Source organism: Cupressus sempervirens, chromosome 9 (assembly GCF_028749045.1).
Source record: "Cupressus sempervirens isolate cs-2001-9-10 chromosome 9, ASM2874904v1, whole genome shotgun sequence".
NCBI classification, from domain to species: domain Eukaryota; kingdom Viridiplantae; phylum Streptophyta; class Pinopsida; order Cupressales; family Cupressaceae; genus Cupressus; species Cupressus sempervirens.
In genome coordinates, this window is record NC_143126.1 from 584,603,799 (window position 1) to 584,892,156 (window position 288,358).

General features: G+C 35.1%; 1 protein-coding gene across 1 annotated transcript; it reads right to left on the minus strand.

Moving 5' to 3' along the window:
* Window positions 1–72,876: 72,876 nt before the first annotated feature.
* On the minus strand, window positions 72,877–203,000 carry LOC149540031 (DExH-box ATP-dependent RNA helicase DExH1-like). The gene is given in 17 exon segments (XM_089801217.1): window positions 72,877–73,088; window positions 73,091–73,238; window positions 73,380–73,748; window positions 73,873–74,062; window positions 74,331–74,523; window positions 74,627–74,900; window positions 74,987–75,146; window positions 83,605–83,819; window positions 91,463–91,555; window positions 122,392–122,547; window positions 122,689–122,892; window positions 163,318–163,593; window positions 168,652–168,747; window positions 168,853–169,074; window positions 169,162–169,267; window positions 169,601–169,746; window positions 202,505–203,000. Coding segments are annotated over 17 exon segments (3,228 nt in total). The 5' UTR covers window positions 202,850–203,000; the 3' UTR covers window positions 72,877–73,053.
* Between the last annotated feature and the right edge of the window lie 85,358 nt (window positions 203,001–288,358).

Genomic DNA, 288,358 nt, shown 5'->3' on the forward strand with positions numbered 1-288,358 from the left:
TCATGTGGATCATGTCCTTCTGTAAGGCACAGACCTTCTTGCTGCTGCCTTCATCGTCACTACTATCTTCTCCGGCAGGCTCGTCATCATCAGAATTAGATGAGCTAGTCTTCTTCTTCTTTGTCTTCTGCTCACTTTTGAGGTCCAATGCTCTGCTATAAGCTTCCACGTATGACGATGGAGGCACAGTTTTCATTTTCTTTTGCAACTTTGAGCGTAGGCCTTCCACGAACCATCTTTTCTGAAGTCCATCTGCTAGCTTACTTTCCATTTTATTTATCGAATCTTTTAATTTCTTGACGTAGACGCGAACAGTTTCATTCTTCCCTTGCTTGGTATTGAAGATTTCTGCAACAATTTTCTTATCATCACGCAACAGTTCAAATTCGGCCAGAAACTCCTTTTTGATGTTATTCCAACTGTCTAGCTTCTGTGGATCTATACTAGTAAATTAGTTAATTGCCATGTCTTTTAGGGTGGTCGAAAATTGCCTCATCCAGTCATTTTCATCAGTTATCCCATTTGCCTTCCAGATTGTTTCACATGTTTTACAATGTCAGATGAGATTGGCCGTACCATCGCCATTGAACTTCGGTAGTTTTTATTTTGGTCTTGCCATCACGATTGGTTTCTATAAACAGGCGTTGCTCGGTCCTGCAACACTGGCGGTGTTCACTCCCACACTGGCCATCTGTACTCTCGCACCGATAGACTATTCTCCCACACCTGCGAACTGCACTTCCATACCGGTAGACTGCACTCCCACACCGGCGGGCTGCTCTCCCACACTAATGGACTGCACTCCAACACTGGTAGTCTGTACTTCAACACCGATGATCTGCTCTTTCACACCGGTGGTCTCAACAGCTGTGAACCTTGGTGAACAAAAAAGATCTTCTGAAGTTGTCTCCCGCAGAAGTGTATTTCAGACGAAGAGGTCACTCCATGCGCGTGCTCCCTCGGCACTCCGAGCCGTGCGAGTCGATGCTCTTCCATCTGAATTCTGTTCCCTCGACAAACACAAATTCAAAAATTCCTCTTGTGCTTCTTCCACCAACTCCACCCACTGTCGAGTCTCCTCTAACAATTCTTCCGCGCTCTTGTTTCTGTCGGCAATCTTCTAGAATCTCCTTCAGCACTCTACATGTTGTGCCAAAATTAAATGTTCTTGTGCAGTACAGATTCTATCTTTTCGCTTGGCCTTATTTCAATCCTTGTTAAGTTTATTTGGCATTAATCTTCATTTCTCCCACCTTCCAGGTTCATAAGGCAATGCCGCCAAATGTTTACCGTACGGGTAAAATAAAGCAATGCATACAAACAATGGAAATACAAACAACAAACTCCTATTATTCACATATGTTAGAATATTACATTATGCTTGATAAGATAAGATCAATAATGATTTACAATGATTCGAGACGGGATATAAATACTATTTTCCGAACCTTCCCAAAGGAGTCCATCGGCCACAAACATTATGTCCGCTACAAACTATTTACTTGCCGGCTACAGAATACAAAAACACAGACGACAATCAGTTCGTCGGCTACAGAAACACCGACAACAATCAGTCCGTCAGCTACAGAAACACTGACAACAATCCATTCGGCTGACATCCATCAATATACATAGTGAGCCTTTTACTTTGATCATTTCCTTTACATTGTATATGATTTAGTTAGAATGCATACCTAAGCATATTTTTTTAATATTCCACAATCTGCATCTAATTGTTGTAATTGTAACAAGGTCCTACATACTTCATCAATTCAACAACTTTATTATAACTAACATTTATGTCATTTATGGAAAATAGGCCCAAACCATGTAATGAAGATAGAGCTATGCAATATATCCTTTCATTAACAAAAAAATCAGTATTGACTGGAGGCAGTTCCTTGGGTATCCATTCTTTCTGAAGATGTTTGTACCTTAAGGGAACCTTCCTATCCCCTTTGCTCTCATTATCAGAAGAACATGATCCCCCCTCAACAAGAAAAAATTTCATTCATTTATGAAATTTTCTTCTAATCTTTTGACCTCTAGTTGACTTCCCTATTTTAGACCTACTAGATGTTTCTCTTTTGTCTTCTATTCCCATATTTTGGATAGATCAAAAAAATACCTATTTGGTGATATTTGCAATCCATAAAATGAGAGACATACTAGGACTAAAGTTGATGTTGATGGTAAAGAATATATGCAAATAAAAATTTATATCTATAGGATCTATTGACTTATACCTGTCGATCCATGTGACTATGCAAGATCTTGGTCAAAGGCGTTGAATAGCCTACATATGTAAATCATTAATCTTAAGTTAGCCAAAAATTTGGTCTAATTAAAGTGTATATCTACAAAAATATTGAACATATTGTACTTAATGTTTATATTTGCACATATGGTTTTGAAATAATTTTTTTGTCACCTCGCTCAAATTCACCCATATTATAATCAATAAAAAGTTGTCCACTTACAATGCTCTATACACTACAAATTACGTAGAAGACAAAAATTACATGATGCACCTCTACTTTATGTGTGGTAGCTATGAAATATCATTGTATATCCTTTATGACAGTAGAGTTCAACACATAATAAATTAATTTTAAAAACATACACGTCAATTTTTTTTATAAATAAATCATGACCCCATCATACTTACATTGATCATATGTCAACAAACATTTCATTGATCATCATCTTCATCCATTTCATAGTCATCATCACCAACATCATACTTGTCACGTTGATCATTTTCACTCCCACCATCTTCATCACCATCATCATCATGACCATCATCGCCTTAATAATCATTGTCTTCATCAACATGATGATGATGATGATCATCATCGCCATCATCGTCAGCATCACTAGAATCATCATTTTCTTCTTCATCATTGTGCAATACTCATTCATCGTTATCATTTACTTCATCGTCTGATTTTTCAGTATTTTCTTCTTCCATCACATTATACTTTACCGGCCTTCCTCTTAGATCATGTTTAACAAAAAATGACCAACCCAATTTATGTGAAATACCAAAGTAAAACACTTTCTCACATTGGCTTGGAAGAACATAGGACTTATATACAAATGGCTCAAATGGCCCTGTATTAATCATTATAAATTCACTATCACATTCAATAAAAGTCTTATCAAGTGACAAAAAATAGAACCAATTTCAATGAATTAAAGTCACATTCATGTATATCATCCAAAATTTTATTGTAACAATTTTTAAATTTTTGATGATGTATGTCATTTCTAGATGAAATATTGGTGACCTCGAAAACTGCACTTATCCCAGAATCACAAGTTTTTTAAATTTTGTCTAACTTTTTAATGCAAAATTTACGACCATAATAGTACATAACTTTGTGGTGTTTGACCTGCAATTATTCAAAAATGTCAAGATTATTTACATCAATCTATAAATTGATATTAAATTTATGAGTTATGATTAGTAATCTTCTACATACATTTCTATCTCTTAAGTCATATGCTAAATCAAGTACCATTGCTGTAACATTGAGATCTCCATTAAAATGAGATTCTTTAACTAATGATACAATGCCATCCCATGTTAATGAGCGACCATTTTCTTGAGACTATTGGATTCCTACCATCATCAAAATTTGCAATATACAAATTTAATGCATCCCACTCACGACCAACTATAAATAAAACAACTAGACTAGTTAGAAATAATATATATTGATAATGTATAAGAATTAATTAATTATAATTACATCTTATAATTACCTCTCACTTTTCTCAATCTACCTTTTTCCATCAAGTACTCCCCTTCAAATCTATTAATGGAGTTTGGGATTCCAAACGTGATCTATATGGATCTTTGATGCAAACTTAGGAACATATTTACTAACACACACTATTGTTTGGTATACCATATATCCCTCTACCATAAAACCCTCAGAATGTGTTTTTTGTTGAACCAAACCCTTCATAAATTTCAAGTACCTCTCAACCATTCATATTGACCTAGTTTGTATAGGTCCACACAATTAAATCTTCTCAACTTGATGTATGAGGTAGTGCTCTTGAACACTGAAAAAAGTTGAAGGTAGACACTTTTGTATTTCACACATAAGCTGCAGAATTATTTTTTTATATTTTATATATATTTTTAATCGATTTCTATAGATGATAACCATCTAAAATAGATTCAACACACAAGAATATATAAACAAAATTTTAGATAAAAATATACAATAGATTAAATAAAAAGTAAAGCAAGTCATAAATATAATATATGTATAACAAATATAAGAAATAACACTTCTAACCTCATGTATTTTCTAAGATCATATATAACTTGTTTAATACTATTGTCAAACTAGTGTGGGAGGAATAGAAGTAGGACGTACTACAATCATTCAAAAATGATCTTTTCAATATATTATGAAATAATACACTAAGTAGTACATACAATTTTACAAATATATTTTAAATAGAGAACATGACTTACCTTGATGAAGGTATGTCAATCATGTGTTTTCAACTCTTGCAGAAAATAACCTTTCTTTGATATAAGACTGCTTATATTTGCAGCAAATCTTATGATTTTTTTTTTTCAATGACTTTTTTTAATGCATCACTTTGTTCCTTCATTAATAACCAAGGAAGGGCACTCACATTTATGCACTCTCCATTGCTATTTGATTCAATGAAATCTTTTAATGTATGATTGGATTCATGAATGTCATTACAAATTTTGATTTTTTTTCCTCTATCATGCCTTCCATCCAATATTTTTCATAGTGTCTTAGTTATATTCTTTCCAACATGCATAGCATCAAACAAATGCATGATTGTGAGATCCTTGTAGTACGATAACCTACTAAGTTGAGTAGGATAACTTTTTGTTTCTCTAGAAAGTTGGTCATTGATGCTTTGAGAACCTTCACAAGCATCATTTACATCATTATTAAATAAAAGACAATATCAAAATATAAATTTCAAACTTCACGCCACAAACTAGATATTACCTCAACAATTTAGTCGATCATATTCAAACTTCTCTAGATGAGGTGTCATTCTTTGTGGCCTTGATGTTGTCTTTTCCTTCCCATTAAATATATATTTTTCATTAATTCAATACTTATGATTAATGTGAAAAAAATTCCTAAATTCATTGAACACCTGCTTTCCCAAACTTCTTGAATGATGAGATTTCATCTTCAGACCAAAAATTAGACATGTGAATTTTTTCTTTGTCTAAAGACCTAAAAGATTATGTATAATTGGATCATATATAATTATCATGCACAAATTAAGCATACAATAATAATGTGTAAGAATTATAAAGACAAAAAATATGTGACCTTAACTATATAACATACAACAAAAATGAGTTAGCTCAAGGGCATCATGTATTGTCCATACAAGTATTGTATAAAATTGAAATTATTTTTGTCCCATTAGTTTAGAGATGTCATACATAGTAACTCTATTCCATAACTTCAACAACTTGTCAATAAGAGGCTTAATATACACGTTCATATCTTTAACTTGGTACTTACCTAGTAATTGAATTAAAAAAAATATTACATAATTATTATGACCATTTCATGCACTATTTATAAATTAATTTAGATAACTATTAAATGAAAAAATACCTGGTACAATCATTGACAATATTATGTTCTCCCTCTTTATGGACATCCAAGGAGGAAAATCATTGTTAATAAAAAAAGTAGGACAAACTGAGTAAATAGATCTCATATCTCCAAATGGATTGAGACCGTCCACTGCCAATGAAAGCTTGAGATTACGAGGTTCTTCTTTAAAATGTGGCTACGTTTTTTCTATCTCTTTAAATGTAGAACAATTTACATGCATTTACATAATGTCATTTTGACTTCTATTGCGTATATGGTAGTTCATAAATTATGCCAAGCTAGTGTACCTGAATAATCGTTCAAGACATGGAATAATGAGAATGTACTGAAGAACTTTGTGAGACACTTTTTTTGTTATTTGATCTGACCAATATCTACTAATATGACAATCAGCGCATTCTATTGCAAATTAATATTGTTTATTATATAAAATGTGATCATTGAGACATGCATGTATTGTTTGATACTTCATTCCAATTTGATTCATAATAGTGGATAATTCTCCATATGAACAAGGTAGAATGTTTGATTGATGCAGGAGCATCCTGGGTGTATGGACAATCTTACATCACTCAAAAATATTTTATTTTCAGCCTTTTCTATTTTAATAAGGACTAGTAGACAAGGTGGTTACTATTTATGGTGGAAATTTTTATAGAAAAATCTTTAGACTCACCATTGGAGGCCTTAGAGTGCTTGGATGAGGTCCGAAAACTTGATGGAAGGGTGCTAATGCCATTCCAAGTTTGTAGATCAGGAGCTGACATTTCTGAAAAGTGGTTATAAAAGCCAATCAGAGCGACAGTTCGTGAGTTATGACCTTTAGAAGTTGGGCTACCAAATTTTTTAAAATAATTTATCAAAGATGTATTTGGCCAGTTCCATGTGTATTATTAGGGTCTGTCAGCCGTAGGTATTAAGTTTGAGCATCTAGGACCTTCCCAGGCAGTATAAAAACTACCTATTTAAAACAGGCCCTAACATTGTCTAAGATAGCTCTGGGTAATAGTTCGTAGTACTGTCTTGTAGATTACTGTAATGAAAGAACCCATTTGTGTTAGCATATTGTAATTGAGAATTCTGTTTGTGGTGATAATAAAAAGTTCATATTTTATTCTCACATTTTTTGTTGTTTCTTAGTTTTTGTTATGAGTTTATGGTATTAAGGGGAGCCCCCTACATCATTGATGGTAGTAATAAAAACTCACCTATCAACCTACAACAACAAATATGAATTGTTAATATAATAAATAGTAATGGTATGCTAATATTGAAGATGAAAAAAATGACATACCTTAGCATATGTGACATTGCTATATTAGATAAATTATTCATAACCTTCAAGTTCACCAATGACACTATAGCAAAGAGAAGAGTTGTTTGGAAGCCTTGGTATAGGGGCTCGTGTGCCTTCTCAAGTATAGGTATATCAAGTCCATCTTCATTGTCATTATTAGATGTGCTAGTACTATTATCATGAGCATCTTCATTAGCCACACTAATACCATCTTCTTCAATCATGTCCTCTAGTACATTATCATCTTCTTCTATGAGAGTTTTATCTTCCACTTAGATATTCACACATCCATGTTCCTCTAGTTGAAAATCCATATTCACCAATTGAGGAAACTCATGGCCCCTTCGACGTGAACATGTTTTTTACAATGACTTTGGGATGTTGTGATTAGCATTCTTCAATTCTTTAAGCCCTTACACTTTTTCCAAGGACAATTACATTTACAACTTTTCTTCAAAATTGAGACCACAATCTAGCAATTGTCTCGTTATTTTTTTTTGGGTTCATATTGTCAGGCGTGATCTTTCTTCACAAAAAAATATATCTACAAAATTATTGGACATGTTGTACTTGATATTTATATCTGCACATATGGTTTTGAAAGATTTTTTTTTTATTCATGTGTATATCTACAAAAATATTAGACATGTTTTACTTAATGTTTATATCTGCAAATATGGTTTTGAAAGAAAAAATTGGTCTAATTAATGTGTATAACTACAAAAATATTGGACATGTACTTAATGTTTATATTTGTGCATATGGTTTTGAAAGAAAAATCTAATCACTGTTGACACAAAAGTTTGCACCCTTTCTTGAGGTATGACCCTTAAGTGATCTTGTGTAATATGGAAACAACCTCTAAGTGTTGGACTTGTGCTCTGAGGTTGAATCTCCGGAGAAGGTCGGATTCCTTACTATCAGGATGCACCTAAACTACAACTGGGAAGGAAAAGGGACAAGGAGAACTAAAGAAAATGCAGAAAGGGAAAGGCAGTGATGCACCAAGATAGATAAATGGTTACAACTATGCCTATGACTACACAATACGTCAATCAAAGCACCAGAATACACAAATCTGAACTCTTTTATACCTTCAAAGAAACCACATGCAAGTTTAGAACTGGTTGAAGTATTGAAAGGAAAGGAATTTCACTATGCAACAATTGCTAACAGACTTAACACGATATATGAATCAAGAAAATAAAAAGGAAACATCCACTACAAGGAAAATACATGCACAAATTAACGAATGACAAGAATAGGTAAGAACAAGGTTTTTCATTAAAAGAAAGCAAAAAATGTAGAGCATAATGCCACTGGAAAATACAAACAGAGAAGAACTCAAAAAAAGTATTTACAAATTAGCTTTATAGAGTTTATGCATAACTCATATCTAACTTGAAGTTCAAACCCCACAAGATGGAGTCAAGTTGTAGAGAGCAACAATAAATGAATATCAGAATTAAATCTGATCATGAAATACAATCTATTTTAATGAAGTGACAGGAAGGACAAAACAAATGCATCCAGCCGTAAGAAATCAAATCCCATGAGATTTGATCATTACAGTCATTAATGAGGCATGGAGATGCATAGATGCCATGCAAACAAGGTCCAAGAATATCGCTCAACATTAAAGAATAGTCCTTGTAATGTGTCATGGCCATAATAAATAAATTCACACCATTTTCAAAAAAATGCAGGATAAAATAACATGCAATGTTAACCTGCCATGAAAATTACAGAGCTGACTTGCATGGAATAAATATGATTTACTTAGAAAATGTGTGAACCGTTGATGTAGATCTTCATTTGAATGCGGACGGCCAAGATTCTTCAAAAATCTCTTCAACAGATGAATAAAACATGACTGTAGATCTAAGATTTTCCTTTTATAACCACAAATGGCTGAGATGCACTAAAAAATATCCAAAGATGCTCCAAAATCTGACACCCATCATATCTTCACAAGAGGCCCAAACAATGATGCAAAAATATGACCACTATCTGATTAAAAACAACCCAACACAAGAAGGATCCACCACGTGGCATGAAACTATTAGTCAACAAATTTCTCAAATGTTCGATTGAAGAGGTAGCAACGATTTTATGATTTTGCAGAAGTAAGAAAAGTCATTCCTCGAAATAGCAAAAATGGTTAGCATGAAATATTAACTATGGCAGAAAATGTGTGTTAAACCGCAACTCAACAAATGAAGGAAAATGAGCCAACTCAATCAAAGAATAGACTGAACTAACCTGGTCAATAAAGGAGTTGAGCCAACTTAGCTCATGAAAAGATCGAGTTAACACAAGACATTAACCCAACCAAAAAGTGTGTTAAGCCACATCAAAGAAAACAACCCATTGAAGTCTCTCAAATTGGTTATGGATGATGGGCTGAATGGGGGGGGGGGGAAATGGCCAACATTCTTGGCAACTCAAAGGGGATGCTTTTCTGCTAAGCATAGATCAGTGGCCTTAAGCAATCAATTGGACATAAAGTCACCAAAAGAAATGACGCATTATCCCACCTGCAACTTCACAAAATCTACAACCAACAAAAAATAAAACATCTCTGGGGATCTCCATAAAGCTCTAGAAAAGGAAGCAAATGAGCTCGTGCACTTCTTGGAAAGTTGAAAACACCTACTTTAATATGTACAAATATTTACAACAATAAATAAATAAAAAGCTATTGACTGGCTTGTTCAAGTAGCTGCCCCTCCTCACAAGTTGGTTTCTTCTCCCATGCACATGGACAACTGAAAATGGAAACAAGCATAACAAACATGTTGCTGCATGGAAAACCTCTTTCCCAATGTTGAAGATGATGAAGCTCACTAGCACTGGGACATTGTCAACTTGAGAAAAAATTCTTTCTCTTCCTTGTGGTCTTCTCCCTCACACTCTGGAATGAGCATTACTAGTGGCAACATGCATTGCTACAAAACTAGATGCCTTATGAGGCATCCTCTTAATGGGTTTGGGTCTAAGCAATCATCCTTGACCATGTTGTGCTCTGCAACACTTGTATTCTCATGGCTGATAGGGATTGGCTCTAATAGTATGGTTGTCAATGTGCGTGCTTCCACTTGCTGCAAAAGAGGGGGGGATTGTTCTACATGAAGTGAGAAAATTTATGCCTTGAGGGCTCATGTGCTTCAGCCGCTTGCAACTAGGCAAGGTTGAGCTTTGTCTCCTCCTGGTATGGAGTAAACCTTTTGTCAAGGTCCTCCTAAAATTGGGCCACCCTCACCTTATACTCCAGAGAGTACAAGTAGGCCATACACAAACCTTTAGTCTCATAATATTGAGGATTGAAAAAGCTATCTTCATGAAGGGGGTCCACAAAGAAATGTTTAAACAAAGAACCTCATAGAAAGTGAGAAACACAAAAAAAAATCAAAGGATCTTCACACAAACCAACACTTGATCTATTGAAACCAGTAGATGCATAAAGCCACCATGGTGTTGGATTGAATGCCTCTAAAGGCTGACGACACTAAGAATAACACCCAAATTCTTAGTGAATGGATTTTGAAATGGCTTCCAATGGACTTGCATAGTTGAAAATGATTGTCCCACTGGGCATGCCAAAAATTGTTGACACAAAAGTCTGCACCCTTTCTTGAGGTATGACCCTCAATCAACCTTGTGTAACATGGAAACAACCTCCAAGTGTGAGACTTACACTCTGAGGCTAAATATCTAGAGAAAGTAAGCTTCCTTATTATTAGGATGTACCTAAACTACATCTGGGAAGGAAAAGGGAGAAGGAGAACTAAAGAAAATGTAGAAAGGGAAAGAGGGTGATGCACCAAGATAGATATATGGTTACAACTCTTCCTATGACTACACTACACATCAATGAAAACACCAAAATACACAAATCTTAACTCTTTTCAACCTTCAAAGAAACCACATGTAGGTTTAAAACTGGTTGCAATACTGAAAGAAAAGGAATTTCACTATACAACAACTACTAACAAACTTAATACAACATATGAATCAAGAAAATAGAAAGGAAGCATTCATTACAAGGAAAATACATGCACATATTAATGAATGGAAAGAATAGGTAAGAACAAGGTTTTTTCATTAAAGAAGACAAAAAATGCAGAGCATAATGGTACTGCAAAATACAAACAGAGAAGAACCCAAAAAAGTATTTACAACTTGCTTTTATAGAGTTCAGGCATAACTTAGATGTAACTTGAATTTCAAACCCCACAAGATGGAGTCAAGTTGTAGAGAGCAGTAATAAATGAATATCAAAACTAAATATGATCACAAAATACAATCTGCTATAATGAAGTGACAGGAAGGGAAAAACAAATGCACCTAGCCACAAGAAATAAAATCTTAGGAGATTTGAGCATTACAATCATTAATGAGGCATGGAGGTGCATAGATGTTGTGCAAACAAGGCCCAAGAATATTGTTCAACATTAAATAATAGTCCTTGTAACATGTCATGGCCACAACAAATAAATTCACACCATTGTCAAAAAAACGCGGGATGGGATAACACACAATGTTAACCCACTGCGAAAATTACAGAGTTAACTTGCATGGAATAAATCTGATTTTCCTAGAAAAGGTGCGAACCATTGATGTAGATCTTCATTTGAATATGAACGACCAAGATGCTGCAAAAATCTCCTCAATGGATGAATAAAACATGATCGCAGATCCAAGATCTCCCTTTTGTAACCATAGACAACTGAGATGCACTCAAAAAATCCAAAGATGCTCCACAATCTAACGACGATCGTATCTTCACAAGAAGCCCAAGCAATGATATGAAAATACAACCAATGCCTGATTAAAAGCAACCCAATGCAAGAAAGATCCGCCACATGGCATGAAACTGTTGGTTGACACATTTCTCGAATGTGTGGTTGAAGAGGCAATAGCGATTTCACGATTTCGCAGAAGTAATAAAAGTCACTCCCTAAAATAGTGAAAGTAGTTAACACAAAATGTTAACCTTGGCAGAAAATGTGTGTTTTTTGTAACTTGGCAAATGAAGGAAAATGAGCCAACTCGGTCAATAAAGGAATCAAGCCAACTCAGCTCATGAAGAGACTGAGTTAATACGAGATGTTAACCCAACCAAAAAGTGTGTTAACCCACATCAAAGAAACAACCCATTGAAGATCTCTCAGATTGGTTATTGATGATGGGCTAAATGGGGGGCAAAAATGGCCAACAGTCACCTTGCTCAAATTCACACATATTATAATCAATGAAAATTTCTCCACTTACATAAAATCTCATTATTTGTGGTTAAACATTTATTGTTAAGGAAATTGGCAAGGAAGCAAGGAAAAAAGTTAGAAGAAGCCAAAGATTTCATTACAAGTATGACCTCCCAAAATCCAATCATTGAAACAAAAGGAAAGAATTTGTAGAAATGCAAGATGGAGAAGCAAAAGAGTTGGACAAGGTTCCAATAAACTCAAAGTTGTTAAATCTTCCAAAAAATTAGAATTCTTATATGTTTGATGTACAAAAAGCCTAAGTGGGGTAGTGGTGTAGGGGTCCAAGGTCCTAAACAAGATGGTCAAACATCAAATTTTGGATATATTAGGTGATTAATAAGTGTCAAAGTTGACACATCGCAATAAGCCAATCTCAAGCGTTCTAGGAAAATTTCTTGCATGTTGTAATAAGGCCTATGGACAAGTTGTAGGTCAATCAACACTATGAGTTGACCAAAAATCTTCAATTTTATGTTTTTTAGAGTTCTTGCATGATTTATCAAATTTTTATAGGCATTTGAAGTAATTTGTTTGGAAATATTGAAGAGTTGCAAAAATTGTCAAAAAGTTGTCATGCAACTTTTATGTGCAAATGTGGAAGGTCAATAGTCATAGTTGTGTTTTGATCGAACAAGTAGAGGTGAATATGTAAGGTTAAGAGGATTGACCTATAAATTGAATTTTCTTCAACCTAGGAAGGTTGTTGGTGTTGTGATGTATGGAATTTGAATCAATAAAACAAATTTTTGGTGGGAAAATAAGTGCAGACGTCAAGTGTTATTTTGACAAGCAATTAGAGGAATGAAGTTGCAGAAGAAGTTCATGATGACAAGAAGATGGTGATGGGCCAATGCAAGACCATAAATAGTATGGAATTGGAGTCTCTTAATTTAGAGGCAATGAGTTATCTATATATAATGAACACAATTGAAGTGCAAAAAAATGAAGTGAAAGTACTAAGGTTAAAGTTGTTGAATTGGATGAAGTTGTCATTTTTGGCAATTGGCATGTTGAACAATCAAAGTAAGGTATTTATATCACCAAGGAAAGGTAAAATTTGTGTAAAGATGACAAACATTGATTCACGTGGAGCAACTTTGAGTAGACATGGTCAAATTCCTCCAATCATGTTGACTTGATAAGTTTTAATTTTCTTCATTAGTTTTTTGTAGAGAGTGATGATATATCACGACCTATTCCTGAACAATTTTTATACTTGCATCTCCAACTTGTATGTGTTGTTGTTTATAGTTGACAAACTGATGATAATGTAGCCTATGGCTATAACTTCCATATCCAATTCATAATCCATCATAAAGCACCTTTTCCCTAATCTAGTTGTGTCATCCCCTATTTGATTTGTTAACACAAAGACATAAATTGTGGGAGATGAATTGTAGGAAAAAATAACTTATTTACTATTATTTTACTCTTGTTCATATACACGTCAAATATCTAATCACTACTACATACTACCCAACCAAAAATGATACAGGGACTTGAAGACTACTTTTCAAAGGCAAGTGAAATAGGGGGTAGTTGACTTCTAGAATATGTTGCTCTATCTTAAACTTATTAAGAATCTTAAATTAAATATTTCATTTTCAAAACAAGGAAAAGAATTAAGAACTTGAAATACAGTGACTATAGGCTGATGAAGAAGTGATCAACAAATAAGTCTAGAGTTAGTGCACCCCTACCTTGTCCAACTTCCTCTAAACTTTCTACATACAATGGGAAGCCATACCTGCAAGTAACAAGACCATAGATTGAATAAGCATGGCACTATTTAGCATAGCTATAAATAGAAAGTTAAGCATATCATTGAGGAAACTGAAATAATTATGAAGTGATCATTTTTTTAAGTTGGACAAAAGAACTAATGGTATAAGAACTTTTTATGTAGAATACACAAAATAAAATACAACAATAGACTATAGTGGATTCAAAATTATTATAAACAAGATTCATTAGGAATTTAAGTAAGAAAAATAACTTAGGTTTTCGTTCTTCTAATTCTTTAATGAGAATAGATTCATTTATTAAAAACACCATGAGAATATATAGCCATGACTAACTTATCTATATCCATGAATAGCTTAATTTGTATTACGTAAATCCTAAACCTAAACCATGAAAAAATTAAAATAGACACTCGTATCAAACAATGACTCTCAAAAAGTGAGCCATAAGCACTCTCCAATTATTGAAAAAATATTATTATGTACTATGAATGGTAACTACTAATCCATTTTGTCTTGTATGGGAATAATTAAACCATGTCTCAATTAAAGTATTGCTTCTTGCATTCAATGTAAATAGGAAGAATAGCTATAACATAGTTTCTTAATGCATTAGAAAATACCCAACAGTTTCTTGATATCTTCCTACAAACATAAGGTTACATATATTAGCCATTATTCCTATAAGATGTATCATTAAAAAAAAAAAAAACTAGATTGAAAAGATTGTAAGTGCAATTTTCATAGAACAAATTGACAAAATAACAAAATATTATTTTCAAGTACCACAATCTTCAATAGAGATGTCGTGGGTGCATATCTATCAACTACATTTCCATCATTGTCAACCAAAAACTTAGTGAAGTTCAATTTTATGCTATCACCAAAAAATCCACCTTTGATTGATTTCAAGAACTTGTAAATAGGGGTTACATTACTACCATTTATCTCAACCTACATTATCAAAATGCAATACAAACACAAAAGATAAAATGTAATAACTTTGTTTACTAGTTAAATGAAACTTGAAAAAAAAATCAATTATTTTACAATAACATTGCCCCTAAAATATCTAGTAAAGATATTTATTAAACAATCAAAATATAGCTAATATGCTAACCTTGCCAAAAATTGGAAACTCTTCTATAAAGCGAGTAATGCCACCTCTATAATCTCCTCGTTATCACCTAGTTCCTATCCACCAAACTGGTTGCAAGGGAAGACTAGGATCACTTATCATTTTTAAGCTTTATTTTTTGTTGTCATAATCCTTAGCAATATTGCATTTATCTATATTTCTTGAACAAATCTCTTAGTTATACAAGAGTAAGCATATCTTAGTGTATTTAAACCATTAGATGGAGTCAACTAAAGATTATATTATATTCAACATGCAAAGGAAGAAGTTAAATAGAAATTGGATAGTAAAGAAGATAAAAATGTTGAGGAACTTGTTATGGTAGAGGATCAAGTAGATGGAAAAGGAATGGTCACTGAGGTAGACCAAATAACAAAGCCAAGGGGAGAACAAATATCTAAAATAGAGGAAAGTGATGATGAATAGGAAACACAAGGATAGTTAGAACATTATGAGGCAGTAAATTCCCTGTAGCATGAAGGAAACATGGAGCATACAGTTAGCACTATGATTTTAAATGTTGATGACAATAGTAAAGGGAAAGGCCATTTGAAGATTGGATCAGTGAAAGAGGTAGAGAAGACCTCATTCTACGTGGAGAACAAGGACATGGCCCTTAGAGAGGCTATTTTTATTATTATTGGTAAGCAATATTGGAATTAGATAGAATGCAATTAGAGGAACAAAGTTGCAGAAGAGGTTCATGATGACAAGAAGATGGCGATGAGTCAATGCAAGACCATAGATAGTATAGAATTGGAGTCTCTTAATATAGAGGCAATGAGTTATTTGTTGGATAACTATACTTCTAGGCTCCCTTGTGAAATAAGCTTGTGAAATCTAGAACCTGGTGTAATTAGCTCATTACATCAAAGCTCCAAAAGAGGGGAGCTATTCAAAATTAATCCCCAAATCACTGCCTAATACCAGACCTACATAATGTAATATACATGTTGATTACATTATGATTTACAAAAGAGCCCAATGATCATATGAAGACAAGTGTTAATCCAGTCATTATCTAATGAAAAAATAAACACTAGAGTACTAAGCCAAAAATAGGCATAAAAGCCACCCTCATTGATTTTGATCTAGAATTCAAATTGTAACCATAACACTAACAAAACTCATCCGATGTAAACACAAACTAGATCCCTAATCTGAGTACAATATCTCCAAAAAATAAGTGAGATCCATAAAATTAAAACATGTGAGATCACAGAGAAACCATGATTTACTATCAATCCCTTTGAAGCTAGCACTTACCAAGGTAGGCACATTTAGAAAATGGCATAGCTAGAAGACACAAGATTGCAAGAAAGAATTCTTTCTTACAAGTATAATTTCCTCTGCAATATGATATTTTATAATAAAAAGAATTTTTTTATTAAATCTCAATTTATTTTCACTAATCTAATGAGACATCATTACTAGAAGATACCATGGATAGTGATTAAGTATATTTGCAGTCAATATGATAAGAGTACATTTGCTTATGGCTCTTAATAAGAAAATCTTATTAAGTGTAAGTTTGTTTTTGCTAGTATAATGAGACATCACTACTAGAAGATATCATGGACAATAATTAAGTATATCTTCCCTTAGTATGATAAGAGTATATTTTCTTATGGCTTTTAATAACAAGTGCTAACAAAATCTTATTCTTGAAAAGTCATTCTATTTTTTCAGGGCATCAACAAGGCACAACTTGGACTCTTTCAATATAAGAAACAAACCATTTTCTTATCTTCTTAAAACTATGGTTCCAATTAAAATGACTTAGACTATTTTCTTAGAAGATCAATCATATCATTGAATATATTTTTAATCTATGCTTTGAATTATATCTAATATTCGTCATCAGAATGAGGAAATAATGAGTATAGAATTATGGATATGAACCTCACTATTTAGTAATCATTATTTTCTCATTTTAATGATAATTCACTGGGAATTAGTTTATATATACATATACATATATATATATATTTATATATATATATATATATATATATATATATATATATGTATATGTATATGTATATGTATATGTATATGTATATGTATATGTATATGTATATGTATATGTATATGTATATGTATATGTATATGTATATGTATATATATATATATATATATATATATATATATATATATATATATATATATATATATATATATATATATATATATATATATATAAACTTGTATTGAAATTCAACATCTTTTCTAAAAAAAGTTTGAATCAAATTTTACTTTTTCCAATATAATGTTAGCATTTTTGCCACAAACATTTCTATAATCAGAACAAAGAAAGTATTGTGCAAGAGAATATTGTGACACTGGAAACTAGTAGAAACAATATTTGGAAATTCGACAAACAAAAGAAAGTGAAAGAAATACCTCCACCTGCACGCTTGATGATGAATTCCAATTCTTTGATAGTTGACTTTTCTTTGATCCTCACCACAAGGTAGATAAATGAAGTATTTTTACTTGTTATCTTCACAAAAATTTCATTAGGCATGTGTGCAAAATAGAATAGCATTAAATTTATCTATAAATGTTAATAGATTTTTTATGTGCTTATGAAATTGAATGATTTCAAATGAACTCGCTAAAAATCAAATATTTTTACTTGTTATCTTCACAAATATTTCATTAAGCATGTGTGCAAAATAGAATAGCGTTAAAATTTTCTATAAATGTTAACAGATTTTTTGTGTGCTTATGAAATTGAATGATTTCAAATGAACCCACCAAAAATTAAATTTTGTTGAATGTGAAGACTTTGAACTACATAAATCTTTTGAATGATCCCTTCACATTCAAAGTGGGAGCTTTAAGAAAAATGAGTAGGTGATGATTTTTTCAGATAGTAATTTGACAAAAGGTAGAGAAATTAGAAGAATCCTAAATGTAGTTGGATTGAAAGCCATAAAATGGTCCATGCTTTTCTTGTAGGAGATGGATCACCTTGACACCCATAGACACAAGATATCAATTGAAAGATGGAGAATTGGCTTGGGAGATGGAGGTAGTTAGGTATTTCTAGATTCAATTGATACATTGCATCTAAATTCATCTCCAATTATGTGCTGAGAGAAACTGTTCTTAGATATGTGACCTAGGTATTAGAGGTTACTAATGATGCTAAATGGACCAAACTAAAAGATTATCTTGCACTCTCATAATTACATAATTGGTGGGAAAATTAGTATTGCATGTTCCTCATTGTTGGGTGATTATGTTGTTGTTATGGGAAATCAACAATCACTTCTCAAAATAAATCGCCTTGGCATAATATGAGAGTTCTATTTCAAAACAAGCTTATATAGAGACTTGGGCAAGAAGGTATTAATGAAGGATCTCAATTTCCAGCTTATTGCAGTATGGGTAGTATCATATAAATGACCCATAAATTTATAGCATTCAGACAAAGTCCAACACATACATGTATAACCAGTATAACAATATGAAGAATTTTTACAATGATTTAATTGGGGTAGTAGGAGATTATAATTTTTAGAACAATTTGAAAGCCGAGAATGATGATGCCAAAACCTTACCAAACATAGAAACATAACCAATAGATTGTGATTTATTTGTGGATGGATAGAGACCACATTTAACATTGATGAAAAATATTAAATTGACAACAATAGACACACATTTATAAGTTATATCAATGATACCAATTCTTACAGAGTTTTTCTTCCGCTAAACAACTCTTTTGTTGGGCAATCAATTGGGTGCTCCCAGACTAATGATAACATTTCTAACCATCCATGAAAATATGAGAAAATTTCACTCCCTCCCCTTTTCTTAACTGTTTAGACTTTGAATTATAGTATCACACCCTATTGTGTTTGGGGTATAATTGACTATGTTTTATATTCACTCTATTTTATAACATTTCTAAGTAATTATAGTTCTGAAATACTCTATTGTATTTACAGATGTTAGCATTTTGTACTCAAACCTAGGATGACACTTGTACTACAAGATTCATTCCAATAGATATTGTAGTTAGATTAGAACCTCTAAATATTAGTCTATTTTAAGTAGTTGGAAAGAAATTGTTATTCTAGGCATTGTCTTTAAAGATGAGTGAAAGAGAAGTCATGAATGAAGCTGAACTACAGATGCACATGACTTCATTTTATACATAAATTTGAGAAACTCAACCTCATTTTGATTGATAAACAAATAATCTATTTAGAAGTCACTAATCCCACTTCAAACCATAAAAAAAAGATTTACTTACATGATGGAAGAAACAAAACGATAAATGAATGCAATCATTTCTCTTTTTAGATTTTCCATTAGCAATAAAATTTATAAGTGCCAATAAACTTCCAATTTAGCATCTTCACTCAAACCTAAAGTTATAGCTAGTCTATATAATCAACTGCCAGATGCACAATGGTTAATTCCTCATCTCTCAACATTGTATAAAGAAATTCTAAAATAGTATTTCACTTATATCTTCTATGATAGTTTTTCTATAAGATCAATTCTTATAAATACACTAATCAATCATGCACTCTCAATGAAATCAAGACTCTAACTTCACATCACATATAGACTAATTTTTGTTAAATTGAAGTTATAAGTGCCATAAAACTCCTACGTATAAAAGATAATCATTGGTCACTCCTAAACAATCCAATCTTCCCATTTAAGACTAAATAGAACTATATGTTACCCCGTCAATTGTACTCAGTAAGAATCCTATTTCCAGCTTCAACATCATTCACATTCACAACTGTAAATAATGTTGTAGCATTCCTTTTTAAACCTCTATAAATACATACTCTAGATGTCACCATAGTAAATTTTTCAATAAATTATTTATAATAAGACTCCTAATGATTCTAGGTAAAATAAAGAAGAAACAAATGACCAAAATGCTTGTCTCTATGAATAGTAATGATCCATTTCATTTGATCACGTTCTATCTAGATAAAGAAGAACGACTTTATGTCCATCCTCTAAATAGGACATACAAAGAAAAAGAATATTTTCTATTATTACGGGTACATAGTTTGTAGAAGCATATACACTTATGCTAGCATCTACTCTTGATAGTTTTGTTTACATGATCTATGACAATAAATTGTTAACCTGTCATGAGATACTACAAGGCTCAATAATTTCAACATAAGTCTGATCAAGGCAAGAAGTTATACCAAAAATGAACACTCAATACCAATACCTAAATTTTTCTTGCATTTTCATGTTTAGCTCAATTTCTTACTAACACTAGGGTTTCTTAGTTGTTGACTGCAATGCTCAGTTATAGGATAAAGATTGAGTTTTCTCTAAAATCTTTGACATACAATTTATCTTTACAACTAGTTATGCTATAACAAGACTCAATGGAAGTAAACAGATTAGAAAAGAGAAAGCACATGGATCAATGCTTCCAGATCAGTTGTTGAAACAAACACATAATTTCTTCTATAAATGCCAACTACAAGACCTCCCTAGTCGGGCCTATCATTCAGTATGAGATCCCTTCAAAACCTCACCTCCAATAGCTCCCACGATGTGCGAAAAAATAACAAATAAACACCTTTTTTTGCCAAATATCAAGTTGGGGCTTTGTATGGCCAACAAGAAAATCAAATCACTATGAAGTAGCTCCCAAGAAAATCAAATAGCCATCAAATACCTCTCACACACATACAAAATGCTGCCAAAAAAAGAGTCATGAAATAAGAAATAATGAATCATGATTTTATTTTTTGATTATGAACCTAAGTCGGTTGAGATTTTGACCAACTCAGGCATAAAAACCAAAAAAAAAGTGATTGAACAACTCTCTACTCAAGTTGGTTGAAAATTTAGGTCAAAGTTTGACGTATAATGTACTAGTAAGAGGATAAGAATGAAAGTTAATACTTTGAATGAAAGTTCCAAATAGAAGAGGATGAGAATGAAAATTAATCCATCAACCTTACCTTGATGTCATTGAAAAGATCTTGGTCACGCCTGAAGCCTCCTGCACACACTTTGCCGCATGAAAAAATGAAGTTTCACTTCTTCTTTTTTGTTTATATCCTCGAAAATGTCAAAATTTTGATGATAAACTTAACTGTCATCAAAATTTCGATGATAAACTTAAATGTTGTCAAAATTTTGACAATAAGGGGATCATTTTTAAAAAAAAATAATTTGACAAGAAAAATTGGCCTACTGTAAAAAAATTACTGCCATCAAAAATTTAGGTTGAAATCGACCCCCAAATGTACTAGTGTATGTTAGTTTGAGCTTCACTTTGTTTGAAGAATAGTTTAATATTCTCTACTTAACAAGACCAACCACGTGAAGCTAGAAGTTCATCTGGCCTCACCCCCCCCTAAACATCAATCTAAATTCCCCATTAACATCTTCTTGATCTCAAATTGGTTTTGACAATCGAGTGTCAACACACCTAAGACACTTACTTAGTTTATGCCGAACTAGTAATGCATGCTGAGTATAATATGTAAATACAAGACTGTGCCGAGTCACTCAAGTGTCGAGAAGATAGACCATGCCGAGTGATTCAAGTGCTGAGTCAAAAACAAGATTACAATATGTATTGAGCATAAGGAATTTCAAGTGTCGAGTAACATAGATTGGACATACTTGTTTGTGACTGCACAAACAATAATGTAAACCGTTTTCAAGCTAACTTTAAGGTTAGATTTTGATTTACAGAATCCCTATATATTTGCATGCAACCAATCAAAAAATAGGAAGGATTAAGCATCAAAAATGATGAATCTCAGCCATAGATTCATACCTAACCCTAAGCCACCAAAGTCTTTATAAGGAAGACGAAGCCACAACAATTATGAGGAATTGAGAAAGTGAAAGAGATTATGTTACATGAGGTAACAAGGGGTGAATTATTAAATTTGTTCACAGAGCATTCAAGGTGACTTAGTAGTGAGAGTGAATTGCAGAATCAGTTGGAGGAGAAAAAAGAATAGAAGGATACATCAAATTGTTATATCAGATTAAAGAGGATCAAGAAGGACAATGTACGAATTTGATCTTTAATTAGGCAACCAAAGTCAATCACAAGATCTATGCTGAAACATCCTAACAGATCATTTTAGTTAAATCTCCTAGGCGGAGTAGTCCCAACAGGCTGTTGTAAATCCTTTAATAGGGTGACATTCCAAGTGGATGCTCTAAAATCCTTTAGCCAGGCACACTTCTAAAAGGGTGTTGAAATCCTCTAACAAGGTGGGACTTAACAATCCTTGTAAGCTTTTAACAGGTAAAGCCTTTCACAAGGAAGATCATGTTTCATGGTCAAACCATTGTAACCTTGATTGGCTACACTTTATTGCTATAGTAGTGAAGATTTGTGAGTGTCATCCCCACCCCAGTTTTACCTTCTCATTCAAAGGGTTTCTGGGTAATCATATCTAGTGTTAAGTGTGTGTGTGTTTGATTATATGCTACATGATTTAGATGTATGTGCTTTACATGTTATTTTTAGTTCATATATTACATGCATCTAATGAATGGTGAAAGTTTTAATAGCTGAAGTTTGAACTTTTGATTCCCCCCCCGCCCCCCCCATAAGTATATGTTTCTCATTTTTAATTCCAACAATTGGTATTAGAGTTAACTTCTCAAAAGAATAAGGTTTGCAGCTTAGAGGAAAGATCTTGAAATAGAAATCTACAAATTGGGAAAGACTATTGAGAACTAGAAAATTGAAATACATCTCATGCTACATCAACTGAATGAAACCAGAGATGCTTTAAAGAGTTCCTTGAAGAGAAGGAAGGATATTTCTATAGCAGAAAATGACACACAATATAAAGAGATTGACACCACAAAGTAATTTGTAGATGGTAACTCCAGCGAATTTGATGCAACAATTGCAGATCTAATGGAGAAGAATAGAGGACAAGTTGAATTAATCAAAAATCTCAAGGACATGATTGAAGAAGACAAAAGAATGCTGAAAAATAGATTGGAAGAGAAGTCAATAGAGCTATCTAGGATCTCAAACATGCAATTGGATACCTTAAGCCAAATGATGAATACTCATCATGAGTTAAATGTCAAGGACATTGAGATAACTACATTGAAGTTGTAGAATGAACAATTGCAGAATGACTTGAAAAGAGAAAAAGAATTTGCTGAAAGTTTCAACAAGCCAAATGAAGCCATCAAGTACTTTGAGCAATTACTGAAATCCCCTAGACCCAACAGAGATACATCAGGATTTGGCTACACAAGCACTGAAGAAGGAGAATCATCCAAAGCTATTGAGGAAAGGAACAACAAAGGTGAGAATTCCAAACCTACTTGTCATCATTGTGGAAAGAAAGGACATAACTCTAATGTGTGTAGAAGCAAGAATAAAAATCAGAATGCTAAGCCTAAAAACATGGTCCACTATCATAAGTGCAATAAACAAGGTCATCAGACACATGAATTTAGAACTAGAACCATGCATGCACCAAAATTTGAAGGATATTGCTACAACTGGCAGAGGTATGGACATAGAGCCTTTAAATGCAGATCCAAGTCCACATGGTCATCAAGCAAGCCAACAAAAGTAAGAAGCTATGGAAATTCTTATGACTCAGATTACAATACAAGATATAGTTGTCACTACTATTAGGAATATGGACATGTACCTAAAAATTGCATTAGGACTCACTTTAGTGGTAATTACAAGAGGTGGTTGAGTCAAACTACATGTTTCAGTTGTTTGAAGACTAGTCACATCAGTAAACATTGTCCAACTAGGTCCAAGGTACCAAGTTGTGAATTTGATAAAGGCAAAGACAAGGCAGATGTTGAACAGATCAAGAATGAGATGAATAAGACATGGAAAAATAAAGATGGTTGTAGTACATCAAATGGAGAAGGGATCATTTCACCCAATGGGTCAAGTGGTCACACTTCATTAAACTAAGAAAACAAGAGGTATGTGGGACTGATACTTAAGGTGTTGCATTTTACATTAGTTCCAAAAGAAGTAAGTACTAAAAGGAATAGATTAGCATGAATAAAGATGCAAGAAGTAGAAAATTCAGGTAAAATCTTCAAGTTTTCATGTTGTTGCCGAGCATGAAAAGTTATCTGTGTATGCCAAGAGAAATACTAGTTAGTGTTGAGTTGTCATGCTAGCTAGTTGATGTCGAGTTTGCAGTAGCTGCTAAGTGATGGTCATGTCAGTAGATGCTGAATGAAATAGAAATTATGTTGATGTTGAGTTTATAGTTGTACAAGCATTAAGCATTAAATGCAAAGTTTTGAAGGGTATAAGGTTGATTTTCACTCATTTTTCATCATTACAAATTCAAATGAGAGCAAGCAGAGTAAGAAGGCGATTCAAAAATCAAGTTTGAAGCATTTGCATAGATTCCAGCAATGATCCAACATTAGTTCATCAAATTTCCAAGGTATTCTTCATAAGACGAGTCATGCATTTTGAAATTTGTGTAAACCCTAGCTTGTCAAATGGTATCCAGTTCAAGGAATGTAGAGGGTCAAGAATTTTTAAATGTTCAATTAGTTAGCAATGAAGTGAAGCAACTAGATTTTAGAGCAATTCCAGATGTTGCATACAAACAAGACCCATCAGGCACACTTTCCATGATTCCCCCGAAAGTCATAATGGTCCAAGACGTCAAAAAATGCTATAACTACAAGATAGGAGGAATATGAGACATGGAAATAAGACAAGCCTATGAAAAATTGTGTGAAAATGACATTTTGAAAGAAGAAATTAAGATTGTTGAAAGGAAGGGTTTGACCCATGCCCTAGATTTCCCTACGATATTCAAAATAGAATGGATCAAGATAGTGTTGAGAAAAATACATGATGGATGCTTATGGGTGGAAGATGGTCCCATCAAAATTTTAAAGAGAATAGTTCATAGGGTAACTGGTTTTCATACCCTAGATCAACCAAAGACTCTACGAAGTGATTCAAAGGAGGCTATTGAGAAAAATGCATGAACCAAATGGAACAAATGTAGAATGACTATTGACACCATAACAAATCCTCTATTGGACTTTTCCATAAGGGTAATTTCTCATAAGTTTTATCAATCTAGCAGATTAAACAGTGTACCTTGCATTGCAGTAGATGTGGGCTATAAAATTGTAAAGAAGGATCATACCTATGATCTAGTTGAACTACAATTGCAACAAATAATGGAGAACTTAGGTGCCATTAGAAAAACCAAGAGTGCATAGTGTAAGTTTGGAGCAATCCTAATTTGCATATTTTTCTATGTTCAAAACACATTCCCATATTTTGGCAAGGTGAGTTGGAAGACAAATAGATCAATTGCAATTCAAGTCAATGAGTAGATTGAGTAAATGAGGGATAACTTTGAGACTATCATGACTACCTATATTGAAGACTTCAAGAAGTCTATGAAATAGAGTATGAGAATACTTGTTTCTTTGGTTGAGTAGTATTATAATGACATATGCTTTCTTGTTGATATTGACTATACATATGTATAGGCTGTCATACCTAGGGTAAGATGGCTAAAACCCTTAAGCTATGAGATTAATTTTGATGAAGCCTCAGCTACCATTACTGCCATTCTTGCTAAAGAAGTTGATAAATCAACTAATTTTTTTGGAAACTATGATGTTATGAAGTCCAAAGTTGAGATGGAGTTGAAGACAACCTCCGCATTGAAGAAGAAAGACAAATTGGTGAAGAAATTAAAGGCCAACTTTGGTGAAGGAATAGGTGAAGAAGAAGAAGAGGATGAAGAGGATGAAGAGGAACAAGCTCAAGAACCTCTTACATTAACCCAAGAATTGGGAGAACATAAGGATAAAGAAGAGGTAGAAGATGCTGAGGAAGCAGAGGAAGCACCAGTATAAGAAGAACCTAAGAAGAGAAAGGCCAAAGCGTAGCCTATGGTAAAGACAAAGGCTAAGAAGATTTCTACGCCAAGCCCAACAAAGCTAATAACACCAACAACTAGGGTAAGCACACGGGCCACCACACAAAAGACCATAGAGAAAGCCAAAGAAAAGGCCAAGGCTACATAACAAGGAGGTTTGGAATAAAAGAAACAAAGAAGGAAATGCATTGCACAACTAGAAACTGATGATGAGAGAACAAAATTAGAGGATACAAGCCAATTTAGAGTGGTAAGTCATCCACCAAAATCTAATCTTGAGAATATATGTGAGAATGTTAGAAATAATGCAGATTTTTCTGGTTTGAAAAGTATTAATTTTGAAAAGCTTGTTAGAGAAGAGAAGAATTTGATTGAAGAATCAATATATGAAATGATGTCAAAATTCAAGAACACCCTACTTGAATTAGATAATACCATGCAAAGGAATTATGTACTATTGTTGAAAATAAATGGCATTATTGTTTAAACCTGGAAAAATAAATTAAAGAATCCACATTAGCCCAGGTAATGCCAGAATTGACAAAAGGATAGATTATCAAGGCCAACAAGAAATATGGTGGTAGGTTTGCACCAAAATATAGGGCATTCAACATTCTTCAGGAAAATATTGAAGATGTTGTCAAGAAATTCACTCAAATGTGGAAATTGATTTATGGTTTGAAAACTGTCAAACAAAGAGAAGAAGATCCCTTTGAGGGAAGAAATAATGGTGATGATAATATTGATAAGGAGGATGACAAGGAGGAAGATAAAGAAAAGGATAATACTAAGGAGGAAGCACAAAAGAAAGATGAAGACATGGCTACAACTGAAGGGCAGTAGGAAAAATAGAGTGTGCAAACACACAAATGCCAACTATGAGCCCTCCTCATGACACTAGTATACCTGTAGAAACCATAATTGTTAAGGATGTTCCTGATAGTTTAGCTTAGAACATCAATCCTTTAATTGCAGTAGATCTAAAGAAGATTCTTGACCAATCCACACTACAAGCAAGATAATCTGAAAATCCAATATTGGTCAATGTAGATGAGCTTCAGAAGGCAGTAGCTAACATAACAACGGATAAGGTGAATACGCAAGAACCACGTTCTCCATCCCTTTAGCTACTAGTGCTCAACCCTTAATTCAAACATCAATAGACACATCCACAAAGATTGACAGAAATGTCAAAGAAGACACAGTTGAGCAGGGGTGGATTGCCAAAGAAGAGGAAAAGGACACAACAACAGAACAAACAAGACAAATAAACACATCTGTACTTGCAACGCAACCACAAGATGCAAGTCAAATCATTGTGATTGACTAGAACAAATCTAAAGAAAGCAAGGATACACCAAAGGAAAAGGAGCAAGAAGCTATTCAAGCATTGGTAACATTACCAACCTCAGGCACTCCTACAAAAATCCTTTAGAAGCTGAGCACAGAGGTAGTAAAACTATAGATTTCAACACCAGGCTTAAGCTCTACAAAAATTGACAAGGTAACTCACTATGGTGATGCAATTTTAGATGAAGAAATAGTGATACCTCAATTTGATTATGCAACAATTACACTAGAACAAATAAACATGTTGCAACAAGCTTTAGAAAAGAAGAAGTACCAAGAAGTGCTTAGACAAGAATTTAGGAAAAACAAAGCATTACAAGACATCAAGGAAATCTTCTTAGATGCATTCAACATGCCTACACCTAAAGAATCAAGGCCTTTATTGGAACAATTGTCATAAATTGTTGAAAAAGTCAATAATGAAGATATTGACACAAGCGTAAAACTTCTCGAGTGGTCAGAGAAGAAATTTTAGAGTAAAGTAAACAAGAAAATATCTGGTAAGATTGCAGTTACTCAAGTTGCACTAACCACAAAGGTTGAAGATGTGAAGAAGGTACTAGATAATATTTTCTCATTGTACACTAAATTGTGTGACCCAATACTCTTCACTCAAGAAATAAGACATAGAATTCTGAGTCTGGAGAGAAATCTCAATGTATCAGGTATGCAACTACCTCAAAACCCATCTTAGAGTGAGAAGCATTTTCACACATTGCTTCAATCATAGAGTCAACTAGCTGTGTTAATAATATAAGATGCTAATATAAGAGCCAAGTTGACACAAATTCAAGCCTCCCTCACCCCACATATGGAAATACTCCATAAAGATCTAGGATATGCATAAAATTTGTTAAAGAAATATCCTCATCTTTCTACATCAGATGGACTAGTTCACCTAGCAACCGAGCTGGCAATCCATCTCAAGTCACTAAATGTTGCATGTGACAACTGGGATGCAACTCTAAAGATAATTATGGAAGTCCACGAATCCTTTTTGGACAAATATACTCTAAGTAAGCATATAGACCCTTTAACATAAGTGTCAAAGAGGGGGAGATAAAGGAATAAAAAGGGGAGAGAAAGAAAAGAGTAAGGGGGAAATAAACGAAAGGGGGAAAGTAAGAGAGTAGGAAAAGGAAATAAGAAAAGAAAAGGAGCAGATAAAGAAGTAAGAAGAGAATAATGAAAGGGAGAGCTAAATTAGTTTTTGACCCTAGTGATATACATTTTGAGGAATACAATGCAAAAACAAAAATAGGGTAGAACAGATATAAGCTAAAGACAGTGCATCAATTGTAAATGCATTGAAGACGAAGAGTATCAACAAGAGACAAATCTACTCAGAGTGGAGAATAGATTTTTGGATATAGAATAGACACATTAACTCAGGGAGAGTTATAAATTTCAAGATATATAGGTTATTACAAAATCTTGAAATTTTGAAGTTTTGTATATAAGCTGAGTTGTGAATATGATTATACTCAAGAATATTAGATTGATTATGTATAGTTAAGTGTTTTTGACACTCATGTCAAAGGGGGAGATTGTTGATCTCAAATTGGTTTTAACAATTGAGTGTCAACACACTTAAGACATTTACTTAGTTTATGTTGAACTAGTAATGCATGTAGAGTATAATATGTAAATACAAGACTATGCCGAGTCACTCATGTGCCGAGTAGATAGACCATGCCGAGTGATTCAAGTGCTGAGTTAGAAATAAAATTACAGTATGTGTCGAGCATTAGTAACTTCAAGTGCTGAGTAACACAGATTGGACATACTTGTTTGTGATTGCACAAACAACAATGTAAACTGTTTTCAAATCGACTTAAGGTTAGATTTTGATTTACAAAATACCTATGTATTTGCATGCAGCCAATCAAAAAATAGGAAGGATTAAGCAGCAAAAAGGATGAATCTCAGCCATAGATTCATACCTAACCCTAAGCCACCCAAGTCTTTATAAGGAAGACGAAGCCCCAACAATTATGAGGAATCAAGAAAGTGAAAGAGATTATGCTACAAGAGGTAACAAGGGGTCAATGATCAAATTTGTTCACAGAGCATTTAAGGTGACTTAGCAGTGAGAGTGAATTGTAGAATCAGTTGGATGAGAACAAAGAACAAAAGGATGCAACAAATTGTTATATCAGATCAAAGAGGATCAAGAAGGACACTGTATGAATTTGATTTTTAATTAGGAAACCAGAGCTAATCACAAGATCTATGCTGAAATATCCTAACATATGATTTTAGTTAAATCTCCTATGCAAAGTAGTCCTAATAAGTTGTAAATCCTTTAACAAAGTGACATTCCAAGTGAATTCTCTGAAGTCCTTTAGCCAGACACACTTCTAACAGGGTGTTGAAATCCTCTAACAAGATGAGACTTAATAGTCCTTGTAAGCCTTTAACAAGGCATGCCTCTCATAGGGCATATCATGTGTGAGGCCTCGCCCCGACCCTTCGTAGCCTTAGTTGTTACTTTATCTTTTTGTTACTCATGACTCGAGATGTCGAGACATTATCTGATACTTATAACATATTATATTATTTCATGTTATGTGATGTTACTTTCAGATATATTGATGTTTTTCATTTAATGTTTTATGTATATGTATGTTGATAAAATCGGTAAATGTGCGATTGATACCTTGATTTAAGAGTTTTTTTTTTTTTATGGTTAAGAATTAAGTAGGATGAAAGAAATCTTGATTGATGTATGGTTCAATTTATGTGAATTTCTGATACGTATACATGTGATTTTTGGGACTACTGATGTGTCCAATGAGTGTGCAGATATTTTAGTCGAGAAAACCGACGGAGGAACATAACTGATCTCTATGTGCTAATTTTTGGAAACCTTGTTGTTCGTAATTCAACTACTGTTTTGTGAGATATATGTATGTATCTTCTTTGTTTAGTGAATGTTAATGTTTTAATTATGTTCTTTTAGTGTCGCTTGACACTCGTAAATTGTTTATGTGCTTCAATGTGCTGTTTAGGGTTAGTTGTTTAAACTTTGGACCTAGGTTGGTTTAGTTGGTGTCAGTTTGCTTTTGGGTTCTTAATCAAGGTTAGTCTTCCCTTAATCTGGATTAGTGCTTAATCTGCATTTTAGAGTTGTTAGTTTGATCCTAATTATTTCCTAGCTTTTGTTTGGCTCTAAACCTATTCCTAAGGCTTTAAATCATGAAATAATTATACCCAAAGGGTATGGGTATGGGTTAGGGGTCTTTTCCAACCCCTAAGCACCTTTTATTGACTTTTGAGATCACTCAAAAAGTCTCTTTTTGCCTTTGTGCGAAAATTGACCATGGTTATCTTGAGTTACCTCACCTCATCTCCACTTAGGGTTTAACCATAGTCTAGGTTGAGTTAGGAGTTTCTAGAATTGCAAGTGGGTGGGGGTAGTTATTGAGCCCTTGGGTGGTTGAGTTGGAGGCTTATTTAGAGGCCCTTCTTGGACTAGTAGAGGGGGTTACCCAATCTCTACATTTAGAGAGGAGTTTTGAAGATTGAAGGAAGGAAGTGGAAACTCTACTCAAATTTGTTCATTTCCATTACCTCTTTGTGCGGGTAGGAATTCTCATCTCCCTTGTTCAAATTTCATTCTTGTTTCATGCTTGCTACCTTGTTGTTGTTTCAATGTTTGTATGTTTTGTGGGTATGTTGGGAAGCTTTGAAAACCATGTTATTTTTGGATGATTTCTTTTCATGTTCATGTTTGCAATTTTTGAGATTTTTTCCTGCATGGGTGTTTTGGTATTACTCACCCTTGGAGAGGGCAGAAGTGACCAATTTTGGGAAAGGTCTATTTAGTCGGACTCCAATCAGTGTAGACTCTCTTCTCAGGATGAGAAGAGGGAGAAAGGGTAAGGTGTTATGGGCCCCTACCTGTCAGCACAAACCTTGTATGATTATGGTATGTTGAAATGGAAGAACGGAAGTTCTTGGTATATAGCCCTGATTGGGCATCTGTTGGTGTTGTGCTTGACTTCTCCTGGTTGGAAGAATCCACCTTTCCCTAGTGTTGATTCATTGTGAATCTTATAGTGGAAACCTTGTATGAATATGCATGATTGTTTTGTTTCTTGGTCATGCTTGTTATCACCTATTCAAATTTTGTTTCCTCCATGGTTCGTAGAAATGTGTTGCAGAATTGGATATGGAACCCTTGTTGAGGGTCATGAAGGAAATTTCATTTAAGTGTTGTAATTTAGAATTTAAATCCTATGTAATTTGTATCTCAAAACTATGTTGTAATGGCAACGAAGCCAGGTTTTCTTCCTGATTCTTTCTCGGTTGAGCCCTTGAATCAGGTTGTTAATAAAATAAGTGATTGAGTAATCTTTGGTTCTCTTGAAGTTTTCATATTTTATTTCGTCACTTGAATGTATATTAAAGATGAGATGAATCGAGGATGTTCAATTATGCAAGATTCAATTTGTAAATGTACGGTATCTCCTTTGAGTTTGATATGATTTAGTTCATGGTTGTTTGTGTTGAAAGTAAATTTGCAAGAACATGTAGGAAAGAATTATGTCAAGATATCCAAACTTAAATTTGAAACACGATAGAGGAAAGAACTTGGTGTGTTTTGATACTCCCATCAAAATGAATAGAGCATTATCATTTTGATCTCTTTATTTTCTCAATTGCCCTAAGATTAGTTAGTCACTATGTTATTCAAATTTTCCTCCATCAGTTACAATAGATAGTTAAATGAATATGTAGATGATTATTCCATGTAATGTGGGTATCATTGAAATGCATAGCATTTAGGGATCATAGAAATTATTAACCAGAAATTCATAAGAGATTTACGTAGATTTTGATGATCTTGCAATAGTTGATTTTGTTGAGCATGATACATAATAAGGTGATAAGTTAATATCATTATGAATTAAAACCACCAATCCTATAAAACTCCATAGTAAGACTTAAACCTACAAGTAAGTTTCAAATGCATGAAAAATAATAATAAGACTTGTAGTAGCACATATATCATTCTGGAAATTGTATGGAAAAAAAAAAAGTGAGTTCATACTATTATAGTCTAATATAATAATAGACCCTCAATGTTTTAAAAAAACAATACTTTATAAATATCTAAATATCCTAGCTTCTAAAATCTTTTCTTACCATATTAACTTTATGACATTAATGTCTTCCCTCACCTTGGTGGATGTCACTTTGGTAGGAGGTTTTTAAAATGTGTTAAAACTTGCAAAGTTAAACTTTACTGCCACTTGGTGACGTCACCGTACCTCCACCCTGTCTTGGTTTGCGCTAGCCTGTCTTGTCTTGGCTAGATTGCTTTTGCTTTGGTTTGATTTAACCCTTTGTTTCATTGCCTTTTATTTGGTTACCTTTCCTTTATTTTGGTTGGTCTGCGCATGACATAACCCTTGGTTTGCGCTCAGAGTTGATTGTATAGAGCGCTATCCCAAGGACAACACTTGGGAAGCGCTTGCCCAAGTGGGTCATGGGAGTAGGGTTAGGGGGGATGTAGAGTAGGGGTGTAGGGGATTAAGTGTATGTTAGTAAATTTAATTAGTTTTAAGATTAAGTTAGTTTAGTTTTCATTTGTATATTGTGTTAGTTTTTTTTTAAAAGTAATGTTAAAAGTAAGTTGGCATTAAATATTATAGTAGTGTTAATAAATTTGCATATTAGTTGTAGTTTTAATTAAAATTGTTTAGGTATGGTTGTTTTAGAATATAGATCTTAAATTTAGATAGTTTAGGTTTTTTAGATTTGTTTTAATTATTTAATTTTTTTTAGGAAGCTTTAAATTTCATAATTAGTTAGAATTTTATTTAGTTGTTAGTGGATTAAATTTAAAATTAGTAAGTTTATGATAGTTGATTTTTATGTTAAAATAGTCGGAATGTTTAAGTTAATAAATTTTAGATATATTTATATTCAGTTTTAATTTTAGTTAATTGTTTTCTTAGAGTGACTTTCCTATATCGATTAATTTGTAACTTGATAATTGTCTAAGAGTTTTGTAATTGATGTTGGTTATATACCTCCAATGAATCTAAACTCAATACATTACATTGTCATTTAAATAATTGTTTCTTATTGTTGAAAGTTAATGTAGAGAATCTGTACTAAAACTTTTATCTATCATTTCAAACTTAGAGCATGTTTAATTATTAATTATTACTCAAAAAAATAAAAATAAAAATTTAGAGTGTGTTTTTGCCCTCATAGTTTGGGCATGACATCATGTTTCATGGTCAAACCATTGTAACCTTGATTGGCTACACTTTATTGTTGTATTAGTGAAGATTTGTGGGTGTCATCGCCACTCCAATTTTACCTTCTCATTTAGAGGGTTTATGGGTAATCATATCTAGTGTTAAGTGCATGTATTTGATTATATATTACATGATTTAGATGTATGTGCTTTACATGTTATTTTCAATTCATATATTACATGCATCTAATGAATGGTGAAAGTTTTAATAGCTAAAGTTTAAACTTCTGATTCACCCCCCCTCAGAAGTATATGTTTCCCATTTGTAATTCCAACACATCTAAGTACATAATTCATTTATTCATTCATCCATTTATAAACTATAACATTTAATCAATACAATCACATAAAATTCATTAATATGATATAAAATTCACTAATACTAAACACTAATCAATAATTCATTAGCGCATAACAATATTCATTAACATGACATAAAATTTAATATTAATATACAACATTCATAGATAATTACTTAAAACAATGTTCTTTCATTATCCAACAAAGTTTATCAAACAAGGTTTATCAAAGAGCATTTAAAAAATCATTTTTTTTTTGTTTTTCTTAGATTTCTTAAGGAAAGGCTGATAAGAGCATCAATATCTTCCTCATTCTCCTCCTCTTGTGGATGTAATGTCAAATTATAATGATCCCTCTTGTGAGGAGCACGAGGCTTCTGCAATTTGTATTCCTTTAGGAAGTTGGTAATTGATGCCTTGATGACCTTCACAAGCATTAATTACATCATTACTAAATAAAAGAAAATATCAAAATATTAATTTCAAACAAAAATCATCAGATGGAATGACATTATCTCGACAAATTAGTCTATTATATTCCAAATTCCATAGATGAGGTGTCATTCTTCATGGCCTTGATGTTGTCTCTTCTTTCCCATAAAAAATGTGTTTTTCAGTAATTCAATATTTATGATTATTGTGGAGAAAGTGACTAAACTCATTGAACACTTGCTTTCATAAACTTCTTGAATGATGAGATTTCATCTTCAGACCACAAATTGGACATACAATTTTTTTTTTGTCTAAAGACCTAAAAGATTGTGTACAATTATTATGTGCAACTTAAACATACAACAATAATGTGCAAGCACTATAACATACCAAAATATGTGACCTTAACAATAAAACATACTTCAAAAATGAGTTAGCCCAAGGGCATCATGTAGCGTCCATACAAGCATTGCATGGAATTGAAATTGTCTTTGTCCTATTGGTCTAGAGATGTTATACATAGTGACCTCATTCCATAACTTCAACAAATCGTCAATAAGGAACTCAATATACACGTTTATATCTTTAACTTGGTACTTACCTAGTTGAATGAATAGAAACGTTGCATAATTATTATGACCATTTTCATGCACTGTTTATAAATTAATTTAGATACCTATTAAATGAAAAAAATACTTGGTACAATTATTGACAACATTATGTGCTCCCTCTTTATGGACATCCAAGGAGGAATGTTATTGTTAATAACAAAAATAAACCACACTGAGTAAAATAGATCTCATGTCTGCAAATGGATTAACACCAACTATTGCCAATGAAAGCTTCAAATTATGACTTTCTTTTTTAAATATTGTTCATATATCTTCCATGTCCTTAAATGCAAAACCATTCATAGGCAATCACATAATGTCATTTTGACTTCTATTGTGTGCATGATAATCCATAAATTGTGCCAAGCTAGTGCACCTAAAAAATCATTCAAAACGTGGAATAATGAGAATGTACCAAAGAATCTAATGAGGCACATTTTATTATTATTTGATCTACCAATATCTACAAATATGAAAATTAGGGCATTTTGTTGCAAATTCATATTGTTTATGATATAAAATGTGATCATTGGGACGTACATGTATTGTCTGATATTTCATTCCAATTTGATTCATAATAGTAGATAATTCTTGGTACGAACGAGACAAAATGTTTGATGCTGGTAACAAAAACTAACCTATTAATCTACAACAACAAATATGATTTATTAATATAATGAATAATAATGGTATGCTAACATTGAAGATGACAAAAATGACATACCTTAGCATATGTGACATTGTTACATTGGATAAACCATTCATAAACCTCAGGTACACCAATGACACTATAGCGGAGAAAAGAGTTGTTTGAGAGCCTTGGTATAGGGGCTTGTATGCCTTCTCAAGTATAGGTATATCAAGACCATCTTCATCATCATCATTATTAGACACGCTAGTACCATCATCGCAATCATCTTGATCAGCTACACCAATACCATCTTCTTCAATCATATCTTTTGGCACATTATCAACTATGCCAATATTCACACTTCCATGCTCCTCTAGTTGGAAATTCACATTGACCAATCGACAAAAATCTTGCCCCACTTCAACGTGACTATTGCCTACAATGAATCTAGGCCGTTGCGATTAGAATTCTTTGATTCTTCAACTTTTCTTTGTTGCTGCATGAAATGGGAAAATTTGTAAAGTTGGTTGATTGCAAAGTTACTTTCACCATTTGCATATCCAACCTCAAGCTTAGATTTAAGTGTTGATAGTAAAGGGTTGTTCAATTGATTAATTTGTAGAATAGTTCTTGTGGTCATGCATTTTGTAGAAGCTCTTGAGAACTTAACAATGGCTGATCCAAGTGTTAGCATTAGATTCAAGGTTGGAAATTTTTCTGAAGAATTTGTGTAGCTTCTATCAAAAACTTCTAATAGTATCTCTAGAAATGATCACACATGGAAGGGCACATGCCACCAGTATAGATATTTTTTTAGTGGTACTTCATTGTTTATGTATTTCTTGGATAATGGAGTGAGGGAAGTACCAATGTGTAACCCTTAGCAGCTAAACTTGGAGAAATTGATTATGATTAATTCATTCATGGATGTGGACCTAGTTAGAAACCTAATAAAGTATTACTGTCCTCTAGCCAAAGTGATAAGGAAAAGGGACAAGAACCCGGTGAAGATTGATAGAGTGAGTTTCATGGAAGATTTTGGAATAAGAAGTGCACCCTATATTGATATCAATTTGGAGGATGAAATAAGGAAATATAACCTCCACAAGACTATGCTAAAGAGAAATTCTATACCTAGGTACATGCCTAGACTTGGTAGAAGGATAGCCCTAATTACAAATGATGTCAAACCACAATTTGAGTTGGACACTTTCCACAATCATATGAGATACATTGTATATGGACTAGATAAAGTCCTTGGAATGGATTGTGATAAGAGTGTGACTTAAGATTTTCTAACGATGGAAACGAATATTCAACAAGATTCCACTAAGGTAGACTTCATGCATTATTCTATCCTTATGCATCTATTTTTTTTAAAGTTCTGATATCATATATGATGAGTTGATTTTAATGAAAGTAAATATGGGTATACCTATTCTAGTTAAACAATGGACGAATATTTGGGGGAATGGTACTCGTGTGTCTTCTTTCCTTAATTTTAATAATTGGATAGTTATTCCTCTGCAATAGCTTAGTGAAGTGCTATATGAAGGGAAAAAATGTACAAAATCAATTGTAAATATTTTAATTGCACGCATGTTGTTTGCAAATTTGCTTTTATCAAAGTCTGGAGAAAATTTAACTATATGTTGGATGTGATTCAGATTTTGATATACTTGTTTTGACATTTGGAGATATTGATGTCTTATCATTTTGTATGCTCATTTCACAAGGAATAAGTTAAATCCTACCTAAAACTTTTTTAACAATTGATTCTTTTGAGTGTCAAATTTTTGGTATTGAAGGTTTTTTGTCCTTTGATGTAGTGTTAACAGATGCAAATGCATGTTAGCAGAGATTACTAGCAAAGCAGTTCTTGTTGTTGCAGATTTGGAAAGAAAAGATGTTAACTTGGATTTGATTAAAGTTGAAGGAAAAGTCGATGGAAGGCTGGAGGATACAGAGCTAGTTGAAGGCATTGTTATTGACAAAGATACGAGTCATCCACAAATGACTAAAAAATTGAAGATGCAAAGACCTATAAATGGTTGGCGATGTTGTTGCTTCTGCAAGTTTTCTTAGATATATATTATATACTAGTACTAGGGAAGAAAGTGTTCTTGCAAGGCTGAAGAGAATAATCAAACCATTGCATATAGAGAATAATCCATGAGTCTAGTGAGTATTTCAATTAATTAAGAAGAATGTTGAGGGAAGCTCAAGTACCTCCACCATATGATACCATTGTCGATTTGACTGATCGAGCACTATACAAAATGGAACTCCACAACTCTCCAGCCAATGTTTAGCTTAAATGATCTAGATTTGGATTAACAAATGGCACTCCACACAATGTATTACGCCCAATGATCTAGATTTGGGTTAACAAATGGCACTCCACATAGATCTCCAACCACTATTCAAACTCATGCATGCATTTGCTGGGTTAACAAATGTTCATGTCCAATATAATTGACCTAAATGCATGAAATCACCAGTCGATCCAATTTGTTTACAAGCCTATACTGTTGTGTTAAACCCTTTCTCTTGCTTGTGCGTAGCCACTAGAATGAGATGAAATGAGAATCAATTTTCTTTTTTGTTTTGTTTATATCTCGTGTTGGTCCAAATCTCAACATTAAACTTTACAAAGGTCAAAATTTTGACCTTTTTAGGACATATACAAAGAAAAAAATCATAAGCCAAAACGGCCTTTGGTTGAAAATGCAACAACATCATGCTTAACAATGCTAACATTAGAAGATTTCTTAGCACAAACAAATCATGCCTCCTCTAGCAAAGGATAAACACTAGGCCCAAATTTACCATCTACAATAGATAGGCCAACAAGAGCATAACCCCTATCCTACAAAGAAGAATTAAAAAATACTTTGACCAGCACAAAGCTAGAATTTAAAGCATTAGTTTTTTCCAGTAGTCCAAGTGGGAATAATACCATCATAAGAGACACCTATGGACTTTCTAGCATTAGAAGTACTAGAAGAAATACTTGTAGACTCAAGAGGAACAAAACCATTGTGAGAGACATCCACATAACCAAAATGTACACAAATTGGGAAAAGTTTTTCTTTAAAACAATGTATTCTTTAGAAGAGGCACCCCTCCACCAATAGATGTTTTTTGTCATAAACCTCTCTAATCCACATTGGGCCTCCAAATGACTCATTTTAAATCACTTCCTACATCTAAAGGAGACCCCTTCATAGTCCAAATTTTGAATCCAAAATCCTTTAGAATACTCTAACTTAATCAATGTTGATGACCCCTAACATATGTCCATGTCCACTAGGATATCTGCGTAAGTAGAATGCATAATATCAGAAGACTCATCATTCACCATCAAGAATTCACCAAGAGAATTTCCCACAACTTCCAATAGGGAATCAACTGAAAGATGAAGAGGAAGATAGGGAAGAACTCACCCAAATTAGAAACTTGGAAAGTGATTCAAAAGAATCAGAAAAATAGAGGTGTCACAACTTCACTATCAATGGAAAATGATTGTCCAATCGAAAGACGTAGAATTAATTTTATATCCTCAACATTTACAAACTTAGCAATAAAAAAGCCCTTGGCCATAGGGAATATGTGAGTAGTACTAGATAAAATAGGTTCCTACAAAGAGGATATCCACTTGTGCAAATTAGGAAGAGTTGGCCAGAAACCATTGAAAAGACATCACAAGTTCAGAAAAACCAGAGGAGGAAACCCCAACATCTTTCACCACATCCTCCTCTAAAGTGATTTAGATAGGGTTTTAAATTGGGAAAGGTCATTTCACTTTCAAATTTGAGCCACCGCCATTCTTAGTACCACCAGAAAGAGGAGTCAAAGACTCGATTAAGATCTTTCAAGTAGACTACATAAGACCAATTAGATAGAGACACCTCAATAGCTTGCAAGGACCCGACAAATAATAATGCACCAGCAGACAAAGCCCTCATTGAAGCCTAACTGGTAGACGATGAAACTCTCGTAGATGACATAACCTCAACCAAAGCTCTATCATACAGAAACCCTCCATCCACAGACAACAAAACCTTTGCTAGAGATGCAACCGATGACAGAACCTAATTTGTAGGTGACAAAACCCCAACCAAAGGTAGCAAAGCCCCAATAGATGACAAAGATCCAATGGACAAAAAAAAACCTAGATGGAGATCCAGTAGACGATGAAACCCCATTAATAGAGGGAAAAACCCCAGTCAAAGTCTACGATGTCCAAGTAGACAATGAAGCTCCAATGGATGGAAGCACTCTAGTTGAAGCTCTAGTACATGACAAAGCACCAATAACCATCACAACCCATTGCCAACCAATAAATTCTATGAAATGGATTAATCTACTAGTTGTATACTTATTGTCAATATTTATTTATCTAAAATTGTTGAGCTAAAAAGTAGTAATTAATCATGTTCTTTTGTTAATTTATCTACTTTTTGTGTGTGCATTGTGTGCAATATCAATATATATATATATATATATATATATATATATATATATATATATATATAGAGAGAGAGAGAGAGAGAGAGAGAGAGAGAGAGAGATGCATGCACCATTTCAGAAAAGAAATATTGACTTTGTCCATTTTAGGAATACTTCTTGATAACCGATAGCTCTTCCTTTGTGATAACTACTACATAGAATCCTCAACCATGTTTCTCTATCATTGAAGTACGTGTGTACTTATTTAGGCATTTTAATTGGATTTGTTAGATTGTTGCATTGGTGTAAACTAAATCAATCACTTCTACTTTTAAATATAAAAAAATATTTACTAAAATGAAAAGTAAGTTACAATTTATGTTGGCTTAATACAACAACACATCATCAAGTAAATCAATCACTTCTACTTTTTAAATAAAAAATGTTTACTAAAATGAAAAGTAATCTATAATTTATGTTGGCTTAATAGGAAAACATATCATCAATAAGTAATTTATAATTTATGTTGGCTTAATAGGAAAACATATCATCAATCATTTTGAAAAAAAGAACCATGGTAGTGTCAATAACTATTTTTTATTAAATTCAACAACCTAACAAGGGCAACGACCCCTACATAATCACAACCTGAAGATGTGAAAGAGAACAACTTTTTACAAGTATAGGCTATTAACGACTTACTAACAACATACTAATATTAAAGGTTCTAGAAAAAGAAAAATATAAAATATAACTAGTCCACTAGCGTAAAGGCTAGTGTCCCTCTAAAGTGGGAGGGCAACTTCCACACTCCTTGTGGGGAAGATTATGATTTTGAAGAAAAATGCTTCCCATGCAACCAAAAAAAATCCAGGTCATGTCCTGAAGATTGCCACCACAAGATGATGAAGCTAATGAAACTCCATTTTGATAATTGTAGCACAAGGGCCAAAGTATTGAGAAACTTGTACATTAGTAGTTGGAGATACGAGCAGAGTAGAAGCAACAAGTGGAGAAGGGTCCACATGGCGAGAGGGGATCACACTAATAGTAGTAGGAGTGGTATTCACATGATTTGCAACATGAGCATCACCCAAATTTGTAGCAAGAACATAATCTAGATTTGCAGTGGAAGCATCACCCATATTTACAATAGGAGTTTCATCCTTATCATCAAATTGTGACTCATTGTTAGAGAAATAATTAAAAGATGTGACAATCAAATGCTCTTCATCCAAATTATTCCACCAAGTCACCACACCTTTATGCGTCAAGAGAGAATAATCAATTGCTAATTAACTAGCAAGGAAACATCGATGACATCAAAATGGATATCATCATATAATCCACTGCTTGAGTCCATGACATATCCCTTGCCATGAGAACCACCTCACCATGGAAATGTGTGGGTATATCAATGTCCTTGAAAATACATACAAAGCTACATATACCCATAAAAATTGCAGTCTATGTTTATGAAGTGATGAATCAAGGGTTCGGCCAAGAGAGAGTGATTCTCTTAAACCCATAACTTTCTTAGCAGCAAATCTCATTCTTCAAAAGAAGTAAAAAGAGAAACAAAAAACCCCTTAATGTAGGGAAAAAGATCAATGTTACTAGGAATCAAGGATCTCTATGAATCTGTCACCCAATGATGAACATTTGGAAGAGAAGACTAAAAACCAACAAATCTGAAAACCAAATGACAATATTGATAGAAATTTAAAATTTTCACCACATCTAGACTACATACTACCACAGGGGATGTCTTGACACACGGAATAGGTCAATACTTCTCCTTTGGAGATGCAAATTTGGTAGCAAGAGAAAAATGTCTTCCACTACTAGTAGTAATCCCAGAACTAGGTCTCTGAGGAGGGTTCCCAACAAATGCCATTCTAATAGAATCCCTCCCATAAAAAAGTCAATAACACCCCCCGGCTAAAGGGGTAAATCACCCACATCACCCAACCCAAGAAGTCTTCAGGCAATGAGAGAAAAATCAATATTTGTAAAATGGGAGTGGCTATAGATATACCAACCTTAAGCGTAGCACCAAATTCCACCACATCAACCTCTACTGTAGGAATAAAGAAGTAGGAGATTCCAAGGAAGAGGAAGTCATTAGTGTAGGAATAAAGGGCCTTAATTTAGCTTTAGGAACCTCATCCACATAGACACAAATCATTTTCAATTTGTTCAAAAATTTAAATATTTTAGGGACTCTAGTTGTAAAATTTACAAGAAAGAAGCCCAACTATTTCACCAAGGGTCAATATCAACAAGTCTCCATTGAGAACCAAAACATAGAGCAACCCTGTGAAGACTTGAACTTTGATTGTAGAAACCACAACAAGAAGCACCACTATTTAACCAAAGGGAGAAGTGTTCAAAATAATTGAACCTTGGTTGTAAGCTCTACAAGCAAGAAACTCTACTATTTCACCAAAAGTCAAGGCATTCCATTAAGAATTGTGGTAAAGAGAATCCATGTTGGGAATTGAACCTTGGTTTTGGAGACTGTAGGAAAGAAGCCCTTCCATTTCACCAAAGGGTCAAGCCCTAATTTTTTTTTGAACTTTGGTTGTAAGCTCTATAAACAAGAAGCCCTACTATTTCACCAATGATCAAAGTCAACAACTCTCCATTGAGAATGAACCTTGGTTGCAAGAAGTATAGGAAAGAATCCCCACCATTTCCCAAAGGGTCGAGATCCAAAAAAAATTGAACCTTGATTGTAATCTATATAGGTAAAGAAGCCTCACTATTTTACCAAGGTTCAAAGTTAGCAACTCCCCATTGAGTGCCATGATAGAGTGACCATGTGGGGACGTCAACCTTGGTTGTAGGCACTACATCCATGAAACCTTACCATTTCACCAAAAGGTCAAACTCTTTTAATAAATGTTAGAAAAGGAGGGTCACCCCTTTTTAAAAGAAGCCAAATTAAATGTTGGGAGGAGACTAGGAGGGCAACTCAGTCACCCATTGTGGAAAAGAGTGTGAGATGTTTGAAGAACAATTTTTATCATGCAGTAATGAAGGGTGCTCCCCTTAATACAAACATATAACAAAAATAGATAAACACCAACAATTTGCAAGAATAGAGAATGGGTTTCTTATTATCTCCAAAAGCATGAAATTACATATTTTAGAAATACAATATGCAAAGCCACATGAGCGATTTCCTCACAATATTCTGTAAGTCAAAGCCAAAAAACCCACCCAGCACTGCCCTAAACAACCGTATAGGCCTTCCTTATATAGGCAATTTTCCACTGTCCAAGAAGATTGAACATTTTAGCTTAGCCCTTGACACCAAAAAACCCTAAGTTTACTTAATTTTTTATATTTATTACATATAGTCAGTTAAAAAATAAATTAAAATATAATTTCAGATAGCCCAACTTCTGGAGGCCTTAACTTCTTAACCACAAACCCGGTTGGCTATTATAACCACTTTTTGTAAACCAAATCCATAGTGCCTGATTGTGCAAGCATTTGTCAGTCAATGTGTTGGTCTGACTTTTTCTGCAGTAAAAAATTTTTCAGTTAAACCATAGAAAGGTCAGGTGATCTATGTCTAAATGAAGTATAAGGTTTTGGATAAACCATCTGTGAGAAATATCCGCCTTGTAAGCCTTACATTCATCTCTATTTATGAAAGGTCGGGCGCGAAAATTTTCAAAATTCAAAAGAAGCGAATATGCTTCCGTATTCCTTTTCCTCTCTCCCGGGTTACCTTTCTTACTGTTTGTCCCAACCGTCAGATCTGATTAGATCTACCGCTGGCGTTATCTCGCTATTGAAAGTTGCATGCTCATTAAGTATAGCGAGATAGCGAGTGCCGAGTTTTTTTAAAGCGGTGGGACCATGAAGTGAACGTGCGGTGATCGAAGATTTGCTATTTAATTGCTTTATTGTGCAGGTACACTTAGCAATTCGCCGTAAAAAGGGGGAAAAGGACCCACTAGAATATCTGACATCAGAGCCGGAATGTTGATATTTTTCCGGAAGTACCGCCACCTCGCTATCGGAAAATTCAGGCACTTCACCGTTAGCGAAGTAGTGAGGCCACGTGAAAATCTTAAAATGATGACATTGCATCTTGCTTGTGTCATAATTACACCAGGTGGCATGACCTGTCGTAAATACTGTTGTCAGAATCAGTTTTAATTAAACAGAAGTCATTACCGGGTACCCCCTTGTTTTTTCCGGCACGGAATCCTTTAAAGTGCCGAAGCTCGCTACCTCGCTATCGGAAAATTGAGGTTCTTCACCGTTAGCGAGTTAGTGAGGGCCCGTAAAGTGGTAAAAGATCGGCAAGATCTATGATGACGTGTAATGACAGGTGACTGATAAAATTTGACATGTGCTAGCTGTGCAGAGATCCGATTCTCATTAATGCTTACTTGACTAAATGTACAAGAAATCTGGAACGTCAGTTTGAAGTGAATCAATGGAGCTCGCTATCTCGTTATGAAGAGTTGCAAGGAAGATAATTATAGCGACATAGCGAGATGGGCCCACCGCCTTCTTTCTTAAAGAAGCCCTGTAGCGTATCTTTTGATCATTTCTTGATCCGATCAACGGTTGTCCCCGCCTCGTTATGGAAAGGTGCTTGTTCTTTATGCATAACGAAGTAGCGACATGCTGACACGTGTTCTCCGTCATCAGTGGGTTTAAAGGTAAGCGCCATCAAAAGAAAGAATTATGTACATGGCAAGCTCTCATTGGGTAATATGACTGACATGGCGAGTGTAACTCCTAGTTGTTCTCTTTGTACCGCATGATCGTAGGATCTTTGAAGAACAACGACGCAGTTTTAAATTAAAAATGTAGTGCCACTCTCTGTATTAATTAGACAAGAAAGCTTCGTCCGTGAGAAAAAACAGAGTATAATACAGAGAGATTGCATCAGTTTCATTTCACGCGAGAAAAGATTTGAAGCCATTCCTGTGCAGAAGCTATTACTGAAAGAAAAGCGTGCCAAGGTTGATAAGAAATTGTCAAGTTATCTGTTCGCTGAAATTTTGCAGGAATTCAAAGGAAAATTGAGACAGAATTCAAGTAAGTAAAACTGCCATCATCTTTGTGAGCTTTTAAGTTTTAAAGAGGATAGCTCAAGATGCCTCCTAAGAAGGGATTTACAGGAGCAGTAAACTACCTGGATAGAAATGTGCATGATGATCTACTTGAGTTACTCCCTGAGTCCACTGTAGAAACGGTGCAAGTTAAGAGGTTGACCTCACTCAATCCTAGGCTTAGGGTAGCTGATGGATTGTATGATAAGGGTAATTGGGTCCGGGATGCTCAAACTGCTCAGACTGGTTTGAGTTTATTCAAGAAATGGTTTGCAGAGAGAAAGTTATATGCCCCTCATGCCAACATTTGGAATTTTGATCTTGGGAAGCTTGTTGTTCCCAGCGTGTTCATGGATTTTGACCTGCTTGAAGCCATAGCAAAAAAATATGACCAAGCCACTAAGGTAGTGAGGAGAATAGATGGTGAGGCTTTAGTTACCATCAGTCCCGAGGAGATTAGGAAGGTATTCAGTCTGGGACCCCTCACCATGTATCATGTGCCCATTAATCTGACAGATTTAGAAAAGGAATATATATCCAAGAGGGATGTAGTTAGACAGGGTGCACTGAAAGCCCACATAGGCCGAATTGGAGGCCTCCCAACCATAACATCATCTTCTAAAGAGCCCTTCAAGAAATCATGTTTTAATGCCAGGGCAGTGGAGATATATAGGACCCTGTGCAGAGTCTTCGGAGAGGGTGAAGAAGATTTTATTCCTGTGAGCTTCATGTATATGATCACCCAAATCTCTTCTTTTGGTGTGGAAATAATTTTTGATTTTGCATCTTACTTGGCAAATGAGATCCATCATGGATTGGTGGGGATTGCACAGGGCAAGGTGGAAAAGGTTTGGGGTCAGTATTCCTTACTGATGCATATGTTTCTTTTTAAAGGGGCCACTTATTTTGGTAAAGAAATGGTTTTAAATAGAGAACAAGAAGGGGAAGCACTACCAGTCCAATTATGGAGTGCAGACATGACCTGGGAAGCAGAAAATGCTAGCTTCGTCAGATTTGATAGGCACTTTGCCTCCAAACTAAGGTGCCTCTTATTGAGTGACAATCCCAGAATCCCTAAGGCATTAATGCACCTTATCAGGCCTACGGACAAAACCCACAATCTGAAGGTTTCACATAATTGGGGAGATATTATCCCATATTCAGTCTCAACGGTCATCAGGGTCTATGGTTTCAAAGGAACACCCCATGTGTTACCCTATCAGGTACCCTTGAAGGTAGGGATAGCTGAATTTTTGTGGTAGTTAGGAGGAGTGGAGGAGGCCTTTTTGCACAAAAGGGGGACAGGATCAATTTTTCCTACTTGTACTATAGCCCACCAATTTGTGATAACTAAAGAAGGGTGGGCCTTTCTCCATAAATTTTTGGATCAATACAAAATGGCAGTGTCTCACTCTCGTTTTTGTGATGCAGAAGGTTTCTTTAACTCTGCCCTTAGATTGAGAATCAAGCTGCGTCCAGTCCAGCATGAATTCTATTTTCCAGAAGATGTAATAAGAAATGAATATTCTCTCCATGAGCAAGAAATAAAGAAAGAAAAATGGAGAGTCTATTCAAAAGTTTTGGAATTCATTAATTGTTTTGATAAAAATTTCAGTCCTCTTAGTAATGCTGCAAACAATGCAGACAAAGTACATAAACTCATGAGCAATTTCTCTGAGATAATGGAGGTAATGAATGAGAAGAAACAGCATTTTATTAATTCTTTTCCAGATAAAGCCAGAGAAATTATGAGAAAGTTGGGTTTCACTGCCAACATTGGAGTAGGTCCACTGGTGGTACGGAAGAAAATAGGGTATACTATTGTCCGACAGCAGGTGCCCATTGTGCATAAAGAAAAACAGATTGTTGGATCTTCCAGCACTGTCCTAGAAGAAAGACCCCCTGAACCTTCCCCCAAAAGAAGAAGAATAATAAGGGAGGAAGAATCCCCTGATGAAAGTGGCTCACCTTCTCAAACCCCAATGAGAGTGGAGGAAGAACAACTCACCAGTGAGAAATTTGAACAAATGGGGTCACAAGGAGAAATTTTTGTTACACAAGCAGAGATTGATGAAGGCAACCCTCAGGAAACCCCTGTACCAAGTTTTGAATTAACTACAGCAGATTTCAGAGGAAGGGAATTGGACCCTGTTTTGGAACAAGCCAGTCAGCATTTTTTGTCTGATAACAATTTTGTAAGATCTAGAGCTTTCCATCAGTTTTCGTGGAGAGTAAACATGCACATTTTTGAGCAAAGGTGCAATAATATGAGAACAGAACATCCAGAAATGGATGAGACCTCCATTCAAAATACAATAAAGGAACAAATGGTTCAAGAGTTCCAAAATATAACCCCTGATGAGGGAAGACAGATGGTAAAAAATGCTAATGTTTTATTATTGCCCAATTGGGACATTGCTGACGCATTAGTTTTTAATTATGTTTCAAATAATTTAGGACTCCAGGATCCGAATAAAGAGGAATTCTTGGGTACAGCATTCAGCAATGATCAAGCTGCCCTTGTTATGTGGTCCCTGAGAAGAGGATCCAGAGTTACTTCATCACAGCCTGATGACTCAGGATTGACAGGGAGTATCATTGTAAGAAGAGTTGCGGACACTTCAAATGTACAGGCAGCCCACATGAATGTGGATTATTCTAAATTTGCACTGGCTACTGCGGAAAGAGAAGAGAGGGAAATGATGGATATGCATAATAAATATGAAGTAGTGGTGGAAGCATATAATCAAGAGGTGAAGAGGAGAATTGAGTTAGAAAACAGGATATCTCAACTGGAAAAGGTACTTGGAAAGAGAAAAGTGGGAGAATCCAGTACATTGAGAATTGCATATCCCCCACAGTCATCTGTGGGCTTAACCCCTATTATTGAGATACCTGACACCCCTGAAAGACCCCAATTCTATACTGCAGAGGAATTTGAAGCAGAAAAAACCAAATTACATGAGTGGCAGATAGAATTTAGAAATCAGCAGGAAGAAAAATGGAAGCAGGGTGTGACATACTTGAGGGATAAAATACAATGGTTGGATTTTTATGACCAGCTGACCAGGATTGTAACCCTCATAGATGAGTTAAATAAAGGAAAGAATGGACTAGACTCCCTTGCACAGAAGTGGAGACAGAGGAATAATGATGTCACGATTGTTTGTATCTCTGCAGTTCAAATGCCTTACCATCAGGTTGAAAGAATTTTTGATTTATTAAATCAATTAGATAATTTTGAAAATAAAAGAGATTCTTTACAGAGGAAATTGACACTCTGTTTTTCAAGATATCTTGCCAAGAAATTCACCCTATTTCCTTGTGCCTTAGAATCTGTTGATACAGTAAAGGAAAAGGACAAATGGAAAAAGGAAATGGATGAATTATTTGATAACAGAATAACAAACATCATCAGTGAAACTGGCTATTGGTTTTGGGCAAAGACAAATGAAGAGCTGGTAAAAATACAACTGTATTATGCTGATATAAGAAAAGAATTCGATGAATTAGAAGAAAATGCCAATTCTTTAATAAAGATACAAAGAGAAACCCTAAGTTTTGATTGGCCAGATGATGATACTTTCAACAGATGGAAAGATCAGTTTAGTGAACAGATGTCAGGAGAAGATGACGAGGAAGATGTAAGAGTAATTGTTACTCTTGTAGTCAGCAATGATGACATAGAAAATCCCCAGGTTAAAGTGATTTTACATGTAACAGAAGATGATACATCACTTGCAGACCTTATGGGTATGTACTCTGAAGATGAAGAATGATTGCGAGAGCAGATCATAACAACCAAGAAGCATAACAGAAGGGGACCCGCCAAGAAATGCTGTTGTAATCAACCGTTCTGTTATTCTTGTTTTTTGTTTTTCAAAAGAAGGACACCTGTCATCTACTGTAGCCTGAAGCTTGTTGCATCTCACATTATTTAAGTGAGATCCCAAGGCTAAAGAAGGGTCCGAATTTGGTTTTCACTAAGTGTTGTGCTTAGTTCCTTTTTGGTCCAAACATTTTTGGAAAGAAATTTATAGTATGCTTTTTCTGTCAAAATCTCTGAGAGATGGATGAATGTAAAAAGGACTGTGCTTCTTCTCTGAAGGTTTTTCTGGGTTTTTTGTAAAGGATATATCATTTTCAAAGGAAATGAATACAAGTTATGAACTGTCCCCATATCTGTTCTTCTCTAAATTTTGTCTCCTTTTTAATACTGAGTTACCTTGATGTTGTGTGAGTAAAAGCTTATGCAATTGATTGCATTTTAGTAAGACTGTACATCCATTTGTTATTGCTGTTAATTCAATGAATTAAGTAAAGGCTTTGATAAATGTGATGAGGTTGCTTGGGTGTTGATAAGGATTCTTGAATGATGAATTCTGGTAAGAATTGCTGATGAAAATTCGTTGCAAGGCAACAAATTAGATCTAAGAATTTACTTGACTCTGAATTCCCAATGGATTAGGCACTGATCAAGAGTATTTCAGCCAAAAGAGAAGTATATTATAACTAGCTTTTTCAAAATACATCATAAAATCAATTTTCATTTATCTTTCCTGTAAGATTTTCAAAGTTGGCCAGCACTTGCCTGCCTAGATTGTTTTAGCTTCATTTAGCCATTGTTGTTGGAAACATCTGCAGAGCTATAGAAGTTTTCTTGGCCATATCTGTTCAAGGGATGTGTTTATCAGTTATTTACTTATATGTTTAAGGATTTAGAGATGAGAATCAAAATGAAACTAAGGATAATTCTCATACAATTATTCCATCTTTGAACCATCCCCGGGTGCACCCGCCCTGGTTTTACAGAGCCAAAAGAGTAGAAAACCGTCTAAGGTTTTATTGAAGTTGGGTCCTAATACTTTGCATATGCAAGTGATAATGAGAATTGGCTATTCTTTAGGTTGTGTATGTACTGATATCTAGGTACTAAGCCTTTTGTCGCCTAGTAGTTTTAGTACTGTTAACATCAAAATAAAACACCAACACAATGTTTCATTTCATTTCAAAGCCTCTAAGGCCTTCAAAATTGAGCTCAAACTTTTTATACCAAAAATCCTCAAAACTTCACCAATACATATGATATGGAAATGAAACTCAATTGGCATGTTGATATATCTCAAATGAATCTCCACACATGAAATCAAAATATTCTAGGCTTGTATGACCAACTTACTAAAAATAGTAAGTTTCCACAAATAACTTTGCATTGAAACAACCCTTATTGAAAAGACGTAAACATAGTTTTTTTGGGGTGATGCAAGATTGCCTTTACACCCAAGATGATCTTGCATTATAATGCATATATACATATAGATATGCATATATACATACATGTGTACACACACATGTATATGTGCATATATACATGTGTGTGCACACATGCATACACACATATATGTGTATGTATACATATATATCCGGATTATATATGCATGCACATATATGTGTGTATATATGTCCAACACATACTCTGCAACTGCGTACAAACTTCACATCTTGTTGCAACTGGCCAATAATATTTCTCACTAACTAGAACAATGGTTTTATCTTGACCAAAATGTCCAGCCAACCCCTCACTATGCTTCTCCATGATGAGATTCTCCCTCAAAACTACTTGGAATGCACAACTTATTTCCTCTGGAGAGCATCAATTTAAACTACAATTGGAACAATTGTTATGTTGCCATTGATGTCAAACTTTATTGGTAAGACAGTTGCTATTTGAGTAGAGTTTCATATCACGATGATTGATGAAGAGGATTTGAGAAGAAGACATAACAAAAGGACCTGGAGGAAAGGTTGAGTTATGAGGAACTACAATGTGTACTTGATCAGTTGGATTTTGACAAGATAATATGATTTTTTAGTCATAACACAAGTAAAGAAGATAGTTGTATTGAATCCTAGAACAAGTGATTAATAGAAGACTAAATGCATAGGATTGAATGAGCAAAAGACTAGAAGATTAAGGAACTAGAGGTTTATGCCAAGTGATGCTAGAGTTAACTCGGTGATAGTATAAGCCAAGAAAAATATAGTATCAACCAAGCATTGGTATTGACTGAGTATTATAAAGTATGTGGAATAGAACAATTAGTATTGACCGAGTAGTTCAATGATGACTGAGTGTCAGAACCCTCTATTGGCTAAGTGACAACATTTTTTAGTTTGTGAGGAAATCTTGATTTCCATCTAGCACAATTGAATTCTTGGAGTATGGAAAGCATGTTGAAGATAAGGCTGGATGACCTGGAGCATTTAATTCAAGGGAAACTATGTTTAAGTGTTTTATGCATGGGTTCAAAGAGAAGTTTGGAGAAGTTTCTAGAAGAGAAAGAAGGTGACAAAATGATGGAAGGATTTGATGAATTTAACCAAACCCTAAGATCTATGGTGATGTTTAAGTGAAAAAAGATCATAATTTCCTAATTAAGGAGGCACAAGGGCTAACCTACTAAGGTTGGAGTAGTTGTTGTTTTTTTTGATTGGCGAATTTGAGCTAAAGGTTGAACAATGAAGTGTTGAGGTGAAGAGTGGTTGCTTAAAGGATTGCCAAGCGAATAGGTGATGGAGATGTTAATGGAGGCCAGACAATGAGTCAATTGTTAAACCAAACTGTGATCTGTATTTATAAAGTGGGTTGTATTCATTAGATCAACTTGTTACTTTCTAACCTTTGCATTAGTTTGAAATCCTTTAATCAAGGTTGACCTAATACTATGTTGTAAATCCTTTAGTCAAGGTGACACTCTAATGGAATGTTCTAAAGCTCTCTAACAAGGCCACTCCTAACAAGGTGATTGAATCCTTTAACAAGGTCACATTTAACAATGTGTTTTGGTCTATGCCTCAAGGTTTACTTCCTTGAGGTCACATGTTTGACTCCCCTTCGTAGTGGAGAATGGCTATAGGCCATTTTTCCTTACAGGACTTTCATGCCAAGTACCTGCTCCGCTAGCTTGGGGTATAGGGCTGGACTTTTCTCCCAAAGTTTAGCTGCCACTTGTAGGTGAGTTGGTATGTGCCTCGAGGTTTACTTCCTTGAGGTCACAGGTTCGACTCCCCTTCCTAGTGGAGAATGGCTATAGGTCAATTTCCCTTACAGGACTTTTGTGCCAAGTACCTACTCCGCTACCCTGGGGTATAAGACTGGACTTTTCCCCCAAAGTTTTAGCCCCCACTTGTAGGTGAGTTGGTCTATGCCTTGAGGTTTACTTCCTTGAGGTCACAGGTTCGACTCCTCTTCATAGTGGAGAATGGCTATAGGTCAGTTTCCCTTACGAAATTTTTGTGCCAATACCTATTATGCTGGCCTGGGGTATAGGAATGGACTTTTCCCCCAAAGTTTAGCTGCCACTTGTAGGTGAGTTAGTCTCTGCCTCGAGGTTTACTTCTTTGAGGTCATAGGTTTGACTTCCCTTCATAGTGGAGAATGGCTATAGATCAATTTCCCTTACGAGACTTTCGTGCCAAGTACCTGCTCCGTTGGCCTGGGGTATAGGACTGGACTTTTCCCCCAAAGTTTTATAGTTTTAAACTCCCATGATCCCTCTCATGTCTGCTCCCACAAATGCTCCCAATTTGTCTACTTTATCTTCCGCTGACACTGACGCTCTTACAGGATGTGATAGCTAGTCTTTTGTCGCCCTTTCTCAAGTGGCCAATGGGGCAAGTTTTTGTGGGTAAAAGTATAAACTTGTGTCACCCTTTTGTAAAGAAAAAGGCTAACAAAAGTATAACTGTTCACTTTCAATGACAGAAAATTGGTATTATTATTTTGAATTTGAAAATGAAGTAAACTAATGAAATGCGTAGAAATGGATGAAGTTTAGGATTATAATTTTTAATAATTATTTGGAATAAGAATTGATATATTTTCCTAATTTTTATAGAAAAATAATTTAGCTGCTGAAAAATGTTAAAAATAAGGGGTCTAGTTCCCACCAAACAACTAGATGTAAATAAACTTATTTCCCTTTGATCTCAGAGTATGTTATAGATAACATGTATAGCTAGAACAATTTTTTAAAAAAATCAACTTTAGACCTATATTTTCTCTTTTATAATGATTCAATTTTCAACTCATCGGAAATCAATAATTTTCATCTTCCACCACATTTTTTAAAAACAAATCTATTCTAACCAAGAGAAAAATTATACATTCTAAAAGAGGATTCTCTCCTCTAGAATGTCATATAATTTTTTTAAAAATTTGATATGATTTAACATTTTTTTCTTTCTCAAAATTGGCATCTTTTCGAGTGTTAAAATATGTGCTTGTAGAATTTTTTAATTATAATAGACTATATCTGATTAAAAAACTATAAACTCTATATGAGAATATTCTTGACTCTGAGCTCTATGAAATGGTGCTTATATGTTATTAAAAAAAATCATAAAAAATAGTAAGAGTTATTGAAATGTTACTTTTCTGAAATAATTGTATTTCTTTAATAATTGGATACAAATTAGTATAAAATATGCATTTAATAGACATTTCCAATTGCAAAAGTGTTAGGCCATATATAACTTAGCTAGAATGAATTTATCTAGATCATATGTTTGGACAAAATTGATTTTTTGATAGAAATACTCAAATTCAATCGTTCTGATAAGTCAGCTTGAAAGGTGACACAACTTTGTACTTTTACCCTTGTCGTTTGCCCTTGGTGAGGGAGGACCCCTCTACTGCCGTTCAAGTTGGGGCTTCTCTAATGGTTCCTTCTCTTCGTTCTCCTAGTTTTGTGGGTAGATCAACCATTTCTTATGTTGATGTGGCTACCTATGAGGCTAGTCTTGGCGGTCAGGATGTGCATCTAGGGCCTCGTGCTGCTGTGCCTATTGTTGTAAGTAACTCGATCATGATCAATCTAAAACTGATATTCTTGATAAGATTTCCACCTATGTAGAGAACTACTCCTCTATAGCTACTATTTTTTGTTTTAGGGATTTTTGGTCATTTTTGTCAGACCTACATGCATGGATTTCCAAATATTGGGAGCCTATCATGTCAGATTTAATCTAGATTTTCCCTATAGCAAGGGGTTTTTTCATTCTGAAATTTGCTACCAGTGAAGATAGAAATATCATCCTTCATCGCGGTTTCTCTTGGGAGGAGAGATTACCCTTGATGGCCAAGCTTTGGTATGTGAATTTTGATCCATCGACTGAATCCTTTAATAAGATTCCTTTGTGGGTAAGGTTTCCTAATCTTCCCCTTCAGTTATGGTTGGATTTTGTCCTAGAGGTTGTGGGGGAGGCCCTAAGGGATTTTTTGTTTAGTTGATATTGTGTCTTCCAATGTGTTTCAGACGACATATGCTCACATTCTTGTGGAGATAGACATCTCTAAGGGGATCCCAGAAATGATTAAGTTGGCCTGTCCTAACGACTCTTGGATTCAACTTCTTGATTATGAGGGTATTCCCTTAAGATGCAGGAAATGTCATAAAACTGGCCACCTCGTTGCACATTGCTCCTTTGGAAAGGTTAGATCAAAGAAGTCACCTTCTTGATGGATGGGGGTTTCAGATGATCACTACATGGTTTAGAAAGCTCCCTTTGTTGGGGATGGGTTGGTTGATTCTTCTCAAGATTCTTTGGTGACAGATTCTATTGTTGTTCCTGATGATTTAAATGTTCCCCTTATGGTGGTGACCAATACAGATGTCCCTCCTTTAGATGTTGTAATTGCAGATTCGATTATTGCCCCTCTTGCAGATCTGTCTCAGGAGGGAGTTGTTGCCCCTCTTTCATGTAGTCGTGGTATCTCTTCTCTTGTTGAGAGGGTTTTGGGGGTTATTTGTGGTGTGGATGACTCTACTTGGTAGAAGGTTGCTGGGAAGGTGGAGGATGGATGGACAACAGTAAAAGGAAAAAAGGTCAAGCCCTCCAATCCATCATTTGATGTCTTTACATTCTCAAAAGATGGGACCAAAATGTAAATCTTGAGGCTTGGTTTTCTGAACTTGCTGCTCGCTTGGTCTTTTTGAGGTTGTCCCTTTTTGTTTTGGTTCTCCTAGTCTTTTAGCATTTGTCTTGTAGTTTGACATGGTTCTGGACTAAATGTCTTCTTTTACAACCATGGGGTTTCATAATCCCATTCAAAACCTACTTAGGTGGTAGTAGAGCATTGTCTTATCTATGAGGCCACCTCGATCACCTTGTTTTGGTGGGCAACTTGTTTCACCTTAGGTATTTTGTATTTATGTTTGGGCTTCATTGAAAATTATTTGATTTGTAAAGGGTTTCAAGAACCCTTCAAAACCTAAATTTTTTAATAAAAAAAATGGGTTTTGTAACCTTTCACAGGGTTGGCTCCTAACAGAGCTCACTTTAGAATAGTGAAAAAATGGTGGCATATCACTGGTAGTTTTTCCCAAATTGGATTTTCATGTTAAATCTCGGTGTTATACTTCTGTGGGTGTTATTTGAGATGTTTTATTGTTAATATTTTACATTCTGCAAGTTTGTTACTATTAGGATAGTGGACTGCGAGTTTATGTTGATTATTTGCTATAGAGATTGAGCTACTAAATGGTTAGATTTGAAGTACTTGAACTAAACCTTTGGACAAGATATTGGAGTTTAGATCTAGGTGGGTTAAAACTCTCCATAGGGTAAACAATGCCAAGAAAAAATATACAATTCATTATTTCAATAGTCAAGATTCTTGTAAATATGTAGAATGGTTTGTGATAGCATATGTTTCAAGATCCCAAAATTGTAGAGGCAGTGGAGAAATTTTTGTCATGTTTGAGTAATTCTCTAGGCCTATTATCTCTATGTAGCAAATTGAAATTCATACTTGAGAAACAAAAAATGCATTGTACCAATTGAGCATTGTATGGAAGAGTTGTGAAAGGTTGGAGAAGTATGGGACATTGATAAAGCCCTCACATTGACTTAATGCCCATTTTGAACCTGATTGAATGCCAAAATTCTAAGTTGTTATGAACCCACTAGCTAACTATGCCTAATTCTCACAAGAATAGACAAGATTTGTTCCAGTTGTCCAAATGGGTCCAAATATGGCCTTATATCTTCTAGTTCAATTTTTGTAAATGTTATGTCCAAAAAGGTTGATTTGCTACATGTTTTAAGCCTAATTTAAAAAGGGCAATAAAAATTTGACATTTTTCGTATAAATAAACTACCTCATTTTCAATTATGTTTAGTAAGAGACAAATGTGTATCTAAATTTTTTTTTTCAGTTTGTGTGTATTCTATATTGAAATGTATGCCCTAACATACCCTTTTAGAGGGCTACAAGGAAAGAGGGCTAGTTATGAGCAATCTACCATTGAATCATGCCAAATTTAAATTGTGAGTGCTTCATTTATTTGGTTGAAGGATACGAAGCCCCTTGTTTGCATCATAAAGCTAATTTGGTGGATCTTGTAAGAGTTTGGTATAGCTCTGATACCATGTAAAAATTTGCCTAAAGCAATAACTCAACGCTAAGATCAAGAAGCTCAGTAGATAGCACAAGAGAGACAAATACTGATCAAATGAGAATCTCAATAATGATCAAAATGATAATAGATATCAGGTATTTTGATGAATACATTATAGAAGTGCCTTGTATATAAAGGAAACTGATATAAGTATAACAACTAAGCACATGTTCACCAAGAGTGGATTATCCTCCATTGTGCATGAATGTACATGCAACAATGAGAGGATAAGAATGCAAAGGTGTATTTCATAAAGAGATGTAGTAGACAACATGTGCTCAATTGGAGTGCAAACTACTATGTTGTCAACATAAAAATTCATATGAATCTACAAACTCCTAGGTGTCTACATGACAACTAATATGCTAATGCATTAATCTAAGTAAACTTAAGTAAGGTGTAATTAGTAAATACTTAATTACACCAACACCACCCACCCTTAAGTGCAACTTAGGGGAATGTACTTAAGCTCACAAAAGCTAGATGATAATGCAAGATGGGTCTCGACTACTGGGCCATGTTAGGTACCCATGTACAAACTACAAGTGCAAATGATATACAATGCAATCTCTCATAAAGCAGAGAAAGAGGGAAAACCACATGGGAAAAACCCTCCCCCAAAAAGAGAGAAGAAAAATAAAGTAAGATGCATGCATGGATGGAGTGATCAAGACCCCCCTATTATGACATACATCATGCATATACAATAGAGAATCCCTCCATAAGAAGGAAATAAGGAGAAATGAAATTCCCCCCATAGTGAATGATCTCCTCCAAGAATGATGAGTGCTTGAAGACAAAAGAGAATCAAATGCCTACAAACAACATTTCTCCCTTTAGGAAGAAGATACACCAAATACAAATACAAGAAGGCTTCCCATTGTGGATAGGAAGATGGAAGGGGAATCCATATGAAGTATGTTGTCTCTGAAGTCTGAAGATACAATGTCCTTGAATACTGAAGATGTCACGAACCAATCAAGATCAAGTCTAATAGAAGAAGGTGATAGACAAGGAACCAATGGTAAATGCTCCGTATAGGAATGTGGATCAAACTCCAAAGACCAAGATGCCTCCTCAAAAGAATAAGTAGGAAGAGAAACAAAGAAGCCCCCCCTTAATGTAGAATCTATACCCATGAAATATGCTCCTGGATATGAAAATTGAATGATATTTCTCCCTAGAGGAAGAAATGGTGGCATGGGTGTACAAAAGAATCCTACCCAATCAATAGGAAGAACTCTCAAAATGTAATTTGTCTCAAGAAACTACATAGGAATCTGCAATACATGAGTATGATCAACCATGCAATCTAACATCTCAAGTGAATTTTGAGATTTATGTAAAGTAATGTCCAAAGACTCAAATGTCTTCTCTAAAGTGAAAGGGACCTCCTGCAAATGTTGTAAGGAAGTATCCTCAATCATGTCAAACTCGAAAGAAAGATCAAATGGAGAATCATTAGGGTTAGAGTGTTCCCTCGCAACAATTGAAGAAGGGTCATTCTCAATAAAAAGAAGATGTATATCATCAATAGTGTCTCACATATCCTCAATGTAGGACTCCACAAACAAACCTACAATGTCTGTCAAGAAGTCATCCCAAGGAACTGAGTCTGGAAGACAATGAATATCTTGCTACACTAAATCATGTGAATCCACAACTATGTGAATACAAGCATCATCGATAACAATAGTAGATGCAATGTCAATAAGAGAATTAGTAGCTACAACTGGAGGTAAAAGATCTTTTGGGAATGGAGGAACATGTGGATCTCCATACATCTCCCAAAGATATATCCAAATATCATAAAGATCAGTTGACTTCATGTCATCAAGTGAATCCATAACCTCCATATCCATATGTAGAAAGAGTGCATGACAAATTATTGTAATAGTGTCACCATTGTATGAAAGTCCTTTCACATATGACAATGCATTATTTTCACTAAGATAAGTGAGAACTAATTCACTCCCTTGCTTATAGTTTTGTGTTGTCAAGGTAATTAAATCTTCCTCATCCATGATGTACTAGTCAATGCAACCCCCCAAAATAGATGCTTTGGCACTTGATATTTAATGCAAGTACAATAGCCACTTGCCAATTTTGGGGCAAAGTGGAACTCTAATTTTTTATATTTACAACCAAAAATATGAAGCTATATATAACTCAACAAGATAAGACACAAGACCTCTCAAAGATCTAATTAATTAGAAGTGCCAAAATAGGTAAAAAATGATCAAATGTTGAAAGTACTATGTCCACTCAAAATTACTCCAAATTGATACCAAATCTGGAAAGTAGACAAAAATTATGTACTTAAAAAAAAAAATAGCACCTGAATATGTGTCTATATGAGCCCAAATGAAGCCTCTTAAGTTGTAAAAATTGGGATTCTCTATTTGCAGAAAACTTCAGGAACAAAGATCACAAACAACCTGCACCAATGTGTAGATCACAAAATTCTACCCCAAAACAAAAAAAAAAATTGCTTGAAAAAAAGAGTCTATATGAGGGAGATATCGCTATTTGAAAATCACATCTGTAATTATTTTTCCTGGATTGTTGCCGTCACACCTCCAAAAATTAAATGACTCTAGATTTCACCTTAGATGTCTAATTTTGATGAAACAAAAGTCGATTTGAGAGTTGTTTGACCTTCTGAATGTGATACCAATATCTGATTTGATCTAGCAAACTTCAATCTTGACCTGCAAAAAAATCTCTCCATTGGCTATGCAATGAAACTCCTATGACTCTAATACCATGTAAGAATTTGGTACAGCTCTAATACCATTTAAGAATTTGCCTAAGACAATAATTCAATGCCAAGATCAAGAAGCTCAGTAGATAGCACAAGAGAGACAAATAGTGATCAAATGAGAATCTCAATAATGATCAAAATGATAATGGATATCAGATAATCGGATATCAAATATTTTGATGAATACATTATATAAGTGCCTTGTATATAAAGGCAACTGATATGACTAGGAGTCAACAAAGAGGTAAGCATAACAACTAAGCACATGTCCACCAAGAGTGGATTATCCTCCATTGTGCATGAATGTACGTGCAACAATGAGAGGATTAGAATGCAAAGGTGTATCTTATAAAAAGATGTAGTAGACAACATGTGCTCAATTGGAGTGCAAACTACTGTGTTGTCAACATGACAACTCATATGAATCTACAAACTCCTAGGTGTCTACATGATAACTAATATGCTAATGTATTAACCTAAGTAAACTTAAGTAAAGTGTAATTAGTAAATACTTTATTACACCAAAAAATCCCATAGACATGGCCATTGTTAAAATACAACCATTAGCTCCTATTGATTGGAATTCACCATAATTTGATTATTTGCAAATGTAAATGGTTAAAATTTTGAAGAGGATACATATCAAGGTGGTGAAAAAGATGGTTGAAGACTCGAAAGTATTCCTTAGAAGTTAAAGAAAAATTATGAACAGGGTAACCCTAGTTCTATGAGCACTAATAATGTCTCCATCTCTACCACTACTCCAAGTAGGAATGGAAGCCACGAGGAACCACTAAGGAAGAATAAGATCTCTAAGAAGAATTGTAAAGAAGGTTAAAACATAAATGTTGAAACAAGAGAGAGGGCAAAAGAGATGATAGGAATAAAGAAAATGAGGGAGATAAAGATAAGGGGAAAAGGATAGATGGAGAATGAGAGCAAATAGGGGGCAACAACATACTCTAATCTAAATGAAAATTAAAATTGAGATGAGTCTAATTCACTCTTTCCTTCTAATTTTCAAAGCATAAAGAAGACTTCACTTGTGAAGAGAATTGTGTTGTTTACTCTCAACTCCCTAAAAAATGCAATGCAAACACTCTCTTCCTCCTCGTGACTAGAAGCATCACTATAAAAGAAAAATAAATTAGACTATTAACATTTCACTAGATTATGCAACAAATCAATTATTAGTCTTCCTCTATCCCTAAAGCCAAAAGGCTTAAAACTATATCTAGAATTGTAGAGGATGAAAACTCTAATCACATTTTTTTCAAAAATTGCTCATCTTACTAGGCAAAAAAAATGCATTTCAAGCCACAACCTTAGGTTTTAACATGACCCATATAGACATGGGTCATCTTAGTAGGGCCACAAACCTACACAATTCAAGGTCAAAACTAAAAAATTGATGGATAAATAGATTTTTTCACCACAAACGCTTCTTCATAAATGACCTTGTTTGCCCTGTGGGTAGTGACAATTGTTCCAATAGTTGTGGATAGATTGTAATCTGATAATTGTCTAATTACAATATTCCTCTATGTTCGAGAAGGGGCAACTCCCTCATATAATGGATGTATTTGTATTTTCATGTGCTTTTAACTTAAAGTGCATAAAGGAGAAAACATAAAACTAAATGACATTAACTTCATAAACCTCGACGAAAGACATACAAATACAAAATGAGATCTCACAATGGATAAACAATTACAAAGGGGATTTATTAGCAAGTATTTCATCCATGCAATGACAATGAACAAAGAATCGTGTGTTTGAATATATGAAGATAAGTTTACTTCATCACATTCAAACTAAGATACCAGAGCTTGATTGTCCATCATCACAACAACTACATAGATATCAATGTCTTACACATGTACAAAGGTTACCAACTTAATATACAAGAGGTGACTAACAATGATTGGTGAACACATTTAAGACATATGACTGGATGCATTCTTCATTATTTCCTTAAAAATATACAAGTTGAAGAACACTTAGTGCATAATGTAAACTTGAAAGTTCTCTTAAAATTGCTATAGCATTTCTCCTTCATCCAAGTCCCCTCTTTTCCATTAATAGATCTTCTATTTATAGGCTTTATTGCATAACTAACTCCTTTATGAGTTAATAACTTTCTTTTATATATTTTGAAAAAGTTAATTAACCTCACAATTTTATGAAAAAATAAATTTTTTAATTAACCTTGACAAAATTAACCAAAATATAATTTGCAAGTTGAACATTTTGAGAACACAACTACCTCACAACTTATCTTTTATAAACATGTTCTCCAATTATAGTGAATAATCATTCCTACCTTTTCTCAACTCTTCGTCTTCTTGAGTGAACTAATTTATTTTCAATATCATGCTATGATATGATAAAATATGAATAGTTTGAAATTGTGTCGGAGTCTCCTAGTGGTCCTTGCTCTGTAACTAAAACAAGACCATTACTAGGAAGATATCGTAGAATTTTCAAAAACATATTAAACTCTCCATTTTGTACATCCACATCCAACATTAAGTGAGAATCAAAGATTAGAACAAGAACAAAAACCCACCCTTGAAATGATAAGAGCAACAGGTGTCTTTGACAATAATTTACCATGCTATTTGTATTTCCAATGCATCCTACGTGCATGTCCATGATTTGAGACCATAATGCCTAACAAAAAAAGAAAAAGAAAAAATTGTCTTCTAGCTATATCCAACTGTAATTGTATCCCCACACGAGCATTGATGGCTTCTATTGTGTCTCAACTTTGCTCAATCTTTCCATATTGACACACCATTAATATTTCTGCAATCTTTATAAAATAAATTAGTTTAAGTATATGTACATGTTTCTTGTAGGCATATATATCATAGTTAAATATCTGTGGGTTGCATCTTGTCAAAAATTTCCTAGGTCTTCTCAACTTCATCTTGTACATATCCTTGCAGAAATATGATGGTCCATATCACAATCATAATACATTTGTGTGTTGTGATGGGAAACATATACCATTTGTGGGAACTCAATCATTGTGACCTTTTCATTGTTGTGTATTGTTATATTAAACTCGTCGGAATCACAGTGAATGAGTCCATGCCCAACCATAGATAGCATAGTTACACTGCCCTAGGGGACGAGGGGACGATGGAACAGGGGACAAGTTTTAGGATAGGGGGACAAAGGGGCCTTAATTTGGGGATGGCAAGGGGGTGGCGGGGGAACGATGGCAGGGGACAAGAGGGGGTATATGTGTGTGTGTGTGGGTGGTACTTAAAATGCTAGTTATGAAAATATGTATTGCAATATAAGATATAAAGATGTAAAAGAGTAAATACTTGTGCATTGAATTGGAACATCAAATGTTAAATATAAATAGTCGAATCTACAAATAGTCAACATCAAGATGTCCTCCATCCTCAATGGAGGTGGTGGAATCTGGTGGCACCGCTGGGGATGGGGGGACGAAGTCCCCAAGTCCTTGGTGCATTGAAGTCTCTGGGACGTGGGGCAAAAAGGGGGGGGTGGGGGGATGCATCCCCGTGTTACTATGGTAGATAGTCAACCTATGATGACTCCTCTTTAGAGGCATTTTGACATACAATTCGCATGCATAGTCTATGGTTCCACATTTAGTACTCACATATCTATTTCTTTTCTTTGTTGATCCAACAAAGTATCCAACGTGCATAAATTTTATGCTCACCCTTTAAATTGTTCCATTGGTTTGTACTAGTAGGTTATGTTTACTAGTTTTTGAAACCCTTTCAACAACAATGTTGGAAAATAACGCATTAATAACTTAAATGAAGAAAACTTGCCAAATATAGTGTCCATCAAACCATGTGATTTTTAGCCACTGTATAATAGGTGGATTACCTCATTTTTCTCTTACCTTTATATTTATATAGACTCATATAATGATTTGAAAGCTCTCATTTTGGTGCACACAGTCTGAGTACGAGCCTAATGTTCAGCTTCATTTATTTAGCATCATCATTAATATCTAGTAGATGTTTTTCTTGAATCTCAATGTTGGAACCCCATATTCATCCGTTCATCTTTTCAACGACTTTTCTCATGATCTCTAGATTAGAAAAGGTCCTCTCAACACTGCCAACCATACCGAACTTAACAAAATTTGTGCCAACTACGTAAATGGTACCTTTACACGACCGATTGTGTTTTCTTGACAATTTATGAGGTCCTTTCCACAAATACATTTTGCGCATAGTCCATAATTATCTCTTTTCATCCCTTGACATGACATATCTTTTTGGCATGCTATCAAATACTTCGCATTCCTAAATGTGTGTAAAAAAATTCAAATACTACCATGTACTCGACACTTCAGGTCGTAGGTGCGACTGTAAGTTTCTATCCAATGCAACTCCCCATTATTCAATCAAAGCGACCTACATATCCATGACTCCATGTTTTGGCATGGGCTTGATTAAAAACGGTGGAAGAATTTGCTTTACATATGTTGATGGGATTTAATTTAAGTTTTCATTTCATGCTTTGAGCTGACTTACTCTTTACGATTTTTTTTATTTTCCATATTTGGCTTGATTATATGCACCTTCGATGGGACCATTCCATGCATTTTGGAAATACTTGAAATCTTTTTAATCAGTGCATTGTGATGCAGAGCCACACCTTGGAAAACGCAGGAGGAATCAGTCACTCAACTGAGTTGCTTCAAGGGGCATCTACAACCTTCAGGATCACACACTAAAATCATATTCAATAAACAAAACTTCTAAAAATAAAATCCACCAAAATATCTTCTTGCTGCCTTCGGATAGACCCGCACTCAGACATGAATAACTTTCGAACTAGAAAAGATTTACTCAATCCAACCGTTGAGATTTAGCGTAACTAGGTTTCAAACAACATATAAATTTTTTAGAGAAATCCAACGGTTCAAACCTGAGATATTGACCACGCATCAGAGTACATTTTTTTGCAAAACATTGCTTCTTACTGTCTCTAGATAGACCCGCGAACAGACATGTATAACTTTTGAACCAGACAATATTTTCTCAATCCAACCGTTGATATTTTGCGTAACTAGGTTTCAAACAACATATAAAAATTTGAGAGAAATCCAATGGTTCAAACTTGAGATATTGACCCTGCATCAGAGTACATTTTTCTGCAAAATATTGCTTCTTGCTGTCTCTAGATAGGCCTACACTCAGACATGAATAACTCTTGAACCAGATCAAAACTCTTCAATCGCTCTGGTGAAGATGGGCGTAATTAGGCCTATAATAACATATCTAAAGCTCATGAAAATCCAACGGTGCATTTGGGAGATATTACCCATGCACTGAGACTAATTTTCTGCAAACATACCAAATTCGACCCAAAATTAAAACTTTTTAATCTTCTACAAACTATCAACTTGTTTCCAGTGAGAAGATAAGAAAAATCCGTTCAAAACTCAGACCATCGAAAACTTGCACAAAGACAAAATGAAAAAAACATTCTATATCTCTCCAAATTCGATTCGTTTTTTTTTTTTTTTACATAGCCGATTGGCTCTCATTTTAAAACTGACTTTCTTTTCCTAATTAAAGGATGTGAAATGTTTTCTTCTTATTTAGAAAAGAAGAACGTCTTCTATCCAAAAAAAGGATAAAAATCTGAAACGTTTTTCTACCAATATTAGACAGTCGTTTTCTAAGTCAGGAATATTCCAAAAACTGCCTACTACCTATTATTGGATTCTAAAAATCATTAAACACTCCACCTACGAACTAAAAAAACCTATTCTAATTTAAGATCCACACACCTGGTCCTAGGTGGCTATATCTGGAGAGCTTATCGAACTGCTACTCTAGGTATGCCACCACATGTAGAACGTTATTACAAACTTCAAAAACTAAAAGCATTTAAAACATAACATTAAATTTCCTATTACATTTTCAACAATGTTGCCTCCTATAGCATTTCTCTTCTCTGCCACTGCAGCATACTCCCCTGTAGAATGAATCTTAAGTCCTCTTGAGATGATGTGTTGTAGAAATGAATCTCATTCTTCTTTCGAACTTTCCAATTTCTTTGAACTAGGATGAGCATATCTACAAGAAAAACAAAAATAATATCCAACTTCTCCACCTTGTAGTTTTGATTCTTTAATGTTGTAAATGTCACAGAAAATTTTCCAGCATGATTCACTATACATGAAATCTGCATCCCTGCATAAACATTATTAGAAGAAAACATATCATCAGCATTAAGATTATTTGAGTTCTCTTTTTGAATATGAGCTTCCTTATACACCATGTAATGTGCATCATATCTATCTTCATCAATAGTAACCATAAACTTATCTGCTTCTTGACTATCAACCAGTTTCACATCTTGAATCTTAAGAATCGTATTTATCTCTTCTTCCTTTATTAAACATTTATCATCATCTTGATCTTCTGTAGTAATCTCACTTTCAAATATCTCTTTCTTATTACAACTTTTCTCAAGAACAATAACAGTATTGCACTCTTTCCTTTCTTCTTCAAGCTGAGTTTCCGTACTACCGCCATGCCTTTTTCATTCTCCCACAATGGCTGCAAATTTTTCCCATAAATCAGATTCTTCTTCAAAACTTGCTGTTACACATTCCTTAGCTTCATCTTCATGCCATTCCTCTTAACATTTTTCTTCATTATACATATTTAAGGCTTCATCAGTTGCCTCCAAAATCTTTTCCATAGGAGTACCTTCCAACATTGTACTCTTCTCTATTTTCAAAGGACACATTATTGTTCCAACCGTAACTTTATCACACTCAAATCCCATAGGACTTTCCTCTTTATTCTTCTCATCAACATTTACTTGCTGCACTCCTTCTTTCTGCATTTTATTTTCTCTCAATTTAGCTTCATTCTCTTCACGTTTCCTTCTCAAACTTTTTATTTCCTCTTCTATCTTGCTTACCTCTTCTCTTTGTTTTCTCATTTCTTCTTCCTCTCTTTTCTTCTTTTCTATCACTTCCACCTTCAAGTTTGAAGACTCCATCTCTGAATTTTCTTCCTCAGTCTGATTTTCAGCATCATTCTGTAATTTGTCTTTGAGTACAGGGACCAGTGCAAAGAGTGGGCTCTTCTTTCCTTTCACCTCTTTCAAGAATTCTTTCTTACCCATCACCATAACTTTGGCTTCTGCGGCTTTTGATCCTTCTTGATTTGGCTCAACTAGAGGTATCAATTCAATGACCTTTCCATTCTTTGTAATGGTATACGTATTCTTCACTCCATCATGATGTGCCTTGAGATCATATTGCCAGGGTCTGTCGAAAAGTAAATGGCATACATCCATATTAACAATATCAAACAATAATCTATCTTTATAGGCTCCAATCTGAAATTCCACCCAAGCTTGCTCTTCCACTATAGTATGCTGCCCTTTATTTAACCAAGATATTTTGTAAGGATACGGGTGTTGTATTCTTGGTAGCTTTAACTTTTCCACCATTTCAAGAGACACAAAATTTTCTGTAGAACCAGAGTCTACTAGTACCTTACAAACTTTTCCCCCAGATTTACAGGTAGTTCTGAAAATGGACTTCCTTTGTGGTGGTTCTTCTTTGACAGGTATTTTTAACAGTGTTATTCTCATCATAAGTGCTTCTCCCTTTTCTGGATAACCATGACTGTCTAAATCTTCTTGTAAATCTGCTTCTTGTGCCAGGTGTATTCTCCTTTCACCATGAGTACTAGAGCTTGCTTTTGCTGGACATTTGTGTGCCATATGACCTTCCTGATTACAGTTGTAGCATCTTATTGGTCCATTTGTCCTTCCTGGTGATCTTCCTTTGAAATTTGGCCTTCTACCTGTGAAACTTCCTCTGAAATTATCAAACTTATTATCTTCATTATGCATCTCCATTTGTGGCTAAAAATTTGGACTCCTTCCGCTAAATGTACCTCTTCCTCTGATGTCTTTCTCTGCCTCTGTTATTATTTTCTTGTCTCCTTTTGATTTTCTCTTCCACCTTTAAAGCTAGCTGATAGCACTTAGCTACGGTGTTAGGACTCAGCAATTGCAACTCTTCTTGTATGTTCACCCTCAAACCATTTAGGTATCTTGCTACCTTGATACTCTCAGGTTCTGCAAATTTTGACCTTAGACTTAACTTCTGAAACTCTTCTGTATAAGTACAGACATCCGTATCCCTTTGTTTAAGATTCTGCCTCTTCTGATGCAACTGTACCTCATAGTCTTCAAGGAGATACGTCTCTCTTATCATTGACACCATCTTCTTCCAGGAACAAATCTTCCTTTTATCCTCTTTTACCCTTTCTTCTTGCACAAAATTCCACCATGTAAGGGCTGCTCCCTTCATTCTGGACTTAGCCAACTTAACTTGCTGCGACTCTGAAACTTTCTCACATTCAAAATGATTCTCTAAGGCTTCAATCCATTCCAACACTAATTCAACATCCATCTTTCCTGTAAACATAGGTAACTCCACGGGTTTTCCTCCCAAAGCCTTTAAAGCTTTAAAAAAAGGCTTCTCGTTCTCAGATATTCTATCTTCTTCACTGTCGGGTACGTCTTCCTCTTCTTCCATTTCTTCTTTCATTTCTTTCTTCTCAACTATATTCTGCATATATTCCAACTTACTGGCTAGTTCTGCCACTATCCCCTTCAACTCTCTATTCTCTTTCTGGATAAGTTCTTCTTACTCCTCGACTTTCTTCACTAACTCTGCATTGGTCACCATCTTACTTGACCCTATTGAGGAATCTTGATCAGGGGCGTTCAACATATAACTTCACAACCTACAACTCTCAAGCTCTAATACCAAAAATGATGCAGAGCCACACCTTGGAAAACTCAGGAGGAATCAGTCACTCAACTGAGTTGCTTCAAGGGGCATCTACAACCTTCAGGATCACACACTAAAATCAGATTCAATAAACAAAACTTTTGAAAATAAAATCCACCAAAATATCTTCTTGCTGCCTTCGGATAGACCCGCACTCAAACATGAATAACTTTCGAACCAGAAAAGATTTACTCAATCCAAACGTTGAGATTTAGCGTAACTAGGTTTCAAACAACATATAAATTTTTTAGAGAAATCCAACGGTTCAAACCCGAGATATTGACCACGCATCAGAGTACATTTTTCTGCAAAACATTGCTTTTTGCTGTCTCTAGATAGACCCGTGAACAGACATGTATAACTTTTGAACCAGACAATGTTTTCTCAATCCAACCGTTGATATTTTGCGTAACTAAGTTTCAAACAACATATAAAAATTTGAAAGAAATCCAATGGTTCAAACTTGAGATATTGACCTCGCATCAAAGTAAATTTTTCTGCAAAACATTGCTTCTTGCTGTCTCTAGATAGGCCTGCACTCAAACATGAATAACTCTTGAACTAGATCAAAACTCTTTAATCGCTCTGGTGGAGATGGGCGTAATTAGGCCTATAATAACATATCCAAAGCTCATGAAAATCCAACGGTGCATTTGGGAGATATTACCCATGCATTGAGACTAATTTTCTGCAAACATACCAAATTCGACCCAAAACTAAAACTTTTTAATCTTCTGCAAACTATCAACTTGTTTCCAGTGAGAAGATAAGAAAAATCCGTTCAAAACTCAGACCATCGAAAACTTGCACAAAGAAAAAATGAAAAAAACATTCTATATCTCTCCAAATTCGATTCGTTTTTTTTTTTTTTTACATAGCCAATTGGCTCTCATTTTAAAACTGACTTTCTTTTCCTAATTAAAGGATGTGAAATGTTTTCTTCTTATTTAGAAAAGAAGAACGTCTTCTATCCAAAAAAAGGATAAGAATCTGAAACGTTTTTTCTACCAATATTAGACAGTCGTTTTCTAAGTCAGGAATATTCCAAAAACTGCCTACTACCTATTATTGGATTCTAAAAATCATTAAACACTCCACCTACGAACTAAAAAAAAATATTCTAATTTAAGATCCACACACCTGGTCCTAGGTGGCTATATCTGGAGAGCTTATCGAACTGCTACTCTAGGTATGCCACCACATGTAGAACGTTATTACAAACTTCAAAAACTAAAAGCATTTAAAACATAACATTAAATTTCCTATTACATTTTCAACAATGTTGCCTCCTATAGCATTTCTCTTCTCTGCCACTGCAGCACATTGGGCATGCATTGATAGGTATGAGACTATAGCTACTTTGATTGCATTCTTCTTGACGAAATCTCTCTCCTCCACGTATCATGTCAAATAATTCAAGCGTATTCTCTGTGCCCTGTCTCTTCTTAGCTTCTAACCTGTCATTCATCCACCAAGCCATTCCTCTTGTTGCCAGAACATTGTGTTTGACTAAAAATACTTTGCATGCTAGGTCTACGCATTTTATTGCAGTTTTTAAAATATTCTCATTACTGCCATCATGTTCCTACCCTGCTATCATACATTTGTTCCAAAGATTGCTAGACCATTAAATTTATGATATTATGTGGGGACTTTATGACTCCACATTCCTCCTTAATGCATTCTATTCCAATTTGGAATTAGAGAGAAAGGGGAGAGAACATAGGCCATTTGGTCAAACAATACTTATGTGCTTGTCGATAGTATTTGGCCTTGTTAGGGAGCCACGAGCTAGAAGATGGAGCTCGAGCCTATTTGGGTGATCACACATATATTCAAGGCTTCTAAAAACCCTTCGATATATTCATTTTATACATTCGCCAACAAATATTTCACTGTATGAAACTACATTTGTTTGAGGCAATTTGTCAAACAAAGATTCCAATGATAGCTTGCTAGCTATCATGCACTATATATAATGCGATTGAGCTAGCACCTCTTTGGCAGATTTTTATCAATGTTATTTTTTTTGGTGAGAAAAAAAAAGTTTAGAGAAAATTAGTCAACTTTGACTATTTAATATTTTTAGCTTAAGAATCAAATCTTAGTGTATGAAGTTTAAGCCTTCCCATCTTTCAACAATAAATGGCAACACCATTCTCATAAAACATTTTGTCACATGATTGATGTGGTACCTTTGATGAATTCATATTTTATTATTGGCATATTCTTTACTATCATAGGTTAGGATGTATGAGACTCTGAGTCACATTGCAATGAGAGCATTCCATGAAATTCAAATCAAAGAGTGAATGGGACACAAGGAAGGCCATTTTGTCGAGCACATCACGCACTTGCCCCTTGCTTTCATATTTGTTGAAGGTATAATATTTTAAAAATCCCTCCAATGACAAGTAAGCTGCCGCAAAACTCATCACATTGGCTGCTCACTACCAACTGCATTTGCTTGAAAGTTTTTAAAATCCTTTTGAAATTTCAATAGTTTTAAAAATCCTTTTGAAATTTCAATCTTGCACAGTGTCTTTGCTCATGAGACGACAGGTCTCTGTGACATTTCGTCAAAAGTGTAAACGCTCACTCATCTTTTTATGAATGTTTGTGAGAGATTTCCTTGTTCAACATGGTTTTGCTCACAATTATTCCAGCGGTGCATTTACTTTTCTATTTCATAAATTGTCAGTGTATGTCCTTGAATACCCTTTTTAAGATAAAGATAGTTATTAATTTCATAGTTTGACGAATATTTTCAGAATTTGTCTTTCTTGAAAGAGTGCTTAACTTGAATAAAGTCATGCATTTTGGTTAATTTCATTAACTTCATTTGGGTTAGATTTTAAGTGAGGTTAATGAATTACTTTAAAATACATTTTTCAAAATGATTCGTTAATCTCTTTAACATTTTTGGTTAATGAATCAAAGAGATATACATGTTCTAGGACGATTCATTAACCTCTATTAATTTTTGGGATTAATGAATCATTGAACATATGTATTTGTGAAGCTTTGAGCCATTTTGGTCAAGTGACTCAAGAGTCAATTAAGAAGATCAACCGAGTCTGATTCAGTGGATATGTGGGCTTCGATTTTTTAATTAAAGCAACAAAACATGGTGTTACAAAGGCAATCCAGACAACCATCTCAGAATTGGTTCAGAATAAACCAGTAATAGGAAAGGCCAATGCATACCACTTATAAAACACTAGTAGAGCAACTAGCAACCCACATCAATGGTGGCTAGAAATTCTACCCACAACTTGGGGAAGAGTTTGGGAAAACAAGGAAAAAAAAATCTTTCCTCCTTTGATGAACAATAATTCTGGGCAATACTATAATTAGGACTGCTACCACAGGCCTGCACCTTTTCTCATTATTGTTGACTAGGATTTCTAAACTTTATTACTTTTTAACCTTTGGCCAATGGCACTTATAAGTTTGTTTCTTGTTCTGCTGTGGGTTCTTACAGCGTCCCTTTAACAAACCCATCTTTTTATAATTTAATGTTTCTGAATTTACTGAAGCAAACCTTGTAATTAATTGATTTGAAATATATTGTCTTAGTTTGAATTTGAGGGGTCATTATAGTCTAAGAGCATTCCAGCAACCATAATGTAGCATTGTAGTTGCAACTGTATTCCAGCAACCATTTTCCTTGTGCTTCCCATAAGTAAAGGTCTTAATGTAATCACACAAATTTTATAATAAAATTCAGTATAAATGTTCTTTTTCATAGGCTCAGTGGTGCACGATCTTGAACCATTTAAGTAGTTGGTTCTATGGGGTGCACAGATACAGATAACCAAACCATGTGCATTCAATCACACTTTACATTGGGGCATAGAAAGAACTATTTGCACATCTTGTTTAACCAATTAAATGTTTTGTTCAATGAGTTGTAAATTTGGGGTTGGTAATAGCTAGTGATGCTGAGGAGGAAATTTGTCTTACATCAAGAGATTGAAAAATAATAATTAGTATTAATCTCTTCTAGTTGTACATCTACCTAAGCAAAATGAACAGCTGATTTATGGGGTGAATACTAGGCTAATAATGCTCTCCAATCCCAAATTTGCCAAAGCAGGAGCTTAATTAGCCCTATTTTTGTATAATATTGGACCAAATGACTTATTCGTTCAATGGATTGAATAACTAAGGCCAGTCAGGTCATATCAGCCCACTTTTCCTCAAATTTACTGCATGGTGCACAAGGCCGGATTATTTCAATGATTCACTTGGTGGGTCAATGGGGAACATGTATGGGGCAAATCAAGTCACATGCACCTATTTCATAAGAATTAGTGAGTATTGAGGTATTATTACCTTCGATAGTTCATTTTTTACAACTAATCTGATAGTTGGGTTAGTAGGGTGCACAACTGAAGCTCTAGCAAAGTAATTGAACATCTAACTACTACAAATTGAGCTTCGATGACACTAAATGCATGCCACATTGATTATTAATAAATCGGCTCAGTGATATGTAGGTTTTTGGTTCAAAAGAAGAGCACAATTCAATTTCCACTGTACAAACTCCGGCATTGTGTCTTAAGCAAAGAATTGTCCAAGTGATAAAATTACATTAAATTGATAGATTGATAACAAATAATTGATCTCTATTAGCTTCCAGAATTAAATGGTAAAATCTTTCACTCTGCAACTATGAAGCGTTTGGCTTAGCTCTGCACTTAATTGCATCTTATAGTTATTGCAGATTGCAATCCATTTTCCAGGTGCAATCATTTACAGCAGCAGATACAATTCCTTTCCTTACATCTCCATGGTACTAAATGGAATGCATCTATTAGCATATATATATGAATGCTATGATTTGGCAAAATGAAATTCTAAAATGGATAACCATTAACTCTCAATTCGCTTGCATCTGATACTTATCTGCATACTGTTGTTGGTTTTCACTATTCAATAGTTCTCTAACAGCAGCTACAACTTCTTTCCCAACCACAGTCATGTCTAAACTGGGATTGTCAATCTTTCTCTGTAAAAGCTTGTCAAGCTCTGCTCTTAAATTCTAACAGTGCAAATAAGATATAAGTAAATATGAAACATTCAAAACAGAAAGGTTGAATAGCACACTGCAAAAAAAACATTTAAGGAATAATACATTAATGAGCATAAACTAACATATGGTGAATAAACACAAAGAATTTACCTGAATTAACTGCATCGTTCTTTTTGATGCAGAAAAATTCAAGTAACCTTCAAGCATCTCAATCCCTTGCCCACTTCGGCTTAGTGCAAGACTGCCCCCAAACATTAGTAGAGCGTAATCCGATATGTTTGTTGAATCTCTGATAAATATATTAGTGGTCTTTAGCTTCTCTCTGTACACTAGATATGGCAGAGGGAATGAACTTACAAAAGCGTTAACTGATGCTGGATGGGGTTCAACTTTTCCATCCTCTTTAGTGAAAAATGCTACTCTTTTCCCCCTTTTCTTGCACTGGACTACATTGGGGAAAAGACCAGCACATAGAACAGCAGAGATCATATTTACATCTGCACTGTACTGGTTGTATGCCTGAGAAGAAAAACATTAAGAAAATAAAACAAGAGCTTGTCTCTGCTGTAGACCCATGCAGATAATATCAGTTTAATATCCAATTGTAGACACAGCAAGGCATTAATAATAGCTCATAACTTACCTGAAAACCAACTGACTTCTCAATGAATCCTATCTCAGTGAGCAAATCACAAAATTGGTTTCGCATGTCTTCCATCCTTTGTAGTGTATGCAAAGACAAGAAGTTCTGCCAACAAAATGTCCATCCTTGACCATCATACCTTTTTGCATGCTTCCAAGCCTCAAAAGCCCTCAACAAACAAATGTGATCACTGCAATTATGGAATAATATAACAGTGAGATTTTGTTTACCAGATTCACACAGTACATTTTCATGATATGTTGTGAGAGTCCACACATCCATATATATATGCTCCTAAGACTAAAATTAAGATATGTAACTTGACAGGGAAGTTTTAAGGACAGTTGCTCATTTACAAAAAGATCTAATACACACAAATACAGAGACCAATGTTCTTGCACCAGCAATCCTGTAGATAGATACAATCTAGGACCAAAAAGAATAAAGTGTGTTTGCACCTATATGAATCTCCTGCAAAGGATCTCTTTACTTTATCTGCTTCCTCTTTCTTATCAATTGGAAGGACAAATGGATCTCGATAAGACAAGGCAGCAGCTATTGTCAATGCTGGTTCTAGACACTGAAAAACAGCCCCCATAAGAAGCAATTTTCCAACCTTTGGATCCAAAGGTAATTTTGACAGATGACACCCTGGGATCAATAAACAAAACACTGAATATTAATTACACAATTTCAAACATTAATGGAAGGCATCAAGAACTATTGATCACATTATGATCTTGTACACATATACCTAATGCAGTCAGCTCTTCCCTCTCATCTAGAGCTCCAATGGTCTTCAGAAGATTTATTGCATTTTGAACAGCAAGAGTTTCAGGAGGCTCAAGTGATTTAGAAAGAAATTCAGAGATACTTCCAAAATGCAAACTTTTGATTTGTAAGCAAAGTCCTTCCAAGGGTGTTCGTAGAATTTCAGGAGATTGATATTGCGGCATGGCATCATAAATAATCTTTGGATAAAGATGATAACACCATCCAGGTTGAACACGACCAGCACGTCCTCTCCTCTGCAGCATAGCAGTTACATCCAACAAGGATGAAGTAAATCAAGTTTGATATCACAACTATATTACTTATATTAAGAATTTTGTACCTGATGGGCTGATGCCTTTGAGATCCATGATGGAGTCAGACAAGCAAGTTTGTTCAGAGCATCATAACTCGTTTCTTTCGCTTTTCCACAATCAACCACGAAAACCACATCATCTATGGTAATACTCGTCTCTGCAATATTAGTAGCAATTACAATCTTCCTGAAAATATAAATCAATATCAGTGGAATATTCCTGTGATACGCGAAAGTCTTGTAGAAAGAAAATTTCTATACTTAACAATTTTCCAAAGCCTAGATATTAATATGAAGTAGGAAGTAAAATTTAGTAACTCATGTTCATTTGAAGATATTTTCCAAATCAACCCATAACTCAAAACTAAGGTAAATGTTTTCTACATTGATGGATTCTTTAAGACCGTATAGAATAGAAAAGCAGAGCTAAAACAGAACATAGAAAACAAAATTAATAATTGGAAAATAATCACATATTTATCAATGGTTGTTGATTACATATTAGTCTGCAGTACTTTAGATTGATACCTGTTTAATTTTAAAGTAAACCAGCATATCTAACTATTCGGCACTTTAAAACCTATCTTTGAGTGTGTAAATACTTTGTAAACAAATGAAAAAGCACAGGAAATGATAATTGTTAAATGAGTGTAAAACAAGTAAAGCATTCCATCCATTGAAGATGAATATCTGGAATAAGATCCTAATTGCTCTATTACACGTTTTGACAAGAAAAAGTAATTCAATTATCTAAACAACGTAACCAATAAATCTTCTTTGGATGCAGACAAAGATAAGGAAAGTTAATAAATGAATATAGATAAAAACTGCAGAGATGGGAATTAGTTGTGAGACTCAAACTCGCTGAAAAGAAAGCAAGCCAAGTTTTGACTTGGATTTCACATAAACTCAGTATAGTTTTCAAAATATCCAATAAAAGGAGTTAATTTTAGAATTCTTAATTTTAATAGTTATTCTGTTTGTTTATTTTTGGTGAGGGAGTGCAGATGGGTGAGACTTTCTGTTTGTTTGTTTTTTGGCAAGGGACAGCAGATGGGTGACAATTGGCAAGCACTGGCAAAGTTTCATGACTATGGAACTTTGAGAAACTGATCTATAGTTCTCATATTCAATTTTCTATCTAATTAATTATAGGAACAGTAAAACTGCAAAGTATTAGTAGGAACAGTAATAGAACATCTCTTAGAATAAATGTTTCCTAGGCAAATCAAGAAAGCAGTTCACCATATGCATCTGAAAAGCATGGCACTGTGAAAGACTTGCTAGTCATAAGAATGATAGAACAAGATCAGACAGTAGAGGTAGAGAAAGTAATGCAATACAAGTCTTGGCAGATCTTGAAATAAGTTACATCTTTCAGCATGTCTTCTAAATCAACCCCATAGAGATAGTTGTGTATAACTATTACAAACATCCACTGGTACAACTTGCATTCCTTCAAACTCTTCGCACATTTTTCCACCCCTACATTTAGGTTTTAACTTTCAGCACAAAACTGCCTTAATCATTTCAACTGCAAATGAATTGATGATAACAAGAACAAAGTGTGATTGATGGTTTCAACTTTCAACCATAGTTTAAAATATTGCCGAGAAGTGGCAGATATACCTGATAGATTATTGTCATTGATGTCATAGGTACATAAAGAAATTATCATTGATGTTAAGAGTACACCTACTTCAGATAACATGGTTGTAAGATTACAAATCATATGTATTGTGTTGGAGATTGTGATATGAACAAGAGTTTTCGAATAAAATAGTTGCTCCAAATGATTTGAATGAGAGCTGTGTGAAAAGAAGACAAAGAAGAGTCAACTGTAATGAGAAGAGTTAAGTCCAAACTGAACAGAGTTAAGTCTGCCATCACAATGATGTTGAGAGTGATGATATTATGGGAGTCTTTCTATAAACATGAAATACTATGGATACAAAAGCAATATTTTGCAGACCTCCAGATATCAAACCTATTAAAGTTGAACGATCATCGATTCAAAATAGCAGTGGTATTAGAGATTGGTGTTTAAGGACATATGCACAAAGAAAAAGGAACAGGTCAACACAGACTACCCTAGATATCATGTGAAGAAATATGTGCGTCCTGCTGGTCTGCCATGTCAGAAAGAAAAATGATAAGTTAGCATAATATGCCCAATAACAGATAAGTTAGTATTGATGAAATGTATCTGATAGAGACTAGTAGTGTTTCGACTTTTACCGCAGTGCAAAATACATGGCAGTTTAATAAAAATAAACATGGATTCTTGTGTGCTCGATGGTCAAAATCACTGTTTGAATCAGAAGAATGCCATAAGGAGTGTTCTGCAATTATGGATTCAAATGGAATAACACAGGGAGCTGCAGCAGAGGGCAACGATATTCATTCAACACAGCAAAGGGTATGCTCAATGACATCAAAAGTATGATTGGGATGTATCAGAAGGAGTATATAAATTGCATACAGGACAGGAAGTTATTATAATATGCTTGAAGTCGAACAGCAGGAAGATGTTATAATATGTTTGAAATTTCAAATATAAAATCCAATCATCATTCGTATATTCACAAGGTAAGTCAAGATAAGAAACCAATATTAAAAGAGTTTTGATATCACAAAGATGACATTTTGAACATTGGCATCAGACGACATGTTAAAGGTATTTTGTTGAGGAGTTTACACACACAATTTGTGGAGTGCAAGTTATATGGAAGAAGGGAGTTAAGTATGTTTATAATGAAGCATTGGAGGTAACATTGTTATCGATAAAAATTGATGAACTCACGAGGAAGTCCAAAAAAATGCAGATATCGCCATCAGCGATAGTGATACAGGAATACAAACACAACATGCCATTTAGGGTATCTGATGTGGGTCAGAGCCAATAATTTCGAAGTCAACATCTACATCAAATGGAAAACAAAGCATGGTCATCATACACGATAGCAGTTCAGTTATAATGTTCGAAATGGGGATGGAAAATAATATTTGGAGGCCTGATAAATAAGTCAAATTTTGATGAAGAGCAGCGGTTAAATACAAAACAGTAATCTGTAGAACATAATCAGATTCACAAGCAGTAAAGGTTAACTTGAGCGAATTAGAGATGGTGGATGAAGGATATGTTGGTGCCTTCAATATCTGCAAATGGTAAAATAATTATGTAAATATTTTTATTAGATGGTTTGTGTATACAAGATGTAAGTCAGAGATAAACCACACAGAATACCTAAGCAATGGCAAATAAATATTCTAGCAACATAAATTACTATTTGAAAAGAACAGGAAGGCACGATGAATCTAATTTATAACGTGCCAAACAACGCATTTATCAAAAGGATAATTAATTAAAGATTAAATAAACAATGAGGTGCAATTAAAGGTTGAGACTATGAAACGTCTCTTTTCAAGAGACACTTACTTGGAATATGTAGATATAGATGAGAGAATATATTATTAGCAAAAACGACAAAAATGATGGAAAATAGAAGATATAGCATTTGAAGAAGATTGTGTGAAAGTAGGAAGTATGAGAAGAGAAGTAAGCGGTGGAGAGTTAGAAAAGAGAATGAAATATAAATATAAATTAAATAAAAGGAATTAGCGTGAAGTGTTTATAAAGAAAAGAAGTATGAAATAAAAGGGAGAGAGGACTAAAAATATATATTCAAATAAATTTGAAGACTAATTTGAAGAAAAAGAAAACTAAGTGAAAAAAGAGTATATGAGCAAAGATTAAAAATATCAAATTATAGAAGGGAAGTCGTGCATTTGAATTGTCCATCATTAGTTGAGAACAACCAACATTGCCAAGGTGGAAAAACAGTTTGTGCGCAGTGGGTTGGTGCTCATGAAGATAGTAGAGGGAGTTGGAGCTTCCTGTAGGTCAGAGCCTGCGAAGTGTGGAAATTGGAGCGTCTAGTGAGTCATAGCCTCTATTAGGTTGAAGCCTACAAACCAATTTGTAAAAGAACAAAGTTTATAAAAAGGCATGTATTGCAGTGATTTTCTCCTGCATTGGGTTTCCACATAAATGTTGTGTTACTGTGTCCATGTGCACAATTGTTCATTTCAACATTTGAAGTTAATTGTTTGGATAAAAGTTTTAAATTAATCAATTTGTTATTATACCAATTCACTCCCCCCTCCTGGTCTTAGTATAATCGTGTGCTCTTCAATACCAACTTCTTGTGAGAAGTTCTACTCGGTGAGAAAATACATAGTTTTTGTGCCAAAGTCTTGGTCGAGAAGTTTCAAACTTCTCGCCAAGGAGCTAGTGATATATTGCCAAGAAGTCGCATACTTCTCCTGAGAAGTTGAAAAAATCTCACAGGCAACCTAGCGAGATACCATTTACTGGCCCATTTTAAAATTTGCAGCCTTTGGAGGAGAGAAGGGTTTTGGTGGAGAGAAATAGTCATTGGAAGCCTTGTAGATTGATTGCAAGTGGATTTGATGTGGATTCAACGATATTTTTCAAGAAAATAACGATTTGAAAGAGGGTGGTTTTGTGCCTGGATTGGATGAGATTCAAGAGAGTAGTGAGAGTGAGGACACTAAGAGTGTGGATATAGATGACTAGGAATCATTACTAGCACCAACACTAGATAATTCCAAGATGGATATTGAGTCACAACTACAAAAATAGTCGTAGTGGACTGCTAAGGCTAGACCCCCTCCCACTCCCATAATTTTTACTAGAGCTATTAAGAAGAGGAAAAGGAAGAGGAAGAGGAAGATGTAGACTATTTTTATATTTTACTTGACATTTATATTTGTTTATCTTTTTACAAAGACAATTTGCTATTTTTAGTTTGGTGCAGAGTTCAAAGTCTCTGACTATGGCTGTCAGCCATCGACATTTCACATGAGGATGCGATTTTGTTACATATTGCATTGCATTTATATATATCTAGATCAGCTTGTTTGGTTTGTTTACTCATTTATTGACAATTAGATGCACCTCCTTAATGAATCTTGCAAGAAATTGTATTTTAAATTAAATTTGATGTCATTTTTAAAATTCTCGATATTTCCTCGAGAAGTTATCGATCTATTTCCAATTTTTACCGAGATCCTTTTTGTTACTTTGCTGAAGTGGCAAAGAATGAGATTTTGAACTATGTATTCAACCATAGTTCATAGACTCAGACTCAAACAGTATTTGGCAAGCCAAACAAAATCCAACTCATCATAATTGGTAAAAACTCAACTTAAAAAACATAGATTTTATGCAAAATACAAGTACAAAAAGTATTGAATAGGTGTGGTGGGTGTAATGCCCTGCCTAGGAACCCTTGGAACCAAAGATACAATATGCACTTAACAATTTGTTTTTATACAACTCAACATAGCATAAACATTGTGTAACCAAGTGCATCATATAAACATCTCATAAGATAAATTATAACTCAAGGTGATATTACGAGACAAGTGGAAGTCTTAACAAGCACTTCCAAAGGTTTCCAAGAAAACAACTAGACTCTCGAAATGGAAAACACACGTTCTTGAGTTGCCCTTCAAGAATCCAAACAACGCCCACAGACCATTAGAAGATAAGTCGGCAAGCACTCACGGCCAAAAATAAGGGAGACAATTCAATCCCTATGCATAGAATATATGTTCTTTTTAAGCCCAAAAATAAGTTCCTAGTGTGATTAGCAATACATGTCCATTTACCTTTCTATCCATGATCCGAAGTATACAGTAAATAAGCAAGAACCCTCGACAATCCATCTTGGAAGCACAAATCAAGTTCCTAGTTAGCAAAATTGCTTGCCAAACAATATTGGGTGGGGACATTGATGAGCAAGTAGAGACGTAGATTCATCAAGGGGAGATGTTGATCAATAGAGACATTGGTCCACGACTAGTGAACTTTTGAGATGAAAAATCATTAGTATAGTGAGGGTGCAAATGTCAATCAATATGCGAAGACAACAGTCTTCGTAAACGTTGATCAACACAAACATTGATTCATGAAAAACAAACCTTTTGAGACCAAAAGTTTCACCTAGAGACATCAAACAACAATCGGAGATGCCAATCTACACAAATGTCAGTGAGTAAGCACAAACATAAATTTGGAAACTTGGCCCACGCAAGGAAAACATATATAAATCTATGTCAACTCCAACGTGCAACTTAAAGGCATCTAGCTCCACACTGAGGAATTACCGGATACATGCATATCAAGGCCATGATCACTTGATTGCATCCATAACACATAAATGAAAGACAAAGTAATCTAGGCTAATCAAGAACGTCAAGTCAAGGAACATGAGAAAATATCAATACAATACAGTGGAGTGAGCTCTTTAGCAAAATGAACAAGAATGCATTTGGAATTGATGATGAACATGAGCTACCTAGTGATCACGAGACCAAGAATGCTAGTATTAGTTGCAGTTTCTTCAGATTTATCACAACATATAGAGGAGGAGGATATTTTTTACGACCCATATGATATTTGATCAATGATCACTGATTGTTGACACTTGACATTATTATTTTTAAACTAAAACCATAATATGGTGGCATATTTAGTCAGTTTGCTATGTTATTTGAACTAAAACTTTAATATATATCATGACAGTCGAGTTTTGACGATTAAAACAGTAGCAACTATTGATATAGAGGTGTATTTTAAAATTATCTCTGCTGCATATATGTATATATATGTATGTGTGTGTGTGTGTGTGTGTGTGTGTGTGTGTGTTCTTGTATGGAAAAACCCAAAAACAATGCAATTTGTTGATCTTAGAAAGTATGCACAAGGGTTTCATTTCCCTAAATTAATCAGATCAGGGCTTAGAGAGGAAAGCCATAAGGGTGCCCAGTTATTGTCCAATCCAATTAAGTCCAAGAGCTTGCAGCATCTAGACAAGACAGCTCACCCCTTGGTTCACAAGCAGCAGGAACATCCACCTTGATGATTCCATCCCTTGGGGTGACCTACTTAATGCAAGGGAACTCGGGCCATTGAGGAAGATTGTTCAGCCCAATTAAGCCCAAGGACATGTAACGTCTAGCCTAGATAACTCCTCCCTTGACCCACAAGCCACAAAAAAAAAAACCAACTTGATGATTCCATCCCTTGGTGTAACCTAATTAATTTGGGGGAACCCATGTCTGCCAACTCCCTTCAACACTTTTTCCTCCAATCCCGCAACAATTGTTTGTGGGAATTAAAAAATAGACAACTTATTTTAATTAAAGAAGCATTATGTGTGTGTGTGTGTGTGTGTGTGTGTGCGTGTGCATACATATATCAAACATCTTGTCATGCATACCACAATATTTACTAATCTAGTTGTGTATCTCTTTACTCTTTACCAATTTGTTTTGTTCTTCCTTGATTGATCATTCGAATTGTTGTTGAATGATCATTGATTGAATGAATTTATTTAATTGATGCATTGAGGTAAGTGAGTTATGGTTAAGTAAATATTGATTGGATGATTGAAAAGTGATGATATAAAGACTACTAGTTTGATATGTTGGTGGATGACAATTGAATGAATGTTGATTTGATAGAGTGATGCTTGATTGCTGAATTGTGTGTTAACTTGATCCCAAGAAGAAGTAATGATTAATGTGGATTTGATGATTGCTTGCTCGATCTTGTTGATTGATTGTTTGCTTGATTTCTTGAGGGATTTATGTATGATGGATGGAAGAATGAGTGATGATTGACAGGTCTTCTTTCAATGCTTGGAATGAAATCTTCTTATTATTATTATCTTATCTTATATACTTTATTGGTGAAAGGGACAAAACCTTCATTACAATTGAGTCACCGAGTTTTCTATTGCCTTTGAGGCAATAATGTTTTACTTCCTAAATTGATCTCCCTTGGATGTCCTCAAATAAAGCTGTCTCCCCTTTATATCTTCCAATGTGGGGGGAGTCACATCTCTTCATCATGTCTTCCATTTGCAACAATCACAACCTTCGCAATTACCACCCTTTGGAAGGGTCATAAGTTCATAACCCTTCATTTCTGCCCTTTGTAAGAGTCACTTATTTTCTTCTCATTCCTCTTTATTTTTCCATTAATTATTTCTTGACTTGCACCATCCCTTTTCTCTTCCTTTTTATTCCTCCCCACTTTCAATTGAAGTTCTCTTCTTCCTTTTAATATTACATGTTTGAAGGAGTTGCAACTTTTCATTTCGTGTCTTTTGACCATTATTTAAATCTACAAAAATTTAATTACATTATATTTTACTTTCATTCTTTTATATTTTCAACTTTAATTTTGTTTTTATTCTTTTATATCTTTATTTTAAACTGGAGGGAAAGCTTGGGGCTCTGACACCCAAAACACTAGCGATTTCCCAACTTGACAATGGTTCTGTCCAAGGACGCAAAAGGGCAAATTATCATCAGGACTATTGTACAAATAAAGCAGCTATCTATATTTGGAAAACAAATAATTGCTGAACTGCTCAAACCTGAACCAGCAATTTTTTCTAGAGTCGCACGTTATAATAAGACCAAACATTCTATATCTCTCCACATTCTGTACTGTTTTCAATGCTATGCTCAATGTGCAAGTGAAATAATTTTTCTAATCAAAGCATCAAAAAAATTTAAACAGCTAAAAATAATATATTTAATTTCACCTCATGCCATTAGGTGGTTTCTGAAATATCTCTCGCTGATATTCCGTGGACAAGGAACCATGTAATGGCAACAATAAATAATTTGTGGGATCTCCCAGAAGTCTGTTTCCCTTGAGCTTATCCATCAATTTACTAATTTCATCCCACCCTGTGAGAAATACAAGAATGGCCCCCTCTCCTTCCTGGTGACAGATATATTCTATAGAAGCTTCAACCTATAAGTGGCAGGCAGACAATATAACTCATAAATACATTAGTCAAGTTGATAAATGTACCACAATATCGAACTGCATTAAATATGTGCTATATGAACTTTTTGAGAAAATATTCAGTAATTAGTGATAGCCTGACCTCTACGCATGTTAGTGCAAGAACTACACAATCATAATACTCTCTCAGAACTAATTGCTGAGGAAAAATGAAAACATGCATGGGAAAAGCTCAAAAGAAATATGCATCTGAAATGGAATGAGTTCAATGATTGAAGAAAAGTTTTAGTCTGAAGGAATTGCAAAGGAGTAACATGCATGAATGTCAATATATATATAAAATTTGGTCCTATATAGATCAAGCGTCCTTGTAAAATTACTGTTGCCTTGACCTCTATGTTGACACTAGACTTCAATTATAACTTTCTGTGCTGATCCTTCTGCTGATTGTAACTTGGCCAACCTGTTTTATCTGGATTTTCCATTAGCAGTTATGCAATCTTACCATGAAATCTTAAGGGCTTTCAACCATGCTTTACCTTACTGTGAGGTATCTATGGTGTAGGACATGAACTATATGAGGGTTTAACCTTTTACTATTTAGTAATACAAGAAACAGACCTGTCAATTGTACAAAGACAAACTCATGAAGCTTTCCATTCTCTGAATCCACATGGATGGGTCACATTTTACTATCTTCTCATTCCATAAATGGAGTTATACTTAATTCACTTTGTCAAGCTGCTATTTTGTAATTATTTCTAGCTTCTAAGTTTCAGTGTATTTTACTGTAAATAAACATGACAATTGAAAGTTGAAACTATTAATTATTGCATTGCAATACATACATAATCACTTTGTATTTTGTCTTCTAGGTTATTTTCAGAATTTTCCATCTTAACCCAGCTATATCTGCAATAAAAATACATGTTTTTGTTTCAACTGGATTCTGGCAATAGAATGGCAATACAATACCTAGAAAAAATGAATGATGACAACTTAAAAGTACAAGTGTCTTCAAAAATTTGTGTTGGACACAACTAAATGTCCCAAGGAAGTAAGCACAGAGCAGGATAAATTTGATAAGCAGAATCAATAAGCAGCCATGCTCATCAAAAAATTTGTTATTGGAAGTAGGCACAATACCTTCTTCTTATGATGTTAGCACATCTACTCTCCAATCTAAATGGTGGACTAAGAAGATTGGTGACATTCTAGTGCAGAAGCACCTAGAACAACGGACATAAAGAATACATATCTCATTAATGTTTGTGCTGAAATGTCAAATTAATGTTTGTCAATATATTTTATGTCTATTTGAGTCAAAATGTAAGGCTAAGTTAAGCCTTGGAATCAATTTGTAAAATGTCGTCAATGTTGTCCATTTAAGTTCATATGGTCAAGTGTGATAAAAGTAAGTAAATGTCATAGAGTATGATACGAATAATGTGTTTATATTTTACTTATCATGTTTTTATAGATTTAGGAGTCTTGGAGGTCATTTATGCAAAAATTTAAAAGTTGTCAAATATGTAAGTAAATATTGTCATAAAATGTGACAACAAGAAAAAGATGATGTAAGAGAGAAGATGAAAGGTCATAGGAGGTATCCAATAGTTAGAGGAATTGAAAAGACATTAAAATATCATGCAGTGGCCATGATTTACCGGGGGGAATGGTTGGAAATCTTTTTGAGGAGAATAGAAATGAAAGGAGATTTTGTTTTGCAAGTTTTATGTTAATTTTCTGTGTAAATATCCAGAAAACCAACTGTTGTTTCTATTGGTACAAATGCATATGAAAAGATACAGACCTGTGACTTATATTTTCAGAAAGGTATTTGAGTTACCTTTCTTTTGGTTTTGGTTTGATTGAATTCCATTAAGTGTTGCAGAAGTTATAGTCGTTTTGGTGACTACAGGTCTGAATCTGTCCTAGAGTTGGCAGTTTCGGAAAAAAGTTTAATAACTTTCGTTCTATTGAATGGATTTGGCTATAAATCTGGTGAAACATCTGTAGTTTATCTTTATTTAATATCACGAAAGCATTTTTATTCATTACTTCATTTGTGAAAGTTACGATCATCTCTTTTCAAGTGGAAAATTTTGTCCTAGTTTGTTGATTCGGTTTAAAGTTTGCAAAAATGTGCAATATTGCCCAGATATGAAGTTGTGATTATGTGATTTGTGAGTCCTTGTACACTTGCATCACCTTCGTGATAATGAGCTTGTTGAAGGTAGAATTACCTGAAAAAAAAAGAGAAAAACTTTTGACTCGATAAATTTTGCTCTCATGGTCAACATTCACAGTGTCTATGAACCTCAAACATACAGAGGCAAAAGGAACACCTGAGCGGGAAGAAGATATGCAAGTCGAGCATCATAGCCTATTGGAAAATAACACTTGGATTGTATCAAACCTTCCTTCATGAAAGAAACCTGTTGGTTGCAAATGGGCCTAGAATTTGTCTTGTTCTCAAAGGCTTCTCTAAGTGAGAAGGAATTGACCATGAAGAGACCCTTGCTCCTCCCACTACAAAAATGAGCACCAACAGATTATTCCTTTCCATGGCAGCTCAGTGTGATTGGAAGGTCCATCAAATGGACGTCAAGAATGCATTACTAAATGGAGAGTTACATAAAGAAGTGTACATGATGCAACCTCTTGGATTCATGGCTGTCAATAAAGAACACCAAGTACTCAAACTGGTGAAAGCACTCTATAGCCTCAAGCAAGCTCCTCAGGCATGGTACATGAAAATTGATAAGATGATCAGAGATTAAGGTTTCCAAAGGACTCCTTCTGACTTAAATTTGCATGTCAAGACCACTGACAATAATAGCAACATTCTAGTTAGGTATGTTGATAATTTGTTAATCACTGGCAGTTCCAAAACATTGATTCGGCAATCAAACATAACCTGTGTTAGCCTTTTGACATGACCAACCTTGGACTTTTTCATTACTACCTGGGCATTGATGTTTAGCAGCAATCACATGGCATCTTCTTCTCTATATCTAGGTGAGCGGGGGTTTTAATGGGCAAATTCAGAATGTATGATTGTATACCTGCATCTATACCTATGGAGTCGGTCTCAAGTTATCAGTCAAATTTGGTTCTCCTATTATGAACAAATTCGCATTCAAACAAATAGTGGGCAGTTTAATATATCTGATTGCCACTAGACCTAATCTCAATTTTGCAGTGAGTTACATATCTTGCTTCACGATCACTCCCACTGCAGATCATTGGGCTGCAATGAACCACATCCTGTACTTATGTCAAGGGCAACCTAATTTTGGCATCCTCTATGGATGAACTAAAGATGCCTAACTTATTGGCTACACAGACTCAAATTGGGGAGGCTTAGTTGACAGCAAAAAGTCTAATTCCAAGTATGTCTTCAGTTTGCACAGATGTTCTTCCTCAGCCCAGTAAGAAGAGCAGGTTGTATCTCTTTCCTCAATGGAAATTGAATATAGAACAGTCAAAGCTGGATTGGCTTTCTAGAATGCTTTTTGACATCCATATGCCTCGCGTAGGCCATTCAACCCTTTTTACGACAATCAAGGGACCCTCAAACCTGCCAAAAAATTCAGTCCTCCATGAGTGCACTAAGCATATTGACATTCATTGTCATTTTCTCCATGAGTTGGTTGAAGATGGATCTTTGGATTTGCATTTTGTTCCTATTGCTAACCAAATTGAATATAGGAGAGCAGTCAAAGCTGGTTTGGCTTTCTAGAATGCTTTCTAACATCCATATGCCTCGTGTAGGTCATTCAACCCTTTTTACAACAAGCAAGGGACCCTCAAACCTGCCAAAAAATCCAGTCTTCCATGAGCGCACTAAGCATATTGACATTCATTGTCATTTTCTTCATCAACTAGTTGAAGATGGATCTTTGGATTTACAGTTTGTTCTTATTGCTAAACAAATTGTTGGTATTCTCACCAAGTCCCTATTTCAAGAGAAGTTTGTCAAATTCATGGGGCAGCTTGCTGTCATCAATAAGATGATCATTGAGAGAGGGTATTAAAATAACATCTCCTAAGTTATTCTATTTCTATTTCATGCTCACTTCTAATATTGTAAAAATCTAGTATAGTAGTTTCTTCTACTATTTGTATATTTGTTTTTAGAAACATCTCAATTGTAAACTCTATGAGAATAATTTGATCTTTGTTAATAGGTTGATATTCACCATGTACTCAATATGGCAATGGGGTCCAAAATATCAACATATAGTAATCACCATTTTGATATCACATTTGAGTACTGGTCTCCAAAATACTAATATATGATATTCTCCAAATACTCTTGGAGTAATGGCCTTCAAAATGTTGAGATGCGAGATATTCACGAAGTATTGTGAGTAATGGTCTCCAGAACATCAATTTGCATTACATTCACCATTATTCAAAAAATGTTTATAAGGTATGTGCACATGCATACTCATAATGCTTACCATATAAACATCCGCCATGCAAAGTATAATCTATCATGATCTACATAGACATCGTAAGATATCCATCACAATAGAAAATTAAGTTATTGTAAGATCGTCACCTTTCAATAACTTCTGCAAATACAAGTGATGGCCATTTGGAAGTCGTCACTTCCTTGTGATGTACATAGGGGGTAGGCCTATTAAATCATACAGTCACGTACATGATACCAAAAGTTTACATGAAGTCAAAACTCCCTCTAATTCTGATATGATCAAGATTTTCAAAGATCATTTGAAGCATATCCTCTATTCGCTCCTTTAGACGGATGTCTTAGACTCCCTTTCAACATCAATCTTCTAAGCCCCTTTACCTTTGAGGAAGTGTCAAACTCCCTCTTTTTCTTGCAAGGACATCTTCGGAAAAGATCACAATAAATAATTCTTATAGTACATATATAAATACAAATAAGAGTATTAACTACAAGAAGAAAATAAATGTAGTTCTCAAGATATAATAATAAAACAATACTTATCTCATTATTATGGAGCAAATATACAATGACATCCTTTACGATGCGAGCCCTTTCTACATGAATGTGAAAGTCTTATTTGTATTTTCTTCTAGCATCTTCTCACTACCATTTTTACATGACTCAAAATTGCATTTATATCTTAAACATATCTTCACCTTTTGTTCAATACTTTATATGTTTATTCTCACTTTTCACATGATGGTTATGATCATAAATTTATAGTATGAACTTAATCATTTTAGCCATATTGCTGCTAATATTTATTTCCTTTGTGTAAGCCTTCCCAGCTAGAACACTCAACGACATCTAGTGTTAATGTCTCTCTTGAGCGTTGCCCTTTTATAGGATAGCATGCGGTACCAAAGTCCCTTATTCTAACCAACCATGTGGCTTGTAATGCATGATACTTTTCAAATCTGCAATGATCTTCCTTGGATTGACCGCCCTCTCCAGTTTACTAATTTGTACCTTGACTCAATGTTGATTTTTTTCTTTTATTGTCACTTGGCCTGATAAGGTATTCCCTATTTTCTTAGTTGCGGTTCGCTTTATCCAAATATGCACTCCATGTCCTCCCCTTAGTTCATCCGATGGGAAAGTAATTTTCCCTTACCTTGATTAAATGTTGCATATAGTCCTTAGGCGACGCTAAGCTTATAGACTCACCACTTCCCTTCTCCTTTCATTTACTTTCAATCTCAGTATATTTTATTGTCCAAACTACTTGTCTTATCATCCCTTGATTTTGGTGTCAATAAGGATGATGCTCAGCCAATAGTCAAATATGTGGATTTTGATTTGATTTATTCCTACATTTTGCAGTACTGACATCCTTCGTTATACACTCCACCTTCGCTTTTCAATAATCCTTCTAGGCCGAGTATGTTTTGAAACAATAGCGAGTGGTCCGTGTTGACATCACCACTGTACCTTCCTATCATGTCACTAGAGTACTATGATCCAATCTGAAGACAGAATATATGTTCAATAGTTGCCTTTTTAATACATCTCCTCCTTCTTGTTCAATTTATTTACTTCTATTGTCTTATATCGAAACCTGCCAATGTCACTTATGGCATTGTTGGATCTGATTCATGATCTACCATGAATGATTGGAGCTCGGGTCAAATCATGCACAGGGGCTGGAATGGAAGATCTGATCTCTGCTCAAGTCTTGTTTCATGATGATTGGTGTCCAACATTATATCACCTTAGTTATCGATTTATATCTACTCGTGCACGTCGAATCTGGTTCGATTCCTTTATAAGTTCTTTCAATGCTTGCCTTACCCAGTGGTCTGTTGTGGTCAATGGTCCTCGTATCATCTTATAAATGCACTGGTCGGCACAAAACTTGCTCTAACAGTAGTTGCATTAGAGCAGAGGTCTTAGAAACTGCAAAATTCTGAGCACTTGATGAAATTTTGCAGGCTCACCAAAGCATTCCACATTGCATGTCATCCCTTTAGGCATCATGGATGTCTGCTTTGTATTGAATGCCTGATCAGATGTTTGCCAAAGTTATGCTGTGTGTAATCATTACCAATGATCTGCGATCAGAATTTGGCTTGTTGGCATTTCCTTGCATTAGCAAAGGCAATGCAGTATTCAGAGCCTTTGTGATATCATGCGTTAGCAAAATATGTCAAAATAATCTTACAGGCCTAAAGAAAGCCTGCTCTGATACCATGTTGAATTTTCTTGGAGAATGTATTTGTAGTTGTACTAACACTGTTTGTAATTTCTGTTTTTTCCAAATTACATTCTCAATGCATATGTATATGACATTTAAGAGGCGTGTCTCTTCAACTCTCATTAGTTATCAATAACATTTATATATTATGATTAAGAATGTGATCATATATATATATATATATATCCTCAGTAAGTTTATCTGACAGAAGCTACAAAACATTTACATTGGGAACCAACAGGAACAACTGTAAAAGAACAGCATAAACAGGTAATATCTATTTAGTTTATTTCTGTTAAAGTGATATCTATTTTTCTTAAATGATTTATTTCCTTGCAAGTAATTGAGAAAGTTAATTTTTGGCTTCATGTGAAAAAGTGTTAGTAACTATATTTAGAATGTTATTTGTAGTTCTTTTCATGTTCCCCGGAAAATGAAAGTTGGTTGTTTTTCAATTACACTGTTCACTAATAAAGGTTATATTTTATTCTTAATCATGTTAGAAGGGTTTGGTTGTTACAGCTTCTAGACAGAGATTGCGTGCAGAGTAAAGAAACATTTTTAAAAAGTAAGAACTAATTTTTCAGTTACCCTGCTCATTAATAACAGTTTTATTTCATTCTTAATCATGCTAGAAGGGTTTCTTTATTACAGCTCCTTAGACCTATATTACAAGCAGAGTTTCTCAAACAGAACCAAAAGAGGAAAAAAAACATTTTAAAGAACTAACCATGAAAGTAAAGATCCTAACTGAATGAACATTTTAGAAGCATTCCATAATTACATTAACACGATACAATGTTAGAAAAGAAAAGTTCCAAAAGTGACTACTTGGAATAGCAGAGAACAAAGAACAATAATCAGGGAGACATAGGAGATCAAATAATTAGGAGCTTCAGTAAAATGGGATCAAAATACAAGGCGATTCAAAAATTAAATGAGCTATCAATAGATGTCTTATATTTTACATACTAGGCCCAGATCAAGGTTGCTTCCATCCCAAGCATGAAGAGATTCCTTTGTCCGTGCACTATATTGTCCGAATGCATAATTAATATCAAGTTCCTGTGCAGAGAAACTTTCATAAATATCTTCAAAAAACTCACATCTTCAAACAGGATATAACATTTAAAACTCATCATATCTAGGGGCATGAATGGAAGAATATTCATCGTGATGCCTTGCATCATAACCACAAGCAGAATCCACACTATTATTTAATAATAGACGCATAATAGTTAATATACAATAAGGTTACACAAGACAATTGTTTTCCAACAGGACAAATAACCTTGTAACACAGCTTCTGCTATATATTAGCAACAATCTGATCCAGAATAGATTTCAAATATGCATACAACAGTTGTTGGCATAAGTACATAGTGATGGAGCTACAGAAAATCAATAGGCATAAATCAAAATCTTAAAATGATTCCAGTAGAAATATACAAGATTGTGTATTGAAAGAAAATCCCAAGTGAGCATCAACTTCATAAAGTGTTTAATACTTACGAGGTGTCAGAGTGGAGTACCAAAGAATACAAGTGCAAATGAGTCAAAATAAGCCTTGACATAATGCAAAAAGACCACAAGTGACAAGCTTCCTCGAAAAGAAATGGTTTCAGCAGAAATTCAGCTCGAAGGACAATTATACCATAGACTATTGTGGATACTATAAATGGGTTCAAAGTGACATTCAAAGCTTCATTCACCACACTGGCAAGACAGAAATGACATGATAACACTTTCTGAACAATCTAAATTTGATACATTAAAGAGAATAATGGACAGCAGCAAGGAACAAACACAAAAGTTATTTGAAATGACAATCCCTTGTAAAATTTGTCATGAAATGTCACACGGGAAATTGAAAATATATGAATTTGCAAACAACATTACCAACTCACTTTGTCCTAAAAGAGAATGCAACATACTTAACTTTTTGGTTAGTCTGGAATTTAAGTTCACTATGGAAAAGTCATAAAATTCAATGTATATATTAGAAATATGAGCAGAGATTCGATGAACAGATTTTACACTCAAATAATGTTATTTCTCCTATTATTTTCATTGAATGCATATTACATATTATAGTGTAGAAGAGATCCTATAACAACTTCTAATTAAGATGAGCTATTATAATACAAACAAATAATTGTACTAACAAACCTAACAAATTATGGAATATTCAAACCGCCCGTAATTATGTATTAATAATACTCACTTTACCTTACTACATTATTATTTTAATGGATGTGAACACTAATTACCAAAACCCTACTTTTTAGTGTAAACATGGGGCAAAAGTACATCAGAAAACTTGATGACCACACGATAGCTCACCAAACTCTATAAGATGAGAGCAAGGACATACACATCTACTCATGTTGAGTGATAGTAGAATTGGCCTTACACTGTTCTTGTGCTTTCATGCAAGGACACATATAAACACTTCTACCTACAGATCCAAGGACAGGGACTATACATATATCCAAGGTCAATAGGGACAAATAAATCCATCCAACATCAAGTATGAACAAGGACACACACCTATACTCACAACAAATTAGATTGGGGACACCCACAAACAACATAACCTCCAACCTATGTGACTAGGGACAAACATTTCCAATCACTTACAGCATCTCATGAATGGGGACAAACACATTCATTCATTAACAATCAAGAAATGTGTTTGGGGACATATACATCCAACCACAATATAAAAAGTTTTGAGAGCCGTGTCCTCAATGTCATGTATACATATATCACCATTGTAGATTAGGGCCACTGTGATCACAAATGATATGAGATGGTTGTCACTGCTACCTAGAAAATGATCTTGACTTTTGTCATTTTGGTACATATAATTTTCGTACAAAAACAATTTCACAACCCTGTTATTGTGACTCATGAGAGGTCAGTAAATTTCCTCTAGCCTCCAATACCTCCATCCTCCAGTGTTGGTTATTTAGCAGATGTGTCTTTTGAGGCTCATTTTGTCACTTGTAAGGTATATCTACCCTCCCCATTATGTGGACTTCTTATAAGGAGTATGTAGTACCAACAATCATACACCCCTAATACACTTTTGCATCTTGACACACTAATAACTTGTGAAAATAGACTCTGATATAAAATTCTAATACATGAAACTTCAATTTATTTTGACAATAAACAATAAGTCCATTTGACTTTTAGACTATAACACACTCAAAGATAATTGACCTCAATGTAATCTCTAATATAATTAAGAACTGTAATTAGAAATTAAATTGAACAAAACACAGCTTGACACCCATTGATGGAAATGGACAAAACCTGGTAGTTTTATGATCTTGTATCTGGTTCATGACTTCCATATGATTCACATAAATCAGTTGCAATGAATACTGAAATGCTTGAGCCCAACCCACAGTCTTTCTGAAACAACTCATCCAAGCATATCATAATGATACCACATCTAGCCATACAAGGCTACCCAAACTAGTAAGAAGACTCTTTACCATTGCAATGTTCAACGGGGTCCCTCCAAATAAGCTCCAGGACCTTCTGAAAACTCCCTTGATGTTCAGTTTTCGCCAAAAAAAAATTGACCTTTGGATCATTTGCTGCCCCCTCCAAGTCTTACAACTTGGTTATTGATCATCTCTAACCTTCCACGCAAAGTAACATACAGGTTGAATAGACAAGCAAACAAAATAATGTTCACCATTAATGCACCAAGTAAACCGGTTCACCAATCTTAGACTATCTACTCAAAGATTTGCACAGAAGCTTTGATTTGCCATTGATTCTGAGTTCCTAGATCTTCTTTGGCACACAAGGAATTCCAAACACAATTCTTAAGAGCCTTTCAATGATACAAGAATACACATCTAAGGTTGAGGATGACAAAATGTCAGGTATAAGAGCTCTCCAAGGCAAATAGTATGTTCTCAATGGACTCTACTCAATTGGAGAGCGAATGTCTATTAGTTATACTAAGGTGAGCACTACCATCTACAAGATAGTGGCCTACGATAATGCACAAGGCAAATTGTTCTCTCATCAAATTTACAAAAGTAGTTGGACAAAATTGCAACTGGGTATAAATATATTTCAAGTGTGTACTTTGATTTTTTCCTTTTTCTGATCTCAGATAGATGGTGGCAAATGTTGGGTCCTAAAACACCAAACCTACAGTTGATTGCCATTGCATATTGAGCCAGACATGCAACACTTTGGGTTGTGAGCACAATTGGAGTATGTTTGAGCACATACACTCCTAGAGGCACAATAAACTATGGGGAGGTTGAATAATCTAGTATTTGTTCATTACAACCTCCGACTTAAGACAAAGACAAGTTTGGACAATGACACCACCATAATCATGCTAAAGGAGATCAATCCAAAATCTAAGTGGGTCAATGAGGCTACTGATCATGTCTTTAGGGGCCAAGATCTAAAGCGGGTTGACTAGGGAGACAGAGAGGCTAAGGTTGTAGCCATGGTATAAGAGGAGGACAGAAGACGAGAAGGCACATGTGGTCACAAGGTTCACCGAGATTTTGACATGAGGTTTGTTATTCAGCGGAAGTTAAGAAAAACAATAAAGTTTGAGAAAGTTTGGGTCAAGTCCAATATGGATAAAAGAAAAGACAAGTTTGAACAATGACACCAACCCCATCATGCTAAAGGAGATCAATCCAAAATCTAAGTGGGTCATTGAGGCTATGGATCATATCTTAGTGACGAGGATCTGGAGTGGATTGACTAGGGAGATAGAGAGGCTAAGGTTGTAGCTATGGTAGAAGAGGAGGATAGAAGACAAGTAGACACGTGGTCACAAGGATCACCAAGTTTTTGACATGAGATACGTTACTAGGCGGATGCTAAGAAAAACAATAAAATTTGAGAAGCAAGTTGATGTCTTCTAAAAATGTATTTAAATAATAATTTTTGGGTGTTTTTTCCAACATTTAAAAAAAAATAATGGCTTCCCTTCACACTTAAAATTGCAATAGTAATTATAGATGCAAAAATCTTTCAACACAGTAGTAGTTGACGTCTCTTCTCATGAGTAGCCTCTGCTTAGCCTTGTTGGCATCCTAGAAATCTTTGTTGGCGCTAGTGGCTGGTCGTATTGAAGCATCCTGGAAGGCTCTACCCAAGACTTGAAGCAACGTCCCTATGAAAACTCTGTCCTATGGAAATCTCACACAACGCATAGAACATCATCCCTGCCCACCAAAGCTCGTTGCTTGTCCCACATAGGTTGCGTAACGATTAATCCATATATTGTACAGCTTTTACCCGTTAAGTTTAAAAGTTTAATTTGTGGTTTTGTTTATATTTAGTTTTTATTTTAGTTTTATTGATTTATATAATTTTAAATTAGTTTTAATTTATTTATTAATATAAATTAGTTTTACTTTATGTATCATTTTATAAGTTATAAATTTATTTGAATATTATTCATTAATAATATATATATAATGTATATGATCATTATATATGAATATTATATTTGATTAAAATATTTAATATTTAATTTATTTATTAATTTTATGCTTACTCACAGATTCAAGCATGTGAATCTTAGTTGTGGATTCGTGATTTTTATGTTTCCCATTAGGATTCATGAGTATATATGCATGTGCGTGTTATATAAATATATATATTTATTCCAAGTTTGGCATGTGGGTCCTTGGGGATTCATGACGAATTCATGATGGATTCATGTAGAATCCTTGTTATGAACTGTGGATTCACAATGTGAATCTGGTCGGGTTCTTTTTGAAATTTATGGATCTCTGCTACCCCTCAATGGTCAGGTTTTTTCCCCATGCTTATTGAGACAACATTTTCTTTAGTTTAACCCCACAAGGAAGTTATCCTTAGGCAATAGATCAACAATCTTAAAGTGAGATCTTAAGGCATGCCTTCTAAAGACCCCATGATTCACAGGGCAACTATACTCTTATATAGGACTATGGTCCTGGGCTATATCAAGGGTTTTCTTCCTTGCTCTTTTTCCCCCGGTGCTTGTGCTTTGAAAGAAGTAAAATTGTAGAATTTTTGAAAATAATAAAATTGGGCATTTGCCTTTTACCAATCAAAAAAATAATATTCATATATAATCTATACAAATATTATTTATAAATTATATATTTAATATAGATAATTTATATGAATATTATTTTTAATTTAAATATTTAATTTTTTATTTATTCATTATTATTTTATTTTATTTTTGAAAGATAAAAGGTAAAGAGACCTATATATTATATTCAAAATATTTTACAAAATTATCATCGTTCAAAGTGCAGGCATTGGAGAAAAAAGAATGGGAAAGAAAACTCCTAGGGTAGCCTAGCTAGGGAAGAAAAGTTCTTTACCTTCTAAAATTTGAATTTAAATTCTATAAATCAAAGCTAAGACACTAAAACAAATATGAGATCTATCTATCTGGAGGATTAGAATTCTAGAGTTGGTAATGTGCTAAGATTTAGTTGATCATGGATAACTAGATCATTCCTACTAACAAAGTTTTTCCCGTTGACCCCTTGATTTGCTAATCTATCTGATTCTTTGTTTCCTTCTCTGAATATATGTTAATTCTGATTTCCTCAAATTTGTCTATTAAATTTGAAGCATATTCCATTTGAGAGTTGATTTTCCAATTTGGCGTACTTATCTTTCTGATTGCATTTAATATTATCTGCGAATCTCATTCAATTATTAGTCTTTTTATACCTAAATCCAAACTAATTTGAAGACCTTCAATCAATGCCTCTATCTCTGCTAAGTTATTTGTAGGCACCCCTAAATACTTGGCTCTTTTTACCTTCCAAGATCGATCGTCCAGATGAATGATAAATCCTATTCCTGACTCTCTTGGATAACCTCGAGTAGCTCCATCGAAATTTAATTTTGTCCATCCTGATGTGGGAAGTTCGCATTCACACTACTCTTTCTTTTTTATTATATTTTAGATAGGTCATCAAGGAATTAATAAGATTCTTCCAATTTTTGCGCATGTCTGCATCCCAATAAGAGAAGAATCCTTCTTCAGTAAGCATACTCCTTAAGTTATTATTGATTACCTCTACTAGCATCCACTTTGTTTAGAAAGGAAGTTATTGTCATTTTCTCATTAGCAAATATTCTCCTACTTCTTTCCTTCCATATTTCCCATAAAATTATAGAAGAGGAGATTTTCCATAGATTACTGTAACTATCAGATTTCCCATTTTTGGGCCAACTTTTTAGATGATTCAAAAGATTGTTATGTAGGATTGTTGACTAACTGAGTTTTTGCCTTAGCCAATTCCAACATTAAGTTGCAAATGAACATTGGAACAATAGATGATCCATCGTCTCCGAATCATTTTCACATAATGGACATCTAGAGGGCCCCTCGAATTCCATTTTGGTAAATCTATCGGCTGTAAGGATTCTATCTTGCAATGCAACCCAACGAAATACTTTTGCTTTGGATAAGCATGTTGAATCCCAACATAGATTAAGGGGGACATCGATCTTTTCCCATCTTGGTGAGTTTTTTTTCAATTTGTAGCCCCTTTTTAACGTTGTATTTCCCACTTTTCGAAGATCCCTATATCAATCTATCCCTTCTTTCTTTATGATTTTCTTGTGTTTGATTTAGAAATTGCTCAAAGATTTGTTTTTCTTGCTCTATCAAATTTTGTCTCGTCTATAGATCTCCACTCCATCCTCCAATGTGTTTATGATTTAATACTTGTTTATAGTCACTTACATATTTCCCGAGTATTATTTAGAGTAGATTTGATGTTATTGGGTAGGTTATAACTGAGATGGGAGGTCATCCCATGAATCTTCCCAAAATAATGTTTCCGTACCTAGTCCAATATCCCATGTCAAATTGTTGTTGATTAAGGGTTGACATTGCATCATAAAGTTCCATGTTTTTGAGCCTTCAGGTAGGTTTCAAGTTCGGAATAAAGACAAGGATTAGCACTATTTAGATATTTATAAAATAGAATGTTAGCCCATTCGTTTTCATTTTTATGATACATTCTCCAAACTAATTTGGCTCCTAATGCTTCATTTTGTCAGTTTGGATTCTTAATTCCTAATCCACCAAACTCTTTTGGTCTGCAAACTTTGCCCCATTTACTCATTGCTTGTTTTTTCTTATCTTTTGTTCCTTTCCAAAAAAAATTTCTTAATTTGTTGTCTAGATTTCTTTTAATACCTTTCGGGAGTGGAAAGTATGACATTTGATAGGTTGGAATGGTAGATAGTACTAATTTTATCATAGTTGCTTGGTGAGCCTTTGTCAGCCATTTACCTTTCCAATTTTCTATTTTTTTATCTAGTTTTTTTTGAGATTTGCTTCCAGGCTTTATTACCTCTTGCTTCTTTCCATGTCTATAACCCATTAAGTTACAAATGCTTCTTTACATGTCTGGATGAGTTTTAAAAAGAAGATTTCTGACTTTTCAGCATTTGCTTTCTACCTTGAGGGTTTCATATATGATTTGATTATATGTTTGAAGTTTTGTACCTCTTCCATTGTGCTCTCACCTGGAAGAATAGTGTCATCTGCAAATTGTTGGTGGGATACATTAGGCACACCTTTAGTTGCTAAAACACCTTTGATTTTATCTTTTGCTTTTGCCTTCTTTATAGTTGTGCCAAATGCTTCTATCATAATGATGAATAGGAAAGGTGATTACAGATCTCCTTGCTTTATCCCTCATGATTATTGAAGAATCCTTCTGGTGTTCCATTAATGAGTAGTGATATTGTGGGTGTTGAGATACAACTGAAAATAAGATTTATCCATTGACAAGAAAATCCAAAGGCTTCCATTTTCATGCATAAGAATCTCCAATCTACTTTATCATATGCTTTATGTATATCTAGTTTCATTAACATACTAAGTTCCTTGTTGATTTGTGTTGAGTGGATGATTTCTTGAATTATAATTATTCCATCGAGAATTGGACTGTTAAGTACGAAACATGTTTGTTCTTCAGAGATGACTTTAGGAAGTACTTTTTTTATTCTATTAGCTAAAGCTTTAGATAGTATTTTATAATTGGTATTGCATAACCCAACAGGACAAAAGTCACCAAGTTCCTCATGGATAGATTTCTTAGGAATTAATGCTAGAAAGGTATTGTTGATATCTATAAGAAGAGATATCTATAAGGTATAATGCTAAAAAGCCTCGATTGCTTTCCATAAATTGTAACCTAAAATATCCCAACATTTCTGGAAGAAGGCTTGAAATCCATCTGGACTTGGAGGTTTATCTAGGTTAAGATTAAAGAGAGTTCATTTTATTTCTTCTAATGAGAATTTTTGGTGACAAAATTTATTATCTTCTTCTGATATTCATTTAGGTATAGAACTTTTCATTAAATATTGAGTTGAATGATTAGAATATTCATAATTGCTGAAAATGTCTTTAAAATATTGCACAAAAACTTTTTCTATGTGATATAGGTTTTCCATTATATTTCCTTCGCTATCCGTTATTTTTGTTATCCTAATAATGTTTTTATTTCAATCTCCTTCTAATAGCCAAGTCTCTCGAACTTTTTGTTTCCAAAATAATTCCTCTTCTACAAATGTTTTTTTTGTTTTGCTAGTAGTTCTTTTTCTTTTGAATATTTTTCAATGTCCATTCCATTTTTTTATCACATCTCATTTAGCTTTTTTTAATTCATCTTCATCTTTTTAGTTTCTCTTTAAATATATGGTTGAAGTGATTCTTGTTCCACTTTAATATGTTTTCCTTTAAAAGCTTTAGTTTAGACACAAAACAAAACATCTTGGATCCTTCACATTTTCCTTCTTGCCACCATTGCTTAATGTTGTTCACGACATTATCATCTAGAAACCACATTTGAAGGGATTTCTTGGGGATTTTTTGTTGTTCTATTATTTCTAGTGTGACTAGGAAATTATCTAATTCAGCATTGGGTAGGATTGAAGATTGAATTGTATAATTGAGGTACTTAAATCTCCTTTGAATACAAATCTATCTAGCCTTTCCGCTATGTGACGAAACCCACACCATCTGTTATTCCATGTGTATAAACCCATTAGTTGTCAGGATATCTATTAAATTATTACTTGCAAACCATTCTTTGAAATTTATCATCACCTGATATTATTTGTGATCCTCCATACTTTTCTTCTAAATTTAAAAGGGCATTAAAATCCCCCCCTATACCAAAATTTTCTGCAGCATTGTTTTCCATAAAATTGTTGATTTCATTCCATAATGCCCTCTTATCTACCATTGGGGTTGGACCATATACATTTATACGTGTGAATTGAATATCACTTATGAAACTTCTAATTCTCCCTCCCATCCAGTTGTTATTTGATACCATCCTACTAAATTTATCTTTCTAGGATCCCAAATAATGTCAATACCTCCTAAGGCCCCTATAGCTTCTATCATATCAGTTTTCCATAAACCAAGTTTTTTACTTAGAATATCTCCTTCTTTATTTAGCTTAGTCTCTTGTATTATAATAATTTCGGATTCAAAGAGGGTTAAGTTGCACTTCAGCAAGCACTTCGTGTTAGAAGCATTTAATCCCCTAACATTCCATGTAGATATCCGCATTGCCCTATGGGAAGGCTCTTTCCGTTCTCGACTTTAAGTACGTCTTAACTTTTTTGTTTGTTCCCTAATTTTCCTAATGCAGTTTTGAGTTTTGCTAATGATTTCCTCCCTCATTTTTTGAGTTGTTTTCCACAATTCAGAATCATTGAGCCTTTCATGGTTGTGGCTAAACCCAATTTATCAATATTTCCATTTGCATTTTTAGTACTATTTGCAATTGATTCATCTACTATATGTACACTTCCTTCTCTCTGTTCTTGAATTATTTGCTCACTAATATCGATTTTCTCATCCTTTGTTGCTTCCATTTGTTCTTTATGCTTTTTTAACCTGATTTCCTTTATATTTACTTGATTTTGATCCATTGGTGCTAGAATTCCAAATTCCTCCTAGAGTTGATTTGGACTTGTCTCACACTTACTTATTATAGTTTCTATTTCTATAGGAATTTGTGCCAACTTTGTCCATCTTGTTCAATCTTTTCTTGGATGCTTGTCTCCTTTACCTTATCCTCAAATGGATTATTCCTTCCTATCAAAGGTTGCCAACACTTGTAGAATTTTTGTTTTAATACCTTTGGTCTCTTCCTCGTACAATTAAGAATGATATCTTCTAAATACCTTTTTGCGATTGATGTCATCTTGAGGTGTTCTAAATCATTCAGGTTGGGAATTTCTATTGGTATTTCAACTTGAGAAGTTTCTTCTTCTTGATCCTTGTTGATATACCCTGTCAAGCTAGTATTTTCTTCTTCTACTAGTTTATTCTCCTCATTTGTCTTGTTTTGTTCCAATATTTCTCCACTTTGAGATTTAATTATCTTATTTGTCTAAGTTTTAGCTTTAGGGATATTAATTGACTCCTGATTATTTGATCCAAATTGGCTCTTTTCGTGAATTTAGTCTTTCCTTTGAGCTAATATTATCTATTTCATCTTTCTTACTTTGTTTGGAACTATTATCTACTGTCTCAATTTGACTGAGTGCCTAGAGTGCCTTTTATGGGCTTTGTCCCATAGGATTAGTTGATCACTGATATCATTATGGATAAGCATTGTGTCGTGCATCAGCTTGTTGTGAATGATCAGACTTGCTCCAATATCTTCTATAAATAGATTTTGTTGCATACAAATTTCGCATTGTTTTGATCTGTTCATATTTTCCTCAATATTGTTGCTTTCCACTATATTTGCAGCATTCTATTGAGAAGCGTTAATTCTGCCCTCTATTTGATCCTTGTTTGTTTGTTAACCTATGGCTGTGTTGTATCCTTGTTAATGATTGTTTTCTCCATATCTTCTGCTACTATTTCCCCATCTTCTATGTCCACTACAGGGTAGCATATTTCACTAGCAAGATTCGATCTTTGCATACATAAACTATTCTTGTCTGCCCTCTAAATTGCTGGTAAGTTTTGACAATCCAAGTTGTCAGTTAAAGAATTTCTTGTCTGAGGCTTATTCCTTCTGTAGATTGATAGAAAGACATGTTCAAGATTTGGATTCCTTTTAGTACACTTTGGGATTGCTGTCCTATTAGATTCTATTACTATTAGGGTCCGTTTGGCTGTGTGAATAAGAATATGAGAAATAGGAATACTTATTCTGGAATTGTTATTCTAGAACCAAAAATAAGAATACGTATTCCTATTCTTGTTTGGTTCAATCAGAAATTGATGGGGAATGCAATGAACCAAAAAAAAAAAATTTCTAAAATAAATAAAACTGGAATAGGAATTCCAATTCCACCTATTTAGGTGGAATTGGAAATGCTCATTTTTTGGTCAAAATTGGAATATGTATTCCTATTCACCATTCCGATTTGGTGCACCCAAATGGAGAATTTGAAATTTTAAGAATTTACATATGCCTATTCCACTCATATTCCAACTGCCAAACAGACCCTTATTTAATGGATATATCCCTCGTTAGAGAGATCAGATTTCCACAATCCATTAAAATTACGGGTAATAGTTTCCAGATTAGATTGTGTTGAATTTTGTACCATCAACATTCTAAATCACACTGCATGATTCATCATCAAGATGAGAGAGAGAGCTGCAAAACAAAGTGAGCTACAGATGGGGACAAACTCAAAAGATAAAGAGATAGAGGAAAGACAGATTGAGAGCAAGAGCTGCAAAACAAAGTGAGCTGTAGATGGGGACAAACTCAAAAGATGAAGAGACAGAGGAAAGACAGATTGTGAAACTCAAAAAATGAAGAGACGGAGGAAAGACAGATTGTGCAGATTGTGCACAATATATCTTTCCTCTGTCTCTTCATCTTTTGAGTTTGTCTCCATCTACAGTGCATCTGTCTTTCCTCTGTCTCTTTATCTTGTTAAAATTCTAACCATGATAACCCTACAGGTCTGACAATATAGACCGTACCTTCTCTTATAGATAATATATCCTATGATTGGCAATTAATACATATTTATGCCTCTCCTATAGGTGTCGGCGATTTGCAAGAGATGCCTTTGTTTTGTGTTTGACTAAAATAATACTTAGTTTGTTAAATACTAATTTGAGTCTCTTGAAATCGCAGATTTAGGAAGAATTATGATTAATGCCAAGTTAAGGATTATGTCCCTTGAGGGACATACCCTCTAGAAAGGATATATATTCAATTGTGAATGCAGTTTATGGGACACACAATACACAACATTCTACTCCTATAAGCATCCTACTTCTAGTGAATAATAAGTGTGAGATATTCTATATTATCAGATTGATAATAAAGCATTGGATCTGCATTCAAGATAATTATAACATCATCAAACAATCTGAATATTTATAATAAGTAGAAGACCATTCTCAGCGATTCAAACTGAACTAAAAGTCTGATCCAAAGAGCAAAGAATTTGGAGAATCTTTACATGGTTTTAGAGCCAAGTTATTAAATCCAGGGCTCTGCAAATTCAGTCATCAGAATTTATATATTCTTAGTAATTTTCTCCTATCTTCAATGGCATATACAATCAGACCCAAGGATAGTTTTGATGGGAAAGAACACTTTGAAGCCTGGAAATTCAGAATCTTAATGATTCTTGAAGAGAACAATGTAAAACAATTCATTAATGGAGCATCCAAACAACCCCCAGTTGAACCTCACAAATCCATATGGAACAATGGAAATAGAAAAGCTATTCAAATCATCTTGGATGGAGTTAAAAATGATATCGTACCTATGCTTACAAAACATCAAACTGCCTTTGATATGATGAATGCATTACAAAATGCATATGAAGTAAACAATGCAACTAGGGTTTTTGCATTAAAAAGACAACTGAATCACATTCAGATAAAGAAAGGAGAACCGATAAACTCTTATTTCCTGAGAGTTGTCGGCATTAGAGATGAACTATCAAGCATAAGAACCATCATTAATGACACAAAATTAACGCTTATGGCTATAGATGGATTGCTAGATTCATGGGAAACATTCGCACAAGGAATAAGTGCTAGAGATCAGCTTCCGGACTTTAACAAACTCAAGAATGATTGTCTTCAAGAGGAATCTAGAAAACTAAAAAAAGAGGAAAACCAAAAGTAGAAGATGAAGAGCTTCACGTTCTTAATGCAAACTCCTATAAGGGAAAGAAGAAGCATTTCAAGAAGAAAAAAGGGAAATCAAAAGAATGTAGAGCCCAAGAAAGATCTATCTAAAATAAAGTGTTTCAAATGTGAAAATTTTTGACACTATAGATCTAATTGTCCTAAAAATTCCAAACAACAGGCAAATTGTACAAATGTCATTAGAGAAGAAGATACTTATGATCCTGAGAACCGTGTTTTGTATTCCTCTCTATCAAATGAAATTTCAAACAAAGCATGGGTGATTGATAGTGGATCCTCTAGACATATAATGAGATACAAAGAAACTCTAGATTCTTTATCAGAGAAAGTTAATGGTGAAGTTACCATTGGTGATAACTCTGCACGCTCAATTGAAGGAATTGGAAATTGTACTTTGAAACTAAAATCAAGAAATACTCTTCTTCTTAAAGATGTACTCTAAGTACTAGGGATTAAAAGAAACCTAATCTCAATTACAACACTTGAAGATGATGGACACAATGTTGCATTCGTGGATGGCAAAGTATTAACTTGGGCTAAGAACTCTTCCATCAAGAAAGAAAAGTTAATAGGTCAAAGAAAGGGATGTTTATATGAATTGAATACAGAATCTAGTCGATCCATTCAAGCCCTAGTTCACAAAGTTGTAGATTCAAACGAAATATGGCACAGAAGATTAGGGCATCTAAATTTTAAAACTTTATCAACTATGGAAAAGATGGTACTGGATTACCCAAATTAAATAAAGATCACCCTAGTATTTGCAAGGGGTGTGCTCTAGGTAAAAGCACTAGAAGTCCCTTTCATGATAGTACTAAGAAAACAAATAATGTACTAGAATAAATTCATTCATATTTATGTGGACTTATGTCTGTTCCTTCTCTTGGAGGATTCTGGTATTATATCTTGTTCATAGGTGACTTCTGTAGGAAAACATGGATTTATTTCTTAAAATGCAAGGAATTAGAAGAAATCCTACAAAGATTTAAAGAATTCAAAGCATTAACTGAAAATTTTTCAAGACATAAAATTAAAACCCTTAGAACAGATAACGGAGGAGAATATATCTCAAACTTGTTTAAAAGGTTTTGTAAAGATACAGGGATCAAGAGGGAGTACACTGTTACTTATAACCCAGAACAAAACAGGGTAGCTGAAAGAACGAATAGGACAATTATAGAAGTTGCTAGGGCTATGATTTTTTACCAAAATCTAGAATACTATCTTTGGGCAGAAGCCTCTTGTACTGTTGTATATATTCAAAACAAAAGCCCTCACTCCTATCTTAAAGATAAAACCCTTGAAGAAGTATTTACTAAAGTAAAACCCAATATAAGTCATCTTAGAATTTTTGGATGTCTTGTATATATTCATGTTTCAAAAGAAAAGAAAACCAAGTAAGAACCCTCTAGGAGGAAAGGTATCTTTGTAGGGTATAGTGAAACTTCTAAAGCATATAGAATTTTCATACCTGGACAGAAAACTATTGAACTTAGCAGAGATGTAATCTTTGAGGAAGATCTTGCATTCAAAAGAGTCATAAGTTTTGATGAACCTTCTCCTTTATCGAGTCCTGAAAGAAATAGTGAATCTAGATCCCAGAGGGAGAACTTAGAAGAGATCAAAGATGAAATTCAAAATATGAACCTTGAAGAAATTTTTTTAAAAAGACCACTTTGGGCCATAAAAACAGTTGAAACAGCTCAAGACTTTGTTGCACCTTTAGACAGAGATAGTAAAAGACCTAAAAGATTCTCTAGGTATATAACAAATATGAGTGATTTATCCAAAACAGAGCCAACCAATCCTTCTGATGCTATTAAACATTCAGCCTAGAAAGAAGCTATGACAGAAGAATACCAATCAATTATGAAAAATGATGTTTGGGAAATTGTTCCAAGATGTAAAGGAAAATCTGTTGTTTTCTTCCAAGTGGATATTTAAAATAAAGCATGTTGTTGATGGTGGTATTGTGAAATATAAAGCCAAATTTGTAGCCAGAGGATTTTCTCAGAAAGAAGGGATTGATTATGAAGAAACATTTCCTCCTATTGCCAGATATACCTTCGTATGAGCAGTCTTAGCAATTGCCGCATCAAAGGGATGGACGGTACATCAGATGGATGTTAAAACAGCATTCCTAAATGGGAAGATTTCAGAAGAAGCCTATCTAGAGCAATTGGAAGGATTTGAAACCCATGATCCTAACACATTTGTTTGCAGGCTCAAGAAAGCTCTCTATGGGCTTAAACAGGCTCCCATGGCCTAGTATGAAAGGATTGATAAATATCTCACCGGCTTAGAATTCTCCAAGAATGAAGCTGATCCAAACTTATATTATAAAAGAGATAAATATGATATGGTAATTTTGATATTGTATGTTGATGATTTATTAATCACAGGTGATGATCATCTTATAGATCAGTGCAAGAAAGATCTAACTAGAGAATTCGAGATGAAAGACTTGGGGCTTCTCCATTACTTCTTAGGATTGGAAGTACGATAGAATTCTGACAGTATCATACTTAATGAAGGAAAGTACACATCAGCTATCTTGAAGAGATTTGGAATGTGGAATTGCAAGTCTATGTCTTCTCCAATGGGGACTAATTTACATAAACTTAAAGAAGCAACTACAGAATCACCTTCCATAGATTCTACTCTCTACAGACAAATGATTGGATCTCTTATGTACTTAGTAAATACAAGACCTAATATTTGCTATGCTGTTAATGCCTTAAGTCAGTGTATGTGTAAACTGAAGGAGATTCACCTGGTTGCTGTTAAACACATTATGAGATACTTACAAGGCACTCTTAATTATGGACTCAAATATGACAAAGTTGCTTTAAAATTGCATGGATTCACTGACTCAAATTGAGGTGGAAGTGTTAAAGATAGGAAAAGCACGTCTGGATGTTTCAGTTTAGATTCAACTATGATATCTTGGATATGCAGAAAACAGTCTTCAGTAGCTCAAAGCTCCATAGAAGTCGAATACATTGCAGTACCGATGGCCTCTCATGAAGCAGTCTAGCTAAGGAAATTACTTGTAGGATTATTTGGGCAAGCCATGAATCCTACAATTATTCATTGTGATAATCAAAGTTCCATCAAGCTCTCAATGAATCCAGTTTTCCATGACAGGGCCAAGCATATAGAAATTCCTTACCATTATGTAAGAGATATGGTAGATAGGAATTCTGTAAAATTGGAATACATTTGCTGTCATGTCCCCTTCTCGATATTAGTTTCGAGGACGGAATTAATCTATCTCCACATCCGGATAAATTAATATCAATTTTCCGCAGGATGCTTTCCAGTCACAATGAGGAATTTAATTTAATTTATTCCAAAACTTTATTAAATGAGGCAGAGCTAAGTCACTTTAATGTTTTTAAAGTTATTTACTTTATAATAGTTTTAAGTGACTACAGGACGAAAATGTCATTTAATCCCACATTCTTTGTACCTTGTACTTTCCCTCATTCTGAGGCTATATATGCACATGTTTGCATTGGGATTAACACACAAGAGATTTATGAAAACAAATATAACAAGGTTCTGGTTGCTTTATTATGACTGTTTGGAGGCTTTGAGGACAAAAACCCTCGAGTCTGAAAAACACTAAGGAGCTGGACGTTACCCCATGCTTCCTTTAGATTGCAGTTGTTTGGATGTGGGCAGAAATCGGCAAATAATGGAATTCCAGTTCAGGCATTAAGTTATTATCAATTTGTATTGGGCGTGAATTCACCTGTTGTTTCTTCTAGCAGTCGTTTTTTTGGATATCATATCCATGTTTTTGGATATCATATCAGTGTTGGAATATTTAACAAGGAGCTTTACATTATCTGATTATTGCGTCTGGGATGAGGATTACAATCAAGTAGAGTTTAATTCGCAGGGTCTTGGTTGTAGACTATCTATTAACAGTGAACAATACGTCTGGGAGCATAACCGTCTGGCTACATTCATATTTTAGTATACTGGTCGTGTTTGCCCTTATACGGGTTTTCTAACCTTCTACGGGTGAATAAGCAAGGATTGTAGCTTGGTGATGTGACCTTAAATCTGAACCACGGCTCACTATAAATACCCTAAACTTAAACACAGGGACAGTCTTCTAAAACGTCGGGCTGGAATGGTGACTATCAGGGTGGGGAAGTAGTTATCATATTGGCATTTTTCCTCAGTTAAAGTGGACGTGAGCCGTTACCCGACTTACTGTTATGAACCCAGCAAGGAACGACTCATAAGCAAGGATTATTACGACTTGTAGCAGCCATCTGATAAATATTGGAAAGAACCTGGCACCAAAAACTAGACCTTCAGCATGGAGAATTAATTCATACATGCCGCTGGTATTAAAGTCATAGGCAGTTCGGTTGTTGGTTTGCCGTCAACACAACTTACGTGAGCATTCTGGAGCAGATTTAGAAGGCAAGATTAGTCTGCGTAAACTTTCCAGCAATCACCAAGAGGAGTGTTCAACTCAGATGGTCAAGATGTCATCTACAGCAAGCTCTGGGACTAAGACAGGGTACGGGCTGTATTCTGTATAATTGCATAATACTGGTGTAGTATTGGATTGAATGTATTGGGTTTTTTTTTTTTTTTTTTTTTACTGGTTGTTTCTGAATTATTAAGCTGTGGTTGGGTTTAAAATTGTTAATGAAATTGGTAACTGTCATGTGGAAATTAAATCATCATCTCTAAAGGGCTGTAGTGTTGTTTGAAATTTAGATTCAATTAATTTATTGGATGTCTTATACTGTTTGAGAATTTGGGAATTGCTTACCAAGTGTTTGAATAAATGACACTAGCTGGGAATTAGTTCTGCTATACCATTTATTTTCCAGTCATTCATTACATTTGCACTGCAGATCAGACAGCAGACATACTCACCAAACCTCTATCTAGAGTGAAGATAGAACACTTCAAGAGGAGACTTGGTATGGTTGAGTTGTAATCCATTTGTACTCTCTTGATTATTAATAAAACAATTTTATTTTGTCAAGCTATTGACTGTTATGGGCTCCACCATTTGTATTCATTATTTCAAGAGGTGACGGTCTCTGAAAATAATGAACACTCGTATAAAACATTATGAGAGGTGACGATCTCTTAGATAATGTGCTAAACAGTAGAGATCTACTGTAAGATCTAGATGAGTTCAAGATCATATTGTGATGTTGACATTGCTATGTTCTTGGGTCACAAACTGGATAAAGGAAGAATCTTAGTATTCTCCGGGTTTATTCTGTATTCTTGTCGATCTTAAAACTCAGGATCGTGTTATGATATGGAAATACCAGTTTCTATGAAATCATTATTTGGATAAATGAAGGGATTACTCTTCAGATTTCTCCTATATAATATCACTAGCGTCAGTGATTTGTCATATCATAGGTTTAAGTAATATGACTTTGTATCATGTGTTCTATGATACTACATAAGAGACAGACAGATATAGAGTATCAATTCTTGCTTACTCATCTGTATTGATGATTGCTAGATATAATATCTCTCTGTAGGATTGTCAGGTTAAGAGGAAGTGCTAAAATTCTAACCATGATAACCCTACAGGTCTGACAGTACAGACCGTACCTTCTCTTATAGATAATATATCCTATGATTGGCAATTAATACATATTTATGCCTCTTCTATAGATGCCAGCGATTTCCAAGAGATGCCTTTGTTTTGTGTTTGACTAAACTAATACTTAGTTTGTTAAATACTAATCTGACTCTCTTGAAATCGCTGACTTAGGAAGAATTATGATTAATGCCAAGTTAAGGGTTATGTCCCTTGAGGGACATACCCTCTAGAAAAGATATATATTCGGTTGTGAATGCAGTTTATGGGACACACAATACACAACAGTCTGCTCCTATAAGCATCCTACTTCCAGCGAATAATAAATCTGAGATATTCTATATTATCAGATTGATAATAGAGCATTGGATCTGCATTCAAGATAATTATAACTTCATCAAACAATCTGAATATTTATAATAAGTAGAAGACCATTCTCAGGCATTCAAACTGAACTAAAAGTCTGATCCAAAGAGCAAAGAATTTGCAGAAACTTTACATATCTTTTAAGATTGTCCCCATCTGCAGCTCACTTTGCTTTGCAGCTCTTTCTCTCTCATCTTGATGATAAATCATGCAATGTGATTCGAAATGTTGATGGTAAAAAATTCAACACAATCTAATCCATAAACCATTACCAATATATCCGTCATATTTTCCAAATTTTATATTCTAAATTGGTTGGTTTGTGATAATTTTAATAGGTTTGAACTCTTTTTGCCCTACTCCCAAATTGATTAAAAAAAATTGATATCACTGGAATTTAAATAGTTAGCTTTGATGCCTATGAGTTCACCTATGGTGGAACCTGTATGTATTAAGATTTGGAAATGAACTACTTATGCTGGTAAAGATTTGGTGTAAACCAAAGTTGGGGATTGTATTTTGTTTACTGAAGACTCCCTATTATTTGGCTCCCATTTGAAGAATTTAACATTGAAGCCTTTATAAAAACATAAAGATTTTGAAAGAAATTCATCCCTAATAGATTTACTTTTATAATGAAGATATACCAAATGTTTGGACAAAGAAGAGATACTTACCTGTTCCCCGCAAAAGGCTTCCAACCATTTTGCTAGATTAGGATTGCTTCAATCCGGACCATTCCAAAATGAGGCCCTGGGTTTTGGCACTCCATCCAACGGCTCTCACTGTATTTGTTACTGATGATTAAGATTATATCCTTGCTATTATAGCTTTTATCATCAGACCTTGAAAATCATTAACCCTTCTAAATGCCTACTTATCATTTGGAGAATTTTCTTCATACCCATCAGCCCTAGATTTTTTAAGACTACTTGATTGGTCTAGACTGGGATTTTGATTGAAAAATCAATCTTGTGCAGTGGTATATATGTCTTACTAGATGCCTTCTTATCCAAATGAATTGGTTTGACTTCGAGATTTGAATGGAAAGGCTTATTGATTCATCGTGCCCGTGTATAAACTCCATTTGTTCCACCTAATGGAAACCTGTTGCATTCTGAAAAATGTTTAGGGCACTGACTGTAATTAATCTTGGATCTAGGTAGCTTGGGATAAATCTTTACATGATTCTTTCTTCCGGTGACAGTGAACCATTCTTCTTTATTTTGCCTATTAACAGAGCCATTGCAGTTGGGGATTTCCTTAGTTTGATCCTTTTCCTTGAGTTGGAAGTACTTGTTTTTCCCTTGCCCTTCAAAATTTTGCGCAAATATAGATTTTTGAGAATTGAATGGATCTTGCCATGCTTTCTTGAAGTATTTAGTCTTCAAAAAGTAGTCTTGACGCTTCTCAATTGATGGTGGCTTTAAAGATTTGCTTGATTTTCTGATGTTATATGATTCCGGATTTGAATTTGCTGATAGCACCCCTGCTTGCTGAATCGGAGTTTTTGATATTTTGCAGAATATTGAATTGATTGGAGGTAGGCAGAGATGTAGATATTGCATACTTTGTTTTATCAAAGTATGAGACGTTCATTGCCAATATTATAACAATCCTACCTCCAGAATTAGAGATATACACAAAACTCAACCTTCTCTTCTTAGTGATGTGGTGGCCCTCAATTCTCAAATCCTTCTGTTTGAATAGCCACTATAAGAATGCGCGCTTTACTTTGAAGGAACCGAAATATTAAATTCTGTCTTTCCTTATTTCAGGTGATTTTCGCCCGCTTCTGTTCTTGAAAAATTGTTAATCGATGTTTGCTCAAGTACCCCCTTGAAGGCTTGTTATCAATCTGAATATTTTATTTTTTGATCTCTGCTTTTTTATCAAATCTGATATTAAATCATCTGAAATTTGCCTTCAAAATCTGGAATTCACAACCTTAATCTAGAAAATTCACTCCTACTAGGGCAGAAAAAGTCTCACTATTTCTGATTATATTGGCCTTGAATCTGATTTTCACATCTTCAATTGCTGAGAGTGCTCGATCCGCTGCTATCATAAAGGAATCTCGCAGGTCTGCTGCCTTAGAGCAGAAAAAATTCACTCATGTCAAATCCAGTACTTCTTCGCTCTTCTTTTTATGTGCCTGCTAACTCTAGGAAAAGATGTGTGTCTTGTCAATTAAAACATTGTTGTTTCCGGGTAAATTGCTTGAACTGTACAGAGAAGGTAAATGATCTGTTTTAGTTGAACAATTTTCCTGTAAATTTGAGTGGATCTACATTTTTTGCTCTGCTTCTTTATCTGCGAGCTGTCTTCGATATATACCCTCTTTATCTCTGATTTTTTGGAGAAAAGCTGGTCTAAAATATCCAGAATTGTTGTCTCTTGAACTGCCAAGAATAAAATTCGGTGCCTTGAAATGATAGCCAGAGATCAGATCTGTAATATATAATGTAGATCTCCAATTTGAATCTGCTGATTTGCTATATCTAATAGATCTGCTACTCCTGATTGTAATCGATCTGCTGCTCCTTATTATACTCGCTCTGTTGCTCATTATTATATAAAGCTTTTTTTATTTATTCATTAATATTATACTTATATTTTTTGAAAATTATATGAAAGAAGTTACAGTCAAATTTTTTGACATTGCCGAACCACATCCAAACTTCATAGTTGTCAAACTCAAACTCAGATTCGAACCTTGTGACCTAAGGCACAACTGATTTTGGTGAGGGTAGCATGTCACAGGTAGAGACTACGGTTTTCCTCCATGACTACCTTAGATGCTTTCGTACGAGAGACACATCTCATTCCATTTGGAAAATCCAAGAACAAAGCACGATGATCAAATTAGACACCAAAAAAGCCTATGATCAAGTCGCTTGGAGATTCCTTATAAATGTCATGGAGGTCTTTATATTCAATAGGAAATGGGTTCAATTTTATAGCTGGTCCAACGTACTCAATTCTCATTAACTGATCTCCCATTTTCTTTTCATTATCATGATTGAGGCTTTTGGGGAGAACAATATCGCAATCCATGGTCAATAAACTGCTTCAATGGTATTCAAGTCGTGCAACCAAGAATCTCTTAGCAGCAATTTGTTGATGATGAAATGTAAGGGCAGCCAAAAGAAAGGAGGCAGAACAATTCAAAGAGATTCTTGATAGCTACTCTTGTGCATCTGGCCAAGAAGTAAGCAGAGAAAAATCTGAGGTGTTTTCCATTGCTAAAACTAGAAAAGAACAAGAAATTTTAAGATTGCTGCAGTTTAAGAGTGATCAAATTCCATAGACATATCTTAGTTTTCCTTTGGCATTAGTGCTCATGATGAACAAATTGTGGGGTCCAATTGAAGAAAAAAATTCCAAAAAGCTAACCTCTTGGAAAGGCCAATGGTTGTCCTCTACAGGAAGGGTCACCATATTGAAAACAGTTCTCACTGCTACTCCCCATCTATCTAATGTCATGCCTCACCCTCCAGCTGGAGCAAACCTAAATCATGCTCAAAATGGGTTTTGGTTGGGTGGGTAGCTCAATATAGCTTTGTCCTATCCTCCATCCCTAGTTCCACCTCGGGGACAGAGTCCAGCAATAAGCTTGGCTTGGTTAAATGATTCTGTGAGACATATGTTTGACAGTTGAAGGTGGGTCAAGCATACTTACTTCTAAACATCTTCTCCATGGCTCAAGAATTTGGAATTCCATGACGGGTTGAGTGGTTACAAGACTCTTATCAAAAACTACTTTAGCTCTTTGCTGGGAGGAGTTGTGAGGAGGTTGTCCCATCTTACCTCAAATTCCAGACTATGTGCAAGAAGAGTTGGCAAACATTAGCATGGAGAGGAACTTAAAAGATCTTAATCCACTCAACTTGCAAAGTGAAGAAATAAGGCAACTCAAAGTTATTCAAAGATAGGGCAATCATAATCAGAGAGGGGGTTGACTCCATCATCTGGACTAAAGAGTAGGGTGCTCCTTCGCTAAAGAGTGTTGGCAAACATCACCTTGCCAAGCTTGGTTGCAGCTGGGCTCCACCCAAAGATACACTTACTCTTTTCAAAGATTGGCCAATCATACACAAAAGAGCACTATTCATAAGTCCTTCCAATCTCCTGTGGGAGTTATGGAAGAAAAGAATCAGACGATTATTCCAAGAAAAGGAAATGTTACTGCCCTCTTTCTTGAACAAGACTGAAGATGCAATAGTGGAATTAGTACAAAAAAAAAATTGGGAAGAACAAGAAGCATCTATCTTTCATTGTTTGGGTTGATAACCTAAGGAAGCAAAAGTCCAGTTTCCACATTCTGCAAGATAAGATAAGATAAGATAAATTTATTAATGTCCAACAAGAGACCAACAAAAGGGTCTAAGGGACTGAAAACATACAAACAGGGAAACACACCCCAGTAGGAGCACAAAACGGTGTCCAGGAAAGAGAAAACAAGAAAGCAACAAAAGGGAACAACAATAAAAGGACTAGAGGTCCTTCCTCAGCGAAAAGAACCGTAGGGTAAGGTTCAAGACAACCAATAGTCCCGGCCCGTCTCTGAGTACCACTGGAGGTGGAGTGTCGCAGTATAGTGAGCCCACAACAGGGTCTCAACAATCCAAAAGAGAATTAGACGCACCAAGAGAAAAAAAGAACCACTTAGAAGAAGAGAGCAAACGCCAAGTGGAGTGTCACACCCTTCCATTAGTACAAGCTTAACTTTGATGTGGTGTAGCACAGCAACCCAGGAGTGTCTGGAGTTGGATACATTATCAGAGACTGGAATGGAATGGTCAGGCAGTAGGAAGAATCTCAATAGACCCTTCCCGTTGGCACCAACAATGAAGCCAATTCATTGGTCTACTCTTGAGCCAACCCAGGTGCAGAAATCTGAACTATGAAAACATAGAGATTGATGGTGACTCTGCTATTGTCATCAATGCTGTGAGCACAAGGAACACCGCCTACTTGAAATTACAAGCTCTACTTGACATGGTCCCGAAAAACATGGAGCGCCATAGGAAAGAAATCTGACTAGTTCATAATCCAGTCTTCTTTCCTGGACACTCCTCTGATCAGTGATGTTCCAAACTAGGGGGCAGAGTCTCCACGTATATCTTGCAAAGCATGTAAAGACAAGGCTCTATTCATATGGAGAGCTGAATTGGTGCACAGGTCTGAAGTTTTCTTAATGCCCACATTCCTATCAGGCTGCACTCTTTTGGCAATTGTTAAGTGGCATAGAAAACAGCAACAGTTTCCTCTTCTTTAATATGGTAGCCAATAGTGGCCTAGAGAGCCCAAACAGATTTTGTAAGCCTATGTAGCTTTTTGTCTAGCTCGGGTGTCTTAGTAGGGCAACATGCTTATTGATCTTTCAATAAACATGTTTATTGTCTTGGTAGGACAACTTATTGATCTTTCAAAACCTTTATGCAGCAGTTTGTTTTAAAGATTAGGCTACAAACTGCTTATTTTATGCTGTCCTCATCTTGCTAGGTTTCATTTTTCTAAACAAATGTGGCTTCCGAAAATAGAAGAAACAGCAAAAAACCAAACAATCCTTGGTTAAAGCATGGAAAACAAGATTTAGCACAAGGAGATGTTATTTGTATCCATTGCACTAAGAGTACGAATGAAGGCATAAGTCAGCTCAAACATCACCTTGCCAAATCCTTTGCTGATATTATGCCAGGTATGGTAGCTAGTCCAGAGGTTGAGAAGAACGTGAAAGAACTCATTATAGCAGATGACCAAAGGAAAGCAAAGAAAACGAGAATTGTTGAAGCAACGGCATCCCCAATCCCAGTTTTTACCTCTAGAGAGTCCTAGGAAATACATGTTCACTTCTTCCAATGGACCAAAAATACGACGATCAAGAAGTGTGGGCTACCATATTTCTAGGTTTCTTTTTCCACATAACATTCCTAGTGCACAAGCTTCATTGGAAGGTATTGTATAGCATAAAGAATTCAACACAAGGCAAAGTTGGCATGAGCATGAATTTGTAACTACGACAATATTTTGTTTAGTGTTGCTTCAAGTCCATATTGAAAGCAGTTGGCCAAAGCATTGACCATGTTAAATTAGTGTTTCAAGGCACCAAGTCATCATGAGTTGATTGGAACATTATTGCGAAATGAGGCAAAACTCCTGCTAGTAGATAAAGATAATAATATTAATGTCCACGAAAAACCAACCAGATTTATGGGACTAAGCATACAAACAGAAGAGCCGGCCAAAGCATAAGCAGCAAACGGTGACAGAGAAGAAACAAAAGCCAGAAACAAAACAAGAAAGAAGACAAGGTAAAGACTATGGATCCTTGTCAGAAAGAAATCAGCAATAGAGGGGTAAACCCGTGAACGATCCACGGTCTTAGAATGCTCTGTAGAACCTCTACAAGACTGTCGCTGCTTGGAGAGAGTGGTGCAGTGTTTAATCGATCTAGAATGAGAAGTGCTAGAAGGCCTTTTCAAAACTTGTGGAGGAGATAAGGGAGAGAAAAAGGCAGAAATGAGCTAGTTTGAAGTATGCCACTGAGGTACAGAAGACTGTAGAGTAATCTCTCGAAGATGGGTGGCCTCCTAAAGATAAATGCAAGACATCGCTGATCAATATAGCTAAATAACATCGAGAGAGAAGAACAGTCTCTGAAAAGGCAATTAAATATCCCCTCTGATCTCATAGTAAAGAGGGCATCGAAAAATGAAGTGGATCTCAGTCTCAACCTCTGCCAAAGTACACAACTGACAAATCCGATCCGCCTAATCCATATGGTGATTGGTCTAAGCCCTAAGCCAGTGAGAGCCAACCTTGAATGAGCCTAAAGAAAACCGTAAGGCATGATTCCAATGCCGATAGAGATAAGCAGGGCGAACAATAATACCATCCTAAATCACAAGAAAATGCTCAGGATAGAAGGCCATCCTAGGTCGTAGAGCTCCCAGGGGATTACTCCAGGTAATGGTAATGTATTGTCCATAGATATCCTATCTGACATGCTCATTCAACTCCTGACGTGAGGGGAGAAGATGAGGAGGAGCATCAAGTGAAAACTGGTAAGGAGGAAGATGATCTATCTCAATACCAATCAAACCCAACAGAGAGGTGGCTTATGCGTACCAGCAACGAGATCTAGTAGAGGTGTCAGATCTCATAATCTCAACAGAAGAACAATATGCTAGATGAGAGTATTTGCGACGATCAACATCCGACTCCATAAAACCATGAAGCCGATGAAGAAACCAAATCAAATTGAAAATGGCAACAAGTTTGAGAGGATTTGCTCCAAACTCAGCTAATACAATGCTATAAGGGGTGAGTCTATGGCATCTTATGATACGTCATAGCATCAATGTACCCTCTCTACAGAAGCCCAATCAGAAGCAATAAGAGAAGGCCCCCAAACCACAGAGCCATAGAAAACTGTCGGATGAACCAAGGAGTATAAAAAAGACAACTTCGACGAGGTATCCTGGAAGTGATGTTTGGAACACTGTCTCTCCAGAAGAGCCAGGGAACCCATGCCCTTACTAACTCTGGACTAAATAGCTAATCTCAAGCTAAAGCACAGCCCCCAAAACTTCACACCGAGATACATATAAGAGGAAGTAATCTCAAACTCTTGACCCTGAAAGAAGAAATGAAGATGAGAGGTCTTTAAACAGTTAAAGACCATAACCCGAGTCTTAGACAAATTGACCACAAGTTGTCATTGATCACAAAAAGAGGCCAGACTATCAAGGAGTCTCGATAAGCTATCGAGAGAAGAGGCCAAGAGAGCCACATCATCGGCAAAAAGGAGAATGGAGATCAAAACCTGATGCAAATAGCAACCATCTCCCGGTTGAGAGGAGTTCACAAGGAAATCCTCCAACTCATCAATATACAAGCCAAACAGTGTAGGAGAAAGAGGACAGCCCTGCTTCACCCCAATGGTGCTATGAATCGGAACAAAAAAGCCCTCTGGAGTCCTGAGCCTACCAGTTACCCTCTCATAAAGCCTCATAAAAGCAGTCTGTAACAAATCTAAGATCCCAATCTCATTAAATCTTTGAAATAAAGCTAACCTGGGAACAGAATAGAAAGCCTTACGGAAGTCCACAAAACAACAATAGACCTTCTAAGAGTGGTTCTTGGGCTCCTCAATGATAGCCCGCAGTGTGAAAACATGATCCATAGTCTAATAGTTTGCCCAAAAACTAGCTTGCCCTTTAGCTCTACAGCCTCTTCTATCAAGCTCACTAGATAACATGGAGTTCAGAGCAGTGGAATATAGTTTGGTAAAAGTATGTCCGATCATAATAGTTCTATAGTTACCCGGATCAAAAGCAAGTCCAGACTTGTGAATAGGGTAAACCACATGTCTAGATTAGGACTCAGGAAACCCAGTGCAAACCACTCTATTAAAGAGTGTAGGAAGGTAAGATTCAGGAACCGAAGCACCAAGTTTGAAAAGTTCAGCCTGGAAACCCTTTTCATCTACTGCTTTGTTGCATCTCAAGGATTGGATGGCCTCAATAATACTGGAGTAGGTGAACAAGTGGCAGTAGGGAGGTGGAGTGGAGTGAAGAGGTGGCTGCCCAAGAATGTCGTAAAGCATAATGATATGGGAGGTCAGAGAGCAGTAGTTGAGAGTGGAGTACAGGGGGGAGCACCATGGCAACAAGGTACACCAAAAGATCTGGGGATTCTGAATGAAAATGGAGCAAAGGGTTCTGACCATTTCATCTAACAGACAGACAATTGGCAGTTATTAGAGACTCTACTTCTTAGTGGGGTTAAGGGAGGTACCTGGTCTTTTTGATATCAGTTGATTTCCCAACTAAAATAAAAAATGCAAAGGCATCGTGTCACATATTTGAGGAAGTAGTGACGGAACTAGAAGTAGTAAATGTAATTCAAATAGTGATCAACCAAGTCTGCATATATGGTACCCAATAGACTTCTAAACGTAAGGCATCTTTTTGGAGTAATTAGGTTGTTATTTAATTAATCATATAAAATGTAAATAGATATTTATTACTTTATTCACTTAAGCAAAATTTAGGTGCTTTATATCTTTTATCAAATTAAGCTTTATTTAGCACATGTTTTCTCAATCATTTTAATGTGGACAATTGTCAAGCTCTCTTTTAATCTTAACCTAGCACTTAGTCTAAGGTTGTTTTTATCCTTTCTATAAGGCTTGATAAATTTGCCAATTATACTGCAAGGACATTTCTTCAATTTTTTCACCTTCAGTCCTGAGTTTCTGAAAAATCTAGGCCTGCCAAGTAGTTGTCAAGTCCAACATTTTCAACTGCAAACAATATGTCGAAATAGAGAGTATCATTGAAAGACTAGATATTACTTAATTTTTCTTTGATTATATTGTGAGCCTATCACCTAAAGCAATATATTATTGAGCTTATCCACTTGCTCAATGCCTCAAAGATATTATTTTGAGTCTTGACCTTTATAACTCAATTCTCTAGCTTGAAGATGACAACTTGGGTTGTGGAGAGATCTGAGAAGATAGGCCTCTTTCTCATCTGCTAATTGCATACCTACTCAATAGGAAAGAACCTCCTTCAAAACATATCTTCAGCGGTAGAAACTTTGAAGGCTCTTCTAATCCACCAGTACGTGTAAAATCAGCTATCAACTAATGTTTTTACAAATGCAATGTGATCCCATCACAAAAAGCAGCCTATCTAAAAGAACCTGATAGTATTGGAACACAGTCTCCATGAGTGGTGTCCAGGAACAACTATTTGAAATTTATTCCTCTGTTTTATATTAAGATACCAATTGAAATTAACTGAGCCTTCTTAACAGCAATTTCTAATTATGGTTAAGAAACAAAAGTTTATTCTCTGTCATCTCACCACACACTTGCAACCTCACTGCTCTAGATGATGCCTGTGCTCACTCACAATGAAAATTCCACCTCAACTGTGTCCATGTAATGAGAAGAAATAATGGACCGAAATCCATTTCAACACTAGTATCACCTATCCCAACATGGATAAACCGCTTAAGCATCCGATTGAAAAGGATCATTGAGAATGTATCCCGGAGAACATGAATCCCTGAAAACATGTCATTTATATTGCCAAGAAGCCAGTAGTAAAGTTCTTCATCAAATCTGTATATAAAGATGCCTCTGAGAGTGGCCTACTTGTGTCCTGCTTATATAGGCTTTGGAATAGTATGAGACATCTTGGAATTGTTGTTGGTGGATGAGGCAAATTTTGGATTTGATTCAGCGCATTCAGGGTCTCATAAATGAAGCTATTTTACAGGGGTGAATTGAATGGATTAAAGGAATCAAAATTTAGATTTAATTGCATACATGTGAAGCCCTCCAGAAATAGTGCAAGTTCAAAATAACATCTAATTCAAGCCCGGATGCAAATGTTTTGGCCTCCGGAAGAAATAGGCAAAAATGGCTAAATATGGGAATCAAGAATATTTCTCTAGATCATGGAACTTTGTAGTTTTGTGTGTGCTTACTCATTCCCTACATTACTGATGCTTTACATCTATTTTTAAATGATTCGCAAAATTTAAATTAGGTCGTATGCAAGTTATAGTATGTTTCAGGTGTTGTGTCAATTGGATTTATTGTTGATAAAACTTGGAACAAACCATTGTTAAAACTTGGAACAGAAAAATCTTTGTGCTCGTGTAGCACTTAAAAGCAAGAAATATTGTATAATTGCTTCCACATCAACTCTCAAAAGTATACATAAGGACCCCATAAATTATGCATCAAGAAATAAGAATAGCTTTGGTATTGGATATAAAGATGCCCGAGCAAATTACAGAGGGGAAACAAGGATAGCTTTAACCATCTGAAAAATAATTTATGCAGAATACCAATGAATGGACTGATAGTGACAATTGTGTCACTATAGCAAGTCAATCTAAAACTCATTCAAGATTTTTTTTTTTCAGAAATTGGCACTAAATCAATCTAAAACAATGTTAGCCCTTTGCTACATACCTTACTTTTCAGGAAAAATAATCAAAAAAATCAAACATCACTACAAACTTCACATTACTTTCTATGCAGGCATACTATATTTGAGTTTTGTGATCATGCACTTGATGACCTAAACATATTACTAAGACATGTTCTGCATACCTTTGATAGACTTTTAATGTTGCTACATATTCCACCAACGTATGAATAAATCCATAAACCTGTCCATGTAAGATATTCACTACAAACTTCACGTTACTTTCTATGCAGGCATACAACATTTGACTTTTGTGACTATGCATTTGATGACCTAAACATATTACTAAGGCCCGTTCTGTATACTTTTGATGTTTCTTTAACAGAGTTTTAACTACTTTTTTGGCACACATATTTCCAAGCGCTACATATCAGCTTCACTGAGAGAAATACAAACTAGTTATATTTTTATACAAATAACCCAGCTAAAGGGTAAACAATCACCATATCACTGTAGGATGAAAAAAGTAAATAGTGCAAGCTTAATTGGTAGGAAAAAGCAGCTTGAGACATCTACATTATTAGTTGTTCTTCAACTTATACTAGTAGGAATACCAGAAAACAGATTAGGAAAAATGCAAACTCCAATTGCCACAATAGTATATTTATTAAACTGCACTCCACTTCTGACACTCAATCAATACAGGTTGTGCTTCCCAACAATCAAAGCTATACCGAAACTCAAATTTTCAAGGGTATACCAAACAAGTAAAAGATGAACTTGCCTCAAACAACATAGTCAAAGGATCTCTCTGCTGATCTGGTTGTTTTCTTCTCCTAGTGAAACCAGATTGGGAGCTTTTTGATTCTGATTCAATGGCATAGCTTGTTCTTTCTAATATATCTTCTAAGAACAGGTCTTTGACAGGAAAAGTAAAACCCTAGTGCAAAAAGACCACATTAGCATTTTGCAAGGTTTATAAACACATCGCACAAAAAGCAAATAAGCCGGCACCACAACAAAGATCATATGGATACAATAAAATCAAATTGCAAATAAGAGTGAGAGATTTGCAACATACTGGTATATGAATCATTGGTGCATTTCCAAAATACTTCGAGAATAGTTCTGCATTGATAGTTGCACTCATTAAAATAACCCGTAGATCAGGACGACGAGGAAGAAGGTCTCGCAAGATTATTATTAAGAAGTCTTCATTCATTCCTCGTTCATGGATTTCATCTACTATTACATGACTAACACCCTTCAGATCTGGTTCATCAATCTGGTAGTGCAACAATAAAATAAATATCTACAGAAAGTCATCACATTTATTATAAACAATACCAAAACATTAAATAAAGCCAGCTGGATACCATTAATATGTGATAAAATTATAAAGTTATTTTCTGTCAGTGTATCCATGTGAAAAACAGTGTGATGAACTATGGGTATCAATAAATGGGTGTGTCAATGCTTTACAAGAATTTATGTAGCTAATGTAGAAATTTGTTGTATGCGAATGTGTATTAATGGGACATATCAAAAATCAGATTCAACCAAGGAAAGAAATCCGGTTGGATGTCCATACACATTAAAGAGCATGGAAAAAATGTAAGGCCCAGAACAATAGTTTATGAGTGCCCTATCCATCGAAGTATTGCAGAACAGCATATGCATTTGCCACATTTAACTTCCATATCTTCTGTGTGCCCTTTTCTTTGTCATCTCAGTCTTTGACCAGCTTAATCAGCTGTACTAGGAAAAGACATCAATGTTCTTCATTAACGACACTACAACATGCAATAATAACTGATATTTAAGCCCTTGTTGCTGTATTTATAATGCAACTCCACAATGTCTACCTGTTTTTCTTGAAATGGCATTGTTTACGTATTCGAAAATAATCTTATGTCAGTGGAATCAATAATATATATCTACCCCAGGACCAGAATTAGGAACTGTTTTGATCTTTTGAAATTGTAATAGTTTGTCATGTGATTCAGGGGTGATCTCCAGAAAAATGTAACAAATGAACAAACATGAGGCCTAATCTAATGAGAAATGACCCACAAAAACAAATATTAAGACAAAGTTATAGACCAGGTCCACTGTCTATGCTTGCAAATGTAACATGGCATAGTCAATAGTTCTAATATAATTATGAAAGCAAGGACATCAGAATTATACCTACACATAGGATAGACACCAGATAAATAAATTGCAGTCCCTTCACTTTCAACAAGCTACGTAAGTTAAAGGTCAGAGTTCCACAGTCCAAGGGCAATAAGTCAATTCCCCCAGGCAACAGGTGAGACACAGTAATGAGAGGTAGTAGTTTCTCTCAGGAATTTTCTAATGCAAATATTTGCGATGTTAATGTGCAGGTATATGCAGATTATTCGCAGTAATTTTAGATCATAGTTTACTAACTCACCAAGTATTCATAGGGTTTTTTCTTGGACAAGTATTCACTGTGTTTAAAAAGGAAGATGAGTTACCAGTGTGTTTTGGCACCACACTCATTGACAAGTCTGATGCCCAAACTCACCAGACTCAATGAAATAACCCCGACAGGTTATTGCCTCATTTTAATACCAAAATCTTAAAAACTTCAGGAGTTGACGTTTCGTCAAACAGTTAGCCAACAAGCTCTGATACCACTGAAATAACCCCTGCAGGTTATATCTTCTTCCAGTACCAAAGTCATACTATTTCAACGGCTAGACATTTCGTCAAACACTTCGCTGTCAAGCTATGATACCACTGAAATGACCTTCTGAGAAAACCCTTGCTAATTAAATTGATATTGCTACTGATATTACACTAGAGAATTTAAGCTCTTTTTAATCTGTGCTATTCTGATCTCGAAGGAAAAAATGGCAAACACATAGAATAGGCAGTTTATAATATCTTCATCATTTATTACAAATATGAGACACTGAATCGCCAAGAGTTTGCTCGAAAGTTTCAGAACCTTGTATTACTGCTGCCGATGAACAATTTGATCTTCAGTAGATGGACCATAAATTGAAGTAAATATCAAGTCCCGTGAGCCAAGTCGTCACCAAGTTCCTTTATTAATATTCACTGGAATACTGAATCGCGTCTGAGAAGGGAATGCCGGAACTACTGAGTCATAAATCCCTAAATGACCTTGCAATCTTCCGAATCCTTTGCTAATGTTAGATGCTGTAATTTCCTCCGCACGCTTGTCCGACGAAATCCAACGCGCTGTTCGAACACGGGTTTGTTCTCAATTTCTAATGGAGGTCGCGAATTTAATCTGCTGACTGTGGAAATTGGCCGTGTTTCGGAAGTGCTCCTGCTATGACGTGAAACCCACAGACCCGTCCCTATGCTGTAGCCGCTCGACGACACCCAACTCACGATTTTTAATTAATGAAACTTCAAGTCTTCCGCCCGTGACGTTATGGTTCAAGAAGGGTTCGCCGCCTGCAAATCCTGTGCGATTTTATATATTTAAAAACGGCTTCTGAAACGACACCTGAATTAATTAATTCGTCCCCGCCATCGGCTTGATATTGGGAAATGTTTGTAACACCGCTAATGGACGTGGCCCTGCCCTTCGCAATTTGGAAATTCCTAATTCCGTCTACCGGAATTGACTGTTGTTTCTAGCTTGGTCAATCCGTCGGGTTTGCTATATAATACTCAGAGCCGATGAATCCTCATTCAGATTTATCGCTGCCGCGGGGTATTGTGTGCAAGTAAATATGATCCACCACTTGTGATTGGAGCCCGACAGTTAAGATTTGATCCGCCTGATATAAGAAAACGTGTGCCCTGAGTCGTGTGTGAATATGGAGCGTGATTGAAACATGCTACCTGTCTGCTACTACTTCCACAAACTTGATAATCGCCTAGTTGAGTGATATAAACCCTTCTTCAGAAAATCGAACCCTCCTAAGGCCTCTATGAAATGACTGAAACTTGTTCCCAATACGAACACCATAAAACTTCAATTTTTGCCCTCGTATTGAGAATCTGAATCGAATCCTTATTTGAGGTTAATTCCTTCCGAATTCTTTTCAATTCTGCAATAATTTGTGAAAACGTCGACTAACTCTATCCTTGCTGATCCTTCAATGAATAGTGATGCAAAACCATAAAATTGGCCTTGAGCCACAGATAATTGCCCTGATGAAATGACTGAATGTCACCTCCAATCTACAATAATTCGGATGATATTTCACATCCTCAAAATTGCGTACCGATTGAGAGTTATCGTTCTCAATGGCCGATTGTGACAATTGTAGAAACCCTAGGTTCCACAATGCACCTGTGATTGAATCACAATCTGATAACAAAAGAGAGATAAACAACTGCTTGATTCGAATGGAGGCCCGAGGTGCCTATTTATTCTTTTCTCTCCATCTTCTCCAGAGACTTCTAGAACATTTCTGATTTTATCTCTTAAGTGACTTTATTAAATATTTTTATAATCCAAGTCACTTTATTAAATTAATTAAATATAAAGTTACCTTTTAATATTTATTTATTTGATAACTTTATAAGTAATTAACTTAATATCACTTATTCATTTGATTAAAATGATTAATTAGTCGTCCTCATAAAATATTCATTATTTTGGACAACCAAGTTAATCAAATTAATTAATCAGACTGCCTCCGAAAATTGGGGACATGACAGTCCGCCCTTCCTGAAATTGCTTGTCCCCAAGCAATGGTTGAACCATAAACCAATCAGTATGCCTGGATCCCAAATGTAAATCTGTATATCATCCCAATCCTCATCATACTCCCGTGGAGAAATCATCAATACCAATAGCTGAGAAACTGTACTCAATATCCAAACAACTGACAATTCTGATGAGATCATCTGAAAACCAATCGTAGATGATGGTGGAGGAAACCTTTCTGTAGAACTCAAGCCAACTGAAACAACGACTCTATCAAGACTCAAGTCCCTGTCTAATTGACACCTACACCCAGCTGCACTGTAGATACAACAATAATAGGTACCTGAGTCACTACCATCAAAACCACTCTCTGATAAACCGCTCCGGGTGTGTCGATACTGCAGGCTGTGCAGTTTGCAACTACTAATTCTATTTTCAAAAGACGGTGCCAATCCATCCCATAATGGGTGGTAAGAAACTGGAGCTGATCTACACCTGCATGAAATCAAATCTTCTATCTCTAGGTCAAAAGAAAAATGATGAGCGTATCCCACCGTATAATGCCAGTAAGAACCCCCAAACTCCGCTGCTAGCTCATCATCACTGAACGAAAAATAATAGATGGCTCCAATCTCAAACTCCAAGTAGCTGTAGGCTGATTAGGATCCCCAACAGACCTCTCCTCGAGATCCCTGTGAGGTAGCATAGTAGAAAGGACCCCTATAATCTTCTCAACCAATCCATGAATAACACTAGTATCTTGGATGAGAACACCTTCTGTCACTTTATGCGAATCCTACGTGCACTATCCAACAAATACTCCATGAATGCTTCTGTGCAGTAAAATTTATACGAGGAAGCATCAACATACTCCCCTGCACACCACAACTGATCCTCCTGTAAGGGTGGCATACTCAACTGTACCACACTGCCATCTGCCTGAGAATAATCGATCTGGAGACTTGATCCCACTAGTATCTCGAACTTATTAGGCCCAGCTACTTCCAAATCCTGAACATGTGTGTCAATCCCAACAACATGCTCCTCAGTAGCAACTGCAGGAGTGTACTCACCACCATCCACCTCAATAGACAAATGAACTGGGTCTGGGGCTGGTTTTGACCGCCAACGCTCCAACTCCACGGTCACCTCCTTTAACTGAAACTGCGACTTCTGTAGATCTCGCTGAGTGTCCTCTAAAGCCTCAGTAGTCACTATGAGCTCCTGGGAAAGCTCACTCACCTCCTCTTCGCGATCCAAGAGTGCCTCATAGGCTGTACTTCCCCACTCAATCAAGTGATCACGATCGGCTACCAATCGTAAGTAATCCTGTTTCAAAATCCGTACAGCTTCACGCAAGGCATGAATCTCTGCCAAAGAAAAGTAACCACCACTGGACTCATCTGTCATAGAAGTTCCCCAACCAGTAACGGCCAACAATTGACGAGCAGTATCAAAATGCTCACAAGTGATAGCAATGTCTCGCTCACTAACTTTCAACTAGCTAGTCACCTGATGGCTCTGGCTGAATTGTCTCCTACAAGCCTCTTCTGGTGCTCTGTCTAAAGGAGTATCCTCAATATTATCATCCATATCTCGCGAATCATCTCCAAAACTCATATCCACATCCAGAGTGTCACAATCTGTAGTACTACTATCTAACTCCCCCGTACCCAAAGAATTTGTCAAGGAAGCTGAATCTTCAAAACTGTCCACTTCATCCTCCTGGATGTCATCAAGGCCAAAACGATCCTGGGACTCATCTGTACACACTACCAAATATGAAAAATCTTCAACACCTTTCAGCAAGAAGGGTCGTCTGTATATATGAACCAAACCCAACACCGGTGTATAAAAACTAATACCAACATCGGATGAGCTGCTGGCACAAGGAAAGACAACACCGTGTATTCTGTTAATCAAATCCATGATAGCACCCAAACAATTACTGCTACCATTAAAAGATCTCCAGTTAACCGAATCCCAAATGCTGCTGAAACGTTCTCGAGTCCATATCCATAAACAAGAGACAGTTGGTAACTCAAGCAAACTCCTTACCTGAGTAATGTGACCAACTAACTCCACATACCTCTCTGCCATTGCCCTTGTATCCTGGATGTGAATGCAAGATGAACGCGTAACATTATCAGCAATCACATATGGTCCGTCTACTGTAGAAAGCTGAGTGTCAGGCGTGCAAGATGAAACTAAGCTCAGCTCCATGTCGTGCTCATGCCCATGTCTCTTCCCGTCCTGTAATGCCAAGGGAATATTTACTCGAGAAACTTGAGTATCTTCAAGCTTGCAAGAAAACTTGTCAATTCCCTCCTTCCTTCTCAAGGCATCTAAATAAGCTCTGACCAGTCTAAGAAGATGGTCACGATCTGATAGAAGATGTAAATAACTCAACTTCATCGTTCCCATCCCTTCTCTAATCGTCTATAAGTCAACACAAGAGGACTTTGCCTGAACTTCCTTATGTCTTCTCTGTAACTGAATCATCTGGATGTGATCCTCTAACATGTCCCGCATCTTGTCATGATGAGATAATGAAGTCACAATACTATCTTCGCTTACCTTCAGCTGGCTGGACAAATCATGTGAAGTACTACCAACTTCTACCTTATGTGACGAAGTATCTAACTGTGCCTGGTACTCTTTCTCAGCAAAGTCATGAATGCTCAATGTCTGCTCATCTTCACCAGGTATCTCACCACCATGCACAACGACATCCTCATCATCATTTGAACCCTCTACACTATAGTCTCTGCCTGTTGGAACCAAACCACCCTGGGTACCTGAGACATCGCCCTTGGGAAACCTGTATTCAACTGTCTCAACTTGAGTATCAAGTTGACAGTTAATATCCTTCACCACTTCTTCCTGTGGCTGAACTGAAACCTCTGACTGGTTGTACACTTGTTTCTCGAACTCCTCCTTAAGGCTCTTAGTAACATCTCCCACTGAATCAATCAGTGCTTTGCGAGAAGATTTGCCAAATCGAAATCCAGTTGACTTAACCACCTTAGCTAGGTCGGACAGCCTGTCATTTATACGGTTGTGCTTAACCAGCAGTTCAAACATGTTATGCCTTATTTTCCTGAGTTCATCCTGAATGTCTGAATAACCCTCCTTTCCACAATTTCGACTCTGGATACTGTGACTATCAAATGTCCTGGACTGTGTCCTCGGAGACTTTGTGCTGTACTTGTCCATCTTGGTTGAAGTAGAGTGCTGATCACTCATGTAATTCGGGTCTCACCCCACAGGATGGCAAGGAAACCGCTCTGATACCACTGAAATAACCCCGACAGGTTATTGCCTCATTTTAATACCAAAATCTTTAAAACTTCAGGAGTTGACGTTTCGTCAAACAGTTAGCCAACAAGCTCTGATACCACTGAAATAACCCTTGCAAGTTATATCTTCTTCCAGTACCAAAGTCATACTATTTCAACGGCTAGACATTTCGTCAAACACTTCGCTGTCAAGCTATGATACCACTGAAATGACCTTCTGAGAAAACCCTTGCTAATTAAATTGATATTGCAACTGATATTACACTAGAGAATTTAAGCTCTTTTTAATCTGTGTTATTCTGATCTCGAAGGAAAAAATGGCAAACACATAGAATAGGCAGTTTATAATATCTTCATCATTTATTACAAATATGAGACACTGAATCGCCAAGAGTTTGCTCGAATGTTCAGAACCTTGTATTACTGCTGCCGATGAACAATTTGATCTTCAGTAGATGGACCATAAATTGAAGTAAATATCAAGTCCCGTGAGCCAAGTCGTCACCAAGTTCCTTTATTAATATTCACTGGAATACTGAATCGCGTCTGAGAAGGGAATGCCAAAACTGCTGAGTCATAAATCCCTAAATGATCTTGCAATCTTCCGAATCCTTTGCTAATGTTAGATGCTGTAATTTCCTCCGCATGCTTGTCCGACGAAATCCAACGCGCTATTTGAACACGGGTTTGTTCTCAATCTCTAATGGAGGTCGCGAATTTAATCTGCTGACTGTGGAAATTGGCCATGTTTCGGAAGTGCTCTTGCTGTGACGTGAAACCCACAGACCCGTCCCTATGCTGTAGCCGCTCGACGACACCCAACTCACGATTTTTAATTAATGAAACTTCAAGTCTTTCGCCCGTGACGTTATGGTTCAAGAAGGGTTCGCCGCCTGCAAATCCTGTGCGATTTTATATATTTAAAAACGGCTTCTGAAACGACACCTGAATTAATTAATTCGTCCCTGCCATCGGCCTGATATTGGGAAATGTCTGTAACACCGCTAATGGACGTGGCCCTGCCCTTCGCAATTTGGAAATTCCTAATTCCGTCTACCAGAATTGACTGTCGTTTCTAGCTTGGTCAATTCGTCGGGTTTGCTATATAATACTCAGAGCCGATGAATCCTCATTCAGATTTATCGTTGCCGTGGGGTATTGTGTGCAAGTAAATATGATCCACCACTTGTGATTGGAGCCCGACAGTTAAGATTTGATCCGCCAAATATAAAAAAACCTATGCCCTGAGTCGTGTGTGAATATGGAGCGTGATTGAAACATGCTACCCGTCTGCTACTGCTTCCACAAACTTGATAATCGCCTAGTTGAGTGATATAAACCCTTCTTCAGCAAATTGAACCCTCCTAAGGCCTCTATGAAATGACTGAAACTTGTTCCCAATACGAACACCATAAAACTTCAATTTTTGCCCCCGTATTGAGAATCTGAATCGAATCCTTATTTGAGGTTAATTCCTTTCGAATTCTTTTCAATTCTGCAATAATCTGTGAAAACGTCAACTAACTCTATCCTTGCTGATCCTTCAATGAATAGTGATGCAAAACCATAAAATTGGCCTTGAGCCACAGATAATTTCCCTGATGAAATGACTGAATGTCACCTCCAATCTGCAATAATTCGGATGATATTTCACACCCTCAAAATTGCGTACCAATTGAGAGTTATCGTTCTCAATGGCCGGTTGTGACAATTGTAGAAACCCTAGGTTCCACAATGCACCTGTGATTGAATCACAATCTGATAACAAAAGAGAGATAAACAACTGCTTGATTCGAATGGAGGCCCGAGGTGCCTATTTATTCTTTTCTCTCCATCTTCTCCAGAGACTTCTAGAACATTTCTGATTTTATCTCTTAAGTGACTTTATTAAATATTTTTATAATCCAAGTCACTTTATTAAATTAATTAAATATAAAGTTACCTTTTAATATTTATTTATTTGATAACTTTATAAGTAATTAACTTAATATCACTTATTCATTTAATTAAAATGATTAATTAGTCGTCCTCATAAAATATTCATTATTTTGGACAACCAAGTTAATCAAATTAATTAATCAGACTGCCTCCGAAAATTGGGGACATGACACTCAAACAAGAGAGCATAGGAAAAACAAAGAAATTATACTTAAAATGTTCTTTTTGAACCCTCACATCCTTGCATCTTCTTCACACAGCATATTTTGCATCTTTTGATATCCTTGCACATTATGTTGGAGTGGGATTTGAAGAGCATATTTGAGGAATTTCAGGTCTCCAAAATTGTGCTTTTCTAAAGTTTTTCTAGAACATTAATACTATGTTTGTAAACATTATTTACAATTTTATGTGCAAGGAATTTGATTTATGGTAATATTATTGCTGATTTATGCATTTTTTATAATGAAATCACTACTTTTTCTCCCAAACGAAGAATTTTTCATTTAAAAGTCAAATCAATGCTATTATGTTTTAAAATAATTAATGTCATTTCTATTCAACTACTATACAATGTTTAGCAATGCATACTATATATGAGTTTTTTAATTCATAGCTGCTTTTTAAAACCATGTTTTGTATTTAAACATGCATGTTAGATACAATGGCATCAAGCTAGGAGTTATGTTAGTCAAAATTGTTCCAATGGAAGCCATGACTCTACATGGAAATATGTTGTAATTGGAACAATATAGAACAGGGTGGTTTGCCTCTTATGCTCGAACAAGCTTAATCCTATCACAAAGAATTACATACAATATTGCACGCATTTCTTAATTTGGTGTCAGGCCATGTGAAAAAGTAATAGAAGAGACAAAACAAGAGATTAAAACATAGTGGCAGTGACTGATTCTAATATGTCAACAAATACATAGGTAGATATGGTTAGCATTGTAAGATCTGGTCATGGCCCATGTATGAGGCTCCTCCTCCTCCTCCAATTCATGCAAAAGCTAATTAGGGATTTTAAGTAACCATAAATGTACCTAAAGCACAAGCTTTACTGCAAGGTAAATAGAAGAACAAGGAAGCAAATTTGACATGTGTAACTTTCTGATTCTACGACAAAATTCCCTTCAACATGGAAAAGCGCTCATATTGAGGTATTTGGTGATGAGATTGATAGTTGTCCCTTCACCATTGTAAAGAGCTCATAGACAAGAATTTGGAGACAATATTGGTAGCAGTTGGGAAAGGATACAAGGCGCCCTCTCCAAGAGACTTAAGTAGGAAGCTTCTCTAAAATGCTATTGCAAATGCAGCATTCTTTCATATGCAAGGACATTTGGAAGGAGCCAAATCCAAATCGATTTCTCGGCAGCTTCAAATGGCTAGATGGTTTTCCTGAATTCAGTTCATGTCCCTACCAAAATAAAGAATACACACACTTTGAACCTATATCATCCTGAATTGTAAGCACCCAATTTGTGTACAACTTCAAGATATCATTTTGTGCCTACTTTAGTGTGTTTTCTATGTTAGGACCTCATATGGCATTTAAAGAATACCTAAATTCAAATATGGGTCCTCCATTCCTTTCAATCTTCCTTAAATCGAGGTTGGCTCTTATTTCAAGGTGTGCTCCTCCTTTTTTCATCCAATTCATTTCCTCCCCTAGGCCCTATACACTTATTTTTGGCTTTCGTGACTTGTCCCGACCCTGGTATGAGTTGTACTTGAAGATCCCACACATAACTTATGTTCCTAGCACCCAAATTAAATCCGGGATGATTCTCCTTGGAACATATCGCCATTAGCAAGATGTCCCAAGAGAATGGGGCCTAATTTTGGCCTTAGGGCCCTTACAAAGATTTACGGTGGATATTTGGTCTTGTGATCGGCCTTCTTAGTTCTTGACCCCCAAAATGATGTGAGATGTATATAAACTCTCTATCTCTTCTCATTGTGATAACCACAATCAAGATTCAAAGTGCATCAAAATTTGTCAAAAGCATTACAGCAATTAAACACTCAAGCTCTTAGGTGCAAGGAAGCAAATAAAGCAATCAAGAGCCATCAAGTCTAAGCATTCAAGTCTCAAGCAATTCAAGGTGTTTTCTTCCATACATCTAGCTTCTTTCCCCATTGGAAGCCAAGAAAAGGAATTTCGCTTCACACCCCAAGCAGGAGGCAGGGGCGAGAAGAAGGCTATGATAAGCTGATCTGAGGCCTAGCTCTAGGGAAAAAGAAGTTGTAGAGTATGGTTACAAAGCTGCATGGTCTCCGGAAAGTAAAGCGCAAAACATCTCTAGTCCGTATAACTGAAGAAGGTGGAGAGCGACTAACAATCTCTAAATAAGCAGTAGTATCTCCCTCTAATCTCATCATAGGTGGGGCATCGGAAAAGGAAGTGGGTCTCAATCTCCACCTTAGCCAAGGTACATTACCAACAAATCCGATCCTGCCTATCAATATGGTGATTGATCTTGGATCTGAAGCCTATGAGAACCAACCTGAAAGGAACCCAGGGAGATACGCAGAGCGTGGCTCCAATGTCGTGTCAAATAACCTTAGCCTGCAATAATCCCATCCTAAATATCCAAAAATTGCTCAGCATAGAAGGTCATCCGCAGGTGTAACCCCCCTAGGGATTACTCCAAGTTGCGGCAATATACCATCAATAAATGTCAAGTCTAACATGCCCATTAAGTTGACTGAAGAAAGCCTAATAGTATATAAGAATCAGATTCTTCCATTGGTTGACTAAAGAAATCCTAATGGTATATAACCTTTTATTAAACAGTTCATTGAATCTTGTATATGACGAATACTTAAATCGAAAACTATATTACTAGAAGCATTGGATTAGTTATCAGAAGCACAAATTCAAACCTTGCTACTATTTCAAAATGAACTTCAAACAAATAGCCTTGCTCTCTGCTACTATGACAGATCTCCAAATTGTGACCCACTGAAAGTTATTTGCTGATTATGCATATCACATCAATTCAAACCCAAGGATAACATTAGAGGCTAATATTTGCCAATTGGCTAATCTCACTCATCACAGAGCCCAAAGTTGGCTAATTTTTTTGTACTTTTTGGGTGGCCATCTCGCCTACACTTTACAAAAATTGGGTCCCATGCTTGGGCCAATTGCCAATAATAATATAGAAATATTTGTATTGTAGTAATGACTTCACCTGTGCAATCTACTTTTTGCACGCGGTATATTATATATATTCACCTACAATTTACAATTCTTATCTTAATCGATGTCATATTAGCCAATATTTGGTAAAAATTGAAGTTAGGTTACACGTTAAGTATGTAGGTTCAACATACATCTCTATTCCAGAGACTTTCCATGAAACTTCTTATCCTTTCTCACTTTGGCCCAAAATAGATTTGGCTGGCAATATGTGCCTTTACTTTTGGGATTTTCTTTAAAACTCGGTATCCTTTTAAAATTTTGGCCTAGTAGAGGATTTAGGCCATTGATTTAGGATCCCCCAATGATCATAAATAATAGGGATGTTGTCTACATACAACCATTAAAAAATTTGGAGGGAAACTATAATGATGAAAGTGGAATAAATTTAGCCTTCAAGTTTGATAATCAATTAGGATCCATATAATAAAACTAATAAAATCATGGTTTCTAGTTATGTGTACTTATGTCCATGATTTTCATCAATAATGAGAGATTCACCAAGATTTCATATAATTTTCATATAGTTGAAAAAAATTGTCAATAAAATTGAAAAAATTCCTACTCAAAAGAATTAATTCACCAATAGAAATTAATTGTTTTCCCCTGAACTAATGTTTGATTTGCCGAAATTTTATACATTTTTCCAAACGTGGGTTTCTTAAAGTTATCCCCGTTTGAACCTTGCAATATTTCACTCGCACATCTGCTCTTCACCTTTCAGATTTTATTATCTCAAAACACTACACAAATGATCTTTCAATACATGAAACTCATTTCATTTTTCTCAGAACTCCATACTTCTTTAGCCAATCATCTAAACAATTTTCATCTACAATTCACTATCTCTCAATCGAATGAGACGCATAATATAATGATCTGTTCGGTTTCAACTTCCATCGCATATACCGTGTCATAAGTTAATTAAAACACATGCATTTATATACTTTAAATTTTTTCAACTGACCTCATGTTGGCCCGATAATGTGTATCACATAACTCATTAATAACAAATAATACCCAGCACCATGTCATCTGCATACTTATCCATATGCCAATAAAATTTCAAATGAGTAGCTCGGTTAGAGAAATTAGATGCAGAAAAGAACAAAACTTTGTCACTTTCTGCAAAAGTACCCACCAATGGTCGTTTTTCAGAATTTGATGAAGTAGAGATAAATTTGCAGAATATTATATTAATATTCTGTCATTGTAACTCTGCTATTAGACCATGCACAAGTATTCATATATTTGTTTATAGACCCAGAATTGGACCCTACAGTGATCTTCTTCAACCAATTACCACGATACTTTATTGCCCAAAAAAGGACAAAAGCGAAGTGTGTTTACTTGCCTGATAGTGGGAAAAAATAATATTATTGGCAACTACTGTTCAACATCAAACATTTCTCAGATAATGCAAATGCATATTTCTCAAATAATGAAGACGCCTTATCAAGAGACAACAAATGCCAAGGTATGTACAAACATATTTTTCACTTTCAGATCGGTTATTATGCAAGCACAGTTTGACATCAATGACATCTGCCACCAACAATCTCTACAATTACATTTGGAATCAAGAAGAGGAATCCTTGCCCGCAAAGTAGACCCAGCAAGAGCCACAGAGAAACAAGGGCTAAAGCACGGGACTTCAACCTTGCAAGTTTGGAGACCTCTTTGTGTTGATCCCACATGTGTGGTAAGCATGATAAAATATATGTATATCTAATCTAGCAAGAAACTTCACAATGTGGGGAAGCACTGACCGTCGGATGTGACACGTGCCACAATCTGGATCCTTCAAATTTGAATCACTATGTAATCAGAGATAGGAATGTGTGTTCCAATGAGATCCATGGAGGAAAATGGCCAAATAGATTATTTGCTGCTGATCGGAAGCCCAAAATGACCTGATTCCTATTCTAAGCCCCAGGAAATTGCAAAATTTGAACTAGGCAGGCGTTTGTTTGTGCTCAGCACAGGGATGACTTGGAAGATCAGTGACGACCTCGTCCCTTACCTAGACCAAAAATGGTTGACTGGAGGTCCAGATCCGCACTCTAGACTGCAGAATACGCGACCATTCTATTACTAAAAAGTATTGGGTCAAGGACGACTGTATCTTGAACCCCAGTATTTCAGATCTTGGAAATGAATATGGATATGGAAAGAGCTTCAAAAGTGGTCCTCAAATCTGTGCTTGAAACTGTACTCGAAATCTGCACCTGCACACAATAGAAGGGAAAATTGGTTGGTGGGTAGGGGTTTATCCTGGTCAAGCCTCAGTGAAGGAATCAACCATAAATTGAAATAGAGATGAATAAAGAAATGCTAACATGTAGTAAAAGTAGATGTAACAATGTACAATATCATAGCAATGTTGATGCGATTATGTCTAATATGTGATTAAGTATGTTCACCACAAAAACCCCATAGGAAATCATATAAGACAAAGCCTCATGTATGAATGTGCTTGCAATATGCCTCCATGATGAATGCTGGTGTGGTAGTAGATCTCCTCTTTGATGGTCAAACTCCTCAATCAAGCAAGATCTACGAGGAAGAATGCATGATGAAGGATGAAGATCTTGAATACTTGAATGTAGAATGGCTTGCATGCTTGAAACTTCTTGAATGCACTTACTTGATTGCTTGAATGTGGATAGCTTGCCTATAGAATGGATTAGTTGTGTGTATAAGAGATACAACTGGATGGCCAAATGAAGAGAGAAGGCCTTCTTTTATAGCGATTTCAAAACAATCAACGAGAAGGGCGGACTCAGCAAAACGGGAAAAGAAATATTTAACATTGGACTTCGGATTTCTTCAATAAAATCACCCGACTAAGGAACAAGGTCGCTCCTAACCACCCAAGTAAGGAACAACCTCATCCCTTACCCCAAGTGAAGAGTGAGCTCGTCCCTGAACTAGAGGTGAACAGGCCCAAAAATGGGCTCTGAATTCGAGAAATGTTACAGGATCAACAAAAAATGATGACATGTGCAGGAAAAACAGTCGGAAATGCATTTGAAGCATGATTTAAGTGGTTGGGAGAATAAATGGGAGCCATGCATATAAGTTGGTGCCAACATAGAACTTTGAGCAAGGTTGGAGGAAGAAAAGGACCTTGATTCAAGTTAGTAAATGCAATAGGAGGCCCTAATGTACCAAGCCACACTAAGGAGGGCTAAAAAGTTTTAAAAGAAAGTGCTTCCATTTTAAGACAGTACATCCTTAATAAAACATTATGGCGAATTACAAAATCTATTCTGAGGTTGTCTTTCACGATTTCCTTTTGGGATTTTGTGTTTAGTCGAAGTTATTGCATCAACATATTTGATCACAGTTAAAGTAGTATTTTCATCTACAAGGTATGATATGCTTCATTTTCTAAATCTAGCCTCTAGTACATGCCAGCACATTTTCCTTTGTTTCATTTCATTTCAAGGTTAATTCTAATACAAGGGTTTGACTAGGCAAACCCCTATTTCAACCTTTCCCTGGTTTTCATGTGTGGAGGAATTCGTTAAGGGGCAACCGAATCAGATCTAGGTAAATCAAAGCTCAGTCGATCTATGAAAAATTTACACAAAAACACCATAAACACATTGCCATTATCTCTATGTCCCTTCCATTTTGAGCTCAAAATTCAACCCCATGTTAGATGTATCTTCTACTTTCTATTTTTGAAGATTTATATGTTCCCCCAAGTTTTCTAGAAGGTGAGGGAAGGGGACAGCAGGAAGGGAACGGCTCAAAATCTGTGATGTCCCCAATATTATGAAATAATAATTTTTCATTATGTGGCCAACAATCAATGTTTTTATCTCTCAAGCCCACTATTTATTTATTTTTGTTGTAACTTGTCGACCTGTCAGCATTTTTGTAATCCTTTGGGAAGCTTCCCAAAAGCCCTTTATAAGGCCTTCTTGTAGGTTGTTTTAGGCATGCGATTTGGATTATTTTATTGTATGCAAATTCCTGTTGGAGTTTTGTGTTATTTGTTGTTTCGGATGTAAGAGATCATCCCTATTTGGCTTTTACAGTTTCGATGGTATTCAACCCCACCCTATTTCGTCCTACACTACTTGTTTGGATTTGACAAGTCTGAGTGCCATCTTTGTTTGCAATATAATATTGACAATTGTTTACAATTTATTACATCTTTGTATGTGGCTTACTTTTGGTATCTGGTGAATATCTGGCATTAAGTATCTTCCTTCCCTGTGGCCTTCACCTCCCTTTCTGTCGCCTTCAAATTCCTTTCGCACAGCCTTTGGTTTCCTCCAGCATGGCATCAAGTTCCCTCTAGCGTGGCCTCAACTCCCTCTGACGTGGCCTTGGCTAAATCCGGCGCGGCCTCAACTACCTCTGGCATGGCTCCCTCGGGCACTTGTCCCTCGAGTGGTTTCCATTAGGTACTTACTCTCAGGTGTATCGTTGAGAACATTTTAGTGGTATCAGAGCCAGTGATTTTGCCAACCTATCAGTGACATTGGATGCTGCCAAGATCACAATCAGTAGGAAGAATGGGCGTATCAAGCACTGAGATGATGCAACTTCTAAGGGAGCTAACAAGAGGATAACAACAACTAAGTGAAACCTTGTTGAATGGACAAAAACAACTTGGTGAGACCTTGGCGAAGTGGCAAGAACAAATTGGCGAGACCCTTCAACTTTTGGTAGAAGGAAGGAAAAATGGAGGATACAATGGGTATGGTGATAATTTTGTCAATGAGAGGCTTCACACAGAGCACTCCCACACACGACCAATGATGTCGACATTTCCCCAATAGTTAGAACAACTTGGGGAAAAAGAGCCTACCTTCCTTGAGATGTAAGATCAATTTTGACAAGATTGGTTTGATGTCGGATTTGGTGCAGAATTATCCTTCAAGGATTTTGTGGATTTGCGGATGAGATATTTTGGGAGGCAGGGCAATTACAATGATGACATTAAACGAAAGATTAGAAAGATAAACTTATCATGCTTTGATGGATCTGGGCGTACATCAGCACGAGCATGGGTTTAGAAGGTTGAAACATACTTCTAGCTCAACCCCATACCTGAAGAAGAGGCAATCAAGTTTGTGGCACTTCACCTGGGGGAAAGCGCTCATGAATGGTGGCACCATGGGATGGTCACCCTTGGTCATGATCAAATCACTTCATATGTCGACTTTACAGAGAGACTTATTGACCATTTTGACAGAAAGGATCCAGAGCTCAACTTCAAGGAGTTGGCACAACTAAAGCAAACTAGAGCAATAAATAGCTACATTACAGAATTTCAAAGGATATCAGTACTAGTGACAAACATTTCAAAGAGAAGACTTGTTGTCTTATTCATAGATGGGTTGACCAAACCCTTAAAGGGTTTGGTGAAGGGTTTTAACCCCAACACACTCGTGACAACAATCAAGAAGGCACAAGGTATGGCAACGTCCACTTCTTCTAAAATTTATTCACATGCCAAGTCACCCCTCGCTCCAAAGGAGAAAGATAACAAGTCCCCTCCAAATAAGCAATCAATGGATGAAACTAAGAGACAAGATTTGAGGAGGAAGCTATGTTTTAATTGTAAGGAATCATGGGAACCAGGACATTGATGCTTAGAAAAGCAGAAAGTCCACTACATAGAGGTGATGTCAAATGGTGAAGGGGATGAGGAACCTGAAATCAAAGAAGATGATCAAAAAAATTCCAAAGAGGTTAATATAAATCGTGCAGAGAGGATTGTTGTGCTAGTACGTCAAGGAGGTACCATCACTCTTGTTGGTACTCCGACGGGTACTATTTTTCATGTACAAGAAACTCTCCAAGGGCAACGGGTCATAGTCATGCTAGACAGTGGGGCACACTCAATTTCATTGATTCATCACTTGCGAAACAAAGAGGATTAGCTACAGAGGCACATGCAGGATTCCAAGTCAAGGTAGTGGGAGGAAACCTCCTATCGTGAACCCATCTCGTCCCAAAACTTAGCATTACCATAGGGAACCATACAGTGATAGAAGATTTCTTTGTAGTAGATCTGGATGACATGGAAGTCATTCTTGGCATCCAATGGATGGAAACTCTGGACGAGTACACACAAAGCTTCGTGGAATTTTCATTCGAAGTGGATGGAAACTCTGGACAAGTACACACAAAGCTTCAAATGAAGGGAGTTTACATTCGAAGTGGATGGAAAGAAAGTAGTTCTAACGGGAATGTCATATGGAGGGCTAAAGGAAATCTCGGCAAAACGGATGGAACCCATTCTTCAACATGACGACATTGTTTGGGAAGCACAATGTTTGAACTTAGCAAAACCGATGAAGGGGCAATAGACTGGCTACCAGGATGATGAGCTTCACACAATGTTGGATAAGCACAGTACGTTCTTCGTCAACATCCCTCCTGCCATCCCTCCACACAGAGGCTTTGAGCAAACCATTGAGTTGGAGGAAGGAGCCAAACCCGTCAACCCTACCGCCATCCTAAAAGGTTTAAGGATGAGATAGAAAAAACGATCCAAGAACACCTAGAGAAAGGATGGATTAGGCCCAGTTCCAATCCTTTTGCATTGTCGATAGTTTTGGTTAAGAAGAAGGGTGGAACCCTCTGAATGTGTGTGGACTATCGTGTACTGAACAAGAAAACCATCAAAAATAGGTACCCCATTCCTAGGATTGAAAAACTATTGGATGCATTACACAGTGCACGCTATTTTTCCAAAATAGATCTTCGTTTTGGCTACCATTAGATTCGCATAAGGGAGGAAGATGTAGAGAAGACTGCCTTATGTTACCATTATGGCCATTATGAGTTCTTGGTCATGCTATTTGATCTGACCAATCCTCTAGCTACTTTCTAGTCATGCATGAACCACATCTTCAACAAACAACTACAAAAGTACCTACTGGTGTTTTTTTATGACATATTTATAATAAGACATGGGAGGAACATTTGAGGCATTTGGATGAAGTGATCGAGATCATGGAGTCACAATCACTGTTTCCCAAAAGGTCTAAATGCGAGTTTGGAATGACACAACTATTGTATCTGGGGCACATAATGTTGAGATAGTGGCTATTGCACACACTGAATAATATTGTATTATTTTATTTTATTATGTAATGTTGCACCTAGGAGCAACTAGATAGACATGCAACATGTAAAAATTCCCATGGGATATACTTGATGAGTTGTATTGTACCATTGTGATAATATTTTATGTAACTATTCAATATTGGGGAAAAGAAATTAAATTTCCAATATTAAAAGTTGGGTCAATGGGTTAGGTAGCACATGGTTTATGTAATACCACTTGGTGGTTTTTTGGGACTTGCTACTATATAAGAAACCACAAGGGTAGTTGTTGTATAAGAAAGACAAAAAGGAAAAAGGCAAAAACGAAAGTTGAGCAAAACAAGGCTTGATAGGTTAGCCAAGGGAGCATTTGTGAAGGTTGGAAGCATAGCATGGGATGTGTGGATTCATGTTTGTTCACATGAATTGCTTGGTTGTGGTTATGGCTTTGAAGGCTTCCATGATTGTATTGTAATGGTGTTTTTTTGCTGAATAATACATGGTGATGGATGCTTTTGGAGGCTATGTTTTTTTCCCCTCAATGAGGGTTTCTCTGGGTATATCTTGTATCGCATTTTTGTGGGTATGTTGTTTATTCTCTTGCATATGGATTTCAATTACATATTTATTTCAGATCTATTATGGATTATGTGGAAACGGTTTTTTTCGGTTGCAAGTTTCCTACTCAAGCAATTCAAGTACACCAAAAAAAAGATTCAAGCCATCTTGGATTGGCCGCCACCCAAGACTCTCTCCGATCTACGAGGATTCCTTGGATTGTGCAGTTATTACAGAAGGTTCGTGAAGGGGTTCTCACAACTTAGTGCACCACTAACAGATCTAACAAAAAAATGATCTTTCTATTAGGATGCGAAGGCACAACACATTTTCAACAAGTTGAAGGAAGTCTTGAGTTCATGTCCAGTGCTGGCACTACTCGATTTCAATCGACCCTTCATCTTAGAGTGTAATGCATTAGGAGAAGGTATTGGGGTAGTGTTGATGCAAGATCATCACCCCATTGCATTCGAGAGTCAAAAGCTCTCAGGAGCAAAGCGACTGTAATTCATCTATAATCAAGAGATGCTCGGCATCATGCATGCACCAACAAAGTTTTAGCAATATCTCGTTGGAGCCAAATTTGTGGTGCAGACAAATCACAACAGCCTGAGATATTTTTTAGAGTAGAGAGATTTAAATGAACAGCAACAAAAGTGGGTGAGCGAAATCCAAGCATTTGACTTTGATATTGAGTATGTGAAGGGAAAAAAATAATGTAGTGGTCGATGCTCTATCAAGAAGGCCTGTAATATGCTCTATCTCAAATTCCAGTGGACTGGAAGGAACACCTATTGGTTAAATACTCCAAGAACACATCTGCCTACCAATTGATGGATGGTTAAGTACAAGATGACAGGTATAAGGTGGTAGATGATATCATCTACTACAAGGGTAGGATCTATCTAGTCCCTAAGTCCAAAATGAAGGAAAGAATTCTAAAGGAGATACACGAGCACCCTTGGCTAGACACCCTGGGTACTTGAAAACCTACGTGCAAATCTGAGAACAATTTGCATGGACGGGCTCAAGAATGACATTTTGCAGTATGTACGGGAATGCTCTACCTGCCAGCAAAACAAATTTGAGCACACCCTACCAACAGGACTTCTCCAACCATTGCCAGTCCCTAATCAAAAGTGGGAAAGTATTTCAATGGATTTCATCACTAGGCTACCCAAAGTTTGGGGGAAGGACTACATTTTTGCCATGGTTGATCGTTTGACCAATTATGCTCATTTGTTTTCCATTTCCACCGGATACCAAGCATCTCAAGTGGCAAAGTTGTTCTTTTGTGAGGTTTTCCGTTTACATGGTCTCCCACAAAATATAGTAAGTGATAAGTAGGAGATAATTTCCACAGCAAGTCAAATTGTGATATTGCTATCAACATTTAACTGTGTGATTTTAAGTTAAACTCATTGACCCATGTTTCATGACTAGTGATTCAACATGAATCCATCTCTCATGAGAATAAATGGAACACTTAGCACTCATTGGATCTAAGTGATGCTCACAGGGGTGAAGCACCGGGACTTCCCGGGAGGTCACCCATCCCAGTACTACTCTAGCCTGAGCGCGCTTAACTACGAAGTTTCCTCCATGGTTAAACTCAAAGCTTGCAACCCCATTTGCAAAACCTTCACCAAATGTTGTGCCTTATGAACCATTCATTAGAAAGCCCCTTAAGCTCATCAATTGATAAGTAGGAAATAATTTCCACAGCAAGTCAAATTGTGATATTGCTATCAAGATTTAACTGTGTGATTTTGAGTCAAACTCATTGACCCATGTTTCATGAGTCAAGTATGCGGACCGACATTGAATTGAGAGAAGTTTTGAGGTGGGTGATCTGGTATACCTTCTCCTTAACCATATAGACAATCCTCCCTGAAGTCGTTTGGTAAGGGAAAGTAAAATCCTGCTTCTACGAACCATACAAAGTGGTTCGAAGGGTACGAGAAGTTGCCTACGAATTAGAGATGCCTGAAGGGAGTCGAATCCACAATGTCTTTCACGTGTCATGTCTGAAGAAGGCTATTGGATAGCGCATCATAATGTCGAAGGAAGTGCCTCCCATTGACTAAGAGGGGAAATTAATTCTAGAGCTAGTTGAGATCATAGATGTCCACGAGAAGAGGCTCAGGTCCTACACCATTAAGGAGTTTCTTGTGCAATGGAAGGAACTCCCAATTGAGGATGCCATTTGGGAAGGCGAGAAAATTCTAGAGCATCCAAGTTTACAATTGCTTAAGAGCAAGCAATTTTCGTACAAGGAGAATTGTGATGTCCCCAATATTACTAAATAATAAATTTTCGTTATGTGGCCGACAATCAATGTTTTTATCTTTTGGGCCCACTCTTTATTTTGTTTTTGTTGTAACTTGTCGGCTTGTTAGCATTTTGTAATCCTTAAAGAAGCTTCCTTGAAGCCCTTTATAAGGCCTTCTTGTAGGTTGTTTTAGGCATGCAATTTGGATTATTCTATTGTATGTGAATTCTTGTTGGAGTTCTATGATATTTGTCATTTCGGAAGTCAGAGATCTTCCCTATTTGGCTTTTACAGTTTCGGTGGTATTAACACAACCCTACTCCGTCCTCTACACTACTTGTTTGGGTTTGGCAAGTCCGAGTGCCATCTTTGTCTACCATATAATATTGAGAATTGTCTAAAATTTATTACATCTTTGTATGTGGCTCACTTTTGGTATCTAGTGAATATTTGGTATTAAGTATCTGCCTTCCTCGTGTCCTTCGCCTCCCTTTCCATTGCCTTTGGATTCCTCTCTCACGACCTCAAGTTCCCTCTAACGTGGCATCAAGTTCCCTCCAGCACGGCCTCAGCTCCATCCAACACAACCTTGGCTACCTCCAGCTCGGTTCCCTCGGGTGATTTCTCTTGGGTGGTTTCCCTCAGGCACTTTTCCTCAGGTGGTTGTCCTTGGGCAATTTTCCCTCAGGTGGTTTCCCTTGGGCTTTTCCCTCAAGAGGTTTCCATTAGGTACTTATTCTCAGGTGTGTCATCGGGAACATTACAAAATCCCCTTGGTGTCCCCAAGCCTCAAAGACGTTTCTAGGACAGGGACAGCTGAAAATATACTAGGGATGTGTCCCTGGGTAACACTAGAAGATTTCCACTCATTCTCGGTCTATTTTACTAATTTTTGAGAAACTTTTTTAGTTAATCATTTACATTGCATCCTCTTGTCATTTGCCACTTTCTCATTTCATACATGTCATTTTTAGTGAAGGAATCATTCTCCCCATGTAGCACTTGAGTCTCCTCTTGAGCCTATTGAGATGCATCTTCCTTCTGAACATACAAATTGTGAAAAGGGAGGTTATTTACCTATTCGCATTGCTTCCCATTTTCACATTGTACAGAAAACAATGTTGGAACAAGTTTGCATAGAATTGAGGAAGTAAAAAGGAAATAGCTATAACTATTATGATAAATAGATAATAGTATATTATTAGTTAATGGTAATCTATTTGTAAACTATTGTAAATATTAGAATGTTTCTAATATTTAAATTAGTTGTAGATAACTAATAGCTAGAAAAGAATGTTTCTATTATTTATAATCGTTTCCTAATGAAACATCATTCCATTCATTTGCATATAATGACCTCTTGGTCTCTATTAATAGCAAGCAAGTATTTTGCCAATTACATTGTAATATGGTATCAAAGCCAATACTTCAAAAAAATTCAACAAATTTATAATTTCTTTCGAAATTATTTGTTCCAATTTTTCGAAATCATTTCTGAGATTTTCTCCACCACCAGTTGGACTTTTGTTCTTGAGAAAATCATCTAGGGTTTTAGAGTTTTTTTTGGCCATTGCTTGAAATTTGCACCATTAACCCTCTGCTTTGGTTGTTTGTTTACTTGCCCGAAACAGCATCAACAATGATTTCAGTCCATCTGCATCTGAAAAACACAAAGTTCTATTGGTCGTTTTTCACAATTCCTTCGGGGCAAATCGCGTACATGCACAAATCACTACAAAGGCCTATTTTTGGTGTTCCCTTCTCTCGAAATAGCATTCTACATAGTCACCTTTGGTCATTTTTTTTCCAGCAATCTTTTGCTCTACTCATGTCTCCATCCAACGCCATTGTTTTGGGCAACAAATCGTGGCTTCATGGAGTGTTTTAGTGGCAGTTTTTGCAATCCTTTTTTCCTAATCGACTATTTTGTTGCTTCAAACCGTCATTTTCTCTGCAAACAAATGACCTCCATAGCTGCTCACTAGGGTTTTCTTCAAAACCCTACTTTTTGACCCCAAAATTTTTTTCTGATTACAAATTCTTTGTGGGTTTTTTGAGAGCTCAACTGGGTTGTCGTCCGTTGTTTCTAGATGTCTCAATTTTCAAATGAGCGAATCCAAAAACTGACATGTTCTTTTTGGGTTTTTCGAGCTCTCGTCTAGGTCACTCTCCAAATTTTTTGGGTCTTCTGTCTTTTTGCCTCGAAAAATATGCCTTCTTTGATTTTCATGTTTTTTCATTAAAAAATGTGTCATTGCATCTCTAACAAACATTATGCTCAAGTGCAACGCAAAATTCAATGGTCGAAATTACAGCACTTAGAAGCAGCAGATATTAGCAATCTTCAAATATTGAGATACCGATCAGCTTGTTCTTGGAGTTGCACAACATCCGACTACACCTAGACTTGATCTAATCACATGGGATCTAAATAATGAGGTGGTAATGCTTCTAAAATTCTCTGTAGCTGATGAACAGCTTCGTCAAATTCCATCCAGCAAGATAGTTGCCATGATATGGGCACATCTTAACAATCTACATAAGACTTTTGACAAAAGCAAAGCCTTCTTCTTGAAAAAACACTTTGTTTTCTATTTTCATGGATGAGCGCACATCACTAAAACTCACCTGAATCAGATTTAGGAAATCTGTGATCAATTGGCTACCATTGGTCGCAAGATGGAGGAGGGCATTGTGGTCATACCCCTAAAATGTTTGCCCAAGTCCTATAAGCACTTTATCAAGACCCTCAACATCAGTTCTACTAGTGTTGATCTAAAATTCACTGATCTCTGCAAACTTCTGTTTCGCAAGATCGGTGGAAACAATAGTTTGGTACCACCTCCACTTCCACAGAACAAGCCTTCGTTGCAAAATCCTTTCAGAAGGATAAAGGCAAGTTTTAGCAGTCGTCTCAGCAGAAGTCTTCTGCTCCAACTTCAGACGGCTACCGAAAGAAAAACATTCAATGCAACTATTGCCACAAGGTTGGGCATATGAAGGTCGAATGTCAGAAACGCTTAGCTGCACTATCTAATGTAATGACCCTGCTCAAATCTGATTGAAAACTTTTGAATTTTGGCCTTAGAAATTTTGTCAAACACTTCACATACAAGGGTCATATGCCTGATATAACATTTCAGTTTGCTTTAAGGACTCTTTTCTTCAATTAGCATCAATGAGAATGCTTGCAAGAAGACTCAAAATTGACTAAACAATGACCTAACAAGAATGTGCAACTTATTTTGACAATATTCAATGCATATAAGTGATTGAAATTTGAAACTACTTGCAATATGCAGCTACAGCAACTAGTAATTATGACAAACACTTTGGATGCAACCTAAGATGGCCTTAATGCACTTACAGCCAAGTAGCATTAATACAAACACTTGGTATGCAAAATTATAAAATTATTTATGCCAAAAAGAGAACCTAGAGCCAATTGACATTTTGTCAATCAATTGGCATGCAAACTAATAAGCTGATCATGAATGATTAAAACATATTCAATTACAACTATATCAGACCAGCAACTTATGTCTCCTTTATTGCACATATAATGTCAATTACAACGCTAGTATGAAATGGCCAAGACTCTTGGCATTACAACATATGCAAACTATGTAATTTTCTCAGTACAAATGCAGCCTTAGTATGAAATCTAAAATGCAATATATATGCAACAATTGACTTGAGAAACCTAGTACATAAATTGTAGAAGAGCTAGAGACTTGATTGTAACACTTGTTGATGATGAAGACTGTCTACCGTACAGGTAAATTAAAACAATGCATACAGACAATGAACACGAACACGAACAGCAGAATTATAGTCGCATATGCCAGAGTTACATTATGCTTGATAAGATAAGATCCATAATAGAAGATGATTTACAATGATCCCAGACGGGATATAAATACTATCGCCGAACCTTCCCGAAGGAGTCCGTCAGCCAAAACATTACATCTGCTACAAACTATTTACCCATCGACTACAAAATACAAAACACCGACGACCATCATTTTGTTGGCTACAGAAACACCGTCGGAACCATCCAGTCGGCTGACACCATCTCCCCCAAAAGAAAAGTCGTCTCCTGACAACTAACAAAATTAGGAGACAAACAACAAAAGAAATACTACAGAGAAGGGGGCGTCCCAGAAGAGTGCTGCTGGCGACGTAACTCATACACTTGCTCTGTCCAGATGCGGAGATCTGTCTGAATCTGAGAATTAACCTCGACCGCCTCCTTTAGAAGAAGCGCAGCATCCATAGCCTGCCTCCTAGCTAACTGCATCTCGTGCTCAGCCGCATCCTTATCTCGGACCATCGCCTCTGTACCTTGCCTAGCCACGTCCCTCTCCTGCACCGCTACTGCCATATCTGCCAGTAGTGCTACCCGCTCTGCGGCCCATGCTGCCTGCTGGTCGGCCAAGTCGGCGGCTAGCTTCTGTTTAGTCTCACTCTCAGCTACCAATGATCTCTCTGCTGCAACCCTGTCCGCCTCCGCACGCCAACGACCATAGTAAACATCCTTGTACAATCCCACAATCTCATGTGCCAGCTTCATCATAGGTGTGTCACTGGGTTCTAACTCCGGCTCAGTAGCCCAATCTGCCAACATCTCAGCTGTCTCCACCACCGGCCAGCCCTTGTCTACAAAACAAGTCTGAAATCGTCAAGGACAGATCCCACGGATATATGCTCTGATCAAATGCCACTCCCTCCGCCGAGTCAAGGCCTGAATTGCCACATCGTCTCCCTTCTTCAACGCAGACTTCATAGTCCTGAGGTAATCCCGGCATCTGTCCTCATCCAACCCGTAATCCTCCTTGGCGAAGTCCTCCAATGACCATTCTGCATCACTGTTCTCCTCATCAACAGGAGCCATGCCCACATCCGGTGCCGCCTTCTCTACTATCGGCGCAACCACAGCATGTGGCATTCCCTCCTCCTGAAGCTGAGGCTCCGGTACTGCCGGTGATGTTCTTGAATGCCTAGGAGACTGAATGGACGGACCCCACTTGGCCGGAGTGAGTCGAAACTGCTGCCTCAAAAACATACTAGCTCTATCCATCAGCTCTGGTTGGTCCGACTGCGCGAGCTCCATGTTCTCCTCCGGTACTAGCTGGGCTAACTCGGCCTCTGCTAAAAAAGATGACGAAACAGTGACAACTGCGTCACAATCAATGACCTCCAACCGAACTTGCGGCCCAGGCTCCGGTGGTGGCAACTGTGCCCTCTATGAGACTGCGACAGTGACATCTGCTGGTACAACTAGAATCACCTCCGCTATAGCCGTCGACAATATCTCAACAACTGTCTGTGGGACAACATCTATCGCTGTCTGTGGGACCTTCTTCGTCATTGTCCGTGGGACATCTGCCTCCGCTGGAGGAGTCATAAAGACCGGGGCATGGCGCTGACCAAACGACGGAATGACTGTCGGAAAGGTAGTCAAGTGCGCTGAAGTTGACAGTTGAGGAGTAAAGAATGTAGGCCCACTACCCGCTGCCTCACCGTCAACTTCCGCCGATGTGCTCACCTCTTCTTCCATGGACTCATCCCCGTTACTCACCGAAGTGCCCTCCCGTCCGCTATTTGTCTCTCCGGAAGCATCCAGTCTGCGGAGTACTTTCTTGTGGCTTGCTGCTGATCCTCCTGTATCCAAGTGTCACCAATAGAATATGGGAGGCTCCCCGTCTGCCAACTTGCCCCTTGGAGGAGCCTCAAAATTATCCAATGGAATTTGGCTAACTGCAGCCTCCAAAAACAGCCCGATAGCATGGTGCGGCATAAAAAATGTTCGGTGTTGAAGCGTCATGAATTCCTCCATCCTATCGGCAAGCACTGAGGCTCAATCATATACCACTCCCTGCATGATACCATTCATAAACACAATCTGCGGCAATGCTATATCTGAAGCTCGAGTGGCGCCTGTCAACCTGCTCTTGATGACGTCCATGATACACCGCCAGTGACCCTCCCGAATAAAGTCCCTGCGAAGCCCTCTGCACTTTGTCCCCTAAACCGCTGCCTCCCTCTCGATGGGTGTAAGATCCCAACACACTAGATCTATCCAATGCTCCTTCCGTTCCCATGAGAGTTTATGGTTCTTGATTTCCACTTTCCTCCCATCGGGGCTAGGGATGCCGAAAACCCTAGTGAAATCCCTAGGTTTAAAGGACACCCTCATCTGCTGGTTCTTGTACAGGAATGAACTTGTTCTGCTCCGGGCGCTATATGTCTTTATCATGGTGCGCAATACTGATTCGAACAACCGGATGGAAAAGATGGGAAGCTGGATGGCCCAATGTACCTGTGCCCGCTTCCGAATTTGCTTAATTTGGTCTACCTCCAGGGTCTCCTGCCACCATCTCCGACATTCGCTCCCACTAAAACTCTCGAACTGGACGGTGAGATGAGTGAGTTCCTCCTTGGTCTTTTGTTTCTTGCTACTGGAACCGGAGGGGCCTGCAACTCGAATCCCTGATGCCAAAACTCTTGAATTCTTTTCCATATTAGCTACCAACTAACTCTTCCACGGCTTCTACTTGCCCACTGACTCCATGCAAAAATGGCTTATTTCTCCTTATATAGATTTCCTCCGTCTGTTACAAATGCAATCTCACCCCTCGGAGGAGGTAAAAGAACGTGTCGTAGCCAATCCGATGACACCAGCACTCCTATAAGGCAACCAGTAACTTTCGGAAAAATCTCAATCCCTCCTCAAAGAAAAACAAAACCCAACCAATCTTTCACTGAGACTTCTCCACTGGCAATCATGACGATACCTGCCAGAAATATCAACTCAAATTGAACCAATTAGAGCTTTTTCTTTGCAATTTCTCCTCCTTGACGAAATTAGTGTAAATTAAAACAATGCATACAAACAATGAACATGAACACGAACAACAGAATTATATTCGCATATGCCAGACATTATATTATGCTTGATAAGATAAGATCCATAATAGAAGATGATGATTTACAATGATCCCAGACGGGATATAAATACTACCGCCGAACCTTCCCGAAGGAGTCCGTCGGCCACAACAATACATCCGCTACAAACTATTTACTCGTCGGCTACAAAATACAAAACACCAACGACCATCATTCCGTCGGCTACAGAAACACTGCCGGAACCATCCAGTCGGCTGACAAAGACCCCTCCAAATGAAAAAATTGACTCCCTTGAAGTATCGCCCCTATTCTTGCCTAGCAATACTTTAGATAAATAAATGCAGACTCTAGGCTCCTCGAATTTGTCCTTGAAATAATTGTCTCGGCAATAGCAATTGAATGCAACAATACCCAAAACCATAGGATGCTTTAATGATGAGCTATGAACCAAAATGTCTTGCCAATGGTGCCCTTTTTGTAGCATATCAAACCACTGAAATTATTTACTAGCAACTTGATAGTTACTCCAAAATATGCCAAAACAATTGCCAAGCTCTCCCAAGATGAATGCTCAAATACCCACAAAGAAACAATACCCAAATGAGGCCATACAAGCAAAAATTTGAATATGATATGCAAAATTGTCCTCCATTAAAATCTGAAAAAGACTGGTAGCTATAACAGCAATGTGCAATAAATGAAATCGACCCAATGATGAAATTCCAAAGCTCCAAAATGCCTCCAAAATCTGCAATAGATTTCCTCAAATCGATACCACCAAAATTTGGCCAACAGCCATAAAATTTTGTTTTGAAGTACAAGTAGAAAGTCTGAAGCAACTTCCTCAACTTTGCAATAATTCAAGTGATATTTCACACCCTCAAAATTGCTCACCAATTGAGAGTTTTCATTCTCAATGGCCAAAGACAACTGCAGAAACGCTAGGCTCCACAACCATCAAACATCAACATCAACAACAACAAATCTGCCTAGTGAGAATAAAGCCCAGGATGCCTATTTATTCTTTTTTCTCCACTTCCTCTAGAAACTTCTAGAGCATTACTTTATTTTATTTATTAAGTGACTTTATAAAATATTTTATAATTCAAGTCACTTTAAATTGATTAAATATAAAGTTACCTTTTAATATTTATTTATTTGATAACTTTATAAATAATTAACTTAATACCTCTTATTTATTTAATTAAAATAATTAATTAGTCATCCTCATAAAATATTCATTATTTTGGACAACTTAATTAATTAAATTAATTAAATCAAATTACCTCCAAAATGGGGACATTAAATCTAAGCAATCTGATTCACAGCCCAAAGCGAACAGTGTAGAGCGCACTGAGTAGACAAAATCTATCTTTTACGCCTTCATGTCTAAAAGACCTGCAAATCATGTCAAGTCATTTGCCTGGTACATTGATTCAAGTGCCTCTCGTCACTTCACCCACCGCAAAGACGGATTCACTAAATACCAACCTTATTCCGATTCTATTATTTTTGGTAGCAGAAAAGAGTACACTATTGTCGACAAAGGCAACATTCAAATTCAATCTGTTGGGAGGAATCTCATTTTCCTCGATGTACACTATGTTCTAGGGATGGAACTAAATCTACTCTCAGTCAGTCAGTTACTACGACATTCTCCACACTTGGATGTCACCTTCAGGTCACATTAGTGCGCCAACACTGATCGGGTGACTCAATCTACTGTTACATTGGATCATGAGGATCATGGTCTTTTCCAACTTACTAATTTTGGTGATTCTCAGGACTTAGCAATGACCTTTAGTTGAAATAGAGTCTGGAAAATCTATTATTACTCTTAGATCAAAGAATCGGGGGGGGGGGGGATTTTGTTCTAATGATTTCTCTAGCTTCTTGGATACTCATGGCACCAAATGCTAGTTAACCACACCCCACACACCACAACAATGGAACAAAGCAATCACCGAGATGGCTCGATCCATGCTTGTGTTTATCGCATGGGGTAAATAGATTAATGCACATAGACAATAGACAAGAACAATAGTACTTTTTTATTATTCGCATATGTCAAAGACGTTACATTATGCTTGATGATGATTGCAATGATCTCGGAGGGTGTATATATACTTTCCGAAGAACCTTCCTGAAGGGGTCCGTCAGCTACATAACAAGAACCTTCCCGAAGGGGTCCATCGGCTACATAACAATAACCTTCCCAAAGGGGCCCGTTGGCTACATAACACTTACTGACGATATACATCCTGTCGGCTACACAATATTTACCGACGACAGCTTGAACACAGACATGATCCGGAGAAGTTCTGGGCAAAAGCAGTCAACACTGCAATTTATATTTTGAACTAGTCATCCATAGTGGTGGTCAAAGGTAAAACTCCGAAAGAGGCCTGATCATGTCGCAAGCCCAGAATCAGTCACCTTAAATTTTTTGGTTCCCTAGCTTTTCTTTGGACCCCTGATGCATCACACATCACGTAAGATGCCAAGAGTCAAAAACTCGTGATTCCTAGATACAATAATATTCACAAAGCCTACCACTTGATCGACACTAAGACATCTCGTCTCATCTACAGTTGTGATGTAGTCTTTAATAACAATGTCCACAAATAACCAAAAATGAACCATAAACATAAGCATTAACAAACCAGTACAAAATAACAAGAAGCGGGAACAAGAACCCTAAAAAAACATTAAGGAAAGCTAGAATTCATCAAGATTCACTCAATACTAGAAATAGTAAGGTCACGAGTGCCAACATTGATTAGCACGAAAAAAGTAATACAAGATTTGATAATGCTCATTGAGAAGCCTTGAGGACCATGAAGGCCAAGTAAGCTAACCCAACGATTACATCCAACATCCAAGGCCAAGTTAAACCTTGCATTAGGGCAAAATCCATGTAATGTTTATCTATAATATTAGCTAGGGAGAGAACTGAATATGTATATGCTCCATGTTTGGTTCATAGCTTACGTGTTCATCTAGGAGACCATCCTAGTTTATGATTGCTTGAGGTCAAGCAATCTTGGAAAGGGCAAACACTCATGTCCCCTTCTTGAAATAAGATTAAGTAATTAACAATAATAATTAGAGTAAAAATATAAAGGAATGTACCGTTTTAAATTGGAAGCGCTTCAATTTAATCATCTCCTTGCATCTCTCCTCTGTTCTTACCTTTTCTTCTCATTTCTCCTAGGTAGAATTGGGATAACACCTAATTGATCCTCTTTAATGCTCTTATTTTCATGGTGTAAAGTTTGAGGTAGGATTTGACCACCTAGGTCCTCTCTTTCCTTCATAGAATCACTTGGAATCTATTTTTTGCACTATAATAGTCATATCTCACAAGCTATACCTATATTCTGGGATTCAGGACGTGTTTTGGGACCTCAAAGAAGGTCCCAAGGTTTTGGGCCCTAGTTGGCAGGGATGTAGTGTGTCCCTGCCCTATCCTTGTCTTGGGTCCCCTTCTCAAATCCCAAGTCCGGGTTTACCTATTGTGCATAATTTGAAGTAGGTCGGCCTTTGAGAGAGTTAATTTTAAGCCCTTTAAAAACCCATCTATTTGCTCCATTTTGCATCTAATCTCATCTCATACTACTATCAAGCATTCATACGCACTAGCACTCGAGCATTCAAGCATACAAGTCTCCAGGCATCCTTAAAGAAAATTCCTCCATTGAAGATGAAGGATTCAAGCATTCAAGCAATTGGAGGAGTTTATCTTCAAGATCTCCCTCAATCCATTCAAGGTCCTTTGTTGCATCTTCTACATCCATTCATCTACATTCTTGATCCAAGTCAATTTGTAAAGAGAGCTCATTGCAATCAATTTGAGAGATCCAACTATTGTAAGGTGAATTCATACATTTAAATTAAATGTAGGTCATTTTTAAAATTCTTGATATTTTCCCGAGAAGTTGAAAATTTATCTCTGATATTTGCCGAGAAAAAAATATTTGCTTCGTTGATAAGTGGCAGAGAACAAAAATTTGAACTGTGAGATTGACCATTAAGAGAGGGTATTAGAAATTATTATATTATTACTTTAATAGTGAATTATGTATTATATTTAATTACTTGTAGATAAGATCATCTTTATGATCCTCTTAAGTTTCTTATTAGAAACTTCCTATTTTGTACATTTGTAAATTCTTTATAATGATCTCTTCGATCATTTGCTAATACAACAATTATTTTACCAATTACTTTACGTATTAAAAAGATAATATGCAAAGCAATGCAGATTGTATGACGATGTTGCTTGCAGTGTTGGACTTAAGTGATGATGTATATCTTCATTAAAAGAGAAAGATCATATACAAGAAATGATTTTCAGAGGGCGACCATTCAGATTCAAAGGGAGGTTGCATCTAATTCTTTTCAAGCTTATGTGGCAATGTAACTGCTAAAGCTCTCTTGGCATCAGCTATCTTATTGTGGTGATCAAAGTCATCCCTTTTGAGAGAAAGTCTCTATTGAAATTCTCAAACATTGCTGAATATGTTTTTCTTGCCTGTGAAGGAGAAGTTCGAGGTGATATCTCTTGTTAATGAGCTCTTCTCTGTGAAGAAGTTTGAGGTGAAATTCCTTGTTAATGAATTCTTCTCTACGAAGGAGAAGTTCGAGGTGAAATACCTTGTTAATGAGTTATGAATTCTTCTCTGCGGGAGAAGTTTGAGGTGAAATCCCTTGTTACTGAGCTCTTCTCTACGGGAGAAGTTTTAGGTGAAATCCCTTGTTAATGAGCTCTTCTCTATGAAAGAGAAGTTTGAAGTGAAATCCATTGTTAATGAGCTCTTCTCTATGAAAGAGAAGTTCAAGGTGAAATCCCTTGTTAATGAGCTCTTCTTTATGAAGGACAAGTTCGAGGTAAAATCACTTGTTAATTAGTTCTTCTCTGTGAAGGATAAGTTCAAGGTGAAATCCCTTCTTAATGACTTCTTTGCGAGAGAAGTTCGAGCTGAAATCCCTTGCTAATGAGATCTTCTCTATGAGTGAAGATTGAGGTGAAATCCCTTGTTCCACCCTTTGCGAGTAGGTATGGTGGATCCCCCTCTTGTAAGTGGGCGTGGTGGTAATGCATTCTTCTCTAGGAGAAGTCTAAGGTGAAAGTTGTTGTTCCACCCTTTGCAAGTAGGTATGGTGGACCACCTTTTGTGAAGTTGTCATTCCACCCTTTGCAAGTAAGTATGGTGGACCACCCTTTGCGAGTTGGCATAGTGAAAATGCATTCTTCTCTGGGAGAAGTCTAAGGTGAAAGCCCTCGTTCCACCCTCTGTGAGTAAGTATGATAAACCACCCTCTACGAGTAGGCACAGTGGAAGTCATGTGTGTGACTCTATGACTTTAATTTTAAGCTACTATGGTGTATAATGTTATACTGTGATAACATGTTTTAATGAGAATCTATGTGATGAGAATTTATCATTGACATCTTTGGTTGCAACTATGTGTGCCTACCATACTAATGATCTCTCTCTTGCTAAGAGGGAGTGTTGAAGGTTGTAGCTACGATAGAGATCTTTATCTTTGATTTTGCTATTGTGTCAACAGCTAGAGAATATGAAGAGACGTGTCATATGAAGAATCATCCGTTTGGAAATATGAAGAGACTTGTATGCAAAACTTGAAGAGACCTTTGGTTGTGATATGAAGGGTCTTTCAATTCTATATATATGCAAGATTGCCTTGTGTGAAGATATAACACATCAAGTGGAAAGCATTGTACTTGAAATTCTATTAATAAAAGAAATATTTTTCTAGTGTAGCTAGGTTTGTCCCCTCGAGTTGAAGGGTTTTTCCAGGATAAGTTCTTGTTTCCTGTGTGCCTATTTTTATTATATTTTTCTTTATTACTTTTATCATTATTTCTAGGCCAAACATTACCAGAATGAACTATGCTACATCATAAAAAGGCACTTCGTTAGAATAGGTATGGGCTACATGATACAAAGGCGCTAGATAAGGCCTGTAGCAGATTGAGCATGGGTTACAACATAAAAGGGAGTTATTTGTGAAGGATGGTCAATATAGATGGAAAGCAATTGCAATAAGGAGGAAAAGTGAGGCCTCACTAGGTACGCCAACCCCATGAAGCATAGGGCTAGCGGGGACCAAGTTTCTACTCTTAGGCCTAGGGTTGAGTCAAGGGCACCCTATTGTAATCCTTCCACCAACCAATATGGGAGATCTATAGGGATAGTAAGGAAAGGATCCTTAACCATATGAGGTGAGTAAGATAGAGCAATGGAGGGGAATGGTGTAAAGGTTTTGTTCGGCATGCCAACCCCATAAAGAATGGGGCCACGAGCGATAAACATTCTGCTCTTGGGCCTAGTGCAGAGACAATGAAGGCACCTCATCATGTCTTTCTCATTTCATTCCTCATTATGGTTAAGATAATGGAAGCTAAGTGTTATATGTTTCTTTCACAAACTTGAATTTGATTATATTATTGCCTAACCTAGCTTATTTTTGTATATTTCTTTGAATCATCAATTTAAGTAATAAAGTTATATCTCTAACAGTGTTACAATTCTTATTTTAAAGGAATTTGTGAATATGGGGCAAAAATTAGGACAATCTCAAAAAGGGGACATTACAAGAAACCCCAAGTGGGGCTAGGAGGCCAAATGAAAGTTGCCATTCATGGTCCAAGGCTAGATGGAATCGCTCAAGACATCTTGTATGATCTCCCGACTGGTGCTCCATAATGACGAGTTTGTTAAATAGAACTTCAAAGGAATCCCATATAACCTGCATCAAGATACTAAAGTAAAAATTCCAATTCCCAGGCATTACTCAAACCCTAAAAGAAGTAAAGTCCTAGCAGGTGACATTACAAATGGTATTAACACACGGTCCTACCTGTAAAGTTTATTAGATCTTGATTGGAGGAGACTAAACAAATATAACTTCTGCTTGAGAATACTTTGATCTTGGATAAAGCTTGGGTTTCTATTCGAATCCTTGATTTCTTCCTTTTGTGTTCACTAGGAGGCAAAGGTCTTTTTATATTCTTTCTTGGAGTACATCCTTTACAAGTGCCTATATGTTTTGATTTTAGGCTAGGTGTTCCAATGGTGATTTTCTCTATATTTTGAAGTGAACTAAATCCAATATGTATGAGCTTTCTATGCCATACTTCATTAGAATTTGTGACTTCATGGCTGAGGGCCTGCTTTTGAATGTTGCACAGTTTATATAGGGTCCCATCTCTAGTCCCTATGGTTATAGCATTTTTTAGAGTAGTATTTTTAGGCCAATACAAAACTTTTTATTCATTGAAGGTGACTTGAAACCCTTCATCAGCAAGTCCAAAGATTGATACTAGATTTCTTTTTATGCCTGGTACAAAAAGAACATCTTTCAATTTTAGTGTAACCCTAGTCCTTAGTTGTATAAAAAAGGTCCCAATTCCTTTTACTGGATAGGTTGAGTTGTCTCCAATGGTGACTCCTTCAGTGAGATAATTTCCAAAGGTTTCAAACTTATTTCTGAATCATGTTATATGTCGGGAAGCACCACTATCTATTATCCATACATTTTCATTTGAATTCATCTCACTTGATAGGGCAAAGCAAAATAACAGATTTCTATCCTTTTTTGTTTCGGCTAAAGAAGCCAGGATTTTATACCTTTCAAGACAATTTCTGAAGGTATATCCGAATTTCTCACACTTATAACATTTAACTTTGAAAAAATCATTTCTTTTGAAATTTCTATTCCCTTTCCTTTTGTCGTATTTCTTTCCTTTGAATTTCCTTTTTTTCCCTTTGTTATTAGAGACTAAGAAAAGAGCTTGCTTTTCTCCCTCTTGATTTGAAATGATCCCTCTAGATATTAGTCTAGATTCTTCTGATATGCAATCATTTTTTAGTTGATCAAAAGTTGGTACTGAAGGTGTGCTGACGACTTGAATAAATGCTTCCCAAGATATGGGTAATCCTCTAAGTGCTATTATGGATAGTTCTTGGTCTTCTACTTTGCTTTCGATAGAAGATAGATGATTTTTTATTTTGAAAATTTTCCAAAGTAGGAAGAGATTATTTCTCCTTTATTAATTTTTCTAATCATCAGTTGATTTTTTAATGTAATCAATCTACTTGAGTTGCTGATTTCAAATGTAACCTTAATTGTCTTGAATACTTCAAATGCCTTTCGATCTTTTACTGAATCAACAATGATTTTTCTAGCATTGTTATTTCGTCTTTTCCAAGTGGCCTTTTCTACCTCATCTTCAAGAATCGAAATATCAAATTCAATGAAGGATTCTAGTTCCAATTCTTCAAGAATTGTAATAATCCAAATTTTCCAAGAGAAGAAATTTGCTGCTCCTTCAAGCCTGTCCTCTACTCTAACATTATTTGACATATTGTTGATTTTGTTTAAAGATTAAATTTGAAAGTCTCTCTACCAAATTGGCTCTAATACCATGTAAAGTTTATTAGATCTTGATTGGAGGAGACTAAACAAATATAATTTCTGCTTGAGATTACTTTGATCTTGGAGAAAGCTTGGGTTTCTATTTGAATCCTTGATTTCTTCCTTTTGTGTGAATCTGAATATAATTACTATTAATGTCTATGAGAATATTTCTTGAATGTATGAATCTAATATATCTTTGAAATATGAGTAGTTGTATTTTGATTTAAATCTGAGATCGATATTGCCACTTTAATTGATATGATCTGCAGTTTGAAATGGGCAAGTATATATATGTCGAAAAATAATCACATAGGGGCATGACCGTATGTGATCATGCCTCAACATATACATAATTGCGCCATATCACAACTAACTGCAAGATAACCAATATTAAACGATGAGTAACATATGACATAATATCGATACCTTAATTGGTGTATGGACTAGTGCAAGGACACCCGATACTCAATCGGTGTGAGTCATGGTAACAACACCAGATGCTAATCGGTGTGAGATAACAAAGGTCTGACGAAATACAAACTCATCAGATACGAATACCTTATATTATATGAGAATGATAATTCATGACCAATCGGTATAAGTTTAAGATATGTATGTATGTATGTATGTATAATTAATATGTTTCAATTCACTAAGAAGCTAACATCCTTAACACTATCATCCTACAAGGTAAACATAGATTAATGGATCTAACAACACAAGTGTAGTGTGTATACGTTGTGTATGATTTGCGACTTCATACATTCATGTGTATGCTTCATGTTTCCATTGTGTATGCTCAGTGTTTGGTTTTATTCTTGGTTGATTAGAATATGAGAATAAATAGAGTATACCAAAAGACATGAATTGTATTTGAGGACATATATGTGTGTCATACTTCTAATTCTCATCTTAATGTCCAGAAAGCAAACACTTACTACAATTCAAGGAGGTATATGTGACATTATGGGAGAAAACTAGCCTTACTATTTCAAACCTTACAAATTTTCAATCAATGATTAAAACTTGAGAAACTCACAATTGAATTGAAGTCAGAAATATAAGCCTTGAGATGATATCTGAATGGTGCAGCATAAACTATATATATCACAAAGAGATTTAAAGATTGGTTTAAAGAATTGAATATTATTGGCATTCCTTGAGGACAAGCAATTGTAGAAAAGGCGAACTTCATGCCCCCACCTTAATAGATAAATAAGATATTAAATATACCAGAAATTTGTCTTATTAAGACTTCACAATTTTCTAAAGTACTGAACCAAAGGAGTTAATCATTTCCGGAAATTGATATGGTTCATAAAATATGCAGTGCCCCGTAGACTCAAGTACAAGTCGGCGATCTTACATACAAGTCACCAATCCTAATCACAAGTCAGCTATCAAATAATAATGACAGAAATTAGATTAAATTAACAGCAAAATAAATTAGTTAAAGTGAAGATGCGCAATCAAGACTTAGAGCAACTAGTTAGTAAACAATTAAGAAAAGGTGTCTCTTCTCACAAGGATCACCTCTCTTGAAGGAAACAAAGAAATATAAATAGAGAAGGCCATGGAGGAAAGCGAAACAGATGGATTACTTTGCAATGAATCTGATAGGGATACAGATTCAGAAAACACAAATACAAAACTGCAACTTCTATGCTTATGCAATTCAATGGCATGATGTATGTTGTGTAGTCAGTTGTATAATAGTGATTGGACTTGCATCCAATAGAAGATGGAATATTCCACCTTGCTACCAATATGCATATTATTTGTTGTTACCTTTGCGATATCTCTGCCTCTGTATCATGTGACACATGAAGAATCTATTAAGGATTCTTATACATTGGATCACCTCATTTTGGAGGGGGATATTGTACAAAGGATACAAGGGCTAGGATGCCACTGGTAGAGACACGCCAAGTGGGGCTGGGATGCCGGATGAAGGTTATCATTCCATGCCCCTCGGCTAGGTGGAATGGCCCAAGGTGCCCTTACATAATCTCTGAACTGGTGCTCCATAATGAGGATGAGTTTGTTGGGCTAGGTGGAATGGCTCAAGGTGCCCTTACAAAATTTCCAAACTGGTGCTCCATAATGAGGATGAGTTTGTTGGATAGAACTTCAAAGGAATCCCATATGACTGACATCAGGATACTAAAGTAACACTCCCCATTTCCAAACATTATTCAAACCCTCAAAAAAGAATTTTAGGGCAGATTAAGGTCCCTGTAGGGGACTTTACAGATAACTAAACACTCCCCCTAAGTTTGTTTTTTTGATGGAGGGTCCAGACGTGGAAGGCAGCCCAGCGGAGGCACAAAGCCTACAAGCTACCAACCAGTGAAGGCCACCACGGAAACATTTTAGGAACCCAATACAGGCCCACTTGTGCTTGAAAACTTCTACGGCTTAGAGTCAAGGACTGAGGGGTATCCACACTACCAAAATTGTCTAGGGCACTATCCTGGCCTCATCCCTTATGATGTTGGAGCCATGCATTCAACAAGACTTGATCCCTAGTGGGCTCATTGAAAACTTTTCAACTTCACCAGTAGAACAAGGGTCCATTGACCTCTCCCTACGTTTTTACTAGAATGAGGGAGAGGAAATTGTGAAATGTTATTGCCTTGTTGTGTAATTTACTAATTTGTGATCATGATTTTCCTCACCTTAAATTCATAATAGTTATCGGTTAGTTGTAATATTCACATGATAATGAGATTTTTACTATATTTGTACTCAAGAAAACACTTCTCAAATGCTTTGAGGACTCACACAAGCAGAATCATAAAGGCCACCTAACACCATTAAGGAACTATACCTTGTTGACGATCCAAATAAGTTTTACGACCAACCAGCAACTGTAAATATGGTACTCCAATTATTCAGCATTACATATAATCCCTAGTGAGGTCTTACAATAGTAGCAACTAAAGATTCTAAATGTGTAAATATTCAGAAGTCGAGAAATAAAAACATACCAGAACATATTTAAAAGGTTGTCCAGAACATAAAGTAGATTGATATGTACTAGATATGCGACCAAAACTATTAACTAACATAGTTAAACCACCTCTCCACTCGACAGAAAATGCTCACTTTTATCTTCCTCAGGTTAGAAACAAAATACACACCTAGAATCAATGTATAATTTCTAAACAATAAGTGATGACCAATAACTCTTGTGGATACAACCATCTCAAGTTTTAACAGCATAAAAAAATTAAACATTCGATGATAGAAGCTTAATATAATTTTCATTACAAAACACTAAACTATAGAAATACCAACAATGCCAAACATAGGAACATGGGTAAGCCAGTTACCAAACGCCTAAGTAAAATCCCAGTGGTGCAGAATAGCAGTCGTGTTGCCATGGATTGCCTACTCTCTAGCCGAATTTGATATCCAACGGTCTCTCCCACATTTTCACCTCTTTCAGAAGCCACACGAGCAGCCACAGACATGGCAGATATTCGGCGAGGTTGAGTGCAAATTATATTACACTCAGCGCCATGAAGTGATTCTATCTGATCTTCAAGTATAAACTGAGGTAGCTGTGTGGTCTTGCCACAGCCAGTCTCACCTGAAACCACAATTACCTGCAAAGCACAGAATAACATAGAGGTAAAGAATACACAAAAACCTCAATATTACTTTCTTTCTTTGTTGACCTTTAAACTATCAATGCTAAAGAGAAGAAATAGATTTCTATTCGTAAACAATGTTTAAAACTGCAAAACCAATCTGCCTAAAGCCACAACAGACAAACAGAAAGGTAGAGGATATATGAATAAATTCAATGTTATATATGTACAACTTAAAGGGCATGCATAATCCCCATATTCAGTTTGAAAATTTTAAACTATCAAAAATAAGAAAATTTCCTGTCAAAAAACAATGTTAAGAAATACAAGGTCTCTGCACTGGTCTGTTTTCATTGTAATCTTTTTTACCTCGAAAACCAATTTAAAAGGTCGACTCCAATTACTGTGAAAATGCTTACTCTAATGGCTAAAGTTTATGGAAATGTTTAAAGGCTAATGGTTGTGCTAGAAATTAAAATTATATCTGGAGTCCTCAAGTTTGGCGATTAAAACTATTACTGTAATCTTTTTTTCCTTCAGAGCCTATTTGGATGGCTAATCACAAGAGATAGTCAATAAATAGTATGCTTCTAATCACAAGACAAAAGGAGCATTCAGGACCAAAATCAAATAGTGCAGGGAAAGTACAATTGTGAACTAAAACAATAATGCACACATAAAAGGATAAACAGAAGACAAATAAAAAGTAGAGGCAGAATTCCTACAAATGGTTCTTTTAAATCTTTATTAACAACTATGCATTCTTTTACAACCATGTATTTTTGTTTCACTTTTTGAGTGACAACATGTATTACTATTTATTTGTCCTGCAGAAAATTAGCTTGACAGTATAGTCCAGTGATCTTATTTTAAGAATCTTTCCAGTGTTAGTGAAGTTAAAAAATTTAAAAACCTCATCTGCAAAGGCCATACCAATCCAAACTTCTCAAACGCATCATCAGTATTCATATATGCAGCTTAGAAGCCTTTGAACCTCTTGTTCATCATTTTGTTTAGCTAGTGACAGTGAATAGTTCCCTTTTCTAGTGCACTTGTATATTATGAATCAGCACCAAAGCATCTCCTCCGATGAGAATGTCAATGATGTCAGTGGACTAAAGAACAAAGGATTCTGGTACTGGGTAATCATTTGAAATATAAACAAGAACTAATATCATTAAACCCTAAGTTACACGGGTACCCCTCCCCCCCCTCCAGACCTCGAACTGGTTCGAACCGGTTCGAGATTCGGGTCCGGTTCGACCACGGTTCGCCCAGGGTTCGATTTTCGAATCCGGGTTTGAACCATGGTTCGAACCCGGGCGGACCAGTCTGGGAAAATCGAACCAAGTTCGAACCCAGCCAAGAACCCGCCCACGGATGCGAAATTAAAGTTATTTATTTGCATTTTTTAATAATTTTTGGGGTCCACATACCCTAAAAAGGTGTTATGAATTGGTTTTTTGCTCTCTCATAGTCATTTGTTGTTTCCAAATAGGTTGTTTTGCCTTGAAGGAGAGCACATAAGTTTTTGAGCAAGCATCCGGTTGTGCAAGGAGGAGTTTGAAGATTGACTTGTTGGTGTTCTTGAAGTGTTTGTGCATCATTTATACACATTTGCAAACTTGCAATGGCTGGAAAAGGACCAAGAGGTAAGATCTTATTCCATTTACTATTGTTTTGTTCTAGTTTTTCCATTTTTTTTTCATTTCTCTTTCAATCTTCATATGTTCTAAGTTCTTGAATCTTTTCCATTATTTCAAAATTCGTCATTTTCTTGCATATAGATTATGAACATATATCTAATTAGTAATTTATTGCCATAGGGAAAGGTTCGAAAGTAATGTCATCTACCTCTTCATCAATAGGCAACACCGAACAAAGAATGGAAACCAACTCTGATTCTCCTCTATGGAAGTATGTAGACATTATAAAACCCATTCCAGGAGGTGGTGCATTCCGTTGGAGATGTCGAGGATGTGATGTAGAAAGAAATAGTTCTTATTATCATGTGGTAGGCCATCTATGTGGTTATACTAGAAGAGGAGTCAAGAAATGCCCTGGCAAAAATGGTGTCCCTATACCAAATCACACCGTGTTAAAATATATTGAAGAGCATGAGGCAGCAAAAGAGAGAGAAGGACACAGGGCAATAGAACTCGGTAGTAGTAGCAATAAAAGTAAAAAAGCTAAGGGAATGCAGCCCCCCTTAGATGTTATTGTACAAGACCATCCCTTCTTCAATACTACAATGGACACTGACACTGAATCTGTCCCCATTGTACACAAAAGAAAGGGGCCAATAGAAACTTCTTTTCAAAACAAGGCTCGGGATATTGCTGACATTAAGGTGGGAAGATGCCTCTATGCAAATGGATTGTCTTTTAATGTTGTTCGCTCTCCGTTTTGGAAGGACATGTTGAGGAGTGCCAATGAAGCTCCAAAAGGGTATTGTGGCCCCGGTTATGAGAAAGTGTGCACCACCTTGTTGGATGATGAGGTCCAACGGGTTGAAAATCAATTGAAGCCCATAAGGGACTCATGGGTTGAGACAGGGGTGACAATTGTTTCAGATGGCTGGAAGGATTCTAGGAACCGTCCCTTGATCAATGTCCTTGCGGTGTCCCCTAAAGGGGCAATGTTTCTGAAAGAGGTGGATTGTTGGGGCAAAGTAAAAGATGGGCCATTTATTGCTGATATCTTAATTGAGGCCATTGAACAAGTGGGTGCAAGAAACGTTGTCCAAGTCATAACAGACAACGCAAAGAATTGTAGAGCAGCAGGTTTGTTGGTTGAATCACGATATCCACATATCTTTTGGACACCTTGTGCAGTCCATTCACTCAATCTTATGCTACAAAAGATTGGGAACCAAATTGAGTGGATCAAAACAGTGTATGAAGAGGCTAAGGACATACAAATGTTTATCACAAACCACCACATGACTCAATCTCTTTTCAGGAACTACTCAAAATTGGAGCTATTGAAGGTAAATGAACTTGAACTCAAATTAGTAATTTAATTTTTAATATTTGACAATTTTTTATTTTTCATATTTTATTTGTGCAATTGCCAATGTGTATACTTTTCTTAGTTTTCTAAAATATGTATCTAATAGTTGTTTTTTGCTCTAATTTATGTCACAGGTTGCTGAGACCCGTTTTGCATCACATATAATCGTCTTAAGACAACTTGTGCAAGTGAAAGATGCACTTCAAGGTATGGTAATCAGCAAAATTGGGGTGTATAGAAGCAAAAGAACACTGAAAGGGCAAACAAAATAAAGGATAGGCTATTGGCTGACTCATGGTGGGAACGTGTGGAATATCTCCTTAAGATCACCGAGCCCATTATGAGCATGCTTAGGTACACTGACATGGATAGGCCTTGCCTTGGAGAGATCTATGATGGCATAGACTCAATGATTGAGAAGATTAGGCAAGTTATAAATGAGCAGGAACAAGATCCGCAAGAGACCTTTTTCAAACAAGTGCAAAAAATTATTGATGAAAGATGGAACAAAATGACCACTCCATTACATTTGCTTGCCTATGCCTTGACCCCCAAATACTATAGCTCACAATATTGTGATCTACCAGGAAGGTTGCCACCATACAGAGATATGGAAGTGTCTGACGGGTACCAGGCAGCATTTAGAAGAATATTTCCTGATGATGATATAAGAGATGTAATCATGGATGAGTTCATAGCATTTGTCAATGCTACAGGTCTAAGTAATGATGCTCTTCGTCATCGGTTCAAGAAGCATGCTCATGGTTGGTGGTACCTCCATGGCCAAAAATTCCGAACATTGCAGCCCCTTGCAATCAAAGTTATATCACAAGTAAGTTTTTTTTTTTTTTTTAAATTAGCTCACTTTATCTTCAAAAGAATTTTTTAATAAGATTGAATTAATTCCTTTTTAATTGCCTACCCTATGTTGTCTTTATAGGTTGCTAGTTCATCCACTCGGTGAAGCGCAATAGGTTGCAATCAAAAAAAGCCGAGAACCTGGTATTTGTGCATAACAACTTGCGCCTTCTTTCACACAAGAGTCAAGAATACAAATAAGGGGAGACAAAGAAGTGGGATGTAGATGCAGAGATTGCGGACTTGGATGCTTCCATTGCTGCGCTTACAATTGATGATTTTGATAACTTTGATGCCAATACCATTGTTGATTCTGCTGCTGATCCCATTGGCCTTGGTGCAAGTAATAGCGTAGGCGAAGAAGGAGGAGATGAAGAAGAAGATGAAGAAAAAGAAGATGAATATGAAGAAGATGAAGATGAAGAATGAAGAACTTAGAACTAGAAATTCAGAATTTTAATAGATTTTCATTCTATTAGTTACTGTTAAACATTGAACGTGAAACAATGACACTTGAACTTGATATTTTAAATGTTTTGAATCTTTCATCTTTGATGTTGAAGTTGATTGAATTATGTTACTATATGATGGTATGCTCACCATGATACATTGATATGTTATTGTTTATGCTGTTTTAAAGTTTTAAATGTGTTTATGGTACTATGCTACATTCTAATTTTAACTCATGCTTCATAAAAATGTATATATATATATATATATATAAAATTTTTACATGTTTTTGTACTAACGAACCCAAACGAACCCAAACCCCTTTCCAAAATTTCGTCGAACCAGCGAACCAGTTCTCGAACCCGAACCCGGAACCGAACCACGAACCGGCAACTTAGATTAAACCATAAGTGATCCACATCAATGGTTCTGCATTCCAGCAACAAACCAAAGTCCATAGCAACAGAAGCAAGAAGCAGCCAAATCCATTTGTACAAGTTTACCAAAAATGGAGTGCCGTATATGTTACAAGCACTAACGTTATAAAATCTGACAAATTTCTTTTTAAAAACAGTATTGAGAAATAATTAATCCCCAATTATTTAGAACAGCTAAAATTTCAGTTATTCTTAGGGCCAATGTTCAATGACAGTGGTATCACCCAATCCTTTTATAAGATACAACTACAAGTGCTAAAGTTTTAAACAGCTGTCGAAATCTTTTCAAAAATAAAATTGAAGAAAATTTTATAACCTGATTATTTGCCACAGCTTGAAGAAAATCATCTTTTTTCTCATAGGCAGGAAGTTTTTCTCTAAATGACTTCAAAGCCTTAGAAGATGAGCTATCCTACAATAGAACAACCTGTAGGTCAGGCAGAAACCACTATAAAGCGTTTAAGGTGGATGAGCATAATCAATTACAAATTAATGAAATTTATGCTAGTAAAAAGACCTTATGGGCATAAGCATGTTGCCGACGGTGTAAATCAAGGCTTATTTTCTTCATTTCAGCATCACACTTCATAGCTGAATTGTATTCCTGGGAGTCCGGAGTATCTCCCAGCTTCAATTTATTTTGACTTGATGCCTCAACTATTCTCTCTGAGATAGAGCTACCCTTGGCAACTTCCAGCAAATTTCCCACTCTACCCTCTGTAACCGTTGACAGTCGGATCTGTTCATGTCATCAACCATATAGTGACAACCTGTAGGTGTATATTCAGAAAACAAAATAACACTGCTCATATAGATAAAAATATACCTCACGCTGTGCAGATCCATGCCTCTCATCAAGATCTGCCCGATAATTTGGCAATGGAATCTTGCTCACAACAAGAACTTGGTTTGTCCCACGATTGTATGCATGACTTTGATTCACATGTGCATACCAAATACATGAAGGTCAGAAGATAATTAAAAGATGTACAAATTAAGCATTTCTCAACAAATCTCATTTTTTAAACCAGCAGGCAGTGCATAGGCACCAAGATCATGATAACATCTAGCCAAAACAACAGTTATTCTGTCTCTACCATCTAAAATTATCTCAAAATGAACATTCAAAATGTTATGGAAAAAGAAACTGTCCCCATGTAATCATATAGCACCTAGTAAGGTAAAAATTTCTCCTACCAAACTATTAATTTCTCATATTGAATCACAGTATAAAATATGAAAGGATCATGACATTTCCCACTCACAAGAAAAGCCCCTTTTCCTGGGCCATGTCATTAAGGATACTAGCACCTTCTCTTCCATAATTACGCTTGATTACAATTTCCTGCTCATCTTGAAATTTGAACTCCTCTAATTTTTGCCACCACTCATTCTCATTTAGTTTTTCCACCTATACATAATACAGTACGTTAGAAGACTTGTTTTAAAGCAAATTATATTCATCTAATAACAATCTAATTGAGTAAACTGAATGTAACTTTTCTTCCTACAAAAAAACCCAAAGAAATAAAGAAAAGGTAATAATAGGGTGAAATTTCTCCACTTTGTCAACTAATCAGTGGGGGTTGGAGATCCCCAAAGATTACAATGACAGGAGTTGTTTTTTAGCTGAAAAAATGGTGGTAAGAGAATTGGTAAAAGCTGTGTTATGGTAAATTTTATTAAGCTGGTAATCCAAGTTGCTGTTTAGATTCAAGAAATCTAGAACTCCTTAAAAAATAACACATAATTAGTCAAGGCATTCATACTCTTGATAGGAAGATGGTGTCAGAATTTTTCACGGTAATTTAAGGGGCAAACTGATGCTTGTTAACTATTTAGCTTGCAGCAAGCCAATTTGGACATGTCACTCTTCTAGCAGACAATTTGATCCCCTTCCAATATTTGGTGGTAAAAGATTAGGTAAAACTGAGAACTTTGCAGTCAGGGAATCTAAGAAATCATTAGCATATAACAATCTCCATGGCAATTTAAAGGGTTAAGGGATGCTTTGGAGATTATGTCAAATCCTATTGAAGATTTCATTCTCCTAGCATCCAGATTTCTGTCAGCTTAAAATTGCTCGTATAAAATTAGCCAGTGGCGAATATTTAGTTGAAAGAATATATGATATAAGTTTAAATAGTGGCACAACTGGCATCCTTTGAATTGATCCAAAAGGATTCTGAAGACCATTGTAGGTTACAAATCAACCTGTCAAAGCCTTTGTACCTTACAAGCCATCCTTTCGACACCTTCCGAACTTACAATTCAGCCTTTGAAGTTGCAGGTTTATTCCAGGGTAAACTGAAAGGGAATTAGCATGAAAGCTTCTACAAGCACGTGATAAAAGGTTTCTATGAAATAGTCAGGTAAAAGGCAGCTCATACCGCTCGTCCAAAAGATAGTGGAGATGATGAACTATAAAGTGCATTGACAAAAAATATTTCAATCTTTTCTTAAAAAATTAAGTTTCTTTCAAGCAGAATGCTTTTGGGCTAGCACAAGATTATGGATGCTCCATGAAGGATTGAAGATCTAGACAAGTCTTCAGCAATCCAGTATGATAAATTCTGCGATTAGTATATATTATAGAGATGACACTTTTGATTATGACTAGTGATAATGATCATTAGGAGTTATATTACCTTGCTCCATCCATCTGAAAGCTCATGCAAAAATAGGATAAAAATTGAAAATTTCCACTTTCTAACTGTACTCATTTATTGACAGAAAACTTGAAAAAGATAAACTATTTGACTGTTTGTGAGATGCAAGATATTTCTATATATGTTACATTGCATGGTATTGTCTAACTTATTACAATGATAACTGATATGTAATTGGCACTCTTCCATGAAGACATGTCTCTCCCAAAAAACAAATCCCCACATTTCTCGGATGGAAACATTCCCAACATGTTTAGACTTGGGGAACATTCTCCCACTGTGCAGCCACCTCCACCACATCACCAAGGATGCCTAGGCATCTCCAGTGGCCTCCAATCAAAAACTTCACATTGTTGCCCTGTTTTCATTTTCATCATTTTTGTCATTTTGTCAACTTGGCTTTTAATCCAACTATGTTGCTTTCGAAGTTTAAAAGATCCTCTAATCGATGACCTTTTGAATTATTTCACAATCTTAATGCTACCAGCTCGTCCCCAGCTTTGCCCAGCACTTTCAATTTTTTAATTCCGGTGCCCGAGTCTCAAGTTATTGCAAATTAATAAAAGGTGTTAAAATACGTGTTTTTCATCCATATCATTAAACTTAACCTTTAAGAGGTTAAGGTTCGGAGTACAAAACATGCATTTTGAACTAAAATCTTAACCTCTCAACCAAGAAAATGAGTTAAGATAAACTTCTCAAACACGCGTTCCATACCATTAAACTTAACCTACAAAATCAAAAAGGTTAAGATTGGAGTCCAAAACACATGTTTTGGGTTCAGTTATTAATCTCTTTGACCAAATTGATAAAGGTTAAAAAACGAAAGCTAGATCATTTCAAATCAGTGTGGCCTTAAGCTTGTAACTCCAACCAATGGCATGTGTGTCCCTCAATGACTAAAAGTTTCATGGCAGGAAGGTTTTTGCCAAATAATAATGCAGGTGCAAACTTCTAATTAGCAAATATGTGAGTGCAGAATCACAAACAAAGAACACGAACTAGTCAGCCATTGTAGATTAAAAGAATATGGAAGCATACACTCAGACTACGACATGTAACATGATTGAAGGAGATTGTGAGTCATTACTCCATGTAGTCAGAGGAAGTTCCAGTACAAACACCTTGTCTCTTTTAATGCCCGCCCATATTGGATAGCTTTGAAACATTTGGTGCAGGAGATTTGGTATCTTGAGGAATATAAGTAATGACTTCAATCTTGCTTCCAATCTACGGCGTTACATGTCATTAGGAAGTTGGTAATCCACGCCAACAGTAAGTTTGTCATTCCAAATGCATGAGAGTTATCTTGAACAGTGACATAGCGCAAGGACAAGACACGCAAATAATTTGACACAATATTTCCACAAAGCAGGAGGAATAACGAAGCATGCAATCTATTTGATGAAATGATGTCTTATTGGATAGCAATTACTTGGCATATTGTTTGTAGAAGTAAATACAAGCACGTGAACCCTCTGACAGGATACTTCACTTTCAACTCGTGTTGCACTAAGTGGTGTTATCAGATTGACCTCCAATGGTTTGGACAATCCACGTATGAAGGAGCATCTTTGCTAAGGCAATAAGGGACACATCATGCATTGTTTGTCTTACATAATGCCAATCCGCAGGTGGTGAAATGCAAAGATTTTAGTAGGAAATTTCAAAGAAAGAAGCGCACCTACAATGACCCACGCCCACCCGTTGGTTCACACTTGCATAGCATTGACTAGAGGAAGAAACCAAAGCAGGGGTCAGTGAGAAATCCATATCCTTTATCTGCAGTGAATTCCACAAAAGTGAAGAAAGTTTTGGATGCCATTATTATAACAAAAACGTCAAATGTGAACTATTTGTTGGAATGCTCCAACTCTCATCTGCAGTGTGGTAGTTTTCAGTGAAATGCTAACTTCAGTAGTAGAAAACATGGCACCAAAGATCTAAGCCATGTCTTTAGCCACAGCCAAAGAATGTTCCAATAGTAACAGTGGATAGTTTAGATGCATTTGAGGACTCTAATGAAGGTGTTGCACATGCTATCACAAGTCTTCTCTAAGACTTCAATTTTGATCAAAAAGGGAAAAGATCAGACAGATATGACATGAATGTATTCCAAGCACCTTGTCTCAATACAATGATAGTGTGAACCTAAGCATCCTCAAGATTCGCCTTCATCTACTCCATTTGTGCATGGGATAGGAGCATTCAAAGTTGGGTATAGACATGAGGAAAGACACTATAGAAATTCAGTGTACAATCAACATAGGGCAACAGATATGGAATTTTTGGCCAACTTCTTTGGTTGGTAATGATAAAACTTTGATGATTGGAGTGAGATGAAGTTATTCAGATGACCCTCAACTAATTTTTACAATCCGTTCAGCTCCCTCTATATCTCCATATGTCAAAGCGATGTACACAAAGGAAAGATTATTGGCAATAGTGTATGCACATCTCCTTAAGGGCCCGTTTGGTTCATGGATTTGAGCAGGAATCGGTATTTGGAATTCCTAAAAAATTCTAATCCATTGTTTGGGTGCACAAAATCGGAATTGGACTTGGAAAAAAATAGAATTTGGTATCCCTATTTACCCTCAACTCCAGGATTTTGTATTCCATCTAAATAGGTGGAATTTCTCCAATTCTCATTTTAATTCCAGTTTGCCAAAAATGAGGATTACATATGAATTGAAATAAATAAGATTTGAGATCCGTGTGACTTATTTGATCTGATGCTGGAGAATGGCTTGCTCGGTCTGCTTGTTCAAGCTGAGACAAGCATAGCTTGTAGTAGCTGGAGATAGAGAGAATAACTAGTTTTCTCAGAATAATTGGTCCACATATGTATTCTCAGAATGAAAAATTGGTTTTTTGATTTACAGCGAGTTAAGATCGTAGAGAGTGGCAGAGGAAATTATGTATTTGCAACGCATGGTGGCGTATGTGCTCCTCTCTGTTGCACTTGTTATAGAGATTGTTTAATTCTACAAAACTATGGCATTAGATTGGACCATGGTCTGGCTAATCTGCATGCACATTTAGTATTTTGATGGAAGGAAACATCACCATTCATCACATTCTTCAAGACAACAGAAATAATATTTCATTTGCAACATTAGTAGAGCCGATATTAAATTTAAAATATGTTTGGCAATGTTAGCTTCATTCAGAGTTTCCCAAAAAGTTTTGGCTACCTGCAAAACAATAATTTATGCAGACACCATCGATTCTTCATCATTACAAGGAAAGTATCATTCACAGTAACAACCACTCTCAGAGTAGATTTACAACCATAATAGCAAGTCTCCTATGTCTATATTCCAATCACGTTAACAAACTCTTCTATTCACACATGTAATCAACTCACAAAAGGAAAAGTAATTGATTTACATTTAGCACTGCTACAAATTTGAAATTTATACTCACTATTTCTAAATCTGATTGTATCTTCTTAGGTTTGAACCAAACAGTTCTAAAATACCAAATTCAGAATATCAATTTTTTTTGAGTTTGAACCAAATGGTCCCAAATTCAATTCTTGAAACCGTAATCTCAATTCCAAGTTCCAGAATCCCAAATCAAAGATTTTGAATGCCAATTCTCAAATTATATTCCAGCAACCAAACATGCCATAACCATTTTAAGGTGGCAGAATTAGAAAACTGGTGAAGCTCATTCCAAAGCATTAATATAACAAGGGTGACCATGCATGTGAACCGTTTGACAAAATGTTCTAAAGAGAATTATGAAAAAAGATGCAGCTCACCAACTATATTCAAAGTAGAAATGTTCCTTTGAAAGGCATCTCGACTAGTAAAGTGATGGTGAAATGCTGATTCAACTCATGAATTGGTCACAGGAAGTGCAAAAGTTGAAGGCATTTAAAGTAATCAAAGAAAGGATCAGTTGGTAAATAATGAAGTATAAATATCAGAGGCCCGATTATGCTCATATTTTAAAGAGCACTCTTCCCGATACTGGTGATAACATCCTAGGAAGCGTCACCCTGCAAGATTTTGGGTCATCTCTTGAAAGTGGCGACAAGACCCCCTTGGCTACAAAGGTTTTGGAAAGCAGAATAGCTCAAGTCAGAGGTCATCCCATCTCGGCATAATGTCCCAATCTAGAGTTGGAGTGTATGATGTTAATCCTAAATAACTCTAATAACATATAATGCTCTGCACTGTTGATCGTACGGAACTAAAAAAGCATTGATATCCTTACTAAAGGATTAAACCTATTAAATATCTTATAGTATTTACCTAATCGACATCCTTCTTGGAACATTTGTTAATGTTCTAAATGACATTTATTGTTAGTACATTCACTAACTAAATTGTTTATTCATGAGACATTGATCAAGGCAACATACTCTTTGGTTTGTGTAGGGTCGACCTAGATAGAATCATTCCTTTCTTAGGACATGTCTCTCACGTGCCTTATATGTATGAGATAGGAATGTGGATAAAGGAGGCACATGTACAAAGAAATTTGTTCCTTTAGCATTCTCTGCCTCATTCAAATTAGTAGCAAAATATATTATATTGCAGAACTATTATCTCAGCAAGGACTAATATTCCATCCATAATTGATCAAGACCATCTCCAGCACTATAAAGGTTTTATATCAGTTTGATTTAGTAGCAGAATTTGCAAAAACTTTACATATGAAAACTTACCACCCAAATACCAGAGTAGTCATCACATCAAATAATAGGGTGATCATTCGTTTGGATCATGTTTCTATTGCCATAGCTTTTCAGTTACCTATTAGAGAACATTATGCCAACATAGACATAAGGATGGCAAGGGAGTATTATGTTGCAAATCAAACTCAACACTTAAACACTATTGTCAGGTCATGGTTCTCACAACCAAGGAAAGGTAAATCTTAGTTAGCCGAGTCCATCCACAAATCATCGTTAAAGGAAGATGTGGCAAATATGGTAATCCTTCTGGGTAGAATAATAGTATTCAGAGACTACATGAGTTCGAAGGCTGGATGTTTTTGTTTATCAACATGATCTGCGATGTAAAGCAACACATTGATTGGGCTGAGCTTATCAGTGATACCCTGCATAAACAACTCATAGTACTCCTAGCTAATGATTACTTCTATATGACTTCTTACCTCTTCTATGCTATCGCGAGTACGAAAAACTGGCTTGGGCTCAACAGACAGGGTATATATGATGATGTGGTTATCATTTACTATCACCTCCCTCAGCCGTAGTATGAAAGTAGCCTACACCATTTCAAGAGAGTGAATGATGCATTCACGACATTGATAGCAAGGGAACTTCAAAGGAACATAGGACTCGAAATTTCACTAGAAGCAGCGGCAGCAATTCAAAAATATGGAAGTTAGTTCATAGAGTCCCGAAGTTTACTTATATCTGGTTGGCGGCTTACAATGGATACCCCCATTATGCTACCAAGGTTCGTTGATGATAAACTAGTGTTGATCGAGATGTGCAGGTAAATCAGTCAAATTAATAAGCTTTGCAAGAACAGGAGGGCAAATGAGATATCTTTTCCTATTGGCATCGAATATTGCAGGTGTGACACTCTAGCAAATGTGAGGAACATAGAGAGATCCATCGCCAAGATCAATTTATATCCTTACACTATGCGGTTTCCTCATGACAATAAAGACTATGCAGTCAACGAGTTAAAGCTAACCCCTAGCCTTGGTTACTTTCCGGCTCTAGAAGACTTTTGGGAAGATTGTGAGAGTGATTTCAAAGTCAAGAAACAAGACTGCATGAGGCTTGCCGTGAGGCAGGTAATAGATTTCAAAGTAGATATTAATGTAACAAGCATAGAAAATGATGAACATTTGCTGATTGATCCTTTCTATCACGAGAAGATTGAGTTGTTAGTACTCCCCACCAATTGATTGGTTTGTTCAGGAATTGAAAAATCTAAAAGAAAGGACGACATATGTCATCAAGAGAACAGAAGAATGGGTAAGCAAGATAAGGGTAGAGAATACAGTTACTAGACCTCAAGGTTAAAGAAGTAATCCTACTACAACGAACAATTATAAAGGAGAATCATCTCGTATGGCACCCAAAGTGACCTCAAGTAAGAAAATGCAGCAATAGTATTCAAGTAACAATGGTGATGACGAAGATCCAAACCAGCCAAATGGTTTACCCAAAGCATGCAAGGTTGAGTTCGCGATTAGGAAAAAGAAGTCGTAACCAAGAGATAAAGTTGGCAAGGTGAATTGGGAGGAAATTAAATCTACTAAGAATATTCAGAAATCTCCTAGATACATAGAATAGACCATTACAATTGCTTCTCCGCCCCCAATAGTAGCTTCTCCTCAGAACTTTTCTCCTCTCGTGATATCACACAGATAGATAACCAATTATATAACACAAAAGATTTAATGGTGATTGCTAAGAATTAAGCAGATAATACAAAGGTATCATCTAAAACTCCTACACCTTCATGGTTGCAAGCGAGTCTTTAAAAGAAGGTAGTCCAAGTGGTCCCACCTCCATTTGATGTGATTTCCAGTTTTCTCCAAAAAACCACCTAAAATGAAGAGAACCAAGGTGATGTCTAGGTTGGCCATTGATAAAACTCAAGGTAATTTATTTGTAGAAATAGTGAGGCATATAGCAAAGAAGAATGTGGAAGAAGCCTCGAAGTCGAATTTCACTATGAGCAAAGTTGATCTCGGTTCATTAACTGCAGAAGGAGATTTTCAAAATTTTGAGTTGATTGCAAGGCAAATATTACAAAGGGCAAAGAAAGAAAAGAGATCAAACGAGCAGCTCAAAGAGCAGGTGCAAATGTTAGTGTCATACATCAACTTAGTTAGCAATTCTTCTGATGCTCAAGCAATAATTACTTCACTAGCTTTAACAGATCCTAAAGGTATTCTTGATCATACTGTGGTGGAAATTGTAAACAAACAAAAGTATCACAGTATGATGATAGAAGCATGTATAAATAGGATGATAGAAGATGTTTCGAAGTTCATAAATGGAGCGAAGGAAATATGCAGAACGATCATTGTACAAGTGCAGGAGATGTCTAAAGAGCTTGAAATCAGCAAGGAACGAAAATTCACCTAGCAAGGAGTAGCTAATGAATTGCGGGAGATGTCAAAGGTAGATGTGAACACTCTAATTCTCGAAAAGGTTATTGCTGATCCAAATGATAATCAGGTGGACATGTGGAGTAAGAGTATCAACTAGAACGTAATAAACATCAGTAGAGGGGTCACCGAATTCGAAAAGTTGATAGCTGCATGAGAACAAACAAAAGTGAAAGTCTCGGATGAAATGGTCGCAATTTTTTTAGGTGGAGCAGCAATGAGCGGCCTTCAACATGTTGATTGTCAGTTTCTTCTAGATCCCTGTAGTGTCAAGATTAATTCAAAGATAGAGAATCGAGTGTCGGATGCTGATCAACGAGAGTTGGAAGAGATCCACCATAAGTATTCACAGTCAATATCAAAATGGAAAATGTATTCATTTCCAATTATGATTCGATGGTGGCAATACTTGATGCCTACAAGGCTTTCAAGAATAAATCTATCACATCTTGATAGATGGATTTCAGCAGCTAGAAGCCTTAGTGATTAGATGTGTATTTCATCATATTTTTGATGACTTTTGGTTTGAGTCATGTTTTTAGATGGTATCCTTGTATAGGTTAATGTTTGTAACGTTAATTAACCTCACCAAAATCACGAAATTGAGAGGTAGTTATTAACCACAAAGGAGTCATTCTTAAACTTAGGTCTATATAAGGTACCTTTTGCTTTGTAAAGGGGGCTTTTTTGGACTTTGGAATATGGGAACACTTATGTTAGATTCTTGATGATAAGACAATTTTTGGAAAGTGTGTACAGATTTTGTCTTTGTAATCGAAAATTTCTCTTATGTTTTTGGTGTAAGAAAATAAAACAAAGCGCATATTGAGTTTGTTTTCTAAAATCTGAATTGTTGAAGCGTGGAAGTGTTAATTCTCTTTGCAATGAGTGTTTTCATGGTATTGTGCAAATGTTCATGAATCTTGAATTAGCATTGTGCTAATGATCATCTTCAAGTGTGGCTCTTGATTGTCTTTATTAGTAGTTTACGTTAATCGACGAAAGCTTTGAAGTCGTTTGGTGCATTCGTCGTCAGTAACTTTGTCTCTATCCTTCAAGTTCTAATACATCTTTATTGACATATCAAAAAGATTACACAACTTAAGAGGGAGCTGCCCCTCTAAATGCAGAGGAAGGTTGCATATGAAGGGCATATCCAACTGTTGGGAATAGTCTGCCACATACATTCCGTCGGGCTAAATTACATCATTTTCAAGTAACAAATCTGTTTACCAACACATGTAAAACAAAAAAAGTGAATTATGTCAATGTACCACCTTTGTCCTACCCCAAAACTAATATATCGTTTCATGTCTCGCCAAACTAAGAACAAATCTCAAATCGAATCCTATAAGTAATGATTCTTGTTACATCCCAATTTTTGGCTCAATTTTAAATGTCCCTTTATAGCCATTGAGACTTCATGCGAAGTTGAGTGATTGGTTAAATTAGTTATTTGTTATGGTTTCATGCATAGTTCAAAATAACATAGAAATAGCGTCAATATCTCGTTTTCTTACGAGATTTTGTGTGGTGTGAAACTTGTGTTTTTCACGTGCAAAATCTAGGAAGAGAGGTTGAAAACTTCTTGGCGAGAAAATCGCCACTTCTCAGCACTTCTTAGCGAGAAGTATAAGTTCTCAAGGGATTGCCTGTTTAACTATGATGCCCAGCAAAATGGCCAAACATTATTCTTTTCTAGCGTTGGACGTCTTGGGTGGAGGAAAAGGGTTTAGAAGGATGCGATTTTGTTACTTATTGCATTTATATATATCTAGATCAGCTTGTTTGGCTTGTTTACTCATTTACTGACTTATCGCATGCATCTACTTATTGAATTTTCTAAAACAAATGCATTTTAATTCAATATAAGTCATTTTTAAAATTCTCCATATTTTCCTGAGAAGTCTAATTCCTCTCCGATATTTGCCGAGAAAACTTTGTTTGCCTTACCAATAAGTGGCAAAGAACAAGATTTTGAACTATGGTTTCATGTGAAAATGAAGTTTTGGTTATTCATTATGATTTCATGGTCAAATGGAATATTGGTCAATTATCATGACGATATATAAATCGGAAATGGATGGCTAATATGATCATATGCTAATGATATTTTTGACTTCATAAAATGATGAGCAATATGTTGTTACCATGAAAAAAAAATCATTTGCAGTAACTTGGCAAAGGAGGGGAAGCATTGCCAAAGAAGGAATTGGGCACGGGGGCACCACCTACCATTGTGCCAACAGGTATGAGTCTTGACCACCATGGCTAAGGTAAAATAGCTAGGCAAGCAAGGGGACACCAACGGACTATCATGAGCTACTGGGCCAACACATTTAATAAGACAATAAAAGTATTCACTTAAGTATGAGCAAACTTAAGAACAATTGTAATCTACGTTAATAAGCTATCATTATGATAAAATATAAGGAGTAAAATTATTATTCCATCCTAAGTCAATGTTCATTATTATTTCCATTTTATTGCAATGGGTTTAATATTATTTCATGTTGTCGGCCCTTTTCATTATTTTCAACTTTTTTGCAATATTTCAATATTATTATTATTACTTCTTGGCAATAGTTTCATTATTTCATCTTGAGCAGCCATATATCTATAATATTTCATCGTCCTTACATTATTTCGATGGTCACTTTAATATTATTGCCACATTGAACCGATGGCCTCGTATCTTGTAACTCCTTGTCACCTTTGCAATCTTGCTTGCAACTAAGCAAGCAACTGAGAAGGCTACGTCTTTGGTGTGAAAGCTCATTTTGTTATAATATTCTCATCTCTAGCAGAGACAATACCACCGCATGCAAAATTATTTCTTTCTTTCCCTCTCATTCTTGCTTGGCAATCATCCCTGCAAGTAATATGCACCTTCTACAGATAATAGAATTCAGCATAACCAATATTACTGTGACTAATCAGAGCGGCAATAGCCAATCATGCATCCTTGCTTTCATAGCCTTCGGTGTTTGGGCAACCTAAGTATCAATCAAATTGTTTAGGCCATGCAAGAATTGACCACCATTTCAGTTCATGATATCATCATTGCTAGCCTATGTTCATAATTTCAAATGATATATTGAGGCATATTTGAAGCCATTCATGAAATATTGATTAGAATCGATCATGATATGAACCAATGTTCTCTCTTTATGCACACACCGTAAGAATGATTTAGAACTATGGCATTCTCTCGTTAAAGAAACTCTCTCTCCAAGATCATGAATATTGGAGTATAACTTATTTGAATATATATCTCTTGAGATAAGAAATAGCACTTTGCAAATCATAATAGTATTGTTTTTAAATTCAATTACCTTTTTATAATGCCAGCGCTAGAATGGCAGATGCATTCAATGTACATATAATGCTTTAACATTAAGCTATCTTTTATTATGTCAATGCCAAAAAGGCATATGTATTGTCTATGCCAATAAATGCTTTAGCATTCAGCTATATTTTATTAGGTCAAACACCAAAATAGCAGATGTATTGTCTATGCATACAAATTTTTAAACGTTCAGACTTCTTTTAAAGATGCCAAGGCTAGTTCGGCAAAAACATTTGCTGTGAATACAAATGTTCATACATCCACCCAGTGAATCATCCAGGAAGAGCAACATGGTCGAGATGAAGGGTGTAGACTGGCAATCAATGAACTATGGTTAATTCTTGAATGATAAAAAGAAAAGAACCGTCAGTAACTCAAGCAAGTAATTATGATTTGTTTAAAAACCTGTGTCATCTCATGGTAGTCCATTGTATACGTCTTGTTGTCTAGTCGAGCGGTGGGTTGACACTTTAACTCCAAATTGCTTAGTGGCTGGAGAGTGGTGTCCCAAGCCTAATTCGCAACATAGGGAGGGTCTTTCTCAGTAGAGATTGTGTGAGGATATTTAAGGGTTCACGGTTGGGAGGTCAAGCCCTTGGCAATGCTTCTCCTCTCCACCAGATGCCAAGAGTTGCACAAGATAGAGATATAATATACATTCAAATATCTGCTAGTAACAAGTATTTTACTTTATTATGAATTTGCAATTTCAAGTTTAACATAAGTTAGATGGAAAATATCATTTAATCAATTATTTTCTTTCTAGTTATTTGGTTATAGCTGTTGGTTCTCTTCCATTTGAATATGTAAAGTAATTGTGAAACTGCGTTCATGTGATTATGAAAAGTAGCGTATCTTTATTATACAAAAGATCCTCTCTTCCATTAAGTAACGGTTGGTTACAATGGCAGTTATATTCATCATATTTGTTGAATGAAGATTCCGTCAATTGTTAGTTAAGATGTTTCAGTTAAACTGATTATAACCATTAACCTCTTTCATATAAACATGTAATAGAGCTGTTATATCTGCCTTCTCATGCTCATTAATATGAAATAGTACTTGTCTTCAATTGTAATGTCCCCTTCCTTTAGTTTGGAGAATTGGGACAAGTGCATAAATTTATCCTTCGTGATTGATCAACGTTTGCACTTGTGTCCGGTACTAGAAGTTCATGAGTTACTGATCACTCTTTCTATAATGAAATTATAAATAAATGCCCAAGGACATAGACTAAATAATAATGTCTAGTATACACAAGAATTTACTATGGATATAATTCAATTATAATTCTTAATGAGGATAGTATGTCTGCAATCAATTACATGTCTATACAATTGTTTAGCTTAACTCATCAAGCCAGTTTAAAGGCGTATCTGACGCAATACTCTGCAAGCAAGTCTGTTATTTAGGAGATATCAAAATATTTATAATTATAAATGTAGGTACGCGACTTTATTTATCAATCCTTGGTGTAAAGCTTCTAATCCTTGTGCTAGAGGTAGATACATGAATGAGGGTATCCTAATATGGATATGAGTAGGAGTTGAAGGGTTTCTAATTATTTTTGAAAATGTGCATTTGATGGCAATGATGGCTTCTACTCTGAAAATAAGATGAGATGAAACTGTCTACTTGCTTATCACTGCATTAATATTTTTCTGTCTGTGCTCTCCAGGTGTCCACAAGAGATAAGGAAGAAATTGTTCAATGGATGGTTGTTCTAAGACGTGCGTTCTATGTCTGCCTGAAGTTCATCGATATTCCCTTTCTTCTCATTAATATGCCCCCTGTATCTTCCATTCATTACCTTCTTATATGTTACATTGCAGGAGTCGTGAGTTTTCAAGAGAATTGTCTTTATGATTTCATTAGTTCATAATCAGAACTTTATGCTATCTTAACATAGATTGGTCATAACACTCATAACATCTGTTAGTCTAATCACCCATGAACTTAGATAAACATGTATCTATGTAGTTGATATTTCAAATATAATGAACAGTATATATATATATATATAAACTGTCGCTCCTTCTTATGATACTCGTTTGGGCAGCAACCATAATCCGCCGTGCATCACATAGAGCGTATTAGATAATAGTTTAAATGGTATAGTAAACCATTATCAATAGTAATATGGCTTCCCGTCTGATTTCACAATTCTTCCTCCTCCGCTTATCAATAGGGGTCTACACATTCATGTCAAATTTTCTGATCATCCAAATCTGTGAATGACTTATATTAATAATCTGCTTGATATTGTGATTCAACGAATTGAATAGACTCCTGCTGATTCATATTAATGTTGCTTGCTGTCCTGTAATATCTGACGCCATGTTTTCCTATTCTCCATGTTTGGTTGGCTGAATGGAAATGTCTTCCTCTATCCATATTCATCCCCTGCGTACACTTTCCTTCCACTGGTGATATCATATCTCCATAGCTTGTATTCCTTCCAATGGAGACTTTAATTATCTCATCTGTGTTGGGAGCTTTCCTTTGGTCATACTTATTGATTGGGTCTTAAGATAAGGTTTATTATAATAAATATATAAGGTCTTAGATCTTAGTGTGGAAATATTATTGAATATTTCCTTCATTCCAGTGTATTTATAAGATATGAAAAACGTTTATTATATATTATAATATTATAATATGTTTATAATAATTTTTGGTATTTATTTAAATCTTTATTATATTTTAAAATAATTATAATATAATTATATCATTTAATTATTTAATTATTCTTTTAGTAATAAAGAAAACTTATTTAGGAAATTAAATATGCTTAACTTGGGCTTATTACATCAATGATGTGATAGTTGTTAGCTAAGGCTGGGAAAAAGGGAATGTTACAATTCCTCAGCAGCTAAATAAAGAACGACCAACCAGACAAAGAAATAAGATTTTAATTAGCAACAATCATTTAATGAAGGGCTGACATGATTAGAAAGAGATCATCTGCTACTTCAGAAATAATTACATTTTTTTAGGGCCAAATGGATACGATAACACCAAAAAGACACCACTTAAATCATGAAGGGGTGCCCCACACAAAGGTGATGGTCGCAATGAAAAGGTATGACTCCCTCTGAATAGGGGATACAAAAAGAAAAGTGATTCATCCAAGAAGATCAACCAATTAAAAGTCTGATTCTTAGTGGAATTAAGAAAAGGGCAGCCATTTATAAAATTAAAAAGTGATTGAATTCTTAATTATTTGTTTATGAATATGAAAGGGAGCTTCAATTTATTTATTCAATTAAACACTGATTCATCGAGAAGCATTAGTAGTTATTTATTTGATTTCCAGCAAGCAATCATATCCGGGATCCATGTGAAACATGGGACAGGGAGATGCATCAGTAATAGTTCCAAGTTGGTTTGCTTGTAGGACAAGGAACTGAATGACTCAGAGGCTCGTTTTGCGCTCTTGAGCTTGATTGAGAACAATCTCTTGCCACCCTATAATGCTTTCCCATTGAATTCCTAAATATTTGGCTGTTGGAAATATGCTAGACATGGATCCAAAGCACTTAAGATACTTAACAAAAATTTAAAAGGGTTATGGAGGTCCATAGGAGACTACCACACCTTTGCCAACAAGCTAAATGTAAAAATAATAAGAAAACATTCAAAACAAGATCATAAAAGCTCATTTGTATCCATATGCAAAGTGTGAATTGCTTAATGAATAACAGCACAGCTTGAGGAAAACCAAGAGAAAGAAGTAAAGAGGGGTGAGCAGGGATAAACAAAGACTAGGTCTCCATCATTTGAATTAAGTTGATATTTTTCTACATTACCTGGGGACGCATCCTAGCACCTATAAACCCTGTCCCTTTCTTGGGGATGCGGGGACCCACAAACATCCCCTAAGCGTCCCTGATCTATTGCTTTTTGCCCAAAAATTTTAGAAAACCCGGAATGCTGCTGCCTGTCGCCAGGGACATGCGGTCATCCTGAGGACGGAAGGGAATGTTTGACATATCTCTCAAACATCCAGGGACAATTGAACATCCCCAGGGCCAAAGAGCTTTTTTAAAGAAAGAAGAGAAAAAACTGACTTATCTTAGCAAAAAAAAAAGCATTTTATTTATGCTTTCTGGAGCAGCTGCTGTTACATTGATCTGACAATGACTTAAGGAATAGTTTACACCTACTTGTGATTCATATGACTGGTCAAACTGACCACGAAAGAGGAACAAGGGTCTGGATCAAATGCGAGGGTGTTGGAAATTCATGAGGCCCTGTCATCCATTTTTGGAGATAGTGCAGACCTGTTCTCAGAACCTGTTTCAGATCAGATATTGTTGTCTACAAAACTGCAAGCATAACAACAGTTTGCTGCTCATTCCATGTGATGAACACAAGGTATATTTTCATGCTCCTCTTATGAGCACCATTGTTGCACTTAAGGTCAGAGTTTGTAAGATTACATATCTATGCCAACTGACACCAGTTAAAATATTGTTGTAATCAGATTTTCAATCATCTCTTACTTCATGTAAAATCTTCCAAGCATTGTTATGAATGTTTGTGAAATCTTTGCTATGTAAGACTCAGATCAAACTATACGATCTGCATATCAGAAAATTATATCAGTAACTACATACAAACTGTTTGTCATAATGCTTAAAATATAAACCTGGGGATAGATGTCAAAAATAAAAAGTTTGATATAAAACAGGGATAACATCTTAAAGTTGATGATGGTAATTTATATGCATAAAAAGAGATCGTATGAAGCCCAACTAAACATTTATTAAAAAGCACAAATTAACCAAAGATTATTCTTATATGCGCATATAATGTGAATATGCATGCTTTATCCATGTTTTGAAGATAATAGCTTTGGTCAGATTAATGATATTCAATAGCATGATCTATATATGCATGTTTGTATGTATAGATAGATAGATAGATAGATAACTTAGAATAACATTGATTTCATTGAAATTGATTATCATTCATATCAGATCATAACACCTCTCGTATCCAAGTATATTATTGATCTGCACTTGCAGATTCTATCTCTGAAATTGTTATTTTATGTTTTTCACATTCAAATCAAGCAATGATCAAATATTTGACTCAATGAATAAGATCGAAGTCTGATTACTCTTCAAATCAGATCGGCAATATGATATATATTGGTTGAGTGCAAACTACTGATAATCCCAATTAGTATTCAGGCCTTTTTGTTTGGTAAACAAATAGTAAAAAACAAAGAGGCATGTCATGAATGGACATGCCTCCACTTTGTGGAGACACCTCCATTCATGGATGTGACTCTCCATTGATTATATGTACTCAAACCGATCAGGCAGAAAAGCATAGAAATCAATTAATGCTCTGCCCTTTGGAGTTCGATGACTACAAATACCAGATTCAGAATTACATAATAATATCCAGTATTTATCAATAATGAATCGTCATTTGCATACATATTTCACAAAGACCAAATTCTAATTACATCCTGCAAAATAGAATTCAGAGATTAGTAAAACATATTCTGAAAATAATAAATTTCATTTATAGATTGAATCTGAAATAAATTTAAACATTTTTTAAAATGGTACCAGAGCCTTGCTAAGGAAGATCCAATTAAATTTGGGAGTTTAATTAAAGTTTATGCTTTTTATGAATAAGTTGGCCTGTAGAAGAACCATATAATATTGGGTGTTGATTCACAGAGCTGTTTGTTTTGGACCTAAGTCACAAGGTTTGAATTTGAATTCAAGTTCAGCATATATAAAATTCAAATAAAGTTCGGGAACAGTAAAAATTTGGAAAAAAAAATTCAAATTAAATTTGCCTTTTGTATTTTAAATTATTTAAAATTGCCTTTTGTATTTTAAATTATTTAAAATTGCCTTTTGTATTTTAAATTATTTAATATATCCCATAAATTATCAATATAGTTAAAATTGCTAGATGGATTTGACAACTTTATAAGCATGATGACACATTTATAAAGTACAAAACATAAGAAACATGTGAAATCACAACAGCAAAAATGTGTTTTATTCTCAAAGTTACAATCAAAAGTCAAGACTTTGCAACTTCAAAAAGCTCTAAGTCATTAAGAGCACTTGGCTCAAATGGTGTAGCATCATCATCAGTATCACTACCCAATTCCTCATCAAAAAAGTCAAGCTCATCTGCGTTTGGTATTGCTATGTCTTCTAAAGCTCACTTTTGTGAAGATGACTCATTTGCTGATTTGTTCATGAACAATTTTAAATTGCTACGAACATACACAAGATCTCCCAAATTTCCAGACAACAACTTGTTCCTCTTTTTGGAATGGATGTGGTCAAAGCAACTCCACTTTCTCTCACAAGCTGATGAACTTGCTCTTTGACTCAATATTCGAATGGTAAATTGCTGAAGTTCAGGAGTTTCAGCCCCAGAGCTCATCCGCCATCTATAACCAGTTACCTCATCTCGTGTCATATCATATTTGGCTGCTCCTATTCAAAACATCCCTTCTACTTTCCTATATTTCCAACATTGTTCTCTAATTAGAGATGCAATTGATGGATTTGGTTCAAACCTACTAATGGCTTCATAAAACCCTGCCATAATTTCAGCATCACCTTGTCTATCAATGTGAAATAGTTTAGGTTCCAAATAGCAAGCTGCTGCATGTAAAGGAGTGTGCATCATTCTCCATCTAAAATCAACAGTTTCCCATATCTCTGTGTACTCTGCTTGCACATTATTTAATGCTTTCTGCATAGCTTCCTTGCAGCAATCCATTCTTTCATAAAGCATTCCAAGGCAAGGAGTGTCACCATCAACCATACGGAGCACATCAACAATTGGCTCACATATATTTAAGACCTTTGCCCCACTTTCTCAGAAGCTGCTATTTAAAACAACTTGCTCTATGATCTTCCCCTTAGCACTTTTAGAGAGTGTAGAATTTTCTCACTCATTAGAACAAGTTACAGATCTCAAAGTTGCTTTCTCTTCAACCACTCTTTTCAAAGGGATATAAAATGAAGCAAATCTTGTATCACAAGGCCTCAACAACTCCCTAGATGCATGTTGCTTATAAAGACTCAATGTGAGACGATGATTTCGTATGAAATCGCAATTGATCTTCCTTTATGAATTGCTTCATGTATCCAAGGGAATTTTGTCAAGTCATGAAGCAACAAATCCAAACAATGAGCTGCACATGGACTCCAGTAAAGTTGTGGGTACTTCTCTACAATCAGCTTCCCAACTCCCACACAATTTGCTGCACTATCAATAACCACTTGAACCATATTTGCAACCCCTACTTCAAGAATTGCTTCCTCTAGTATCTGAAATACATATTCATAAGTTTTTTCATGATTCATAGCGTCAATAACCTTCAAGAAGACAACCCCTTCAGGACAAGCCACTAAAACATTGAACAATGGCCTTTGACACATATCTGACCATCCGTCACTCAATATAGTGCAACCCGTTACCTTCTAAGAGGCTTTAACCACAAATAATTTCTCAGTGACTCTATCTTTTGACCTCTCTTAAGAGAGTTGTTCTCAAAGCCCCAGAAGTGGGAAGTATGTACCATTTGCCAAACTCTACAGCCTTTTGAAATGTAGCATGAAAAAGTGGATTTCTAGCTACATTGAATGGAATCGCACTTGTATAGAATAAATCAGCTAGTAGATCATCCACTTGTTGTTTCTCACATGATTTCCAAAAGTTGTTCAATGTTCCACTCTTTTTTACAACTTGAGGTAGAGATGAAGGTGAAGGTATAGTAGATGTGAATCTACATACATCATCTTCAATTCTTTGTTTCTTTTGTGCCTTCTTCATCTTTTCAGCAATAGAAGATGAATGCTCTTTCTCTAAAATAGCTCTAAGCTCTGGGGTCACACCTGGACATGCAGTAACACCTCCACCTTTACCCGCCGTAATACCAAGCAAGTGATCCATGACCCTCGTTAAACTTCTAGTAACAACTTTTGGACACAAGTTACACTGAGCTTTATTAGCACCATTACAAGTCACATGTTTCCATGCCTCCGAAGTTGATTTGTTTGGAGCCATATTACAATCTGTAGAATTAAAAATAACATAATATATTATATTGAAAGTTAAAACGTTAACTAAACATTGTTTGAACAAAAAAAATTAATTATTTTCAACATTAAAACAAAATAATTAAATTAATTAAAATATAATTTAAATATATTCATGTAAAATAACTCAATGTCATATTACATATTAATATTAAATTAAAATTAAAGATGTTAGAGCTCAACATTTAACACACTTATAATTACATTATTTGAATAAAATACAATTTTTTTATTTATTAAAACTTAATAAAACATTATAAAGCAAAACAAAATAAAAATATTACTGTATATCTAATTCACTGTAAACTCTAATATTTTAAAATAAAAGAACTATGATATTAAAAAACATTTTAAAAAATTCAATATTTTAAATTACTATTTTTTTTGAATGAATATTAGATAACCATTACAAACTATTATATGACAAAACAATTACCATTACAAATTATTGTAAGAGAAATTGTGATTGAAACAATTACCAATTACTACATTTAGAATAGTATTTGATAACCATTATTATCTCTTAATAAAAAAATTAATGTTCAAAGGATATTATATAACCATTACCAATTAATTAATTTTCTAAACTTTGTCATTTAAAAGAATTTCCTAAAGTTATGTTCCATGAATTTATAAAACTAAAAATCAAAAACACCTCCCATGATTTTTCTCTAGTCAAAAACAAATATCAAAAATTACAACATTCCTATTTCCTATAGTCATAACTTTATAAAGAAGCCTAAGTTTTTTCTGCCTTTCCTGGGCTACAAATCTTGATGGCAAACCTGGGCATGGGGAAACGGAAAAGTTGCAGAGCGTTGCAAATCACTTCTTCAGATGGAAGCTTCGTCTCTCCAGCACACCAAAGTTGCAGATTTGCCTTTCGAGCACTCTTAGATTGCACACAAGTTGTAGAACGACTGTCTTCTGTACATTTATGGGCATCAAGAGCAACCTTTTATAGAAAAAATTGGTCCAAAAACCCTATAAACAATTGCATATCACAAATGTGGCAATTTCTAAATTTTTAGTGCCATAAAAATCATTCCATTTTTTCCCTACAAATTTTTAGCAATTTTAAACACATGTTTTAGGAATGCCTCAGATTCGGCAAATTTCGAACTTCATTCTTGAAGTTTGAAGTTCGCCGAATTCTGTGAATTAGTTTTGGACAATGATCCTTCCATCAGGAATAATTTGACATGAAGCAATTTGAAGGTTAATGCAATCTACAACTGCATGGGAGTTTAATTACTGTTGATGAAGAGTATATGAAGTGATTCTAAACTTTGTGATGACTACCTACTATTCGCCGACATTTAGAAAAATATTATAAATTGTCATTCATTCATTCGATTGAAGGAGGTCATATTATATGTTCTTTTATTTTTCAATAACCACAGTATGTGTTGTATGAAGATGCTTTGATTGTTTGCGATAAATAAAAATTAAATTGGAAGTAGCACAGTTCTACGTAAGTTTGACGGATATGTGAATAGACAAAGAAAACTAGAAGCTATATGATATAAATGGTAGATGCTAGATGCTATATGCTATATGCTATATGAATTATTTTGAAAAAGCACTATCAAACATGTCATAATTTCAATTGATAAGTAGGAGATAATTTCCACAGCAAGTCAAATTGTGATGTGAATATCAGGATTTAACTGTGATTTTGAGTCAAACTCGATGACCCGTGTTTGTGCGAGTTTGACTCAAAATCACACAGTTAAATCCTGATATTCACATCACAATTTGACTTGCTGTGGAAATTATCTCCTACTTATCAATTGATGAGCTTAAGGGGCTTTCTAATGAATGGTTCATAAGGCACAACACTTGGTGAAGGTTTTGCAAATGGGGTTGCAAGCTTTGGGTTTAACTATGGAGGAAACTCTGTAGTTAAGCGCGCTCAAGCTGGAGTAGTACTGGGATGGGTGACCTCCTGGGAAGTCTCGGTGCTTCACCCTTGTGAGCATCACCTAGATCCAATGAGTGCTAAATGTTCCATTTATTCTCATGAGAGATGGATTCATGTTGAATCACTACTCATGAAACACGGGTCATCGAGTTTGACTCAAAATCACACAATTAAATCCTGATATTCACATCACAATTTGACTTGCTATGGAAATTATCTCCTACTTATCAATTGATGAGCTTAAGGGGCTTTCTAATGAATGGTTCATAAGGCACAACACTTGGTGAAGGTTTTGCAAATGGGATTGCAAGCTTTGGGTTTAACTATGAAGGAAACTCTGTAGTTAAGCGCGCTCAGGCTGGAGTAGTACTAGGATGGGTGACCTCCCGAGAAGTCCTGGTGCTTCACCCTTGTGAGCACCACTTAGATCCAATTAGTGCTAAATGTTTCATTTATTCTCATGAGAGATGGATTCATGTTGAATCACTACTCATGAAACATGGGTCATCGAGTTTGACTCAAAATCACATAGTTAAATCCTGATATTCACATCACAATAATTTCAATTCTTCAATATCTACATATAGTTTGGAGTCTTTATATTCTAAAGGACTGTCAACAGTATTTATTGCATCCTGACTACAAATATGAAAATATTAAACCCATGGAGGTGTTGTGGCAATGTATTCCTAGGCAAATATGTAGATGCGATGGCGTGGATAATTAATAATCAGGAAATATAATCAACACTAAAAGATCTAAGTGCTTCACCTTTATGAGCATCACCTAGATCCAATGAGTGTTAAGTGTTTCATTTATTCTCATGAGAGATGGATTCATGTGAATCACTACTCATGAAATATGGGTCAATGAGTTTGACTCAAAAACTACATAGTTAAATCCTGATAGCAATATCACAATCAAGAAGTAGATATACAATATATGGTTGTGACACTTGGTGCTTTGCTTGGAACCAGCAAGATAGCAAAGAAAAGAATCTAACTACAGTCTTGTGACCCAGCTCTAACCTAGCTCTATGATGTGCCAAGATAAGATATAACTATTTCATACCTTGAATAATGTTCATTAGTTCATGCTATAACATTGGGATGACAAATCTTGTATGCTTCTATGATTAACATTTCCCTTCAAGATAGTTTAGTTTTATCAACTATTTGGAATTTCTTCATAATGGATCAAGAAGCATAAGAAATCGCATTCAAGGGAAAGAAAACTTAATACTTCAAGTTATGAAGCTGAATTGAAGATGGACATCAGATTCAAAGGGAGTTTGCTAATCTATTAGAGGAAATCTTGGACGAGGAGATCAGAAGGTTGATATCACATTTAGAAAAGATCTAAGGCAACCTTGCACGAGAAGGTCAAGAGGTTGATGCACGTACTTGGAGCTTCAAATAGAAGCCCAATTATCATGAATAATCACAGTATGTGTTGTACGAAGATGCTTTGATTGTTTGGGATAATTAAAAATTAAATTGAAAGTAGTGCAACTCTACATAAGTTTGATGGATATGTGAATAGACAAAGAAAACCAGATGCTATATGATATAAATGATAGTTTGGTTTCTCTAGAAGTACATTTCTTGTGATCTGATATATCAAAGAAAGGTGTTCATTCTGAATTACCCTGCTTTGGACTGAAGAAAGTCACCTGTTTTGAATTATAGTATATTGGATTTGGAATTATTTTTGAAAAAGAACTATCAAACATATCATAATTTCAAGTCTTGAAAATCTGCATATGGTTTGGAGTCTTTATATTCCAACGGACTGTCAACAGTACATATTGCATCCTGACTACAAATATGAAAATATTAAACCCATGGAGGTGTTGTGGAAATGTATTCCTGGGCAAATATGTAGATGCGATGCCATGGATACTTAATAACCAGGAAATATAATCAACACTAAAAGATCTGAGTGATTCACCTCTGTGAGCATCACCTAGATCCAATGAGTGCTAAGTGTTCCATTTATTCTCATGAGAGATGGATTCGTGCGAATCACTACTCATGAAATATGGGTCAATGAGTTTGACTAAAAAACTACACAATTAAATCCTGATGGGCAATATTACAATCAAGAGGTAGATATACAATACATGGTTGTGACATTCTTGGTGCTTTGCTTGGAACAAGCAAGATAGCAAAGAAAAGAATCTAACTACAGTCTTGTGACCCAGCTCTAAACTAGCTCTACGATGTGCCAAGATAAGATATAACTATTTCATACCTTGAATAATGTTCATTAGTTCATGCTACAACATTGGGATGACAAATCATATGATTAACATTTCCCTTCGAGATAGTTTAGTTTTATCAACTATTTGGAATGTCTTTAGAATGGATCAAGAAGCATAAGAAATCGCATTCAAGAGAAAGAAAACTTAATACTTCAAGTTATGAAGCTGAATTGAAGATGGACATCAGATTCAAAGGGAGTTTGATAATCTATTAGAGGAAACCTTGGACGAGGAGGTCAGAAGGTTGATATCACATTTAGAAAAGGTCTAAGGCAACCTTGTACGAGAAGGTCCAAAGGTTGATGCACGTACTTGGAGCTTCAAATAGAAGCCCAATTGCCATGAATGTTTGGTGTCAAAAAGCCTGGGGATAAATCCAACGCTTATTACATTCAATCATGTTACTATGGAATCAGACAAGTACATTTGTGTACAAAAAATTACTGCCGTGAATAATGTCATGTCCCCAATTTTTAATAAAATATTTTAATTAGGTTAATTGATTAAGTGGTCCTAAAAATTAAATAATATCACAAGGACTTATTTAATTAATAAAAGGGCCCAACTTTTATTAATTATCCATTGGTATTTGTCGTGTTGGCAATCTTTGTAAACCCTCGGAAGTTTTCTCCGAAGGGGTATTTATGTGCGGCATTTGGGAAGTTGTGAGTATGCAATTTGGATTATTTTCTTAGTACTGCGAATTCCTGTTGGAGTTTTCTATTTTTGCCATTTCGTAAGTGAAAGATCTTCCCTACTTGGTTTTCCGATTTCAATGGGATTCAACTCTCACCCTATTCTGTCGCATGGAATACTTTGCTTGAACATGGCAAATCGGAGCACCATCTTTGTCTGTGAGTATTAATTGGAGAATATCGGTATTCAATATCTATTCATGCTTGGCATTTATTTGATGGAGTTGTGATCTAATATTATTTGTATATGAGTTTGTATTCTCTTTCCAATTTCTATACAATACCCTGTGTACTCTTCCCTCCCCCTCTGTACTTCTAACTCCATACCTTCGTACTCCTTGTACTCCTTCCTCCATCTTCCATCTCCTAACTTCCAACCGTCATCTTCCATCTGCTATCTTACTTCCAACTTCCATCTTCCATCTACCAACTTCCATCCGACATCTTCCATCTCCATCTTCCATCTGCCATCTTCCCAAATCCACTGTACGACATTCCATTCCTCTATACAGGCATATCCATTCCTCTATACAACAAAGTCATTCCATCGTACGACATCCTACTCCCCCATACGAATTAGACATTTCCCCATTCAAACTTAGACAAACAGTAAGGTTCGGAAAAGGAACATTACAATGGTATCAAAGCCAGCAATTCTACTAGCCTATTGCAAGAATTAAGAGTTTAGTCTTGGATCACACTATGGCAACCAACGATGCCATAACATCTCTAGCCCATTGGAAAGCACATCTATTGGTTAAATACTCCAAAAACACTTTTGCATACAAATTGATGGATGCCAGATACAAGGTAGTCGATGACATCATCTACCTATAGAGATAAAATATATTTGGTACCCGAGTCCAAGATAAAAGAAAGGCTTCTCAAAGAAGACACTTGCACAAATATCATTGAACCAACACTCGGTGATCAACTTGATGAAAATATGAGTTCTACCACTGATCCTTCAAACGAGCAGACTCTACCAGTAGTTGTTCAACTTCCTGGTGATGCGGACTTGATCAAGGATTATTTGCAAGAGCAGCCTTTACAGTTGGTTGACGGAGTTTACCCTTTTGCGAGGCATGAGACATACATGATTGCCCCCTCTTTGTGTGAGGGGCATTCTTATGGAAAATTGAGCTATGAGATTCTTGAAGAAATTCATGAGCATGATGATACGAAGGATATGGATTTGATCATTGAGGAGTCTCAATGGTATCCTAATGACCTGGGCATGACCATGTTTATATCAAAGTGACGTAGCAAAAGCTTCATGGACATTTACTTTTCTCATTTACATCCAAGTGTGTCTACATGAACATGATGCAACATGAAGGCTTCAATAGATACAATTATCCGCGCTTGGTTTGGGACCCTAGAGTTGCAGTGGGCAAATTGTTCAATGATGTATTGCTTGAGGGCATGCAATCTTTGGGCGGCAAGGATTTGTCATGACCACAATTTTTTATAAAATATTTTAATTAAGTTAATTAATTAAGTGGTTCTAAAAATTAAATGATATCACAAGGACGTATTTAATTAATTGATTTAATTAATAAAGGGGCCCAACTTATATTAATTATCCATTGGTATTTGTCGTGTCGGCATTCTTTGTAAACCCTTGGAAGTTTTCTCCAAAGGGGTATTTATGTGCGGCATTTAGGAAGTTGTGAGTAAGCGATTTGGATTATTTTCTTTGTATTCCAAATTCTTGTTGGAGTTCTCTATTGTTAACCATTTCGGAAGTGAAAGATCTCCCCTACTTGGCTTTCCGATTTCGGTGGGATTCAACCCTCACCCTATTTTGTCACCTGGAATACTTTGCTCGGACCTGGCAAATTGGAGCACCATCTTTGTCTGTGAGTATTAATTGGAGAATATATGTATTCAATATTTGTTCATGCTTGGCATTTATTTGATGGAGTTGTGATCTAATATTATTTGTATATGAGTTTGCATTCTCTTTCCAATTTCTATACAATACCCTGCGTACTCTTCCCTCCGTACTCCTCCCTCCACCCCTTCGTACTTCTTCCTCCATACCTTCGTACTCCTTATACTCCATCTTCCGTCCGTCATCTCCCATCTCCCAACTTTGATCTGCTATCTTATTTCCAACTTCCATCTTTCATCTGCCAACTTCCATCCACCATCTTCCATCTCCATCTTCCATCTGCCATCTTCCCAAATCCACCGTACGACATTCCATTCCTCTGTACGGGCAAATCCATTCCTTCATACAACAAAGTCATTCCATTGTACGGCATCCTGCTCCACCATATGGATTAGACATTTCCCCTTCAGATTTAAACAAATGGCAAGGTTCGGAAAAGGAACATTACAATGGTATCAGAGCTAGCGATTCTGCCAGCCTGTTGGGGGAATTGAGAGTTTAGTCTTGGATCACACTATGGCAGCCAACGATGCCATAAAGTCTCCAACCGATTGGAAGGCACATCTGTTGGTTGAATACTCCAAAAACACTTTTGCATGCAAATTGATGGATGACAGATACAAGGTAGTCGATCACATCATCTACTGCAAAGATAGAATCTATTTTGTAATGACCCTTACTATAAAGGCCACTGAAACCCTCAAACTGGACTGAGGAATTTTGTCAAACAGTTGGCATGTAACCGAATAAGGCTGCAATATTACTAATTGTTGTACAACGAAACCTCAATATATGATGCCAATAATGTATGAACAACAATTCCAGATTATAACACTACCAATCTAAGAGATAGATGACAATATGAAACTCAAATATGAAGTCCAATGCAATTCTGATTTTATGACAGCAAATAGAACTGATTACAATGAGAGACTGTCACAACTATGCACTTCTAATACATCAAGCTCTTGACAATGCAATGTTATGACATGAACAATAACCCAGTTCAGATTTGGAATGCAAATGACGAAACTTTTACAACAGTTATTAATGACTGGAAATGATTATTTATGCAATGACAGTGCTGACTGTTCTAATCCATAACATGCAATATTTTGGCAATCAAAACTTCAGTTTGTGCACCTGGAACAGCTCCAATTTTGCCGGATATGAATGCTGAATTAATGCCACACGAAGACCTCACAATCTGCCCCAAACCGACTCACAAAATTGTTGCTGCTGCCCAACTGACAGGGCCGTACAGGTACGGCCTGGTACGGCTGCTAGATAAAAATATTGCAGCGTTTTTTGTCACTCCAAAAGCAATAAATCTGGGCACCTAGAGTTGCTGAATAACCCCCTAAAATATGAAATTCATCCATCAAGCCAATTAGGAGTTATGAGCAAAAACGTGGGTCCAAACCCTGGACTGGCAGTCTAAAAATAATGCACAACTGTGTCTTCAAACCCTGTTAATCAATCCACAAATGCTAGGGCACAACTAAAACCCTTATTCCAACCAAAGTAAACCCTTATAACTGAATCTCAATGAAGTCCAAATGAGATGGCTGAATTACCAACTCCTCAAATGCAACAATTCAGGTGATATTTCACACCCTCAAAGTCGCCAATCCAAGGGAGTGATTCGTTCCCAAAGATCAAATAATAATTTGCAGACCCAAGAGACTACAAATTTGCTCCACAATGGAAGAAGTAGAAGAAATCTCAAATCCAAGCATGTCCAAAATGAGAGGCCCAGCCCTCTATTTATTCACTTTTCTAAGAAGTTGCTAGAACTTCTAGAAACATCCTTTATAAAATCTCATTATAATGCACTTTTTCTAGAACTTCTAGAAACATCCTTTATAAAATCTCATTATAATGCACTTTTTATAATAAAGTAATTTTATAAAATAAAAAGTGCAACTCAACTTAAAATTATAACATGTAGGCCCCAATAACACATAATAATAAAATATAACCTCTTGACACTTCTTCAAGAGCAAGATATGACCATCTGATCCGCAGAATTGACTCTCTCTCCACACCATTTGCCTACGAGAGTCTGGAATAGGCAAAATCCATGATCAATGTCATGTCGAACTAAAGAGGGGACATTACACATTTGGTACCCAAGTCCAAGATAAAGGAAAGGCTTCTCGAAGAAGACACTTGCACAAATATCGTTGAACCAACACTCGATGATCAACTTGATGAAAATATGAGTTCTACCACTGATCCTTCAAAAGAGCAGACTCTACCAGTAGTTGGTCAACTTCCTGGTGATGTGGACTTGATCAAGGATTATTTGCAAGAGCAGTCTTTACAGTCGGTTGACGGAGTTTACCCTTTTGCGAGGCATGAGGCATACATGATTGCCCCCTCATTGTGTGAAGGGCATTCTTATAAAAACTTGAGCTATGAGATTCCTAAAGAAATTTATGAGCATGATGATATGAAGAATATGGATTTGATCATTGAGGCGTCTCAATGGTATCCTAATGACTCTGGCCATAACCATGTTTATATCAAAGTGACGCAGCAAAAGCTTGATGGGCATTTACTTTTCTCGCCTACATCCAAGTGCGCGTATGCGATCATCATGCAGCATGAAGGCTTCAATAGTTACAATTATCCATGCTTGGTTTGGGACCCTAGAGCTGTAGTGGGCAAATCGTTTGATGACGTATTGCTTGAGGGCAAGCAATCTTTGGGCGGCAAGGATTTGTCATGTCCCCAATTCTTTTTAAAATATTTTAATTAGGTTAATTAATTAAGTGATCCTAAAAATTAAATAATATCACAAGGACTTATTTAATTAATTGATTTAATTAATAAAGGGGTTCAAATTTTATTGATTATCCATTGGTATTTATCATGTTAGCATTCTTTGTAAACCCTCGGAAGTTTTCTCCGAAGGGGTATTTATGTGCGGCATTTAGGAATTTGTGAGTATGCGATTTGGATTATTTTTTTTGTACTGCGAATTCCTGTTGGAGTTCTCTATTTTCACCATTTCGGAAGTGAAAGATCTTCCCTACTTGGCTTTCCAATTTTGGTGGGATTCAACCCTCACCCTATTCCGTTGCCTGGAATACTTTGCTCCGACTTGGCAAATCAAAGCACCATCTTTGTCTGTGAGTATTAATTGAAGAATATTAGTATTCAATATCTATTCATGCTTGGCATTTATTTGATGGAGATGTGTTCTAATATTATTTGTATATGAGTTTGTATTCTCTTTCCAATTTCTATACAAAATACCCTACGTACTCTTCCCACCTCCCTCCACCCCTCTATACTTCTTCCTCCATCACTCTGTACTCCTTCCTCCATCTTCCATCTCCCAACTTCCATCCGTCATCTTTCATCTCCTAACTTCCATCTGCCATCTTACTTCCAACTTCCATCTTCCATTTGCCAACGTCCATCTGCCATCTTCCATTTGCCATCTTCCCATATCCATCGTACAACATTCCATTCTTCTGGAGGGGCATATCCATTCCTTCGTATAACAAAGTCCTTCCACCATACGACATCTTGCTCCACCATACAAATTAGACATTTCCCCCTTCAAACTTAGACAACAGAAAGGTTCGAAAAAGGAACATTACAAATAATGTTGTGATCAAAACAGAGGGAGTTGTTAGAAGACCTACAAAGTGGATCTTTGATGACTTTGATCATAGTGATTCAGAGGAAGTAGACGGTGGAGATGGGTTCTAGAAAAGGTACATTATCACTGAAGAACGAATGACTGATATTCAAACTAAGTCTCCTACCAAAACAAATTTTGTGCATTTTGAGAATAGCTTGGAAATCGTCAACAACGAAGATCTTGCTTCGAGGGAGTCTTAGCATTAGTGATTTCTTGAAATGTACTTAATTGAATTCTTCTTTGTGAGAAAGAAGCTTAAAGTGAACCCTTGTTCCACTCTTTGAGAGTAGTTGTGACAGGTTCACCCTCTGACGTGGTTCATGGTGGGTGTCATGTGTGTGATGCCATGACAACGCCACTGAGATAATCCGTGGAGACTCTATCTAAAAATATTGTCATATGTCTGACTCTATGACTTTATGGGCCCCCTATTTACATTATTGAGAGGTAACGATCTTTCAATTAATGAACACTTGTACCTAACATTGTAAGGTGACGACTTTACAATGATTAGTTCACTATCATGATGAATATCATGTGACTTGATATTCGTGGACATGTCATGATAGTTAGTATCTTTTTGACATTTTGATAGATGTCATGAGACTTGATATTAGTTGAAGATAATTACGTTCCTTATGAGATAATCATGGTGGATAAGAGTGTTATGTTAGACATCATGAGACTTGATGTCAGTGCAAATACCATAACTTGGATATATAAGAAGAATGTCATGTCACTTGATATTCATGAGCATATTATATCCTCTAAGATCACGAGTTAGGCGATATCTCTTCTCAAAATAGATGAGCCTATTGTGATATATACTTGGCTAGATTCTTTATCTTCCCTAGCTAAGCAGGGTCTTGAAGATACTAGCTTCGGTGAGATTAATGATAATAAATCTACATACACACACACACACACACACACATAATTATATGACTTAGAATAATATTGATTTCGTTGAAATTGATTATCATTCATATCAGATCATAACACCTCTCAAATCCAAGTATATTATCAATCTTCACTTGCAAATTCTATCTCTAAAATTGTTATTTATGTTCTTCACATTCTGAACGAACAATGATCAAATGTTTCACTGAATGACTCAGATCACAGTCTGATTATTTTTCATATCAGATCGGCAATGCGATACATATATTGGTTGAGTGCAAACTAATGATAATCCTGATTAGTATTCCGGCCTTTTTGTTTGGTAAACAAAGAGGCATGTAATGAATGGACATGCCTCCACTGTGTGGAGACACGTCCATTCATGGACATGACTCTCCATTGATTATATATTATATATACTCAAACCAATCAGGCAGAAGAGCATCGAAATCAATTAATGCTCTGCCCTTGAAGTTTGGTGACTACAAATATCACATTCAGAATTACATAATAATATCCAGTATTTATCAATACTGAATTGTCATTTGCATACATATTTCACAAAGACCTATTTCAGATTACATCTTGCAAAATAGAATTCAGAGATTAGTAAATCATATTCTATTGAATACCATTTACAAATCTTGTGTTCATTCAAACAATAACATGAGATTCTAGCTCCTTACGAGCAACAACAATTGCGAGACCCTGAGAGTCACAACTTAGAAAGTCACAAAGATGTCCCTCCTGAGATTTGAACCAAGGTCTCCACAATGAGAATACATTGCTTAAACTGACTAAGCCAAACCCCTTGGACTAGTAAATCATATTCTAAAAATAATAAAAGTCATAAATAGATCGAATCTGAAATAAATTTAATCATTTTTAACAATAAGAATATTTAAATTTTCCCTGTATTTTATATGCCCTCAGATACCATTTTGAAATTTTGGAAAATATGCTATGGGCCCATTTAACCGAAAAAATACCATTTTACAATATGCATCAGCCAAGACACCAACGAAAGAAATTCAAGCGGGAGTAGAGTACGGCTGTGTCATATTTGCAAGGAGGAATTTAAGGGGAGTTAAACAAGAGTTTACTCCATTTCATAGGCTTCACTCAATCAGGGATAAGAATATGGAAAACCATCACATTTGTTGGCAAGGTCAAAAGAAATAGGTTGCACGTGGAAGGTGAAGCCAAAAGAACAAGGAAGCCGACGGAGTCTTTGGAGCCATTCTCCAGAGCTTACTGCTACTGCTACTGAATCTTCACATATTGAACATGAGAGTCGTAGACTATAGATGTAATGTATAGATAAAGCCTATTCGTATTGAACAGCATCACAAAAATAACTAACTGAAGTTAACGATTTCTCTTTATGTAATAAATTATAATACTAAATATAAAGGGCTAAAAATGTGAACTCTTATTGTTTAGATGACTCTCTTGAATAATATTAATTTAACATATGAGATTATTGCTTCCATTCAGCTTATACATCATTTTTAGCCCCTCACAATTCAGACCTATTTCTGTAATAAGCCCTAAGGTTTCCAGGGTTTAAGATGTAGCAATGAGTGAAATAAAAAAGGTCGATACCTGCTCTCTCATCTGATTTAATCGCTCCGCTCGCCAGACAGGATCCCACCATCGCTGCTCGCCGCCCCTTCCTCCACCTCGGCCTCCACCTCGATGTTGCCCCGTTCCTGCTCCTCTTCTGCCGTGTTCTTGCCTCCCTCCTCCACCTCTTATGCCTCGCTGTTGAGAATTAGGTCCCCATCTTCCTCCTCCTCTTCCTCTTCCCGACATGCTGCTGTGAATTTCTCTCCTGCGCCCAGCAAAATGTTTGTGCGCTGCCTGCGTATTTACTTCCGCAAACAAAATTCTGAATGCAAACATACGAACGCAGTTCAACCTTGAAACGCCACCAGTTCGAGAGCACATAAATCCCAGTCCCAACTGCCTGTTCAAAACTCATGGACCAGGAAATGTACCGGTGGTGCAATCGTTATGGTTGTGGAAAATTCAATCAAAGCTATTACAATTTTATTGTACAGCAGACATTGTTTTGTTTATTTTTAACTTTGATGTTTCAAAAAATACTAGCACTTGCACCTTTGGAGGGTGCAAGGAGTCCATAGTTTTATATGTAAGATGATGTTATCTGTTGTTGATATAGAATGTTTAATCTAAATGTTTTAGATGTACATTGACCAATAATTTTTTAGTAAGTCTTAAAGCGTTTTGCTGATAGTGATACATTAAATATTAGTATTTCATGAATGCAAAAAGCTACATCTTGTTTTCTAATAGGTGAGATTCCTTTATTTTATTATTTAATTGTATATGAGTGATTTGCATTTTAGCATCTCTCAATGATATAATATAAATTCTATGAATTTCTCAATGTAATAATCAGATTAAACAAAACTAAAATAGAATAACAAAAAAAAATTCATCTATGCTATTTCATTTAACATAGACAATATACTATTTCATTTACCTAGTAAAAGACTCAATTAATTGACACCAATCATCACTTAAATAGAGTAAAAAAAAGATGTCACATCATGTGTTTCTATTAAAATATTAGAATTGGCTTGAAGTAAAATATTTGTCCCGATCAATATGTTCCAAATAGATTTCCAACCTATTCTATCAAGTTTAGCTACATATAGTGATTTTTGAAACTTAAATATTTATTTTCTCATGAGATAATTTGTGAATAATGGTATTATATGGTATAATTTCTATTGATAAATGTAACAAAAGACTCAAAACATAAACTAAAACAAATTATTATAAATTGATAACCTATAACTTTTACATTTTTTAATGTAAGTTTCAATGTTAATTATTTTGATAACTTTATTCTTATAAAATACATTATTTTTATCACATATTATTTATTTATTTTTTGTAACTATGGTTTCTAATCATACAACTATTATAATATGAATAATATTTAATCAAATTTCCACAATCCAATAACAAATAATTGTGTGATAGCTTTTATAACTAAAATTAATATTATAAATGAATTCAAGTTTTTTATCCTCTACCAGATGATTTTGCAGAGCTTCATGAATTTTTATCCTCATAAAGAGACGACCTTTTACTAGCCAATTTTATGTGTTGATGTTAGTTATTATTTGATTCCACTTTATGTCTGAAATTCACCTTTAGTGTGACTATCACATTATCATTCTCTAATTGAATTGCACATATTTGCACGTACTTTGTTGTACAATGGAGGATAATCCACCTTTGGTGAGCATGTGATATCACCTGGTGTATGTGATAGTTTATCACTTGGATATCTCCTAGTTGTCATACATTGCCTATATATTCAAGCATTCTACATTACAATTTGTCAATTCAATGTTATTCATGTATTAATGATCATTATTAAATCAATCAATTAATCATATCATTTTCCCATCTTTCTTGTGTCATCTATTGAGGTTCTAGATCTTGGTATTTTTATCCATTGCCTTAGGCAAATTATTACTTGGTATCAAAGCTTGATCTAAATTCTTACAATACTAATGATTATAGAGCATATTGATGGGTTTTAATATTTTTTGCTTCAAGAATTTGTTCACTAAGAGTAATGAGTTATCTAACCACCTTTTTTATTGATAGAAAATCACACAATAAAAAAAAAGCTAATTTAGTTACAACTCTATAGTATGATCCATTTTATTAAAAACTATTATAAGAGAATATATTAGGCATAAAATATATCTTTTAATTGAATTACATCTCGAGGAAGCCTAAATTGAAGCTAACAAAATTCTCCATGAAGTAAACAACTTATTAACAACAATAGCTTTTGAGTCAAAATATTTATAAATGGTGTTAATTGGTTTAAACTTTTTCTTAATGTTGAATCAAATCTAATATCTAAGACTATTGAATCCAAACTAAACTTTTGAAAGGAATGACTAATACACTAGAATCATTAAGATATTATATTTGATGAGTATATCAAGTACTTATTATTCTATGCCTTTATACGAATTATTTTTGGAGGTGAAATTTCTCTTCTTGAAATCCTAGTCTTGAATCACCTTCTCAAACCACCAATATTTATCACTTCCTTCCTCCATATCTTATCGCTAAGTTTCCTTCACTTGTGACATTCATCCATCCTTTTTCTTTTACAAGTCCTAAATTTCGTTAAACAATTTTCACTTTGATTTAATTCCTAATGGATTTGTCCAATGTTCTAAAGAAAGGAAGGGTGTGACGACCTTAAAATCTTTGAAAATTATCTTAAAATCTACTCAATTATGATTGGCTTTTGACATGCCACCAATAATTTGTCTTCATTCTATTCCATTAAAAAAGGTAATAGGCTATATAATAGGTTTAAAATGTTAACTCGGCTCCTAAATTGGTTTATATGAGATTGAAACCTAAAAAGCACATTTAAAAAATATATGTAAAGTGAGAAAGTGTCATCATTCCTCAAAACATACAACAAAATCACCCTTCAAAGCCCTCTTTCTGGAGGAATTTCAATCAACATTTTTCATTTGAATCAAAAGCTACTTATGATTAACAATGATTCTCAAATCAACTATTGCATTTCCAAAGCATTACTCCCATGGTCTCCTAAAAGCGTTACAAGTTTTCTGTCTAATTTATTAACATCCTAGGAACCCATGCATCCCCTGAGTATCTTGTCATAGCCTTCAATTCTAGATGCTTTTCTATCATTCCAATTTCTTCTTCAAGCATGATAATAATTGCATTGGTGCACCAGATTGTAAATTGACAATTAGAAAATGTGACTTATTCTTGTCCTCAATTGCTGACAGTATCTCAAGCTTTGGATTGCCTCCGAACCAACCTTGACTTCCATTCATCTATTTTGATCCTACACATTTTGAATGCTTTCCTACCTTTAAAGTGTGAAGCGTATCTTGAGTGCATCACCAGTCATACATATCAAGAGCATTTTGCTAGTGGAGCAGTCGATGATAGAATTTATTGAAGCTTTACATCTATTTAGTGTCTTCAATGGCACTAGGAGACGCCAACCCCTAGATTTAGGCTTCTCCTCTGCAGAAATATTTTCTCTGACTAAGTTCGATTTGTGTCAAAAATTGAGAGAAATGAGCTCCTTTGACACAACCTTTGGCCCTTGCTCGTAGCTGCACGAAACTGACCGCTTAAGAACTGATTTCTCAGCGCCATGGTCGTTAGGTTTCTATTGCCTTAGTGTCTTCAAGCTTCATGGCAGGGGTTTTCATTAACCCTAGGGTGAAGAACTGCTACCATTTCATAGAAGATTTACTGGATGGAACCGACGGCTTTGCAGCCATGGATAAGCTCCAATTTGGCTTGGACTTGATGGATTTAGTAGTAGTCGTGGCGGAATTATTACAGCACCAAGAATATTTATCAAAGACAGAATGATTTAAATATATTACTAAAGCAGAAGCATTTAAAGAATATCCAGAAGCAGAATTATCTAAATATTTTCCTGAAGCTGAATGATTTAAATATTTTCCTGAAGCCGAGTGATTTAGATTTCCCTGCGAACCTTGAGAATTTCCAGAGCTCCAACTGGTCCAAAAGCTGGACTGTCCATTCTCCACAATTGCAGCTTCTAACTATTTTAGCAAGTACGATTGCAATCTTAACTATATTACTCATATCACATTAGCAACTCTAATTGCAACTAACATAGTAATAAGTATGAGTGTCTTAGTAAATCTAATTTTGCTATAAGTCTAACATTAATTTAAGAAAAATAAAAAATAAAAATAAATATTTATAGATTAAGATATCACTATATTGTAACAGAGCTAAAAATTAAAAAGATCTCACGTATATAATATGCTAAAAGTAATCTTTCTTGAAAAACCTTTTTTTATCAATTCTAACTCTTATAGAAAAAAAAACAAAACAAAACAAAACCTCTATATAGATTTATATTTAACAGCTCATGAGAAAGCTATATTTAGATTATCTAGTTAGTTTATATATAAAAACCAACTAAATAATCTATAAATAGCTTTTCGATAAACCATTTTTAGCAAAATAATCGTTTCATAAACTTTGAGTTGAATAAACTTATTGTACTTTTAAAATACCAATTTTAATTTTTAAATATATATTTTTAAAATAGACTATTATAAAAAAAGAAGTATTTAGTTTGTGTACTTCTGAAAATCAAATTTTAATTAATTTAAATATAGAATGTATTTTCCCCACACCATCTTGAGAAAATGCATTTTTCTTGTATAATGGAAGAAAAAGCAGTGACTAATATTATTAATGAAAAATGTTGCTACCATTGAATAGAAAATGCAAAGAAATGAAAGATCTAATGATGAGCACTATCTTTAAGGTCTCATAATCGGCCAATGTAAGTCATCAATGATCAAAATTAACTTGTTGAATTCTTGTGAAGAAGGCCTTCGGCTTAAAAATCAAAATTTTTAACAAGATTGATCATATTACCACTAATTTAATACACTCACTGACAAATTGATCATATTATCTATGACCGAGGAAGTAATTATAAAGAGGCACAATCCATGAGAGAAGTGCATGGCAGCTAGATTTAGCGAGGTTGATGTCCAGGCTGGTAGTAAAACCTAAATTTTTGAAAGGCTCAAATGCCTTCCATTGAAACATTGTACCGCCACAATGTGTTTCTCAACTTTATCCACTCTTCTCGCTCCTTTTTATCCTTAGCCGTCTTGTATTGTTGCAGTGATCTTTCTCCTTTGTTGTTGTCTTCCTTAGTGAAAACTTTCTTCATTATCATTTTCAGCATATCCACTTGATTTTTAAGAAGCTTTTTCAAAACTTCCCTCGTCTCCTCCTGATCTTTCTGAACCTTTTTCAAAAATTCCCTCATCTCAAGAAGTTCCTTGAGATAATCATCTCCTTCTGTGGGATTCAGTGTAATGTTTGTCTCTAGCAAGTAGTCACTTGTGTTCCCCATTTCCTCAGTTCTTCTACTGGTTGAGTTAGAATCCACGTCCTCATCAGTTGGCCACCTCTTATCCACATAACACTCAACAATCTCTCTCAGAGAAGGTGCATTAAGCTCCTTTATCACCCAAAGATTGTTCCAATTCTGCATCAATGCATTCACAAATATTTCATTTGTTTTTGTTTAGACGAACTAAAAAATTGTGCATATGGAAATAAATAACAATAACCATCCAGTAAAGTGAACAGTGTTGACGTAGTATTAAAAAAATGTGAGGCTAACTTACTTATACAAGAGTTGTTATGAGGTGCCTCCACTGCCAGCACACAAAAATCCATGCAATGAATTGAACCTGCCATCCTTCCATTGGAATAATGTCTGGGCTTATATACATAATATTCCACCCTAGCCAGTGGTATTTCATGAAGCATTTCCATTCCTGACAGATTCGGTGCTCGAAGATCTAGGCAAAGACATCGGAAGCAAACAACCTTGGTGGAACAGATCGTCTGCAGGGCAAGCATCTCGAAACACCAAACAACCTGGTGCAGATTTTATGGCCCATCTTTCCTGTTGCCTGGTGTAAGACTGTCATTAAATCCAAACATTCCGGTCACTTGTTCTCAAGGAGCGAAGCCTATCGGCTTAATTAGGTAATGAACAAAATTATATTGTCCAAAACATTTTTAAATTTTTAGTTCATGCCAAAGATAGATATTAGGCCCGGTTTGGTTGCTGGAAGATGAGGGCCAAAATCGGGTTATCAGAGGCAAAACCAGGTTTTGCAAAAAAACTTTGGTGTTTGGTTGGTTAAAATTATAACCTGGTTTTCAATTTCATCTTCCAATTTTGGTCAAAAATTGGAAGAAGTTTCTTCCAACAAAAAGGTGGAATTCGAAATTAAAACCAGGTTTTGAATTTTATGACAGTTTTTTTAATAATATTGTGGGGTCCATAGTATATTCATCTTCCGTGTCAACCAAACGGACCATTGGCTTTCCAAACCACAAAACCAGGTTTTCGAAAACCTGGTTATAAGATAACCTGGTTATGTCAAAAAATCATCTTCCCCAACCAAACGGGGCCTTAGTTCCAAAGGTAGATACTATTGTATTCATTCAATGTAATTTTTCAATTAAATTAACCAATCAAATCAAAGAATTTAAAAGTTTATATAGAATTTACAATGTGTATATCTATTTTTCATTTTTCCTTTGGTCCATATCATAGGCAAATACTATTGCATTCAATTTTATTGAAATCATAATTAAATTCTACCATTTTCACCAATCACAAGTAATTATTTTAGAGCAATTCAAACTTGTCTAATGTTTAATTATTTTATTTTTATTTTTTTTATACAAAATAAAATATATGATTAGCTAGATTGCTTTTGTGTTATAGGAGCCCTTTTCTTGGAAGGTTCTTCATATTGCACTTTTTTCAGCTAAATTTTTGTTTCTTAATTTCAATATTAGTTATTTTACAATAAATCAATTCAATAGTTTCTCACTAAACTTAAGCAATTTACAAAATTTATTTCTATAAATTTTGGCAAAATGAAATAGTTAAAAAGGATGGATGAGAAAAAATTGTTGTTTTAGTTTTTAAAATCTTAGAAGATTACTTTTTATAATTTTTCAAAAGTTATAATTTATTCTCTAATTTCATTTTGTATCAAAGTCTTTGAGTTATATTTGTAATTTTTAATGAATTTATGTTGTCATAAAAAAAGTAATAATAATTAGAATAATTAAGAAATTAACATAAGGGTGAGTGAGTAGCTGAGTTGGTGTGAAGGCGAGTCGTGAGGTGTAGTGTTAGGCTAATGATCCCGGTGCTACGCATCAACTCCAGTTCGAGTCACACTAGGTTTACCACAAACCCTTTTGCCAATAGTGGCATGTTGTGATGGTTAAGTTGTTGCGTTGTTATCCTTGCCATCCAGGTTCAAATCTCATGGGGATGAGGTCCCTCGTTTGCTCACTGGTTCATAGCTCCAGGTCAAAGCGTTGGTGGTACCGGTGGGCGTGTCGCGCCAGCGCTACCGGTCACGTTAAAAAGTTTACCAGGTGCATTTATTAAAAAAAAAAAATTAAAAAAAAAATTAACATTTTAAATTACTTTAATATTCTATTGAAATTTTAATTTTCTTTTCTAGAAAAGTTCTCTATTTATATTAAAACTATATAAAATATTATAAATATTATAAACAAACCAATCTTATTTATTTCATATGATTATATGATTAATAGATTTCTGAATGTATAAATATAACATTGAAAAACATTGAAAATTTATATTGTTATTAATGTTTTGTGTACACACATAGATCATCATTTGTTGAATTATGAAAATGTAGGGATAGGCAAGAAAGACTGTGAAAACAACACTATATTGATAAAAATGGAATGACCCCCAAGTCTAATTCATTCTTTAAAAATGAATCCAATGATTCAAATCTATACTACAATTTTTTTTAGATGTTTTATGATATATTAATATGATTGACTAAATTTGATATGATGGTTATTTGATATGCATAGTTGCTTTCTCACTTCTTTTAATGTTTAACTTGTAAAGTTTCAAAAAATTATACAATTAAAAATTATTATCATACTCATGCATTTCCATTCCATTGCAATTCACTAATGGTAAGTACATGCCACTATGTGGCACTTGGCACTTGTTTTTGTTGGTAGGGAGAATCATTAAATTTCTTTGACAAATATACAAATATTTTCCCAACAACATTAATGCAACAATAATGACATGCATTTATCTTTTTCATAAGTGTGACAAATTAATTAAAGTTTTAATAAAGTAATTTTTTTATCTTCCACCTCACTTAAGACATAAATGCATGTCTAATCAATAATAATTAAATCATTTTTTTTTTACCAAAGATTGTAAATATGTCAATCTAGATTATTTTTGAGTTTAAGTTTATTTAAAAGCTTATTAAAAAATTAATTATCATATCATCTAAAAATACATATACTTAATTTTTTCTTCATAATAATTTAAAATTATTTTTATTCTAATTTTAAAATTAAATTTTTTATTCAAAATTATAATTAAATTAATTAATAACAAAAGTATATTTTTAAGAATATAATGATTTGATAAATTTTTACTAAAATATTTATAAATTTTGTCACAATTTTTTTTTAATTTAGTTTTTTATGTTTTATATTTTCTTTTTTAAATATATTTATTAGTTTTACATTGTCCCTTACTTTTGTCAATCATAAAATGCTAACTTTTTCACACTATGTTTAACTAGCTTTTTTTTCAATCTTGTTTTAAATAACTAATATTATTCTTCAAACTTACTTATTCTTTTGTTGTTTTGAATCAAGTAGTTAACAATTTATATTTTAAAATTTAATATTTGAATTTATATTGGAAAAGGTAGAAACAAATACTTCATTGATTTAACTCAATTTTATATTTATTATTTAAACATTTCTTAAAATAACATAATCCTCAGTCTTTTTTTTTAATTCTATTCCAGCTATCTGTATTCATTTTCCCTATAATAACATATCATTCTCTCTCTTTTAAATCTCTTCGTATCCTTTATTTCTATCTATAAATCTCTATTATCATTATCTCTCTTTTCAATCTATATACGTACATACATACATACATACATACATATATATATCTCCATTTTCCTTCTTTTCTAACTATTACGAAAAATATATTTCTTTAACTCTCTCTTCAATGTGTCTTTTAAGTACAAACAATAACAACTTTTTTATGGATATACATGACTCAACAACAGAATCACACAAGCGGAATCTCATATTGTATCAATTTTTTTTTATAAATGATCCATTCATCACTTCTTGTGAGTTGGAAGGCCTTCACTCCAACAACTTTGTCATTGCTTATTTATCGCCACAACGTACTTCCATCGGTCTAGTCTTTCGAGCTTGTTAAAAGAACCTATAAATTTTAGTGGCCAACACTCAAACAACATTGTGGCTAGCTTAGAGATCTAACAATAGGATCACTACTCCATGTTCATCAATGCACATCTATTAGTTTTTTTCTTTCTTCTCTAAATTTTATTTTTTCCATCCTATTTCTACTTTTTATTTGTTCAACCCACAACACTATAACCATTATGCATATGGCAGGAACTATGACGCTTGCATCTCTTGTTATTTTGATAGATCATGTTTGTATTAAGTTGGTTATAATCATTTCAAATAATGTTTTTAATGGGTCTAGTTTGTTTAGTTTTGAAATATGTTTTATAATAATTTGTTTTTTATTAATTAGGTAATTGTTATTATTAAATAAAGAATTGAATACATAATTTACAAAAACTAGAAGGAGGATAAGAAATCATTCAATGAATGATAATATAGGTAGACTATAAAGCTAAAGTATCATAAATTTAAGTATAGTTTCTACATAAGAACAATAATAAAAATTAGTAAGTTGTTAGAATAGTGTCAATAGGAGCTAGTGTATCTCGAGCATCATTTTTCCCTGCATCAACATGCTTAGGGTTGGGGTTTGAAAGGGACCACCCATCTTCAACATTGTCTTCTTCTTCATTATTCTTTCTAGTTAGAAAAATTGTCAAGTAAAGTTGAGGAAGTCACTTTGAAGAGGTTCGCCACCCAATAGCTCTGCCAAAACCTAGCTAACCTGAGTCACTAGGAGTGGAAGTAGTTGCACCAGCAAAGGACTGCTTAGAAGAAAAAAAACCACCAATTGCTCAGGCTGAGCATTGCTGAGAGATATGTCTTCCCTTGTCAGACTATTGATAAGGAGCCATATAGAAACATAGTGTATGAGAGCGGCAGAGAAAATACAATACAACACTAACAATAGGGTGGAAAATGACCATAAAAAACATAAACATCTAGCAAAACTCTTGCAACCGTACAAGGTGCATTGCCCGAATGTTGAAGCAATTCCTGCATGTGGACAACTTCAAGAGCCACTTTGTCAATGTGTACCTAAATTTGTAACATCATGTTATTAGACATTAAATCTTTAGCATGTAAGGAAACATTTACATCAAGCAAAGAGTGAGAAAATAATGCAACATTTATATCCGTCTATAGATTGAATAAAATTTTCATCCTAAAGGCATGTCATATTTCTGTAACTTGAAAGGAAATTTGAGTGAATCTCCCAATGAGATCATGTATCAAGAGTAAGAAAATAATGTAAAATTTATATCCTTCAATAGACTAAACAAAATTTTCATCCTAAAAGCATGTCATATTTGTGTGAACTTGAAAGGAAATTTGGGTGAATCTCCCAACAAAATGTCTCTGGCCAAAAGGGTCAAAAAAATTCATGAATTCATACCTACAAATGTTGGGCTCTCTAACAATACTAAAATAGATGTATGAAAGACTAAGGTTGTCTTAAAAAGGACAACAAGGGTCTCAACTACCCAAATGTATGAGATGAGAGCCCAACGGTAAGACCTAAAAGAATACATAAGGCAAGATGGGCAATTTTGAGTTTTGCTATAGTAGGCCAAATAATAAGGAATCTTTCTCACTATGTAGACTTAGAAGACTACAATGATTATCGCCTATTCAAGATAGGAATCATAGGTAGGTGAGGAACAAACTAATGATAACCCAACTTGGGTTTGTAATTAGCAAAGGGTGTGGGAGGAGACCATCACCAATCTTTCTGGTCATGGTTTGACACAATGGATACCAATTTTATGCAACATATGAAGTGGTAGAGTTAATATCACCTAGTTGAAGTGTCCTAATCCTGGTGCTTAATAAAATTTAGGTCTAGAGATATTCCTGCATGTAAAAGTTCATGGTTGGCCCAGATAAAAGGCCCCTAGGTGAACGAATGTCACACTTGTAAAAGAAAAGAGCACACACTTTGAGAACCCTATCTAGAAGAAGCCGTTAAGCTTGACTAGTGATCACCAAAAATTACATTGGTTAAAGGAGGGGCCATCACAAAAGCCTACTTTATCTAGAAGGAGCCATGACTTAACAACTTCCCAAGCATCTCAAATTCTTTTGGCAACAAAAGTGCCCTAGATTTGAACATCTTTCATGTTTAGGAGGATCTAAAAACCAATTCCCTTTTATTTTGGCCTAGTAATAGGATATCTTGATGAAATACATCAAAGGAAGATTGTCAAGGATTCATAACTAGAGATGGCCCTTGGAAACCTAGTTGGCACACAACGTCAATCCTTGTTTCTAGGTCAAGAGAAGGCCAAGACCTCCAAGCTCTTTGGCAAGGCAATAAAATTCCCATGCCACTTGATGTAACTTTTTGGTGGTGTGCCTTAGTAGCCCAAAGGAAATACAATATTTTTTTACAGTTTTCTAGAGGCTTTTGAAGGAGTCCAACATGAATAGTAATACACATGAGTAGTGGTGAGAACCTTGGAATAAATATATAATTTAGCAATGAACAAGGGGGCTTTGTAATTTAGTATGTAGTAATTTTTCAAACTTGGCTAATGTTTTATTTTAGAGGTCAATAACAAAACCTTGAAATGCAAAAGGGGTACCCAAAAATTGGAAGAATTCACAATGTTGAGTTTATACCCAACCATATTAAAGAAAGTAGGGAGGGTCTACAAAGGAATGATTGCTTATACCATTGGATTTTTAGACATTTCATAGTCCACCTAAAGGCCAAACTAAAGGTGTCAAGGCATTGGAGAACATTTTGAATATTTTCTTGATCTCAAATCAAAGTAAAAGGAGTCATCAATAAAGTTTCCATTAAAAAGTTGAGAAGTTGAGTCAAGAACAGAAACTCCCCTCACTCAACCGAAAGAAATGGTAGTAGTCAACAAATAGTCAAAGCCTTTTGCCCAAGAACATAAAATGACAAAGGTAAAGGATAACCATGATAAATGGACCCAAAAAAACTAAAGGTATTTAAAATGGTGACCATTATTGTAATGAAAGTCAAGGCATTTACAAAGAGAATATGAACATGTTGAATAAAATGAAGGTCGAACTTATAGGCAAGAGCCCATAACACAATGATAACTTGTAAGCCTCTTGTGTGAGAATTCTTGGGCTGGAGTCTACTCGTGCTTAACACACCATAATTATTATTATTTTGAAATATATAATAATAATCAATCTAGTCCTAAACAATAATAATGTTGTCCAAAATATATGTAGATTTGGTGAAACATGTTTGCTTGGCACACATAATCTACGAGAGGAGATGTTGAATCTTGAGAGCAAGGGTTCCACCATTGATTTTGCAAGAGGCGGTGAACAATGTGATGGGGCACCTATTATAAATATCCACAAAATCTCATGTTTTAAGTATGAAAATGATGTTTCCTTTATTAATTATCTATCCTAGAGTTGAGGGTGAGATGATTCCAAGTATACCTTATACAAGTTAGGAGCAACACAAGGCTAAAGAGCTTTGTAGAATTCAAAAGGAATTCCATTACAACCTAGGGATTTGTCATCATCAATGGAAAAACCAACTTCCTTACGTTTTTCAAGTGTAAGCATTTAACTGCAAAAGGCCCTTTGGGAATCTGAGAGTTGAGAAGGGATGAAATAAAGGAAGTCATTCAAGGCCTATTCACAAGTAGGGGAATTTCCCTTCAAAGTGAACACCTTCTCATAGTATTGAACAGAGATTGAAAGAATATTAGGAAGCTCAAAAAATACTAGATTTCTTGATTTATTTTTGTAATTTCAGGGGAAGAGTATTAGGATCTAAGAGCTAGGAAAAACTCTTTAGAAGCTTGACCATTGACCATCAACTAATGAAGCATGGCTTTAATCTAGCATCTTTGGCTACATAATTTCCAACTATATGCTTTTGATGATGAAGTTGGGCTACCCTAGTGTGCAAGTCAAGAAAAAAAGGGTTTGTTTAGAAAGTATTAGTTTTTGCATGCAAATATTTGGTGTTAGCTTCATAGGACCACTAGCCATGTACATGATTAGGTGTTCATCATAAATTCAGAGAAATCTTACACTACAAGAGATGGCATCATTCCACCATAAAATTCATCCTATGAGTTGAGTGTGTTGGGGCTCTAAACCCCAAACCCATTGAATGTGGGGTAGCATGGGAGGATGACTTCATAAATAAATACTTGAAAAAAATTTGTGTTCTTTAAAAGGTTTCACAAGAGCTATACATCATTCGATGTTGAACATAATGGTAAAATGATCTTACCTCATAAAAAGATAAAAATGGCAGGGCTTGATTTTTTCCCAAAATAATACATCAAAGATCATGACATGATTTAGGGTGCTCAACAACTCTATCTAGTCCAACTCAAAAATTGGACCAATTGTGTTAGACTTCATGGGGATAATATTGCTTGGTTATTGGGACAAAAAGGGTTTGATTTATTATGCATGTAAACTAGGTTTCCCTTTTATTAGTTGTCCAACAAAAGGGGAAAATTCCATCTGTGTTATAGGAAACCTCAACCATATTAAAAACTCAGCACATGACCCAAGTAGTAGGTGGTAGTAATTTAACTATCCAACTCTATAATTGAGGTCATTCTACAACATCATTAGCAACATAAGCAATAACTACCCTACCACAAAAGAATTATAGTCTACTGATAAGAGAACTAAAACCAATCTTTGTGTGGGATCCACCCTATGGTCAACAACTATGGAATGTCATCATAGATAAAGAAGGGTAACAATTCCTCTACGACCAACTTTGCGTTGAGAAGCAAAAAGCAAGCTATTTGACCAAAGACATGAAAAGCTGCAATTTTAAATTTTTGAAGATAAAAACATGAATGTTAGGATACTTTGGTGAATATCTTGTGTAGAGTACTTTTCAGAGAGGTTGGTAAGACCTCAAACAATACATGAGATGTAATTCCTTGTTATATAATTGCATATCATTCTCATTCCCAAGAGAGGAAAAGCTATTTTGAAAAGAAGTTGAAGTTGGTCAAAAAGTAGGGTAGGAGGAGCTTAATATAAATTAAGACTCTCATCCCTAGGATCATGTTGTCTTGGAGGGTTGCAAGAGGGACATAATTTAGAGGACATGGAAAAAAAAACATAGAAACAACGTAAGGAATACACATCCTTAGGGAATTGGAAGTTATCTCAATAGAATATTTTGAATAAAGCTATTTTTTTAAAATGTACATTATAAAGATGGTAACAAAAAGTGTACCATCTGAAAATGAATGTACTTTCCTTTTAAGACCATTGAGCTCCCTCATCTTCATGATTCCCTCTTCAAACCATGGATATGCTCATGCTTTGCTCTCTTTTCCTCTTCTCTCTTCCTTATTTCCATCTTATCTCTCTAGCCTATGCCCTGGTTCTTTGTGGCACCTAGGACTTGTCCTCCTAGACCAGGCTAACCCAGGTTGACCTAGTCCTACCAGGTCAACATAGTCCTAGACTAGGTCAATTCAGGTTGACCTAGTCTCCAACAACTCCAGGGCTCGAGGTCTGAAAGTCCTTGAGGGTTTAATTAGCTAATGATCGTTATACTATTGACCTGTATTGGTTTCTTGCCTGAAAACTCATATATAAGGAGACTTGGAGGCTTCATTTTATGAATCGAGAGATATCAAGCAATCTCACCCATTCATTCATTTTTGCACGCAAGCTCTTGCTTGCTAGTGAAGATTTTAGTCTTTTTCATTTAAGGAGTTCAAGCATTCAAGCAAGGAGATTTCTATCTAGCATTTGAGAATCCTTTGCAAGCATTTCCTCTTCAAGATCTAGTGTATTGTTGGTCATCAAGGAAGGAGATCTACATTTTAACATTCATCCTCTTCATTGATGTATATTCATATCCATGGCACCATTATAGAGTTATGGTAGATCCATTGCAAAGTATGGAGATATCCCACATTCCTAATTCAATATCTACATTGCATTTACACAGGCAAGGTGAATCCTAACATTTATCTTGTTCTTTACAGTTATTTACATTTCAAGGTGAGTCTTTTACATTTTATTTCATTTCATATTTTTACCCTAGATTTACATCTTAATTGGGTTGGATATATTCACATAGCATCTAGATTTACATTTCAAATGCAATTAGTTCAATTTCATATTAACATTATCTTATTAAGGGCTCAAGAAAGTGTATTTCTTTGTATTCCTTTCCTCTTTGCAACCAATATTTAGTATTAGCACCATTCTCCCTTTGGGTCCTAGCTAATCTAATTTAGATCATAAGTGGAATCATACTTGGAAATCCCCCTCTTTCCCTCACATATACATATTTGAATGGCTCGATGCCTTGTAAAGTGGAGGCCTACATCCTATTGAAGTGCTTCCATTTTACAACTAAAAATTTTGGTTAACCCAACTTGTGCTCCTTTCTTTTTGGAGTTAGATTATTTCTTCTAGGTTTTTACCTTCTTTTGGTGAACCTGACTCCTTGCCCTGTTTCTTAGAATTTGATATTCTTATCGATGTGAACCCTCTATCTTTTTGGTGTTGGATTATTTTGCATATTTTGTCCTCTTATATTGGATTTTATTTACTTTGGTTAGAGCTAAATAGGTTTTCTTTTTGTGATCTCCTCTTTTTATGAGCCTAATTACATGAAGCCCTACCCGTAGCATTCCCATTAAGTGAAGTCATAGACTCATGATGGGTTCATTTGATGATTCTCAAAAAATTTCTCATGATCTTAATCCTCTCATGGAGCATAACTCTTCTAACTCATCTCATGATGAGGATGATGGTTTAAGAGTTCCTCCTTTGCAAGTTGATAAGCTTTCTAGAGAATTTGATAAATTGGAAACTTGGCTTGCTTAAGAAAATCATAATCTCAATAGCATTGATGTTGTTGAAGCTCTTAAGAAGCTTGTTAATAATGATGACAATAACCTTTCCATATTGCATGGTATATCTCATCTTATTAATACTCATGCTAAGACTTTGACAAAATGTACTCAAGGGTTAGGATACCCTCTTCCTTCTTCTACCACCTTTGAACCTTCTATCCTGATTTTTACCACTCTTTCCAGCATACATACATATGCTTTGCCTCTTATGACTATCTCTATAGAAGTTTCCACTCCTTTAAGGGTTAGTCTTCCTAGTCTTTCACTTCTCGTGAGTGTTTCTCCTACTTCTATTCCTTCTTCATTGCCTTTGAATAATGTGGTTCCTTTTATTTATTTGAAATCTTTACTTGTTAATTCCAATTCTCCACCAACATCCTTACATATTCCTTCCACTTCTAATACCTTTCCTAATCCATCTAGTATACCTATGACTACTTGTACTACTTTTGATCCTATTGTTAGTACCTTGGTTCAAATCATCTCTACTTTACAACAACAACTTGTTCATTTGACCTAATCTAAGTATAATATTCCTACATGTGATATGGAAAATCCCCTTTCCTTAGATATCCTTCGTGTTGTTATTTTGCAACATGTTGAGGTACCTCTTCTTGAGACTTATAATGGTAAGGGAGATCCTATGATTCATCTTAAAAATTTCCAAATTAAATGCATTAATTTTTTTCATGACAATGGGCTTATGAATAAATTGTTTCCACGCACCTTTCAGGATAGAGTCTTGCAATGGTATTGCTCGGTACCTCCTTATTCTACTGACTCTTTTCAAACTCTTGCTAATGATTTCATTTAATAGTTTCAAAATAATATTAGCCCACAAGTTTCTTAAACTAATTTAATGCATTATAAGTAGAATGTTAAAGAGAAAGTTGTTGATTTTATTGGTAGATTTAAACATTTGTATGCTTATATTTCTTATCCTATGCCTGATCATGATATTCAACACATTTTTATTTCTAATTTACAAAAATACATCAGGGATAAGATTCTATTTTCTTAGTATATGTCCTTTTCACACCTATGTGAAGTACTTCACCATTACCAATTACAAGTGAGTCAACTCGAGTGTTCTACTCTAATGGCTCCTATTTTTAGTGATAAGAGTGATGTCATCAGACATTCAAATAAGTTCTCTAAATCTAATTTTATTATCAAAGTCAAATTTCCACATACAAATGGTGATCAAGTGGCTACTACATCTCAAGGTACAACTACTTTTTCCTTTGTATCTCATCCTAATCATTAATATACTAACTTATCTGAGCCTTTATCTAAGGTGATGACTAATTTGATTCATGCTCATGTTCTTATTCTTCCTGCTATTCATCCTAGTAAACCTCTACCTAATTGTTTGATTTTAGTGCTTTTTGTTAGTATCATTGTCAACTAGGTCATGATACTAAAAAATGTTATGGTTTGAAGAATGTTATTAAAGACCTTATTGATCCTAAGTTTATTTTTGTTGATGCTCAAGTTAATCATGTGAATAAGTTTGTTGTGTTGCCTAGTTATAATTTTCATATTTACATTAATATTTTACCTTCGCACTCAACAAATATCATTAATCAACCTTCTTCTTATTATTACCATAGTTCTTATGATGAGAAGATAGAAGAAGCAAATCATGTGGTTAATCATGTTGAGTTAGAGTCTCAAACTCTGATTTCTTCTCCACTAAATCCTCAAAAAACACCACCTATTATTAGCTTTAGTCAATTTATTATGTTTAAGGCATCTAATGGTCCTCTTTAGATTATTGTTATAGTGGTTCATGTTCCTTGTTGTGGTACTTTTCTTGATCCTTCCTTCAATGTGAATGTTATCACCGAAGAACACCTTTTTAATAAATGGTTACATAGAGATACTTATGATTCAACTCCTATATGAATTCAAATTTGTAATGGTTTCTTTATCTACCTCAAGGTTCTATCACTTTATATGTTATTATTTTAAAGAAAACTTTTTAAACTACCTTTTTGGTTATCCCTACTTTTGATCAATTTCAAGTTAATCTTGGTATTCCATGGCTTTCTACCATGCAAGGCGTTGCTTCTCCTATTAATTAATGTCTTAAATTTTCTCTTTAATGAGTCATTGTTATCATTAATCATTCTCTTTATTAACCATCATTTCCTAGAGATTGTGCTTAGATTGAATGTCCTAAAAAACCATCTACTCATCCTAATCATCTTTATAGAAACTATTGACGGTGTAAAGTAGCTAAGATTATGGAGCTTAGTCTTCTTAAGTGTTGCTTACATATACCTATCTTGCCTACTTCATCTACACCTCCTACTTCTACACATATTTTATCTTCTACTATTGCATCTCAACCCGTTGATGTTTCTATGGAACCTATGGTTGTTTACCCTAATCCTTCTACTATCCCTCGTAAAAACATTCATAATCAACATGCCCATCAATGTCACAAGAACTATCAAGATAGAGCTAAGGCTCAAGATCATTCTCTTGTTTCTCAAATGACATCTTTATCTCAACCTTTACCCTCTTTGATCACACCTTACACACGTCTTTGGAGGAGGCAACACTATGCATTGAGATAAACATGGTGATTCTGTTCGTATTTTAGATTTTTTTAATATAGATATGGAAGATACTATAGATGATATTAGTGATAGTGATTATGTTAGGGTTTGACAAATTCGGGACAATATAAGAATAAATAATTATCTGCAGAAACAAAAGAAGAAAACAAAATGAACACAGATAACCTCCATATTTAACATGGTTCACCCCAAAACCTAGGCTATATCCACCTACATAGCCTTCAACCTTTCTATTATCTAGAAAGAATGTACACCAAACATAAAATTAAAGTATCTTGTAAAGTATTACTTGCAAAATTAGCTTCCTTAATGTCATCTTCATTGTCATCTCCTTGTTTAAATTTTTGAGACCAATAGTCTTTCTTCAGGTGACCAAGCTTTCCATAATACCATCAGTCTTTCTTTCCCTTAGATTTAGAACACCCTTTCTTTGACTTCCCTCATGACTTGTCATGCGAAGGCACTTTTCCTTTTCCCTTGTTCTTCCTCTATTCTCTATGTTTAAAGTGGAACCTGATGAGGTCGAAGTTTCACCTGTGCTTTTCTATCACATTTCCTTTCTTAGGAGAGCACCAACATCTTCATCAAATTTCAAAATATTTGAACTAGAGACAAAGTTAATTACAACCATAATCAAGCTATTCCAGCTTTCTAGCAAAGAACATAAGATTAAGAGAGCTGTAACTTTTCATCCAATGAAATTTGCATGGATGACAACTAAATGGTAACTGTGTTAAATTCATTTAAATGATTCGCTATAGATCATCCCTCGCCCATTTTCATATCAAACAGACACTTCATAAGAAATATCTTATTTGAAGTTGGGGGTTTCTTGTATAACATAGCTAATTTCTCCATCATCTCTACTATCATTTTTGCCTTTGATTTGTTGAAAGTTAGAGATGGTGCAAGGCACAGTCGAATAGATCCCAATGCCTTCCTATCCAAGATCTCCCAATCTTCCATTTTGATAGTTCCCTATTTCTTGGTTTTTCATTCTAATGGCTTCCACATATCCTTTTGATACAAATAATCTTCCATCTACATTTTCTATAACTGGAAATTCTGGCCATTGAGTTTTTTAACGTTGAATTTGTTGGAGTAAATAAGTATTTACTTATTACACTTAAGTTTACTTGGCTCAATGCATTATTTTATTATTTATTAGTTTGAAACCTAGGAGTTTGCATACTCTTATGAGTTGTCATGTTGACAACACAAGAGTAAGCAACTCTAATTCAGCTTATGGTGTCTATAACACTAGAGTTTGCATAATTAACTAAGTTTTCATGTAGACAACAAAGTAGTTCACACTCTTAATTAAGAACATGGTGTCTACAACATAATTTTACATGACACACCTTTGTAGACTTATCCTATCATCATCGCACTAACTCCTATCATGTTGACAACATAGGAGTAAGCAACTCTAATTCAGCTTATGGTGTCTACAACATTGGAGTTTGCATAATTAACTAAGTTGTCATATAGACAACACAATAGTTCACACTCTTAATTAAGGACATGGTGTCTAGAACATAATTTTACGTGACACACCTTTATAGACTTATCCTATCATCATTGCACTAACTCCTATGCTTAATGGAGGATAATCCACACTTGGTGGACATGTGCTTAGTTGTGAGGCATATCATATTGCTAACTCCTAGACATTCTAGAAGCATTCCAGAGGACTTTATATTCAAGCATTCCTAGTGTGTATGTACATGACATTACATCAATTCATTTTGATATTGTTATTCTAATCATACTTTGGTCCATTCTTATGCTTGTGCTTGAGCTCCTTAATCTTGGGTGATATTTCCTAAGGCAAATTCTTACATAGTATTAGAGATGAGGGAATTTCTCTTCACATAGCCATTGGAGACCATTTTCTTGCTTCACCTCTTGGAGGACCTTGACTCACAATCAGAGTATCACAATCATTGGGACCATCTTGAGCCAAAGTAGACCTCACTATTGCATCTGGAGTGTCGATTTAGTGAAATTTCACTATAAATTCACCTACCCTAGGCCGTAGTTGAGTTTGAGGCAATTTTTTTTTGCAAACCAGCACCCGAAGGCCTAATTTACAAATTTGGTATGATCATTTATTAGATCTGCAAATTTATTTTTCAGATCAATATTTATTTTCTTTGCAATTTTAGCCATTTTTGGAATATTTTCAAAAAAAATCAGCCAACTAGGCCAACTGAGATTTTTTTTTTGCAGGAATCGAGTGGTGAAATCCTAGCCCTTACAGAGGAATATTCTTTTTTGATCTAGTAAAATATTCCTTTCATATCAGCAGACTGCACAACGGCCAAATTTTTCTACAATCGAGCACACATTTTCTGGGCCGATATCATATACTAGTGGATTGTAAATCTGACTCAAGCATCGGTGACCAACTTCATTTTACCTTTTGTAGGCTTCATCTTTTATACACTGCCAAAGGTTCTTTTTTTGGCAATGCGGGACTAATACAACTGTTCCCACCTACCATGAATATAGTCATCGCTGACTTTTTTAAACTATCTAGCATCGTGCTTTAAAGATTCCAACCCCGGTGTTGATCACCAGAGATGCAAACCTATCGACACCTAAGATTTCATTCTGGCACTCGCTACATTTATTTATTCGACATCAAGATATTCATCAACCATGGTGGATCCACACATCCTCCTTCTTCGACCCTCGCATGCAGCCATGCAACACTCCTGCACATCAGAGTCAACTGGCCATGTAGCACTATCAACACCTACCATGTGTAAGTAGCCCTCACCTAATGACACATAAGTAGACAACTTAGCAATGACACTTGTTATCTGTCTACGTCAGCTTTTTGATAGCTTAGCGATACATGTTGCCAAATCATCTAGTCATATACTGCCACCTCAGCCAGACATGCAGACCCTTCCATGTCATCCATATCTGTATGATTTGTACACATATGTTAGTGATTGTACCTACCGCATCATCAAGGTGGCCTTTTTTCACTGACATTAGCCAATCATGAGCCTAAATTTGATGGTCATTTGATTGTCATCTAGAGGCCAAATAACATTGTTGCGATGACCATTTGACCATCAAATTTAACCCAATGTTTTCTACTTAGACCCCTCTCTAGATTTAGTTTTAATTTGATAGTCCAACTTTGAGAGGCCATAACTCAGTCATCCGAACTCCAAATCATGTGCAATTGTTTTCTATTTTGGGTAGAATTTCTAGAACTTTTCAACGGTGTTGTTCTTTTCTAGTTTTGGTGCACAAATTTGTTAGAAATTGTATCTTTTGGTGACTGTACTTGTCTAATCCTATACTTTGCAACTTCAAACACTACGTACGGGCTCATCTAGACACATTTTCAAGTTTCATTTTTTTTGAAAGTGCTTATTTTTTGTCTAATTTCCAGATTTTGCAATTAGATTATAGGCTTGTGTAGACAAAAATATCACTTCAGAATTAGGTCCTTTTTTGCATTGTATTGCTTTAATTACTCTTCAAAATTCTTGTATTTCTGAGCTACATTGTAAGTTCTAGATTTGAACCTCAAAAGGTAGTTGTAAATAGAAAAATCAGAAGTCCACTTTGTACAAGTGGCTTATTGTAAATGCACTACATATAAAGTGCCAAAAGCATCTTCTTCTTTTTTTGTTTTTTCTTTTTTGGGGGGGGGGGGGGGGGTGGGGGTTCTTTGATTGAGTGAATAGGGGGGTGTCTCTTGTGTTTTTGTGTCTCTGTTTCTTGTTTGTGCTCTTTTTAATTCTGCATCATGGATTCACCTAAAACTCCACTTCTAACTTCACACAATTATACTACATGGAAAGATATTGTATGGAGTAGATTAATGGAAAAAGGTTTAAATCTATATGTTGATGGTACAATTACCAAACCCATAGATGCTACAACACTAGTTGATTGGAAAATCAAAGACAATCAGGCTTTAGGAATAATCAGGAGTTGTGTTCATAGAGATCTCTTCTTCCACATTTCCAGCTTTAAGGAAGCCAAGTCTACTTGGGAAAAACTTGAAGGTTTGTATGGTAAGGTGTATGAGGAAAAGGGATTTCGGATTGAGGATGACCTACTTCTATTGGATCTTAAGAATTTTGACACAATTCAGGACTATATCAACAAAGCCAATGAATTGCGAGCACTACTTAAAGATTGTGGTAATCCCATGAAGGATGATCAATTGATTCATCACATCATGAAGAGGCTACCTTTAGAGTATGCATCTTTTGTTTCGAGTTACAACACTCACAAGTTAACCATGGAAAGTGCCTTCACTAAGCCTACATTTGATGCATTTACAAAAATGTTGATGTTGGAATAGTCCAAGTTGATAGATATGGGAATTCTCAAGTTATCAAAAACCAAAGCATTGGTGGCCAATAATGAAAACCAATCAAATAAAAGTGGAAAAAGTTCTACCAACAACAAGAAAAAGTAGTGGAAGAAAAAATCACAATCAGAGACATAACAATCTACCTCCTCACAGCAAGGTAATTCTTCTTCCAACAAGAAGGGAAACAATGATAAGAAGGATAAATTGTTTTGTGCATATTGCAAGAAATCGAATCGTGATGGACATCATTGCAAGACTAAGAGAATAGATCAATTGGAAAACCTACGTAGGAAGAATAAAATCAATGTGCCAAATGCTTCCAAGGATTCAAATCCATCCACTTCAAAGGGAAAAGGGCAAGCACTTATGGCTGGTTCAAGTTGTTCAGAGGAATGGATTCTTGACTCAGGTGCCTCATATCATATGGGTTCTTTAAAAGGAGACTTTTCTTCATTGAAGCAGTATAAGGTATCTCGCATCTTTGTAGGGGATGATACAAAAATGGAAGTTGAAGGAAAAGGACAAGTTGAGATGGAAAATGGGGAGTTCAAAGAAGTTCTCTATGTTCCCAACCTTAACTCTAATCTCCTTTCAATCTACCAAATCACTCACTATGGAGATGGCAATAAAGTTGAGTTCCTTCCTGATTTAGTAATGGTGAACAATCTTAAAGATGATTCATTGGTTACAGTAGGTAAAGTCAATCATGACAAAAGGCTTTATTCCTTCTTTGTGCCTAAGTCTCCTTCACATGCCTTGTTGACTCAATCTCATTCACAAAGCAAATTATGGCATGAGCGGTATGGTCATCTTGCCTTCCACTATCTTCATCAACTTTGCTCAAACAATATGGTCAAAGGTTTACCTACCATCAACTTTTCTAAGAGTGAATGGTCAACTTGTTCCATGGATATGCATCTAGAAGAGAAGATTGATAAAGAGAAGTCTTGGAGAGCATCAGTAGCTCTTGAGTTGGTTCACTTAGTTCTAGCAAGTCCTTTTGCAGTGACATTAGTTAGCAAGGGTCGCTACATCCTCACTTTCATTAATGACTTTTCATGCTACACATGGGTCTACTTTCTTGATCATAAGAATGAAGTGTTTGATAAGTTTCTATCCTTGAAGAGTCATCTTGAAAAGTAATCAAAGAAATCCATCAAGGTTCTATGTATGGACAATGAAAGCAGATATCTAAACTCAAGACTTAGAGACTTCTGTGAACTTGAGGGTATTGATCTTCAAAATCTAGTGGCATTCAGTTTGCAAAAGACAAATGTTGCAAAAATGAGGATTAGAACTCTTAAGTCTATGGCAAGTTGCATGATTTGAGCAAAGTCTCTTGATCCATCACTTGAAGTCAAAGCTATATGCAATGCCAATCACATACTTAATAGGTCTACTCATTATGTCTTAGATGGAAAAACTCCTTTTGAGGTATGGTGCAGTAGAAAACTAGTTGTGAAACACTTCAGAGTCTTTGGTTATCCAGCATGGGCAAACATATCTTCCAAAGAATTCAAGGCATCACCACCAAGGCCTTGTACTTTCATCGGATATGAAGACAGTGTTAAGGCATATAGACTTATAGATCCTGAGACTCATGATTTTTTTATAGAAAGGAATGTTCACTTTGAGGAAAGTTCATCCATTTTATCCTCTAATCCACTCTGTACATCATACCTTGTGGAAACTGATAGTGACATCGGTGATAGTGATTCATTAGATTCATATATGTGGGATCCTATTGATAGATACAAGACAAAGTCACCGCATCAGCACATTACACATGCATACATTGCTACAGTGATAGGTCCATGTAATCTAGCATAGTTGGGTACACCTTGTCTTCTAGTTCCAGCATCATTGGATGACTACATAATAGATATTTTAGGTTTGTTTGTGGAATCATACATAGTAGATTTGGTGGACATCATCGATGATATACATCTTCTCTTTGATGAAGAAGATCCTTCTTCAGTTGTTGCGAGGGTTCACTCTGACCCTCCTGTCCATTCTCGACATGATCAACCTTTCTAGGTTGATATGATTGTGACTCTTTATGTACAGTAGTTGCAGGAGGTCTCTTTATCATTTGAGGAGACACATAGTTCTTTGGAATATGTTCTACATCCATCCTTGCTAGATCTGACATTGTTCTTTTCAGCAGTATTGGAAGGGGCGACAATCAATATTGACACAGGGACAATTGAGCAAGTTTTAGTGACAACATTTATCATCAAGATTCTTTCTATACATTGGGGAACCATCTCATATGTACCTGTGATATTGTTTCTTCCAAAGGGGAGGAACATTATTTAGCAGTCATGGATCAACTTCTACATTGGAGCAACTATCACTAATCAACATTCTACATTTGGTGGGGGGGGAGGGGGGGGTACCTTGTCTCCTTTCTACTTCTTCTCTTTTATGGGGGGGACTTTTTCCTCTTATGGGGTTTTGTCATTCTCATACTTCTCTATTGTATATACTTGATGTATGTCATAATGTGGGGGTCTTGATTACTCCATCTATCCATGCATCTTCTTTTTTCATCTCTCTTTTTGGGGGAGGGTTTTTCCCATGAGGTTTTCCCTCTTTCTCTACTTTATGAGAGAGTTTATTGCATTTTGTACATGGGTACCTAACATGGCCTAGTAGAATTTTCATTCTAGCTTTCGTAAGCTTAAGTGCATTCCCCTAAGTTGCACTTAAGGGAGGGTGTTGGTGTAAATAAGTATTTACTTAGTACACTTTACTTAAGTTTACTTAGGTTAATGCATTATTTTATTATTTATTAGTTTGACACCTAGGACTTTGCATACTCTTATGAGTTGTCATGTTGACAACACAGGAGTAAGCAACTCTAATTCAATACATGGTGTCTACAACACTGGAGTTTGCATAATTGACTGAGTTGTCATGTAGACAACATAATAGTTTGCACTCTTAATTAAGCACATGGTGTCTACAACATAATTTTACATGACACACCTTTGTAGGCTAATCCTATCATCATCACACTAACTCCTATGCTTAATGGAGGATAATCCACACTTGGTGGACATGTGCATAGTTGTGAGGCATATCATATTGCTAACTCCTAGACATTCTAGAAGCATTCCAGAGGCCTTTATATTCAGGCACTCCTAGTATGTATGTACATGACATTACATCAATTCATTTTGTTATTGTTATTTTGATCATACTTTGGTCCATTTTGTGCTTGTGCTTGAGTTCCTTGATCTTGGGTCATTTTTCCCTAAGGAAAATTCTTATAGAATCCTCCATTGCTCCCACTCAAATCTAAAAGTCTTGTCAATCTATAGCAACAAACCTTGCTTTGATACTAGTTGTTAGGGTTTGATAGATCCAAGACAATATAAGAATAAAAAATTATATACAAAAATAGAAGAAGAAAACAAAATGAACATAGATAACACACAAATTTAATGTGGTTCAACCAAAAACCTAGGCTACATCCATCTAAATAGGCCTCAACCTTTCTATTATCCAACAAAAATGTACACCAATATTACAATGCATTATGCATCTCAACCACTTATAAGAGCATTTTAGGGCAACCTCTAAAGTTAACCATTTAGGGTTTTAAAACATGAGCAATTACCACAACATCAACACCAACTACATGATCAATTACCACAAATCAATAGATTTAATTATTGTAGATAGTGATATGACTAAAATGTTTTCTACGCAACTTACAATTAATCCTAGTTTTGAGCATTGTGAATCTCAAAGTCCTTTCTTAGAACTCATTGTAATTCCTACTATTAAGATATGGTTCCTCTCACAAGTCGCCATCCTTCCCCCAACATTTTAGATTGAGATGGGGGGCACACAGAATGCTTGATGTGAACTCCATTCACAATGGTAGTTTTTAGTGTTCTTGTGTCGTAGTTCTACTTCCTTTGGGGAATGATGATATTATACTAGTTGACATAATATTACATATTATCATATGATCTTACTAACCCCTTAGTTAGTTGATGAAGGTATGCTCTAATACCACTGATGAAGGGATACACCACCCTTACCAACTCACAATAAAAAACACAATAGTATGGAGACAAAGAGAAGATAAAATGTTTTACAAAGCATGCTTTTATTAAACTTGAAAATCCTTACAATATTCTCCAAATGAGAGAACTCCAAAGTCTTAAAATATGAGAGAGCTTCCAAAAAGAAATCTTATAAACCAAGAGCTTCCAACTAGCTTGCACACCAAGAGCTTCACGAACTAATAACTTCCACAAGAATAGTCTATAAACCAAGAGCTTCTACCAAGAGAACTTCAACAAACAAGAGCTTCACCAAGAAATACTTCCTCTTGAGATCTTACACACTAATATCTTTCACCTCCAAGCTTGCTTACAAGAGATTGCACCACGAGAGCTTGATTACAAATGCTCATAAGTCTTGCTTCTACGGGCACTTAACCCCCAAGATATTATAAAACAACCGATATGGGATAAAAGGTAAATACAACTACCTTACAACAAATGTTGAATTCCCACTCAAGCACAACTAAGCACCACCATGTGGCCAGTTAGAAAATTACATCTCCTTTGTGGATCACAACAAATATTAAATGTATGATTTAAGGAACTTATCACAAACTTCTAAACTCCCACCTTCACACCTTGATAAATTAAGTGACAATTATTTTTCTTAATTTTTTGTTTTATGCGACCTATATACCTTGAAAATAGAAAACCCCCCTTTGTCCATTTTTTCCATTTTAAAATTATTATTATTATTTTTCCTCAAAATTTTTCACTTTCTCTCTCCTCCAGTTAATTTTTATTTTTTATTTTAAAAATAGTAATTTAAACTTTCAAAATGCTCCCTTTTATTTTTGATGCAAGATGCTCTTGCATCAGACACCCATGGTAGGAAATTTTTTGTGAATATGGATTCACAAAATGAAGTAGCCACTGCCAACATTTTTTGTCTTCTCTTCCAACACTTAGCTGGAACAAGTATCTACTGTCAATATATTTCCTTCTTCCTTCATTTCCAACACACAGCTAGAAATAGTGTCTGCTTCTGAAAATACTCTTTTGTAATGAACTCTGTCCAAGTATAACTCTCATCTTCCTCCAATCTTGTTGAATTAAATACACATGTAATAAAATCAATAATTCCATACCAACCTTCCTTTGTATACCACACATCACTAACAAGATCCTGATGCAAACCATCATCATTATCTTTGAAACTCATTTCACATTCAACATCCCATGGTTCAAAACATTTACCTCTTTCACATATTCATCTTCACTTGCTTCTTTCATGTCATCAACAATGAATATAACTGCTTCACTTGCTTGATCTCCAACTAAGGTATTGTACTTTTCCTCCATTGTTGTAGGCTTCAAATCATCTTTATCTACTTCAGGCTAACAAATCTTGTCATCTTGATGTTCTTTCTCTTCTCTTTCATCTTCTTCAACTTTAGGTTCACAAATATTTTCCTCTTCATCCTCTTGCTCTTCTTTTGGATAGCATGTGTGATACTCCACTAGATCTTCTTTCTTTTACACATCCAAAGAATTATCTTCATCACTTTTTGGATAAGGGAAACCTCTCTTTCACAACTCCACTTCTAATTCATTCATCTGCTTCTACAAATCCTAAAATATTTATTCTTCCATTCTCTTTCTAAATATCTTAAGTCTAGGAATCCTCAAAATCTATCCAATCCTTCTTGAAAAATGACACCCAACCCAAGGTCCTGTGCAAATTACCTCACATTTGATGATTTTTCCACATACTCAGGAACTCTAGCTCTAATACCACTAATGAAGGTACACTCTGATACCACTTTATGGAGGTTGCTTCCCTTAATTGATGCAACACAAGGTAGATTTCTCACTTTAGTCCTAACTCTCTTAGGACTTACTTAGGTTTATGCTAAGTCTAATAGGTTTCTTTTCTTAACCCTAACCTCTAGAGGATCCTAAATTCATCCTCTCACAACCTCCTACCAAGCTAACACCAATGACTTGTTCAAATGCTCCTTCTAAAGACACTCTTCCTAGGCACCTCCATACACCATTTTCCAACCAAATGGACTATATCATATTCCTGATGGGATAATTGTCTCCATGAGTTTTATTTGACCTTTAATAGGCTCTTGGTATCCTTCTTGGCAAGGTTCCAACACTCATTTTTCTCTAAGACTAAACTGCCAAAAACAAAGCTAATAAATTAGGCCTCTAGTTAGGAAAATCAAGTTATATCTCATAAATCCTCATAATAAGGTGGAAAACAAAGTTGATATCTAAGTACCCTTTTGGAAAACCTCAATAATTTTCAAGGTTTGAGTTCTCTATGGCATCCAGATAGTGGAAAGCAAGAATGTAGCCTTATTTTAAGGGTTCCAAGCAAGAACTTGTTGCATTATCTAGGGTCTCTTCAAAAGGGTATCAAATATGATCATGGGGATATCTCCTTTGGTACAAAGCAACCTTCTTCACCCCTATACCTTCTCCAAACTTGGTTTGGATTGTCTTCTACATCCAAACCCCAAATTCTTCCAATTAGCATTGTATTTCCTCGGCCAAGTCTCCAAAACTTGCCTAGGGCATCATTGGAAGATTATCTAACTCTATTTGCAATGCCCAAGATCTATAGTCCAATATGTACAATGTGTCCTCTCCAATTTTCCTCATTTCCATGATGATTCCATGGTGGGAAATCATGGGAGAGACATTTTTGTGTGGACTGCTTGGGCAAGACCAACACACAAGAAGATTTAAAACAATTTTTAAATCCTAGCTAAATAAACACTTAGAGAAAATTTGAATGAAGAAAAAAATATTGTATACACATGAACTAACTAAATCCAAAGTGAAACTTCCACATTCAATCATTTAATCAGTACAATACGAAAAAATCTAGAAAATGTTCAAGGAAAATGCCACAAAAACATTTGTATTCCAATGCAAGAAAATTTCTTCCAACATCCAACCTAATTATTTTGCTTCTTCCGGGTCATATAGGGTCTCCCAAGATGTTGGTTTAGTTACCATAACCATCTACCTACTTTTCCATGCCATTATAAGGAAGTTGCACAAAATGTTGTCAAACAACTTTTCAAAGTTACTGACAACTTTGCAATTCTTCATTTTTGGCCTTGTTCATGGTTTGAACCTTCTTAGGTGGAATCATAATGGTTCATTGATTATTTTCAATACACCATGGCTTCCAAAGCAACAAGGTACCCCATTTTGACACGTAGCCTCCTCCTAGCAACTTTTAGCATTTTTTGCAATTTGGACAATAATCTACCAACTTTGCATTGTATGAGGTCCAAACACTTGAACAAAATGCATAATCACTACTTAGAACCTAGTTGAGTTGTATTTTACTTCCCAATGGCATGTATGGACTTTGACCCACTTTGACCATCTAGTGTTTATTAGCACACCTAGACAAGGCTTAGCCCAAACTAACTTGGTCTAAGCACCCTAACACACCACCTTGACTTGGCTAGAGTCACAACAAGCCAAAAAACAATTCCCACACAAACCAACCCAATAAAATCCCAAAATTGAGGGTTTAGCCACCCTACACCATACTCCCCAAAACAAAAGGAAGTCAACTCATCCTTGGGTTAAGTAAGTTGGGATCAATACCTAGCCTCTTAAAGTCTAATTCTTTCAACCATGTAGCCTTAGCATCATCCTTACCTAACCACTATACCAAGTGTTCCATGTAATCTTTCTTTCTAGTCTTCTTATAGGTTCTTGAGTCTAGAACCTTAGTTGCTTATAGAGGTGAAGCAGGAGGAAGCTTAAGGTTTACCAACTCTTGAGTGATCTTAGGAAGATGTATATTATCAGAGATTTTTCCTTTATAAGAGATCAAGTCTACAACATTGAACATAGGAGACAATCCTAGATCTACAGGAAGATCTACCTTGTATGCATTGTTGCCATACTTGGTAAGGACCCAACTTTTTCATTTGCAACTTATGTGGGATCCCTTTCTACAATATGTGCTTGTTAAAGTGCACCATCACAAAGTTTCCAACCTGAAATTGAACATTCCTTTTGGAGGCATCCACCTTCTGCTTCAATTTTGCAGTATTGTCAAGTAGTGTCTTCTTCATTGTCTCATGAATCTCCTTCATAGATAGGGAAAAGTCTTCAACATACCCATTTCCTTGTGCTCCACTTTTAAGTTCCCTTAGTTCACATATCCCTCTAAGACACAAGCCATAAACCACCTCAAAAGGGCTCTTACCCATAGACCTATTTATTGTGTCATTATAAGCATATTCAACCTGCCCAATAAGTCGGTTCCATGTCTAACTGTACTCCTTTTTAAGGCACCTTGATAAGTTTCCAAGACTCCTATTAATGAATTCTATTTGACCATTAGTTTGTGGGTGGTAGGTGGATCTAAAGGATGAATTGGTTCCTATCTTATGCCACAATGTCTTCCAAAAATGGCTCATAAACTTTGCATCTCGGTTTGAAACAATGCTAATGGATAGGCCATGGATTCTAATCACTTCTTTGAAGAAAAGATGAGTAATGTGAGAAGCGTCATGAATTATTTTGCAAGGCACAAAATGGGCCATCTTACTAAAATGGTCCACAATGACATAAATATTGTCATATCCTTACTTTGTTTTAGGTAGACCAACAACAAAAGCCATGCTAAGACATTCCCATGGTCTGCTAGGGATTGGGACTGGCCAGTATAACAACATTAGATGATGTCCCTTTAGCTTTTTCACAGACAATGCAACTCTCCACATAGTGCTTGATGTCCTTAGACATTCTAGGCTAATAGTAGAACCTTGTGACTAGTTCATGAGGCTTGTTGACTCCAAAATATCCACTTAGTGCCCCATTATGTTTTTTATTAAATTAAATTCTCGCTCATTGACCCTCTAGGGATACAATGCTGACTACCCTTAAACAAAAGATCCTTTTGATGTATAGTCTGAAGACTAACCATGAAAACTTTTTTTGAACTCTTTGCATACCTTGTAGATGTAAGAAAATTCTTCATCATCAGCATAAAGGGTCTTGAAGCTATCAATTCCTATGCTTTGGAGTTGTATTTCTTGTACTCTAAGGAGTCTTCTACTCAAAGCACCAACAACTTTTTTATGTACTCCTTTTTTGTGCTTGATTGTGAAGGTATAGGCTTGTAGATGCTCCACCCACTTCATATGTTTGCTACTCAAATTTTCTTGAGAGTTTAGAAAGCTAAGAGCTTGGTTGTATGAGTACACCACAAATTATTTGGGAAGCAAGTATTACCTCCTCTTCCTTAAGGCTTGGACTAGAGCATACAACTCTAAGTCATAAGAGGAGTACCTTTTTTTAGCATCATTAAACTTTTCACTATGGAAAGCCACTGGTCTACCTTCTTCGCTTAGAATAGCCCTAATGGCTACATTTCTAGCATCACACTCCACTTGAAAGAGTTTTTTAAAGCTAGGAAGTGCTAATGTAGGTAATTCATCTATCTTTTTCTTTAATGCCTCAAAACCTTGATCAACTTGTGGGATCCAAAGAAATTTTATCTTTACTCCACCCTTTATTGTGTCTAGCATACGTGCTCATATACCACTAAAGTTTCTAATGAACTTCCTATAGTATTGGGCCAAACAATAGGAGCTTCTCACCTCTGATGCAGCTCTTGGAGTAGGCTAACTTAGGATGGCATCTACCTTTTCTTGATCCATCTTGGGATCTCCTTGAGACAAAACTAGTTTCTTATTTGGTGGTAGCCACTTTTCAATGATCCCCTCCATTGTTTCTTATTTGGTAGTAGCCACTTTTCAAGTCTATTTTGGTGAAGTATCCCCCCCCCCGCCCCCACCCCAAGCAATCCATTAGGTCCTCAATTCTAGGTATCAAAAACCTATACCTAATGGTGATTCTATTTATGGCTATAGAATTAGTGCATAGTCTTCAAGTTCCCCTCTTCTTAGGTGCTAAAATAGTAGGGACTCCACATGGGATAATGATTTTCCTAATCAGTCCTTGGTCTAGGAGTTCTTGGATTTGTTTAGCAATCTCTTCATTTTGTTGTGGGGTCATCTTATAGGCAGCTTTATTAGGTAGGGTGGCTCCTAGGATAAAATCTATTTGATGGCTAACAAGTATTTTAGGAGGTAGGGTGGCTGGTTGTCCATCACTCACTATATCTTTATACTTGCTAAGTAATTCTTGCACCTCACTAGGTATCTTTGTTTTCTTACCAGCATATTCTTCTTTGGGCTTCAAGACCAAGGCAAATCCAACTATTCTTCTTCTAGGGTCTTTAGAAACTCCTTCTCTCTAACCATGAGCACATTTGGAATAGATTTTAGTTCACCCTCTTCTAGCAAGTATTAGATCTTAAATGTTACTCCATATTTCTTGAATGTATATGAGTTCTTTGTACCATCACGTATATCTTGACTATAAAATTGCCATGGTATTCCAAGTAGAAGGTGGCATGCATTTATGGGGAGAATGTCACATAGGACCCTATCTTTATACTTCCCTTTGGTGATCTCCACCCATGCTTGTCCTCCAACAAGTATATGTTGTGCCTTGTTGAGCCAAGTGACCTTGTAGGGGTCTGTATGAGGGATCCTCTTCAAGTTTAGCTTGTTGACTGCCTCTTCACTAATGATATTATCAGTTGAACCTGAATTTGCGATCACTCTACATACCTTTTCCAAGATTTTGCATTTGATCTAAAGAGGGCTCTCCTTTTGTTTGGTTGCTCCTTAACTGTCTCTTTGATCAAGGTCCTCTTTATCATGAGGTTCTCTCCTTCCTTTGATTCTAGAGGGACTTAAGAATGCTTGCTACTGCTGTTAGCCTCTTCTTGGACATAAGTTGCTCTTTTTGAACTTCCTTGGGAAGTTGAACTCTTCTCAGGACAACAATATGCAGGATGCCCTAATTATTGATAGTGATAGCATTTCATAGTAGCAAAATAGGAGGAGCCCCTTCCTTGGTTGTTGCTTCTTTCTCTCCAAGTGTTAGAACCCTACCCCTATTTGAGTTTCCTCTTCTTGCACTTCCATCTTGCTGACCAATACTTTTGGTGTCTCCTTAGGGTTTATATTCTAACCCTCTTCCTCCATAGCCTCTACCTCTTTCATCTCTGCCCTTACCCCTACCTCTTTGATTTGATTATGCCCTTTTTTGTTATTTTCCTCTACCTTCAAAGAAAGTTGAAAACACTTATGGATTGTTGTAGGAGTCCACAAACTTATTTCTTCTTGAATGCTCCATTTAAGGTTGCCTACGTACCTAGCCACCTTGATCGCTTCATCTTCTTACATACCCCTGATCTTAGACACAACTTTTGAAACTCTTTAGTATATGTGGCTGTATCCATGTCTTTTTGTTTCAGACTCCGCCTCTTCTTGTGCAATTGAATTTCATAATCCTCAGGAAAATATTGTTCCTTTATCTTAGTTACCATTGTTTTCCAATTTTCTATAGGTTGTTTCCCTAATTTCTCCCCTTCTTCCTAGAGGTATTTCCACCATGTTAGAGCTACTCCTCTTAGTCTTGATTTGGTTACTTTGACCTTTTGTGCCTTAGTAATGCCTTCACATTCAAAATGGTTCTCTAACCCTTCTAACTAGTCCATCAGCAATTTAGGTTCCATCTTCCCACTAAACAAGGGAACACCTTCTAGGGCCTTTCCTCCCAAGGCTTTAATAGCTTTCAAAAATGGTTATTTAGTGATAGGAGGGTCAGGTTCAAGGAAAAGGTCTTCTTCATCTACTTTCTATTTGCCACTACTTTTACCTTCTTGGTTCTTCTTAGCTACCTCGACAACTTTCTCTAACTTTGCTTTCATTTCTTCCAATGCTTCCTCTAGAACTCTATTCTTCTCTTTCTACTCACCCATCTCTTTAGCTAGATCTACATTGGTAACCATGGTTGATTATCTAATGGATTCTTTATGTTGAAACATCTACCCACTCTTCCAAAATGATTGGGCTTTAATAACAATATGATGTAACACAAGGTAGGTTGCTCACTTTAGTCCTAACTCTCTTAAGTATTGCTTAGGATTATTCTTAGCCTAATAGGGTTCTTTGCTTAAATTTAACCTCTATAGGATCCTAAATTTATCCTCTCACAACCTCTTACCAAGGTAACATTAGTGAATTGTTCAAATGCTCCTTCTAAAGGTACTCTTCCTAGGCACCTCCATACACCATTTTGCAACCAAATGGACTATATCTTCTTCCTGATGGGATAAGTGTATCCAAAAGTTGTATTTGACCTTTCATAGGCTCCTAGAATCCTTCTTGGTAAGGTGCCAATACCTATTTTGTCTCTAAGGCTAAAACTACCAAAAATAGACCTAATCAATTAGGCCTCTAGTTAGGAAAATCAAGCTATATCTCAAAACTCCTCTTCAAAAGGTGGTAAAAAAAAGTTGATATCTGAGTACCCTTTTAGAAGACCTCAATTATTTTCAAGGTTTGAGTTCCCCATGGCATATGTATAGTGGAAAACAATAATTTAGCCTTATTTGAAGGGTTTCAAGCAAGAACTTGCTACATTATCTAGGGTCTCTTCAAAAGGGCATCGAATCTATCCATGGGGAGATCTTCTTTGGTACAAAGAAACCTTTTTCATCCTCTACCTTCTCCAAACTTGGTTTGGACTGTCTTCCACATCCAAACCCTAAATTCTTCCAATCAACATTATATTTCCCTAGCCAACTCTCCAAAACTCTAATTGGGCATTTACAGGGCACAAGCTCTTCTATAGTATAGTATGTATAATGTGTCATCTCTGATTTTCCTCATTTCCATGATGATTACATGGTGGGAGCTCATGGGAGAGATATTTTTGTATGAATTGCTTCGGTAGGACCAACACACAAGAAGATTTAAAACAATTTTTAAAACCTAGTTAAATGAACACTTAGAGAAAAGTTGAATGAATAAAAAAGTATTTTATACACATGAACTAACTAAATCCAAAGTGAAACTTCCCCATTTAATCAATACTATATGACAAGATCTACAAACTGTTCAAGGAAAATGCCACAAAAACGTTTGTATTCCAGTGCAAGAAAATTTCTTCTAGCATCCAACCTGTTGATCTTTCTTCTCCCAATTAATATAGGGTCTATCAAGGTGTTGGTTTAGTTACCATAACCATCTACCTACTTTTCCATGCCATTCTAAGGAAGTTGCACAAAATGTTGTTAAGCAACTTTTCAAAGTTGCTGACAACTTTATAATTTTTCATTTTTGGCCTTGTTCATGATTTGAACCTTCTTATGTGGAACCACAATTGTTCATTGAAGATGTTCAAGAACACCATGTCTTCCAAACCAACAAGGTATGCCATTTTGACACCTAGACTCCTCCTAGCAACTTTTTGGCAACTTAGCAACTTTTAACAATTTTTATCAATTTGGACAATAATCTACCAACTTTGCATTGTATGAGGTCCAAAATAAGATACAAAATCACTACTTAGGACCTAGTTGAGTCATGTCCCACTTCTCAATGGCATGTACAGACTTTGAACCACTTTGACCATTTAGTGTTTAGTAACACATCTAGACAAGGTTTAGCCCAAAATAACTTGGTCTAAGCACCCTAACACACCCCTTGACCTAGCTAGAGTCATAATAAGCCACAAAATGACTCCCACACAAACCAACCCAAAAATAAGCCGAAAAGCAAGGGTTTATTTTCTTTGGACCATTAATACCATAAATGCAAAACTGAAATAGAGAAATAACAACAATTTGTTAGAACAAAATATGGGCTTCTCATTAGCGTTGCAAATGAGGAATTATAGAATTCAGAATTACCATATGCTAACCCACATGGGTTACTTCATTGTAGTAATCTACAAGAAAAAACTACAAACTATCACCTAGAGTTGTCCTAGACAATGTTTGGGCATTTCTTAAATAAGCAATTTTATATCACCCGAGAAGGTTCTATACATTCAAACTTAATACCTAGGGCCGACAGACCCTAACTATACATATACAGTCAGCCAAATACATTTTTGACATTTATTTTGGATGTTTTGGTTGGCCCAACTTCGGAAGGCCATAACTCTTGAACCATTCTTGCATTGGCTATTATAACCACTTTTTAGAATTGTCAACGTCTAATCTACAGGCTCAGATTAGCGCAAGTCCCCATCCATTGAGTTGGGCCTCATTTGGGCACATTTAGACCTTCAACGGTAAGCCATAAGTTTTTATACCAAAATTGCACACCAAAAATCCACAATAAATCCATGAATACACATGATACGACAGTAAGCCTCAATTGGTAGGCTGATATATCTAAGATGAATATCCACCTTTGAAACTAAGACATTTTAAGCTCATATGACTAACTTACTAAGTAGCAATCCTCCACGAACAACAACTTAGCATTAAGACAAATCTTATTCAAACAATTGAAATGAAATATTTGTGGTTGATGCAAGATTGCTCTTACACCTAGGATGCTCTTGCATCATTAGTAGATCCCTTTTATGTCTTATCTTTTTGTTTTCTCTCATTTCCCTTGTTATGTTTCTCCTCTTGGGGGAATCTGATAGTGGAAATGTTAGTTTGTGGATACATGTATGCTTTCATTAAAGCTATTGCTTCTGTTAAGGTTTTTTCAATCACTTTAACATGGGGGCATACACTCTGCTCATCCTTTTTCCATGGATACAAATGTAGATTACGTGTAGAGCTTAGAGTACTTCAACCTTAGTTCTTGGAATGATTTCTAAGGTATACCCAAATCTATGCATTGTTATTACATGTCTTTTATGCACTCTCTTTTTCCTTTTTCCTTTTTAGTTTCCAAGAACTTTGGACAATTCATGGGGGCTCGATCTCTTTTCAATCTCTCTCTAAACTCTAACAATTTGGGAGGATCGATCCTTATTTTTTATCCTTCTTTTGACTACTAACTGTTTCGGAAGCCCAATATTAATCCCATAAGGACACACACATCCTTATGCTTAGATCACCTTTTGATTCTTCTTTTTGGGACATGGAATTCCTTTGAAGTTGAAACCCTCAATGGACTAACTAACATGCCACACACAAACTTGCTATGCCATTTGGTCCATCTCCAATGGGTTGAATAACATGTCACACACACTTGCTAGACTATTCAATGCCATCCCCTTTTCCAAAGACCTTTTCCCCTGGCTCTTCCCTTGTTCCTTTTCCTTTTGTGGTCACAACAAGGCACACAAACCTTGTTGGGAAATCAACTACACCCCTTTATTTTATAGCAATTATCTCTCTTATTTTGACTCTGGATGTGATAAGACTCAACTCTATTGCGGGCTTGATGATTTCTTTCCTCTTTAGTCATAATAAGATTTGTTATTTTTCTCTTGATCTACTTTACCATGAGTTTGATGAAACTCATACTCTAGCTAAAGTGGGGCTTAATGTATCATCTTAAAATGGCCACACTTGCCTTTTCAGACCATTGAGCTCCCTCCTTTTCATGATTCCCTCTTTAGACCATGGATATGCTCATGCTTTGCTCTATTTTCCTCTTCTCTCTTTTATTTCTCTATGGCACCTAGGATCTATCCTCTTGGAGTAGGTCGACCTAGGTCAACCTAGTCCTCCTAGGTCAACCTAGTCCTCGATAGTTCTGAGTTTCAGGGCCCAAAATTCCTAGGTGGTTTAATTAGTTTGTGACCATTAACTAGTTAGCCTGTATTGTTTTCTTTCCCAAAAACTTATATATAAGGAGACTTGGAGGCATTTTATGAATCAATAATTCTCACTCACTCATGCACTCAAGATCTTTCTCTCTAGAAAATATTTTAGACTTTTTCATTTAAGGAGTTTAAGCACTCAAGGATTGAAGCAAGGAGATTTTTATCTAGAATTAGAGAATCCTTTGTGAGAATTTCATCTTCAAGCTCTAGCGTAATCTTAGCCATCAAGGGATGAGATCCATATTGAAAATGCATCATCTTCATTGATGTATATCTATATGCATGACACCATGATAGAGTTCTGATAGATCCATTGCAAATTGTGGAGATATCCTACATTCCTAATTCAAGATCTACATTACATGCATAACACATTCACATGGGCAAGGTAAGTCCTAACATTTATCTTGTTCTTTATAGTTATTTATATTTACTTTTCTCATTTATGCTTAATTCCATAAGCTAGGGCTTGACCAAGGCAAGCCCTTATCAAACCACAACCCCCAAACCTTTCTTTTCTATGTTGATTTGCATGTTGGAGTGAAAAGAATTGCAGATTTGGAACCTACAATTTGCCAGCTTGCTAGAGTCATTAATTTCAAAGTCACAAACTACATCAACCTAGTTGTAGGACCTCCTTTCAAGTTGACCAAGTCCTTCAATCTTGGATTTTGAGGATATTTATGGGTTTTGTTCCTTTCATTATTTCATTCCAAGACTTGCAGATGAAAGTTTAGAAAAGTTTCAGATCCAAAAGTTATTGAGTATAAATACATCTTTCTCATCACATTTCAAGGTGAGTCTTTTACATTTCATTTCATTTCATATCTTTACTCTAGGTTTGCATCTTAATTGGGCTCATTATATTCACACAACATCTAGATTTATATTTCTTATGCAATTAGTTAAATTTCACATTCACATTATTGTATTAAGGGCCTAAGAGAGTGTATTTCATTGTATTGCAAGTCCTCTTTACAACTTGGATTTAGTATTATCACCCTTCTCCCTTGGGTCTTGGCTAATATAATTCAGATCATAAGTGGAATCATACTTGAAAATCCCCCTCTTTCCCTCACATATACATATTTGAATGGCTCGATGCCTTGTAAAGTGGAAGCCTACATCCTATTAAAGTGCTTCCATTTTACGACTAAATAAAAATACTAAATTAATAGATTATCTATATAATATTATTCTCTATTAATTTATATGTATTAGTGTTGAGAGATTTCCACAATTTATGTAATTAAGTGATTTTTTTTTGTGTTTTATTGTGTGTGAGGTTTTTACATCAACTAGAGGAGAATGTTGATTCTATATGAAGTACCTTTGTTGATTTAGGTATAAAATGTTTCTTTCTTTTTACTAATGGAATTTGTTTCTTTGTTGAGTGTTAATCATTGGCATATATATGTACATTAATTATTAATGTCGTGGAAAGTGGCATTTATCTATTACAACTTAATGGTATAAGATTATATAAGTATAGTTTTTGATCATTTTGGTTCCACGGTGAACCATTGTAATTATCAAGTATTACCACAATGTACAAAGGTAACTCAAATGCTACCTATATCTATAATATTATATCATCCCAAAGCAACCCCTTTATAAGGCCTACTTCCATAAGCTCAATGCTAGCATGATTTATTGGTTTGTATGAAGTACATGGGGAAGTTGGTTACGACCAAGATCAATGTTGATTTTATGCACATTTTTTATTGCAATTATAAGTGAAAGTAGAAGATTTAATGATTTTAGCATCTAATTTTATATAACCTCATTGAATCATTTGTAACAAAAAGGTGCAATGAGTTGCTAATATCTTGATCATTTTTTTACGATGATTTATTTGTATTGTTCATTTGTACTTTTGAATTGTGCTCGACTAATTTCTCATACATATGTTTTTTTGTGTTTAACAAAAGTGAATTTGAGTTGTAGTATTACATACACAATATTTTTTACGGTGTACCAAAATCAATGAATTTTTTTGATACAAATTTGAAATATGAGTGTGATTTTTAGGCTAGTTTGTCCAAAATAGGCAATAGTTCAATTAAGTCACCTTTAAGATTGATAGGTATACTAATGTAGCTTTGGTGTTATTGATAGGAAAATTTGTCACGTAATGTACTATCTAATTTCAATAAAAAGTTTTGGCCTTATGAAGCTCATATCATCACAAGAAGTTATTTGATATGTTTTATGTATTATTAAAATTTGAGTAGGTAACCAACCCTTAAATACTTGATTGTCTTCTATTCATTCATCAATGCTTGTGTGTTGACCATTGTAGGAGTAACCAAGAGTTATTTATGTTTATGTAATGTAATATCTTGAGGTACATTTTAGATGCAATGAATAAAATAAGGTTTTCTTATGTTCATTATTCCTTAAATGACCCTAGGAATATATTGCTTTTCAAGGAATTATTGAAATGGTTTCATGTACTAATAATAAGTATCAAAAAATTTAAATGATAGAAAATGTGCTAGACCATCCAAGTTTAATATTAACATTCATCTTATTTGGATATCTTGTAAAATGTTTACAAATCATTGTTTACTGTCTTCCTCACATTTGTTATGAACATAATCATACTTATCAAGAATTTAGTTGAGGTAATTTAGATTTTTGTTGCTACCAAGGCTCATTTTAACAATAATTTTCAATATCAATGTCCTCATCGTCTTCATCAATGACCCATGTTTTAATCATGTGGTCAATGTGTCATACATTTTAATTTTTTACATGTGTCTCCAATTTTTATTATTATTTTGCCTTCGATGAAGCTCACATTTTTTGCCATTATAGAAAGTTTGTAAAGGACTTTCTTACTCCAATACATTTTTTAAAAGTGTTATGCATCATCTTTTGGAAAAGTATGGAATCAACTAAAGGCATTGATCTTTCATTTTATTTCCTATATTCCCACATGCACCCTTTAGAGAGAATAATCTTATATTGAGAGAGAGTGAAACAATGTAAGATAAACTTTGGCTTTTCCAAAATTTAGTAATCATAGCATAATCAATCACATTAGATGTAAGAATTATACAACATAATAAGAATATATCTTCCATGAAAGACCTTACAAGGGAAAACCATGACAATAAATTGCTTAAATAAAACCTTCTTTGAATTTCTAAATAAAAAAATAACCCCTTGAACTTCTACCAACTTAATGAATGATGCTAATATTTTTAGTGAGAGGCACCAAGCTCTTGGTCTCTTAGTTAGGAAGAACCAACCTCCAATGAATAATATGATAATTATTTAAAAAAAATTCCTAGATAAACTCTAATTATCATTCACAAATATGCTCATGACTTCAAAATTTGTCTTAAAATATATTCAATATAACTCTTTTAGATTTTTCCCTATATACCCTTCAACTTGTGCGAACTTAACGAATGATGCTAATCTTTTTAGTGAGAGGCACCAAGCTCTTGGTCTCTTAGTTAGGAAGTGCCAACCTCCAAGTAATAATATGATAATTATTTGTGTAAGAATTTGGTATAGATCTGATACCATGTAAGAATTTGGTATAACTCTAATGCCATGTAAGAATTTTCCTTAGGGAAAAATCACCAAAGATCAAGGAACTCAAGCACAAGCACAAGGAAGAACAACAAGGTATCATCAAAATAACAATATCCAAAATTGATTTATTTGCATTCAATGTTCTATCATGTCATGTACATACACACTAGGAGTGCCTAAATATAAAGGCCTCTAGAATGCTTCTAGAATGTCTAGGAGTCAGCACTTGATAAGTCATACAACCAAGCACATGTCCACCAGAAGTGGATTATTCTTCTTGAGCATAGGAATAAGTGTGATGATGAGAGGATAAGCCTACAAAGGTGTAGCATGCAAAATTATGTTGTTGACACCATGTGTTAAAATAGGAGTGCAAATAACTGTGTTGTCTACATGATAACTCAGTTAATTATGCAAACTCCAATGTTGTAGATACCATGTGTTGAATTAGAGTTGCTTACTCTAGTGTTGTCAACATGACAACTCATAAAGGTATGCAAACTCCTAGGTGTCAAACCAATAAATAATAAAATAATGCATTGACCTAAGTAAACTTAATTAGAGTGTAATAAGTAAATACTTATTTACACCAACACCACCCCTTAAGTGCAACTTAGGGGAATGCACTTAAGCTTACAAAAGCAAGGATGAAAATTCATGATGGGTTCTAGTTACTAGGCCATGTTAGGTACCCATGCACAAAGAAAGAAAGATGGAAAACATCATGGGAAAAATCCTCCCCTGAAAAGGGAGATGAAAAATCAAGATGCATGGGTAGATGGAGTAATCAAGACCCCCCCATTATGGCATACATCAAGTATATACAAAAGAGAAATATGAGAAGGAAAAAACCCCTAAGAGGAAAAAGTTCCCCCAATAAAAGAGAAGAAGAAAGAGACAAGGTAGTCCCCCCCCCCCCCCCCCCCCAAAAAAAAAAAAATGTAGAGTGTCAATCAGCGATAGTTGCTCCAATGTAGAAGTTGATCCATGATTGCTGAATAATGTTCCTCCCCTTTGGAAGAAACAACAGTAGAGGTACAAGTGAGATGCTTCCCCTATGTGTAGAAAGAATCCCAAAGATGAATGGTTTCTCTAAAACCTGCTCAACTGTCCCTGTGTCAATACTGATGGTTGCCCCTTCCAACACTGCTAAAAAGAATGAGTGCAGTTCTTACAAGGATGAATGTCAAATATGTCCTAAAGAACCAATTGTCTCGTCAAATGATAAAGAGACCTCTTACAATTGATGTACATAAGAATCCACAATCACATCAACCTATGAAGACTGATCATGTAGAGAATGCACAAGAGGGTCAAAATGAACCCTTGTGACAACTAAAGAAGGATCTTCTTCTTCAAAGAGAAGATGTAAATCATCTATAATGTCTCCCAAATCTGCTATGTGGGACTCCATGAACAAACCTAAAATATATATTAAGAAGTCATCCATTGATGTTGGAGTTGGAAGACAAGGTGTACCCTGCTGTGCTAAAGAACATGAACCTATCACTGTGGCAATGGATGAAGTATTTGCCTCAACAAAGAGAAGACAAATATCATCAATGATGTCTCCCACATATTCAATGTGAGACTCCACAAACAAACCTATAAGATCTGGAAGGAAGTCATCCCATGAAGCTAAAGTAGGAAGATATGGTAAATCCTACTGTACTAAATCAAAAGCATCTGTGGCTAGAACTAAATTAGTAGTAGCAACAAGAGCATCAAGAGGTGAGATCTCAACTGGAGTTGTAGGGACCATGACTAAAGTAATTGGTGATAGAATTTCCTTTGGAAATGGAGGAATTGTTGGATCTCCATATGCTTCCCAAGAGTCATCCAAACATCATGAGTAAAACTTGCCATTCTAAGAGGAGCAAGACATTCCTTATTCATATTGTTATACAGAAAGTGAAGAAGTTTAGTAGTATATTTCCAATTAGGATTTGGTGGCAACATCTTTGAATAGAGATAAGGAAGGACTTTTTGATGTTCTCTTAGATGACCAAGTATTAATGCACTCCATTTGTGATAGTTCCGTGTTGTCAACTTTGGTCTAACACCAAATTGACATGTGTGACAGGACTCCATGAGATCAATTAATGAACCCCCCAAGATGCAAAAAAATCAATCAACCCCCCCCCAATGTATGATTTTGACACTTTATATGTAGTGCATGTACAATAGGCCATTTGTCAAATTGTACAAAGTGGGCTTCTGATTTTGCTATTTACAGCTACCTTTTGAGACTCAAATCTTTCACTAAGCACTGTAGCTCAGATGTACAATAATTTTGAAGAGTAATCAAAGTAATACAATGTAGAAAAGGACCTAATTCTGAAAGTGATATTTCTATCCACACAATCTCATAATTTGATTACAGATTTGGAAAGTAGACAAAAATTAAGCACTTAAAAAAAAAAAACCTGATTTGGAGTCCAGATGAGCCTGTACTAAGCATTTGAAATTACAAAAGTCAGGATTTATGATTTGTAAAAAATTTAGGAACAAAGAGCTGAAACATCCTACACCAATGTTAGATCACGAAATTCTATCCCAAAACAAAAAAAATTGCTCAAAAAAAGGAGTCTGTATGAGGTAGATATCACTATTTGAAAATTACCTCTACAATTATTTTTCTTGAATCACCACCATCACGCCTCCAAAAACTAATTGACTCTAGATTTTACCTTAGATGTTTGATTTTGGTGAAACAAAAGTTAATTTGGGGGATTGTTGACCTTCTAAATATGATGTCAATATCTGATTGGCACTAGCAAGCTCCAACCTTCACCTGCAAAAAATCTCTCCTACTGGCCTGATGGCCAAAATTTTTTTGGACAAAATATGCAAATCCAAAAAATAATGTAGAGAAATTGCAGAGACTAAATAATAAAATATACAGATCTAGAAATTAAATTCAGAGATCTAAAATGATCATACCAAATTCACAAATCGGGCCTTTGGGTGCCAATTTGCAATTTTTTTTGGCCTTAGATTTGAAAAATGCCACACATAAGCAAATTTATAGTCGAAATTCACCATATCGACATTCCAAACACAATGGTGAGGTTTGTTTTGGCTCTAGATGCTCCCAATAGCTGTGATACTCTGGATCTGGTCAAGGTGTCCTCCAAGAGGTGAAGTGAGAAAATGGTCTCCAACGACTATGTGAAGAGAAATTCCCTTAGCTTTGATACCATGTAAGAATTTGGTATAGCTTTGATACCACGTAAGAATTTTCCTTAAGGAAAAATCACCCAAGATCAAGGAACTGAAGCATAAGCACAAGAATAAACCAACAAGGTATGATCAGAATAACAATATCCAAAATTGATTTATTGTCATTCAATGTTCTGTCATGTCATGTACATACACACTAGGAGTGCCTGAATATAAAGGCCTTTGGAATGCTTCTAGAATGTCTAGGAGTCAGCACTTGATAATTCATACAACCAAACACATGTGCACCAAAAGTGGATTATCCTCCATTAAGCACATGATTAAGTGCGATGATGAGAGGATAAGCCTACAAAGGTGTAGCATGTAAAATTATGTTGTAGATACCATGTACTAAAATATGAGTGTGAATAACTGTGTTGTCTACATGACAACTTAGTTAATTATGCAAACTCTAGTGTTGTAGACACCATGTGTTGAATTAGAGTTTCTTACTCTAGTGTTGTCAACATGACAACTCATAAAAGTATGCAAATTCTTATGTGTCAAACTAATAAATAATAAAATAATGCATTGACCTAGGTAAACTCAAGTAAAGTGTAATAAGTGAATACTTATTTACACCAACAATTTGAAATTTCTTCCTAGGTAAACTCTAATTCTCATTCACAAATATGCTCATGACTTAAATTTTTTTCTTAAAATATATTCAATATAACTCTTTTAGATTTTCCCCAATAAACTTTAGAAAATTTATCTCTAGATTACTCCAATAATATTTATAAATATGTTATAAAAATGCTTTGCTAAATCTTCTTTTATATGTATGTATGTATGTATGTATATATATTTTTAAATGGCTCTATGAAGTACACACTCTCCTATGAAAGAGAAGGCAAACAATTTTTTTTGCATAGATAAAATACACAACTACTTGCTCATGGTGTCCAGACCTCCAATAGTTTCAAAACCTCTCTTGTTATTCAAAAATCAGAATGGAAGGGCAGAAAAATCCCCGTACCCATAAAAGGAATAACATCACTGTTGAAAAACGAAAACATAAATTGATAGTAACCCTAAAAAAAACCTTTGCCTTGACAGATATGCATGGGAGGACAAAGATCCAAGAATTGACCTCCGAGATCTGGAAGAATTCCAAACTAATCCCCAAATCTTGTCCAAATATGGATCAATAGGAAAGGAAGCAACTAAAGGACGGATAACTATGAAAAGAAAAAAAGATCAAAGAAGAAAAATCCCTAAAGACAATTGAAAGCTTGGGAGAAAAATAACTTACAATGTGACCAAAAGGGTTGTGAATCATTTTGGGAAAAGTAAGGTCCCTAGGTAAATTCCTCCACCAAAATAACAAAACATTAGGAAAAACAATCAAGAAAAGCTTGGAAGATGAGGAAAGTGTAAGATTGAGACAAGAGGCTTTATTCTTGAAAACAACTTATGCACAAATTATAGATTCAAGGCAATCGAACCATAAGCTATCTCCAGATCAACAATAAGGTAACCCTCAATCTAGGTATTCTCAAGTTATCTCCCCGGTCAATCTTCTCCAATTAGATCTCCCTAGCGATTTCAATTTGAGTAAGCCTTGGGCTAAGTTCCTCTCTGCAACTAATAGTATTCCTATAGGACATAGGGTTCCTCCAAGAAATTTAGTTTTAAGCCCTCCCAACATCCCTCTATGCAGTGTGATCCTTTGCCTTCCATTCCTAAGCCTAACATCTATTTCCCCCCATTGGAAAATTGCATCTTTAGTATCTCATCTCTCCTAGGAAACATCACTAACCTAGAAGAGAAACATTATCTCTGAGTTTGATCCCCTCCCCCTCGATCCCTAAGTTCATAGGCTTAGGAAAGCCAATTCAGTTGGTGGTTTAGATACCCAAAATGCAATTTTTTACTCCTTGAATCTCTAGATTTTGCAGAGGAAGACTTCCTAATCATTACCAACTCTGGCAACAAAAGTAGATGAATGGTTTATCTATTGAGTAACTAGGATCACTTCTACAAATGTAATAACATTGCCATGGTATTGGTGCATTCCAAATGTTGAATTGAATGTTTTGCAAATTTGAGAGAAGGAGACACATCTCATCAAGAGAGATGTCTCTATGGTTAACCATCATTAGATAATAATAATATATTAACTATATTATGTATATATGTATAAGTAGATGTAAAAATATTTGTCTAAATGATGATTTACCAACAACAATGTATCTCATGATCAAATCAATCCGATTGAAGCTACAACCTTAACACTCCCTCTTAGCTAGAGAGGATTGTTATCGAACACATTATGCTCTCAAATATATAAAGATATATCATCTCAATAAGATATATTTGGAATGACATATTGAAGGATATCAACATATATCCATTAATTTAAATGTTATCTTTCAATATAATCTAAAGTATGTTTCAACAATAAATATCAATCATATGATATTCATTGTACTTATATTCTTATGTGCACTTGCATTAAATCCTTGATGCCTACCAAAAGAATATGATATAACTTAGAAAAATATGTGTTCAAAAGAATATAATATATCTTAGAAAAATATGCATTATTTGATCCTTGATACTTCAAGATAACAACTAAATTATTCTATTTGATAATAACCACGATCTCAAGGGAACCAACTTAATGTAGTTCATCTTGACGAGTACCATGATCTTGAGGTAGGATTTGATCAATATGATCATCTCATAAACATAATAAACACCAGAATCAACATCATGATACCTACCAATAATTATATTATTATATATCCAAGAAGGATATGAGATATCTACTCTTCAACATATTGTGGGACAATAATCCAATGTCATCAATTAGATAACAACATGATCATAATGACATCAACTTAATATAGTCTCCATTAAGAAAAGTATCATGACCTTTGACACACTCTAGGACATCAACTTAATGTAATCTATCATTATATGTTTCTTATCATGATAATAGAGAAAGAACACAAGAACAATAAATGTAGTGAAGAATTGGGCATGATCATAAAGTATCAAACAACTCGTGAAATCACTATGTCAAGGAAATAAAACCTATGCACACACACACACACATGTGCACACATATACATACATACATACATACATGTGTAAACTTGCTTGATATATTGATATCAATTTCAACATATTCAACCAAAGCTATTATTTTATCACTTCCTCTTAGCGAGGGAGGATATGATCAATTTATAAATCTCATATTCAAGTTTTCATCAAAGACACTTATACAAAATTATATCCCTTTAAGAATATATATACTATATGATTTTTGGCACTTTCCATGACACAAACATAGTCATCAGATAGTCAATCTTGATCTCATGATTTTTGACTCAATCGAGAAGTATCATGATTTACTTATTGTCATGCCTTTCGGCACATTCCAAGACAACAATTTTAATGTATTCTATCATGACAATGGATCAAGATTACAACACAACAACCACAATATCATGATTTTTGGCTCATTCTGGGACAACAATTTAATGTAGTTGATCGTGATACATTTTGTTAACATGATTACTAACACATTCTAGGACAATAACTTAATGAAGTCTATCATGATAACATGGCCAAGCTATTTCTAAGATCATCACCTTACAATAGTAATCTCACACATATATCAAATGAAATATCATCACCTTTCATGACATAAATCACAACAACACCATGTAGTAGCTCAAATGGCATCCACCATGAACCTAGTCAGAGGGTGAGTCCACTATAGCTTCCCCTAGAGGGTGGAACAAAGGTTTTCACTTCAAACTTCTCTCTCATAGAGGAGAGTCCATTAAAAAGAATTTTACTTCAAACTCATCCCTTATAGAGAAGAGATCATTACAATGGGATTTCACCTCAAAATTCTCCCTCTCAATAATAATCTTGGGAAGTTAGGTCCTCTAGTTACTCCATTAGAGGTTCTCTTCACCCAAGGATGTCTCTCAGACTTCTTCTAAATCTAATATCAATCTTCTGTCTTTCTTGTGATAAGTTGTTATTTCCTTGTGATGTACACAAGGGTAGGCCCATATTAATATTATAGTCACACACATGTATTTTAGACTCCCTTTGAGTAATAATCTCTTTATCTCTTACATTGCTTTTGAATAAGTTCTAGACTCCCTCTTGATATAGAAGGATACTCATAATCTTAATCATCAAGGATTTTTGCTTCAAGAGCCTCATTTTATCCAACTTGATCATTAGATAACTAATGAATTCTAGATCAAAGTTTCTTTGGAGTTTCTATCATAAGATTGAGTCTGCACAATATTTGGTTGCATGTGTAAAGTACCAACCTTCTTTTCCTGCAAGAACATTCCTAGACATAAAGGAAAAGATCAAGGAAAATAAATCTTATAGTACGTATGGAAATACAATTAAGAGAGATTAAACAATGAGTAGATAAATGTGATACTCAAAGCTAATGAATACTTATATGTGCATCCTGATACAAGTGGCTTCAATGAAGGTCCATATTTGCTAAGTTAGAAAATGCCTTCATATAAGCATTTGTTAAACAACGAGAATTGAAAATTGGTTATTATTCCCCCCACGATGTAGAGTTCCTATTCTTATATTGTTGAACAACTTCCTTATATCTACTAATTTTTATATCGTTAAATTATAATAATTTATATTAATTGAATCATTCTCGTTGGCTCTAGTATTATGAGGTGTTTAAGTCATTTTAGATTTGACAAGTTTGGAAAATGTGTAATTGCCATTCAAGATTGAAAATAAACATCACCAACTCCATCATAGCCTCCATGCATGATACAAATATTGTGGTAAATGGTTTTATTCTCCATAATATTTTTTCAACCCCTTTATCATATTGTGTGATAGATCTTAATGAACAACACCATGAGCTCTCCAAATATTTGTCCTTTCAAACAATTTGAGGGAACACCATAAATATCAGGCCCCACTAATAAGTCTAATGTAGGAGCATCAAGCTTGGATTTTGGTGGAGTTATGCTTTTCATGGTTAGGGATGTGTTGGAGACACATTAGGGAACCTTTCCTCATGATTTCATAGAGATTAGATGGACTAAGTTGAACTTTGAGTTGTTTGTACCTTGCTGCTAGAACTATGTTTTCTAATTTCTGGGTGCCTATTGTAGGCCATGTAACTAATTATTCTTAATGAATGAGTGGATGTGATTTTCAAGGATTGAAGAGGGCCTATATTAATATTTATAGTTAAATACACATTTTCTAATTCTTCATAAGTTGGGAGATATGGAAATTCTCCCAGAGTATAAATTTCTGGCAGTTCTGCATGACAGTTTTCTGTGCATGACTTTCGGGTTGGATGCACACTTATCCTTGGTGGATCAGCCTTTGCACCTTTAAGGGGTTTTATATGACCTAGACTTATATCTTTGGTTTGAAGCTTGAGTTCTAATTTAATTAGAGCTAGGAGATATTGTGAGTTTGCTTGGATATCAATTTTTGGACAATTAATTTTTGTTGGAGGCCAACTTGTGGCTCAAGTATTTAATGTTAGTTTTTGGCATTTTGGACTGAATTTTGACTTAGAATGGTATAAGTTGGGGTTGTGATGAAGTATTTTAGTGATTATTCATCTATCTTAGAGAAGAGGAGGTGGAGAAGAGCAATTTTTTTCTTGAGTCTGTGGACAGAGCACTGAATGTGAGGTAGTTTATAGCAGGATTATGATGGAGTTGTGAGTGTGTGGATAGAGTGCCGAATGTGAGGCAGTTTACACTTGAATCTTGGAAATAGTTGGAGAAAAGCTAGGGCTGTGACTAAAAAGTAAGGAGATTGCTTGGTGGGCTTGTGAGCACAAGTTTAGATTTCCTTTATGGTTTCTTCTAGATTGTTGTTATGTTACAGATTTGGGCTAGCTTGGATTGGTTTTGTAAGTTGGATCTTGAGGGATCTTGTAGAATTATTATTGTAATTGCTAATGTATTTGGCCATAACTGAGAAGGCCTTACAACCTGACACATTGCATGTAACAGTTATATTTTATGAATGAAGAGATGTAATTTGGTATCAAATCTTGCATTATTGCTTCTCACTGTTGTGTTTTCATTGTGTGCTTATATAGTTGGGGGCTAGGAAATCTCCTTTGGGGATACTCTTGCCTTGTGCTACATCAAAGTCTATGGTATCTAGATGTTATTCCACCATCAATAGATGTTATTCAATCATATTCAGAGCTATCTTTTTGTCGCTTGTCTTCCTCTTGTCTCTATGTCTCTAGTGGTTTGAATCATGCCTGAGCTAGTAAGTTAGTGAATCTTATATCTTACTCAATAGCGCCTTGACCAAAATTATGCCAAAGAAAATGTTGGTAATGGACAAATATTTCTTTGCAACTTCAAAGTGACTAGCTCAAACACACTATGGTTCTTGACAATGGTTACTGGATTCATGTCTACGTTCAGTTATGTCATAATTTCTTTGGCACTCACAATGATGTTGATTCTTGTATTTTCCAAGCTTCTTGATGTTACCAAGGTTCTCCCAAATAAGTCAGTTGTTAATATCTTCACCTGTTGATGCTAGAGAAAGAATCTTCTTAATCAATTACACTCCTTAACCAATGTAATAATTGATTCTATTAGTTGCAATACTTGCCAAACATGGTCTATCAATTATGGTTCTTAACCACTGTAATCCCTATTGTTGGAATATGAAACTTAGCCCCACTCTTTGAAAAACTACTATAGTTCCACCTTCAATACTCCTTGTGAATGAGCTCTATCCATATACTTCAATTTTTATAGCTTCATTTATGATTAACACATAAACATTGACTAATATTCTACAAAAATGATTGAATGACCATATTTAAATCAACCTCACACTTCCATAAAGATGACTGTGATGAATTATTGCATGTTCTGGACACATGACAATGGTTGTTTTAAATTCTCATCTCTCTTGCTTATGCACAATTGAACATTATTAAATAATCTGCCTTAATCTTAAATAAGTTTGATATCCTCATGTTTTATTTCATTTTTCACAACAATAATAATCAACTCCATCAAAATTCTATAAAATATCTCATTGAATATAAATATAAACTTCTAGAATCATATCAAAATGGATTGCCTCTATATTACTCCAATTAAATAGTTCTCTCGAAAAAAATCCTAAAAAATGCTTAATTCATATTTCTGTACAATATAACCATTTGAATGTATTGTTGACCAAAATACATATTTATTTGCTAAAGTTTTGACTCCACTTTTTCTTCACCTTCATGGACATTGAATATGTAACAATCTATTTTGTCATCATCCCAACTATCCATCTTGTCCTCGCAATGATAGTTTGAATATTTGCTTCATATATATATATATATATATATATATATATATATATATATATATATATATATATATATATATATATATATATATATATATATATATATATATATATATATATTAATGATTCAAATTGTCAGCTTTTTTTGTCTACATCAGCTACTCTATCATTACTTATCTATGGTCTACAAAGGATTTACTTTAATCATCATATCATATGCTTTATTTAGTATGTAGGCAGGTATCCTTTTTCCATCATATTTTGTTCATAGGTTTGATGTTTGTTGTCTGTAGATGCCAAAGACCATACCAATTCTCTGAAGTTGAACAAGAAATATCTCTCTATTGTAGGTGTCTATTGTTAAGGCTTACTATTGACTGGGTTTGAGAAGGTGTATTTCTTATATATCTCTGATTCATTTAATCACTTTCTTACATTTGTAACTTGGCTATGATACCATATATCTTGAGTAACTAGGATTTCTTCTACAAATGTAATAACACTACCATGGTATTGGTGTGTTCCAAATGTGTAATTGGATGTCTTATAAATATGAGAGGATGAGACATGTCTCTATGGTTGACCATCATTAGATAATAATTGTATGTGTGTGTGTGTGTGTTAATAATAATATATATACTATATATATAGATAAGCAGATGTAAGAGTGTTTGTCTAAATGATGATTTTCCAACAACAATGTATGTTATGATCAAATCAATCTGACTAAAGCTACAACCTTAACACTATCAAGATCTTAGGTTGTATACCCATTGGAATGGGCTAGAGGATGAAGAACCTAGCATTGTTAAATGTCTAAGGGAGTGCTGTGAACAACAGGTGAGTATTTCTATCTATACTAACCACTTGATTTACTTTCATTTTTAGAAGATAGATATTCGAAATGGATTCCTTTCAACTTTGTGTTGTTTATTAAGGGACACTATTTGAAAATTTTAAAATGGGAACACAACTTTAATGAAAAATTGGTTAATAATCTTCAATATCCTTCTTTGTACATTTGTAAATCCCTTCCGCCTGAGCTTAATCACATGCAAATTTTAAATAAACTTGGGATGAGCTTAGGCTCTCTCATTGGTATTGATAATTCCTCCCTTGAAATTAATTTCATTCTAAATATAAAGATAGGACAATATGAACCTAGACAAAAGAAAATAATAAAAAATCAATCAATCTACAACCTGTCTTTCTCAAGATATGAAGGAGAAATTAAAGAAATCATCAAATCATACTCTAATAGAACCATAAACTACATCAATAGAACCTTGAACCTTAAGGACACCATTGGAGAGTTTCAACTTAGAAATAGAAGCACCTCGCTAGTTAAATCCATAGTAATATCAAAACAACGTCACAATCCAAACTAGTTTAATAATGAAGGAAAAATATTAGCAAAGGATACACTAGAGGATAGAGAGTTCAGAGAATTAGTTAAAGAAATTAAGTCTTTAATAAACTAGAAGAACAAAGAAGAAGATCAAGGAATAATTGGAAAAAAGGAAGAATCTTGGTATGCTATAGACAACATTGAAGTTCTACAACTCAAAGAAAACACATTGTGATAGTGCAACGAGTGCTAACAATATAACTCTTCTTTTGAGGAAATTACTATTAATAGAAGGACCTATAATAAATTACAACATAAATTATTACTAAAAAAATTTGATATAAAAGATCAAGTTGCACTAATGGAACAAGCCCATAAGATTCATCATTGCTATCCTAATCTACAACAATGGGTAATGAGTGGCAAGGGACAAAAAATTGGTAGGAGAAAAGTAGTCACAACAGAGAAAGGCATGGATGGATTTTTAGAGAATAGGGATAACAATAAAAAAGTAACTAATCAAGAACCTAAGTATAACATAAAAAAATATTTTAGCAAAAATCTAGTTAGAAGAAATGCCACTATAGAAGATGGGAATCCTCCCACTACCAACAATGATGAGTTTTCCAAATAGTAACCTTGGATACCTTAGACCCCATAAATGTAGACCAACCAAGAAAATATTTTGTCAGAGAATCACAAAATTAATTTCAAGAAGCATGAGTAGATAGGGTACTAGCAGGAGAAATGAATCAAGAAGACCTCGCCAAAGAACAAATAAATGAGTATCCCAAAGAGGTTTCTACTGATCAAGAAAGAAGTACCTTGCATTATAAAATTTTAGAGGAAGGGGGGATTTGATATGAATCTCTATTACCTCAACTAGGGGACACAATAAAATAAAGATTCAAATTTAATCCCTTAGTTACAAACTTAGTCCAAGACAATAGAATTCCTCTAGCCTCACTAGAATATTGGGTTAATATCACCATGATGAGAAAACCAAAAGTAGGAAAACAAATTTCTTATAAATTCTGGCAAACCCCATCAAATGAGAAGGACCCTTTTGAGGAGACATATGATATTTAGGGCATTATTCAAAATGAGGGAAAGATGAGCAATTATGAGAGGCTTCTTCCAATAGAAGTAGAAACCTTTATGAATAGACTTAATTAAGCCAACCCATCAAACAATGCAAGTAGTAATGAAATAGAAAATAGTAGAGGATTTGAATTAAAGGAAAACCAATTGTACAAAGAGTTTGGGGTGTTAGATATGTTAGGACAAGAGGAGGAGAGCACTAGAGGAAAAGCTATAGACAGACAAGTTAATGAAAATAAGAAAGAAGAGCTTGATGAAATAGATATAAGAGAGGAGATGCTACTAGAATAGAAAGATGATGAAGAAGTACTAGAAGATGAAACTATATCATCTAGCATAAATAGTGCAAGTAGTAACATTGATAAATTAGGCATCTAAATCAATCAAGAGGATTTAGAGGCTCCTAAATGTGGTAAAAATATGAAGAAGCGTAGAAGAAAATCTCTTGCTGAGATGAGATTTGTAACAAGAATGACAAAAAACCAAAAGAAGATATATAATATTTTGAATGTAGGGAAGGGGAAGTTCCTTCCCACAAGACCATGAGGATAACCACTTGTAATGACAAGGGTTTAAATGCCCCAAGAAATAAGCGCCTATAAAAGTGTAATTTAACCCTTGTTGAAGTCAAATCAATCCTAATTCAAGAGACTAAATTAGAAAAAGAAGAGGGTAACCGACTAAGTAAGAAACCAGGGCAATAGAAATCAAAATTAGTGGAATCTATTGGAGCGTCCGGGGGCTTTAGAATCATATGGAACTCAAGGAAAGAAGACTTTATCAAAAAAATCTCCAAAAAATAAAGGATGGGAGGTAGAATCCAAAGTTCCAATAGTAATCTACAATTAACTCTTATAAATGTTTATGGTTTGACATAAATAATGGAAAAAAAGAGCTCTGGGATGAAATAAACACATCCATGGAAACAAAACAAGCATATAACTTCTCTATCAAAGGTGATTTCAATGAAATCCTAAATCTAGAAGAAAATATGGTGGATCTTAATCAATTAGACAAGTCATTGCAGATTTTAGAGACTGATTTTAGAAAAATACCCTACTAGACTTTCCACCCAACAATGGGAAGTATACTTGGAACAATAAAAGACAAGGCTTTTGTCACATAGAAAAAAAGGCTTTATAGATTTATATTAAAAGGGGATCTAAGCACTTTCAACTTAGTTATACATTCCACAATTCTATCGCATGTTGGCTCCAATCACTTCCCAATTTGAATAGACTTTTAAGAAGTCCAAAAACTAGTAAGGAACTCATTCAAATGTGAGAAGATGTAGTTTCTAGATAAAAACTATATGGACAACATCATACATTGGTGGCAAGAAAGTATTGTGGTAGGATCTAGAATGTATTTCTTTGTCTCTAAACTAAAAATACTCAAAGAGAACATCCTAAAATGGAACAATGACAACTTAAAAAATATATTCAAGGAAAAAATTGAAAATGAAGAAGAATTAAAGAAACTAAGTGAAGAAATAATAAATAATGGAATGGATAATGAACACTATACCAAAGAAAAAGAAGTATTAGCAAAATACGAAGACATACTAGCAAAAGAAGAAATCTTCTAGCACCAAAATCTCTTAAGACTTGGCTAGAAGATGGAGACCATAACAAAAAATTCTTTCATAACAACACTATTAACAATAGAAACATAAATAGAATCACATAAATAAAAAAATGATGTAGGAGATATTGAAAAAAAGCCTTCTAAAATATTAGGAGTGTAAGAATTTGCCTTAGGAAAAAATTCACCCAAGAACTAAGAACTCAAACACAAGCACAATTGTAGACCAAAAATGGATATGATCAATTAATCAGAGTATGTCTTAATACATTGCTCTGTTCAATATATGCAAACACACTAGGAGTGCCTATATATAAAGGCCTCTCAGGAAGCACCTAGAATGTCTCTAGAAAGAACCAAGAGATAAGCATCATGACAATTAAGCACATGCCTTATCCATCATTCTAGAAGATTGGATAAGAATGACAAGGTTGTAGACACCATGTGCTTAATTAGTGTGCTAACTCCTATGTTGTAGACACCGTGTGCATGCAAGAGGTGTAGACTCATGTGTTGTCAACATGACAACTCAAAAGGTGCGCAAACTCCTAAGTATCTCACAAAATAAAATAATGCATTAACCTAAGTAAACTTAAGTAAGTGTAAATAGTAAATACTTATTTAAACCAACAAGGAGTTTTAGTAAATTTTTATAACATCATTCTAAACAACCTTGAGATTTCTAACCTTAAAGCACAAAGAAATATGGACAAAACCATTCCCAAATTAATTACAGCTGGATACAATACAACATTAAGTAAACCCTTCTCAATAGAGGAAATAAAAAATACCCTTTCAACATGAACCCAGATAAATCCCCTCAACCTAATGCCTTCCAAGCATTATTTTTAAAAAAATGCTAGGATATACTAGGTCTAGATCTTTGGAAAGTGGTAGAAGCTTCTCGTAATCTAGGATCTCTCTTGACTGGGATTAACCACACTTATGATGATACCCAAAAAATAAAACTACAACGAGCCCAAAGACTTCATCCAATAGCGTTATGTAACAAAATATATAAAATCTTAATAGAAGCCCTTGCCAACAAGCTTAAGAAAGTCCTGCCAAAATCAATATCAGAAGAACAAACAAGTTTTGTAATAGGTAGGTCAAAATTTGATGGGATTATTATCATTCAAGAAATCATACATCTAACCCAAATCAATATGGAAACATGTATGTTAATAAAACTAGATATTAAAAAAGCATACGATAAAGTGGGTTGGAGATTCTTATGCAAAACCTTAGAAGCCTTCGACTTCTCGAGCAAGGATAAATTTAGTGGTGAATATTCACCAAATGATTAAGTTCACTCATCGAGGACCTTGAATTTGGCAAAAAATATTACACTTTCATTGTGGTCATGTCCCCCACACTTATGGAAATTGGGTCCCATGCTTAGGCCAATCACCAATAATGATACACAACTATTTTTTATTTTGGTGATGACTTCACCAATCTAATTTAATTTTTCCACACAATAAATTATATATTTTTTCCTTCAATTTTTGAGGTATGTCCTATTTGATGGTCACATTCACCAATCTATGGTAACATTTAAGTTAGGTTATATGTAAATTACATATACTTGACAAGTGTCTCTATTCCAAAGACTTTTTGGGGATCCTTCCAATCTTTGGCCCAAAATAGTATCTGTTGTGGACAAGTGTCATTATTCTAGAAACTTTCGTTGAAACTTGTTGCTCTTTAACATTTTATCTCAAAATAGGATTTATTCCATTGATGTAGGATCATCTTACGGTTATTAAAAAGTATTATTTTATTTTGAATAATAAAAAATTATGGTTTCTAGGTATTCGTATATTTGGTTGTGATTGTTTGAAATAATTAAAGATTTACCAGGGTTTTACCAAATTTTCATACGAGGGAAAAAAATCGCTATTAAAATTAATTTTTTTCCTATTTTGAAAAAAAATTGCCAATACAGATTATTATTTTTCCCCTAAATAATGTTGGTTTTGCCACGATTTTATATATTTTTCCAAAGGGGGTTTCTTAAAGTTATCCTTATTCTCGAGGCAATAGTATATCCACTCTCAAAATGTCAGTCCTAATTAATGGTTCTATAGAAGGATTCTTTAGTATATCTAGAGGAATTAGACAAGGTGATCCAATTTCACCTTTCTTATTTATAATCATGGTAGAATATTTTGGCGGAGCTATAAAAAAAACTCAAAAAGAAGGGGAATAAAAAGAGTGATGGCTACAGAAGATATCCTCCCTATAACACACCAATAATTTGTAGATGATACTATTCTCTCAGGAATTAGTACGATATTGGAAGCTTTAAATTTTGAAGAAATCATACAAATTTATATGGAGACATTAGGGAAAATGGTTAATGTTGAAAAATCAAAGATATTCTTTCTAAATACTTCATTGAAATGGAAAGAATGATATGTAACATTCTAGGATTTAGGAAAGGATCCTTCCCTAGTAAATGCCTAGGGATTTAGCTAGAAAAAGGAGTGAGAGAATCCAAGACATGAAATTCAATTCGAGAAAAATTTGATAAAAAAATCAAAAATTGGAAAGGGAATTGGTTACCCAAGTAGGAAGAGCCACCAAGATCAGAGCATTCCTATCGCCCATACTGACATATCAAATGTTTTGCCTCCCTATTCCAAAAGGGGTTAAAAAGAAACTAGACATCAAAATAAGAAATTTCTTCTTGAAAGGGACAAATGAGAAGAAGAAACAAGCTATGATCAAATGAGATAACATCCATAGACCAAGAGAATATGGAGGCATAGGAATAAAAAAATCTAAATTGGCAAAATGAAGCATTGGGGCCAAACTAGTATGACATTTATATCAAGAGAAAGATAGAAAATGGGCAAAAATCATTTACCATAAGTATCTAAACAACAATGAACCTTTCTCTATTTTCCGAATTAGAAACTTGCATAAAGGCTCCAAAATTTGGGACTTCATGGTTCAGTGTCATCTCATCATTAATAAAAATTTAACATGGGAAATAGGAAAAGGATCAGAAGCCCTTTTTTGGGAAGATTCATGAGATGGAATCCTAATCCCAAATCATTTCAACCTCTTAGAAAATATCAATAATAGATTAGTATCCCTTTGGGGAAAGCGCATTATCAACTATTAACAAGTAAGGGTAAGCGAAGGAAAGGAAACTTGGAGCTAGAAATCAACCAAAGAAACCAACCTATCAACACAATAAACATATATTACAAAAAATTATTAATAATAGGCTAATCATCCACAAAGATAGGGTAGGCAAACTAATTTGGGGGGGATCCAATAACGAACTTTAATAGTGTCAAAAAAGGTTATAATTTGTTAATCAACTCCCATAGATGGGAAAGGGAAAATATACCTATGAATTTATGTTGGGACTCAACATGCCTACCTAAAGTAGGCATGTTTCTCTAGGTAGCAATAAAAAAGCCAAATACTAATAGTAGAAAAATTTATGAAAATGGGCTTCGAAGGAATATCAAGATGTCTTCTATGTAAAATTGATTCAAAAACAATAGAATAATTGCTATACTAGCGCTCATTTTCAAGTAAATGTTGGCATTGGTTATACCAAAGATGAAACTAGATCTCAGTGGCATAAAATAATCTAGGAAGTCACCTAATCAATTGGCCCAACTTTGGCCATATGACACTTTATAGCAAGTTTTTGAATATCTTGCCCTCTATAATTTTATGGGAAATATGGAAGGAAAGAAACAAAAGATTATTTGACAAATTTGAATTGACAACCCCATCATTCCTCAATAAAGTAAAAGCCTATATCATAGAAGTTATGAATAGTCACCTTAGAAACATAGTCAAAGAAGAAGGAACTTTTTTAGAATGTGATGCTAAGATGACAAAAAATTTGAGTAGCCTCATTGACCCTCCTCTAGCATATCCAAAAAAAATAACCAAGCAAGATTATAGTGTAGATGGGAACCCCCTTGGTAGGATGGTCTAAACTGAACTTTGATGGAGCCACACATGGAAACCCTAAAAAAGTAGGGGTAGGATGCATCATTTGCTCAGAAAATGGAGATTGGATTGTCAAATGGGTGAAACCTTTAGGAGATACTTCTAATAACTTAGCAGAATTAGAAGCCCTAATAGAAGGATTAAACATTAGTTTAGATATGGGCATCAAGAAATTTTTTATTGAAGGGGATTCTTAAGTGATCCTAAACATGATTAGGAAGCACAACACCCCTAACTAGAAAATAAACTCCAAACTTGAAAATGCATTAACATTGATAGATAAATTTGAGGAAATGAGAATCAAACATATATTTAGATAAGAAAACAAGGAAGTGGATAAATTAGCTAACCATGGAACTGATAGAGATGATACTCTCTTAAATAATGATAAACAATGCCTCTTCCCAAATTAGTAACAATGCTAGGGAAATTAACATTAATGATCTAATATATACTTTAAGACTACGTATTATCTTTGAACAATTTCTCATTAACCTAATAGACCTCATAGCATATATACATTCATTTCCCTTCGTCTATAGTTACATCGATCTAGGATTAAATTTATCTCTAGAAAAATTATCATAAGAATGACCATAGAAAAATCATATTGTCATCTAAGCCCCAGAATATTAGGACATCTCTTAAAATAATGTAACAAAGGCTTAATTCTAACTATAAAACTTTTAAAACCATAAATTTGGGCTCATTTTTCTCGTGTTTCCTCGCTCATCATGCTTTCCTCTCGACCCTAGTCCTTTATTCCCTCACCCTTGTAGTTCAACCCTTCCTATCGCTATCATAATGATACTTTTTCAAGAAAAAAAATCACTTTTGAAAGAAGATATCTAGGATTTGATGAAGCCTCTTATTTATATACCTTTGGTCTCTTCTTCTACTCCAATGCCTATGTCCTTTTCACTGTTCATCTATTTTATCCATCCTTTAGTTATATATGGAGTCTGCAGTAATTTTATTCCATGCTAGCAAGGATAGAACCATGGCCTTCAAAGGATTGGTCAATCCTGAGAGATAGATCATATTACTTAACCATGTAAATGGTATGGCTAGATTGGTTGCTTCTAGGGCTTTAGGTGAAAATGTATTTAACTATGAGTATACTTGTGTACCAATAACTTTATGATTGGCTCTTTTGTAGTGTGTATGACCCATGTGTAGGGATATTATCCATCTTTTTAGAGCCCTTTTTGATGAGATCTAGTTGGATGAATTAGATAATGCAGTCCTTAACATCTCATACAATTTAGACATCCATTTCACAAAAGATTAAATGGTTAGTTCCCTGACTCTTTTCTTGATACCAATATCCTTAGGTGCCCTATTCTTTGTATCAGAGACCAGAATCTCTTTGATGAAGTGTGTCCTAGAATGAATGCTAGTATATAGTTTCTTTCAAGGTGGCTAAACATTACAGGGGACACCAATTAGGAATGACTCTTTTCATACCTAAGAGCCTTTGGGTATTACGTCGAGCCTATTGTCAACTTTTGAAACCTATGTAAGCTAGATTTCTCCCTCCCAAATGCCAACAAATCCAACAAAAATAAAAACACTTTTATTCTCATGCTAGGACTGATGGAATTTGATGAAGATGAAGCGGGGGACTACATCATGATTTCTTAGGAAGAAGGACAACTAAGAAGCTTTGTTGGATTATCCAATATTGATATTACTATTATAGGTTTAGCTCGATGTTTCTAGCTTTAATATATCCCTCTTCTTCGTATACTCTCTATGGCTTTGGTATATCTTGTTTTTTGTAGAGCCTTTAGCTTTGTTAGACTCTAATGAGGCTATTTTGGCTTCATCTTGCTACATTCCCTATCTCTTTGTTCCTTGGGATGGTCTGGTACCCTTTTGTTACCAAGTTTATGTACATTTAGATTTTTTCTGGGGTTGTCCCTCTGTTATAGCATATATTATGTAGATAGAAAAGATATTATCGGAAGAATTAGTTTTCCTTTAAGATAGGGTGATTGGTCCTACAATAATGTATATTCGAAGTCATTAATGAAAAGCATATTAAGCAATAGAAAATGGGCATCAATCTCTTCTTTATGGAAAGTAAAAATAATCTTCAGTTTATTTATAACACCTTAAACTAGTATATTACCAATTTAATTTTGGTGGTCATAGATTTAGGCATGTGTTGAACTAAGAATTAATGCTTTTTGCCAGTCATTTTTAATAATCAATTCACTTAGTGTAGCTTTGGCTTAAGGGATATCCTCGACTCATGATGACATATTGATTTCTTATAAGCTTCCATATTGACCTCTCCTCGATCAAGATTGTCTCTCTACCATGAAGGCATCAATATGACTACTTCTACTTGACTCTTAATAGCATAAATCATTAAACCCCTCCTATACAACATGTTTCCCCTTGATCTCTCTTTTAAGAAAATGATTTGAGAAGGCAAATCAATTAATGACTTTCCCTTGATTTGAACAAATCATCTTCGTTTAATCAATAATGATTGTTCATTAAGATGGTCAACATTACTAACACTTAATTTGTCAAATCATGACATCTAAATCATGGATCAAGCCTTGATAAAATTAGGATAACAAAACAATTTTCAATTATAAAAGTATAAGAAAGACCAACAAGCTACAAATTTATTCACAAGTATTAAAAAGCATTAAACATTGCTAAATATTTGATACTTATCTTTGAACAATTATTCGTAAGGTTTGATATATCTCCAATACTATAGCAACTATAGATTAACAGGCTTGGGCACCCATAAAACCTTAGTCTTTACACTTTCTCTACATCTTCTCATAATTAATAGACCCAATAGAAATTAGAAAATTCCATAACTTGAGTAACTATAAAAAATTAAGATCAGTTAATAATCTAATTAGACACTATCATTAATTGTCACTAGTAGAAGCAACCCTCGGTCTGAACCATCAAATTAGACTAGAATTAGAATCATCTAAGTATATATAGTCTAATTAAAAGTGTTATAATAGGGGATATCGATAAATAAAGAAGAATAATTTCATATTTACTTACAAGACTAACCTTTAGAAATATACTCTTTCTTAGATCATCGCTAGGAACTCCGTCAATGGGAAGTAATAAAATTAATATATCGTAGGATTTGAGAGATTAACAAAAATGCATGAGTTTTTAGTTTTCTATGGAATGCAAAATTTCAGAGGAGTGCCTTGATCTCAACACGAAGGCTTCAATAAAGTCTTTCAATCCTACAAGATTGGAATTGAGATTCAAAAGATAGTCAACTAAACCTAAGAATAGTAAAGGAAGGAATGCATCTCTAAAATCCCATAAAATGAGGGGAAAAAATGTATACATTTAATCCAAAGTTAAATAAGTTATGCTTGTAAGTCACCAATATTGTAATACTGGGGTGTGCCCCTTTATCTCTATAATCTGTAAAAGACAACTGTCCTAGGCAAGACTGGAGGTTTTCTTCTCCATTCTTTCCTACTAGTGTCCATTTGAATGGAGAATTATGTAATTTTTTATTAATATAATTTGCATGGCTTTGGTCTTTTACCGATAAACAATATATATATTCTAAAAAAATTTCTCAATAGTTTACCATAATCTTACTTCTAGAATAATCTAGATTTGAATTTACTCCAAACGTCTAATTTTATTCCTTTAGATTTGAAGTAATATAGAAAGATATTCAATTATTTAGTACTTATTAAAGCTCCCTATCTAATTATTTTATATACCAAACTCTCTCATTTAACCTAAAAGGGGCAACTCTCCAAGAGGGTTAATGAAGCACAAAACAATTTTAATTTCTTACTTTTAATCCTTAAGAGTGTCCTCAAAGAAAAGGGTGCTACCTTATGCAAGAATGTCTTTAAAAACACTTATAAATTATTTAAACTACTTTTGTGAAGGAAGGGTGCTAAACATGGGTTGACCCATGATGAACACTTTTATGCTTCAAACTATGTCGCCCAGATACATTAAATGAATTGTAAAAGAAAATAAAATTACATTTGAAGCTCAATATTGATCCTTCTTGACATCTTGATATTAAATCTCCTTGACCACAATGATAACAACTTTCTAATGCCCTTTGTGGTAAGAAAAACATTAGAAGGATCTTGTAGATTCAAATTTTTATTGTTGTCTAATGGTATTGTGTATAGAAAGGTAGAGAGATTAATTATAACTTTTTTACTCTTTACAATTATTATGTTTTAATTGTATATAGTTTAGCCAACATTAAAAGAATGGATATGAATAACAAATAATAATTTATGGAGCAAATAGCTCATTCCATTTGTTTCCATAACATAGTTAATGATAATCTCTATTAAGATTATTTTATGTATTGCCAAATAATGACTTATGGTCTTTCATTTTTATAGTTCTTATTAGCATATTAACACAACTCTTTGGCTTCATTTCTACATTAAATGTGTATTTGTAATATATTTAAGAATAAATGTTTATGAAATTAAGAATTCAAATTTTATATTAGCTTTCCATAAAAAAAAATGTGTGGATTGCATATGTTTAATTTAACATTATTTTGTGTAGGCTCATAATTTTTTTACTTTTAGAAATCACACAAGATAAGGTGGATATAACATATTCATTTTGAGTGGATTTGTATTCATAATTTATATTTTGAACCTTCTTAGATTGGTGTGTCCCTTCCACACATATTGGATGCCAAGTTCATGTGGTAGATTATATCCTTATTATCCTCATATGCATTTTTTGAGAACCAATCATGTTTTGTTAGCATGCATCATCAAATAGATGTAATAAAAATTTATCGATATTACCAATCTAGACACTACTCAAGAAAAAGGTTTATATTAAAAGAATAAATATTTAATCTCACTTCAACAATTCAATAGGTTAAACATAAAAATACAACTTCGATTATTAGTAATAAACTATTACAATTTATATCATCTAATCCAATTTACATCCATGTTGTTAAGAGTTTCCTATTATATTATTGTTGAGGACTAAACTATCCTTGAAGACTTCCCTTCAATAGTAATCACATTATTTAGTCTCCTCATTATGCTCTTCTATTTAATTCTACAAACCTCTTCTTTATTAATTTTTTGTTTACTTTTTTTAATTCCTTTAGGAAAATGATGTGTCAACATGCACAATAGGAAAAGAGAAAATCAATAAAGAGAGCTATATTTCTACTCTTTTTCAAATTTGTACATTCAAGAGGAAAAAGTCTCATTAGGCTTAAGAATTTCCCAAGCACTAAATAGGACAATGACCCCTTTCTAAATATGTGAATTATGAAATGGGGAGAGATAATACAAATAAGAAAAAATTTATGTGCACCTAGAATTGAAATAGGAGGTATATAGATTCGGATATGAGTTTTTGAGAAATAGAATCCCTCAAAAATAAATCTAACTACTAGCTAGGGACCCTTAAGTTGATACTTCTTTGCAAGTCAAATTTTAGTTCTTATACCTAGGAATTGAACATTTGAAACATTGTATACCTTAATTTTTTGCTTAAAACTTGTTGGGATTCTCTAACAATTCCCAATAATCCTCTAAAAGTTCTAGTAGCTTCATAGTTTGTTCCTCTACATAAAAAAATGGTGGAAAAGGTTGGATAAAGAGGTTTTCCTCAATTAAAACTATATATTGGAATTAACCATGAAATTATTTGAAAATAAATGAAAGTGCATTGTGATGTAGAAAAAGTTTAGACATAAGAAATAAAATATATCATACCTTTTTAAATACAAATGCTTATTTGAATTCGATCAAGTAATTTGATGCAATAACTTTGATCTAAAACAAAAATCCAAAAGAAAACCATGAAAGAAAAACCTCATGTAATGGATGTAATTTGTCACAATGTTTGATTAAGAGATATGAAGAAGATGAATAGGTGGGTGCATCTCCCCCCTTGATAAAATACTCCTTTTATTAGGCCTATAATGAGGGAAAGAAGCCAGATCCATGGTATACACCTTGAGTGCACGCATAAGAAGAAGACTTGATTTTCTTCCTTGTACTTGATAGATTGATTACAAATGCTTGAATGTGATAGATTGATCTTGGTTCTTCAATTATTTCTTTTAGTAGATAATAGATATAAGACTAAGGAGAGGTAGGGTATTTACATACCTCTCACACTATTTTGGGGGATAAAATTTTGACATACTAACCATGGGACATAATCTCCTGCTAAAACCTCAAAACAAAGCTCTAGTTTAATTTTGGCACACTTTAGGTAGGAATATGATATCTAAAATCCTATGTACCTAGGAAAATAACATCATAAACATTATATGCCTAGGAAAAAGGAATAAAAATTTGATTGGGTGTTGGGATGATAAGGTAGATGTGATATTATCAAATACAACTAGTTTTGATGTCATAACATAACTCAAGGGATATAAATAATGATATATGACCTAGGTGATGAAATGAATTATTGGATTGGAGGAAAAATAGAGAATCACACTTGTAAATAAGTACTCAACTCAATTTTAAAAAATACTAAAATGAAAGAGGGCCTATATTTGAATTTAGATGTACATTAAGTGTCAGATAAAGTCCTATTATAGAAAATGAGCTAATGTGGGTTCTAAATTATCCTTCAATCAAATGCTTCAGGTGATTATAATTTAGGACAATGCATTAATATCCCAATGTAGTAAGAGTATGAGACAATCCCATGCTTTTTGTGAAGGAAATAAGAGAGAGAAGAGAAAGAAGAAATGATAGAGAGATGATCATGAGCGAACTATAAAGAGATAAGATACCAGTAAGCTAATATACCTAAGTCCATAAATAAAGGATCACAACATAGAAATACATGCACAAGGGAGAAAAAAAAATGAAATAAAAAGTTAAAAACAACTCAAGGAAAAACATAATAATCAAAAGGGGTTACCACTAAAAAGAAAAATCCAAATCAAGTTGTAGAAGAGACCTTGATTGATAAAAATGTCTCAACCATTAATATCATGTTTGGAAAGATATTACAAGAGCTAAATAATTGCATGGAAGGGAAAGATCATCTAGTAAGGACAATACTCCATGATATAACCCACTAGAAAATCTATGATAGCATTGAAGGGAAGAGAGAGACACATGAAAACACAACCAAATAGATGGAAGAAAAAAAAATATCTCTATTGCCATAGATATACTGAGATAATTCATTACAATGTATTAGGCATAAGGCCTACCTAGTTACATCCATATACAACATAATTACAATCAATTAGCTTAGAAGCTCATGCTTGCAGATCCAAGATACTTCTATCTTTCTTCTTACTATGATTTATGCTTCTATTCTTGACCTAGATCTCAATATATAGCCATCAAGACCAAAATTTGACCATACATATACAATTATACAAAAATATATGTCCTGTCCCAAATTAAAAATTAACAACCATACAACTAAGAAAACTAACATCCAAAAACACAAATATAGGTCCATATGTGAACCAAGAATATGTCCCCAAGGCCATGAAAAGCCTTGAAATCATAAGAACCTCGTAGAAGCCAATTATCATATGTTACTTGTTACACTAGGAAGGAACATGCCTCAAGAAAGGAAGAAAGATAACTCTTTAGCAAGATGGAATTAAGTTTCGAGAACATAGGGAAAGGATGCACAACAAGCCTACATAAAGTAACCAATTGATCAAAAAGAAAGAACACAAAAAAAAGGGGATATCCATCAAATAATAGATTGGTACAAGAAAACATGTTATATATTTTGGTTGATGCAAGATTTCCCAAGAACCCAAGATGCTCTTACATTAGAAAAGGAGATTATTGGTGAAGGATGGAACATTTTAAGCTACCATGTGAGGGTTTTTTATAATAATCATGGACATATTTATACAAACAAGAAATAGGTTGTGATCAGGAAAACACATATCTTGCATAAAAAGATAATCCAAATCAAATCAAAACAATTATTTATAAGAAAAAAATGTCTAGTGATAAATAAATGTTCAAATAATAAGGAAAGTAGATTCTTAAAAAGAAAAGGAAGAGTGGAAAAGAAGAGCTCAACCCCATGCCCCACACACACACACACCCCCCCCCCCCCCCCCCCCCCCACCCCTTGCTTTAAGAGTGAATGTAAGGGTAAATACATTGTATACCTTATATGATAGATAAACATGCACTCTCAAGAAAACATAAGTTGTAAACAAGGATCTAAATATATGGAAAAAGAGAAGACCCCAATTTTTTTTAAAAATCATTTATGAAAGAAAGAACATCCTAATATAAAATGCAAGTAATCAAAGGGATAATTAATGCATAAGTTCCCTAAATAGAAGATCTTTTTTTGATAGAAATACCCTTTGAGACATGAAAAATATTATTAAACAAAGATTAAAATATCCAGTCTAAACAAATAATCTCATGCCAAAAAGGATGTATTACCATAAAACAATGAAAATCCATAAAGAGACAATGAAGAGAGATGGGTGAATACCACATCATACAAACTTGAGGGAAAAATTGAAATTGTAAGAGATATACACATGCATGCAGGGAAGATGTTGTAAAACATGGATACTTGTCCAATAAAGAGAGATCCTTAACAATCAAGCTCATACATAGAAGGACATTATAGTATTAAAAAAATGAGCAAAAAAGAGACAATGAATCTTTAGAAGGAGAAAATGGAAAAGATAAAGAGAGACCTTGTCTCCCAAGTGTAAAGACAAGGGAAATGACTTATTATGTTTCTCAAAATAAATACTATGCAAAATAAAAAGGCCCAAATGATGTAGGCTATTAAGATTACATAATGGAGAACACTATAATAGAAGAAAGAAATAATAAGATATCTTTTTTATATCAATAAAAAGCATAAGACTTGTTGTTGAAAAAATTAAAGATCTATCCACTAAATCTTGAACAAATTATTCAAATTCAATACAATCAACAAGAAAATGTTTATTGTTGTGATGAAAATGACATAAAAATTCACCGTAATTAAGCTTTTTATTCGTTGGAAAATAGCGTAAAGGAAAATACATCTTAGTTTAATATTTAACTCTCCAAAATATTATTTTAGCTAATTATTGGGAGGATGAAAAGTGGTGGATTGAAGTACAAATCCTACACTACATATAGTAATGTTTAAGGAGGATCTGCATGGACTTTAATACCTTTTTAATTAATGCTAATACATTTTCCACTATAACCTTGTTGAGTACCAATATCATAACCCATAGTACAATTATCTTTTAAAATAGAGGGCGAAGGAGACTCTTCTTTAGGTTTATAGAAATAGGTGGTATAAAGATTAATAGGAGGAGAAGTATTTTATTTAGGGGTTAAAATTCCTATCATTGTTCCTATCTTCTTTAGGTGGAGATGAAGAAATTGGTTTACCATTATCTTAATTTATGTCTATTAATTTTATCCTTGGAGAAAAAATGACGTAAAAATTCTTGACATTGAGATTATTAACAATGATTTGATAAAGGGAAGATTATAAGGTCATCTAATGAAGCACATAAACTATCTACCTTAAGATTATCCATTAAGGTGGGTTGATAAGGAGAGGATGTAGTTCTCACTAGAATATGATTACAAGGAGCTAAACCTTTATCATCATGATCAATAAGCACCACAAGAAGGTTTATACAATCGTTATCTTTAGATTCATCCACAAAGAGTATTATAACCACTATATACCATACATTTGGCTAGAAATTGAATGCAAAAAAAAAAATTAAATATTGATAAAAGTATTGAAATGTACCTTAAAAGAAGTGTAACATAAAAGGTAAGAAGATTGTGAATGATGAGAATATGATGTATATTAAACCCCTTAATTTTAGATGTACATCATGGAAAGTGAAAGAGGGACCTCCAAGAATAACCTTCCAAAGGGCCCAAATTAGATGAGCACTATCTAAAGTGGATGCAATGGGTGTCAACATTGAATTAAAGTCCTTTTATAAGATGCACTCTCAAAGGATATCTATAATGCCTTGCTCAGAGATCTTTGGAAACAAGGATAAACATAAAATAACATATTTTTTTGTTAAATTACAATATAAATACAAGCACACAATCATATAAGAGATCACAATAGAAGACAACTAGCTAGATAACCAAAGATCCCCAAGTGTTCATCGCTTACAACATGTACATTTCCATCTTCATGAGTTAATCATACAATGTTTATTTTTAAACCCATACTACAAATTCCTAAATTATTAAAACATACAAGTTCATTCTGACTAACACAATAGGAAACCCAAAGTCAATTTTGCCAAATATACTTGATATTGGATTTGTCAAGATCTAGGAAGATGTGGGGCCCCAAGATATCCAAAATTACAAATTGCATCCCCTCAAAGTGCATGAAAATGTACACTACTTGTCATATGAAAAATTAGGTTCAACCATCATATGAGCTAGAATTGGTTCCTATACAAGAAAAGTCCATGAACTGGATGAATTCCTTCAAGACTTGTATGATACACATGCATCCTTGTATGATTTGATGAAAGCCCATATGTTGAATTGCATCTATTGTAGAATAGAAAGAATCATTTTATGACCCCTTGCATTCCATACAAAAATAGGAGGACAACACCCAAAATATACATAAAATAAGGATGAAATGCATAAAACCTCCACACCAGGGAGTACTAGATCCACATAAGTTGAGGATTGGATATTCAATAACATACAAAGGAAATCAACAATCTAGCATAAAAACCCGTAAGTATATTTATACTCTATGCCATAATAGACCGCATCAAGATAAAACAATAAGCACCAAGTACCTCATGTACACCATGACATCATAAGTCTCAAGGAATCCATACATCAAGAACATATAACATGTTAATCTACCAACATCTCTAGTCCATAGTAATGGTAACATAAAAAGAACATAAAAAAAATCTACAAGTAGTCAATAAGGTACATCATAGCATGACATAACATGATACAAAATGCATCAAAGGGAAATCATAAACCATAAGGAAACATACTTTGGAAACCCAAAGTATCTAATTAAACTCCAACCTAAAAAATAGAAGCAAATGATCTCTATACATTGGTCCCTAGTAGTAGTATAGGTAGCTATGCCTCCCAACTACATGGTACCCTCAAACCCACACCTATCGTGTTGATGGAGATAGTGACCTGAATACAATCACATAAGAGAATCACCCTTGGCTTACACAAACACTAATCAAGGCACAATAACAACAACTATATGATCATGAAGACAATGCACTCCATCATGTCACTAGTTAGACCTACTATATGGTAATTATGTAAGGGCTCTAGTGGAGAGTAATCACTTGGCATCAAAAATACAAAGTTGTATATGGTATGACTCAAATCCCTTAGGGGACCACATACATGGCATGACTCAACTCCAATGGGAGGCCACATGTAGTTTCCTCATACCTTCTGTAGAAGACTAGTAACCATACAAACACCACACCTTCATATCGACTCCCTTGCGAGACTCAATAACTGTACAAGTGTTCCATTATCTTTTTCTTAAGATTTATTATCCAATTATTAATTTTGGTTATCACTTGTTTAATCCTCTTCATGTTACCTTATTGGTCACTTCTAGGCTAAGGTACATGAGAGAAGTCACTCTATATGTCTACCCTACATACCTATGTGCATCACACAATGACTACCCATAGACAATGCAAAGTCTTGTTATCAATTTTTAGCATGCTTACTAAAATTGGCAATGTTAGCATTTCTACCTACAACCTCAAGCATGTAAAGCTTCAATGATATATAGATGTAATAAAGGGTTGCTATCATGAAGATGAGGATAAGTGGCATTCAACTTTCTATAAGTGGATTCCTAATTTTCTAAGTGGGGTGTTACTTTGTTGAGTAGAGTTGTATCTTTATTATTAGTTTTAGGGGAACGAGGAAAAGTTTTGTGCTTGGCCTACTCATCAAGATAAGAGGGCAGTCATAAGTGGAGTTAATGCAAGGTACATTATGAGATAAGACAAAGTTGTGTGCTTTTCCAAGTCATTTACAATAAGGTAACAATTTTAGTGGAGTTATTGCATGGCCATTATGATCTTTATTAATGATATATTTGGCTTTAATGGGTGGCCATTATGACAAAGATGATAAGAAATACTTGTTGGAGCATTATCATACATTTCTTGAGTGCTTTGAGGTGTCCAAAAAATGGCCTAAATGATCAAATCCGACCCCAAGGAGTTGTTGTTTTCTCATGTGACTTGAAAAGGCTATAAGTATGGGTTGAAGGCTCATTTGTCAAGGAGTTCTAGCATTTGTAGTTGAAGAGTTTTTGTGACTACTTTGCAGTCCTTGACTCTTACTTGCATTAGTTTTGTAACTCCTCTTTTTTGTAGATTCAATAATACATTGGAGATCACTTTTATGCATTTTATGTTGCCTTCCTTTATTTACAGCTGTTTGTATGTAGGTTGCAGTTTGTGTCAAGGACATTATTATAGTTTTTGTGTTGTGAAATCCATCTTTCCTTCTTAAACCTATAATTTTCCAGGGCTTTTTTGTGAAACATTCATGCACAAGCATGGAGTATGGGTTGTGTGAGTTTATGAATGCATGTAGGTGTTATTCAAGTTGTGTTTCTTGTATTTTACAATAGTTGTTTGGTGCATTTCCATAGGGTTTATATTTCAATTATGTTTCCCTTTCCCTCAGAAAGTTAAGTTTTAAGTTTTAGGTGAATGTATCTTATGAACCGGCCTAGAATCCAGAGATTCACTCCATTTTTGGGTCACTTACAAGTAGGAGTGTTTCCATGCTTCTCAAAAATGTCATGTATTATGTAAATTGACAAGGGTGTAATTTTTAGAGATAACAGGTCCCAACCCAACCCCCAAATGAACAATCTCTCAATCGATCTATCTCTAGGAGTTCAGGTCTTGCAAGATCTTGTCATATGCATGCACACATGCTCATGTGTGGGCACAACCATCTCCACAAATAAATCAAAAGAAACAATGCAAAGGTTAGATATGAGAAATGAAACAAAAGATATAAGTTCAAGATAACTCTCTCAACCGACTTATGTCCAAGAGTATGGATTCTACATAAATCCCAATGTCCATATGGTATAAATAACTCACTCAACTGACCTAAATCTAGGAGTGCAAATTCTATAGAAAACCCATTGTCCGTAAAGAAAAAGCATGATATGAAAAGAAACATGGAATGTAATCCATTTCCACAATCTCAAAAAATACCACCAAAATCCCAAAAAATATGGGTCGCATGGAAAATGAAGCAAGGGTAAAATGCCCAAAATTCAAACTTCTCATAAATTAATAAAAATTGGAAACCCATTTTTGAATTGTGGTCAAATGACTAAGGGTCCAATAAAATTCACAAAATAGGCTCAAAATTACCATCCAAAAAATCCAACAAGAACTACAAGTCCACCAAAACTAATATGTAAACATGACTTTAGGTCAGGAAATAAAATGCTCCAAAATGTCCTATATTAATTGTAATGATTCCACAATCCTCCTCCTTGTAGCAAAGGCTACTAATTAAAAACTCTAATTAAGGCAAATAAGGTGATAAACAAAAACTAGATGGCACACAAAATAAGGCAATGTCAAAAACACCCAAAAATTTGACACCTTGGAATTTGATGAAATCAAAAGCCTAATTCAAAAACAAGCCCAACTAAGGGAAATTAGATAAAATTTGAATTCTAGGAATACATGCAAAAAATGATAGCATAACAATGCCAAAACTTGCATTTCTAAAATCCCACAAACATAAAATGCTAACCCTTGTCCAACTGGGTGATGGAACTGTGTAAAAATGAAGGGGACACTAGTTCTTCACTCCCTAACATTTAGCAATAAAAAGTAAGAACTAAATAGAAGTACAAATAATTAAATGAGAAAGCCCTACCTCTCATGTTCGGCAAAAACCAAGAACAAGAAGAACTAAATATAAATATCACCAAATTAGTTGAAACCTTTGGCAAAGTGGAGCAATCTTGACACAAATCCAAGGAGATTGATCTCATGAAGATCTATCATGCTAAACTATCACAACAAACAAAGAGGGTTTAAGCAATTTTGCTTGCAAAACATAAAATGAAAAAGTAAAAGTGAGAAATAAAATTTTCATTTGCCAATATAATCTCTTTTCCAAAGCAACCTATAAATTAGGTTATTAAAATGACTTAATAACTAATTGGCCCTTTTTCCCAAATTAAATCAATTAGTTCCAATTGTTCATAATTCAACTATGACTAATTGACTAATAATAAAATAAAATTAATTCAATAAATAAAATCCCTCAAAACTATTAAATTTACATTTGATGTAATAATTTTTGTGACAATTGTTGAAACCTAAATGCAAAGACACACTCACGGGTCTAATCACCTAATGCATTATGAATCCAAATTTACCAAGTATTGGAGAGATAACAATAAAAAATATAAAGATGTGATGCCCATACAAGGACACCATTGGATCAACATGAATGACCATATCACTAACTCCATCTGCCACTGTCAGGGATATAAGTCTTGTATAAAAAATAAACAACATCAAGTATAAATGCACAATATATAATAGCTAAAGCAAAAAGCACATGCAATCATACAATAAAACATCAGATTAATTTCGTTTAAATAATCCATATAAATAATCAATTTTCTGGTTGCATTATTCTACTACAAAAACAAGATAAATATTGTAGCGCAATAATCCATGAATCCAATATGACACCTCGTTTCCTAATTATTCTAAGCATTTAATAATAGAAATAATAACTGAATACCCAACAATATAGATAAGAAATTAGACAACTGTTCTAAAGTAACATCAACAACCTCAAAGGTAAAATACACCAAATATATCATAAGGAACCATCATATAGATATGGAAAAATACCATAAGTCAACATGGTCAAACGCGTGAGTCTACACTACTACAAGAACCAAGTCAAGTGCAACAGATCATATAACACACAGTACGACCACTATTCACATCTTAAGGGTATATGCTTTGAAATTAGAATGCAAAAGAATATGAAACCAAAGTTAAACACCCAAAAAACTAATTTAACAATATATATATATATATATATATATCAAAACATCGTAAAAGAGTCGAAAACAAAAAATTAAAGTGCAAACCTTGCAATTAAATAGCTCCTTTGTTGAGTAGATTCAGTTCAAGGATAAAATGTGTGCTCAATAGTGTCACTTCAAGCTTCAAATGTGAATGATGGATGGTGAGTGAATTGAGTATAGTAAAAGTAGTTTGGTCACTTTTGGTTCTCAAAATAACATTATAAGGATTGTGGATGAATTTTGAAGGATGAAGGGTTCAATTTATAGGCCAAGGGTAAGGGAAATGGATGATCGAGATGCAAAATAGAGAGATCATAAGGGAGGGCTAGGATGCAAGTAAAGATGAGCATATAAATTGTGCTTCTCAAATCTGTACACTTGAAACAAGTGTCACAAGGAGAATGAGTGTCAATGAATATGAATTTTGGAGGGATACTTAAGTAAGAGAGGTATGAGATGACTTTAGTGCACTTAGGTGGGAGAAGGAGATGTGCTTGAGTCAGGAAATCTCAATTCATGCCTCAAATATGCAAGTATTCTAGGGAGGTGATTGGTCTTAGATAAATGAAGTGACGTGGTTGAGACAAGAGGGTGATGTGGCAGACAAGTGGATAAGCTAGAGAAATGCAAGTGGAGGGTTTAATTAAATAAAGTCATTTATTTAATTAAATAAGTTAATTATTAGTGCATGGATTGGATTAGACTAATTGTTGGGTTGAGGGTTTAGTTAAGCTTTGAAGAATTAATTAATTAATTATTTAAATGAGGGGGGATTTTTAATTAAATTAAATAGTTTGTGCAATTATTTAATTTAATAGAGGAATGTGGATTTAACAAATACATCATTTTTTTTATCGGTAAACAACCTAAGCCTTGTATATTATATTAATTAAATAGAAAAGATACAATATGGTTTCTTTATTCAAATGGGCACTAGTAGGAAAGAACGGAGAAGAAAACCTCTAGCCTTTCCTGGGACCATAGTCCTTTATTATTACATATTTAAAAGGGGCATACCCCAGTTTCAAAATATATCTTTTTTCTTTATAATTTTTAAATACATTTGAATTGAAAAGATCCTCATCAAAAGATGCTGAAACTAGGATCTAAAAATAGGGCACCTTTGAAAAACCAAGGCAAGGGTAGGAATGCCAAAGATGATATGATCTTTATTTCCTTGTAATCTTTATTCTATTACTATTCTAGATGATAAGATTGCACCTTCCTTACCTACTGATAAATAATGAAACTCAAATATAGAGTTAGTTCCAAACAAATAAAAACATCTAATATATGTAACCTGTTTTCCTGATATGATATCTTTATATAAGATATTGACAACTTTATATTACCAATTTATGGTTATGTTATAAAGATGTTAAAGTTAGTTAAGACCAAGTGAATACCCATATAATCTACTTTTATTAATATTAATTTTCTCTAACAATTTGGATTATTAATTGAAGCTCTATCTGTTTGTAGTCAATCCAAATTAGTCTTGTAAGAATAGAAAGACAAACCTAAAAGCTGAGATTTTCTAATTACAAGGTGAAACAAAAACTATACCAAAATAAGGATGGACAAGGACAATATAGAGTTAGAATTAAGAAGGCATTAATCGAATGTAGAACTCAATTATAAACACTTGGTGATTGAATCTGACAGTCAGTTAGTATCCAGTGAGAAAAGAGCAAAAATGAGTTGTTACAACCCAAGATCACTGATAAACCAACCATAAAAGAGAGAAAAAATAGAGCCATATTCATTTGAATTAGAACAATCACAGAAAAGAATGAAGAGCTAAGTTTTACAATATCAAAGTGAAAAGACAAACCACCAAGAGGGGCCAAGCCTAAGAACTCTGAGGAAACACAAAAAGGTCCAAGAAGAGATAAGGACAGAGTAAATATAAGATACTAATACATCATATTATTAATCGGACTATAGTCAATTAATTTAATTAATTAACTTAAGAAAAATATAAATTATTTAAATATTTAATATTAATTAAAATGTCTTAAAAGATTACTAAATATGAATACTTAATTATGTGATCAGATTTAGGTGTCTACATTTTGTCCTTTTAGACATAGTGTTGGGACAAGACTATTTTGAAGAAGTTTTGAAGGTTAACTGTGGGAAGAAGATGTTTTGAAGTAATAAATTTGCACCAGTCTCAAAAACAAGGGAGAGAGACTAGACTAGGTGATGCCCCTATGAGAACGTGGCAAGGATGGAGCATGAGGCCTGATAACATTTTAAAAAGTATGAAACCATAGGTGATAAGGAGGATGCAAAAAGGTTGAGAAAGGGTTAGATTTGTGACTAGGATGCAAAAATAATAGGGGAAAGGTGAAAAGGGTTAGTCGAGAGGGGAAACAAAGAAAATGGTGGGTTTTATGTAAGGGTTGAGAAGGGTAGAAATGGGTTAATTTTATTCATTTTCCTACTGAGATATTGTCATTTCTAAGCTTTGGACTGTAATTATGAGATAACTACACAAGGATGACCAAAGCACCCTACTAATGTGGTGCAATGCATGTAGGTGCGTAAGTAGTGGATAAATTGATGGGTTTGGGACTTTAGATTTTTGTTTTGTAATTGATATATTTTATTTATTCTTGCTATTTCTAAAACATGTTCTTGCAGGAAATGGTATGACAGTGATGATTGTGGGACAAACGGGATCACAATTGTTGGAATTACAAATTGGAAACATGTACTTCTAGGGGGGGTGAATTAGAAGTTCAAACTTTAGCTATTAAAACTTTTACCATTCATTAGATGCATGTAATATATGAACCAAAAATAACATGTAAAGCACATACATCTAAATCATGTAAGCATATAATCAGACACACACAACACCAAATATGATTACCCAAAAACCCTCCAAATGAGAAGGTAAAAATGGGGTGGGATGACACACAAAAATCTTCACTACTACAGCATTAAAGTGTAGCCAATTAAAGTTACAATGGTTTGACCATGAAACATGATCTGCCCTATGAGAGGCCTACCCTGTTAAAGGCTTACAAAGACTGTTAAGTCCCACCTTGTTAGAGGATTTCAACACCCTATTAGAAGTGTGCCTGGTTAAAGGACTTTAGAACATCCACTTGGAATGTCACACTATTAAAGGATTTACTACAACCTATTAGGACTACTCTGCCTAAGAGATTTAACTAAAATCACCTGTTAGGATGTTTCAGCATAGATCTTGTGATTAACTCTAGTTGCCTGATTAAAGATCAAATCCACATAGTGTCCTTCTTGATCTTCGTTGATCCGATATAACATTTGTTGTATCCTTATGTTCTTTTTTCTCCTCCAACTGATTCTGCAATTCACTCTCACTGCTAAGACACGTTGAATGCTCTATGAGAAAATTCAATCATTTACCCCTTGTTACCTCTTGTAACATGATCTCTTTTACTCTCTCGATTCATTATTATTGTTGGGGCTTCATATTAGTTATAAAGACTTTGGTGGCTTAGGGTTAGGTATGAATCTATAGTTGAGATTCATTCTTTTTGCCACTTAATCCTTCCTATTTTCTGATTGACTGTATGCAAATACATAGGGGTTTTGCAAACAGATTCATCCTTATCTTTAAAGAATCAAAATCTAACCTTATGTCAACTTGAAAATAGTTTACATAGTTGTTTGTGCAATCATAAACAAATGTGTCCAATTTGTGTTACTCGACACTTGAAGTTACTAATGCTCGACACATATTATAATTCTATTTCTGACTCGACATCTAAACTGCATGACATCTAGTATTTGCTCAGCACTTGAATCACTTGGCATGGTCTATCTACTCAACACTTGAGTGACTCGACACATAAGTGACTTGACTCTCACTGCAACTTGGCATAGTCTTGTATTTACATATTATACGTGGCATGCATTACTAGTTCAGGAAAAACTAAGTAAATGTTTGAAGTGTGTTAACACTTAGTTGTCAAAACCAATTTGAGATCAACAATCTCCCCCTTTGACATGAGTGTTAAAAACGCTTAACTATACATAATCAATCTATTCTTCTTGAGTATAACAGATTCACACTCAACTTATATACAAAACTTCAAAATTTTGCAATAACGTATATACCTCAAAATTTATAACTCCCCCTGAGTTAATGTGCCTATTTTGTATCAAAAATCTATTCTCCATTCTAAGTAGGCTTGTCTTTGCTGACTGATACTCTTTTCCTTTAATGTATTTGCAACTAATGCCCTGTCCTTAGCTGATATCTGCTCTTCTCTGTTCCTATTTTGTTTTTGTTCTAAGCTTTCTTTCTCCTTTGTTTTCATTTTGTTTACTCCCCCTTTCATTATTCTCTCCTTGCTTTATCTACTCCTTTCCTTATTTCCTTTTCTTGCTACCTTACTCTCTCCGTTTGGTTTATCTCTCCCTTACTCTTTTCTTTCTCTCCTCCTTACTCTTTTCTTTCTCTCCCCCTTTTTTGACACTTATGTCAAAGGGTCTATACACGTATAGTGTATTTGTCCAAGAAGGATTTGTGGACTTCCATAATTATCTTTAGAGCTGCATCCCAATTGTCACATGCAACATCTAGTGACTTGAGTTGGATTGCCAGCTTGATTGCTAGGTGAACTAGTCCATCTAATGTAGAAAGATGAGGATATTTCTTTAACAAAGTTTCTACATAACCTACCTCTTTATGGAGTATTTCCATATGTGGGGTGAGGGAGGCTTGAATTTGTGTCAACTTGGGTCTTATATTAGCCTCGTCTATTGTTAACACAACTAGTTGACTTTGTGATTGAAGCAATGCGTGAAAATGCTTCTCACTCTGAGCTGGGTTTTGAGGTAGTTGCATGCCTGATATATTGAGATTTCCCTCCAGACTCAAAATTCTATGTCTTTTTTCTTGAGTGAAGAGTGTGGAGTCACATAGTTTAGTGTACAATGAGAAAATATTCTCCAGTACCTTCTTTACATCCTCAACCTTTGTGGTTAGTGCAATCTCACTAGATATTTTACTCTAGAATTTCTTCTCTGACCACTTAATAACTTTTGCACTTGTGTTAATATCTTCATTATTGACTTTTTCAAAAAAAATTCACAATTGTTCCAACAAAGGCTTGGTGTCTTTAGATGTAGGTAGGCTAAATGCATCTAAGAAGATTTTCTTGATGTCTTGTAATGCTTGCTTTTGCCTAAATTCCTTTCTAAGGACTTCTCAGTGCTTCTTCTTTTCCAAAGCTTGTTGTAATATTCCTATTTCCTCTATAGTCATAGTTGCATAATCAAACTAAGGTATCACTATTCTTCATCTAAAGTTACATCACCATAGTGAGTTACCTTGTCAACTTTTGTAGAACTTGAGCCTAGTGCTAAAATTTGCAGGGGCATAGCTTTTGCACTCAACTTCTAAAGGATTTTTGTAGGAGTGCTTGATGTTGGTAATGTTACCAATACTTGAATAGCTTCTTGCTCCTTTTCCTTTGGTGTATTGTTTCTCTCTTTAGATTTTCTTTGGTCAATCTAAATGATTTGAGTTGCACCTTGTGGTTGTGCTATAGGTATAGATGTGTCTGTCTATCCTATTTGCTTTGTTGTTGTCTCCTTTTCTTCTACTTGTCTTTGTTCAACTAAATCAACTATAACATTTGTGTCAACCTTAGTGGATGTTTCTAATGATGTTTGAATCAAAGGTTGAGCACTAGTAGTTGAGGGGATGGTAGAAGGTGGTTCTTGTGTATTCACTTTATCCCTTGTGATGTCAGCTATTGCCTTTTGAAGTTCATCACATAGTCTTGCTTGTAGTGTAGATTGGTCAAGAATCTTCTTTAGATCTTCTATAGTTAAAGGATTAATGTTATGAGCTGAACTATTAGGAACATCCTTACCAGTTATGCTTTTTGTAGGTATACTAGTGTCATGATGGGAACTCATACTTGGGCATTTGTGTATCTTGCACACTTTGCTCTTCCTGCTGCTCTTCAGCTGTATCCATGTCTTCATATTTCTTTTGTATCTCCTCCATAATATTATCCTTTTCTTCATCTTCCTCATTTTCATCATCCTTATCATTATTATCATCACCATTATTTCTTTCCTCAAAGGAATTTTCTTCTCCTTCTTTGATAGTTGTCAATCCATAAATCAATTTCCACATTTGAGTGGATTTCTTTAGAGCATCTTCAATGTTATTATGAAGAATGTTGAATGCCCTATATTTTGGTGCAAATCATCCACCATATTTCTTGTTGGCCTTGGCAATCTACCCTTTTTTCAATTCTGGCATTACTTGTGCTAATGTGGATTCTCTAATTTGTTTCTCTAGATTTAACAATAGTGCCACTTATTTTCAACAATAGTATATCATTCCTTTGGCACAGTGTTATCGAATTGAAGTGGGGCATTCTTGAATTTAGATATCATTGCATATATTGATTCTTCAATCAAATTTTTCTCTTCTCTTCCAAGTTTTTAAAAATTAATACTTTTCAAACTAGTCAAATCTGCATTATTTCTAACATTCTCACAGATATTTTCAAGATCAAATTTTGATGGATGACTTACCACTCTAAATTGGCTTGTATCCTTTGATTCTATTGTCCCATCATTAGTTTCTAATTGTCTAATGTATTTCCTTCTTCTACTCTTGACCTCCTTATTCTGTAGCCTTGGCCTTTTCTTTTGCTTTCTCCTTGGTCTTTTTTGTGGTGGCCTATGTGCTTGCCCTAGTTGTTGGTGTTGTTGGCTTTGCTTGGCTTGGCTTAGCAATCTTCTTTATCTTTGTTTTTGCCACAGGTTGTTCCTTGGCTTTTCTCTTCTTTGGTTCTGCTTGTACTAGTGCTTCCTTTGTTTCTTCTTGCTCAACACCTTCTACCTCTTCTTCATCCTTATCTTCTCCCAATCCTTGGGTTAATGTAAGAGGTTCTTGAGATTTATCTTGTTCTTCCTCTTCATCCTTTTCATCCTCTTCTTCTTCTTCACCTGTACCTTCACCAAATTTTTGCCTTTATTTTCTTCACAAATTTGTCTTTCTTCTTCAGTGTGGAGGTAGTCTTTAATTCCATATCAAATTTGGACTTTATGACATCATAATTTCTAAATATTTTGTTATTTTATCAACTTCTTTAGCAAGAAGTGTAGTGATGGTAGTTGAGACTTCATCAACATTAATCTCATATCCTAAGGGTCTTAGCCATCATACCCTAGGTATGACAGCCTATACATATGTATAACCAATATCAACAAGAATGCATATGTCATTGTAAGACTGTTCAACCAAAGAAACTGGTGTTCTCATTCTCTATTTCATAAACTTCTTAAAGTCTTCAAAATAGCTAGTCATGATAATTTCAAAGTTAGCTCCCATTTGCTCTAAATACTCATTGACTTGAACTACAACCGATCTATTTGTCTTCCAAATCACCTTGCCAAAAGATGAGAATGTGTTCTAAACATAGAAAAATATGCAAATTAGGATTGATCCAAATTTACACTGTGCACTCTTGGTTTTTCTAATGGCATGTAGGTTCTCCATTATTTGTTGCAATTGTAGTTCAACTAGATCATAGGTATGACCCCTCTTCACAATTTTATAGCCCATATCAACTACAATATAGGGTACACTATTCAATCTACTTGATTAATAAAACTAATGAGAAATTACCCTTATGGAAAAGTCAAGTAGTGGGTTTGTGATGGTATCAATTGTCATTCCACGTTTGTTCCATTTGGCTCCTGTGTTTTTCTCTATAACCTCTTTTGAGTCACTTTGCAAAGTCTTTAGCCGATCTAGGGTTGGAAAACTAGTCACCCTATGACCTATTCTCTTTGAAATTTTGATAGGACCATCTTCTAGCCATAAGCATCCATCATGTATTCTGCTCAACACTATCTTGATCCATTCTATTTTGAAAACCATGGGAAAATCTAGGACACAGGTCAAACCCTTCCTTTCAACAATCTTAAATTCTTCTTTCAAAATTCCATTTTCACACAACTTGTCATAGGTTTTCCTTATTTTTATGTCTCCTATTCCTCCTATCTTGTAGTTGTAGCATTTTTTGACATCTTGGACCATTATGAAATTTGGGGGAATCTTGGAAAGTGCGCCTGATGGGTCTTGTTTATAAGAAACATCTGGAATTGCTCTAAAATCTTGTTGCTTCACTTCATTTCTAACTAATTGAACATTTAAAACTTCTTGACCCTCTACATTCCTTGAGCTAGATACCATTTGACAAACTAGGGTTTATACAAATTTCAAACCTCGTGACTCAACTTATGAAGAATACCTTGGAAATTTGATGAACTAGTGTTGGATTGTTGCTAGAATATGTACAAATGCTTCAATCTTGGTTTTTGAGTCGCCTTCTACTCTCCTTGTATTCACTCAAATTTGAAATGACAAAAAATGAGTTAAAATCAACCTTATAACCTTCAAAATTTTGCATTTAATGCTTAATGCTTGTACAACTGTAAACTTAGCATCAACATGATTTCTGTTTTACTCAACATCTAATGACATGACCATCACTTGATAGCTACTGCAGGCTTGACATCAACTAGCTAATCTAGCAGCTTAGCACTAACTACTATTCCACTCGGCATACATAGAGAACTTTTCATGCTCAGCAATAACATGAAAACTAAAGATTTAACTTTAAATTTTCTACAACTTCCATCTTTATTCATGTTGATCCATACTTTTTAGTGCTATTTTCTTTTGGAATTGATGTATGATATAATACTTTGAATATCAGTCCCACATACCTCTTGTTTCTTAGTTTGATGAAGTGTGACCTCTTGACCCATTGGGTGAAGTGATCCCTTCTCCATTTCATGTACTACAACCATCTTTCTTCTTCCATGTCTTATTCATCTCATTCTTGATGTGTTCAACATTTTCCTTGCCTTTGCCTTTATCAAATCCACAACTTGGTGCCTTGGACCTAGTTGGACAATGTTTAATAATGTGACCAGTCTTCAAACAACTGAAACATGTAGTTTGACTCAACCACCTCTTGTAATTACCATTGAAGTGAGTCCTAATGTAGTTTTTAGGTACATGTCCATATTCCTGACAATAGTGACAACTATATCTTGTATTGTAATCCTAGTTATAAGAATTTCCATAGCTTCTTACCTTTGTTGGCTTGCTTGATGACCATGTGGACTTGGATCTGCATTCAAAGTCTTTATGTCCATACTTCTAACAATTTTACCAATATTCTTCAAATTTTGGTGTATGCATGGTTCTAGTTCTACATTCATGTGCCTGATGCCCTTGTTTATTGCACTTATGATAGTGGACCATGTTCTTAGGTTTATCATTCTGATTTGTATTCTTATTCCTACACACATTAGCGATATGCCCTTTCTTTCCACAATTATGACAAGTAGGTTTGGAGTTCTTACCTTTGTTGTTCCTTTCCTTAGAAGCTTTGGATGATTCTCCTTTTTCAATGCTTGTGTAACCCAATCCTGATGTATATCTATTGGATCTAGGGGATTTTAGTAATTGCTCAAAGTACTTGATGGTTTCATTTGGCTTGTTGAAACTTTCAACAAATTCCTTTTCTCTTTTCAAGTCATTCTATAACTTCAATGTAGTTATCTCAATGTCCTTGACATTCAACTCATGATAAGCATTCATCATTTGGCTCAAGGTATCCATTTGCATGTTTGAGATCTTGGATAGCTCTATTGACTTTTCTTCCAATCTGTTTGCCAAAATTCTTTTATCTTCTTCAATCATGGCATTATCTTCTATAGCTTTCTTCTTTTGTTCAGTTACCTCATATAACATCATGGCTTGTGATCCTTGCTC